Genomic DNA, 250,831 nt, shown 5'->3' with positions numbered 1-250,831 from the left:
TCCATTTCTTCACTTAGTTTGGCCCCCAAAATCTTCCCTTTTCCCCCAAGTCTCTCCCATGCTTATAATACAAAGTTTTTGCCAAGGGGGAGTAGCTCAAAGTCCAGTATGGAAACCCTGGGTCTCACATATATCATAATTTCTGTTGACAGCCACCTCCATATGGTTGCATGACAGACCCATATAACCAGACCATTGACTGCAGATAATGCATGTCAGGATTTCCCTTCATCCCAGATGCCAGTTGCTATAATAAGAAAACAGTAGACGTGATTGTGGTAAGCATATCCCTAGACCACTACAGAGGTCTGGTCCTCACAGTAGTAACCCACCAGAGCCCGCCCAGAAGGAAGTGGTCATTGGCTCAGATTCAGATTTGAGGCTAGGAATTCTAGAGTCGCCATAGCTTCCGATGCTGCAGTGGTGGTGCATGGCCACTTTCTGTCATGAAATCACATTTAGCATCACAACTTCTAAAGATGAGAGAGCCAGTGTGCTGACATTTCAAATTCCCTGCTGTGTTACACCCGCAACTGGATTAGGGAAATCTTTTTCATATGCAAACACAGTAAACAAAAGTAACTCCTTTAAAGGCTTGAAGTTGGAGTCCAGATGGCTCCCTGCTGGATACTGGAGACACTAGAAATAAGTTCAGGGACTCCCTTTTGCTGGTAGCTAGTACACTAAGCCTTGCTATGTCTCACTAGCTCCACCCTAGTGATGATGATGAGCATTGCACCAGTGGGGAAAGGAGCTGTACCTAGTATTTCAAAGTTGGGCATCAAAGGATCTTTGAATTGAGAGGCAATGCTAGACCCTGCGTTTCATGTGTCTCATGTGAATTTTTCATGACTTCGTTTATAAGTCTATGAATTAGAGATTGCCATGTACTCTAATGTTGGAAAAACACTAAAAAATATGAGAAGTAACTTAAGGTGAGCGTACAGCTAATAATTGTTGAGGTGGTATTTAAACGGATATATGTGTGGATCTGGAATGTGCACTTCCAAAACCCACCAGCAGTGCCTCTGCATATAAAGGATTTGGGGCAGTAGTTTTTTTTTTTAATCTGTGCCAACCAATGAGTAAGATTTTATTCCTCCCCTTCCAGTTTTCCCAGCCCAGACTCTCTGGCTCTCCTTGGAGAGACAGACCATGAGGCAGCTATCCTATGGGTGCAGTGTCACTCAAAACAGAGGAGCTCTGTGAAGAGTATCCTGGGCCCGCTCCAGAGAGTCTTGTGTGACAGACCTGCGGGGCGGGGGGGTGGGGGGGTGGGGTGGGGGGTGGGAATGGAAGCCTGGAGTCTGCGCTTAAATCGCCCCCTGGAGTCACCGCTGCACCCCAGAGGGAGATCACCGCTTCCCACTGGACTAGAAGTGGCAAGCAAAGCACCACCTAGTGGATTATAGGGGGGAAGGTGTCAGGCACCCCATGAGAAGACTGAGGGTAATATCTGGTGTCTTTTGGTGGAGATCCAGTAGAGGCTGTAGATGTTTCATGGGTGGTGGAGTTGTGACGCCTCTATCAGAAACAAATTGTTGTTTGCCAGGCTGGGGGATGAGTACTGGGCTTTGAGAGGCCCTGGCTTTTGTCTGGTAGCCCCATCTAGCATACTTTCTAGATAGGAGGTACTTCAAGGTTAGAGCATCTTGCTCTGGGATGAAGGCTGCCAGCTGCTAGACACACCTGTGGTGTGATGGGAGTTGTGCTGTATTCTCTGACCCCCTAAGCCCTCTTCCTGGGCTTAAACCACAATTATCCACTCAGGAAGCAGGGTTACGCCCAAGGCCATGAGCTGAGAGGATAAAGCATGAATAGTTGCTGCAGAGCTACGCTCTTTGCACTGTTCTATGCAAATGCTGAGGAAAGAAATGTCTAGGCTGGCAGCCCCCAGTCCAGTCCACACGGGCTGAGCACTTGTGGACCTTGATAGCTGGACAGCCTACCAGAAGGCGGAGCTTGACCAGAAGACGGCAGAAATGTCCTAGAGGAGCAAGAATGATGCTTACCCTGTGCCCTGAGTCTTCTGGGTACCTGGAGATGAGGGTGAGACAGCCTAGGATAAAGTTTGGATGTGCCTTCCTATGATGCAGGGATCCGATTCAATGGTACTGGATACCTGTCAATGTTATGATATCGGATCAGGAGTCCTGAGCTAGTCACTGTAGGAACGTCTCCAGCACCAATCCACCCAATCGCTCTGTTTGACAGCCAGCCATCCTCCCTGTGAGAAAGCCCAGCGAGTGTAGGCAAGCTAACAGGAGACCACTTAGCTTCAACAGATCTTTCCCAGGTGGCAACTCATCCAGCAGCCAGCCTGCACCTGCCATGGTGGACCTTCATCAGGACGCCACAAGGCCGAGTATAAGTTCCTGTAGATCCAGGCTGGGATCTCTGCTACCTCCTGCTGTGTGACCTTCATCTTAGTTTTGGTCCCCAGCTGCCCCCTCCTGTGTAAATAGATACTAAAGCATACAACCACTTGTTCTCGGGACTGTAATGCTCATGGTGACCTATCCACAAGAGAATCCGTGGACTTTGGTGAAGAACAAGGTGTCAGTGTTGGTCCATCCATTGCATCAAAAGGGCCGCTCTGGTAGGAGATGCTGACGGCGAGGGAGCCGTTGGGGGCACAAAAACAGAAGGAAGTCTGCAATCTCTGCTTAATTTTGCTATGAACCTAAAAACCCCTTAGAGAAAATGTACTCCTTTAAGGTGTATGTCTGGAGAGCGATTACTTCTTAAGGTTACTATCAGAATCACATAAGACAATATTGTCCAAAGGCCTTGTCTCAAAGACTCGGGTCTTCATAACACTGTGGGATCCACAGTAGCTGGTTACCATCCTCTTACAAGCCAAGGTGCCCTATGGCAAGGGGAGATGTCCAGTTCCCTCACTTCTCATCTCCCACAGGAAGCCGCCTGGGTGGGGACAGGTGTAAGAATCAAAGAGCAAAGCCAAGGAACAGCAAGTCCTTGCTTACTCCCCAGTGACCACCTGGCATGCAGGCCATCCATTTACTCATTCCACCATGTTGTGGTTCCAAGAACTGCACAGCAAAGTAGAGAAGAAGAAAAAAGGCTAATGTCTGGAGACTTTAACTTCAGTGCTGACTTCATGTTTAATGCAGGCTCTGTAGTAATCTCTTTCTTCTCTATTGCCTCACTTTTCCCAGAATGGATTTCTTCCTTCTGCCACTGAACATGATTTCAGGAGCCAGCTATGGAGCCAGGGAACATCTAAAGGCCCTTCCTTTTGTGATAGAGCACATGTTTTTAAATGATGTGTCGGAGCACTCAGAGAAACAGAAGAGGCACCGTGCACAGGGCTGTGAATGCAGACACCACCATCATCACCTACCCCAGAGCTGGCATGAGCGTGCACAGTTGTGGGGCTGTGGGTGTGAGCACAGGTTTGGACCATCCTTGGATAGCTGTGAGGGCTGCAGGAGCCTATGGTCTTGCCGTCAGTTTCTGTTCACTGCTGGTCACTCTCCAGTCTCTGCAACGAGGGCAACAGGACAGACATGGGTGCTTCCTGGACCATAAATCTTAATTTCGCTTGCATCTCCCTTTTTGGCTATACCCATCCCTCCTGCCAGATGCTTCTCTTAGCCCAGGCTCTGTAGAACAGCACCTCTCAGCCTTCCTGACACTACAACCCTTTACCGTATGGTTCCTCATGGTCTTCTGCTCTTATGAATCATGATGCAAATGTCTGCGTTTCCCAATGGTCTTAGGTGATTGCTGTGAAAGGGTCATTCGACCCACAGGTTGAGGACCACTGCTGTAGAGAGATCCCGAGATGCTCTAGGGAGTCATGATGTAGAAGGACAAGTGTGAACTATGGTTCCAATCTCAGCTCTGACTTTTATGGCCTGTGCAGTCCTGGGAAGGTATTTAGCATCTCTGGACTTTGTTATACATTATCTTAGGAGTTGAGAGGCTAAATCTCTACCTGACAGGGCTATGAAGACTAAATGACAGAGGTGATGCTGCTGACCACACAACAGTGTCGCTCTATTTAGTGAGATACCGGATCTAATCAGACCAAGTGTCAGGCCTGTGCCTAGATAATTATGCTACATCTAGTAGTGTGATCAATATCTAATTTTCTTCATCTTTAGTGATTTTTTGTTGCCTTCCCCATGGCCTCCAGATGGCAGCATGGGCCGTGGAACCACAGTATTTCCTTGCAAGCTGATGCTCCACAGGCTGTGCTTGCTGGCAGGATCACAGTACCAGTGACCACAAGGCTGTTTGCTGGGTTCCTACTGTGCTCGGGGGAGTCAGGAGCACTTCACACAAACAGAAGTTCGGGTGCTTTGGCTATATGAGGAATGAAAGGGGTCTGCAATACAAAGAACCCTGACAGGAAGAGCCAGGAACCAAACAACTCCATTTTCCAAGGTCACTGCCCAGGCTACTTGCCTACCATGCTGGCCTCTCTCTGAGTGCAGTATCTTCCTTCACCCAAGAGGAAACTAAAACAGGAGGGCACAGTGGAGCAGCCTCGAGTCCAGGCTCCCAGAAAAGTCCCCTCACCCAAAGCGCTGACCTGGGAGAGGCTTGGTAGGCACTAGGAACCATGGGAAAGCTGAACTCCTGAATCACTGAGGAGAATCTCCTCCATTCTCAAAGCAATCTTTGCCAAAAGCCAGAGTGGATTGTGGGAAAGTCCCTCCAACCCTCTGCTGAGCATCTTCTTCCACTGAGTGCTTTAGCCACTGCATTGGAAACTCCGCCTCTAATCCCTTCATCCTAAATGTTCCTGGAGGAATCTCTCAGCCGGCCACACGTACAGACACGTGTCCCTGCTGGGGCTTCTGGGACCAGATGGTCAGGCCGAAATACCCTTGATGATGGGGTAGGGGAAAAGCCTCAGATCTTTGTGTAGTGTTTCTGGATCAGGCACACTGACTGTCAGCCAAGAAAGCTCAGCTCTCTTCCCCCTGTGCTCTGACCAGCTCTAGAGGGATGCTCACGTGTGGAGTTAGGAGCCTAGTTTCCTCCTTTCTGAAATGAGAAGCACCATGGTCCTACCTGAAAGGACAGCTATGAAGAACAAAGTCATTTATGAGCTTAAAGCAACACCAGGTCATAGGAAACAGCTGGAGTTAGCTGTGTGTGGTTGTTTGAATAAGAATGGCACCCACAGGCTCTTAAATTTGAATGCTTAGTCACCAGGGAGTGGGCATTGTTTGAAAGGATTAGGAGGTGTGGCCTTGTTGGAGTGGGTGTGGCCTTATTAGAGAATGTCTTTCACTGAGAATGGGCTTTAAGCTTTCAAGCCAGGCCCAGTGTCTCTCTCTTCCTGCTGTCTTGGGATCTGGATTTAGAACTCTCTGGTACTTCTCTAGCGCCATGTCTACCTGCCATGATGAAAATGGACTAAACCTCTGAAACTGTGAGCAAGGTGCCCTAACTAAGCGCTTTCCTTTATAAGTGATGCCATGATCATGGTGTCTTTTCACAGCAATAAGAACACTGACTAAGACACTGTGTATAGGGCTGGAGAGATTGCTCAGTGGTTAAGAGCACTGTCTGCTCCTCCAGAGGTGCTGAGTTCAATTCCCGGCAACCACATGGTGACTTATAACCATCTGTAATGTGATTGAATGCCCTCTTCTGGTATATAAGTATACATGCAAATAGAGCATCATATACAATAAATAAATAAAATCTTTAAGAAAAAGACACTGTGTATAACCTAGAGCATCCATAACTGCTGTTTTCATCCTTTGAGGACTGCCATCATCCTCTTCTCTCTCCACCTTTGGTAGTGTGGAACCCTGAGAGACCACAACTCCATTGGTATAGGAAATTTCTTGGTGTTCTGTACCCACCAATGATTTGGGTATACAGAGGCAGGAGATTGGACAGAACCAGCAGTTACAATGTGGTCCTTGAACAGAAGGGACATTTGAGGCACAGGCACTATTGGGTTGGAGTTCAATGCCTTGATAGATGTGAGGGGAACTGGACCAGGGAGGTAGACACTGAGCCTGGACCACCCTGCATCCCCACCGGCCTCTGCAGCTCCACTAAGTGAAGATTTTCAGACAGAGAGAAACAAGGGGTTAGTCAGATGGCTCTGCATACTGGGCAGTTAGAGTTTATTTTGTAACCCACAGATTAATGGGGCTCTCACTGGCCCCTGAAGAATAAAATTCAATTGGTTCAAGCCCTGTGTGTCAGGGAGCTCGACTCTCTCCCTCAGATTTATGCTCAGGCCATGGCTTCTTGTCCCAGAATTCTCTCTCTCTGCTTTGGGACCCGATGCTGCTCCTTTATCTCCTCCACTGCCACTTTAGTCATGGACTGTCACTTTCCTTTATGGCTCAAATAAAAAATTTTTTAAAACCAACTCCTCTAAATAGAAGGTCCCCTGCCTTCTTTGGAGCCATCCTTCGCCTAGCCCACACCACAGATGTGTGTTCTAGTCGGCAAGGGGCAGCCCCACACAGGGAAATGCTACATCAGCTTCCACCATACCATACCGGACAGATGTTGTCTGAGCTGGCATGCCCAGGAAGTTCAGAGTCAACCATGAGGAAGCACATACTTCAGATTCCCCAGAAAAGCACCTTAATTTAGTTCCTGAAGCCTCACCTATCTCAACCAAAAACGCCCATCCCTCTGGTCACTAAGAGATTGTCCCCTACAGAGGGAAGGAATGAAATGGGGGAATTCATGCCTGGTTGGCCTTCAAAGTTATTCAAAATCACATTGCTTCAGTCAATAATTTTCTCTCTTTTTAAAAATTTAACAGAGGTGAATCTCTCTCCCCCCCCAATCTGTGTGTTTGTGTGTGTATCTCTCTCTCTCTCTCATGTGTATGTATCTCTCTCTCATGTGTGTGTGTCTCTGTCTCTTCTCCCTTCTCTCTCTCTCTCTCTCTCTCTCTCTCTCTCTCTGTCTCGTGTTTGTCTCTGTCTCTTCTCTCTTCCTTCTCTCTCTCTCTTTCTCTCTCTCTCTCCCTCCCTGCCCATACCCACATCTCAGAGGGACAGTCTCTCTTTCCCAAGCATTCTTCTTTCCTCTTAATGCCTATGCTTAAACTTATATTCAAATTTCAAGATTTCGTGATAAAGTCCAATTCTGCAAATAAATAAATAACTGCAACAAAATCATCTAACTCACACTAAGGCTTCTCACAGCGACCCCAGTCTCCTCATTTGAATCTAGAGAAGACAGAGAGCTGGAGAGCATGATCCTAGGAAGGGTCTTCCCCCAAGTCTGCGAAGATGCCTGCGCCCCTCTAACTTCTGAAGACCCAAAAGGTGAATGAAAAGCGTTTCTTTAACCTGTGTCAGAACACTGCTTTAACTCTTAGTTAGACAAAGGCAAATGAAAGCCACACTGAGATACCATCTCTACTCTATTGGATTACTTAGAGAACATTTGATTTTGACAAAAAATGAAAGAACAGGCAAATTCTGTTCCGAACCCCTAATATCTAGTCCAATGGTTCTGAACCTTCCTCGTAGCTTCCTCATGGTGTGGTGACCCCCAACCATAAGCTTATTTTCATTGCTATCTCATAACTGTAGTTTTGTTACTGTTCTGAATCATATTTAGGGGGTTGAGACTCACAGATTGAGAACCTCTGGTTTAGTCCCTTAGGCTGTGACTATTTCTGCACTTTGGGAGGTAAATAAGCTTATGAGAGATTCTAATAACAAACCTCCAAACAAGGACAAGAGACTCAGGAGAAAACAATGCTTGCTGGCTGCTGACAAGTTTGCTCTGGACTTCTGGCTTCCAGGACTAAGAAAACTAAGTAATGTTTTATAAGGACCTTATTGATGACAATGATGACAGCCCCAGCAGATGAGTGCATATGCTAGTTAAAAGATGCCATTGCAGGCTGGAGAGGTGGCTCCATGGTTAAGAGTGCTTGCTGCTCTTTAGAGGACCCAAGTTTGGCCCCATCACTCATGTTGAACAGCTCACAACTAGCTGCAATTCCAATTCCAAGACATCTGATGGCCCCTGCTGGCTTCCATGGGCACCCACACAAGGAAGCATGCACACAAACATACACAGAGACATATAAAGACAGGAATCATTTTAAACGTGAAGTTGCTAGATTGGAAGAGGGGGCAGGGAGGGAGGGGGAGGGAAGGAGGGAGAGAGAGAGTGAGAGAGAGAGAGAGAGAGAGAGAGAGAGAGAGAAGAGAAGAGAAGAAGAAGAGAGGAAAGGAGAGACAGAGACAGAGACAAAGAAAGGCAGAGGGGGGAAAGGAGGGGAAGAGAGATCTTATTTCTGTGTATATCCAGGTTGGAAACACCAGAGGCTTGATGTTATGTGTCCTCCTTTATTACTCTCCACCTTATTTTTTTTTTTTTTTAGTTTATAGGGTTTTTTTTATTTTATGCACAAAGCACTGTACTTACATGATTTTTATCCTCTGCCCTTTCCAGCTTATCCCATGTCCCCTCACTCCCTCTCAAACCCATGACCTCTTATTCTTTAATGATTGCTCTGTGTGTTATGTGCATACATGTGCACACACATATATGTAAACATAGCCCACTGCATCCATTTGCTGTTGCTTGTATGTAAATGAATTTATAGCTGACTGCTTGCGATTGGATAATTTAGCAGGGGTCTTGTCTCTGGAGAAGAACGATTATCTGTCTATCTATCTATCTATCTATATCTCTCTCCCATCATTAATTGTCTGTAGCTCTTCATCTAGGGGTAAGGTCTTGTAAGATTTCCCCCGTCTATTTTGACATGTCAGATGGTGTTGTCAATGTGCAGGTCTTATTCAAGCGACCATATTTGTTGACATTTCGTGGGTGCTGCTCCTCTGCCATATAAAGAAGATACTATCTCAAAGCAGACATCCTGATCCTCTGGCTCTTAAAATTCTTGTGCACCTTGCGCTTCTGAAATGTCCATTAAGCCTTGGGAATTGGGTTTGTGTTACAGGTGTATCACCTGAGGTTGATGATCCCAGAGTCAGTTTGCATTTGCTTTCTGGCCAGTTGTGGCTTTCTGCAAAGGAACCCATCTGCTGAAAAAAAAAAAAAGGAAAAAGAACTTCCTTTGTTGAGAGATGAGAGCTCCTTACCTGTGGGTTTAAGGATAAGTATTTAGAATACAGTTAGAAAGAATACTGGTTTAGGAAAGTGGCAGTAATTGATACTTCTTCAGCGTTCGTGGCCTTAATACCTGTGGGTAGTTAGTTGGCTAGTTTTATAGTACCAGGCGTAAATTCCCTCCAGTTCAGTGGACCTTATGTTCAATTAGATAGCTGCTGATTACCTAGAGAAATAAGTGTCACTAATGCACCTTTCAGGATATCTTGCCATCCCAGCCATCGTTGTGGCTCACAGGCATTACAGCTCATGGCACGACTGTTGCCTTTCTCCCTTGGAGGCTTGAGCAGCTCCTTCCAGGACTATGAGAGCTGGTGCTCAAGGAGGGGGCTGCTGGGTCAGTTCCAGATTGGTCCCTCCAAGTCCAGTGTCTGGAAAGTGTGGTGTCGTCTGCAATAGAATGTTACTTTTCAGTCCTAGGAGACAACCAAGGGCAATGTTAGTAGCCTGTATTAGTTTAGAAGACTCTTTGACTCGCCTGACCTATAACTAGAAGGGAAGTTGCCCATGCCCAGCTCTGAGGACTTTGTTAGGTAGTACCTCCCCCACCCCCCGCTTGAGACATGGTCTCTTCCCTGAACCTGGAGCCTACTAATTGTCTAGTGTGGCTGGCCAGGAAGCTCCTGGAATCTACCTGTGCCCACCTCACTTCACCCCAACACCACAGTTACAGATGTGCACAGCCATGCTTGGTTTTTTACATGGCTGCTTCAAGAACTAAGCAATAACACAAGAACTTCATGTCCTGAGCCCAAGATTTGATTATTTTTAAGAGACAAAAATCACATTCCGTCTCTTAACATAAAGGCATAGATCAAACTAAGCTGATAAAAAAAATACTGTGTAAAACCGTTTGAAAGTGAGATGGAGCGCTCACATTAATTTCAAGCAAAATAAGCTTCAGAAGGAAGCGCATTGCTAGTGACAGGGGCTAACAGTAACAGGGATGCTAGGATCATTCTTCAAAAAGGATAACGATGCTACCCATGTGTCCACTGAAGACCTAGCCTCAAGAATATCTGAGAGGCAGCCCTGGCGTCACTAAAGAGGACTGGAAACTCCACCTTGAATTGACAACCATGATGGTCCCCTGGAAATAACAAATGCAACAACTGGTCAAAAATGTCTCTGGAGACACAGACGATCTAGAGACCAGCTTAGTTTGAGGGATGCTTGTGGGACAGTCCACCACCAGCAGCAGCAGGAGGCTCATGTTTTTAAGAGCACATGGAAACAATTACCAAAATAGACCATTTTCAGGACTTAAAAAAAAAACTAACACATTTAAAGGAATTTAAGTAACACCAAGTATGTTCTTTGACCACAGCGGATTAGACTATGAACCAATGCCAGAGAGTATCTGGAAAATCCTCAAATATTTGGAAAGTTTAAAATGACACTTCTAAAATAACCAAAGGGTCAAACTGGATGTAACAGGAAATTGGAAAACAATTTAGACTGGGTGAAAACAAAGCCCACAGAGGATTTAGCTCTGCGTGAGACATTTAAGACAGTGATCTGAGGGGAGTGAATAGCTTTAAATATACCAGGAATAAGATATGTATAAGACTACTTTTCCACCTTTGGAGACTGAAGCAGAGCAAACAAAACTCAAGGCAGGACAGAAAGACAGAAATAAGTGAAAACAATAGAAAAATTGAAACACAAAGAATAGAATAAAAACAGAATGAAGCTAGGCATGGCATCATACACCTGTAATCCCAGTACCTGGGACAGCGGGCCAGAAGGACTGTCACATATTTGAAGTAAGCTTGGGCTCATAGGGAGGCATGATCTCAAAAACATGGGAAGGAAGGAAGGAGGGAAGGAAGAGAGGGAGGAAGGAAGGAAGGAAAGGGGGAGGGAGGGAGGGAAGAAGGGAGAGGAAGGAGGGAGGGAGGAAGAAGGAAGGAAGGAAGGAAGGAAGGAAAGGGGGAGGGAGGGAGGGAAGAAGGGACAGGAAGAAGGAAGGAAGGAAGATGGGTCTGATTCTTTGAAAAGAAGAAAAATAAAATTGACAGTCCCTAGCCAGACAGAGAAGTGAGACCAAACACTTAACACTTTATAGAATTAGCATAGCTTTTGCAATATACACAATATAAATATGAAATATAAATTGGAATATTTGCAAATTTCTCTACAAATTTTGTATAAATATTGGCAATACAATGCTAAACTTTTATGCAGAAAAGTTAAGAAATTGGGAGAGACAAAATGGTCTTCAAAAAATAAAATAAAGTAGGAGGAATCACACGGTTTGATTTCAAGGCTTATTAGACTTCAAGACTTTACAACAACAACCTAAATGATGCTCACAGAATATTCCACTCAACAACAGAAAGATGTTTCAGGGTGTGCAACTACAGTCATAAAGAGAAAAGGGTATATGTATGTGCATATGTTTATCTATTTGTATGAATACATAGATGTGTATAACATATATACATACATACATACATACATACACACACACACACACACACACACACACACACACACACACACACACACAGTTTTCATTGTCAACATGACTGGATTTGTACATACCTGGGAGGCATACCTATGTATTTGTCTGTGAGGGTATCTCCAGAGAGGTTGAACTAATAGGAAATAGCAGTATGTGGGCGTACCATCCTACGGTGTGGGATCCCAGGCTGTAGTAATAGGAACTAGGAAGGGGTGGGGCGCATAGAGCCAACTGAGCAACAGCATTCATCTGCTCTTTTAGTGTGAGGGCAATTGGCCCAGAGTAGAAGAGGTTGCCTCAGAACACATCTGCCAGGGCTGGGAGTGGATCAGAATAAGCAGTTCCCTTTCTGGAGCTGGACAAAAGCCCTAGAAAAATACATGTTGTCACCCCATTTTATGGATGGAAAGACTGAGGACAGGATGACTCTGTAACTTGCCCCTGATGACACAGTCTGGTTAGTGACAGGAAAGGGAGGACTTTGTCTCTTGTAGCTGACAAGGGAGGTCCTCTGCGCCCCAGCTGTTCCTTGCAGCAGCACGGTAGCCTAGCCTGACATCAGCAAGTGAGCCAGCTTCCATCACAGAGGTCAACGCTGCTTTCTAGCCCCAGTGGGAACAGGGGCTTTTCAATAAGTGTGGTCCTCCAGGAGGGAGCAACAGGGACATCTACAGTTGTGAGCTGCACAGCTGAGACTTGGGTAGAGAAGCCCTCCATGACCTCAAGGTCTTGGTCAGCACCTGCACCTCCAGTTGGGGGGCTGAGACTCCTTCCTTCCTTCTTCCTTCCCTCTTTCCTTCCTTACTTTTTAACTTCCTTCCCTCCCTCCTTCCTTCTCTCCTTCCCCTTTCCTTCCTCTTTTCTTTCCTGCTTCCCTTCTTTTTATATTGTTATTTTCTTTCTATTCACTCTTTGAGAATTTCAAACACTATGTTTCTTATATTCTTTCCCGTCCCCAACTCCTCCAAGACCCTCTCCCACCCACCCAACTTCGTATTCTTTTTATTTAAAAAAAAAATGCAGAAGGTCAACCCCTGAGCGGGGAGCCTGCGCTGAAATGTGATTGACACACCCAGTCTCCCTCCACTGGAGGAAGACAGAGCCTTCGTCTCCCAGCAATGATCATTGGTAAACAGTTCTCCGGCCCAGCTGGGACATGTGCCACTTCCTCTCTGAATTTGGAGGGTCCTTTCCTACCTGACCGAGCAACTGCACCTTTGATTTCCGGTTCTGAACTCCAATGAGATGCTTCTTAATGTCTGCATCCATTCACTTGGGCAGCTGTAATAAAGCATCATAGACTGAACAGACTCAACAGTAGGAATCTGTATCCCATGGCTCGGAAAGCCAGAAGTCAAGGTCAAGTGCCAGCACATTCAGTAGAGCAAATGTCCTTCCTAGCTTGCAAACAGCTACCCTCTTGCTGTGTCCCTGACGGAGTAGAGAAAGGAAAAAGCTCTCTGGTAACTTTTCCTATAATGGCACTAATCCATATTTGATCTAGACCTAGTCTTGGGCCTATTTAACATGAATTCTTCCTAAGAGGCCCATGTACATGTAGGGTACATGTACATGTAAACATCAGTCAATAACATTTTTTTTAAAAAGACATAGATTCTCTTTCTATTTCTGTCCCTCCAATTCTGTGGCCTTGGAAGAAGTCATGCCTGGAGTATTAGGCTCCTGTTGGTACTGACACAAACTGCCACTGATTTAAAACAACACAAACTAACTCAACACTTCATCATTTTAAAGTCAGAAACCAAAGTCAGTGTCACTAAGTTAAAACCATAGGCCTTCTGGCTTCCAGGCTCTGAATCTTTGCCTTGTCCAGTGTCTAGCTGTCTATGCTCCTTAGCCTCAAGCCCTGCATCATTTATACAGCTCCCATGGGCACATCTCCCTAACACTGGACTCCAGCCACCCTTTAAGGGGGCCCTGTGGGTTACGTTGGACACACTGTACAGGTCCAATCTTTTCTCATCTCAAATTTCTTCACTTGTCTCTACAACATTCTTTTTTTTTTTTTCATGTAAGGTGGGTAAGTCACAAGTTTTGGAGATGAGGATATGGACATTAGTAAAGTATTACTTAGCCTACCGTGCCTCAGTTTCCCCACTTGTAAAATAAGGATGACAGTGCTCTATCGGGAGGTCCTAGACTATTGCCAAGTGCTCAGGCACTGTCCTTGGCACAGAGGCCATACAAATGAATGGCCAGGTGGTTTCTGCCCTTCTCCTATGGTTAGCATGCATCTGGGGTCGCCAAGGTCCAAGTCTAGGCCTGCATCCAAGTGGTGACTCAAAATACGCTGCTGGAATAGCATGCCCAGTGGTAATGGATGGCTCTGACTCCCAAAGGCTGCAGTAGCACTCTGCTCACCCATCTGAAGGCAGCAGCAGAAGGAATGTGAGTAGAAACATGCGACACTGTGCAGGGACACAAATCATTTGTGTTAGGAAAGCTGAACAGAAAGTCATTTCATCTACAGCTCCCACACTGGACCTGACCTCTCAGGTTGTCTCTGATGGATGGAGACCATCCTAGCCCCCAGCCTCCCTGGGGCAGATGTGAATCCCTCTAAAAGGGACTACAGCAGCCTGAGGCCCATGTCCCTGCAAAGTCTGAGTCCTGGGTCCCTACAGAAGCTGTCTCCACACCACCATCTGGACTGAGGACAGTGACAGGTCAGAAAGCTGAGCAACAAGTGTTAAGTGTTAAGTTAACACAGCTGGGAAGGCCTCTGCCCTCATGTCCCACTACTGGTTCACCATGTTACAAATGACTTAAGAACATTTATACTTGGACAGTAGAAAATACATGGCCCACAGCTGGTGCCTAATAAAGGCAGGAGACAGTTTCTGAACCTTAGAACTCACTTCATAGAAGGCTCTGTGAGCTCAGAGAACAAGACAGAGGACCCACTCCCCTATAGCTCACAGTCCCAAGGGAGTGGGTCACTCCCCAGCACCACACACATCAGGACAGCAGCCACAGCTTCCCCTCCTGCATGGCTGGGAACCCCTCTCTCAGTCCCCGCAGCGTAGGATGTTGTTTTGCTAACTTCAGGTCTAGATTTCAGGGTAAGTCCAGAGCCCAGGGCTGCTCCAAGCTGAAGGAGTTGTGTCTACTCTTAGATGAAGCAGCTACAAATGCTTTTCTGTCCAGTGGGCATGCACTTCAGAGTCAGCCTTAGTCCAGATGCTGAAGCAAGCTGGTAGGCTTAATCGTTCACTGCTCATTTCCAGATTCTCTGACCAAGTAGTTTGTCTGAGGGCCAATGGAATGGCATTAGAAAAGTCCTGGTGGCACCTTCCAAGGCTAGCTCAAATGCAACATCTGCTTGGTGCCGTAAAGTCATTCTGAGACTAGACTTGGGGACGAGAGACCCAAAGATGAGACGTAGGTGCACATCTTGAATGTAAGAAATGTAAAGCAAAATTTGAGAGGTTGATACGGAGGAAGCTCACACTGGTCACTCTGGCTACACCACAGCCCACACAGCACAAAGGCAAAGCCTACCTCGATGGTGGACCATATCCACAGAGTGGTACTGAATGACACTGGATCTAGAATGAAGTGAAGGTCAGAGTCCCTGATACCCCCATCAACAGGTCAGAAAGGCTCGACACTCTGCATGGGAAGGGCCACCATATGAGGCATCAGGGCCAGAGCCACCATTCTGTGAAGGGGAATAGGGTAGCTGAGTAGTCACAGGTAGACCCAACCATACCATCAAAGAAGCCAAAGTTCATAGAAGGTCTGGCCAGAGAGCAAGACACAGGGCTGTGGGAGTCTGTTCTGCCCTGACCCAGAAGCCAGCTCTGCTCTCCTTAGAGGTGATGGGCTGTATATCCTCTGATGTCCCAGCTGGATGTTCTTGGGGTTATTGGGGGGAGGGGTGGCATGTAGCTGATCCCTAGCTATCTTCTAGCCTGGGTCAGGAGCCAAGTACACAGTATGACACCTAGAGGTGACATGACACTACTAGTGGGATTCTGAGACATTCAGAAGGGCTGCACTTACTTGCTGGGAGGTAGGGGATGCATGCTAAGCCTTGTTCTCGCCCATAGTGGCCTACTTTAAGCACAAGTGAAAGTGCCTCTCTCTCTCTCTCTCTCTCTCTCTCTCTCTCTCTCTCTCTCTCTCTCTCTCTCTCTCTCTCTCTCTCTCGTGGCGTTTGTGGCATTCTGTGAACCAGACCAAGACACAACATTAGAGATAGGAAACCATAACCGCTGGTCTCCTAGCAGCCCTCAGAAGCTCTGCCTACTCCCTCATCCAGTGCCTTTGTCACACACATATCCATTGTCTGTTTTGACATGGAAAAGACCTGGCACACCTAGATGCTCTTCCTTGGAGGATGAGCTGCATCAGGAGAACAGACTGCATCAGGACCACAGGTTCTGTTTGTTTCTGAGTGATGGACAGTCTCCATGGGCTGGGAGGGAAACCCTGAAGGCTTCTGTTTGTTCCGTAACTTCCCTTGGTGGAGAGCTAGGCTACAGGTCAGAGTCTCTTTGGCTAAAACAGAGATGGCGACATGCCCCACCTCACTATTTCCCAGGACCTAGGTCTGAGAACATGGAATCAGGAATCAGGCCACCAGCACTTTTACTGCAGAAAATGTTAGCAGTGGATAACATGCTCTGTGCTAATAGATTTCTATGTGGAGGCTGAGGGACCAGTGGATGGAATTCATTCATGGTGTCTGTGAACTCGGATAGGAAGGAAAACGTTACATCCTAAGTTTCACTGCCTTTGCACTGAAATTTAGCTGCCTTAATGGATGCCAGGAATGTAGCTCAGATGTTCCAGGAGCACCTGTGATCTGTCACCCATAAAAATCAAAGTCCTGTTTCACATCATAGTGTACTTGCTGCGAATATTTCACATTCCAGTTTCAGCTCATCACTGTTCTGGATTTAGGGTATCTGTTAGACTTGCTGCTACCTGGTGTGTTAACACACGCCTGTACTGCAGTATCTTGACTTTGAAGTTGTAAAAAAAAATGTATCTTTTGTATGTGAATGTATTTGGTCTCCTGTATAACCATATGCATTATGTCTCGTGGATTTCACACGATTGATCTGAGGAGGGTTTACCATTTTTGATCCAGCTGTCTTAGTGGTAAATATCAGAGGCAGGAGAGATTACACAGCAGTGGGGAGTTAGAGCCTGCTTGCTTTACCAGCATCATTTTGCACAACCCTCCCAGCTAGCCGGTGTGCTCGGGCAGTGCTGGGAGGACCTAGGTAGACCTGTGAACAGTTTGTGGAAGCTAGTCCCTGTGTTCAAACAAAACAGTTGTCAGAAAGCCCACTGTGGTGGAGCCTCTTTGGTTGAATCTAGGTATGGGGAGGTGTGGTTGGGAGCTGTGCCTGGCCCTCCCACCACCTGGCCATGAGCTGCCTTCCTTCCTCATTGCCTTCTGAGAATGCACCCCGTACTTCCTAGGTTTGCATAGAGCACATCTGCAGATCCCAGAGCTAATGCAGTCCCTCTCAGTGAGTCAACTGTTAGCAGTGCAACTTCCCATACTGAATTTCCCAAACTCATGGGAAGTCCAAGGTGCCTCTGGCCCAGGTCTGCAGATCTCAGGTGGAGTTGAGTGAGATTTCTTCCATGACTCTCTGATGAGCTCCCTCATGGGATAAACAGAAAAACAAAACAAAACAAAACAAAACAAAACAGGTCTTGCTGCCAGTTAGGAGTAGACTACATGAGCCAATAGGATCTAGGCTCACGAGCAAAGCCCAGCACCTCCCCATAGTATGGGATTGCAGCCTCGGCACTTACCTGCTAACTACAGATAGGTTCCCATAAAGTTGTTTTGAATATTAAAGGACTAGGAAGTGTGGAGTAGTATGCCCAGCCAAGGCTCTCTGAGGAAGAACCTTACTTTCCCATACCCCTCTTCTCTTTCTCATGGGGATCTATCTCCCTGACAGAGGCCACCCACCACTAGTTTTTCACTTTCCAGGCCTGAAATATGTGGTCCTCCATCTTTTCAGACATGACACTTGGCATCCTTGGGGTATTTTGGTAGCAGTAGCATGTCTCGCCCAGATGGTCCACACCATAGCTATTATCTAATCATCTATTAATTAGTGTGACATTTATAGAGGGCTTTGAGGGCCTTGGGATGACTACTGTCTTCAGATGCAAGGAGAAGCTGAGCCAGCTCTGCATATGTGTCTGACAGGATGCAAACAGAAGGGAGCGGTGACCCATGTTTTGGCACACCCTCATTTAATCACACAGCCCTGAGACATGATGCTCAGGATCCTGTAATTGTATAGTTCTGTGCTTTCTGTAAAGCTTTCAAAAGCAGGTTTGTTTGTTTGTTTGTTTGTTTGTTTGTTTGTTTGTTTCCCATGCTAAAGAGGTCTTCTAGAGCCAGGCAATGGTGGTGCACGCCTTCAATCTCAGCACTTGGGAGGCAGAGGCAGCAGGATATCTGAGTTCCAGACCAGCCTGATTTATAAAGTGAGTTCCAGAACAGCCAGGGCTACACAGAAAAACCCTGTCGTGAAAAACAAAATCAAAACAAACAAACAAAGGCCCTCCAAAATGGAATAGACACAAAACTTAATCTGCTTGTGTCTAAAGCAAGGTTGTCTCTTGGGTCTATCCTACAGTTGCCTTTAAAGATTAGCAGAGAGCGTAGGACACAAGTTCTAGGGAGCTAAGGAATTTGGTCATTTGTTGGACCAGAAGAAAACCAGAGCCTGTCAAGAGGGTGTTCTTCTAATTTCTGGAAGACTCACAGCTACACCATCTCAATTAAACTGCAATGCAGAAGCCCGCCCCACACTCTGCAAGGAATGTGAACAGAGCAATGAGCCCGTCTGCTGGTGTGCTGCAGAAACACAGCACGCACTCAGCTAGGTATACGGCAACAGAGCCAGAGATGGGCTCTCCCCTGCTCCCTGCCGAGCCATGCCTGGACCAAGCCACACAGCCTATGTCCCCAGCTCAGGGAGATGAAGTAGGAAGCACAGACTGTTCCACACTCATCGCTAATAAGAGCATGAGTAATGTGGAAGAAAGCAGCCACCCACCCTGCATGCCTGAAGGCTCTTGGGTCTCCAGATTTTGTAGTTTCCTGTAGCCCCTCACCCTCACCCCCAAGTTAGGCTGAAATCCCCGGAGTCCTCTATTTTCCCTACCATAAATCAGTTGTGAGGTTGAAAAATGTTCACTGCCAGTACCTTTTGCTTCCTCTCTCCCCTGTGCCTGCAAACTACCCTCTGTTTCTGGCTGGTGCTGTAGCAGGATCTAGGGGCTTCTAAGCAACAGGCTACAGGTGTGCTGGACAAGCATTCCCATTGCTCTATTCCCAGGTAGCAAGACCAGGTCTGAGGAGGCTGGATCCTACAGACCAGCATTTTGTAGCCTTGGGAGGCTGTATTTGGTATTCCTGTTATCCAATTGAAATGATATCATTTTTATGTTTCTTCTGTATAATTTATAGAGAAGAATTTTATGTTTCTGTTATATATTTATGTACATTTATAACATATATAGCATGTATAATATATATATCATAGAAGAAAATACATATTTGTATATACATTTATATCACATAGAAAGAAGAAAATGCGTTTTGTATTTTTTTTCTTCTTTCTCTGGAAAGTTAGAAAAGCACTTATTTTCTAAGCCCCTTTTTCCCCCCTTGGCCATATCTCATTCCCATACAGTACAGTAACACCAGTAGTGTAGTTCACATTTCAGAGGCCCACAAGGGCAGGCCAGATACCTAAAACCAGGATTGATTCTTGCTATACAGACCTGTGGATTGAGATGTAAAGGAAAAGGCAGCCATCTGGGGAATGGAAAAGGCTGTGTCCCTTGTTCTTCCTCCCGGGTGGTGGTGCTCAGGCGCCACAACGCACAAGCATCACTGGCTACCTAATGTAAAAGTCTGATTCCAGGTCCCCTGCCTCACTAGGATATTCATCCATGTGGTTCCATGGATACAGAAAGGATACTGTGGTGGATGCTGCTATGGTCCAGACTTGACTTAGATGAAGTGTCTTCTTGGACCAGTCCTAGTCATCCTAAAAAGCAAAACACCAACATGGAGTCAGGTTAAGTAATTAAAAGCTATGTTTTAGTCTAAGACCTTAAACTAAAGAAATTGTGGAGAAACATTCTTAAGAATAGAGGTCGGGGCAAACCACAGCGGCTTTAAGGGACAAAAGTAAGTATTCCTGCTTAAGACTCACCTCCCAGAAGATACCATTAACAATAGAACAGATGTTCCTAAGGAAAAGGCAAAGTCTCAATGCTTTGGAAAGAAATTATTTGTAGTCTATTAGTAACACAGCCCTGTGGGCAGACAAACATAGAAAACTGCTCTCTAGAATGTGACAAGGTAGAATTTCTATGCATGATGCACATACATATGACCATCTGCCAGACTGATAAGACAATTCCAGGCTGGAGCAAACTTTACCAATGACATCATGACCCACTACGTGGACAATGTTTCAGCAACAGTCTAGCCAGCATGAGGACCTGTCCCTTCCCCCCAGAGAGATGGCCATACGAGCTACTCCCATCTTTTCCAGTCCTCAGATGGAGGCATTGCTTGATCCCCAGAAATGGCATGAATGAATTAGCAAGTGGTTCCCAACCTGTGGTGGCCTGAGCAGCTTGAAATTAGACACTGCTTGCTGGTCATCACGCTACTGGGACTTGTGCGCCTTTCAGTTGGCAGCAGGTGCTCGCCATCCCTGCAGGTCACTGTTTTCTTTTTGTACATCGCATGTGCCATCTCATTATTCTTCAGAACTGCGCAGAGCAGGGAGCAGAGTGAAGGATACAGGAAGTGACTGCAGGCTTCTTTGCATCAGGACAAACATGGCGGTCTTTCTCTTTGCTCAGAAGGCCAAAGAAGACTGGAGCATGGTTCCAGAAGAAACAGATCCACCCAGGCTCTGAGTGTCTCCTTGGGGGCTGACTCACAGTGAGAGAAGATTCATGAACACCATTTCCTAAAGGAAATGTGCAATTTTATGACTGGTCCATTTGAGGTCTCCATATTTGCTCGATACGGATGATTCAGAGGGAGGCTGAGAACCAGGGTGAAGAAGCAGCGAGCACATAAACACTTTTTTTAACTTGGATGAGATAACTGCCAAGGAAGAAATACAAAAGGTACAGAGGAGTCCTTTTCAAAGCATGTTAAGTGGACATCTTGACCAAATGCGGGCAGGTCAGTAGGTGTCTGGAAATGAGATGTCAACCACACAGGGCTCCCTAATCAGAGATAGCTCAGAAAGGTGGTGAGCTCAGCTGGCTGTCCAAGTCCAGAAGATTTGCAAGGTCACTTGACCAGCAGCTGGAAGGCAGGTGTAACCACTAAAAGAAAGCTTTTGACAGACACCTCCCCAGCCCAGTGTGAGGTCAGAGAAAGACTCCAGACAGGCCTACTCAAGGTCAAATCCCCTGAGCCATTGGACTTTAAAGATTTGTTTTTATAATTTTAAAAAAATTACATGTATGGGCATGTATGTATAGGCTTCAAATAATTTTTATTTTTAATTATGTGTACGGAGAGGAGCAGTGTGCCAGGAAAGGCCAGAACCAATCCCTGGATTCCCTAGAGCTGGAGATGCTGGCAGCTATGAGCCTCCCAACATGGGTGGTGGGAATGGAGCTCAGGTCTTCTGGAAGAGCATTAAGTGCTCTTAATGCTAAGCCATCTCTCAAGCGTGAGTCATTGGACTTCAAATTTCTCAAATGGTTGGAGTATGCCAGAGACTGCCGCAGGGCCGAGCCCTTGCATGGGCGCCCAACAGTCCTAGGAAAGAGGTCTAACTAACCCTGCTCACTCTGAGGCGGCGTCAACAAGCAAGGGCACTTCCAAGTCCAAGATGGCTCCAACTACCATCTTGTAGAACACAAGAAAGTTCCTGCCCCCCATCTTCTCCTGCTAATGGGATTTGCTATATAAGGGGAGTTCTGGGCTGATTTCATTTGGGCTGTTGTTTTGTTTGTTTGTTGATGTTTAACTTTCAAGGGGTTAGCACTAGAAGAAAGGCAAGGCCAAGAACATTTCTTGTTTTCTTTGGTGGTGGGGCCAGATCTGCCTTAGGCAGGCAGAAAGGCCCCTCCCATGTCCAGCCATTGGGCAACACTGCCATGTGCTCTCCACAGACTGTGTGGCATCTGTTAGATTATTGCCCCACTTCATGGTCAACAGCATATTCTCTTATTAGAATAAAATACACAACTTAATTTATTGCCTTAGAGTCCCTCGGTCAAAAGCCAGCCTCAGTGTCCTGCGGGGTCCATTTTTGTTTGCATGCTCTACGGTAGACTCCATTTGCTTGCCCCGTCCATCTTCTAGAGGCAACCTGTGCTCTTCCTCATGTATCTCCCTCAATCTTCAAAGCTAGTGAAAGATCTAGCCTCTTTCAAATCTCATCACTGTAACTTTTGTCTTCAACATCTACCTTCCTCTTGAGAGTTCTACATTCGCTTCTTTCTGTTACTGGAATGAGCACTCTGACTTTGTAAGCAACGGTGTGGGTTGAGCTCACAGTTCTGGAGGTTCCAGGGCATGACGCTGCCACTCATCGGCTCTGATGGGAATGGCATGGTAGGTGACAGGGACATGTATGTAAGGGGGAAAAAATCACACCACCAAACAGCAAAAGTGACGATTCAGAGACTAGATTCTAAAACAACTGTCTCTAGTGAGAAGCCACTCTAGCGAGAATTCCCATGTTCCCCTCAGGGCAACACCCCAGTGACCTAAGAACCTTCTTCCCGCTCCCACCTCTTCTATAATGTCTCCATGCCATTTCCAGGCCATGAGCTTTCAACATGTGAGTCTTGCAAAGAGGCATGCCACATTCAAACCATAGCAGGACCCTTGAGGTCACACTGGATAGCCCTCCCTCGTCCAGAATACGAGGTCCTCATTTGGAAGGCAGTCAGGCAGCATCCTTCATTCCCTCCACTACCTCATTTGAACAAATGCACTGACATGGGTGGGGCATCGTAATGTAAACCTGTTTCAGGGGAGCACTGCTATGACTACAACAGTTCACAGTGTTAATGGCCTGGTTTATAATGTTAAGCGCCCTTGGCTATTGTATCTGAACCGTTACTCCAGACCTCTCAAATGTGAACGGTGCATGTGTGCCCACGGTAACTGCCATAGCGATTGATAATGGAGTAGGAAGAATCAAAGTCTTCAAGTTTGGCTGCAACTTCCCCGCTGGACAGTTTCAATGACAGCCCTACCCTGTGGTCCTGTAGAAGAACATGTCACCTTCCCCATCATGTCCTTGCGTCAAACCCAGTCCTCCGATTGCAATCACTTTGCTCTCTTTCAGATGCCATTCCTCCCAAGTAGGTAAATTCCAGTTCCTTTTGCTTTTTACTTTTACATTAAAAAGGCAGAGGCAAAGAAGGGATGAAGCCTCCTACTCATCCCAGCCTGAGTGCTATAGGCACTTCAAAGGATGCCAAACCCCACAGGAAGCCAGAGCTTGGATTACATCATCCTGCAGCATATTGCTAAGCAACTGTGGGATCAACATCTGTTTCCATGGAGATGTCACATCATCGCCATTGGCCAGGCAGGGCGGAGAAGTACATAGGAAGAAATGAATAAGCCGAGCTGTGTTGGAGAATGACAAAGACTTTGTCATCCTTGTGGGCATGAAGAAAAATCTATCATCAGGGTGAAAGGTGGATGAATGTGAGAGAGGCTGCAATGGAAGATGGAAAGTCATTGGCATGGCATCCAGCAAGGGGTCCCCAGCCAGTTGGTATCACCTGGGCCAACTCTCTTGTGATGTGGCAGTATCTGAGCACCTCCAGTCCCTTGCTGATCTTGTTCAAAGGTTTCTCACAGAACCCAAACCCTTTGCATCCCTGCCTAGGCCTTGCCCTAATGGAAGGAAAGGCACTATAGACCGCTGATGCCTTCTCCAAGCTTAAGGGGTCCTTGCTTCTCTAGCTCCACCTCTAGCTTTGCTCTGCCTTGTAGAGTTCTTTCCAGGCACGGTGGTTCCCATCCACTGTCGGCAGAGCCTGTATCATATGGAATAGCCACACAGGTGAAGATGCCGGAGGGATGGGAAGCAATAGCTTTGCTATGTGCCAGGCCATATGCTCCCTGTGTGGCTTGCCACCTCCATCAGGCTTCAGATTCTGCCTGTGGGATACGATCCCTTCATCCTTCAGTCAAAGAACTGAGACTCAGACGGGGGCATGCAACTTTTCCAATATTGATAAGAATCTGAAACACATAGAAACCACAGTGAGCCAGCCCTTTCATCTTCACATGCTGCCCATCAGGTACTAGTTGTCAAGGTCAAGAGATGAATCTTGAGTTCCTTTTCTGCTGCACCGAACCGATCCCCCCCGCCCCATCCTGGCTAAGCTACATAACAGCTCCAGAGGCTGAGGTCAGACACACAAGAAAGAGTTCATGAGGGACTGGATATTGAACCAGTATGCTGGGGGAGGAGGATGTCCTTGTGTCCTCGGATTACAGTCATTGGCCAAAGCTGAATAAAAGGCATGGAGAATCTGCTACAGGTATCTCTGAAGTCTACATGTAGTCCTGACTAGTACCAGCTCCTGTCTGTAGATTCTAGGAAAGAACTGCTCTCACCGATGCCCACTGCTCACCTGCTTCCCACTGGCTATGCCCAGGGATCTGGGAAGTCCAAGATTATGGTCTCCTGGGAAGATATGATTTGTTGGAGGTGCAGAGTGGGGCCGTGCTTGTAGCCTACTTATTCAAATAACCAAATGTATCTATCCTTTCACAGTGACTTGCAGTTACATGTCCACACGACTATGTACTTGTTCCTGCGTCATCACCCCACTTCTGTGATTACTGTACCTTTACAAGTCTTGGCGTCTGGCCACAATGCCACCCATCCCTCTTCCAAGCACCTGGGCCAGAATTCCTCCTGTGTTCATCCAAATTCAGTCCTCTCATTGGTTGTTCAGGTTCCATAGAAAAGAGGGTGGTTTTAATTAGAACTTCATAGGCAACACAGGCTAATTAGGAGATAGTTAACACTGTCAGTTGTTGTATTTTCTGCCCTGTGACACATTGCTTCACTTCTTCTTTGATGCATTTCAATAATTGTGTTTTCTTTTTAATTCAATGATAGGAGATCAAGTCCCAAGCTTGGTGTAAGCCTGGCAGTTACTTTAAGAGTCATCTATATTGCTAGCTCCCCAAAAGGTTTTGTTGTTGCTGCTGTTTTGCTTGTTTTGGTGTGGATTGGTTTGGCTTTTTGAGAAAGGGTCTCCTGTCGCCCAGGCTAGCCTCAAACTCAATATGTAGCCAAAGACAGCCTTCAAGTCCTGATCCTCCTGTGTCCATGTCTTAGTTAGGGTTTTATTGCTGTGAAGAGACATCATGACCAGGGCAACTCTTACAAAGGACAAACAACATTTACTTTGGGGCTGGCTTACAGTTTCAAAGGTTTAGTCCATTATCATCATGGCGGGCAGCATGGCAGCATACAGGCCAGCAGCAAGGAGAGACAGTGTAACTGGGTGTAGCTTGAGCATATATGACCTCAAAGCCCGCCTCCACAGTGACACACTTCCTCCAACAAGGTTACATCTCCTAAAAGTGCCACTCCCTATGGCCAAGCAGTCAAACACAAGTCTATGGCATCCATATCTATTGAAACCACCACAATCCACCACCAAACTATTGCAAGTACAGGCTTGCAGAGCCATGCTCAGCCCACCAACAATGTCTATTAAACATACGTGTATGTTTTGTATGATCTTGCCAGTTAATTAATAAAATTAAATAGTTTCTCTCTTGGTAGATGTGGTGACATAGCACTCAGAAGGTGAGACAGGGGGATTGCCTGAAGTCCTAGTGAGTTCCTGGTCAGCCAGAGTAATGTTTCCATTCCTCACCCCCCAAAAAAGTCCCATGTGTATGTAGTTTGTAAGAGACAGTGATTCACTATCCAACGCAAGTCTGTAAGCCTGCTTCCACTGTGTGAAGTGTGCTAGAAATGGTCATTCAGCTTCAGGTAGAGATCTCAGCCTTCCTGGTGTCTAGGGGTAGCTGTGGTGCAGGAGCATGAGATCAGAGACACAAATATCACACACACACACACACACACACACACACACACACACACACACACACACACACACATACACGTCCCTCCCTGGCTGCCAGAGCAATGTAGGAGACTCCACATGCTTAAGGGAAGGAGGAGCCACCAGTGGAAGCAGGGGAGCCTGACTCTCTGACTTAGCAAGAACAACAACCGCACTGAGCTAGTACATGAACAGGAAAAGAATCCCACTGGCTGAGGGTTGGTGCAGGAATTCTTCTGACATGAGAGTATAATACTTGGTATCAAGTCTCTTCTTGGTAACCTGCTGTCCTTCCTCTGAGTGCCACCAGGTCTCCCCCTCCAGGGGACATGGTCAAAGGTGAGGCACCAGAGTATGTGAGAAAGTCATATCCCACTCTCCACTCTACTGTGGATAATGTTCTGTCCATTGGCTAGATCTGGGTAGGGGTTTAAGGTTTACCGCCTGTATTGTCCTTGGCTGGTGCCTTAGTTCAGGAACAGTCATAGGGGAGGGGAATAAGGGGAAAAGAGGAGGGAGGGAAGAATGGGAGGATACAAGGGATGGGATAACCATTGAGATGTAACAAGAATAAATTAATAAAGGAAAAAATATTAAAAAAAAAAAGAAGTGATTAGTCAACGCGTATCAAATGAGGAAGAAACCCTTATTGTCAATTGTTAATAGTTTGTATAGCATCAGAGTATGAAAAAAAAAATACTTGGTAAGGTGTAGTTCCTTCAAAACTGTATTTTTTTTTTTTACTCAGAGGTTGCTGGTGAATAAAACAAAATGTAAATAAAAATTACGTCTTGTTTTTAAACTAAAAAAACAAAAAACCAAAACTTTAGTGTCTGATAACCTCCGTTGTCAGATTCTGTCATGGAGTTGCTTTATCCACAAAAGCAAGGACCCATTTTCTTCCCATCCACTCTTTGCCTTATGCTTATTTTTCTTGTCTCGCAGCCTTGGCCAGGACCTGCTGTTCCCTTCTCACCTCTGCTTATAATACGAATCCATCAACTATTTCTTCATTAAGTCCAAAGTTGGCTAGAGCTGGGCATGGATCCCATTTGTTAGTTTAAGGACGTTTCCTTCCACTTCTAGGTGGCCAATAATTTTTAGTGTGAATGGGGCTGAGTCATAGCAGGTTCATTTTCTGAATCCCATTGAAATAACTTTCTTTTCATTTGCACGTGCAGTGAATCACATTAATTCTCCATAGTAACTCATTTTTACAACCCAGGGTTGAACTTGGTCATGAGAGACTTCTTTTACACATGAATGAATTTCTTTATATAATATTTTGTTCAATATTTTTGTACTCCTTCTTTTTATTTGAGTTTGCTATTGTTGAAATGGTGTCTCACCCTGTAGCCTTCTCTGGCAATTTACTATGTTGACCAGACTGGCCTTGAACTCACAGAGATCTGTCTCTACCCTCCAAGTGCCGGGATTGAAGGTGTGCACCATCACACCAGATGAGTATTCATACTTTAAAAAGATATATCTGCTTCTGGAATTTCTAAGGGGGAGGACAGAGTTTAAATAGCCTATTAGACCACTGGATGTTATTTTTCTTACTTTATTAGGTGATAAATTTATTCAAATATATACCTGAGTTTCATATTTATTCTTGAGCAATATTTTATTTCTATAGTCGTATGTTGTTATATATTTTACCTTATTTTTTTACTTATCCACATAAATTTGTCCTACTTCTCTTCTTAAAGTCTGTATTTTTTCTAATATTATTTGTGGCTACTCATTTTTTCTTGACAAATCTTGGTAGAGATTTTCCCATTTCACTCATCTGTTGACCAGATGCAATCATAATTGATTTTCTTTCCTGATGTATGCTAGTGTTTTAATTTATTCACTCCTGTTCTCTGTGCTATTGTCTCTTTCCCTAGAGTACATTAGGATGTACTCTAATCTCCCTTTTCTCTTTCATGTTAGACATTAGTTCACTACTTTTTATTCTCCCCCATTGTCTTCATTTGGGTTTTATTGCTGTGAAGGGACATCGTGACCAAGACAACTCTTATAAAAAAAAAAAACATTTAATTGATTTGGCTTACAGTCTGAGAGGTTAGCTCAGTATCATCATGGTAGGAAGCATGGAAGCATCCAGCAAACATGGTGCTGGAGAAGGAGCTGAGAGTTCTATATCTTGATCCACAGATAACAAGGAGGCAACTGTCTGTGTCATAATGGGCAGGCGTAGCTTAAGCATATGTAAGACCTAAAGGCCCATCTCCACAGTGACACACTTACTCCAACAAGGCCACACCTCCTAATAGTGTCACTCCCTCTGGCCCAAACATTCAAAGACATGAGTCTGGGGCGGGGGGCACCTATTTAAACCGCCATACTAGTTTTCTAATTTAAATATTAAAAATCTGACTTAACTATATTCCACATTTTTAAAATATTTTCACAATGAGAAGAATACATGGTAAACATGTATAAAAATTAAAGTATCAAGATGAAGCCCATTAATCTGTAGACTAATGAAATATTTTTGCTAATTTAGTTATAAAATTTCTCTCTTGAGGGCTAAGTACAGACCCAGAGCTTCCACTTGCCTAGCAAGGGCAAGCACTGGTCTGATTTCTGTCACTGAAAGTAAATTAACATTTTCTAGAAGTTTCTAGAAATGTAATCATGAAAGCCATGCTCTATTTGTTAAGCTTTCTTCATCCAGAGATGTTGTTTTGAGATACACACTTGTTCATCCCTTTCTTCACTGAGTGGCGCTCCATTGTACAACTTTGCTTCAATTTGCTTATTTGCTCTCTTGTTGGTGGACATTTATTACAGATAAAACTGTTGAATGTGTTTGTGTGCCTGTCTTTGTCACAGATGTGCTTTCATTTGTCTGAATAAATGTCTTGGGTAACAGTGACTAAGTCATATGACTGTGTGCTTAACACTTTAGGAAATCGTCAAACTAATTTCCAAGGCAATTGCATTATTTTGTATTTCCATAGTCTATAGAAGTTTGATTTTATTCCATGTTTTCACTGCAGCTTGGAATGACAGCATGTGAGACTTTCTAGTGGAGGAATAGTGGCATTTTGTTATCATTTTCATTGGCAGGCACCTAGTATTATTATGGTGAATCTCTTTTCTTGCTCTTGCCTCCCACTTTAGTGAGGTGCCTAGTCAAGTCTTTTGATCTTACAGCTCTTGTAAATATTCTTGTAAGACTTTGTAAGTATTCTTGCACTTACAGTTTTTTGTTGTTGTTATTGGTGTTTGTTTTCTTATCGTGTGTTGAATCATTTCAGTATTCTGTATACAAGTCCTTGATCATATCTCTGCGTTGTACATGTTCTGTCTCAGACTGTGGCTTGTCCTCTCACTAATGAACAGTGTCTTTTGAAAGGCAAAGGTTTTCATTTGAATGTAGCCAAATTTGCTAACGATTAATTAATCATGGACTGTGCTTTTGGTATCATATTTGTAAGATCTTTGGCTGAGCCATCTATACTAGGATTTTCTGCTACCGGTGTTTCCATCTAGGTGTTTGATCATTTTAAGATCTATGCTTTAACTTGAACTGGTGTGAGCTTAAGGTCTATGATTTGTTGTGGTATGATGTATGAGTTGATGTTTGTTTAAAGCACAAGCATGTGCAAGTACCATCGAAAAGTAGAAAACTCAGGTGGTGATGGCGCATGCCCTTAATCCCAGCACTTGGGAGGCAGAGGCAGGCAGGTTTCTGTGAGTTCGAGGCCAGCCTGATCTACAGAGTGAGTTCTGGGACAGCCAAGTGCTACACAGGGAAAGCCTAGCTCAAAAACAAACAAAGAGTAAAGAACTTACTCTATTTAATTCTGGATAGTTTCTCTTACTAAATCATGAAGGACACACTCACAAGCCCTTTCCCACTGCCTTCCCTCAGTAGCTTCTGGAAAAGACAGGAGGGCAGATGGTGGTATCGTATACAGGTGTCAACAGGCTTGAAAGTGAAGTAACCACAGCCGCTTGAGAACAGATGCAAAACACCACTTCCCAGACTCCTCTTGTACAAGAAAAACTGAGTTAAAATACTAGAAACCAAATATTTGGGCAAAATTCCAGTGCCCTGCGGTCATTGGACAGCGGAAAAGGGAGGGGACAGTTTTGCTTCCTGCCTGCCACAAGTGACTGGCAAGGAACCCACTCAGACTAAAGTCCTTGGTGACACAGGCAAATCCCCTTTACCTTTGAGGATGGAAGGAAGGTGAGGCAGAAAGATCTTCCCAATTTAGGAAGCCCCACAGGCGTGATTCAAGGTGTGGAAGTCACGAAAGAGAAGGGCAGGCATAGCCAGGACTGAGACCAGTGCCTCTGCAATGCTAGGACTAGGCCAGATAAGCCGAGAAGCCCACCTCCTTTTACGTAGCCCCACACTACAGAATGAGCGATAAGTAACCGACAGCTGAGGCAGCCAGGCCTCCCTCTGTGGTGCAGACAACATAGTCAGCATCCCATGGTTGGCGGATGCTTAGCCTACATTAGTTTGTGGTTCACTTATAACACTAGACTTGGTAGCAGTTTGCTATGTAGGAACTCAGAGTACAGGGGTTGTTTCAAGCCCAATTCTGGTTTTAACAGATTGCAGAGGAGATGAACTTGCAAAGGCGGGCCTGTACCTAGTTTTCTAACCCCCGGGTCCAAGCTGCTCCAACAGCATCTTTGGCCAAAGGCTGGGACGTTTAAGTAGTGCGCAGGTCTTCAGTCAGGGAAAGGGCAAGAAAATGAGGCTCTGGATTTATGCAGCTAGTGAGATCAATCACCCATCACTGGTGCCAGGGATAAAAAGTCTCCTCACGATGGTGATCCCAACCTGCTTGCCAGGACTACATGGCACTACCACACTTCCGGCACACGCACAGTCCTCTAATAAACTCTGATCTATCGCCTAGCTTAGGCTTCACTGCGGTTTCCAGTCCTCCGGGGCTCGCATTCAGCACACACTCACTTCTGCCACCGCCACCCTATCCCTGTCTACATCTAAATGCTCAATCCCATCTGGCTATACTGCAGATACTACTGGCCCGAAATATGATGTGGTACCCAAGGGATGGGCCAACCAGCACCTCCCAACCCAAGTGTGCATCAGACAACTGGCATACGGGGTACAAAAGCAAGCCTGTACAAATGGGCACAAACTGTATGTTCTGTGTTTCTGAGTGGACAAGAGAGTAGAATGGGAGATGGGGTGTCGCTCCATGGTAGGGCACATATGAAGTCTAGGGTTCAATCCCCAGCACAGCATAAAGTGAGCATGGTGGTATATGCCTGTAATTCCAGCACTTGGGAGGAAGAAACAGGTGAACCAGGAGTTCAAGGTCACCGTTGGCTACATAGTGAATTTGAAGACAGCCTAGACTACTTGGAAAAAAATGTTTTTAAGTATATGGGTGAGGGGAACAGGAGCAAGGAGGATGATAAGGGAATTTACCATTCTGGTCCTCACTCTCCATCTTCAGGGAGCAAGTTCTATTATTAATGTATTACAGATCCTTAGTCTTCCAGAGTGAGTGTGCATACAAAGTAGACTTTGTATACATTTGCCGATTGTATTAAACTTCAACCTCAAGTGGAGAGATTCATTCACTCGCTCATTCCGTTGTTATTTCAATTGGCCTTGACATCAAGGAGAGGATGGTGAGCAAAGGCCAGCCCAGTGGCCTGTATCCACAGCCTGGGGGCAGATGCAGGCAATTGCTGACAATCACACACACACGAAGATATTATAACCCAAGACCTGGCAGGGAAATATAAGTAAATGTCTGAACTATGAAGCCCCATTCCACAGCAGGCACATCTGTCACGTTTAAGGGCCAGCTATCAGCAAGCTTGGCACCCGGGACCCACCTCTGGACACCGTCTCTGCAGGCTGCTCAGCTGCTTCTGTTTAAGTGCTGGAGCTACGGTGTGACTCACGATCCTCCACCATCTGCGGAAGAGGCTCCCATGACTCAGCGTCCACCCACTCAGCCTGCCCCTCAAAACTCCTTCAGAGTAACAAGACACACAACCATTCCGTGTGACTCAGGCAAAAAGACTCAGCGCGGCCTGGCTGACCCACACCTACTGCCGCTCAGTGTCTGAGACATGGTAGAGGTTTCTCTGGCTTTTCAAGGCTGTATCTTTCAGGTGATAGGTCAGAAGAAGTTCTAGTCAGTCTGAGATGCTAAAACAAAATCACCACTAACAGAGGTCTTAAACAGAGTCACTAGTCCCCACAGGTCTAAGAGCAGGTATAGCCAAGGACAGGCAGATGGGCCGTGTGGTCAGTATCTTCTTGCTATGCCCTCCAATAGACGAGGAGCTAGTTAATGCTCAGTGTCATGTGTTATGTTTCTTTGTCTAAAATGAAGTCTTGCTTTGTAGCCCAAGCTGGCCTCAAACTCAGTATCTTCCTGCGTCACCCTCTCAGATGCTGAGGTCACAAGTGTGTGCCACCACCCCCAACTTTATGGTGTTTCTTTTATTCATTTATTTTTAAGTACTTTTTGCTTCTTTACAAAATTTTGTTACTCATATTTCTTTGGCTGGAGTGTGGGGTGGTTAGGGAGGCATATGCACTCACACACACAACACAGTACACACATGGAAGTCAGAGGACAAGTTGTAAGTGTTGTTTTCTTTACAGTGTGCATTCTGGGATTGAACTCAGGTCATCAGGCTTGTCAGCAAGTGTTATTATCTGGGTAAGCCATCCCTCCAGCCCCTGCTGTTTCTTTTATAAGGGCACTAATCTTATTCACAAGGACTCCCTTTCTCACAACCTAAGCACATCCTTAAAACTTCACTTTTGAATAGCATCAACATGGGGGTTAGAATTTTAATATATGGACTTGAGGGGCGACACAAACTATTGGTTTATAGCTGAAATCCTCACAACACACGCCACAGTTGGCTACTGGGATTGGGAGCTGAGCTTGCGAGGTGGGGGTGGGGTGGGGCATGGAGGAAGTTCAGCTCCATTCATTCTACCTTAAGCAGAATCCTCACTGACTGACTGCACACTGTCAGGAAATGCCAGATCTGTCTCTGGTCCTCTGGCATGCCAAAGCCTAGGCTAGTGCACCCACATTTTAATGATAGCTGTACCCACCCAAGCACCTCAAATACAGCTGGGCATGGCACCCCCTCTTCTCCCTGAGGCCATATCTGCCCTCTGCCTCTGTCACTCTGAATGGCTCCATCTTCAGCCATGAACCCTTACGGACATCTTGAAATTTATTTTGCCTCATCCTTCTTTCCTTCGTCATAGTCAGTAATGGAAATTCTGCAATTCCTGCCCCCCACCCCGTTTCCTTCCAGGCACTTGCTTCTGTCTCTGCAGGCCCTTCCCCCTGCAAGTTCACATTGATGAGTTCCTCTCTGGACTTGCTGTCTGCAGCCCAGAGACTTTTCAACTCTTTTTTTTTTTTTTGCTGTGTATGTATCCGTAGCTTTTATTTATTTATTTATTTATTTTATTTTATTCTTGTTACATCTCAATGGTTATCCCATCCCTTGTATCCTCCCATTCTTCCCTCCCTCCCATTTTCCCCTTACTCCCCTCCCCTATGACTGTTCCTGAGGGGGATTACCTCCCCCTCTATATGTTCATAGGGTATCAAGTCTCCTCTTGGTAACCTGCTGTCCTTCCTCTGAGTGCCATCAGGTCTCCCCCTCCAGGGGACATGGTCAAAGGTGAGGCACCAGAGTATGTGAGAAAGTAATATCCCACTCTCCACTCTACTGTGGAGAGTGTTCCGTCCATTGGCTTGGTTTTCCAGATCTAGACTTTTCAACTCTTACGATACTTTCCTCAACACAGGCCTCATGGCAATTTCCCCATCTCGACCCCAGACCATGGAGGCCCAGTAGATGACAGAGGGGGCATCCCAGAGGCAGAGGACAAATTGTTGGAGGGCCACTATAGGAAGTGCTGAGGAACAGGTAAGACTGGAGAATGACTGTCCCGTCTATGGGTAGCCACTCTCTGGCAATCACTATGTACAGCTACAAGAGGACTCCACATTCTAGGACTTTCAGATTTCCACAGGATGCAAGAGCCTAGTTTTGTTTATGAAACAAACTCACATCCAAAATACGCTATGAATAATTTTGTTTGTACCTGTCTGTTGGGCTTTCCTGATTCTGGGGTCTCCCTTTCAGTTGCAGCACTATCACCCATGGCAGTTGTCCTCCCTGCTAATGGTCACAGGCATGCCATGCTCTAGAGACCAGGATGTTTGCTGTTGGGGGCATGGCTCGACTCTCTTGTTTCTATGCCCTTCTAGATGATGTGCACAGCACTTTCCTCTGCCTTCCACTTCTATGTGGGCTACCCCTGCCACCTCCTTCAAGGAGCTGCTGGTCCTTTGCTCTAAGTCTGATTGTTCCTTTTGCCTCCTCTGAATATTGTTATTTTTTCCCATATCCTAGTACAAGACACAGCCTAATCTATTCATTATGAGCGCTCTGTGTGTGTGTATGTGTGTGTGTGTGTGTGTGTGCTTGTGCATGCACATATGCAAGTGCACATCTTCCTTGCATAGCTAGAGATTAAGATGGTAGATTCTGTGTCTTGGTCTCAGAGCTTAGTTATGGCAGGTGACCCAAAGAGGTTTCAGGAGCTTTGCTATCTTAGAATTAAGGATTTCCCCCGCCCTCCTCCCCAACCCCCCCATCCAAGCAGCATCATGTTATGCATGCTTCTCCATCCCTCACCGTGTCATCTCACAAGACTTATTAAAATCCTTCCACTCCTACAATGGAACTGGGAGGGAAAAACTCCAGTAAGAGTCATTGGGTATCATTCTTCCTTCCTTGCAGTAACTACAACATCCAACAAGAAGAAAATGACAGGGTGTTAGAGTTCCATTTGTGTTGTTGTGAAGAAGGAAACTCTTGCAAACACCAACTTTGGAAAGGAAAGGATTTCTTTCAGCGTGCGGATGACAGTCCATCAGTATAGGAACATCAAGGCAGGAACTCAAACAGCTAGTCACATCACATTCACAGCCAATAGCAGAAAGTAATGAATACATTTTGCTGCCTACTTTCTCTTATCTAGCCCTTTCCTATATAATTTAGGACACCCACCCCCCACCGCCTGCCTAGGGAAGGGTGTTACCCAAGGACCCAATTCAGGTAATTTCTCACTAAATCTCTCCTCCTTAGGCAATTCTAGTTGTCTCGAGATGACAATGAAAGCTCGCCAGCCCAGGAGACGGATTTATTATGGTTCAAGGAGGTAGGATGTCTCATCCAGGGAAGTCACAGCAGCTGAAATATGAGGCGACTTGTCACATTGCTACATTGTTACAATAAGGAAGCAAAGCAAGATGAGCACTGATACTCAGCTGACATTCTCTGTTTCTTTCAACCTGGGACACCAGCTCCAGAAACAATACTTCACACTCCTCCCTTAAACCTTTCTAGAAACACCCTGATGGACACAGGGGTGTATTTCCACGGTCATTCTAAATCCAGTCACATTGCCAAGGAAGATCAACCATCACTGTCTCTAAGGAACCACATGTGAACTGACGCCCATATGATGCTTGTGCTGGCCAGCCTTGTGTCAACCTGACACACAAACTGGGGTTACACAAAAAGAGGGCGCCTCAATTGAGAAATTGCCTCCATAGGGTTGGCAAGCCTTTAGGAGCATTTTTCAGTGATTGATGAGGGAAGGCCCCGCCCCTTGTTCGTGGTTCCATCGCTGCACTGGTGCTCCTGGGTTCTATAAGAAAGCAGGCTGAGTAAGCCAGGAAGCAGCAGCACTCCGTGGCCTCTGCATCAGCTCCTGCTTCCAGATTCTCACTTTGTTTGAGTTCCTGTCCTGACCTCCTTTCATGATAAACAGCAATATGGAAGTGTAAGCCAAATAAACCCTTTCTGCCCCAATTTGGCTTTGGGTCACAGTGTTTGTTTGTTTTATTTTATTTTGTTTTACTTTGTTTGAGACAGGGTTTCTCTGTGTAGCCTTGGCTGTCCTGGACTTGCTTTGTAGACCAGGCTGGCCTCGAACTCACAGCGATTCCACCTGTCTCTACCTCCCAAGCTGGGATTAAAGGCGTGTGCCACCAACACCCAGCTGGGTCATGGTGTTTTATGGCAGCAACAGAAACCGTAACTAAGACAATGCTGCGTGCCAAGGCTGCTATCCTATAATCCAAAGCTGCAAGGTCACCACTGACTAGATACTCTGCTTCCTTAGAAATGACTTCCCTCTGCTCCATACCAGTAGCCTGCTTCATTCATCAGAATGTTTGGAAAGATAAAGAACTAAAGAGAATGGGGTGATGCTACCGCAGGCATATGTTTGGTAAATTAGGGTGTCTGTGTTTGTACAACCAGGGTGGGCCTCTTCAGTTTCAGTTTCTTCAGCTACATCCCACCGTCCCCAAGCATCCTGGCCCCCCAGCTGGTTTGCTGTGAGGTGCAGGTCAGCTCTGAGGAAGTTCTGAGTCACTGTCTGAACTCCGGCCTAATGCACTTTGCAGGCCTTGTCATTTGCAAGCCGGGGCCCACTTCTTGCTCTGCAAGTCTCCTGTTTTATGGCTGAAAACATCTGTATGAAACCGGGTTCTGCCAAAGCAGCTCCTCCCCACCCTGCTTTAGCACCTGAAGTGCCGGGCCCCTTCCGCCTGTTTATGACTGTTTGCTGTGGAAACGGCTGGAAGGCTGGAGTCGTGGCCCAAGAGGGAGCAGGTGCAGAGGGAACTGGGAGAGCAAATGAGTTCATGAGAGTCCTTGTGCCTGCTTTTCATTGAGACCCTGAGGAATAGGGAACGCAAGGCAGCCAGATCCGCTGAAGGGGGACACAAGCATAAGAAAACCTCAGGGAGTGAGCTGGATCTGAGATGGACCTCAGATGTGGGGCTGAGAAATCCCCTCATGTTTGAGCCTGAGCTTTGCCCACAGTACCTGGGAGGACGCAGAGAATACTTCAGGCTATGACAATGCTCCTTATTTCTCTGCCTGTGGGCCTGGCCTCTTGCTCCAGCCTGCTGTGCTCGGCCACTGGGCTCTGGGTTTTGCACATCCTATGAATTCTGGCCATTCAGAAATGAGCTTCTAGGAAGACAACAGAGCCACCCCACCTGGTCAGCTCTCATGTGGATACATTAAAGTAAGAAGGATCAAGAGAAAAGCAGAGACAGGATTTTCTACACAAGTGTAAGCAATCAGTTCACTTACTACTCTTTGGAATATAAACAGGCCAGTGAGTTTTCCAGATAAGAGCCACCAGAACGGGCCTATCAAGAGATCCCCATGAAGGAGCCTCCATCACTACTACCATGTGAGAGCACAAAGCCCCATGGCCAGGTATGCTTGAAACAGCTCTTTCCCCACTAAGGGAACTGGGAGAGCAAATGAATCCATGAGAGTCTTGGTCTACTTCTCACTGAGACCATAAGGAACAGGAAATGCAAGAAATTCCAAGCTGTTATTAAGCTCCTACTGTGTGCAGGGCACCGTGTTAGCTATAAAAAGACAAAATGTGGCCATAAAGTCCTTACTTCTCTCTAGAGGAATAAGAACACAAACCCTTCCAGTGCCATGAAGCCCGAGAAAGGCTGCCAGTAAAGGGAGGACGGCAGCTAGTATGGGTGAATCACTCTCAAGGGCAGCAGGTGGGAGCTCGGAGTTTCAAGTGGATTTCTGGGAAAGAGTTGGCAAGCAAAGTGCAGAATGGAAGTGGGGAGGAGGAAGGCTGAGGGTAATAGCTTTGAGTCCACAAGAAAGGTCCAAGAAGGCAGCCTCTTCAAACACAACACAGCCTCAGGGCCTTGTATGCACAGCTAGTTGGGAGTATCCTCTGTGGCCTTCTGTGGATAGCCACCAAAGGTAACTGTCAATCAATAGAGAAGATAGCAACTGATGAAATAGGACTTTCATTTCAGAGCCAAAAGACTCCTTCTCTGCTGATAGGAAATGATGAATCTACAATGGGCAAATGACAGCCTCAGCACCCATTAGCAATGTGGCCTTGGGGCGGCCAACTCAGCCAGTCCTGTGGAACCAGGATGAGGAGGAGCCTAGGGGTTGAAACTAGGATCTGCTCTTTCCTCTCCTAGAGAAAAGAGGTCTCCCCACTTACCACATAGCCACCTGCTCTCCATAGCTACAGCCCCTGAGGCCCCCATAAAGGGCTGTGTTGTACAAAAGATGGGTATCTGGAATGTTTTTTGATGTTCCTTCTGTTCAAGGTCAAGGCCACATGTGCACAGCCTACATTCTTCTGTGGTTGGACCAGTTATCTGGACCGAGGTCAGGCCCAAGTCTTCAGTTACTCCATCTTTCCTCCTACCTCCCACGGTCAGCTCATTGCATTCTCAGGGTATTCCTTCTCTTGAAATCGACATTTTGTCTTTATGTAACTAACACAGTGCCCTGCACACAGTAGGAGCTTAATAACAGCTTGGAATTCCTTGCATATCCTGTTCCTTATGGTCTCAGTGAGAAGTAGACCAGAGACTCTCACGGACTCATTTGCTCTCCCAGTTCCCTTAGTAGGGAAAGAGCTGTTTCAAGCATACCTGGGCATGGGGCTTTGTTGGGGGAGCAGGGGGCTTTAGAGGTCCTGGGGCTTCCCAAGCTCCCCAATATGGTCCCAGAGACTCATGTAGACTTGATGCCCCCCCCCAGTTCCCTCCTCATCCCTATCCCTCCCTTATGAAGCCGTTCCTGAGGCAACTGCGCTGAGATGCTGCGGTGAAACCAGGCCATGTGTCTAACAAGGAGGGTCTTTGCGTTTCCAAACTCTGCCTGTATTCTTTTTCTGAGTTAGCTTCCTGGACTGCGAATATAGGATATCCCTAGAGAGAAGGCCCCTGTGTCCTGAGCTAACTCTCCAGCTCACAGCTGCTGGGGACGATGAGGCCTGGCATCTCTGTCCCTTTCCCTTTTCAAGCCAAGACTGCCACAGTCTCTGTTGAGGTGTTTGTGACCGGCTGTGGAACATTCATAACTGAATGTACGCCACGAGGTTTCAGTGTGAACTTCAAACCCTCCAACGAGATGACACTGGGGTGCTCTCAAGTAGAGCTGTGTGTGACCCTCACCTTGTCCTCACACCCTCAGACAGGGTGACATTGTGTGTTCTCATGTAGAGTTGTGTGTGACACTCATGTGTCCAACAAAGCTACAGTGTCTCCTTGCCTTTGTCTGGCTCATCACTAAGATGCTGACTTCTATAACTTAGAAGGAACTGAACAGAAACTCTGCAAGTGTGTGCTCTCTGCATCCCTGGTGGCCTCTGAAGATGTCCCACTATTCTGTCTTCTCCATATATCTATAGGACTCATGTGTACCTGTTGGGTCAGAGCTTTGGAGGCATAAAAGAAGTTAGAAAAGGAGTCATGAGCCCTGAATTTTGGGGCCAACCTGGATGTGTGTAGACCTGTTGTTGGAAGCTTGGAGCCAGAATAAATCTAGAAACCATCCTTCAGGCCTCATCTGGACAGCCTGGCACTGAGATCAGAAGCTTGCTGGAGAGTTCAGTCCACTTGTCTTCTCCAGCTCAGCTCTTCCAAGCCCAAATGAAGGCTGTCCAAGAGACCAGATGTCCAAGAACAGAAGTCCTGAGCTGCGCAACCCAGCTCTGCCATTTGAGTTAGCTCTGTGTAGACTTGGCAAAGTCCCACATGTGTCCTGGGACTCTCTTCCCATCTGTGTCCTGAGTGATTAGAGTACATTGCCCAGAACATCTATCCTACACTTTCCTTCCACAGGGACTTCTAAATGAAGCATGAGGGAGCTCACTTGAAAACTGGCCACAGCCCACACTCATGAGAACACACTCGTCTCTCCCACTAAGCTCTACAATCTTCCCCTTCCAAGCTTTCACTCAGGAACTTATGAAGGTCAACTTGTTAGTTCAAACTCTAATGACAGACAACAGTATGATTTCATCACTCACCATGTAATGTGTGTTTTATGTATTTATTGTTGCCATATGACTCTAAGCTGGGTCTTGTCATCCCAATCTGAGGCTCAGGAAGGGTAAGAAGCCCTGAGCTCTACCAAGCCCATGAGGATGATCTAGAATCCAGAGAGGCCTTTGTGCTCAGGGTCTGTGTTCTCTCCATGACGTGGGACTGCCCGCAGCCCTTACAACCTTGCCTCTCTGTTGAGGATAGGAACTTGGGCTTGTGCTATACTGCTCAAGTATGGCAAACCTGTTGGTCCTCAACCTTGCAGTGTGGTGTGAGTGGAAAAGGGAATACAGGAAGGCAAGGACACGGAATTCAGCACTGTCACCAAGGCCAATACCAAGGGAACAGAAGTTTCCTTAGAAGGTGGCAACATTCCTCCTCAGTACCCCTAACCTCACAGAGGTCTGCTCTAGGGCAGAGACTTCTCCCAGTGTAGAATACTCTCCTTTCATTTCCCAAAGGCTGCCTGGGACATCAGAGACATTAGCCACAGCACGGGTGTTCTCGGCCATGATATTGGAGTAGACACCAGCTGTGAGTATGAGCCTGAAGTCTTTACCCAGGTCAGCATGGATGTGAATGGAGGGAGAGTGAGGTTACCAAGCACAGAATAAGGAATGTAAGAGAGGGGCCAAGGGGTGGGGGTTGGCAGAGGATGAGGGAGCATGGGATTCTGACATCTTTTGCTATGGCAAAGAGATGTCCATTCCTCATCTGGCAGCCTGCCAAATGATAAGCTGATCTCCCAGGTGCCTCTCTTAACCTCTACAGCACATCCAGGAGGCAGCACTGGGGTAATGTCTATATAAAACCAGAACCAGATGATATTACACCCACTGACAACCCTCCAATCTACACACACTACACACTATATATATTCTACCACAGTCTTCAAGCCCTGTCCCCCCCCACCCCATGAACTAGCCTGAACTCCCTCCCTTCCTATCTCTCTAAATACCAATCGCTTTGCTCCCAACCTAGCCATCCCTTAGTTGAAGCAAAGTATTCACAAAGGCTTGTGGACAAAGAAAGTGGGCAAAAGGTCTGGGCTTGTCAACTGAATTGTTTTTACTTCTTAATCTATTCCTGTTTTCCTAACACTGAGCAAGTTGTCAAGTTTCCTCATAGGGTCTGGACTCCTCCTATGCCTCCAGCAAACACACCGCCTGCACAGAAGAGTTGGTGATACACAGTAACCCGCATCCTTGACCTTTGAACAGCAGAGATTGGAAACATCTGGTCCCTATCTGAGCGGACACAGTGGCTTCTCCTTCACTAGCCAGGCCAGATTCTGGTTCATACAAGCTGCCTTTTGTCTGGCTTAACACTACCCCATTTGGACATCTGCAGGCCCCATTCGTGGCTCATATCCTCTGACCTTCTTTTCACACAGCCAAGAGAGATGACACACTGGCCTGGCATCTCCCGCCCTTGCCGGTTCCCTCCTTAGCGTCAATAGGAAGGCTGTGGGGGATGTGTCCTGAAAAGTGAATGGGCAGCATATGTTGGATGAATGACATTCTCCTACTCTGGAAAATCTGACGGCATCTCAGGCACGCTGAGAGGAAAGGTAGGAGGGGAATGAATGGACAAACCAAGTGAATGGAGAGAGCCATGGGAGAGACTCTCAGAGCAGTTTACCGTAGCCTGACTTTTGGCTACTTTATTGGGTTCTTTTTTTTTTTTTCCTATCACCCTTCTCCACCCTTCCAACCTCCAACACTAGGAAGGAGGAGAAGAAGTGTAGATGGGAAAGGAACGTTAGTATCATTAACTAACTTGATTAGGGACATCAAGTTCCTTGGGGCAAGTCCAATTTCTTCTACTTAGCAACCAGCAACCAACAGTATCCAACCAGCAATCAGCAAATAGCAACCAGCAACCATCACCACCAGCGGTGATGATGGTGACAGGGTGCAGGCAACAGCAGCAGGGGCAACAGCAGCAGGAGCAGCAGGAGCAGCAGGAGCAGCAGGAGCAGCAGGAACAGCAGCTACCACCTCTCGGTGACCTAGCAAGTCTCCAGAATTCCAAATGTAAACTAGCTTCAGCTGGCAAAAATCACACCCCTGCCAGAGCACAGGACAATCTGAAGCAGCCCCATATTCCACCCCTGGATTAAAACAGAAACATAATCCCATACCACTTCTATGTTTTTAAAGGAATCAAAATTCTCACTATAGTTTGCTTAGCTCCTAGAAATATCACTACCACACATACCCAGGATACAATAATCAAAAGCAAAAACTTAATATGAAATATGACCAGATGGGCTGGAGCATACTGTGACCTCGTCAGGATCCCACGTTGCATGCATTTGTCACATCTCCTTAGTTTCTCCCACCACAATCCCCCAGTCATCTTTGTCTCCCTTAACGTTACTGCTTTTGACGAGTGCCGGCCAGTTGGTTCATGAGACGTCACTCAGTTTGAGATTGTCTGAGCATTCCTTAAGATCAGATAAAAGTGAACCATTTTTGGCAAGAATGAGGTACCCCTCTCAGCGTGTGTATGATATCAGCATGGGTGGCTAAGTATTAACCATTTTTTTCTTTGATAATAAACTCATCTAGTGGCAAATATGCATGCATCCTGAATCCAAGCATATATTTTTACTCATTAAGTGTAGTATCCATCCGTGAGTTTTGCCTGTGAAAGCTGTTCCCCTGGTGATACACTCTTGCCGCAGGGTGATTCCCAATTTCCCTCACTTCTATGTATTAACTAGATTGCTGCTGCAAGCAAAAGTCCCTCCTTCCCTATTTATTTATGTATTGTTTATCTACTTATGCCCACTGGAGCTGGTGCCTGTATTCTGTCAACTACAATTCCCATCTATCATTGCTTGTTTGATAGTTTTTTGTTTTGGCTGATTCCTTGCCTTGGTTCCTGTAGTGGTTCATCTTGTCGTATTCCTGGCATTGGGCACACCTCTGGGTAAGTCTGTGAGGGCATTCCCAGAGAGGAGTGTATCATCCAGCCTCTAACCTAAAGAATAAATTTACCCTTTGATGGGGTCAAAATCTGAATTGACTCAAGGCATGACCTGGCTGGAGGAAGTATGTCACTGTTCATCTTGCCCTTCCCCCTTTCTACCTCTCTCTGCTTCCTGGTCATCACGATGTGAGCTGCTTTGTTCTACCACACTCTACCTGTCACGGGGAACAGTTTCTCTGTGTAGTCCTGGAAGTCTATCTGTAGAACAGGCTGGCCTTGAACTCGGAGATCTGCCTGTCTCTACCTCCTGAGTGCTGGGATTAAAGGTGTGTGTCACCAAGCCCAGCTGTTGTCTCCCTTAAGCTGTGTCTGCCAGGCATTTGACTGACATGATAGTAAAGTGAACACAACTCCTGGGCCCTGCGGCTGGGGGAGACTTTCATACACTAACACCTGCTGTAGAGCCGGGTCTGGCTTTGGGCAGTGTGAGGCTCTCTGGGAGGTTTCGTTGTGTAGCCTGGGTTGAGTAAGACACACTGACAGAGCTCAAACTCTCCAGTTCACACGGGGTGGGGGGGGGGGTGATTCTAACGCTGAGGCAGGAGAAGGGATTAGCTTATCATTGACACAGCTGAGCTAGGGGAGCTGGCCAGCTCTCTGTCCTCTACTTTTCATGTCTGTCTGTTTGTCTGTCTGTCTCTCTCTGTCTCTCTCTCTCTCTCTCTGTCTGTCTCTGTCTCTCTCTCCTCTCATATCCCTTCTGCCAAAGCTCATCCTGGTAAAAATAGATGGTCTAGACTGTGGCTTTTGTGTCTAGAAACTTCTTTTGGTCCCTATCAGGAAGGCTCTCAGCTTAACAGTAGTCTCCTTCTGTGTCCTGCCAGCTGGTCAGGTGGTGTCTTGGAAAACACAAAGACAATATTTCCTCCTGTTCTCTCACAAATGTCTCATAGAGTTTTCTAGAAGGTACATGTGATGATCAACAGATGCTGGAATTCATCTTCTAGTAACACAAACACATAATGCAATATTGTGTTATGTTTCATACTCAGATTTTGTTTATGTTGGAAAATAGCTAGTTTCACAAAAATGGATTATTTGTGTTAACACATAATAGATATTATAAGTACTTAAAATATTTGTCACAGTAGGTACTGATCACATATAATCTACATTTAACTATTTGAGGTCCTGAGAAATTTTTTTTATTTAAGTAATTTATTCAGATTACATCTAAATTGTTATCCCCTCACTTGTATCTTCCCATTCCCCCTCCCTCCCTCTTTCATCCTATTCCCCTCCCCTAGATCTGTGACAGAAGGGGACTTCCTCCCTCATCATATGATCACAGCCTATCAGGTCTCATCCTGGCAGCCTGCTTATCCTTCCTATGAGTGCCACCAGGTCTCCCCACCAAGGGGAAGTGGTCAAGTAGGGGGCACCAGAGTTCATGTCAGAGTCAGTCCCAGCTCTCCACCCAACTGTGGAGAATGCATTGTCCTTGGTTGGTACAATAATTTGAGCAGACCCCCCTGGGTCTAGATCCACCAGCCTTGATGGTCTTCTTGTAGGTTTCTAGGACCTCTGGATTCTTCTATTTCCCCATTCTCCCATATCTCTCTTACCCGGAGTGCCACTAGGAAGTCCCAGGATCTATCCCAATCTCCTGGTAAATGAAGACTTTCAGGGGACATCCCTGCTGGACTAGTGTCCAGTTATAACTGAGTATATACCATGTGTATCTTTCTGGGTCTGGGTTAAGTCACTCAGGATGATCATTTGCAGTTCCATCCATTTGCCTGCAAATTTCAAGGTTTTTAATAGCTGAGTAGTATTCCATAGTGTAAATGTACCACAGTTTCCTTATCCATTCTTCAACTGAGGGACATCCAGGTTGTTTCCAGATTCTGGATATTACAAATAAGGATGCTATGAACATGGTTTGAGCATATGTCCTTGTTGTGTGGTGGAGCATCTTTTGGGTATATTCCAAGGAGTGGAATAGCTGGGCCTTAAGGAATCCCTATTCCCAGTTTTCTGAGAAAGTGCCAGATTGATTTCCAAAGTGATCATACAAGTTGCCATTCTGATGGGTGTAAGATGGAATCTCAGAGTTGTTTGATTCGTGTTTCTCTGATGACTAAGGACATTGAGCATTTCTTTAAGTGTTTCTTAGCCATTCGCTATTCCTCTGTTGAGAATTCTCTGTTTAATTCTCAGCCCCATTTCTTAATTGGTTTATTTGGTCTGATGATGTTTGATTTCTTGAGCTCCTTATATATTTTGGATATTAGACCTTTGTCAGATGTAGGGTTGGTGAAGATCTTTTCCCAATCTGTAGGCTGTCATTTTGTTCTGTTGACAGTGTCTTGTGCCTTGCAGAAGCTTCTCAGCCTCATGAGGTCCCATTTATTAATTGTTGACCTTAGAGCCTGGGCTGTTGGTGCTCTGTTCAGGAAGTTGTCTCCTGCAACAATGAGTTCCAGGCTCTTCCCAACTTTTTCTTCTAACTGATTTAGTGTCTCTGGTTTTATGTTGAGGTCTTTAATCCACTTGGAGTTGAGTTTTGTGCATGGTGATAAATATGCTGAGAAATTTTTTAAGAGTGTAAACAGATCTTGGTCAAAAAAAGAAAGAAAGAAAGAAAAAAAGAAAGAAAGAAAAATAAAAGAAAAGAAAAAGAAAAAACAAGAACATTCTATGGTTTCTTTTATCCTTTATAGAATATTTTTGCTAGTGGCCTATAACAACTGGAAAAAAATTAAAATCTGCACTCTACCACATCCAAATCCTTTTCCTTTAGAAGCTGCTGGAAGATTAGGAGACCTCCATCAGTTACCTTGCTCCATCACAGAGCCTGCTGTGGCCTTCACGAGCCTGTCCTCACTTCAGGCTTGACTCAGTGTTGGTGCTTCAGGCTCATCCTCTTTGATGATTTCCCTGACAAGTAAACACAGAAACACTTCCTGGAACACACACGGGCAGGTGGTGTACTTCACACATCAGAAAAATAATGAGTATATTAAAAGTAAAATTGACTTGTTTATATATTTTTAAAAGTAAGATCTGCTTTGAATCGGGCAGTGATAAAAGTATCATTGTCATGCTATCCCCAGAAACCAGGAAGGGACTCATGCCACACAGGAAACACAGCTCTTCTCTTGCATTGCACTATGGTTGGAGAGAAAAGAGGTGGCTTGTGCTGGTCAGTCCAGAGGTAGCTTAGCCCCCTGGCATAAGGAGCCAATGATAAAACAAGATCTTGTATGGGGTTTTGTTTATTCCTTTGGTTGTTTTTTTTTTTTTGCTTATTTGTTTTTGTTTGTTTGTTTAGCTTGAATGAGTTAGAGGGGACAGTGTACCCAGGGCACTAATGTATCTCACAGAGCAACCAGATCCACTCTCTGGCCTCTGTCTTGTGAGCAGTAGATAGGCACTGTACTGCAGCTGCACCCAAGGCACTCTGAGCAGAGGAGCCACACAGCCCAGCAGGACAGCAGGACATCTCCAAGGCCACCCACCCCCCAGTGGTGGAAGCAGTCCTTGGAATGTTTATTCTCTAATCTGATGTGTGTAAGAATCGTGTGTGTGTGTGTGTGTGTGTGTGTGTGTGAGAGAGAGAGAGAGAGAGAGAGAGAGAGAGAGAGAGAGAGAGAGAGAGAGAGTGAGAGAGAGAGAGCGTGCACGCACCTTAGTCCTTTTTGGAGTGGACCATGGGCAGGGCAAGTGTCTGTGTTTTCTAAGCATTCCAGGCGATGCGTCAGTGGAAAAGGAAACGGAAAGTCTTTGTTGGAAAACTATTAGAACTTGGAGATGGCGAGGACAGCACACTGAACCAAATATACAGGCAGACCCTGGTGGCTGCCCAGGTTATCTCCCACACAACCAGTTTCCACAGCAACCTTCTCATCCTGGGGGCTCTGCTAAGCATGCCCTCAGGATGCATCCCCCTGACAGCCAACACAATGATCTTGGGCAACCTGGAAAGGAATGAAGTCATCTCTGGGGAGGGTAAGGACCAGAGGGAGGACCTCCTCCTTAGCTCTACCCAAGCTCCTCCCCTGATCACAAGGAGCTCCTGCTTCCTCAACACCTGGTTGGTGGTTAGTGAGCGCTGTCTCCTGGCTGCAGGGCCAACTTCTCATTTGCTCCTGCTCACCATCGTTGGTAGCCCATCCCTCTCTGTCCCACCATGTGCACCCAATAGGGGCCGATCAGGGGGACCGAGTCTGCCCTTCAGCCCATGACAACGGCTGCCCAGGAAAGGGCATTTCCAGTGGGCATTTCAATCTTCCAGCATGAAGGAGTGGAAGACAGATTCTGTCTCTAGCCAACTCTGGGGACAAAGAGACACAAGTGCCCTGGCTATCAGTAATGAGGCCATCGGCGGCCCGTAGGGGAGCAGACTGGGCTCATCTGTCACTTGATGGTAGTTTCTGGATACTGTACTGTCCATGATACTCTGGGTGCTTGGGACGTAGCCTTGTGATGGCTGAGCTGATGGCTTGTGCTCACCAGCCTTCGGCCTTGCCTGTACACAAAGTTTGGCACCAGGGTCTGTTGAGCCTTGGCACAGTGTGCCATCTCTGATTTACTCTGTTCATCTCTGTCCAGCTGGCTTCATACTCTGGAAGGTGGCACTTCATAAGCAGTGTGTGTGGGGGGGGTGGGGTTGGGGAATTTTTGGTTTGTTTCTGTCTCTGAAAGAAGGCGTGAACGTAGCGGTGTGAAGGACCAAGGGACCCAGTATGTCATCTTTGCTTCCTCCTGGTTCTAATGTTTCACATCTAGTAACGCTTTAGTCACTTACAAGTGATGTCAACTTGGACATCACCCACTGCTTCTGGAACGTCTAAGGCCAAATGCTCATTTTATACACAAGGAGCCAGAGGCCCAAGCCTCAATTCTGACAGCTGAGAACACGCTCCTAATTAAGCCATCTGCAGAGCTTGACAAACCGCCTGTGATCCTGGCTGCTTGGCTGCCCACCTGACCCATTACACTCCTGGGGATGGGGCATGGCTGTGGGTGTTTAAAGTGCTAAGGTGAGCCAGGTGCAGAGGTTTGTGAGCCCTGATCTCGGGGAAGGAAGGAGAGACAGGATCGGGAGAGTAAGCACGTTTGCCTATCCATCTTGCTCATGTCCCCCCCCACTGCCCCAGCCTCTGTTCATTTCCTACAAACTCCAGCCCCTGTGGAGGTGGCAGAGGAGCTTGCCTGGAGAGCTTGCTGGGGGAATCCTTCAGAGGGGTCCACTGGTGGGATTAGAGCCTGAGAGCTTAACAAGTGCTCAACAGGCCTCTGCCTGTGCCTTCTGAAAGGCTGGTGCTTTGCTTAAAAGGATCCTAATAATCTGGGGTCTAGAAGCTCACCCCGGAGCCTCTCTATGGGTTCCTCTGGGCAAATACCTGAGGCAAGATGGACTTGCTCCACGTGCTGCTGGCCCTGCTGCGGCAACTGTGGAAACTCAGGCCCAACGCCTACTCAGAGCTACTCACCGTAAGTAACACAAGTTTAAAGCTTATGTATCTTTTGTGAGAGTTACAAGATGGAGGAAAATTCCATTTGCATTTTCTGACTGGCTTATTTCAGTTTGCATAATGTCTTCCAAGTTTACTTACGTTGCCATAAGTGACTAAAATTCCGTCATATATAAGTATATCTGTGTCAGGAGTTTGTTATTCACTCATCTTTGTTTGGGATGACTTCCCCATTTTGGCAACAGTAGAACACTATTCTGAGTACCCTTTTAATTTCAACTATTTGAATACATAAGCAGAGGGAGGCTGTCGGATTACTCATAGGAGTCCTGTTTTTAATTTTTTAAAGGAATCTCCTCCATTTTGCTTTCAATGATGGCTGCAATTTTTAACCCCACTGAGTCCATGAGTTGAAATTTCTCCATGTTTGCAACTGTGAAGTGATGATTACTGGACTTTTGATTTGCACTTTCCTGACATGACACTGGGTGTCATTTCATGTATTCTTGGCCACTTATCTGTTGTGACTGGAAATATGTCTGCTCGAGTGTCATTTCTGAGTTTCAAATTGGGTCACAAAGCATTTCTCTATTGTAGAAATTCTTTAAATATTTTGGAAACACATCCCCTACCAAATTTGTGATTTGTGAATATTTCTCCTGTTCTGTAGGTTGCCTCTCCATTCTGTTGACTTTGACTTCGATTTTGCCTCTTTGTTCTGTTGACTTTGGTTTTGTCACTTGGGCTTGTTATGCATGGGAAACCACGACCAAGACAATATCACACATCATTGCCTCTACTTTTACAGTTTCAGATTTTTTAATGTAGAAGCCTCTAATCCATTTTTCCATTGGTTTTGGTGTCAGGTGTGGGTTTAGTTTTACTGTCCCCACCCCCACCCCACCCCTCTGTGGGGATTTGCAGTTTTTCCAATATTGTTTTTGTAGCTAACATCTCTTCCCCATTATGCACTCTTGATGCTTCTAACTGTAGGTATGTGGGTTTATTTCTATGGAGCAAATCCTTTACAGAAAGAATATTTTCTACCCTGACTGTTCAGCTTGAGGCATAGCTCATATAGAAAAGAAAACCAGCATGCGGAGCTGTCTGCCATTTTATCTGCCAATAACGAACTGGCTATCCATACTGTCTAAATGCATCCATGAGCATAACCAACGTGGAGTGTCATCACCTTGTCACCTCTCTGTTATTGTACTGTCATTCTACTTGTTTTCCTGTGGCTGTAGGAGACTCCTGCAGTCGATCCCCTGGTTATTTTGACTTGGCTTTGAAAACTTCCTTGGTTTTCAGTATTTCAAAAATATCCCATTGTTTGCTGGGCTTTCCAACCTAGGTGCAGCTATTTGTCCTGGAACCCTGGTTTCTTTTACTGGAAAAAATAGCTTTGCAGAATTGGGCATAAGGATGCTGACTGTCATTGCTACTGGCTGCTTATTGATTTTTTTTCCGATGGAGAGTTAGACCTCTTATCTGTTTTTGTTGTTGGTATTGTTTTGTTTTTACTTAAAAATGTAGGATTATAGGGGTTTTTACCTAATTGCTTTAATTTTATATGTCTGTATCTTTTACACTAAAACAAAATCTTGGTTCCTGGTAACATCGTAACTATAATAAATATACGTTCAGAGAATAAGCCCGCATCAACACCAACAAGAGTGAGATAAAACAATTTCAGTGAGTTCCCCCTGGTAGTTCTTCTGTCTGTATCAAAGTTACTGTTGGGCTCTTCCATTCCTCACCAAGCAGAGATGCTGTGATCTGAATGCTCGTGTGCCTGTCCCCAGGGTGATGATGTCAGAAGGGGCCCTTTAGTGGTTGTTAGGTTGCCGGGATGGACCAATGAGAAGGATTAGCACTACTACCGTCATATAAACAAGGTCCTTCTGAAGGGGACACATGAAGACGTGAGAACAGCAATAACCATCCATGAAACCGGGCCCAGGACTTCCCAGGTTCCTGACCTGTGAGAAATATAGGGTCTTCACCATGTGTGGTGTCTTGTTCTAACAATAGACAGAGACAGTGGCTACTTTACCTTGATTTATATTATTTCTAATTTTCAGCATAAACCTATGTTCTGTTGCTTTTTTTATTTAGAAAATGTACATGCACACATGTGTAAGCCGTGGTGGTGGTGGTGGTGGTAGTGGTGTGTGTGTGTGTGTGTGTGTGTGTGTGTGTGTGTGTGTGTGTGTGAGTGTCAGAGGACAACTTTCAGGAATCAGTTTTCTCCCTCTGCCTTGTAGGGCCTGGGGAGTGAACTCAGGCTGCCATGCTTGTAAGGCAAGTGCTTTTTTACCAGCATCACCTTTTGTTTTGGTGTGGTTTTTAAACAGGGTCCCCTTATGTACTCAAGCCTAACTTTGAACTCTTAATCTTCTTGTCACTGCCTCTGGGGGACTGAGCCGAGCACGTCAGGGCCCCGATTGTATCTGGATTGTCTTCTTAGATAAAGAATAGTGTAGCTGTATGTGTCAGTCTCTTTTCCCCGTCTCACTTAATGTGATAGCCTGGAGATAACTACCGGCTTTGGGCTCCTCCACAGCACATGGCCATATAATTAAGTGGGCCTGGGATGGTTTCAGCAGTCCCCCAGACATCTACATTTTTCGTGCTCAGAGTCACAGTGAAGAGTAGGGTGGGGTCTCACAGTATGTGGGGCAGTGTGTTTGAGGTTTCTAGAGGCAAGACTGTGGGCCCAGAGTCGGTACAGACATTAGGGAGTGGTGAATTTCCTTCAGGGGTGAGGATGGAAGACAGCAAGAAACACCAGAAATGCTTCTCACAGGTATACACTCTGAGCTGGCTTTTCTACTTTTAATAATCCAGGTCTCAATATATTTTGGTAACACACACTGCCAATCAAAAATGTTTTTCTAACATATGTAAATTACATGTTATATATTAACATAAAAATCATTTGCATAATAAATATATATTTATATATGTTAGAAAATAAACGTATATTTGGTTTTTTTGAAACAGTCTTGCTATATACCCTCGCTGTCCTGGAACTATGTGGACCAGGCTGGCCTCAGATTTACAGAGCTCTGCCTGCCTCTGCTTTCTTAATGCTGAGACTAAAGGTGTGAACCACCATGCCTGTCTTTCTAACTAAAGTGTTGACAGAAATCAATAAGCTTCCATGCCTCAATGGTTTTTCATTTTGGACCCATAAACCTCTGCACTCAACTCAAGATGATATGAACAAACTTCCAGAAACTTTGCTGCGAAGAATGAACTATGAAATAAGCATGGCTGGGCTAGAGGGTTTGCAGTAAGAAAAAAAACAAAAACAAACAAACAAACAAACAAACAAAAATGGGGCAGCCTTATCTTATCTTCCCAGAAGCTTGTAATCCAGTAGAGAGGGTAAGGCTGAGAAATAACTGTGGCCTAAAATCAAATGTGAAATGTCGAGGGGAGCCCTGGTGGGAAAGACTGCCCATGAAGAGGAGGACCCATTTCCAGCCAGATTGGCTGGGAAGATTTCTAGCAATAAGAGAGATCTGCCTAACTTGGGTCAGGGAAGCACTTTCACAGGCGTTGGAGAAGGCAAGAGGTCATGCTGAGGTCTGGGGAAAGGAGTGAGGACTGAGCACTCGTGCTGACATGAGAAGCTTTACGTGGTGGGGAAAGCCCGAGAATAAGGGGGTGCCAGTTGCAAGGGCCTGGGCTCGGTGGAGGAGAACAGCTCTGAGCAGCAGCTGTTAAGCACTGGGAACTGAGAAGGGGACGCCGGTGATTAAGATGGTGTTGGGTGGAGGTCAGTGGGTCCTGTGAGCTGAGGTCGATGTGGGGGAGAACCTGGCGGGGCTTGTTCAGGTTCTGTGTGTGAAATGATAAACCCAAGGAAAGGCTAGTCTGAAAGGAAAGACAGGTATCTTGAAAGCTTTCATGTCCAGGCAGGAGAGGAAGGAATGAGCGAGTCTGAGCTTGCAGTGCCGGGAGAAAGAGAAACACTCCAGGCAACAGGGAAGGTACACCAGTACACGTGTGGAGGCCGAAAGACACGTGTGTAGCTCCTCAGGTGCCATCCACCTTTTCTTAAGATGGGCCTGGTCATTCACTGGCCAAGAGCTCATTTGGTAGAGTAGGCTGTCTGACTAGCAAACCCCAGTGACCACCCATCCCACAATCCCTCAAGCTCCCTAGGGCTGAGATTACAAGAGCATGCCCCATACCTGGCTTTTATCTATCTATCTATCTATCTATCTATCTATCTATCTATCTATCTATCTATCTTACCATCTTACCTACCTATTTGGTTTTTCAAGACAGCGTTTCTCGGTGTAATAGCCCTGGTTGTCCTGGACTTTCTCTGTAGACCAGGCTGGTCTAGAACTCACAGAGACCTGCCTGCCTCTGCCTCCTTGAGTTCTAGGATTAAAGGCGTGTACCGCCACACCAGGCTTCTATTTATTTATTTTAAATGTGGGTTCTGGGGATTGAGTTCATGTGCTTTATGCTCTCGAACCAAGCAGTTTACTGACTGAGCCTTTTTCCCCTCTCCCCACGCTCTTCCTCTACAGCCCTCCCCTTTTGAGACAGCTCCTTACTATGCAGCACGAGCTGACGCTGAACCCACTGTGTGTCCCAGGCTAGTCTCAACCTTCTGATCCTCCAGCCTCAGAATCCTAAGTGCTGGCATAACAAACACGAGCCACCAGGCCAATGGTTGACTTATACAGCTCTAGGGAATCTTTGGCTTCCCAAACATCCACTGCAGATGCACAATGCTGTCAAACTTCTTAGTGTCTCTCCCTGTGCGGGGCCTGAGAGGGTTGCATACCCACCTACTCTGGCTGACTTAAGAAGTTTAATAGGTAGGGTGGACATTTGTGGCCACTTGGCCACCCATTACAAATATGCTGTTCTCAATAAACTTCTCTGAGTTTGTCTTAAAATGTACTTCCGGCCCCGAGTCCTTGTAATCTGGGAGGATGTGTTCTACCCCCAGGTTCAGAGGGTGTCTAGTAACTCAGGATGTGACCCACACCATATTTCTAAGGGATTAGTCCAAGACGGAGTCCTGGATTTTGTGGTGTTCCGAGATTGCAACCTCTCTGTCCTTTCTTCCAGACTTAAACTCAGAGGACATGTGGGTCAGACTGTCACAGGGATCCTGTATGAAGTCCACTCAGGCAGAACACAAACTGTTTTTTTAAAGTAACTATTTGGTATTTCGAATGCACTGTGGAGGCAGTTTCTTTGTCCATGGTTGGCATGTGAAGTCCCTTGTCACATCAGAAATGCATTTTCAGTAAAATGGGTCAAACTGGGCGTGAGCGGGAACTGAAATCCACGTTCTTCTCGAGCTCCCCCATCTCTGGGACCAACACTCTTAGAGCCAGGCTGACACTCTTTTGGCCTATCTGCTTCTTTCCCAGAAAACATCAGGCTCGCACAGGAGAACCAAAGACAGAATGAGTACTTGAGCTTACAATAGGCTCGCTGATGCTGTGTGCTTCTAGCTAGATGTGCTTTGTACATTTGTCACACTTTGGCCTAAGACTTGCTTTTGGAGCTTTACTGCCAGACACCGAGGCAAGGGAAGGAACATGGAGGCCTCATCTTTTCCTTTCAGCACCCATGCCCCACACTTATGTAATGGATAGTTGTACTGAGGAAAACGGGTTCTGTAGACACTGGGACGTGGGTTCAACTGTACCATGCCCCCACCCACCTCAATTAGGGAACAGTGCATTCTGTGCTAAATAAGACCACATTTTAACACCTGTAAGAGGCCCAACCTGCAGTTCCTCGTTAGCACAGTAGCATAGGCTATGTCCATCACAATATGGGAAACAGCACTGTGACCTTTAATTTCTGTCACTCCTGTAAAAAGAGAATCACAACAGCTTTTGAACGATGTAATTCATTCCACTTTATTCTGGATGAATATTACAGATAATTCACAAATATCGTAGTGGACACTGAATGCTAAGGCCATTCTGTGAATTATTTCTAAAACTTAGTGTTCCCCACATAATCTTTTAAAAACGAGCTACCGAAACCAAGACTCTGAAATAAAAATTTAAGGTAGGTATACAAGACACCTTTAGGGCCAAATGTAGTCTGAGGTTCATTGCGTGGCAGAGCCATTTTCATCCTCTACAGTGTAACTAAGAACTCCAAGGCAGCCAGTAGCTCAGAGCTCTCCTCTCCAATACAGCATACTGTTTTGTTTTGTTTTGTTTTTGTCAACCAGTGACCAGTGTTGAGACCATTTTCCAAGGAGAGACTTTTTCTAAAAACACGTCCTAGAATTCTTGGAACAAGGAAAAGAAAGGGACCCGTAACTAAGGCACTGAAAGCACATTGTTTTATATAAAGAAATGTAAACAGTTTGACGCCAACAGGCTCCCTCAGTTGGTCTTTATCATGGCCGCACTGGAGCATCTCTGCTGGGCCAGAACTCGAGAGCTGGTGAAACAGGAAACCTGTCTGCAGAACTCAGACGTGGTTACCAACATATGGTCTGCATGTGGAGTAGCCACCGTTAGAGTCTGTGAATGGAAGATGCAGTTTCCTTCTCCTGTGTGCTCTGAGAGCATGCAGAGGCAGGACTTTAGGGAGACTCTTAAGTGATAAGCTCTTTCAGATATTTATCTATTTTGTTTTCAGTCTTCCCCTACGTTGCCTGATTAAAGGTCAGGATTCCTTGAGTTTAGTCCATCAAAGACACCTAATGTGGGAACTTGTCACCCAGCCAGTTCCCCTCCTTATTGGTTCATATTTTAAAGTGAAATGGTTCACATTATAAATAACCCACATTACCATATGTAAAGTCTCTTAGAATGGGGTCAACTGGCCAACTAGTGCTGGGAGCATTCCACTCACTAGGCTCTCCACCGCAGGGGCAGGGTCTGCCATAGCAGGGCTGCCAGCTCATCAGGGTGCTGCTGGCTGAAGGGTGGGAGGTGTGGAAGGGGAATTCCTCAGCTGACAACCATCAAGTATCGACTTAAAGCAACTCTAAGCTCAAAGGTATTATATATATATATATATATATATATATATATATATATATATATATATATATATACACACATAGTCTTAACACAGCTAAATGTGTAGGTAAGAACAAATAATTATAATTTAAAAACTTTTATTTAAAAAGGGATTTTCCCCCCTTTCGGAGAAGCTTCTCGTAAAGCAGTTGGCATACCCACATTCCTTAGTTTTAGTGTTATACTTAGTATGATGAATTTGGTGTAAATAAAATAAAAGTGTTTTCTACCTTAAACATGTTTTCTTTGATCAAAAGAGGTGAAGAGACAAACAGGAGACAAACAGTCTGAAGTCACAAATGAGATGGATGTCACTGGTGACTGATCCCAACAACTGTGGGCAAAGAGGACGGCTCTTCTCATTTACCTGGGGAACGAACGCAATTTTGATTGCTAGCTTTTCCCATGTCTAAATGTGATCTATGAGAAGTCTCAGAAAAATTTAAAATTAGAAGCTTTTCTCATTAAGAGGGGAAAAAAAGGGGGGGGGGTTGTACTTTTTATGTTTTTAAACCTTAAAAACTATATAGTCAAACAGGTGTGTTGAGAGCAGGTGTGCATGGCTACTAGTTAGCAAGCTCCCAGCAGGTTGGTAGGCTGCTGTGTTTCACCAGAGGCACCAGTTAACACTCTCTAACACAACACACATGCACACACACACACAAAACACACACACACACACACACACACCCCAAAACCAAACAAATAACCCTAAAGATGGTATGTTAACGCTGCTGTCCCCACCCCGGCTTTCTCAGAGAATGTGCTGGGTACAGCAGTGCTGTGAGCGTTGAGGAAGTGCGAATCTGCACCCACAGGGCAGTAACAGCTGCTGAGGCTGCCCGACGCAGGGAAGCTGACAGGATTGCTAACAGCTGAACAGTTTATGTGCTTCTGCTCCTGCCCAAACACATGACACAGACAGGAGCATGCACTTCGGTAGAGTGGAAACAGCGGCCATAGGCTTCTCTTAGTCACAGCTGGTCAGTGTGGCTTTAAATGTTACTGCTGAGAGAGATTAAGAAGAGACGGTCCTTGATCACTGAAAGAGCTCATCTGTGTTAGCATTTGGGTTTTAAGAGTAAAGGTGATCAAAGCTTGGGGGCTTTAGTTACACCATCCTGTCTGCATGCATTTTTGTTGTAGCCCTAATTGCAGACTGGCACACACCTGCCTTGTACTGTGTGTACATTCCAAAGAAATATTCCATAAGGCAGCTTCTGTCTGAAATGCCAGAATGTTCTTGAATGCATCTTTACATGTATCAGCTCACACTAAAGAAGGCGAAGGGGAAGGAGAGTAGGACTGGGTGCACGCGAAGAGCAGGCAGCATCAGCTCCTGTCTTTTAAAAGCCAGGTGGAAAGAGAGAAGGCGCTCCCTGAGCCGAGTGCACGTGTGACTTCCAGTTGAGGAAGGGCCCGTTCTCTGCCATCTCGTTTCGAGAGACTATGGGCAACGGGGGGCTCCCTGTCAAGTGGTGATCAGTTTAGGACAAGACAGTTCTGGCTGTGGGCTTGACTGGTGTGAGAGGAGAAAAGCGCGAGCTGTGCCCCATGGGGGAGGCAGGCTACTTCCTGCCTGCATGTTCTGGGGCTGGTGTGCGTGGTGCCAGGCCTGCCTCTGAGCTGGAAGCCTGTCAGAAACGGGTTGGCCCTTTCAGAAAAGCTTGTCTCTTGTCTCAACAGTGTGCTGATTGTGCCTGGCCCTAGTTATTCACAGCAAGTGACCCTGCTACATACGCAGCACTGGAATTACATTCAGAGATTTTTAAAGAAACCATAGCAATATTTCCCTCACAAAATTAAGTGCAAAATATCTTTAACAAAGAATGATGATAGTAAGAAATATTTGACATAGTCATGCAAAACCCAGCAGTTTACAAAGACTGTGACACTTCCGAAACACGCCTAGGACTACCATCTTACTCATTTTTCCTTGAATTTAAATGTGGGTGCTTGTGTAAAAAACGGTGACATCTAAGTTCAATGATTTCCAGTCCACCAAATATTTTCCCCTGCAGCACGAAGAACACATTGCTGACAATAAAATACCACCAAACAGGGCTGTACAAACATATGAGCAGGCACACTGCAAAGAGGAACACGGTCCAGTACAGTATGGACAGCAGCTTGACCACAAAGACTCTGAGCTCAGACTTGCAGGGTGGAGCTGTGCTCTGTCCAGTAAAGCGGAAGTTTTTTTCTCCTTGGTAGAAGGACCGCAGCATCTCTTCCTTTTCTTCCCAGCGCTTGTGGCACCAGAGCTGAAGGTCCTCCTTGGCTGTGGGAAGTGTGTCAATTGGATACCTACGCACATGGAAGTGGATCTCTTTGGGGAAGTGTCCAAGTAAGAAGTCTTTCTCAGTTTGAGTGATGTTGTAAGGATATGCCACGGTGATGTCATGGATTGCATCGAGGTTCTTACCTAGGTTTTGGAAACATGAAAATAGCTTTGCTTTAGCAACAGTCAATGTGTTGGTAATGCTGATTCATTCTGCAAGGCAGAGCCACGAGCACGAAAAATCAGGACAGAGTGAACCACCATGAACAAACAAGGGCTAAAAATATCAGTGTTTCTGGGTACTTAGGTCAATATTTACCAGCCATTTTTAGCTTTTTTCCCTCTGTTTGCTAATTACCACAAAGACCTTTAGAAAGAAATTATCTTCATTCCCAGAAATGGTAATCTGCATTCTAGAACTATAGGGAGACACAGAGTGAGCTGGATCTGAGGTAGGAATTAAAGTGTATAGACTAGCCCTTCAGCCACAAGATGCGTTACATAGACACTGTCTGTTAACACACTCATCTCTTCAAAGGCCATGGAAATGTGCTTCCCTTTGCTTTAAAATGACCATAATTGCTGCAAAGGAACCTCAGGAACAAACTTGAAGGAATCGTCAGAAACAATTTTTTTTTCTATACAATTTTAAAAATAAGCATTAACAACTTTGATACTGAAACACCATTCTGCATAGGTATTTAAGTGGGGGTTGTTTCTGAAGTCACATGCCTAGTGTCCTTCAAAACGCTTCCAACATAATCAGGGAAACAAGTATGCACAAGGTCCCAAACAGTCCCATGGGGACATGGAAGATGAGGGAGGGAAGCAGGTTCTGTAAATGAGTGCAGTGAACACCATGGGAACGGCATTAAGAACAGGCCGGGACACATGGCGTAGTTCCTCCTGGAGTACACTGCATGTGGAAGAAAAGCATGTTGGATGGTGGCCACAGGTTTTACACAGATAAACAAGGATTACCCTGGGGGCAGTGGGGCAACAGCAGTGTGGGGCCCAAAGGCAAAAGAGTGTGGCTGTTACACCAGGCCAGGAAAAACAAGCAAAGGAGTAGACCTGTATAAAAAGCTCACAAGAACTGATGTGATGTGGCAGTCAACAGGAGAAGGAGGAATACCGAGGCAGGAGTCAGACTTAGGTTATTTTGGCACTGAACTTATGGTAGGGCCTTTGAGGTTAGAGAGTCAGTGCACTGTAAGATCTGTCTTGGGTTCCATCAACTGTTGGTCCTGAAAGAGCAATAGTCCTTTGCTTGAGTTTTAGAATTTTGGAAGGCTACTTTATTATAATTCAGCATTATTAAAATACTACCTACTTATATGACAAGCAAGTACAGAACAACATTAGAGTGTCCTGTGTAAGTGTTCTTTCTTTATCCTAAAATAAAGAGATAAAGGGGAAGGGAGCTAGCAAGAAGACACTTCTTCCTTGGCATTCACATCCCAAGATTTACACGTAGCTTAAAGGCTTCCTCAAGCCCAGAGACTTGGTCATGGGTAAACATAACAGTGAGAGGGGGCAAGGAGAAAGGTTTTGCTTACAGGTAGACAGTCAACAGTCCTGACAAGTTTTAACCTTTATATTAGGTAAAGGTCTCTAGACAACACAAAAGCCAGAAGACACTGTTTTGCTGGGTGTGAGAGTCCACTTGTATTCAGGCAGATAATGTCATATCTCATCCAGACCCCACAGTCTATGCCCTTGAGCACAAGGAAGCCAGTACCACCAGTTAAAGAACCAGAGGAAGGGCAGCATGGCTGCAGGGGTTAGGCTCACACATACGAGACAACAGTGAAAGGGAACATCAACAGGTGAGATGTGACTTCACTTAACCCATTAAAGTAATGAGAAAAATACCCCTGCTATTCCTAAGTGCTGTCTGCCTGCACTGGGTCAGAATGCGGATTTGTTCTGTTTTAGATACTGTACATAATGGGATTATTTCATAAAGCTAGCCCTCTGTTAGAACAGCCATGCTCATTAGGACTTCAACTGTTTCTCTTAGTGGGGGAACAAAGCACCTGCTCACTCTTCAAATCTTACTTTCAAGACTTTGACAAACTTCCACTCCTTGTAATATACTCAAAAGATGCTCCAGCACACAAGGACATATGCTCAACCATGTTCATATGAGCGTTATTCATTATAGCCAGAAACTGGAAACAGCCTAAGTGTCCCTCAGTAGAAGAATGGATAAAGAAACTGTGGTACATTTACACTATGGAATACTACTCAGCTATTAAAACAACGAATTCCAGAAATTTGTGGACAAATGGATTGAACTAGAAATGATCATAATGAGTGAGTTCACCCTGAAGCAGAAAGACTCAAATGGTGTATACTCACTTATATCTGCACACTAGCCCAAGGAGCATGTCCCATGAAAGTCTTCATTTCCAGGAAAGTGGGACAGAGGGGAAGATATCCTATTGGGACATTAGGTGAGAGAAGCATGGGAGAATGAGGACATAGAAGGATCCAGAGAGTCCTAGAAACCTACAAGAAGAACATTATGATGGGCAGATCTGGGCTCAGGGGTCCTGCTCAAACTATGGCAACAGCCAAGGACAATATGTGCAGTAAACTTTGAACCCCTACCCCGATCTAGCCACTGGACAGGACATTCTCCACAGTTGAGTGGAGAGTGGGATCTGACTTTCAAATGAACTCTGGTACCCCATATTTGACCATGTCCCCTGGATGGGGAGGCCCGGTGGCACTCAGAGAGACTTGATACCCTATGAGCATGTACAGGGGGGAGGCCCCTCTCCGTCACAGTCATAGGGGAGGGGAGTTAGGGGAGAGCAGGAGGGAGGGAGGAATGGGAGGATACAAGCGATGGGATAACAATTGAGATTTAATATGAATAAATTATATATATATATATATATATATATATATATATATGGCTTTGACAAACACTAGGGATTCTGAATACTAAACAACCAACAGCAGTTGAAAACTAAGAGTGATTTTTTTCCCCAAATGCAATATCCGTAAGGGATATCTCTGATCATGTCAAGATGAGGTCATGGTCACTAAGAATTCTATCTAGTGTCCAATGCTCACTGGGAACAGGAACTGGCCAAATCCTTATACATTTGTATGCTTAACAGGAAAAACTGGAAGACAGATGCTTTCATGGGTTCTAAAAACTATCAGAGCGAACATATGCTGCTGCGTCCACACCTGCTAAGTTTGATTACAGAACAGTGCAAACCCCCTACAGTAATCTTAGACACAGTGAGCAGGCTGTCTATTTCCTTTTCTTTCCCTAGTTCATAACCAAGTCTGTATAAAATACACAGAGTATAATCTAACCTTTCATTGTGATTCCTTGATTAAATACAAAGTTCTAGTGGATCTGAATCCTTAAATTTAACCACAAATAATGGCAATTGTTTCCTTATCACCTATAAATACATCTTATGTTAAAATAAAAACCTGAAGGCCACTGATTTTTTTCATATTAAAAAAAAAAACAGAAAAAATCACCACCCTCACCCCCCATCCCAACCAGAAGTTGGGTTTCATAACTAAGTGACCATTTCCTTGCACTAGCGCTGACACAGACTGTCCTGATAACAAGCCATGACACACTGAAGACCGTCTTGAATGGACTGAGTCACAGTACACAGACTGAAAACAGCAAAAAATAAGATACCTTTTCGCTTCAAAATAAGCATGCATGAGCCACTGGCACAAAACAGTACCACGTTCATACTAGATAAATTCTGTAATTTCCTACTTGGAACATTATTCTCTTTGTTTGTTTGTTTAGCCCAAGTTGCAAATTTATGGGACAAAAGATGGAGATATACAACCAACCCATGTGAAACATTGTTTTATACTTTCTATCCACATCACTTTAAATGGATGAGCATTTGAGAGAACAGAAGTCCCTTGTTTTGGGATATTTACATTATTTCCATTTAAGTGGCATTAAGTGGCTATTTCTGTAATCAATGATAATTTTCTAGATTATGTTGAGCAGCTTGCTCAAAGAATGTGAATGAATGCATTAAGAGATTTGTGCTGGATGGATCCAAGATGGCTGTGCTAATCACTCACTGTGTCTGGTCAGTGGGACTGAGCTAAGGGACCAGGTTGGGAGCTATAGAGTTCCAGATCTGGAATACCCTGGGTGAGAGGGGTCTATACTGTGTGGAACACGGATGGGTCTAGCCTCAGGCCATCCAGCTGGTCCATGGAGGAGTCCTTGGATCCCTGAACGTGTGTGCCCAAGCCCCATAGTCTGGATGCCTGCCTGCTAGCTGCATCTGAGATCTACATCTTGAACTCTGTGTCTCAGACTGAACTGTGGGCTGCAGGGCACCAGTGTCTGGGTCTTCTAGGTCAGGAGAGACCCCAGGGTGCCTCAGATCACCCAGCCAATCCACAGAAGGCTTTCTGGCCCAGGTGGGCAAGGTCTGCAAAGCCAGCTACATGCCAGCAAGCAAGCTGCACCTCCACTCTGTTTTGGACTGAGCTGTGGGCTGCAGGGCACCAGCATCTGGGTCTCCTAGCACAGGGGAGACCTTAGGGTATGGAGCACAAGTGGATCTGACTTCAGGTCATCAGGCCAATCCTCAGAGAGTTCCTGGGCCCAAGAGGACATGGGCACAGGCACAGGCACAGGTGTAGGCGTAGTCTCCAAACCTTAGCAGCATGCCTACAACTGTGCAGAACCCTTGCTCTCTGTCTCTGACAAAACAGTGGGGCGCAAGGCACCAGTATTTGGGCCTTCAACCCAGAGGAAAACCCACAGTGTGGAACAGGGATGGATCTGACTTCAGGCCACCCCACCAATCCACTTAAGAGTTCCGGATCTGAACCCAGGTCACCTGCCTGATCCATGGAAGGGTTCCCTGATCTCCACAGGTGAGAGATTTTAACCTATAGCCTCTCACCTATGAGCTGCTCTCGATGGCCAGTTTAGGACACCAGAAAGTACCACCCAACACTGGTGGCCAGTGTAAGAACACAAAAAACAAAGCCAAAATAATATGGCATCTCCAGAACCCAGTTATCCCAAAGCAATCAGCCCTGGAAACTTTTAACACAAGAAAGTGGCCTCAAATCTTTCATAATTAAGATGATAATAGAGGAAAGAAATAAAATCCATAAAAAATACAGGAAGATACAGCCAAAAATACTGAGGATCTTAGAGAGGCCATGATAGTGGCTTATAGAAAGGAAATAAATAAATCACTGGGAGAAATTCAGGAAAATACAATCAGGTGAAGGAAATCAATAAAATGGTTCAAGAGCTAAAGATAAAAATGAAAACAATAATAAAAGCACAAACTGAGGAGAGGCCAGAGAGAACTAAAAGAAACTGCAGAGGTAAGCATCATCAACAGAATACAAGAGATAAAGGAAAGAATCTCAGGTGTAGAATACACAACAGAAGAATTTGATGAAATGATGAAATAAAAGGAATCAAGGACACTATGAAAAGAAATCTAAGAATAATAGGAATTGAGGAAAGAGAAGATGCTTGGCTTTAAGGTCCAGAAAATATTTTCAACAAAATCATAGAAAAAAATTTCTCCAATTTAAAGAGATGCCTATAAACATACAAGAGGCCTACAGAACACCAAATAGAGTAGACAAGAAAAGAAAATCCTCCTGCCACGTAATAAGTAAAACACAAAATGTATAGAACAAAGAAAAAAATAGTAAAAGCAGCAAGGGGAAAAGGCCAAGTAACATACAATGGCAAACCTATCAGAGACCATATAAGCCAGAAGGGCATGGACAGAGACCTTACAAACCCTAGGAGACCACAGGTGGCAGACTACTATGCAAAACTTTCAATAACCATAGTTGGAGAAAACAAGACATTCTATGACAAAAAACAAATGTAAACATTACCTACCCACAAACCCAGCCCTACAGAAGATACTAGAAGGAAAATTCCAACCCAAAGAGGCTAACTACACCCAGGAAAACACAGGAAATAGATAACTTCACTTTAGCAAAACAAAATCCAGACAAACACACTACCATAACTAACATCAAAATAAAAGGACCTGTAACAGCCACTGGTCATTAATCTCACTCACCATCAACTCTTCAATAAGACACAGACTAAGAGAATAGATGTATAAACAAGATCCAACATTCTGCTGCATTCAAGAAACACACCTCAGCCACAGAGATAGATTTTACCTCGGGGTAAAGGGCTGAAAAGGGTCTTCCGGGCAAACAGATACAAGAAGCAAACTGGAATAGCCATTCTAATATCTAATAAAATAGATTTTCAACCAAAATTAACCAAAAGAGATGAAGAAGGACACTTCATACTCAAAGGAAATCTCAACCAAGATGACATCACAATTCTGAACATCTATGCCCCCAAAACAAGTGTACCCACATTTGTAAAAGAAACATTAATAAAGCTTAAACCACACATCAATCCCCACACATTAATAGTGGGAGACTTCAACACGCCCCTTTCATCAAAAGATGGGCCAACAAAACAGATGCTAAACCAAGAAATAATGTTACTAACAGATGTCATGAATCAAATGGACCTAACAGATAGCTACAGAACTTTTCATCCAAACACAAAAGATTAGACCCTCTTCTCAGCACCTCATTGAACCTTCTCCAAAATTGACCATATACTAGGCCATAAAGAAAGCCTCAACAGATACAAGACGATTGTAATAATACCATGTATCCTATCAGACTACCATGGACTAAAGCTGGACCTCAACAACAACAACAGAAATAACAAAAAGCACGCGCGCGCGCACACACACACACACACACACACACACACACGGAAACTGAACAAATGTCTACTTAATGACAACTAGGTCAGGTAAGAAATAAAGAAATTAGGAACTTCCTAAAATTTAATGAAAATGGGACACTTTGAAAGCAGTGCTAAGAGGAAAGTTTATAACACCAAGTGCCTTCAAAAAGAGACTGGAAACATCTTATACTAGCAACTTAACAACACATCTAGAAGCTCTTAAAAAAAAAAAGAAGAAGCGGAAACACTCAAGAGGAGTAGACAGCTAGAAATAATCAAACTCAGAGCTGGGGTTACGGACAAACATTTGCAGGAAACTTGTGGCTTGTTTTGTGATTGCCAATCTAACTTGTGATGTCATTTAAAGGAGAAGCTGTGGGGCTCATTCCTCTGTGAGTGCAGCTTCATTTCCAAGATTACTTCCCAGAGGCCCTTTATTTACTCCCTTCTAGTCCATTTGCCAAGTTCCTTTCTTATCACAGACTATTAATTCTCTGAACACCGTGTTACAAATATTTGTACAAATACTATTTATTATCTTTACTGAGAGCATCTTTTCCAATACAACTGTATATTTATCAATAAATTTTTTCATGTTAGAGGTTTTCTTTTTTTAATATTTTATCAATTTATTCATATTACATCTCAATTATTATCCCATCCCTTGTATCCTCCCATTCTTCCCTCCCTCCTGCTTTCCCCCATTCCCCTCCCCTATGACTGTGACTGAGGGGGACCTCTTCCCCCTGTATATGCTCATAGGGTATCAAGTCTCTTCTTGGTAGCCTGTTATCCTTCCTCTGAGTGCTACCAGGCTTCCCTATCCAGGGGACATGGTCAAATATGGGGCACCAGAGTTCATTTGAAAGTCAGTCCCCACTCTCCACTCAACGGTGGAGAACATCCTGTCCAGTGGCTAGATCTGGGTAGGGGTTCAAGTTTACTACACTTATTGTCCTTGGCTGGTGCCATAGTTTGAGCAGGATCCCTGGGCCCAGATCCGCCCATCATAATGTTCTTCTTGTAGGTTTCTAGGACCCTCTGGATCCTTCTATGTCTCCATTCTCCCATGCTTCTCTCACCTAGAGTCCAATAGGATGTCCTCCCCTCTGTCCCACTTTCCTGGTAAGTGAAGACTTTCATGGGACATGCCCCTTGGGCTAGTGTCCAAATATAAGTGAGTATATACCATTTGACTCTTTCTGCTTCAGGGTGAACTCACTCATTATGATCATTTCTAGTTCAATCCATTTGTCCACAAATTTTGGGAATTTCTGTTTTTAATAGCTGAGTAGTATTCCATAGTGTAAATGTACCACAGTTTCTTTATCCATTCTTCTACTGAGGGACACTTAGGCTGTTTCCATACTCTGGCTATTATGAATAAGGCTGCTATGAACATGGTTGAGCATTTTCTGGGTATATTCCAAGGAGTGGAATAGCTGGGTCTCGAGGAAGCCCTATTCCCATTTTTCTGAGAAAGCACCAGATAGATTTCCAAAGTGGTTGTACCAGTTTGTATTCCCACCAGCAATGAAGGAGTGTTCCTCTTTCTCAACATCCTTGATAGCATGTGGTGTCACTGGAATTTTTGATTTTAGCCATTCTGATGGGTGTAAGATGGAATCTCAGTTTTGATTTGCATTTTGTTAGAGGTTTTCAATGCTTACTCCTGTCTCTTTTGTACCCATATGTATGGAACTTTACATTTCTTTGAAGACAAAACCAACCAACAAATAAACCAAAACAAAAAACAGCTTCCCTCCTCTATTATACTGCCACATTAACCTGGTCATGGCTCTAACATCTCTAGTCTCTCTTTTTTCTCTATTGCTCCATAAGCCCCACGTTCATTTTGCTCCAATATCATACCGTTTTTTGTTTTTTGTTTTTGTTTTTTCCTACTGACTCGACAGCTGATAAAGCAGGCCTGCTTTTGTGTTCTCTATAACTGGCCTGACCTGGGCAACTATCTTGTTATGCAAACTCTCTAGGAGCATTTAATCCAATTCTAAGACCACCTTATGGTGGTCTGAATGAAAGTAGCAATCCTGCCAGGGTCCCTGTCATGATGGTCATGGACTCACTCTCTGAAACAGTAAGCAAGTCCTCATTAAACTCCTCCTTCTATAAGTTGCCTTGGTCATGGTGTCTCATCATAGAAACAGAAAATTAAGCCACATCTCCAAAAACAAAAGAAAAAAACCTAGCTGAAGACCCTATTTATATTGTATGTGCTTTATAATTTTGGAATAACTGCCATTTTATATTGTCTTTCTTGTTTTATGTTTAGTTTTCAAGCAAGGCCTTACAGTAGATTTTCTTTTATTGTTTTCATTATTAGCATTTACTTATAATAAAAGGATAGTACTGAGTTTAAGTAAAATGTGGGTTTTAGTCCCTCAGTGTATTAAATATTCACTTCAACCTCTTACTACAGCACTCTGGTCAAATATGATTGTATTTAAGTAGTCCATTTCAATTTTTATTTTTCCTTGGTTTTATTATAGATGTCTTAACTTTTCAGAAGAGGGTATTTGATCCCCTGGAGTGATAGGTCTGATGTAGGTAAAGGGAACTGAACTCAGGTCCTCTGCAAGAGCAGTATCTGCTTTAAATCACTGAGCCATCTTTCCCATCATGTGGTGCTGCCCAACACAAAAAATCAACCAATGATCTTTTCAGACTTTATGCATGATAGGGCCAAAAAGTCTGCCCACCCCCCCTGCAAGAAGGTTACTAGCCAAATATCTACAGACTCAAATCAAGTCTTAGTAAGTCAAATATTTAAAGAATGGGAAGGCAAAGAGAACTTGAAAACCAAAACTAAGTTGTAGGCTTCAGAATGCCTTCCATAAATGTGACCTCCACTAGATAGAAATTAAATGAAGGAACTTAGTACTGACAAATTTGAGTTAATATACTTATGTGGAGCCATACATCAAGGTGGTTTTATGTGAATGCTTATATAAAATTACATTGTAGAAAGAAGCTTTAAATACGTTTGAGACTTTATAATCCATATACTCTCATCAAAATTCCATAATAGTAACAATTATAACAACATATTCCCCTTTAGAAATCATTTTGATAATCTTTAGGTAAAGGAAGAAATTGAAAGGAAAATTATCAATCAAAAAATGAATGAGAAAGTAAATCTAAGAGATACTGTAATCAAACAAAAACTTTATGACTTTACAGGCTGAATCTGAAACATGAAAAGGGGTAATTACTCATGTTGGAAACATGAAGGAAAAATACAAAAGGAAACAGGCAAAGAACATTATTCAAAGTAAAGAGCAGTATTTAGCAAAGCTAAAAATAACAAGGATAAATAAATGTGAAAGCCTGTTACATGACAGGGTGAATAAAATACATCCCAGGGGTCTGACTGGTGAAGAACCTCCTACGTTACATGAAGGCAGTGAAGGAAGCCAAGCGTGCGCAGAGTGGAAGGAGCATGAGAACCCAAACCTACCCATGTGTTAGAACTGCCCAGAAGGTTTGCATGACCACACACACACTGCACAGGAGATTATGATGTGCACATATACTGCATGTGACACTAGAAATCTGGTTGATGGATATTTGTGTTCAATTAAGAAGTCATATTGTGCCATTAAATTAGCCTATTTTTAGTAGAAATGCAAGCATACGGCAGAGATGCTAACCATGTGGTAGGGCGATCTAGAAGCTACACTCATGTGCAATGCCTGGACTCCTGAGATTTTTCACATACATTTAATAAAACAAAAATGGGCAGCAGTAAACAAAACAGCATAAAGCTCTTAGATAGGAAAGAGACAGGCAATATGTTTTCATCCCAGGACCTAGCAACTACTACTGCCACCTACATTTTGTACAACTGCATTGTATCACTGATGACATAGACTTTCAGCCTGTTCTTTCAAAAACAAAAAATCAAAACTATGTGCTTTGTTTTTGTTGTCATTCTCTGCTAAAATGATGGGAAAAGGCAGTTGAAATCCAGCATGGTTTTTAGATGTTTTAGCATCTAAAAGACAGCATGATTGTTTAGATGCTAAAACATCTAAATAACAAAATCATTTGGACACAAATCATTAGTGTCAACACATACATCATAACTGAGTTTCTTCTGACCTTTGAAATGAATAAGATTGTTACTATGGAGGCACATGATTATGGTCTCCATGCTCTGATACTAGTGGTGAAGGAGACTAATGCACACGTGGGTACACCTTTACTGCGTGCCTCCTATGTGTGATATTGACCTTATTCATTCACTAATCTATAGAGCACTTAAAGCATCAGATTCAGCTATATATGTGTAGGGCTCACAAGAGAACCAAAGGAAGATCCCTGCCTTTAGGAGTTTCCCAGGGCATAGTCAACATGCCTTACCAGAGAACCACTCCTCTCCTACAGCTCGGAGCGAAGCCTCAGAGCAATGAAAGCAATGCCAGCACTCAGTTCCCTGTGACCGGAGCCTCATGACTCTATTTTCTCTGACATTGTTTTGTACCTTCTGCAAATACGTAACTTCCCCTGGCCTCAGGTCTTCATTTGCAGAGTGTGGGACTAGCATGTGTCTTGGGAAGGAGTCTGTCCGCCAGCATGTACAGCCAGCTCCTACATGTGATAAGTCAGTTGTCTACATGAAAGGCTGTTTTTATTTCAAGTTTCAGACTTAGACAGCATTACCACCATCTTTCTTTTCTTTTTTTAAAAATTTTTATTAATTTATTCTTGTTTCATCTCAATGGTTATCCCATCCCTTGTATCCTCCCATTCTTCCCTCCCTCCCATTTTCCCCTTACACTCCCCTTCCCTATGACTGTGCCTGAGGGGGATTACCTCCCCCTCTATATGCTAATAGGGTATCAAGTCTCTTCTTGGTAACCTGCTATCCTTTCTCTGAGTGCCACCAGGTCTCCCCCTCCAGGGGACATGGTCAAATATGAGGCACCAGAGTTCGTGTGAAAGTCATACCCCACTCTCCACTCAACTGTGGAGAATGTCCTGTCCATTGGCTAGATCTGGGTAGGGGTTTGAAGTTTACTGCCTGTATTGTCTTTGGCTGGTGCCATAGTTTGAGCGGGACCCCTGGGCCCATATCTGCCTATCATAATGTTCTACTTGTAGGTTTCTAGGACCCTCTGGATCCTTCTACTTTGCTATTCTCCCATGCTTCTGTCATCTAGCGTCCCAATAGGATGTCCTCCCCTCTGCCCCAGTTTCCTGGTAAGTGAAGGCTTTCGTGGGACATGCCCCTTGGGCTACTATGCAGATATAAGTGAGTATATACCATTTGAGTCTTTCTGCTTCTGGGTTAACTTACTCATTATGATCGTTTCTAGTTCAATCCATTTGTCCACAAATTTCAGGAATTCCTTGTTTTTAATAGCTGAGTAGTATTCCATAGTGTAATGTACCACAGTTTCTTTATCCATTCTTCTACTGATGGACACTTAGGCTGTTTCCATGTTCTGGCTATTATGAATAAGGCTGCTATGAACATGGTTCAGCAAATTTTCTTGTTGTGTGCTAGAGCATCTTCTGGATATATTCCAAGGAGTGGAATAGCTGGGTCTTGAGGAAGCCCTATTCCCAGTTTTCTGAGATAGATTTCCAAAGTGGCTGTACTAGTTTGCATTCCCACCAGCAATGAAGGCGTGTTCCTCTCTTGCCACATCCTCGCCAGCATGTGCATTACCACCATCTTTCAAGCATACTATACACATGCTCTATCAGAGCTGTGTCACACTGTAGAGGAAGTATTAACCCAGTACACAAATGAACACTTCTCATTAGTGCCCAAGCCATCAGTCTACTGAGCCAGCAGGCAGCCCTCTCTTCTACTCTGTAGTCGTCATCCAGACTAAAGCAGGAAGTCTAAACTACAAGGGGGAAAGTTAGTAATAAGATGATTTCAATACAAAAAGAAGTTCCAAAGCAAAGTCTAATATTACTCTTACTAGCCCTTTATCTAATGTCACTCTCCTGGCATCCTCATGGTGTATGTGTGAATTTTCACATTCTCTTAGTCACTCTCTTCTCCTTTGAAAGGAAAAGTAAGTTTTGCTGGGGACAGGATATTGTTAATGAAAGAGGGACGAACTACTGTCTCTGTAAGAAAGGTACCTAGGGAAAATAGAGTGAACATATCTACTAAAGGCAAGCTTTGTCTTTTTTACAACTCTGGTTTTGCACTACAAGCCATCCTGGTCTCAAGGCAGCTGTCAAACTGCCTTTAGCTTACGCTGTATCTCTTAACCTAGACACCTCGTCAATGCCAAGAAACTGAGTGGCTTTGTCTTCAGTCACTCAGAGGAAGAACTCCCTTTTGGTATGTGGAGCCTCAGCCTGACGAGGACCAACGAGCGTATCGCAGCAGAGTCCTCTCTTGGCCTCCTGCATGTCCAGCTCTCACACGCAAGAGCTGCCACTGCTCTCGAACTCTTTCTCTGAGAGGCTGAAGAATCAGGGAGCATGTGGCTCAATTGTGAAACAAAAGTCTCTGGTTCTTCCAAGAACTTAGTCTCTTCTTTAATGCAGTATATGGAGTAACAGGCTCTACATATTTTAAAAAGGTAATTTTGAAAGAACAGAGCAGAAATTACGCTAACAGCATCATACACCATTTTTATGCATTTGAACCAAACAGTTTCACTTTCCTGTCTCTCTTCTTCCTTTTCCTTTCCTTCATTTATTTCAATGGTAGATGCTAACATCACATCACAAAACTAGCTATAAAGGCTGCTATGCTACGCCTTTTTTAAAATGATAAGAATGCCACAGGTGCAGTCTATTTGGAGATTTACAAATTCTGGTTTTGAGTAGCTGTAGCTCACCCTATGCTCATCCAGACAGAAAACATAGGACCAACAGTGACACAAGGAAGTGAACATGCCACATCGCCATGCTCTTTCTGTATTTGCTTTTATTCCTTAGACAAGGAAAGACTTCTACAGGAATGGGGGAAAACCCATAAAAGCCAGGTCTGTGAGTGGAGTGGCCTTTCTGCAGGAGTCAGAGTACCTAGTGTAAGGTCTCCTAAGCCTACCAAGGCTCATGCAGCCTCTCGGCACTGACACTTTGGAGGGGGCAGAGGCTGACATCAGAGGAATAAAGGATTATTTGCTAGTAAACTATTGAGACTTCATCAGAAAGCTGAAGCCAGAGTGACAGTGCCTAATTGTGACATAACTGCTGGACCGGAGCAGGAGTGGAACCAGGCTTGGGTGGTGCTCCAGGAAACTGAGCTGAAGAGGCAGTTTCATACTCTGCAGATCTTCCTCCAGACACAGGAAAGAGGAGGGAAAGAGCCTGGTCCTACAGGCCAACTCCTAGAGTTACCATACATCTCAGTCCGTTTGGGCTGCAATACTGAATGACCATAGCTTATGTCACTTAACACATGTCACAGTATGGGGACTGCAAAGTCCAGTACCAAGGAGCTTGCCGACCCAACAACTGGTTTACAAATGTCCATCTGTTTGTTTTATCTTAACATGAAAAAAAAAAAAAGCAGAGAACAATTCTCCCCTCCCCCATAAGGGCACCAATCTCATTCACTTTCCCAGGAGATTAGCTCCAAAAGCCCTACATCTTAACATCACAGTGGAGATTTAGGGATGAGGGCTAACATTCAGTCACAGCAAAGTCACACACACACTGACATCCTAACTGAACTTGGTCTTGTTTCTTAGAAACATGGAGAATAACATTTGGATACGTAGCTGCTGATAATAAACAGTGGAAACATAGTAATGAGGCAAGTCCATTACAGTGTTCCAAATAGTAGGTTTCTTATATGTATCTTTTAAAATTTCAGGATATGAAATAGGGTCCTTCAGATTGTGACAAGCTGAAGAACCCTGGAAGCCACCACTAGCTAGAGACAGTAAGGGATGTTCCTGCCAGAGCATTTGCAAAGGGTCTGAGAGCCTGTTGACTCGGAGACCTTATTCTGACACCTTCAGAAAGGCTTACTCCAACACAGACCTATTTTTTTTCCTTCATTTATTGTTGCTTTCATAGCATATAAAAGATTGGGACTGACTGAAGAACTGGGCTAGATGCTCAAATGAACACCTTCGCTTATTAGACAAATGGAAACCACATTCCTACAAACCAGAACAGCCACAGTGAACACTTAGAACTCTTCCACAGTGTTGACGGCAGCGCCAGAACTCAACCACTCTAAAACATCAGCTTGGCAGAGGCCTAGCAGTCATATACTTGGGTATTTTAACACACACACACACACACACGCGCGCCAAATAAAACAAACAAATAAACCAAAAAGCCAAACTCAACTTCACAAGGATGCGTGTATGGAAATATTTAGTAATATATATAATATATATAACATATATACAAAAATTTTGTCAATATATAATATATTCATATATTACATACCACAAAGAAACTACATGTATTCCACACAATGGGATGACATTCCATAATAAAAAGGAAGAAGATACTTGGGAATATGGATGGAAGTTAAAAGCCAGATGTAGAAGACCACATACTATATAATTCTGTCTACACAAACCTCTAGACAAGGTAAAGTTATAGTAACAGACAACACATCAGTCATGCCCAGGGCCCAGGGGTGGAGCTGTGAAGGGGGCCTGGAAGAGAGCTCTGGGAGTGACGAAAAAGTCTGTGTTTTGACTACTTGGGTTACGTGTTAAGTTACACAATGATACGTGGTTATCAGATCCAGTTGTACCCTTTAAATGAACGCATTTTATGACAGTGAATTCGAACTCTAAGTGTTGGGTTTTAAAGCTTCTTGGGCCACTGAGTAATTCATCAGGTAGAGAGGCATGTCCACTCAGGCCTGATGACTTGAGTTCCATCCCCAGACCCCACCAGGTGGCAGAAGAGAGTCAACTGAAGAACTGTCCTGGCCTCCACAGAAGCACCATGGTACAGGTGCATGCAAGCACATTACATTGGAGGGTGGGGGTGAGGTGCAGCTTCCCAAATATTTGCCCTGAAAACATTTAAACAATGTAATAAATGTGTTATATGTACAATAAACTAAATAGAGCTTTATAAAAGTTGCTTAGAACCTTGCCAAATCAAAACGTTAGAAAGCAAAGTTTATGTCTAAAACCCAGAATTCATTCCCATGTCTAAGTTTAAAGATTTCCCTATGCTAGGATCACACTAGAAACAGCTTTGCTCACTCATGAAAGTGAGCACTAGCATGCCGTCAACTGTGCCTTACAGTTTTGTCTCCTGTCCAGTGTACAACACAGTTCCCTAGTTATGCTGTATATAACCTGACAAGTTTAAAACTAATTTTTTTCAGGGTCATAAGCATATTTTCTTGATAGTACTTAGAAAGAATGGCATTGAATCAACAAAATTTTGAAGCAATTGCAAATAATCCAATTAGAAGTGACAGAAACAAACAAAAATCCCAAGAATAAAACTGAGAGAAGTGAGGGCTAGTGTGGGCTGGACATGAGTGCTTTAGAGGCAGACAGCTCTCAGTTACTAGATTACTACGGTGGGCGCAGGCTGCCTGTTTGCCAAGAAGCAAAGCACACATGTCCATATTCAAAACTCCCATCCAACAGGAAATACAATGACAATGTGTTTTTAAGCTATTTAGCAGTTCTGAATTGGACCAAACCCTCAATAATACTGCCCCTCCCCAAACAGTTCCCTGTTGTTGACTGGCAATTTGATGGGATTTATTTAGAATCTCCATAGAAACATGCCATTGGACATGTCCGTGAGGGATTTTCTAGATTAAATTAACTGAGGGGGGAACCCCCCCTACGTGTGGGTGGTGCTGCCCCAGGGGTTGGGGACCCAGACTGGAGGTGAGCTCTGCAGCAGCATTTATGTCTTGTTTCATGACTGCAGATGCAATGTGACCAACTGCCTCAAGTTTCTGTTGCCATGACTACCTTCCTTCCTTAGGTTTTTGGGAGGTTATCTGTCACAGCAACACAACGGATAATAAATCCACTCTTTGATCCTTGTAACTTGCTTGTCAACTTGTGTAACTCCTCTCATTACCTCTTCTCGATACAGTTTTATGTCCCTTCCAGCTACACTCATTTTTCCGGTCACCTACAGCTAGCTACATTTCTTTTTTTTAACTTTAAAGACTGGATTTATTTTGAGGAAAAACAAAAAACAAAAACCCTCAACCCAAAGGATGGGATTTTACATCTCAAGACATCTCCCCAAAAATGTCTACAGATTACAAGTCATTTTCATAGAAGATATTTTTGTACAAATTTTATGCAGTGGACTTGATTGGCAATGTTTGAGGAGGGTTAGGAAGTGCGGCTTTGAGAGATTACAGCCTTAACAGATTATAGTCCGGAACCCCACATGCGGTTCACTCTGTTTCATGCTCCTGGTAAAAGATGTGACTGCTCAGCTTTCTGCTGAGCACTGTGATTGCTCTTGCTGCCATGTTTGCCATGTTGTCATGCTTATCCATTATGATGGACTTGGATGATCTAGAACTGAAAGCCGAAGTTGCCTTGGCCATGGTATTTTATCATAGCAACAGAAAAGTAACATGCCACTCTAGTAAGACTCTGCTCACCAGTGAGCATCTTCCAGTCACATTCATTGACCCCCTTTGGCCTTTTGTGCTTTTCTGCATGGTCACAGCTCTCTTCAGGCAGTGTGGTCTCTACTCTGTGAACTGCTGGGTTACATGATTTCTAAGTGTCATAAGCCTGGGCTTGGCTCCCAATCTTCTCCATCCCTCGGTGACCTCAATACTAAACATATGCTGCTGCCTCCAAATTCATAACTCCAGCTGGTCTTTCATTTTTAGACTCATATATTTGACCACTAATCTTACATCATCTTGATGTCTAATAAGTATCTCAAATCAATGTGACCTAAACCTAGTCTTTTGGCTAAAATCTATGCTTTCCTCAGCCTTTGTCTCACTTAAGACAAAAACTGTCTTTCCCCCAACTCAGGTCAGCAAACCTACAGTCATCCTTGTCATTCTCAGACACCCAAAACCCAACTGAAAATTCTATTGGCTCTACTTCAAAATATAAAACCAAATCCAGCCTTTCCTCCCCCTCTTTTAACCTTACTAGTCTTCATAACTATCTTTCTCATTTGGATTATTACAAGTGCCTTTATAAATAGTTTTGTTAGCTGCCTGCACACTTATTATAATAGCTAGAGCAAACCCTTTCTGAATGTTACCCACAGCACAACATTTACATTCCCCTCGACTCTTCCATCTAGTGACTACCGGACTCATTGAGAAGGCCCCTGAGGCCTTGGAAGCCCTGTGCCATCTGTGAGCATTTACTGTTTCCTCCCATTCCCTACTGGCCAACACCTTGCTCTACTCTGACACAATGAGCGCCATGTTCTCTGTCTCACACGCTAGGAGGAAGTATGCCAGGCACACTCTCGCCTGTTCTTTCTTCATCAGAGGCCCTGGCCCCACCCTACTGAACACGGCAGGTTCCCTAACTCCTCGGCACATATCATCATTGGTGTGCTACGGAATTCACTTACTTACTGCACCCTTCTGCTAAATGTAGGCATGACGAGGGCAGAAATTTCCCAGTGATTTCAGTAAAGACGTTTCTGGAATCAACATTGCAATATGCAGATATGGGTGAACTGAACTGAGCCTCTCTGGGATATTTCTACCTGAGACACAGCCTAGAGCAGTGCTCCGGAACAGCCTAAAGTGGGGAGGGACACAAAAACCTCCAGCTGGACACTGCCTGTGATTAACAATCCCCCAAGCCAGAAGAGTGAAGGCAGCAGCAGTTGTGTTTCCTGTCCCTATCTGCACAGCCACTGCTACACTGCTCTGTAGGTGCTGGTGTTCTTCGTGGGCTGTCAGCTGACTTGTGGTGATAAAATGTCACATAATATAGTAGGATTCAAGGTCTCAAGTGTGGTGTTAATAGCCAGTCGTGGGAGCTAAAGTGTAAGTGTCAGAATGCCCATAAGGAGCCCAGAAGGTCTGCAAGTTTAAAGAGCTAAGTAAGTTTGATAGGTCCCTCTGTCTTTCCTGTCCCTGGAAGATGACTTTCTAACCATGGTGTGTTTGACAATGCTAAGTACATAATGTTGTTTTTAAGATGGAATTATTCTCTGAAATTCTAGAATACAACCCTCTGTGCTTTGTGCCATCAGTTCTGATTTTAAAAAAAATCATTAACTATTCTGGAGAGCAGACTCTCTACACAGATATTATCATAGGACCATTTGTTTCCTAATTAATTCCCAAGAATGTCTTTAAATAGAATCATTAACTTCCTTACAGCATTTTTCATTCTCTACTGTGCTATTTTTCCCCCTTTCTATCTATATGACATATGGGACCCCCACCAGGTAGAAAAATATTCTCACTGAAGATTTTAACCAGGGCACATACTTTTGAGGGCTACAATTGCTGCCTCACACATGACATTCTGGTTCTCTCATCTTTCTCCTGAGTTAGAGACCCTCCTCCCATCAGTTAATGTGGCCTGTCAACCACCTTCTCGGCTGACCTAGCCAAGATATGCTCTTTTCTTCTGGGCAGCTTCCAGCTCCTAAAACCTCACCAGGCCTAACTTGGCCTCTGATGCCATCTTTCTCTGTGTGAGACAGAGAGACACAGAGACAGAGAGACAGACAGGGAGGAAAGGAGGGAGGAAGAGAGATAGGAAGGGAGGGAAGGAGAGAGAGGTGGGGGGAAGGAGAGAGATTATGGTTCCCCAGAGCCTGTTAAGCAGGGGGGTGTGGCTGGAGATGGGGCCTCAGAAGGTCCAGGGATACCAGGGCACCTCTTCTTGCCCTCTCCTTGCATTTCCTCTCTCCCTCTGCTGATGGGATGAACAAAGGTTCTCTCCTCTGCCTCTCACACTCTCACTCTATCCCCAGGCTTCCTGAAGCTGCAGCTTACAGTTGAGACTCACCATCTGGTTTGCTTACAATGGCTTCCTTGGTATATTTTCTGGATGTTTTTTGTTGCCTTGAAGTAAATCAGGACACATGTTTGGTTTCATATTATCAGTTTATTTCAGTTTTCCCCTATTCATACATAGGCAGCAATGCAAACTTTTTCATTTACATATAAGGGGAAGAAGTTTGAACTAAAAGAACCAAGAACAGAAAGAAGGCTGGACAAGAGGACAGAAGAAATAGGCTTCATTAAAGCTTAAGAGCAGGTGGTGTGAGCAGACCAAAGCAGGAGGAAATACTGGGGGATGGTGATGAAGAGAGAAGCCAAAGGTTCCCAGAAATTAAATCTCACATCCACTTAACAGTCGACACTGACAGAGAAAGGGAGAAGTATGGGCAGGGGAAGGGAGCAATAGTGATTAAGTCAAGCAGCTTTAAAGGAAAAGCTAAGGCACTGCTTGGTGGCAGCATCTTAGCCAAGCCGCACCAAGTTATGTTTGTGACCACACAGACCTTAATTCAGGGTCTGTCGCTAGGGCTACACTGCACTGGTGCCTAGAGCAGATGAGGCACATTGAACGTGCAGAAGCTGGAATGAAAACTGACTCTCAAAGCCAAGTAACATAGGACTGTAATGACTTTAGGCTCCGACACATTACAGAACAGGATCAGCATGTTGTACTCAATGGCAGCCTGTGCTAGCCATTACGCTACTCTCAAATCAGCAGTGTGATATTACACCTAGACCTGCATAACTACTAAGACAAGACCTGAAATATCCCAGAGTCCTGTGGATATAAAGATAATCCCCCCACACTTTGATGCATAAGTGAATAAATCATATTAAATTAAATCAGCCTGTGCTTGAGGAACTACCTTAATCAGAAAGATTTAATGAAAAGCCTCAGCTTAGATGAATACTCTAATTATTACAAGCTTATATTTGTCCACAGAAAAGGAATTTGTTTCAGTATTACTCTGAGAGCAGGAGAAGCCAGAGGCACTAATTCAATAATGGAATGCCTAATTAAATGATAATGGATCCTAATTATAATGTATTGCTTTTCCCTACACTTGATTGATTGAGCACATAGCATTTCACACAGTTCATTAAGAAAAGCTAAATAAAATGCAGTTACTGAAACTAAAGGAGGAAAGATAAAGAGAACTAGCAAATGTAAGCTTTCTCTTAAAAAGAGAAAGTCAAGTGTAAGAGGAAGTTTACATTTTAGAGAGAAAAAGTCCTACTGGAGGAGATATGTTCAAAGAGTGCCTGTAGAAACTATGCTGTCTCCTTCCTAAACTGCTCGCTGCCCTCATATGCTTACAATTAATTTTGATAAAAAGGCATCCACTCATCACTTGAGAGTACGGATGAGGAAAGGCACTTATGAAATGCTCACTGAATCACGGCTATGAGAAGCTCAGGCGCCTTGTTAGCTGAAATTACCAAGACCGATTCCCAGACAAGCAAGGCTCCTGTGCCTGTTGAAGGTTTATAATCCAGGTGCAGTACAAGATACAAGCATGGGAAGAGCTGGGTGACACCCGGAAATGAGTGAGAATACAAACCTTCAAGGGAAGGGGGTGAGGGTGAGAGGAAGGAAGCACTCCGAGTTCAGAAGAGGACTACTCGGGTGGAAATGTCCAAACTGCTCTGGATAAATCATGCAAGAACAAGTTCCCGAGACTAAGCAGACATGAAGTCTTCAATGGCTACAGAAAAATAAATATCAGATGTCTTATGGGAAAAAAAGAAACAGCAATGCAACAAAATAAAATTCAAAGCCAGTCTCACAGGTATATGGAAAATTAATTTACAATAAAGATGACATCACAAAGCAAGGTGAAATAATGAATTGTTTAGTGGGTAGTATTGAGAAAAAATAAAATAAGATGCATACCAAAGGAGACATGTAAAGGATTCAAGATGAATAAGAATTAATACAGTTACATTATTAACAGAAGGAAGTGAAGGCCAGGTAGCACTGTGGAAAGGAAGTCTTCCATTAAAAACAAAATTTTAAGAAAAGAAACAATAAGGCAAAAATTATTGCTATGATTATATTAAGTGAGCATGGTGGCACAGCCCATAACCTCAGCACCAGGCAGGCACAGGCAGAAGGGTAGGAATTCAAGGCCTGCCTAAGCCTGTGAGACCCTGTCTAAACACACAAACAAACCTGTTTAGTAACTACATACTAAGACCCTGTTTTTGATATCTAAAAATGATTTAAAACACACACACACACACACACACACACACACACACACACACACACACACACACACACCACACAAGTCGTTAGTCCAAATGAGCAACTAGGTTAGATCAAATAAACAGGCTCTACAATCACCTCATTAGAAACACCAAAGATACAAACAGGCAGTTCAGTGAAAAGAAACCCAGAAAACAGACACAAAAACCCTTTTTAATCAGACAACAGGAAATTGAAGCCACAAGTTTCCACTTTAAATCTGCTCAAGTGGCAAGGAACACAAAGCAAGGTAATAACAAAGACTGGCAGGAGCATGCTGACTTACCTCAGCCATAGCAGTGAGAAGCTGTAGGAGAACAGCCAAGCTAAGGAAGTACTGAGCAAGCCACACAAAGCAAGCCAGTCCCCACCCGAAGGTCCTGCTCTTGTGCAGCATCCATAGAAGGTTCTCAGCACATACAAAGCCCTGATAAGGGTATTCATGTGCTGATGGATGTGAGGGATACAGGGTACCTGGTTATCTGTCTTTAGTAGCTTCAGTAAATGAGACATGTGGAAGGGACACACCAGAGAAAAGGCATTTACCAGAAGCCAAGGACATGAACATACGTATTTTAAAAGACAAAATGCCATACCAAAAGCAAGAAAAAGAATGGGGTTGCAATTCTATTTGTGTTAGTTAAAAAAAAAAAAAATACAGAACCATATAGCCAAACATGAAGTTTATAGGAACACAAGCAAAAAAAACAAACAAACAAAACTCATTTACTAGAAAGATTTGCTCATTAAAACAAAACAAAACAAAAAAGCAGTATAGGAAAGGGTGCATCAGGAAAAACTGTAGACGTGGCAACACCCGTGACCAGTGACGGCGAAGCCCCAGAAACTGCCAGCAATGAAGGAAGAACTCTGCCCCTTGACACTGGGGTACTAACTTATGACTTGTAGCTGGAAATGACAGACAACTTGGACCCAAATCGGGTCTGTTACAGGTCCCCTCCAATCTTTACCTTTTTCATTCACCCAAACAGCATACTTAAAAACAAAAACAAAAACCACCGAAGTACAGAGGCAGCATTTAAAGGTCACCTTCCCTACCTCAGCCATGAAACATTACATTTAATTTTTGTTTTGTTTCATTTTTTGAGACAGGGTCTTGCCATGCTGCCCAAGGTGGCCTCTAACACCCGAGCTAGGTCACCCTCTGGCTGAACAACTACAATGTTAGAACACACATGGAATGAGGGAAAAGAAGGGGATGGCTTGTTGTTGCTAGTAAAACCTATTCTACGCTGGAATAGTACAAACCCAAACGGATTACTTAGAACTCTATGGTTTTACGTGAACCATTTAATTTTGGGTTGTAGGTCACATAATACCTGTCAAATATTTTAAAGCACAGGAATGCCTACACCCCTTTCCCTTTAATCCTAACTTATGAATAATATTTTATGCTGGGGTCACCTAAACTTTGAGGTGTATTTGGTGTCTCCCTTCTGTAACTCGGTGCCTCTCTTACAGAACTCACCGTTGTTTCCGGTGGAGATAGTGTTACTCTAAACAGTATTTCTCAGACTAGAATCATGACCCTTGAGGGCAGGCTGCCTAGCCTTCTCACCCATGACTTCTGGGAATATACTCTTCCCACCAGTACCTGTGGAGGAAGGATTTTTTTTTTGGTATATGGAGGACTAAGATCAAAGAAGGAAGACAGTGAAAGCCACATGCCTGATGTTTTCTCACATCATTTTACTTGACATTCGCAGGATTCCCATGAAGTGGGGTCCTGAAGCCTGACACAGGTCGGCTAATCTGCTACACCAGTGAGTTGCTGATTCCAACCTAGGCCTGTGTGATGTAAAGGCCCTGGGAGGTCAAGCATTTAACGTCAGGAGGCAGTTCAGAACTTCTGCCTTTCAAGTTCATCTGGAAGAGAAGGGATCAAGTGATTTTCAAGGAGCTCTGGAGTTGGCTTAATGGAAGGACTAGATTATAAAACCAGATTCTACCTTCCAGTTTTGTTGCCTCTTTTTATGATATAAAAGGACTAAAGTAAAAGTTCCTGGGCTATATTTTGATATTCCTAATGAACACAATTTCATTTGGCCGTTATATTATTTATACGTTTGGTAGCAAAAGCCTTTAGACAGAGTGAAGTATCTTAATTTTATTACACCAAAAATCTAACTGAAATTCTTGAAACACAAGCTTCAGTTAATCAAAGTTTGAAGAAGAAAGGTCATTCTTCCACATTAGGGACACCAGCTGAGTGGTGTCCCTCATCCATCAAGTACTGAGGTTACAGGCACAGTATATGTGGTATATGGTTATAGCACATGGGTGTTGCAGATCTGAACTTGGGTCTTTGTGCTTGTTCAACAAGCACTTTATCTCCAGACACCACCCCCAATCTGCTATTTAAATGAGTAGATCTGTTTTTAAATAAATGTTCTTACATCCAGCCTCACAGTAAACAAACAAACAAAAACTAAAGGCTTATGAAGGAGTAGAACAGGCACAAAAACTTATGGCCTGCAGTCTCTCTATACTTGAGTTTTTACAGTGCTCTACTGACCACCTCATGAAAACCCATCAGTTATTCTTGGGCAGAGTTTCCTTTCTCACTTCAGAAACAGAGGTGCTGCTGTGCAGTGCTGTAACAGCTGGCTCTGCCAGGTCCCAGGGCGAATCCAAGTCTCTTTGACATGGCACTTTTCACATCTCTTTTTAGTTATAGCTTCCAATATTCTTGTGTGTGTGTGTGTGTGTGTGTGTGTGTGTGTGTGTGTGTGTGTGTATGTGTGTGTGTCAGAGACAGAGACAGAGAGACAGAGAGAGACACAGAGAAAAGGAGAGAGAGAACAGAGACACAGAGATACACAGAGAGAAACAAAAACAAAGGGAAAAGGGAAAGGGAAGGACACTCAAGCCTGGGTGACACCAGTATGCAAGGGATCATCACCTCTAGGAAGGTGGACTCACCTTAAACAAGCTGAAGCGAAGATGGAATAATCAGCCATTTTGTGAGATTTTTTGTGCTTTTCCTTCTCAGAATCTCCACCCAGTGCAGTAGCTTGCTGGGCTACAGCCATGTACCTTTGTAAGTCTACACACTTTTCTGAAATTTTTAGAAAAACATAACTTTTCCTTTTCTTGTTTCTCTTTTCTAAGCATGCTTTCCTAAAATGTCTCCCCAACATTTTGGCCTTCCTTACTCTTTCCTTACTGTTTCCCTCCTAGCCATACGGCTCCAGTTGGCCATGGGTCTGACCTCCATGCCAGCTTACTGCCGTGCTACTTTGTTCCCTTTTTTCTTTCATTTTCTGGGCAGTCACTGGGATTACATCTTTCTTTAAAATACACCGCACGCACACACACACACACACACACACACGTGCGTGCGTGTACACACACACACACACACACACACACACACACACACACACACGCTTCCTCAAATAAATTTGTCCTTGAGTCCATTCTTAAATTCTTTTATTAATGAGACTAAGAGCCCCAGGAGGGGGAGACCCCAATGCCCCTGTGTCAAGAGTAGCTAGAAAATTAAGACAGTCCTTTTCTTCTTGTATCTAACTATGAACTTCTAATCCTTAGTAACATAACTGAGAAAAAAGTCTCAATATCCACTCAACAGGACTTCTGAGTGAGATACTATTGGCTAAACTTGTGTTTTAAAAAGTAACTAGGGTAGATAGATCTATTTATAGACAGTAAGTAATCCTGAGGCTGTAATTTGGAAACCTGTCCTCTTAGGAACAGAATAATTTCAGGGCCCTCTGGAATTATGTTAATTGTGGTCAGTTCAAAGGATAATTTCAAAAGAAAAAAATAAGTTTTTTCTTTTGGTTCTTTAAGATTGTGTAGCCCTGGAACTCACCAGTAGACCAGGCTTCGAACTTAAGAGATTCACCTGTTTCCACCTCCCAAGTGCTGTAACAGATAACATCAGTCTCTGTGTGATGCTGTGGTAGTTGAAATCTACCCAAGTGAAGGCTAATTCTAATTTCACTGCATTAGTATTAATGGGAACAGATTCCTATGGATATCATGAAGGAGGAACAATTCATCAAAATAAGATGAACCATTTGGTGCTCTGTATTGAACTTCTGTGTACCACTTCCTGAGGCATTTCTAGTGTGAGAGTATTAAAATGGTGGTACTTCTTAAGAGAAACAGGAAAGCAGGAAGAAAGGAGGGAAGTTCATATTAGATATATTATATTTACATGATGAAGCAATGTCTAAAAAATACATTTATTGGAGACACAGGAAGATTAGACTGGAGGAGACAGGCTGGCCAGAAGCATGGTCTGAAAACCATTAGCAAGAAGACCGTGAGTCACCTATGGAGGTATATTCTCAAGGAGTCACTAAGGAGACCAGTTGGGGGCAGTGGCCACAGCTCTGAGGAATGCTTTTCACACAGAAGCCAGGGAGGCTAGCTGGAGAATACAATCTTGAGGAACAATCAGTGATGGAAGCCAATGGAAAGCATGTGAAAGTGCACAGAGCTTAGGCCAGAGCCTTGCTGGAAGGCTTCTGTTAGTACTTGCCAGGGTGTGACTGTTCTAATTACTCTGGGGTGGGCTAAGGCACCCTTAGCATCTATGAGGGCAGCAAAAGTCCCTTGGTCAGTGTTTTCAATTAACTTTCCTGTGGGCAATCAGTCAGAACTCACGATTTTGGGATGGTAAAAATGTAAAGTTGATACTGGTTACTTTTCAAAACCAAAGGAAGGTAAGTCAGAGCCCTTACTGGGCCATGGGGACCTTGCTCCTCCATTTCTCTCCAGGCACTGGATTCACTCGGGCCTTCAGCTCACTGTCACTGCCACCTAATCTTTCTTTACAAGAGCAGCTTTAGGGCTGCAGGGGGAAAGGAGACATACTTTATTTTCAGAATGGGTAATTGTGTCACTGACGAGGAAAATAGCTTTCTAAATTCTTTTAAATTAATTCTGCAAGTCTGGAGTTGGCTTATGTGTCTATTTTATATATCCGAATACATTTTAAGTACTAAAGCAATTTCTAAGAATAGCAGTAAGAGGGGAAAAAAACCAGAGAAATGAACCAAAAACACAACATGCAAATTAGTCTTCCTTAGACTACATCTGCATCTAGTGTCCTGAAGTGGTATATTTTATAAAGGGAATTAAAGCCATGAAATTAACATTTTAATGAAGCAGACAGACTTTTGACGTCAAGACTGCTTGCTGACTGCTGCTTCCAGGTGGCCTAATGAGATGAAAATGGAGTTTATACCTTCAGCTAGTCTAAACTAAGGCAATTCAGAGATTATGATTCGATTTCAATTAGAAAATACTGCTGTGTGCAAACATGGTTAGGCTAGTAAAAAGTCTTTGTAAACCTTGGCACTATAAATTTTTAATTTCACACACACACACACACACACACACAGAGAGAGAGAGAGAGAGCGAGAGAGAGTCAGTCTTCAAACCCCCAGGAAGTCACTGCACTCTGAGAACTGCATGCTTTCTCTGATAAACTCCTCTAAATTGTGGTAGAGGTCCATGCACGGTAAGAACTGAAACAGCAAGGCACGTGAAGTTCCCTGGGGCAGGCAACCTTCCACCTGCATAGATACTGCAAGGACACAGGGAGCAGCTTCTCCACTGCAGCCAGTGATCAGAAGAAACATACTTATCACTGAGGAAACTGCAGACTGCATCTGCTGCCATCCCCAGGCCTTACTCTTTAGTTTGTCCTAAAGAGAATGTGATATTCTTCAAGTGGTTGAGGCTGAGTCAGTAAGGTACAATTCCTAGGTCAACTCTACCTGTGTCTGAGGAACATGTGCATTCAGACTGCTTTTTTTTTTTTTTTTTTTTTACTTTTTCTTTTAAATGATGAGATTCTGAGACTACTTGGAGACATGAAGGTTCTATGAAAACCAAGTGTCAAGTTCAACAGAGTTTCATAAAGGCCTGCCCATTTGTTCTCCTCAGCACAGCTACATGGCTGGAAAACCAAGTACAGGCCTGCACAGCCTTAAATATTTACTGACTGGCCCTTTACAGGAAAGGTTTGCCAACATGATTTGAATGCAGCTGTCTCTCTTCTAGCCTTTTTCTATGAAGTCACAGCTCTTAACAGAGCACAGAAGAGATTTACAGGTTACTCAGGTTCCAGTCTGCCCTGTCTCTTCCAAGCTGCCGAAGCGTAGGAGAGGGGAGGCTGAAAGGTCACATATGGTCACCTGGACATGACAATCATTTCCTAGCCCTCCAGAAAGCACCCTAGCACATGCGCTTCTGCTATCCCAGGGAGGAGAAAAGACCCGCATTCCTTCATGGTCTCAATAGAGCTTACATCCCAATTTATCACTCACATATAGCTAGGTAAAAATTCACAGTGGAAATGAACAGCAATTAAATTTCTTTTCTGTCCCACTAATTATTTTCCAGAAGTTACAATTACCTCACTTTTTTCTCTGCCAATTTTCTAGAGATTTGTACCTTTAGTAGGTACAGGTACAAATCTCTTCCCATTTATTCAAATATCAGCTGGCTTATCAGTTTTATCTTCTTGGTGAAATTCTCCTTGGAGCCTTCCACTCTCTATGAATCAGGCCCAGACCTGGGCATCTGTTCCCTTGGCACCTGTTTTCCTGTCTCCACCCTGAGCACTGCTCCCTGCTCTCTAATACGCCTCTTTGTTGTTCCCTTCTTCCCTGTTAGGCTACATAACAACATCTCACTAAGACAGGTTAAAGATGTAATCTAGGATGTCTTGATGCTTTAAATGCTGCGTCTCCCAACTTGCTTGAGAAGCTGGCTCTGTTTGCTATGTCCAGAGCTCTTAGCTGAACCCACTTTTCTTAGAAATTGAAGAACTTTCACTTCCTCTGCCAGTACTGAGCAATTTGATGCCTCCCTAATGTTTGCTTTTCTCAAAGCACATACTTGTCCTTGGTAGAAGCTCTGAGCTTTGCTTTTGGAGCTCTAAGTGGACACGCTGCACTTTCCCATAGACTTCATTCTATCCTGTCTTTACCTACAAATGTTTACTCTAATTCTAGAACACTTTCTTTGATTCTTTACTACCTGTGGCAGCAAAGACTGCAGCACTCAGGGGCCATGTTAAGTATTTCTCCGGTCCAGGACTGTTTCCTATATAAGTTTCCTCAATATTTTGGGTCTTACATTTTTGTTTTGTTTTTTCAAGACAGGGTTTTTCTGTGTAGCCTTGGCTGTTCTAGACTCACTTGAAAACCAGGCTAGCCTCAAACTCAGAGATCAGCCTTCCTCTGCCTCCACAAGTGCTTGGAATACAGGCCTGCACCACCACCATGCTCGGCTTTAGGGTCATATGTTAATGTTAATTTTCTTATGCGTTGTTTTTCACCAAATGCTAGATCTTGATTCTCCTTTACAGATGAAATGGTAATCACCTGCTATACAGAGGTGGAAGCATGAAGCCAGTGCAATTCTTTAACTCCAAAACCCATGATGCTTCCCTGGCCTTGAGACACAGCTCTATAATTCTTACTCATGCAGACAATCTCTTTCTCTAAACTTACAATTAGTCAGCTTGAAAACCAAGGTTGAGAGACCAGTATTGATTGTGTGGGGAGAGGTGTGATTAGGAAACAGTACTTAAGGACCAAAGTGCTGTTTCCAAAAAGTGGCCAGGTAAGGAGCCCTGGTGCTTAGCTTTTTCCAGTCACCCCTTTCTTTTATAGTTGAAAGTCAAAGCTGATGCCAGCGATACACAGGGAAAGAGACACTGAGGAGAATAAAGCTTCATCAGTCTTTGAAACACTTAATGGAATGAGGCACAGAGGTGATGACCGTGGGAAAGGGTCAGCAAGCAGAACAGCTCCAGTGTCCAGCAGGGACAAGAGTAAGATGGCCAGAGCCTCAACTCCTCTTGCAGGTTATTTGATCCGATTATGAATCCCAAGATTGTAAACTGCTTGGCATGGTTGAGCCAAGAACTTTCTGTTTGTCGTAAACAAGGTATTATGGTGTGGTTCGGCCAGCCCAAGCACCCACCTTTAATCCAAGAGCTTTCTGTACACAGGATTTAATAAAGTTAACCCTTCAAAGAGCAGAGCAAGAAACCAGCTGACAGGGATTAAAGAGTAGGAGAGACTTTGAGTTGAAGGGTATTTAAGACAGCATGGACAAGAAGAAGGGGGCTTTTAGGTTTCTGAGCTTTGAGCTAACAAGCCTTTGCCCTTGGGTTTTTCGGCCTTTTCTTCCTCTGCCTAAGTTGAGCTGGTGAGCTTTTTGGGCTTTTTCCTCTGAGAAGTGAGCTGAGTAGGAAGGTCAGTGGGGTGCTTTCTCTGCCTCTCTGAGCTAGCAGGTTTCCGTCCCAGCACCTGGCTCCTGAGTTTTCTTTGGTAAAATCAAGCAATTGGGATTTTCATTTATTATAACAACGAACTTCAAGCTGCTTTACTCAAAGATAGAGTCACAAATGAACTCAAAGCCTAACTTTTAAGTTGCAAGTCTTTGCACCCAGTGGTCTGACACATTAATGAATGAACTTTGCAGAATAATGAATGCAGACACCTGAGGAGTCTGCAACTCTGAGCTGCTGGTGAGGTCTAGTGACACACACCAGCCAAAAGTCCTTTAACAGCTCAGCTACCAACATGGGCTTCTTTTTTTTTTTTTAATTACTTATTTTTATGTATATGAGCATTCTATCTGCATGCATACCTGCACACTAGAAGAGGGTATCGGATCACTTTATAGATGGTTGTGAGCCACCATTGTGGTTGCTGGGAATTGAACTCAGGGCCTCTGGAAGGGCAGACGGTGCTGATAAGCCACCTCTCCAGCCCCCAACATGGGCTTCTTACAGCCACTTTCTTGCCCATTGCTTGTCAGTTAAAAAAAAAACATTGTACAGGTTCCACTGGTTAACCTGAGGAAACCAACGTGCTACAGCTGACAACCTAAATTCTTTTGAAGCAAAAGTTATGTAGGGCAGAGGAAAAAGCCAGGTGCTGTGTTTTTGTTGTTGTTTTAACTAGTAAGGGAAGTTTCCTTCATCTGTTTAAATTGTATCTGTGTATGTGTTTGTATAGAGGCATGGTACATGTGTGAGGTGGCCCTGGAGGCCAGAAGAGGGCATTGGATCTGCTGGGGCTAGATTTATGGGTTTCTGTGAGCCATCCCTGCTCAGAAGCTAACTAGGTCCTCTGTATTAGAAAGAGGAAGGTCCTAAAAGGACCCATTCCACCCATTATTAGCGACATAAACCCTAACAGACCATGATGGAGCTGTCTCCTAATGTGAGCTAGTCTTTTTGTTATTCTTTTTGTTAAGTTTTGAAGCACATATAGTTTAACAAACATTTTATATTATATGCCAGCTGCATGACTATAAACCTCTTGAATTCAGCATTATATCACTTTGCTGGTATGTCTCCGGCACTGTTTTAAAAACACAAAGAAAAATTGCCAAATAATTTGAATGCTTTTGTTAATGTGCATTATTTCCTAGATCTGTTAACCTTGAGGAGCGCTTGCACTGCTTCGATAAAAGATTTATGCTGAACTGGTCATGTTCTTTAAATATGAAGTCTGATAGTACAGTTAACACACACACACACACACACACACAGAGAGAGAGAGAGAGAGAGAGAGAGAGAGAGAGAGAGAGAGAGACAGACAGACAGACAGACAGACAGACAGACAGACAGACAGACAGACAGACAGAGGGGGCCTCAATCTATAGTCTTGATCTTAATGGTTATTGACCAAAGGAAATAATAAACTCAAGAAGTTAGTGTTTTGCTTGGTTGTCTCACCACGTCAACACTATGTTCACCCAAAGCAATCTGGTGTTAAAAAGCTGCCCAGAAATATTACAACACCTCTAGGCATACAGCAAAAACAGTTGGAAAGTGACAGTATGCAACATTCAGATTTAGTATCCCAAAACGTAGGCTTTCTTTGGGGAAAGAATAGAAAGCTATTATTTGAAGCCTTAACATCATCTGAAGAGAAATATTCCTAACATATATTAATGTATCTATTACGCTCAGTAGAAGTTCAAAGTAGCTGGGTACTGAAGGATGCTGGTAAGGAATAGGAGAAAGGTGCATATGGCATTGGAAACCAGGGGTAATGTTCTACCTAGGAAGAAGCATAACTGGTTCAGAAGGCATTCAGAGCCCAAGCTGAGCACCAGGGAAATAAGACCCAAGTTTAGTACTTAGCACGTAGCTGCACAAATCCATACAAGTCAGCACTGCAGGGTGGGTGGGAGAAGGGCTCAGGGGGCTCTGCTCCTAACTCAGGAGCTACTGGCAACTGATGGCTGGATCCTTCTTAGGCCTTGTGGCAGCTGCCAGGCTGCCTGCGCACAGGAAGCACTACAAGGAATTGGGCTATAAAAAGAAGGAAGAGAAGATAAAGGCGGGAGGGAGGAGCCTGTGTTTATTCCTGGACAGTTTCAGACATACACAATGCATCTTAGTCATGTTCATCTCTTCATCTCAACTCTCACCCACAACAGAACAACAAATCTTATTCCTAAAGATACTAGCTTGGTTTTGTGTTTCATCTCCTATAAACTAGATTTTCAAGTATTGGGAATTTTAAAAAATAACTATGAGATAAATTTACCAAAGCTTTATAATAAAGCATTGGATAAATTTATCTGTAAATATTGAGTTTTGAAGGGCACTATGAACCTATGCTCCCTAAACCAGAATATACTAATATGTTGCATCTGATTTTAAATTATGAAAATCATTTTACCTCTAACACTCCCCACCAGGAGTAAGGAGTTAAAGGCTCGTTAAACTGGCTAATTGAGAAGAAGAGGAACTATGTTTTATGGTCTATTTCACATCAATGGAGAATAGCTCACTAAAGGAAAGTGCTAGTATAAGACTGGGCAGTAACAAGGAACTTCTTCTATTAATGAACAGATGGCCCTTGTAATCAATGCAATAACTGAATGTATCTAAACAAATCATTCTAAAATATATGAAGTGAATCAACAATTTTTCCTAAATTTTACTCAATCTGTTACTCTGCTGGGTACCTCAATGGTGTAATTCATTTTGAAATGAGAAAGTCACATTAACACACCTTTATAATACATTTATATAACTAAGGTAGGAAAAAGAAGATTCTCTCTTCGTAAGTTATTTTTTTCAGGATTCCGCCTTGCTCTTGCTGCTCTGTCACTGTGTTTAAGGCATATGCTGGGATACAGGGACTGGAGAGAAAATTAAAGAGACAGCATCCACTGGTCCACCTCATAGAGTGCTTAGGACATGGTAATCCCAGCTGAAGATCTGGGAGCACAGGATAAATAGGGACCTTCATATTGGTAGGAGAGATCCCTTGTAGCCTACGGATCTTGTGATTTTCTTGGCTCACCCTCCAAAGCAGTGGAGATTACAGACTGGCTTTGCCAGCCCTGACTTAAAGAAAGTGCTTAAGAAAGCATGAGCCAAACTCACTTTACAAGGAGTTAGATATTCATAGACTCCTTGAGGCATTTAAGACAAAGAAAGACAAGATAGCATGGTGCATTTTTAATTGTTCATGTCTGCCTGTCAAGAGCCTGTGAGTCTAGGCAGTAAGACAAGTCTATGTTATATTATTATATATTATTGTTGTTGTTGTTGTTGTTTTTCGAGACAGGGTTCCTCTGTGTAACAACTCTGGCTGTTCTGGAACTCACTCTGGAGACCAGGATGGCCTTGAACTCACAGAGATCCACTTGCCTCTGCCTCCCAAGTGCTGGGATTAAAAGTGTGCACCGCCACTACCTGGCTCATAATTATTATTTTAATCTGGGTACTTTCATATGTGTGTGCACATGATGCTAGGACTTAAATTCAGGACCCTGAACAACAACAACAACAACAACAACAAATTATCTCCTCTACCAGTTACTACAGCACTCTAAATATACCATGCAAATTCAAAACAGTTGTTTGTAACATCTGTAGAGAGTGGTAAGCAAGAATTAAAGAAACATGCTATCTTATTTAGTGTGGTAAAACTAGTTCCAAAAGCCTTCTCCTTTATTTGCATTAAGGGTTCAATATGAAGATTCAGTGCTTAGCTGGGTGGTGGTGGCACACACCTTTACTCCTAGCATTCTGAAGGCAGAGGCAGGCAGATCTTTGAGTTCAAGGCCAGCCTGGTCTACAGAGTGAGTTCTGAAGAGCTCAGCAGCTGCAAACTGTTTTGAAACATGGAACAACAATGCTGAGCTGAGCTCTTCACACATGTCACAATCCTCGCAATCCTGAGGCAAACATCTTCACTTTACAGTCTCACTAAGGGCCTTTTAGTAAGCTGATCACCAGTTTTCCAATGTATTTACTTCTCCAAGTTGAATTATGAAAACTGGTCCTTACAATTGTGTTAAAACTACATTTAATTTATTTTTATTTTGTTTGTAAGAGAAAGTGCCAGAGCACAAATGTAGAAGTCAGAAAACAACTTGTGGAGTTTGGTTCAGTTCTTTCCACTGTGTGAATTCCAGTCCTTGAACTTGGGTCCTCACAATTAGTGGCAAATGCCTTTACCTGCTGAGCCAGCTCACTGGCCCACTCAACTGCTTTTACCAAGCCCTAAATCAGCACTCATGTGTCTGCTGATTGACTAATGCAAAACAAATTAAATGTCAGTTATTCAGTCTGCTTGTAAGATGGAGGAATGCACAGCAGGGACATTTTTAGGACATTAAACACTATTACAGCTTTGATGTCATGAATCCTAAGTAGATTTCACAAGTAGCAGCTCAATAAGCAATAGAAAACATATCAGCCTTGACTGGTGGTTTGTGTGTTGGTTTATTAGCACTTTTAAAAATCTGCTGTGTGGTACCATTAATTGTCCAAAGGTGCTGTATACATGACCAACCACCTTGGCTTTCTGTGTGTTGAAGATATTTCCATGTTGTGAAACTTCTCCTGTGATCTCTGCACAGTGAGACACCTGTGATGTGCCAAGTTTCCACCCCAAAGTACTTGTTACAGTAGCCCTGAAATCCAATAAAATTAACCAAGAATTTACTTTGGCAGTAATCTGGACAGTGTGGAATATTTTCTCCAACAGGGTCAAAGCCAATTCAGGACTGGAGAAGGAAGGCTGCTGGAAGGCTCAGGACAAGGTGGCCAAGGTGCTGAGGATACTGGCAAGGGTACAGTTGAAAGGATGGACGGAATACAGAATATAAATGGGATGGGAAACAAGAGTGAAGGGAATTATATATGTAAGATTCAAGTGGGTAATCAGAGGTGGGTTGAAAATGATCATTACATGGCAACTAGGTGGTCTGAATGAGAATGGCTCTCATAGGCTCATGTATCTGAGTATCTGGCTCTCAGCTGGTGGACTGCTTTGGAAAGATTAGGAAGTGTGGTCTTGTTGGAATAGGTATGTCACACCCACACCTGGTCTAGTCCAGACTCTCTCCTCTGTTCGTGCTCTCCCTTTCCCTCTCATTCATATTCACACTCTCTCTCTCTCTCTCTCTCTCTCTCTCTCTCTCTCTCTCTCTCTCTCTCTCTCTCTGTCCCTCTTTCTCTCCCCCCTCCCTCTCTTACCTGATGTCTATTCACAGCAATAGAACAGTAACTTTAATTAACTAATTAGTACCAATCTCTGGCTTTTGATAAATTATGACATCAGCATCCTCTTAGACAAGCCAAAGTAAATGCTGCATATGGCTGGGCGTAGTGGTACAGGCCTTTAATCCCAGCACTTGGGAGGCAGAGGCAGGTGGATCGCTGTCAATTTGAGACCAGTCTGATCTACAAAGTGAGTCCAGGATAGCCAAGGCTACACAGAGAAACCCTGTCTCAAAAAACTTGGAAAAAAAAGCTGTATATGAACAAAAGTAGACACAATAGTGCGTAAAGAAGATGAACCATGGACTACCATCATGGCAAGAGTGCTGCTGAGAGCTAAGAGAACAATGAGATAAATGCTGACGACCTTGAGTCATTAAGTTAGGATAATCACCTATAACATAACTCACTCTGTTTGGCAAGAAAAGTGCTCTTTGTATAAAACAATATTTTCCAAGTTGACACCTAAGGGTTATTAACCTAGTAGAGGATTCTGCCAAATTTCCTGTTAAGGGCCCGGTGTTCTTTCATGCAACTTGGTTGTAGTAGGTTGGACACATTGTTTTTACTGAACAAGCACTGCTACTGTATGTATGCAGCTGATGCTTGGGGTGAGCGTGCAGGTAAAAAGAAGGAAAAGCACTGACAGGGAGTAACAGAGATGAAGACAGACCTGTGATTCTTGTCCCAAAGGTCTTAAGATAAAATAGTTTGCATGTAACTTATAAGAGTGGCTCAGCACAGGGGGACCCAAGATGGCGCCACCAATCACACACTATGTCCGATAGGTGGAACAGCAGTGACTGAATAGCAACCTAAAGACCAAACAGAGAGCTACAAAACATCAGTGCTGTTGTTTCCCTGGTGAGAGGAGTCCACACTGTGTGGAGCATGAGTGGGTCTGGCCTTGGGCCACCTGGTGAATACACAGAAAAGTTCCTGGGTCCCTGTAGGCTTGTGCTCTGTGTCTCATATTGAACTATGGACTATAAAACACCAGTGTCTGGGTCTTCTAGCACAGAGGAGACCCCATGCACTGGAACACTAGTGATTTTGACCTGAGATCACTTGGCCAATCCACAGAAAGTTCCTTGGTCTGGCAGCATGGGCCCCAAGGGTGCAGGACCCGCGGTCTGTGTTTCATATTGAACTTCGGGCTACAAAACACCAGTCTCTGGGTCTTCTAGCCCAGAGAGACTCCAAAGACCAGAAAACAAGTGGATCTGAACTCAGGACACCCAGCCGGTCCAAAGAAAGTTCCCAAGTCTGAACTCAGACCACCTGCATGATCCAACTAAAGAGTTCCCTGATCCCTGCAGGAGAGGGGTCTCAACCTACAGCCACTCGCCTACAAGCTGCTCTCAACAGCCAGTGAAGGACATGAGAAACTATCACCCAATGCCAAACACAGCCAGATGGCTAAAGGCCAGCATAAAAACAACAAAAGCCAAAGTAATACGCCATCTCCTGAAGCCAGTTATCCAAAAGCAATCAGCCCTGGAAATGCTAACACAACTTAAACACAAGAAAATGACTTCAGATCTTTCCTTATGAAGATGGTAAGGGAAGAAATGAAGAAAATTACAGCCAAACAAATTGAGACTCTAAAAAAGACCATGACAGTGGCATAAAGTAAAGATATGAATGAATAAATTTCTTCACTGGGAGAAATTCAGGAAAATGCAAACAATCAGGTGAAAGAAACCAATAAAATGGTCCAAGATTTGAAGAGGAAAATGGAAACAATAATAAAAGCACAAACTGAGGAAAGCCTGGAAAGAGAGAACGTAGAGAAGAAAACAGGAACTGCAGAGGTAAGCGTCATCAATAGAATACAAGAGATAGAGGAAAGAATCTCAGGTGTAGCCAATACAATGGAAGACTTTGATGCAACCATCAAAGAAAGTGTTAAATTAAAAAAAAAAAAAAACAACTCCTGACATAAAACATCCATGAAATCAAGGACACCACGAAAAGATGAAATCTAAACTTAATAGGAATTGAGGAAAGAGAAGATGCCCGGCTCCAAGGCCCAGAAAATATTTCAACAAAATTATAGAAGAAAATCTCCCCAGTTTAAAAGAAAGAGATGCCTATAAACATACAAGAGGCCCACAGAACACCAAATAGAGTAGATAAGGAAAGAAAATCCTCCTGCCACATAAAAATTAAAACACTAAATGTACAGAACAAAGAAAAATTATTAAAAATTGGTAAGGGGGAAAGGCCAAATAATGTACAATGGCAAACCTATCAGAATCACACCTGACTTTTCAGCAGAGACCATATAAGCCAGAAGGGCCTGGGCAGTTGTTTTGCAAACCATAAGAGACCACAGATGCCAAGCCAGACTACTATACCCAGCAAAACTTTCAATAACCATAGTTGGAGAAAACAAGACATTCCATGACAAAAACAAATTTAAACATTACTTACCCACAAATCCAGCCCTACAGAAGATACTAGAAGGAAAACTCCAAGCCAGAGAGGCTAACTACATCCAGGAAAACACAGGAAATAAGATAACTTCACCTTAGCAAAACGAAAATTAGACAAGCACACATACACACTATCACAACCAACATCAAAATAAAAGGACCTAACAGTCATTAGTCATTAATCTTGCTCAACATCAATGGTCTCAACTCTCCAATAAAGAGACACAGACTAACAGAATGAATGCATAGACATGACCCAACAGTCTGCTGCTTGCAAGAAACACCTCAGCTACAAAGATAGAAACTTTCTGAGAGTAAAGAGCTGGAAGAAGGTCTTCCAAGCAAATGGACAGAAGAAACAAGCTGGAATAGACATCCTAATATCCAATAAAATAGACTTTAATCAAAATTAATCAAGAGAAATGTAAAAAAAGACATTTTATATTCAAAGGACAACTCAACCAAGATGACATCACAATTCAGAACATCTATGCTCCCAATACAAGGGCACCCATATTTGTAAAGGAAATATTAATAAAACAAGCCACATATCAATCCCCACACATTAATAGTGGGAAACTTCAGTACTCCCTTCTCACTAAAGGATAGGTCAATAAAACAGAAGCTAAACTGAGAAATAATGACACTAACAGATGTCATGAGTCAAATGGACTTAACAGATATGTACAGAACTTTCCATCCAAACACAAAAGATCATACCTTCCTCTCAGCATCTTCTCCAAAACTGACCATATAGTAGGTCACAAAGCAAGCCTCAACAGATACAAGAAGATTGAAAATATACCCTGTATCCTATCAGAAAACCATGGACTAAAGCTGGACCTCAACAACAACAGAAATAACAAAAAGCCTACACACAAATGGAAGGTGAACAACTCTCTACTCAATGACAACTGAGTCAGGAAAGAAAAAAAGAAATTAGGGACTATCTACAATTCAATGAAAATGAAGGAACAACATACCCAAATTTATGGGACAAATTGAAAGTGGTGCTAAGAGGAAAGTTCACAGCACTAAGTGCCTTCATGAAGAGATTGGAAACATCTCATATAAGCAACTTAAAGGCACACCTTAAAGCAAGAGAGGAGGCATGCCCCAGAGGAGTAGACAGCTGGAAACAATCAAACTCAGCTGAAAACAATACATTAGAAACAAGGAAAACAACTCAGAGGCACTATCCAAATCAACAAAATCAGAAGTGAAAAGGGAGACATACACAGACACTGAGGAAATACAAAAAATCATTAGGTCTTACTTTAAAAGCCTGTATGCCTCAAAATTTGAAAATCTAAATGAAATGGACTATTTTTTTAAAAATAGATTACACTTACCAAACTTGAATCAAGATCAGGTAAACAAATTATATAGTCCTATATTTTCTCTGGAAACAGAAGCAGTCATCAAAAGTCTCCCCACCAAAAAACAGCCAGTGTCACATGGTTTCAGTGCAGAATTGTACTAGACTTTCAAAGAAGAGCTAATACCGAAACTCTTTAAACTACTTGACAAAATAGACACAGACGGAACATTACCAAACTCATTCTATGAGGCCACAGTAAACTCGATACCTAAACTACACAAAGATCCAACAAAGAAAGAGAATTTCAGACAAACTTCTTATATTTTTTATTGTGAGCCTAGCCTTTAATGGCTGAGCCATCTCTCCATCCCCAGATGAATTTCTATTATGAACACTGACGCAAAAAAAAAAAAAAAAAACCAAAAAACCAAACAAAACCAAACTAAAAAACTCAATAAAATACTTGCAAAGCGAATCTAAGAACACATCAAAAATATCATTCACCATGACCAAGTAGGCTTCATCCTAGGCATCTACAGGTGATTCAATATATGTAAATACATCAATGTAATCCACCATATAAACAAACTGAAAGGAAAAAAAACCCACATGATCATCTCCTTAGATGCTAAAAAAGCATTTGACAAAATCCAACACCCATTCGTGTTTAAAGTCATGGACAGATCAAGGATACAAGGCACATTCCTAAACATAATAAAGTCTATATACAGCAAGCTGGTAGCCAACATCAAATTAATAGAGAGATACTCAAAGGAATTCCACTAAAATCAGGGACTACACAAGGCTGCCTACCCTCTCCACATCTCTTCAATATAGTACTTGAAGTTCTAGATAGAGCAATAAGACAACAAAAGGAGATCAAGGGGACCCATTGGAAAGGAAGAAGTCAAAGTATCACTATTTGCACGTGATATGATAGTGTACATGAGTGATTCTCAAAATTCCACCAGAGATCACCTAAAGCTGATAAATACCACCAAAGTGGCAGGATATAAGATTAATTTTTTTAAAAATGGAGCCCTCTTATACACAAGTGACAAATGGGCTAAAAATATATTAGGGAAACTACATCCTTCATAATAGTCTCAAATAATATAAAGTATCTTGGCATAACTCTAACCAAACAAGTGAAAGACTTGTATGAAAAAAACTTCAAGTCTCTGAAGAGAGAAACTGAAGGAGACATCAGAAGATGGAAAGATCTCTCATGCTCATGAATCGGATCAACATAGTAAAAATGGCCATCTTATCAATAGCAACCACAGATTCAATGCAATCCCTATCAAAATACCTACACAATTCTTTACAGACCTTGATAAATCAATTATCAACTTCACATGGGAAAAAAAAACCAGAATAGCCAAAACAATCCTGTACAATGAAAGATCTTCCAGAGGAATCTCCATCCCTAATCTCAAGCTGTACTATAGAGCAACAGTAATAAAAAGAGCATAGTACTGGCATATAAATAGACTCTTTGACCAATGGAATTAAATTGAAGACCCAGAAACAAACTCTCAGACCTAAGAACACTTGACTTTTGACAAAGAAGCCAAATCCGTACAATGGAAAAAATATAGCATCTTCAACAAATGGTGCTGTTCTAACTGTATGTCTACATGTAGAAAATGCAAATAGATTAATACTTATCACCCTGCACAAAACTAAAGTCCAAGTGGATTAAAGACTTCAACATAAAATCAGACACACTAAATCTGTTAGAAAAAAAAGTGAAGAGACTTGACAGAACACCAATAGCTCAGGCTCTAAGATCAACAATTAATTATATAATTCCTGATTGTTTCATAGTTCTTCTTGCTGTAAGAAGTTTACTGTATATGTGTAATAATATAAATGTATATGTAAAATGTAAAAACACATTTAATAATTAAATAAAATGATAGCATTAAATTTAAAAAAATCAGCAATTAATAAATGGGACCTCATAAAACTGCAAAGCTTCTGTAAGGCAAAGGACACTGTCAAAAGAAGTAAACAATAGCCTCAGAATGGGAAAATATCTTCACCAACCCTACATCTGACAAAGAGCTAAAATCCAAAATATATAAAGAACTCAAGAAATTAAACACCCAGACCAAATTATCCAATTAAAAATGGATGGTGGGGAGTGGGCCTGCCTCTGACATGAACTCTGGTGCTCCTGATTTGATTACTTCCACTTGGTGGGGAGGCCCTGTGGCCACACAGAAGAAGGGGGTGTGGGCTACTGTATCCGGCTGAGACCTGATAGGCTGTGGTCAGGTGGTGGGGGAGGAGGATCCCACTCATGTCCAGGTCTAGAGGAGGGAAATAAGGTAGAAGAGGGAAGGAGGAGAGGAATGGGAAGATACAAGAGAGGAGATGTAATCTGAATTATAATAAATAAGTAAATAAATAAATAAACACACAAATAACAAAACAACAACAAAAAAAGAGTAGCTCAGCATTAGACTCCGCAATGGAAGCTTAAAACACTAAAGGAACTAATGAGGAACGTGCTCAGAAAATGAAAAACAAAATGGCGCTGCAGATGAGACTCTGTAAAACAAAACAAAACAAACAAACAAACCACCCACAGAAAATGACAGATACCGTGGAACACATCTGTAACCCCAGCACTCCTGAAGGCTAAAGCTATTGGAGTTGGAGACAGGAGTCAGTTAGCTGGCCTGGAGAACACAGCACAGCAGTAAAACTGGAGCAGCACTACCTGCACAGGGAAGAAAAGGAGAAAGGACTCCTAACTCCTAAGAGTTGTCCTCGGACCTAAAAACACTGTGGCAATCATGTACTTACACACATAATTACAAGTGTGAGTGAGAGTGCAAGCACAAATGAGAGTGCGAGTACAAAAGCTCACCTCCCACACACTCATTTAAAAAAAAGAAAAGCAGAACTGCCACCTGGTCAAGGACAATTGCTCCTGGGAATAAACTGGAAGGACTGTAGGTCAGTGTAATAAAAGGTGCCTTTGTGCTTATAACCAAACTATAGGACCTATCTAGGTAGCTACCTGTAATGATATTTTTTAAGAATTCTGGACTTCTGGTTTTTTTTTAATGCAGAAGTATTATAAAAATGTGCTTTCATTTTAATCCCAGTTGTGGGGATGTGGGGTTATTTTGGAATGCTGTAGCAGCTGACTATGATTTGCCTCATGCTCTAGCAGAAGCATGGTTTTGCAAGCTGCAGATAGTTTCTGCAAGTGTGCAATATTGGAATTCTGGGAACTTTTCAGGTGGTGTGTATATGTGTGTATACACACACACACACACACACACACACACACACACACACACGCTAGAGCCCATAGGAGATCGGTGGTTGCTGGCCATTTACAGAGGCTGGCTGCAGTTGCTGGTAGGAGTGACCAAAGAAGAAACAAAAGGAAGAATTAGATTCAGAGATTCTCCTAATTCCTTTCTCCTTTATGTCCTTGTTTCTCTCTTATTTAGTGTTAAGGGGTGAAATGAAGACAGGGAAGACAAATGATGGGAAAAAGAACCCACAAAACAGCAAAGACTGACTACACCCATAAACCAGTGAATAGGTAAAGAAAATGCTATATATATAATCAAGTTTACCACACCTCCCAAAAGAATTATGTCATTTACTCAAAAAAAGGGGGGGAAGGATAAAACTAAAGATTATCATATTAAAGAAAATAAATCTGATTCAGAAAGACAAATATCATATCCTAGGTTTTTCTTACATGGGGTGTGGAGGGGGGAGGAGAGAGACAAAATCTACATACAAAGCCAGTCATGACAACCCCAGGACTGTCAGGGTGGGGGCGCGGGGAGGACTGCTGAGCTTGCTGAGAATGGAGAGTAGAGGTACTTTAACTTGCTTCTTTCACCCACCCACTTTCCAGATTGCCTGACCCAGTCTGCTGTAGACAACACAGCCTACCATTGAAACATCTCTCTTTTCCACCTCCCAAACCAAAACATGTACTGAGGGCTCAACCCCACTTTGTGCCTTAGAAAAGTTATTACTGTTCCTATTCCCTTCCCGTTTCTCAGAAAATAGCTCTGTTATTAATCCCTTCACGGTCATCTTTTGCTATGCTCCCCCAGCCATCGTTGGTGGGTCCCCCTCTGGTTACCAGCGCCCTATTCTCTTTATCAGCAAGCTCCCTTATACTCCACTTACATCTTTTCACTACACTAAGCTCTCTGGCTTCTGCCACTTCAGTCCTTTGCAGCATATTCCTAAGGTCACAAAAAATATGGTGGTTGTACTAAAAGGATTCTTTCAGAATTTTATGCCTAAGGCTATTTCTGGCTCCTAGAAACCAATTATCTTAGAGATATCATACAGAAGGCAGATCCATTGTGTGTACCAGCTTACAATCAGACTCATTACAGTGGAAGAGACTGATTCTGATCAAATCAAGACCTACAGATAGAAAATATGACCATTTATAGCCATGCACAAAAAAGACAAAGTAGGTTGTTTTTTAAATCTCCATCTATTTTGTAAAGACATGAATAAGGCATTTCTTCAGTGACTCTTTTCTGGCATCTTTGGAATCAAGATGAATCATACTTTATTCCTACTATATGTCATAACATGCTCTGTAAATATCTCGCTCGCAGTTTAAAGAAGATGTAAAAATATGTTTACTGGATCTCTTTTAAATAAAATGTAATTATGCAGAAACCTGAAAACAAGGCACTATTTTGGGATAAAGATGACGATGACAAAGCCAAAGACAGGTAGTAAATGCCTGGGCTAGTAAAAAGGGACAATCTGTTCACCAATCCTGAAATATCAACAATCATAGCTGCTACCTTTACAAATGACACTGTTTCTTATTCCTTTCATTTTCTGTTTTGTGAGAAGTTAGACTTCATGACAATTAAGACTACTTTTGTAACTTACCTCCTCTGCCTCTTTAATATTAAAAATCAACCCCGGGCTCCAGCCAGGCCAGTCTCTACACAATATCTCATACTAAGGAACTATGCCCCTCCTGGTTTTTCATCCAAACCATCAGGACCTAACTCAACTTATAATTCCCTAAATTTTATCTGCTTGTCATATGGTCCTTCTCTACTCACCAATTTGTTTATGTCTGTGTGTTGAGATGTGTGCGTGCATTGGGTGCACGTGCATGTGACCATGTGTGGTGTCAAGGCCAGAGTTCCTCAGTCACTTTCAACTTTGTTTACAACAGGCTCTCTCACTGAATCTTCAAGCTCAATAACTGATTGGACAGGCTGGGCAGCAAGTCCCAGGGATCAGTCTGTCTCTGCCTTCCCAGGGCTAGGATTCCAAGCTTGTTCCACAGTGCTCAGTTTTTGTTTTTGTTTTTTAATTTTATATGCATTGGTGTTTGCCTGCATATTTATCTGAGTGAGGGTGTCAGATCCCCTGGAACTGGAGTTACAGACAGTTGTGAGGTGTCATGTAGGTGCTGGGAACTGAACCCCAGTCCTCTGGAAGAGCAACCAGTAAGTGCTTTTAACCACTGAACCATCTCTCCAGCCAGTCCTCAGTACTCAGCTTTTGAAGTGCTCAGCAACCAAACTGAGGTCCTTGTGTTTGCACAGAAAGCCATCTCCAAGCCCTCCACTTGGCAAGCTGCACATGTTTTTGTACTATCGGATCATACACTTTCTATGTGTTCATCATAAGTTTTTATGCTGATGTTGTCACCAGCACACTTTGATTACTGGTACTATGTGACGAAGACCTTGAAGGGAAGGCATATTTATTCATTAAAATTAAACATAAGATTATATCTATACAAAGACATCTTTGTTGGAGTATCTACACATACACACCTTCAATCCACACAAGTATAAAGATAACACATCCAGACAAGCGCTCTGTAACAGGCTTCTCTTTCCTTGAATGCTACTTATATTACAACGTGAAGCCAAAGCCCCTGTGTTCCCCTTTTATTTCATTTCAGATCTTGCCAATGTCCATCCTTGAGGAATTTAGATGAGCCTACATTAAAAGTAGTAACTCAGGAGTTGCTACAATACATCTTTATTACAAAAAAAACCCAAAACAGACAAAAAAAAAACTAATTATGACCAACACAATGAAGACGCTTTCTACAGATAAGTTTTTAATTTCTTGTAAAGATGTTTAAATTGTGTGTTGCATGTATGTATGTTATGTATGTATGTATGTATGTACCTGTATGTGTACATGCCATGGTGGACAGGGGAGAGCAATCCCTGGGAGCTAGGAACTGATTGCTGGGAACTGAACTCAGTGCTCTTAACTTCAGCTATCTCTCTAACCTGTTTTTAATTTCTATAGCCAAAGTTAAGTGGGAAACTTGCTTACATTTAACATCATGAAGCCTATTATGGACTTTTTTTTTTCACTGTTCAAGGTTTATTTGGTGTTCTCTTTGGCATGACACTTGGGTAGTTGGTTACATCATCCATGTGCAGATCTTACTTTTTATATACGATTGCAATGTACACTGACACATATAATACACAAATAGACAGTTATGCACAAGGTATGCATAAACAGACTTGCACACTGGAGCCAGGTTATGACTGGCTGGGAACACGCTGACCTGGACATGTTTGGTGAGGGTGCACAGCAGTGATGCAGCAGGCCCCCAGGATTACTGAAGCCTGCACACAATTGGCAGGCTGTCTTGGAGACAGTGGGACTGTCACACTAATCAGGTTACCACTACACAAGAACCACTTAGCACTAGGGTGGAGCTGTGGGAACTGAGGGTTTCCTCAGTCCACCTCAACACAACTGCACTAACCACAGCTCAGATGAAGAGGAGACGGAGTGTGGTCTCCACAGAAACCCTGTGGCAGCCTGGAGAGTGAAGTGTTAGGACGTGGGGAGACTTTAGAACTGCAATTCTTTCTGGATACCCCAGAGAGTATCAGCACTCATCTTCACGCGGACCTCCTCCTCTTCAGGAGTCAGGGTCACCTTCACAACATCCGAGATTCCATTTTGTCCCAGGACACAAGGGAAACTGAGGAAGACATCTTCCTGGATTCTATAGAGGTCCTTAATCATGGTGGAGATGGGATGCATCCGCCTAAGATTCTTCATGATGCTCTCAGCCAAGTCTGCCACTGAGAGGCCAATGGCCCAAGACATGTAACCCTTCAGTTTGATGGCCTTGTAGGCACTGTCCACGACTTGCTTGTGTACCTCCCTCCACTGCTCCTTGTCCGCATCAGTGCCCAGTGCTGGGTTCAGTCTTCAGGGAGACGCCGGCAACATTGAAGCCACTCCACACAGGCACACTGGAGTCTCCGTGCTTCCCGAGGACCCATGCGTGGCAGCTTAGCGGGTGAATGCCCAGACTTTCTCCCATCAGGTAACGGAACCAAGTGGAATCCAGATTGCAACCATTTCTAATAACTCAGTTTTGGGGGAAAACATTTATTTTCCAAGCTACGTAGGTCAAGATATCCACTGGGTTGGACACAATGAGCAGCTTGCAGTTGGGACTGTACTTCACAATGTTGGGAATGATGAACTTGATGATGTTCGCATTTCGATGGACCAAATTGAGTCGTCTCTTTCCCTCTTGGTGACGTGTTCCCGCTTTGATGATGACCAGCTTAGAGTTTGCAGTCACACTGTAGTCTTTGCCAGAGACAATTTTTGATGTTCTCAGGTAGAGGCTGCCATGCTGGAGGTGCATCATCTCCCCCTTCAGCTTGTCTTCCATGACATCAGTAAGGGCAAGCTCATCTGCCGAGTCCTTCATTAACATACTGGTGGCACAAGCCATGCCAACACCACCAACCCCAACAATTGATATCTTGTTCTGGGGGTAGGGGGAGGAGCTGATCTTCCTTAAGAAGGTTCACAATCAGCTGGTCCTTGAGGGATGCCATCTTGGACTTTGAACCTTTTGGGACCACTAGTGTATGACGGTGGGTATTGAGTGCGTGACACAATGGCCTGTACTTCGCAACAGTGGCTCCAGCACCGTTCTAGATCTTAAAATACTGTTCTATGAAGACGTGCTTCTTATAACTCTGAAGTACGTCACATTCGTTACAGGCACATGGACTATAGATTCGGGGTAATTCCCAGGCACCTGTGTGGCAGCATGCCATGGTTGGGCTGTCAGGTCTTCTGTAATGACATACAACCTGCAAGAGCACAAGTAGTGTAGTGGCCACCTTTAAGAATGCCGGCCGATTGGGGAGCCCCAACAACGAGAGACTAGAAAACAGGATGAAACTTACTGACATTGTAAATCGTGAAGACCTGAAGTGATGAGGAAAAGAGAAAGAACCTGATGCACTGGCTTCTAAGAAGGTCAGTGCTCAGGCTTCTGTTTGACTAGCTCAGCTCTCCTCAGCTCGGATAATAGCATTCCTTCCCTTCGAGCCCTATGCACACATACTTTTATTACTTGCCGCTGGTACTTTGGACCACATTTCACTTACTTTATCTTCTGGTAAAGGCCATTTAAAATGCTAAGGAAACAGAGATGATAGGTTATAAATAACTACGTATGAGGCATTTTAAAAACTTCTGTACTCAAAAGTCCTGTCGAGTCTCTCCATGGGATCCCATACTACTACTTATATCACAAAATTAACCCAAAGAATTGTTAAGTCTAAGGAGACTGAATCACTTCAAAGTGGCTTTTAATCTACAGACAAGGCAACACAATATAAATGCTTCAGATTTTTAAAGCTAAGAAATTTTGTAGCACTATCACACTGCCAAAGGCTAGTTGTTTAAAAGTACATCAAAATCATATAATACAGATTTTAAATATGACAAATAAACCATAAGAAATTACAAATATTTATATATTTGTGAAAGATAAGTATTTCAGTCCTCACAGGAAATTGTCCTGAGCAAGAGACAATGTTCATGGTCAAAGACAAAAATGAACAGCACAAGCATGAGGCTCTTATAAGAGCTTCCTACATTAGAGCAGCAATATAGAAATAGAATAATTTCACACTGTATAATACAAAATAGCCTAAGCACAATGTAAGTGAACAATTTATGAATTATGTGTTTTGTGGCAACTGCTGATTTCTGTGCACTTGTTTTGTATGTACAAACACACCATCAAGACTTGAGAGTTCTTTATTTATAATATTCCAAATCTTGACCTTTTAACGCAAGAAATTATACTATCTACAAAAGAATGCAGAAAGAATATTTTGAATAAGAATGAATAAAATCTACAAAGCCAACACAGAAAGTTGCAATCTTCATTTTAAAAAATGGACACGTGTCCAGATTAGCAGCAAACAAGACAAACCTTTTTTGGTCAAACCCAAAAAAGAAACACAGCATGCTCACAATGAAGTTATATACAGAACCAGAGGTGGCCATGTGCTCCTGTTAAGATGAAGTTATTTAAGAGTTCAGAGAGTTTACTATGTTCAGGCCAACATTTGACCTTTACTAAGAACACATTTTCATGTGAACAGGAAGCTCAGAGCACCGTTACATACACTCCCTCCTGACCACAGGCCTCCCTTACGCCTTGTTCAAGCAATACTCTAGAGGCATCTTACATGCTGCTGCCACATGCTGAGTTTCCAGTGTGACAATCCAGCAACGATGTACTGTGCTTTCTTTTCTCCCCTTCTGCCTTCAGGGGGAGAACTGGGAGGACATGTCAGTGTATGTAACAATGCTTTCATGGTCAGTATACACTGCAACAAGCTATCACACAAAAGCAATGCTACGAGTTTTACTTACAGATGTTTCTTCTTTCACAATTCTGATTTTTAAAATAAACATTTCATAAATGTCAGTCATTAGCAATTTCCAGGGTGATACACTTAAAATAGACATTCTAATGGGACACCAATATATGGGGATAAACAAGAGTTTCAAATGAGTAAAATACATCAATATAAGATGTTCACTCACTTATAACAAAAGTAACTCTGCAGTAATAGAAATATTCTGAGGGCTTCTGTCGTGGTATAAAACAGCAGACTTTATGTCAGGTCCCTCCTTTCATTTGAGTAGGCATTCTTTACCATCTGTCTGGTAATTTAAAAACAGTATCTGACCAAAAACAAAATTTTTCTCTGACTGGAGGCTAGTGTTATAAAATGACTCAACTCTGCCTGGCTGTCCCGGTGGCAGAACCTCCTCAGAATGAAACTCACTGACAGAAATTCTAACACTGGAAACATTAAGAACCACATTCTCAGTGTACTACACAGACTTGCTTGAAAATAACTTTGTGTAATAGAGTACCAAGTGCAATGGATACAAATGATGAAGACTTTTTAAAAGTACATTTTAATATAGATTCATATATAACCAAATTCAATTTCAGTTACATGTTTCTACATTTCTCAAAGTATATACACATGGGGGGGGGGAGGGTTTATCCTGTATAGCTTAAAGAAAATGCAGGAGCATGTCTGAAACAGCAGTTACTATGTGCATCCACCTTACGTGGCCCTCCAGACTGTCATACATCTCACTTCCTAACAGAGAAATCCTCTGCATGAGTATCTGCCTAGGGTCTAAGTTCTAGAATGAATGGTTAGTCGTATTAGAGATAACTCTTGGCTCTGGTGATCTGGGTGGCACACACAACCTTTGCTGCCCTTTTAGAAAGGTAGGGTAACATTAAACTACTGTGGCAATTAAAAAAAAAAATCAACTGTGTGCAGCATGCTACTAGACAAAAAGCAGAAACTAGGAACTGACTCAGAGACAGTCCTTAGAAATAGTAAAGATTAAAAGAGAGGAGGACTGCAGGGTTTGACAGACAGATGCAAGCAGAGACAAAATGTAGAAGCAGAAGGCTGACCGAGAGCGGCCAACCACTTCAACCTCTGGCCACACTGCATGATGGGACATTCAGAAGAGGGAATTTTAAAAAGCAGACAAAGCCACCTTCTTCTATATCCTTTGTGTCCCATTGGTGGCTCAACAGTTAAGAACACTGGCTGTTCTTTCACTGGACCTGAGTTCAATTCCAAGCACCCACAATGGAAGTTAATAACCATCTCCAACTCCAATTCTAGGGGATCCGATGCACTCTTCTGGCCTCCACAGGTACTGACTGCACATACATATGTACAGGCAAAAGACACCCATAAACATTAAAAAGTAAGACTAAGACAAAGCGGCTTTCTTTCAGCCATTAAAAAGAAGCAGAATGGAACCATGTTAAAATGACCAAAGAATATAAAAGTTCCATAAATATTTAAGTGCCTTTTTGAAAAACTCTCATTTCTCTAATTCTCAATTCATATGCTACTTTTTATATCCCCAAGATACTTTCAGGTTTTTTTTTTCTTCCTTTTTTTTTTTTCTTTTTCTTTTTGTTTTTTCGAGACAAGGTTTCTCTGTGTAGCCTTGGCTGTCCTGTACTCACTTTGTAGACCAGGCTGGCCTCGAACTCACTGAGATCCACCTGCCTCTGCCTCCCTGAGTGCTAGGATTAAAAGTGTGCATCACCATGCCCAGATTATTTTTATTTCTTAAGACAATGCACTATCATTGTTTTCCAAACTCTAGTTCAATGGGTGTTTGAGAACATTCCCTGAACAAATAAACACATATGATTCTCCTAGAGTGGTACTTTACTGATAATGTCTAGAGTGGATTATAAAGGAGAAATCAGAGCAGGTAAATTAGAAGGGTAAGAACAGAGAAAGGAAGAAGCAATGGTGACCACCATCAATGGGACACAGAGAACAGGAAAGAAGGTGGACATAGCTGTAAGAGATAGTTCCAAGGCATTCTTGGTGGAATAAAGAAAATAAAAATAAGATTTTTCAAAAGCCTTGAGAATAAAATTTAAACATCTTGGTAATTAGGGTAAGGAAACTGACTGTAAGAATCCATCATGTGGTATTATTTGTAAAAACAGGAAAACTAGAACCTAGTTACAGTAGTGTGAAAGAGCAGAGAGCGCACACTAACAAATGAGAACATGCTGTAAGCACTTACATGGACTGGACCCTAGTCCTGTTTGCTGTGTGCATATGTGTGCAAACAGATGCCAGAAGAGCAAGGCTGTCCTTCGGGGCGACTGCTTAAGCTTGACTTTCTTTTCTTCTTTATAACTAATTTTCCTACTTGTATATAATAAATGTTCTTTTATAATAAAAATAAAAATAAATATCCTTATTTTTAATAGAAAGAGACCCTTTGTTGTAAACATAAAGTTATGAGGCAAATCTGAGATTAAATGGCTAAAACAAGGGAAAATGGAACCCCAGTTTGGAAGAACAGGGACTTCCAATATGATTTTGGGGTGGTTGCAAATGTTTCTATTCTAGAGGAAATACAAAGTAAGTACACAATGACAATCAAGTTATCTGGAGTAAATAATGTAATAATTCCCAAATAAAATTATTTGTATAATGTACTTGACGTAATTGGTGTTAAAATTTAAGGTAAGAATGTTCCATTCCAAATGTTCACTTGTCCTTAGAGAAGCAGAGATAAGCATGGTAAATAAAGGAAATAGACAAACAAAACAGATTACTATAAAGAAAACAACACACACACACACACACACAGTTTTGTTTTCTTTGTTCATTTTAACTCCTATCAGTAGGAAAAAAAAAGATGGAAAGCATATATTTTATATGAAATGGCCACCTAACATTTAGCAAATGCCCATCGTGGTCCAGGCATTGAGTTGTCCGTGTTTTCCCTTGTCTTGTGTATGCAGTAGAATCAGACGTGGTGCTTTTTACAAACACAGATACTTACCTAGCTTCAGGCTGAGGCCTGATGATTCAGTCTGGCGTTGCAATCCTGGGTGCGTAGTCCCCAATCCACAGTCAAACACGTCACCTAATTTTCCCAGCTGAGCCATGTGCCATACTTGTACAGACAGGCTTCCTTCAGCAGCTTGTCTAGGGTCATGTGGCTTAGTAGAAAGATCAAACTTTGAAGTTAGGTTCATTTCCTGCTAAAGCTTGTCACGTCTCAGTGTAAGTTCACAGTTTTTCTGTTACAAATACTATAAAAATCATTCCTTCTTGCCACCCTCCTAACCAAAGATTTCACTCTGAGTGTGTGTGTGTGTGTGTGTGTGTGTGTGTGTGTAACATATCCCAGGAGCTCAGAGTGAAATCTTTGGTTAGGAGGGTGGCAAGAAGGAATGATTTTTATAGTATTTGTAACAGAAAAACTGTGAACTTACACTGAGACGTGACAAGCTTTAGCAGGAAATGAACCTAACTTCAAAGTTTGATCTTTCTACTAAGCCACATGACCCTAGACAAGCTGCTGAAGGAAGCCTGTCTGTACAAGTATGGCACATGGCTCAGCTGGGAAAATTAGGTGACGTGTTTGACTGTGGATTGGGGACTACGCACCCAGGATTGCAACGCCAGACTGAATCATCAGGCCTCAGCCTGAAGCTAGGTAAGTATCTGTGTTTGTAAAAAGCACCACGTCTGATTCTACTGCATACACAAGACAAGGGAAAACACGGACAACTCAATGCCTGGACCACGATGGGCATTTGCTAAATGTTAGGTGGCCATTTCATATAAAATATATGCTTTCCATCTTTTTTTTTCCTACTGATAGGAGTTAAAATGAACAAAGAAAACAAAACTGCCATTTATTTCACAATGTTAAGTCACCAAGTTACTTAGGTGGCTCGCCCTAGTGATGAGTACTTAACTCTCCTTTAGATGTTGTTGAGCTTATGTCTCACAATGGGCAGACAGGCTCTGCTCCATATGGCATGACCTCAATAGAAAGCCAAATGCTAATCTACAAAGATATCTGCAAATGTGAGAAAGCAGAGCAGGTCTCAGAAAATATTCTTGCAAATGTCAAAGGTCTATTGTACAATCATATTTTTTAACATAAGGGAAAGGTCTTGGCATAGTTATAAACGGCTCCCAGCAGTTAAGAAAAGTGCCACAAAAGGTCAGGGTGCATGATATTTAATGCCCTGAATATTTCAATTGTTTGTATGATGCCTGCCTGTCTTTTTTGCCCTCTTTCACATGCGGCTGAAAAGGGTAGCTAAAATTCCATCCTGACTCATTAACTAAAATAAGTGAAGTGTGCGCTGCACAGGGTTGTGCCCTGCACAGGGTTGTGCCCTGCACAGGGTTGTGCCCTGCACAGGGTTGTGCCCTGCACAGGGTTGTGCCCTGCACAGGGTTGTGCCCTAAGCTGGCTTTACTTCCCTACACAAAGCCACTACAGCAACAGACTGTCAGCAGGTAGTGGGAATCAAGCCTCAAGTTCAAGAAGTGAAAGGAGTTCCACAGTGTTGCTGAAGCTGAGCTGCCTATAAATGCACTGCTGTTGCTTGCAGTTCTCTCATAGCAAAGGAGGCAACAGTAGCTAACAGAGCCAGCCACGCCCATCAGATACCAAATATGCATGAAATGTAGCACTACGTCCACAAACTGAACAAACTGAGCTGCTTTACTCAAGTGTGCTGATCCAAGTTACCTGTTGGGAATTTATGTTTTCTTTAATGATTAACTGAGTGCCACCCAGATTCCTAGAAAGGCTATATCTTCCACTTCTTCCTATGTAGAATTTATTCATATGAGCTACGGATGGAGAAATATAGACTTGTTTTAAATATTTAAAATTTACTGATTTTTTTTAACCTAAAACTACATAATAATTTGGAGTCTTAATAGCTAGGCCATTTGCTTGGTGACTCAATCTATTCATAGACTAAAGTTAGGACTACCTGAGGTATTACATTTTTCAATAATCATGGCTCTGAACATGTTAAAGTACTGACTATTGTTACTCCTCAGGCAGTCTTCAGCTCCCACAAGCTGATGTTTGCAAGGTGACTGCTTGGTCCACACTAGCCCGTTCTTGTTCTTCTTCATCCATGAATTTTCTTTCCCCCTCTCCAGCTCATAGAATCTCCAGTATTCACGAGACACTCAGCCTCTTACAGGAGCCACACATGAATGTTTCAGTACCACAGGCCCTCTTCAAATGAGCACTCTTGTTACTCTTTAGCACAGTGTTTGCATACTATGTGCCATACACTTAGCACTTAACATACATGTTAAAGTAGACAGACATTTTTCAGTGTGTATCATTCTAAGACTATAAACTTCTTGAAGATAGTCACATCTCAAATTGGACCATACCCTGGAACAAAGGTTTTATCTCTTTCCCTGGGCAATCTAGCCTATTTCAAGTTGTTTCAGTATGACTTATACTTTCAACTGTACTCACCTGTGCCTCATACTGGTGAAAATAATTATTACAATAGCATCATCTATAACAAAACTCTATAATGGTTGGACCAAATCACCTGAGACTATGATGAATATTATGTTTGGAAGCAGTGGTTTCAAGGTTTAAGATTACATTATACATTTTATTATAACTGATAATTAAGAAAAAAGAAGAAGAGCCGAGTGGTAGTGGCACACACCTTTAATCCTAGCACTCAGGGAGGCAGAGACTCTGCCTCTGTGGATCTCTGTAAGTTCAAGGCTAGCATGGTCTAAAGAGAGAATTCCAGGACATCCAAGGATACACAGAGAAACCCTGCTTTGAAAAACAAAACAAACAAAAAAGATGAAAGAAAGGCCTCTTTCCTCTACGCTGGTAACTGCTTTTGAGTTTGGATTGTAGTAGTAGTAGTAGCAGCAGCAGCAGCAGCAAGAGCAGCAATAGAAAGTTGCTGTAATTAGGAGTCCTATGAATCACCCATCACAAACACCTATAACATATGTTTTGAAAAGCATGCTAGGACACTAATTTGTATTACTTTCTGGCACTTTTTTAAAGGTTCAATGCAACTAATACTGATTATTTTCATTGGCAGGGCAATTGCACATCCCTGAGAAAGAATATAGCAAGACTCTGAAGCAACCACACAGATGCTAAAAATTGAGGCACTCAAAACAAACTCTGCCATTACTATTACAGAAACAACCTACTTGTAAAACATTACATAATTACGGTTACATTTTCCAAGTATTCTCAGTCCCGATAAAACAGACTCTAAAGAGAGACATGGCTCCTTTCCCCTCTCGCTCGGGCTTTGTCCTTAACTTCTGATACTCTGAACTCCTGTTCACCTGCTTGTGCTTCCTAAGCAATAGACAGCAGCAACGTTAAGCTCAGCTGCAGGTGAGAAGCATGAAGAAGGAACTTTGCGAGGATTTGTTTTAATGTGCTGCCTCTGGAGTTTATTGGAACACTAATCGTGATGGTCATTTGTTATAATAGCAAACAGCAAGCTTCCTTTTCACTGTGTACTTAAAAGCAGATCTTCAGAGCCTAACAATGAGAAAGCTGTGCTGGCTTCTCCTTGAGTCTTACATTCTTTTCTAAAGGAGTGCTCTGGACTCTGGCTCTGGACTCTGGCTCTAAGATCCTCTTCACTGCTGACCCTGATGCAGATCTTACCGTTGTCACTAGAACCTCCTTCTCCTGCCAAGAGACCAAATCTGTTCTCAACTGTAAGCTGTGCCTCAGCAGTCTATGCCTGCTCCTCGCGTCACCTCACTCAGCATCATACACCCACCTGTGTGACCATTTTCCTTCCACTCTCTGGCCATCTAGCCTTTTCCCTTTCTTTCATTTAAAGTCTCTCTTAAAACCACTCAGGTCCAGCCGGGCGTGGTAGCGCCCACCTTTAATCGCAGCGCTTAGGAGTAAGAGAGAGGTAGGTACATCAATGTGAATTTGAGGCTAGCCTGGTCTACAAAGTGAGTCCAGGACAGCCAAGGCTACACAGAGAAACCCTGTCTCAAAAAACCAAAAGCAAACCAAACCAAAACAACAACAGCAACAAAACCCACACAGACTAACTCTAGTCATACAATACATGAAGGAGCACAGAGCATATGCTGCTCGGTCTACACTATTCCAATAACTGTTGGACCTTGCTGTCTGCCCTCATGGTACATGAAAACTGCTCTGGAGGCTTGTGAGGAGGAAGTGAGCTTGGACATTAAAAACATTTAGCACAATGCCTGAGACCTGTAAATACTCAATGTTAGTGGCTATTACTAGTTTAATAATTATCAACATGTTTTTTCTTTTTCAGTATAATATAGGTTTCTAGTCCACAATTCTAAAGGAAATAAACAGAATTATCATCTGGTTTTCTAACCAAGGCAAATGAGATCATCTTAATTTCTCCTCATTTAATGATAATATATAGGGTGTAGGGAACCAGTCACCAGTTCTGGCAGGAAAATCTTCTACTTGTGGTCACTGGCTGGTGCACTGAGTGACAGCTAAGCAATATACACTTATTGAGTGTGCAACAAAATTAACAATCAGGTTGCTAGTAAATATTTTTTAGATTTCAGAACAGAGAACATTAAATATATACCCTCATCAACTATAAAATAATCTCTCCATTGTCTTGGTGGTATTTAGGATGAGCTTTATAAGTAAAAGGTATGTCCCAAAGTCACCCTCTATTATTTGAGAAATATAGTAATGAAACAGTTTCCTGACGTCACATATTCCTTTAAAGAATTACTAAATACATAACAGAAACCATATTGTTAACTGAAAAGAGAGTCTAAGTTAGATGGACTATTACTTAAGAAAGAGGTACTACAAAAAAGAAATGAGAGAGAAGAACAAGAACACAAGACACACTGCTTTCCGCAGACGCAAAGAACTCCACCCTCCCTCTGTGTGCTTCTATATGTTACAGGTACGGGCACGCAGCATCCACTGGCAAAGCAAAGTCAAGCCAAAAGTCCACATCATATTAGTTATAATCATAGAATTTCAAAAACAAGACAAATTGACCATGGACAGTTTTGGTTTTACCATTCCAATGTGATTTTGGACTGGTACCAAACACTTCTTCAAAATCACGGTACTTAACATGTAAAAAAGCTTCATTTTAGTAGACAATACCTAAAGCACATTAAGACTCTAAAAGAACAGTGATGCCATTTAGAGAAAGAAGCAGACACTTCTGACATAAGATTTCAAGGTATTTCATGTTAGGCACAGGTAATTTTATGGCATGTAGCATTTAGAAAAGGAATGTTGACTAATTGTCATAGGTCAGCATTGCATTACTATGGCTCACCAGATGTCGAGTCCTACATATTTAGCTCACAATCTGGGCCACATTTATTTTAAAGCACACAGTTTAAGATAAACTACCTACCTTTTCTTAGACGGTCCACCACAAAAGTAAAGCCAGTAGTTCTTGGATGTAAGACATATTCGTATTTTTGAAGTCCATTCTTCTCAGCAAAATCATTACTCAGAGCCTTGTTATTTTCTGAACAAAATAATAGACTGTTAGAAGCCATAAAGAAGATAGTGAGGTCAGGAAAAATATGAAGAATTACTTGTATAAATGTAGTACTTATGACCAGGTAGAGGCAGGCAGATTTCAGTTCAAGACTAGCTTCGTCTACATAGTGAATTACAGCCTAGCCAGGACTAAAACAGGACTACCTTGCCTGTGCCCAAAAGCCACTTACATATTCTGTTGTTACAGACAGTACACGAAGATTATGCAGACATTCTGAATATGCATACGAGTGCCTTGCTTGTGCGTATGGGTGTCAGTGTGTGCAGTGGCCAAGAGAGCCAGAAGAGGGCATCAGGTCCTCTGGAACTGGAGTTAGAGATGGTTGTGAGCAGCCATCTAGGGTCTAGGAACCAAACCCGGTCCTCTACAAGAGTATCAAATGCACTGTACGACTGAGCCATTGCTCCAGCCCCGCAATGCAATCACTTGAAATAATCCCTTACAAAGATCTCAATCTACTGGCACTGGTAGATAGACAGGTTAGATAGACAGACTATCTACATATAATGTTATGAATGGAGTCTTAATAAGTTTCCTTAAATTTATACCTCAAACTTTAAAATTATTTAGAAGACTTCAAAAAAGCCAACATATAGATAAATGGGATATAGAAACAAAATACTAATAAGCTAAGATTTTCATTAAAGTCATCTTTATGTGAGGTGAGGATGTTCTGTATGATAAAGCACTAGGCTACCATATGCAAGACCTTAGGGTCAATCCCAGCACCACCAATAATAATGAAATCCTGAAATAATAAAAGTTTAAATGTAATATAAAATGCTAATAAAACTAAACATTAATAAAAATACAAGGATCTAGACATCCAGAAGAAATAACCAGCAGTAAATGTATCAGATCAACATTTTCTTTAACCCAATAATTTAGCAGAGTGAAATATCTGCCTTGCTCCAGCACAGAGTGGCTAATATTACTAACCAAAACCACTGCACAACAAAATAGGCACATGATTAGCACATCATGTACAAAGATCTGAACATGGTTTGGCTGAATACAGTTACAGAGACAAGTATATGTTCCAATTGCTGGCAGTAACTTCTTTTTCCATTCCATGAGGTCACTTTACAAATTCCAAAAAGAACCAAACTCGTTATTCAGCAAATACAATTGGAAAATAGTGTTCAAAAATTTGGCCTTGACTAGGAGAGATCATGATCTACTTTCTGATGACAGCAGATGTTAAGGCTGTAATTCTCAGCTCTATTTGGAAATTTACAGACTAGTATAAAAAACTATCTATATAATATACACAACTCTTCTAGGAGTAAATTTAAGATCAGTGAGTTCTCCAGCAACCACAGATGCATCCCACAGCACAATACCCAGCAGATACTCTTACAAAAGGCGTGTGTCATTTCTAACGGAAGCACTGAGTCAAATACCCACAGCTCCCCCAGCAATTAAAGGAAAGGCCTTGGAAATGGAAGTCAGTAAGCTTGTGAGTGTCCTGAGCACAGGGCTTTCACACACTAGTGACAGTACTTCTGTGAGAGCCAGCTACAGACCTTAAAGGGGATTAGCAGTACCAGAGAAACTAGAGATGAACAGTAACTAACGTCTCATCACACTGTTTTTCCAGTTGTCAGCGATTCTGGGAATCTCAAGTATAACTGAATTCTGTTACAGATGTGAATAAAATATACACAATTCTAATATGTACAGTTACAACTTGGGATGTTAGAAATCAGCAGACAAACAAATTAGTGTGGTGATGCTCCCTCCCCTGACTTGCTCTACCAACTCCTAGGCCATCATTATTAGTAACTGCATTAGCATCCCATTTTCCAACCACAGCCTCTTGTCAGCTCACTCCCTGCAACTTTCCTGCTCCTTCCACCCACACCCACAGGACCGCTGGCCACTCTGATCTACTCAAGCCAAGCAGGCATATTCCAACCTCAGCCTGTAGAGCTGCTGTTCAATCACCAAGACGGTGTCTCACTGCAGATGCAGTCTTCTACCTTGTACACTGGTCCCTACTTAAGCAGAAACTTAACAGAGAAGCTTGCCCTGAGCACCTCACAGCCTAGTAGCACCCGCCTCCCTTCTTTCACTCTCGATCTTCCCAGCCTGCTTTATTTTTCTACACCAACTCTTATGACAGGTACACAGATTCTTATTGTCTTATTATCTCTTTCCTCTTCGTGGAAGGGAATTAATTTTGTATATAAGGTCTCAGACACTAGGATATGTATGAAGTCACTTTATGTGCAAGAGTGTCAAATTATACATAGTGTCATTGTTAAACCTGGAGATAGCATTCCTTTCCAGATCAGGAAAATGGAGCTAAAAATAACCACTGTGTTTGCTAACTCTGTGTCAACCTGACAAGGTTGTATGCGGCAGGCTTTAACTATCAACTTGTCACAACCTAGAAGCACCTGGAAGGAGTCTCAGAGGAATTTTCTGGATCGTGTCTAGGGACTGTCACCTGCTAGAGAGGAGTTCCTGAACAATATAAGAGAGAAAGAAGGAAGCCAGCTGAGAGCAAGCAAGCAAGGCGGGCAACCTTCCCCTCTCTCTGCTCTCACTGGGGATGTGACCAGCTGTCTCAAGTTCCTACTTTGACTTGCACACAATGAGGGGCTGTGACTGAAATTTTAAGCTGTTGTAAACCCTGTTTTGCCCTAACTTACCTTCCAGTTAGGGTATTTATCATAACAACAGAAATGGAAGTAGGACAGTACATTTAGTGTAGAGGTTTTGGAGAAGGAGCCTTTTAGGTAGGATTACTATTCCAATCAGTAGTACCCCACAATGTGATGGGTTTCATGCAAATCAACTGTCTTAGAGACAAGAGCACCCTTACCTGCCCTATAAGGCAGCCTACTTCTGCTGGAGCCCACCTTTAGTTTTCAACTGTGACTCTGCCCAGAACCCTACCACTGACACACCTAATCTGTCAGGTCTGCCATGGCAAGAACCACTCCCTTAGAGCAAACCCTGATCTCTCTCTTCAAATATCTTAATAAAGATATAGATAGATAGATATACAGAGAGAGATATAGATATATATTTATCAACAGTATAAAATCACACAATCTTCTCAAAGGACAACTAATGTGAAAGATTACAATGTTAAACAACATGAAATGGACAAGGAAATATATGGTCTATTTGCTAGTTTTAAGGTTATATAAGAGCTGGTCATAAATACATATACTCCTAAGAATGTGTGCATGTACGTGTGTATCTATGACCAAATGATGAACAAAGCAGATCAAAAATTCAAATTGTACTCATTCATGGGTTGTGGGATTACAGCAACCTGTGTATACTTCATGCTTTTAAATTTCTCAATATACACTGTTTCCCTTAACAAAAAGTTCTAGCCAATTACAGTATACGAAGACAAAATGTATATAAAGTCACAGTGAAATACACTAATCTAATATGCAAGAAAACTAGATTCAGAATTGAAAGTAGAATATTAAAATGTTGTGTTAGGGTTTAAAATTTCAAATTTAAAGTTAACTCTAATAATTAAAACTATGTTTAAATTAAATGATGCCTTTTCTAAATTAGAGAAATTTTTGTTAGCCTACAATGTGAAGTTAAGTCATGCTTCTTCATTCATTGCAAGTCTTGGAAGATAAGTTTATATTTCTCTTTCCCATACAACTTGTGCATTTGGCTTCCACTCTATCCCCAGTTAGGTCTGTGTTCCCCCATACAGCATACCCCACCCTTGTCACATTCTGCTGGGCCATTCTTGAAGTTATGGCTTATGACGCTGTCCCTTTGACCTCTTTCTCCAGAGCTGCTTAGGCCAAGCCGTAACTCCTCTCCCAGCCCTCCCAATACTCAACCAGGAAAGTTCTCCATTTATCCATCTATAAAAATCAACTGTGGTTTAAATAAAAGTGAAAAACTACTTTAGTGCATGACAAACTATATAGTATTTTATTAATCTTGTTTTTATCTGCTGAGGTAGAAAGGTTCTAAATATGTTCTTCTGTGTCTCATCTTCAACTCAAGCATGGCTGATTTTTCAAAGCCTTTTTTGGCCAGAAGTAGGGAGGTGATTTGAATATCGGTAGAAAGATCACAAGATTTGAAATTGGTTGCTTTTGGATTATTATATGGAAGAAGTTAAAGGATAAAGGGTTTACAGAACAAAGAATACTTTGGAAGAGAATATATAGATGGACTCTAACATGATTTTGAAATTCAGTTTGTGTAAAGATGAAGACTGATATTTGAAGCTCTAGGACTACGGACATGAAAAATAAAGGCCTCTTGTGGTTGCCTATAATAAATTCAGTATGGTGGAACAGGAGTCATGGGTCCCCGGGCAGTGGCTGTTTTATTGGCTGGCTTCTGGAACTGTTTTGAGATAGCTGTCCTCAGCAGCCCAGGCCCGTATCGGGTTTACATGCAGCTTAAGCCAGCACACCCAGCTTCTGGGTTAAGAGGAGGAGTGGGGAAGTAAATGCAATAAAAGTAAACTGTATGAATGTATGGAATTCTCAAAGAACTAATAAAAATTATATTTGAATCAACATCAAATATATTTTATATATTAAAATAATTTGCATAACACATACTTGACACTGAAAGTGTAAGTTTTATTGAAGCTTCACAGCTTCTGTTCTGAGAGCATATTCTAACTCCATAGAATTGACTTATATAGACTTTGAGTAAAGTTAATTTGAGTGTGTGATGTTTTTACTTATTTGCAAGGGTTTTTATAATAAGATTTATAAAATTGTATTTTAAATTTTCTCTTCTTTTTGGCATTCTCCTTACCCCATAGTACTGGAAACTGGACCCAGAGCCTTACAACAGTCTACCACTGAGCTTTATTCCTAGCCATCTTTTTATTCTTTATTTTGAGACACTGACTCACTACTTAGGCTGGTCTTAAACTTGTGATCTGCTTGCATCATTCTCCTGAGTAACTGGAACTTTAGGATTGTATCATCTGGTCAGGCTTGAGTACCATTAATTGAGTGACCTTGGGGCATATCTATTAATTTTGTTGATATTCACAAACTTCATATGAGATTTGGCTGGTGGTTTCTAAGTTTTTAAATTCTGTGACCTGAGCCCAGTCTGTCTCACCTGTGAGGTCAGTTCCTTCTGGAAAGATGAGAAGTTGTATTGGTTCATGGATGTCACAAAAATAATCAATCATGTCTTCAAAATGGCTCTTATCATCCTTCCACTTCCTGTGGACAAAGATAAAGGCGGCAGCTTGCATGGCCCAGCCTAGGAAAAATTGAACAAGCATTTGCATGAACTTCAGTAGCACTGCCCACAAACTACTAAACGTAATATCCAGGCCTTCGACTTTATTTTACTCTATTTATTATCATAGTAAGCATTCTATGAAATACCATAAATAATATATAAACCACAGTACTTTTTAAAGGAATCTGGTAATCCTGGGGTTTGCAAGTTTTTGTTTGCTTTTGTTGCTGTTGTTTTGAGAAAGTGTTTCTCTGTGTAGACTTGGTCGTCCTAGAACCAATTCTGTAGACCAGGCTGGCCTCTTAACTCAGAGATCTGCCTGCCAGAGTGCAGAGATTAAACAGTGTGCACCACCACCACCCAGCTAAACTCTTTAAAACTTCCTTTAAGCCATAGCTTGCCACTGTTATCTCAAGACACTACTGTTTACCAAGTAGTAAGGAAAAAAGGTTCTCAGATCACAGGAGAATTCTATATTTCCTTTTTTGTACTCTCACACTAAATGCAAATGCTATTTTGAATAGTAGTCACTTAAGATTTTACTTAAATGAAAAGGGAAATTCTAGAATGTCTGCTATGCACATTCCTTGTAGTGTTTCTGTGGGCCTACTGCCTTTCTCAGAGGGAGACCCACCTTACTGCTGGAAAGGCAGCCTTGATAAGCCCATCTGGGTTTCAGATGCCCGCCCATCTTTCGCTATTTATAGCCTCTGCAGCTTCTGCTGGAGATGCCTAACTCAGGAGAGCCTATGTACAGTCTCCGGAAAAGCTCACAAAGGATGAAAAACATGGGCACAACACAGTAACTCTCTAGGCCAATGTCCATTCTGTCTTCAAACTTCCCCTAGGACTATAGGAAAGCAAACACCATGAAGCTACTTCTGTCAATGACAGGGAGCATTAGGTAGCAAGAGACAGTATGGCCGACAGTATGAAACATGGACTCCCTACTCCTTGGCAGACACTGTGCTGACCTCAGCTAGACTGGCTTGGAAACAGCACATCCTATTCCATTCCTTTGCTTTTCTCACCTTTCTGTATTTAGTGAGCCTGTTGAAGCAGGCAACTCCATCAACACTGAGTTCAATTATTAATCTCCACCAACCCAAACAGCTCTTAATTCTATCATTGGGTAAGCAGAAAGAATGCAGCTTAAATTTAATTTTAATTTTTAAAAAGTAAAATAGTAAGGCCAAAAATGTATGCTTACCACCACCCTTGTCACAGGATTTGTAGGAATCACTAATTGATCCAAAGACTGTTTACTTTTCTGTCACATTCCTAAACCTCACAGAGATGTTTCTAATATTTAGACTTGACCCCAAGTTTGCTGACCTCTTTGCTTGTGCCCTTCTGTTAGACCTCTTCTTTTGAAAATTGTTTTTGTCTTCACATTCCTGAAATGTATTTTTGGTTCTTAACTTTGGAAGCTGGTTTGGCTAAAAATAGAATTTGAGGTTCCAAATCACTATTTCCTTAGAATTTCAGAACATTTCCCACAGCCTTCTATCCCTCAGTGTGGCCAGTGCGGCTAGCAGCCAGGAAGAAGCCAAACCCAACCTCAGCCATGCAATAGCCTGCCCATACTTCAAGCTTTAATGATTTTTCTCTTTTGTCCCAATAAGTGAGTTTATCTCAGCAATCATATTTTTTGTTTTTAATATTTGCCAATAGTTCTTTTCCATACCAGCTATTTCATGCTCAAATAGTGTAAGAATAAAAATAATATTTAGTGAATGCTAACAATGTGCTGGGTATTATTATAAGCATTTCATTAATTAATTGGGTAAAAATTACTATTTCTAGCACATTGATGAGACATTTTGAGATGCAAGTAAAACAGGATTCAGACACAGGTGGTCTGGTTCCAAAGCTATATTTGTGTTTGTTTGTTTGTTTTCTTGTATTTAGTTTAGTTTGGTTTTGAAACAAGGTCTCACTATGTAGCCCAAACCCAAGCTGGCTTCAGACTCACTTTGCAGCCTAGGCTGGCTCACTCTCCCGTCATGCTATTTGTTCTTACATTGTTGGCTTGAAATTATAGCATCAAATATTTCAAATCTGTGTGAAGGTTCTGCAGCGATGTCTCAGTGCTAACAGAGCATACTGCTCTCTCAGAAGACCCAACTTTGGTTCTCAGAACCCATGTTCAGCAGTTCATGGCCACTCATAACTCCAGCTCCAAAGAGATTGGACACCTTTGGGTTCCACAGCATTTACGTGCACACACACACACACACACACACACACACACACACACACACACACCACTTAAAAATATTAATAAACCTTTATAAATCACTGTGATGTATATTCTAAACAGCTTCCCTCCAATAATACACATTTGAATTTCTCTTAGTACATTATGCATAACATTAATGCTCTGAGAATTATTATTCATATTACATGTCCAATTTTAAATCATTCGGCTCTTTGAAGCTCTACAGCTTCAAGTCCATCTATCCCGAGTCCCCCTTAGACTAGGCCTTAGCTTTGCCAACGACTCTCATTGAGGCCTCCAGGTGCAGTCTCCTTTGACGACCACCCCTCAAGAGGAGAAAAGACACCTACAGCATGACTAGCCAACCTACACCTACTTGGCCATGATCACCCTGGAAATTCAGGCTATACCCTCTGCAAACTGAAGCTGTCCCAGATTATCTGTCAGGTCCAGGCAGTGTTCCCCTTCTTCAAGGATCATTACAAGGGCTGGAAGGACTGCATCCACCATAACAACCTTTCCTCTAGCCCGTGCTTCCGTAAGGTGCTCAAGGACTGTGCACAGCCCCAGGCCAAGGGCAACTTCTGGGCAAAGGGACTGTGCCTTCACAACACTGCCCTGTGCCAGGGATGGCAGAACCCGGCACACAGCTGGCCTCATCAGCCACCCAGTGCCCACCACCATCCAGGGAAGATTTCAGCATCAAGTCTCTACTAGGGGACCTTGGGAAAGAATCAACATGGCCCCAGAATCCTGAGCTTGCTGGACAGAGCAGTCCAGCTCAGACATGCACCTGGTCTAAGGAGGAAGAAGGGGTATGCTCTGTACTCTCTAACTCCTCTGAGAAGATTCTGTGGCCCCTCTGTCCCTTTCCTGAGCCCACAAGAATAGAGGAGGAAACGTCCCAAGGAGAAGTCATTAGGCCTTCTCCCCTTCCTCAGAGCAAGGCATCTGGCCTCTCCACTTACTTCAGGGTACCCCAGATCCTATGGGAAGTCCAAGACAGGGAGCTACCCCATCTACACTCCGAATATAGTAATGCCCTTAGCCACACACCTCCCACTCTTGTCTCCAGTGTCCATCTTCAACCATTCCAGCCTACTAGCATATAGGCACTGAATCCCAAGAGTCCCAGGACCTCATTGTTGATCTAGATTCCCACTTTCAAGAGGCACCACCCAACAAGAGCATCTGTAATGTGCGGGTCAGCCACCACTGGGACCTGGCTGCTCCTGCTCTAGGCTGGCTCTTTTCCTGGTATAACCTGACAGAGGATGCTTCTCTTCCACCCATGGATAGCATTTTGATGAAGAACCAGAGCTAGGGGCATGACAACAGCAACAACTTTAACACAAGACACAGCCTTCCTGAAAGTCCACAGCTTTAATTGGGTTACTCCAGAAAGGGTTTTGCCTCTGCCAATCATGCCTTTGACTCTCCCACAAACAGACAGGTCTGGAGCAGAGGGGCTCAGCCTAGAGTACTGCTTCTTTCCTTGACCTCACCTTCTCAGGCCATCATGCCACCCATCTAGCCATCCCTCTGTCACCACGCCTTCCTAGCTCCAGGCTAGGGGAGGAAGAGCCAAAAGTAGGTCCAATGTGAATGAAGTCTTGCCCTCCCTCAACTGCAGGGTAGGAGGTAGCGCCTTTTGGGGAAAGAGTAAAGAAACAAACACTGGAGCCTACATGGTTTGGGTATGGTGGAAGTAGGAAAGATTAACAGTAAGGAAATTTACATTTTTTTAGAAAGCTGTGCAGTTTCTTTCTTTCTTTTTCTTTTTTTCTTTCTTTTTTTTTTTTTTCTTTAAGTTTTTCAAGACAGGGTTTTCTCTGTGTAGCCTTGGCTGTCCTGGACTCTGTAAAGCAGGCTGGCCTTGACTCACAGAGATCTGCCTGCCGCTGCCTCCAGAGTGCTGGGATTACAAGAGTGCACCACCGCCGCCAGCTCGTAGTTTCCTCCAATACTTGTTTATACCATGCTCACATTTGTAATGAATGTTCTAGGGTTGGCAAGACAGCTCAGAAGGTAAAGGTCCTCGACGCCAAGCCTGCTGTCCTCAGTTCATTCCCCAGAACTCACTGACTGCTCAAGTTGTGCTCTGGCATCGCCATGTGCACACTCATAGATATAAGCAAGGGAAAATGGCTGCATTGTCCAGTCTCTCTCTCCTCTCCTCTCAAGAGGTTAAGATCACCTGGAGCCTTTAACATCTTCCTTTCCACGTACATGGTGCCTGTGTTTTCACATCTTTTTCACATAAATATTTGTTTCTTTTCATTAAAAATAAAATAACATATTTTCCCTTTCCATTTCACTGTCACCAATTCATATTTTATCCATGTTGAAAGCCAATGATCAGAGTTTTCTTAACCTTACTGAAATTCTCAAAACATACACGTTCATACATTTATTTAAATTTTCTTGGACTAATTAGTGGCAGTGAAACTTAAAATGAAAAGTCAGTCTACAGGTCTTTTCATGTTCCCATGTACTGTCTTTGCCTGGATTTCTCAGGAAAGGGCCATCATCAGTCAGGCTTACAGAAAATGTGTGAGGTCAAGCCAGCCAAGACAGCCGTCTTCTTTATAAATCCCCAGTTACAGCATCAGCATACATTTCTCAGAGCAGACGTGAGAACCTCTGGCATCCTCTATGTCCTACCATGGTCCAGACTTTTACATTCCTTTTTTATGAAGATGTAGAATTTTCTAGAAGAAATTATTCATTTGAATGTGTTTTTGTACTATTTTTCAAGACAGGGTTTCTTTGGTAGCCTTGGCTGTCCTGGAACTCGATCTGAAGACCAGGCTGGCCTTGAACTTAGAGATCCTCCTGTCTCTGCCTTCCCAGTGCTGGGATTAAAGGTGCAGGCCACCTCTGCCAGACTCATTTGAACGGATCTTTCACTTAAAAAAAAAAGCCTCCACATGTACACAGGTAGACATTAATACATTTTTGTAATAAAAAGTATACTTATGTACCATCATTTTTCTCTTTCACTCATTTTAGTACAGAAGGCCTAAAAGGTAAAGACTCATAAAAACACCTGCACTACTTAGCTATTACTCTCAGAACTGAACCTTGGTGATAGCTTAGACAATAGCATGGCTGTCTGTGTATCTGCAAAAGCAATGTGGTATTGTCTATATCTTCTGTTAACACTATGAACAAAACACCAAAGACCAACATATTAGTCAACTATTCTGTTCAATAATATTTTCAGTCCTGAACCAAGGATAAGGGTGAAACCAAGAAATGGTTCCAAAAGGTCTCGAATTAAATGAGAATGAATAATATGAATATATGCAGACTGTATGTTAAAATTCTAGCACAAAGATACTGAGAAGCAGCTACTGTTCCCAGAATGCCAACCTCAGTCAAGATGCTAAGTGTCATCTAGGTAAAGTCAGAGGAGTGCCACTGTCCTGGAACTCACAGCAAATGGAGCAAAGCTCTCCACTCTTCTGAGAACATCAATGTCCAAAGTTTCTGACTTTTCAAAACACCCCGATTTAGGCAGGCCCTGACCTCAGAGCCTCTCTCTCCTACAGTGACTCTGTTGCAGATGCGGCAAGATTAAGTTCACAGACAGTATACTCAAAACAAAATGCAAAGCATGAAACACAAGGAAGTAAGTGATCTTCTAAAGCAAACCTATTTTATAAAACAACTTCCAAATCCAAAACCCACAAAATTGTGAAGGAAAACAAACCCAAAAATGCACGCATGGCACACCCTACTATATTCTCCTGGCATGGAGATTATCCTAGAAAATATCCTCTCTCCTGGCTGACTCTATACACTCTTGTTTAACACTGAGGAAATAATATTTGTTGGCAAGGTAAGGTCTCTCATTTGTGGTATAATTCAGTGGCTACATTCTAACATAGGCCAACAGGTTTTTCATCCTTTAGATTATCCGCTGATCAATTTTCTAGATGTTTTATCATCTACCTACACCTTTATCGAATTCTCAAGCTAAGTATATCACTAGCTCTGTAGGACCCAGACTATGCTAACAACTACAATGTAGGAGGCAGAACCATGACAAATTTCTAAGCATATCCACAAAGGAACTCCTGAATAGCTGAATATGTTATGTTACAAACAAAGGGCAGCAGAGGTTGCTATGCTGTTAAGTTTAAGACTGGAAAAATTAGCCTACATTAATTTAGTAAGCCAAAAGTAATCATAATAGCCCCTAAAAGCAGAAAAGATGGGGAGGGGAAAGACTCAGTTTCAAAATGAAAGGGTATAGACTCAACTAGTCACTGTTGTCTTTGAAGATGAAAGAAGGGGCCACAAACCAGAAGAGTGTATCTACCATATGCTGGGAAAGGCAAAAAATCCAGCTCCTACAGAGAGCACATCAAAAAGGACCTACACCCAGGAAGGGTTCCAGACACCTCTTAACACAGCACTCTGTGAGTTTGAGGCCAACCTGGTCTACACAGTGAGACTTTGTAAGAGAAAGGTAAAAGAAACAAGATAAGTATATCAAAAAGGCAGAAGCATCAGCCTGAAAGAATTTCCTACATCCCAAACTAAAAAATGTCAGTAATAATGACAGTACTAGACAATAAGCCAAATAATAAAACAAGTATCATGAGCATGGATTGTTACTGGTGAATATAATATAGTTACTGGTGAAGATACAGAATGTAGTATGATGAATATAATACCATGGCAGTAGAGAAGCCTAGCTGACACCAGACTACATCACTCGAGTGATTAAAGTACGGATCACTGACAGAGCACTTGCCACCATGAACCTCTCTGATATGAGAACGGCACCATCTAATGTAGAAACAACATAGACACTAAACATCAACAGCATCCTACCCAGAAGCACCATATAAACAAGGGCATACTGCCACAAAGTGGAGCAAGGTAACTAAAAGCAAGGCGGTCCCTCAAGGGATCCTAGGAGGAAAAAAAGGCATTAACAGAAAGATTGGTAAAGCCAATCCAATCATTTGAATGAACTACTGTTATGAAAGAAACTAACATCATGAGAAACTGTGTAAATAGGGACATCCTTTATTATCTTTCCATTTCCAATAAATCAAGAAGTATTCCATGGAGCTGAAAAGATGGTTCAGAGGTTAAGAGGTTGCTCTTCCAAAGGTCCTGAGTTCAATTCCCAGAAACCACAGGGTGGCTCACAATCATCTATAATGGGATCTAGTAGCCTCTTTTGGAGCAGGAAGAATACTGTATACATAATAAATAAATGAGTCTTTTAAAAATTTAAAAGAAAAATTATTCCATATAAAGTTATTTCAGAGCATTTATTATTTGTTGATAGGAATTTTTGCTTAATTAAAGATATAAGTTGTGACCATTTTCCATCTACTATCAAAGCCTGAATATTTTACTTAAAATTCACATAAGCTATATTAATTGAATTTACTAGTTGGAGAGTATCAAGAACAACATTCTTATGATATTCTTTAGATACTGCTTTCACTGAGGAAACATTTCTAATTCCTAGTTACCTCAGGTGCCCCTGGCTGGCATCCCTGACGCAACTGCAGATACTCATAAATATCTGATGTTTGTTTGTTTTACAAGACAGGGTTTCTCTGTGTGGCCCTGGCTGTCCTTGAACTCAAGAGATCCACTTGACTGTTTCCTGAGTGCTGGGATTAAAGGTTTATACCACCACTGCCTGGCCAAAATATCTGATATTAAACATAAAGGAAATATTTTCTGTAAGATTTATTACAAGAAATAAAAAAGATAGCAGCTGCCAAATTTTTAAAAATGACAGAAGCTTAAAATAAATATAATTTCTAATTTATCCTAGCACTAAAAATGCAGTAACACTTTACATATACTTAGTCACAAGAGAAAAGACCATTGAAAATATTAGTCAATATCTGGGCACAGTGGTGCACACCTGTAATTCCAGCACTCTGGGAGGCAAAGGCAGGCACATCTCTGTGAATTAGAGGCCAGCCTGGTCTACAAGGTGAGTCCAGGACAGCCAGGGCTACACAGAGAGACCCTATCTTGGGGGAAAAAACTGGTCAAGTTATCTATTGAAAATTAAGGTTAGGAGCTGGAGAGATGCCTCAGTGGTTAAGAGTACTGCTTGCTCTTCCAAAGGACCCGGGTTCATTTCCCAGCACCCACATGGCAGTTCACAACTGTCTGTAACTCCAAAATCTGACACCCTCACACCAACGCACATAAATTAAAATTAAATGAAATTTTAAAAAGGAAAAAAAAGAAAACTAAGGTTAGCAAACAACTATCAGGTACAGAGTCTGTCTCTTGCGCCCTTTTACTATTATGGCAAAGCGGGCTCTAAACTGGTCACTGCATTGTGTTTATGCCTCACCAATAAATACAAAGCAGACTAAAGGCCTTACAATTCACCCAATTCGCTTATTACTCACTCCTAAAATGAGCACTACAAAAGCACACCTTAAAGATAATGTTAGAACATAATTACAGGGAAAGGAATTCTTTGATTTTTAGAGACCTAAGGATACAAACTATGCGTCTTGCTTTCCCATGCCTCACCTGCAGCCCTGTACATCTCGCTGAGAAGCCAGCTGCAGTGCACATCAACAGGATATCTAACTAAAGGGACAGTTTGTAGTAAGTTCAGTTCCGTGACTGATTGGTAACCTGTAAGCCACTTCTCTGGACCAGGGAAACCTGCCACCTTCCACATAGCTCAGGGTTCATCCTCTGCTCAGAAGTCAGCCAACACATTAAAAACAAGTTATAGGTCATTTACTGAGACCAGTGACAGTGTCCTTAGCTGCATGTAATTCCAGAATGTGTAAACCTGACATACTTTTAGCTTGTCATATAATTTAACTGAACTAAACCTTTCTTCCCCAAGGTACCTCCTTACACACATACACCCAAAACATAGCACAAGCAAATTCATTTCTGCCAAGCAACTCTGGCAAGCAAACTACAGAATAAACTGTTACATTCAACTACCAACAGAATTGCCGATGTGAAATCATCTATTGTGTGAGTCCTCTAGGCAACAAAACTGCTCACCATACTTCATTTGACAGTTTTTATGATGCTCTTAGCTCATGACAAGCAGTGAGCCCAACGATGAGCACGTCACAGCTTGGAGAGACTGTGGGAAGCACATTACCTACAATGGTTACGGCTATCAGTAACAACAGAGCCATCTGCAAGTCTAGACCTACAGTAAGTCTGGCCCCAAGGCGGGCTCCAAGCCCAGGATGGCATCTCCTAGCTGCCATGCCCTCCTGTGGGTGTGGATCGTGCCATTCTTCACGTTGTGTGGTTCTCCTTTCCGTCCCCTGACACACATGTCCTATGCACTGTTTTAACAGGCCTGGCTGGTCTGCACTCTCAGCGCAAGCTCCAAAGGATCAGAGGTTGAGGTGTGAGGATGTGTGGAGCCCTGTGCTCCTGTCTGTACTGGTCTGCAGTAGTGTCTCTGAGAGGGCAGGGAATGGGAAGGAACACTTCAGGACAGGAAATGTTTCTGAATCTGTCAGGGAGTCGAGGACTTCAGGTGGTGACTATTCCACCATGTCTTCCGGGAAGCAGATCTATAGTAGATGCTGATGCTGTCAAGTCCCTCCAAGCTCTTCTAGTATTTTGCAAGGCTTTTTTGGTTTTGTTTTTTAGCTATCTTTTAAGTATTGCCTTTGAAATGTTAAAGTCACAGTGTTTTGTTTTCTGAAGGACCCCAAGCACAAGCTGAGTGTGTCTTGTCAGCAGAAGTGTTTTATTTTGTGGACTTTCTTGTAAAGTATTTCACCTGTATACTGCGGCCCAAGTCTAAGTACAGCATTCACTTGACCTTTATATCAGTCTTATACTCAGGGCCTGTAGTGATTCTACACAGCAGTTGCATTAATTTTGTGCATTTTGATAGCACTAACCATGTGGGCTCACAGTAGAATAAACAGCATCACGTTAGTATTTTGAAACTTTGAGACTTTAGAACTTGAAAACTCTGATCTTCTGATGGGGTGCTCAGCCCAATGTGGGTGTCAGAGCACCTGTAACAAGCTCTTACTCCAACACAGTCCCCAAACCACCGTGTCCGCATTGTGGTTCTCCTCCTTTTCCTTGTAAAGCACTATGGAGACTTCTTGTTACGCTGTTTCCTGGTATCATTTTCTTTTTCCTCTATGTTCTTTAATTCAGTGGGTTCTCATCACATCTCACCTTATTTTCATGTCAACTAGCATCCTCTGTATTTCTCATTCAAAATGTTCTATTCAAATGCTTATATCATAATATTTAATTCATTTTATAGTGTTGGGGGGTTCTGTTTCTGTTCTCTACATATCTACAATAAATAATAAAACTGAGACTAATTATAATTTTTTAAAAAGCTAAAAACAATCTCCTAACTAAACAGTTAAGGCATCCTATGTGCAAATGATGATTGTATACTAAAAGCCCCTAAAGATGTCACTGATAAATCATGCTCAGAATAGTGGCAAGAAATGGTATCAACATATAAAAAACATCTTATGTACCAATGGTAAATACACTAAAAAATAATCCCATTCACAATAAACTCTAAAAAAAAGAAAAAAGAAAAAAGTAAGAAAGAAAAGAAAAAGAAAAAGAAAGAAAAGAAAAAGAAATCTTGGACTAAAGCTAAATAACGAAGTGAAAATCTATAAATGAAAAGTATGAAACACAGAAGAAGAACTGAGGAAAATATTAGCAGATTGAAAAGCCACCCCACACTCACAGATCAAAAGAATCATGAAAAGCAGTTGTTCACCAAAAGCAATCTATAGAGTAAATAAAATCTCCATCAAGACTCCAGCACCATGTCTGGCAGAAACAAGGGGAGTGGGTCTTAAATTTATATGGAAGCACGACACACCCCAGATACTCAAAGCAACCCTGAGCAGAAAGAATGATACAGGAGGAGCGCCTGATGTGAAGTGACACGACCCAGCCACAGGAGCAACGGCGGCATGGCCCTGGCACAAGGACAGACACTACATCAGAGGGACAGAGGACCCACATATATGCCTGCACAGCTACAGCCACTTAATTTTTTGACAAATATGCCAAAACACACCCTGGACAAAGGCAGCCCCCTCATCAACTGCTGCCGGGCAAACTGCAGCTACAAGCAGAAGGAAACTAGAGCTTTGTCTTCCGCCGGCACAAACATCAACTCCAAACAGAAAGACCTCAACATAAAAACAAAAACTCTGAAACTGTTATAGGAAAAGCAGAGAAAACACTTCTCAGTAGGGCTCCAGCCCCCACAAAATAAGAGCAGTAATCTAAACTAATGGGAAGGTAAGCAAGAAATTACAAAGTTCTGTACTGGAAATGACATAGGTAACTAAGTGGGGACACTGCCTGCAGAATGGAAGAAAGGCCTCACCGGCACTTCACCTCACAGGGAGAGTACATAAAACGCACAGAGGTCTTAGAGAACCAAAGCAAGGAAGCAAATAATCCAATTTTTAAAAATGGACTATGAAGTTGAACACACCATTCTTAAAAACAACAATACAAATGGCTAGCAAATGTTTGAAAATATGTTCAACATCCTTACCCGAATAAATGGAAATTCAAACTACTTTGAGATTCCACCTCACTCCAGCTAGAATGGTTATTATCAAGAAGACAAACGACAACAGATGTTGGCGAGGATGCAGAGAAAAGGAGACCCTCACTCGCCATTTGTGAGGATGTAATCTGGTATAGTCACTATATAAATCAGTGTGCAGAAAAAGACCCTAACAACACAGCTTCCAAGGCCCAGTCAGTTATTTATACGATCCTAGGCATCTATCCACAGGATTCCATATCCCACCACAGAGAGCCTTGTGCAGCCACGGTCATTGCTGCTTTATTCACAACAAGGTGAGAATCAGCCCAGATGTCCACCAACTGATGATTGGGCAAAAAAGTATAGTCATGTATACAACAGAATTTTATTCAGTCAATAAAAAAAGAAAATTAAAAAACAGCATGAAAATAAATGGAGCTGTAAAATAGCTTATTAAATGAAGTAACTCAGGGTCAAAGACATAAACACCACACAGGCAAAACAAAAACAAAACAAAACAAAAAAAACACCACATGGTCTCACATGAGAACTTAGCTTTTATTTTATATGTGCATTTATGAAGAAGTAAATATGTGAGGAATCCAGGAAACTAAAGATTCTTTAAATAGAATAGTTGTGTAGCAGAACGCATGAGATATAAAAGCAGGAAAAGAAAGATCAGGAGATAGATTTAAGTGGGTGGGAGGCAAGGGAGGGGGCAAAGAAGAGGTAGGAGGAAGGGGCAACCAATAGAGTAAAAAAGAGAGAGAAGGAATTCTGATACTCAATAAGCTAATCAGAACATTTTTAAAGTGTGGAAATGAAAGTTGAGTGAGTAAAGCAGCCCCCAGAAGCCAGTGGTTATTAAACAAAAACCCCAGTGCAAGGAACAGACTATCTCCCTATGAGTGTTTAGGTCAGTCAGTGAGGCCACTCAAGCCCCCAAACAATATAGGTAAATGCTACTAAGTTGTTTCTTCCCCAGAAACAGAGGCAAGAAAGATTCTATTGCTGAAGATGCCACATACGCTGATCACAGGACACAGAGAAATCAAGCTAGTAGTGGCCTGGAAGCAACCTCCCTGCTGGCCAGCCTTCAAAATGTTGCAAGGTGCCACATAGGCTGCTAGAGGAGATTCATTATCAACAGTCTTATGTAGCTTGTGTGTATGTGTGTGTCTGTGTGCGCGTGCAAGATGTATCATAGTGCAATTTGATGCCTAATCCCTAAGAAGAAATGCAGTGGTACTGTCAATTAGTCCAAAGCCCACGGCTAGGACATCATAAGCCAAAGTGAGAAAGCTACTGCTGTTGTTTTACTAATGGGATATGATGTGCCTTCAAAGTGTTTTCTAAGTAACTGTATTTATGCAGGTATAAGCTCTAGTCAGAGAAGCTTCTTGTTCCAAGGAGCCATGCTGACTGTAGGAACTTGTGCCTGGTAATGATTCTTGAATATCCACTCCTAAATGGGACATCTATAGTGTCCCTTCAAGGCTCAGGGAATACCATGGAAGGCGCAGAAAAAACATAGAGTGTCAAGAGGGGACTAGGCTCTGTGACCCACTGCCTTGTGCAATGACTACTGCACTTAGAGCAGCTGCAATGACCTGCCGTAGACTGGGCCCAGTTACACTCTGGGTTGGAAAGGGAGAGTCTCATGGGACTCCAGACCTGGTGGAGTTTTATACACTAACAGTTGCTTGGAGGAGCAGCCATTTTTTTTTTTTTTTTTTTAGCAGTATAGCTATTGGTAAAGTATCTACACTCTTGTGAGCCAACTCTCATCTATGCTCCTGTAAAAGATTTTTATATCTGGTCACACACACAAAAAGAAAAGACAGGAAGGTAGAGGTGACAAGTCAGAAAATTGAAAAGGATTATTAATGAGAGTAAGGATGAGAAAAATGAAAAAACAGGGCGAACACAACCAAAATACATGTATGTATTTTGTATGTGTGTATATGTACATGTATGAATATGTTATGGTATGCTAATAAATTTATTGTAAAAAGAGAAAGAGGCAGAATCCATGTGGTCTTGCTTTCAAGAAAGAAGTCTACTGTAAAAAGACTCAGCCCAGTGTGCTGCAGCACTGTGATCTGGTGCAGCTCTGTGATCTGGTGCAGCTCTGTGATCTGGTGCAGCTCTGTGATCGGGTGTAGCTCTGTGATCTGGTACAGATCTGTGATTGGGTGCAGCTCTGCGATCGGGTGCAGCACTGTGATCGGGTGCAGCTCTGTGATCTGGTGCAGCACTGTGATCGGGTGCAGCTCTGTGATCGGGTGCAGCACTGTGATCTGGTGCAGCTCTGTGATCTGGTGCAGCTCTGTGATCTGGTACAGATCTGTGATTGGGTGCAGCACTGTGATCTGGTGCAGCTCTGTGATCGGGTGCAGCACTGTGATCTGGTGCAGCACTGTGATCGGGTGCAGCACTGTGATCTGGTGCAGCTCTGTGATCTGGTACAGATCTGTGATTGGGTGCAGCTCTGCGATCGGGTGCAGCTCTGTGATCGGGTGTAGCGCTGTGATCTGGTGCAGCTCTGTGATCTGGTATAGCTCTGTAATTGGGTGCAGCTCTGTGATCTGGTGCAGATCTGTGATTGGGTGCAGCTCTGTGATCGGGTGCAGCTCTGTGATCGGGTACAACTCTGTGATCTGGTATAGCTCTGTGATTGGGTGCAGCAATGTAATCAGGTGCAGCACTGTAATCTGGTGCAGCAATGTGATCAGGTGCAGCACTGTGATCTGGCGCAGCAATGTGATCAGGTGCAGCACTGTGATCTGGTGCAGTGCTGTGATTGGGTGCAGCACTGTACTCTTAGCACTTAGGAGACTGAGAGGCAAGGGACTCACTCATGTTTGAGGCCAGCCTGAGGCTATCTCAAAAAACAAACAAATAAACAAACAAACAAAAAATCCAAAAATCAAACAGACTAATAATTAAGTAACAGCTCACAGGTATAAAGAGTGTGAGGAGCACAGAGGAAGGTGAGGTGAGATCAAGCCTACAGCTGAAGGAGAACCTCATGGGCCTAGTCTTGAGGCAGGCAAGCTAAGGAGAAAGTGGCTAATTTTGGACTCCTGAACACCTGAGAATGAGTTTGTGTCATTTTAATTTGTTAATGAAGTTCTTAAAGAAAGTTACCAATCAGTTGGGAGGAGCAGTGGCACAGACCTGTAATCCGAGCACTCGGGAGGCAGAGGCAGACGAATCTCTGTGAGTTCGAGGCCAGCCTGGTCTACAAAGTGAGTCCTGGACAACCAAGGCTACACAGAGAAAGCCAAAAATACACTCAAAATAAAACAAAACAAAACCAACATCAACAAAAAGAAAGTTACCAATCTATTAAATTCATATCCTTCAATGTGGTATCCTAAGAAATGATCTACTTCCTTGATATTAGCTTATTTTCTCTTCTAGAGTAAGATATTTTTAAAACAGAGATTAAGATAAAATCACCATAACAAAGCCATTAAAGATAAAAAGAAACTGGAAATATTTTTAGCTTCATGAGAAAAGCTGAGAATAACATACTGTTCAACTTATCTCATTCTGTCTTAGAGCAGGCACATTACACACAAAATGAGTTAAGCACTTAAAATAACATATGAATAACATACCGAATCCAGGAATACCTTTGACACTGTATTTGAGGCAAATTTTCTCCAATCTGAGGTAGCTGTACCTCATCAGATAGCTCCACAGGAACAGCCAGTCTACTCTTGTCCGATGGTTCATAATAATGATACTCCTCTCTCCAGGTACAAAGCCATCACCTGTTATAACCACTTTTACACCAAACATGGTCTCCAACAGTGCCTGCAAAAAAATTAAAAATGCAGATACAGAGCAACTTAGTTAGGGTTTTCAGGTTAAGAAGTCAGATATGAAATTATTCAAAACCAGGCTTATGAATGTATTAGATATTTACTATATTAAAAGAAGTGAAGAGCTGGCAGTGGTGGCGCACGCCTTTAATCCCAGCACTGGGGAGGCAGAGGCAGGTGGATTGATGTGAGTTCAGGGCCAGCTTGGTCTACAAAGTGAGTCCAGCACAGTAAAGGCTATGTAGAACCTGTCTCGAAAAAACAAACAAACAAACAAACAAAAAAAGTGAAGAAAAAAATTAAGAGTTATGGATTTTTTCCTTCTTGCTAACCTTGTCATAACTATGCTATATTGCTTTTATAATACAAAAAAATGACACTTAAAAACTAAATAACTAAATGAAAAGATTGTCTTTAGGAAAACAAAACTGAGTCCAAACTAAAGAATGATTTATTTGGTTTTTAAAAGTTACTACAATTTTCCATAGGTAAATGTTATCCCTATGATTCGTAACATATAAAACAGTTTCCAATATTGTTTCTGTAATAAATGGGAGGGGGTCTGCCCTAGTGTAAAACTATATAAAGTAATATCTACACTTCAAATATCTTCCACTAGTTGTAATTTCTGGAAGTTTGTTGATGGAAAAATATGAACTACCTTTCAAATCTTAAATTGTATATTATTAAGTTAAAAGAAGTACAAAGTAAGATTCTACTGGGCATTTTTAAGATTATAAAGATTAAGACTATTGTATAATTTTTCTAGGAAGAATAATCAAAAACATAACTGAATGAAGGATTGAAGAAACTAAATTTCTTTTTTTTTTTCTATAAGAAGATTTTGTTGCTCAAAAAGAATGCATAAAGACTAAACTGTCCCCTGGGCACGGTGGTGCACGCCTGTAATCCCAGCACTCTGGGAGGCAGAGGCAGGCAGATCTCTGTGAGTTCCAGGGCAGCCTGGTCTACAAAGTGAGTCCAGGACAGCCAGGCCTGCTCAGAGAAACCCTGCCTCAGAAAAAAAGAAAGGAAAGAAGGAAGGGAGGGAGGGAGGGAGGAGGGAAGGGAAGGAAAGAAAAGGAGAAAAAAGAAAAGAAAGACTAAATTGCCTACTAAAATCTTTTGGTGTACCACCTATAGCAAATGAATGCTCAAATGTTTGCTGAGTTTGTTAAATTAACATTTCTAATGCCCGTGAATATAATCTAAATATTCAGAAGCAAAGTTGTTAAAAAGTGAGTTAGCATGCCCTACCCTTTTCCTTTTTCCTTCTTTATATTGCCTAGAATCTGGGCTTGAGCTTCTTCTATCACAGTCTACCAAGTAATCTAGATACAGTGCACATCACTATTCCCAACTTCAGTTTAAATTAAAACTATTCATATATAAATCCTATGTTGTTTTATAACTAATGAAGAAAGGGTTGATGATCAAAGAAGGTTAAAAGCTAAGAAAATCAAGCCTCTCAAATATTTTTAAATAATTCAACACTAACAGTAAATGAGGAATGAGTATCTATGGTAGCATGAAACACAGAGTTGAAAAACAAGCAAAAACAAATCATAATTTAAATACCCACATATAGCCGGGCACACACCTTTAATCCCAGCACTCCGGAGGCAGAGGCAGGTGGATTTCTGTGAGTTTGAGGCCAGCCTGGTCTACAAAGGGAGTCCAAGGCTACATAGAGAAACCTTGTATCCAAAAATAAATAAATAAATAAATAAATATCCACATATAAGGCCTTCTATACCAGTAGGACACTTTAGAGGAAAATAAACACAGTAAATAAAAAACTATTTTAAACGTTGTATTTGTGGCCACTTCTACTCAAAAAGAGGCCACTTGAGCTGGATGCTAGGTAAAACTTCCACTAGAGCTACCAAAGCTATCTCTTGACATTCTTGACAGTATGGTTACTCCAAGGGTTGCTGAGCCTGCTGATTTCTAGTCTGAGAAAATGAGAGTCCGAGGTTCAAGGATAAAACCCTACCTTAAAGGAGTAAGTGAACAGTGACAGAGGAAAATACAGGGCACGCTCTTCTGTGCATACACCCCTGCCACATTCAGTGACATACATACTAGTCATTAAACTGGGTTTGTGTTTATTAACTTTGATACTTTTTTCTGCTTAAAAATTAAAAGCTTTATGGGCTGGTCATGGTAGCACAGGCCTTTAATCGCAGTACTTGTGAGGCAGAGGTAAGTGGATCTGTTCTTGTGATATTACAGAGTAACAGTTAACATCCCATTAAAAGAAAAAAAGAAGTTTTTCATTCAAATGAAAAGCAGTAACGACAAGGTGTGTAACTGTACAATTAGGCAATGGGCTGTTACCTGTGGAGACAGGTAGCCGCCCTCATCTGTCCTGCTCATTACAGCCACGAGCCTGGCTTTGCTCTGCCTATGTCCTGGGTACTTTGATGAAGCTGAGTTTAAAGATAATGAGCTAACTTGTTTGACAGAGGACAAGAGAGCATTTACTCTGAGGCATGGCGTCTTTTATTACATTTACCCAGGCTTACAGTTAAAAAGAGAAGAAAAGTCAAGCAGTAGTGTCTCACACCTCTAATTCCACCACTGGAATTGTTCACGTTATTAGCTTTGCAGACATGAAAGATACAAGACTGAAGAGGTCCTGGAGTCCACTTCAGAGAACAGCTGAGGGCAGACTGTGATGCTTTGGTGCTGTGAAGGTGAGCCTACGTTTCTATGGAGATGCAGGATGTTGAAGATATCAGAACCTTTTGTCAGAGTATTCCATCATAGAGTAAGAAAAGCAAAGAATACGGCAATTGTGCAAGCTACTGAACCCCTAAAAGTCTCTATTTCCTTCTCTGTGAACCACTGCTAATAGTGGCACCTGAAATGAAGCCCTCCTCCTTAAGCATTTAGCACATGTAATGTCGTGTAAGTGGCCAGCTGGTGTTACTGTTGTTGCATCTCATCTTCACTTTGTTTTTCCTTTAAACAAAGCCTTCTAACTCTTTTTATACCCGAGTTAAATACTCAACCATACCTTGGTTACTTTCGTGTCCCCGTACACTACCAGCCTTTTCCTTGTGCCTGCAGAACAGACCATTTTAATTGCGAGTGTAAAAAAAGAGAAAAAAATGAGGCAAAAAGGAGGGTCAGAAGCTAGGAGCACCAGGCTGGCAGCACTACATTCAATAAAACAGATACATCTGTACATAAAATCTAAAACACAAATAACTTTAAGAGGAGAATAGCTCTGAGCAAGGGATGAATGCAAGTTTAAAAATCACTCACTACAGGATACAGTTTTAAACAAGAACAATATATTGTAGATGATTTAAAAGTCAACTGTCAGCAAACCCCTCCCCCGAAGACAGGGCTTCTCTATGTAGTCCTGGAACTCATTCTGGAGACCAGGCTGGCCTCAAACTCAGAGATCCACTTGCCTCTGTGAGTACTGACATTAAAAGTGTGAGCCACCACCGCCCAGCTGTTATTAGGAAACTTTTAAGAAATGTCTATCCTATTCGTGTAGAAAACCCACCCCAAACACCATGTCAGTAAGTACTGAGCCCACCTGAACCTGAGGAGCCCACAGCAACTGCTGGACACTACCATCCCGTGGGCAGGTGCTCTCTCTGCCCACTGTCTCAGGGAAAATAAGCAGCTCAATGTCAATGGGACAGGACAGAAAGGATCCTTTACCAATTACAAGAGATTATTTCCTCCTTGTTTTCATTTTCAGATGTTAAACTTATGCCTCTCTACCAAAACACTCTGCTAAAACCCAGCAGCCTGAGGAAAAAGACCTGGAACAATCCCCAAGACAGCCAAGGCAAAGACAAGCACACTGCTTGGCAACAGCCTCCTCCCAGAGGCGGGAGGAGCTGGACTGGGAACCAGCAGTCAGGCGATGCACTCAGGGTAATGTGGTGGCCTTATAGAGGGCCACATGCCCACGACTCTACTGAACATTGTGTGTGTACTTTGATCTTACCCATGCTGTTTGCCTCATCTTCACTTACAAATCCCATATCTTGACTTCTTTTTTATGTTCCTTATTTATTTATAAGTAGACAGTGTTCTGCCTGCATGTGTGCCTGTACACCAGAAGAGGGCATCAGATCTGAGGGCATATGGTTCTGAGCCACCATATGGTTGCTAGAAATTGAATTCGGGACCTCTGGAGGAGCAGCCAGTACTCAGCCATCTCTCCAGCCCCTATGTTCCTAATTTTTGTAATTATTGGAAAGACCTGAATCAATCACACCTCTGTCAGAAGTTTAGAAAGATGTTTACTATTTGAATCTTCATGAGATGGGTTACACTTTTACTTAATTTTTTTCATACAATACGTTGACATTCTTTCCCCAACCCAATAGACTCTTAGTAAGTACAACTGTTTTGTAAAATACAAAATGGAAATTTTTCAATCTTTAAAATTAACATGTTTTCTAGATGTAAATGATATTCTTCATTGGATGAAAGAGTATGTAAAAGAAAATTGATGAAGAATATAGAAAGAAGCCCTTAATTTTTGTAAGGTTCATTATGAATATTTGTGTTTCTAATTTCTAATTTTTCTATTTTCCCTTTTCTTTTTTAGGTTTGGTCCTCCTATAGAACATATTTAGGATTCTTCTGAAAACCATATCTCCAATGCTAACAAACTACAAGAGATAGGCTGCCCTAATACAAGCAAACAGACTTCTTTGGTAACTTACCACAGGAAGTGTGAGCCACATAGCCACAAAGCGACTGCTGATCCAGCGATACCATGACAGTTTTATAATCATCAAAGGTATAATGGGACCCAGCATAAAAATACTTCCAAAATAGCTTCCCGCAAACAAGAATAAGATAAAGGAAATCCCCTTGCATGACACCATGATTCTGAAAGGTAAAACAAAAACAAAGAATATATTTTACTACTATGCATTTACTGCTCCAATTCCATCACAGTTATGCATATAATAATCTCTAAAGATAAGCTTCTAAAGAACTGGTGATGGCCAGCAGATTCCGGGGACACAAGCCTAAATTCCCTGTTCTACAAGCCTAACAAGTTGTCAGCACACTGGAAATTGATACTCTCAAAAGAGAATACAAATGTCTATTCTCCAAAAAAAATATGTTGTCTGGTTGTCTGGTGTTAAGAAGTAGCAGTAATAATAATAATAATAATAATAATAATAATAATAATAATAATAATAATAATAATAATAATAATAATAATAATAATAATAATAATAATAATAACAACGACAACTTATCATTAAAAGGTTTTTTTTTCTTTCGTAGGCTACTGTTCCCAAAGGTTGTTTTCTACCTAAAACAGAAATAACGTGTGAGGATTTGAGGACTGCTTCCTAAGGGTGAGAACAACTAAAAGCAGCAGTTTCACATATTGCAGTAAAATTCAAAGAAAAGAATCTGGAAGTGCTCATTCTTTTCAACAGACCCTAAAACTACAACTCTGGGCCATCTGGTCTTCACCTGGCTCTTTATGAACTAGCTAGGTAAGTGAGCTGAGCCTCCACGGCTTTACCCCGCCGTCTACCAAAGGATTACTCAGGGGCACTGAAACCAAACCCAGCACGGATATTTTAAAACAAATGCTTGGAAACATAGTAGAAAATAAAACTCCAACATCTGATTTTATAACCTAAACTGAAGTTTAACTTGGTACCAAGTATATTTTTTTACATTTCTATCAATATTTGATGGTATAAATACAAAGTCCTACTAAGTAGAAAAAGAGCAAATATTTCCTATGAACTTCTAGATCTGAACCTTTCGGGAGAGGGACAAGGGAATAAAGGAGAAAGGGACGGCTAGGAAGCCGGGGAACAAACTGCAGCTCAACTGGGCTAGAGCACATGTGCTCCCACACTATCCACTTCACTTTCTTTGGGCCTCTTTGCACTAAAAATATCAATAGCAAAGCCTGGTGTGGCACAGGCCTTTAATCCCAGCACTTGGGAGGCAGAGGTGGGCAGATCGCTGTGAGTTCGAGTCCAGGATAGCCAGGGCTGCCTAGAGAAACCCCGTCTCAAAAACAAAACAAAACAAAATCAACAGAAGCTTCTCCCTAATCTTCAACTTCAAGCTTTTTAACAGGAAAAAAAAAAGGCACACAGGCTTTAAATTTAATATTTCAAGACCTGCTTCTTCTTATGCACATGCACGCTCCACCACCACCACCTACGATGCTCGTGTTGTATTAGAAAGCCTTCTATCTAGCTTTACCTAACCCTGTTTCCCCCACTCAGCCCTCAGACAACTCTAGACACTTGTTCTAATCTCCCTGGCAAAGCTAGACTTTCCACTGTTATCCACTTGGGCAGTGGCCCCGTCAAAAACTCCTGCGTGCTTCTTCCTTCCTGATATCATGTGATAATAAGAAAAATTACATAGTTGAATGGCCTAGCTACCATATGAAATCTTTCCATTATATAGTAATGAGTCTGAGCCCCACAGAGGCTAAAGTGGCTTTCCTAATTCAACTCAAAGCATCCACTCCTGACGAGTGCACCTTCCACTGCACCATGCTACCTCCCCCCACTGAGTAACTAGGAATCAGAGACCAGCATCAACCTTTAACCGTGTATTTAAATAAAGATCTATCACATGATTGCAATGGAATTCTATAAATCAAACCTAATCTAAAATTACTTCAATATCTATTCGTTTTTATGAAACAATAAGCACATAAAGAAATCTCTACTACGCGGCAGCCATGGGCTAGTCAGCAAAGACCTCACACGTCCAGGAGTGGAACTCAGGGCCTCATGCCTGCAGAGCACAAGCCCCACCCTCCTCCAGTGATGTCCTCACTTCTCCCTTATGTGCGCTCTTCTCTGACTGCATTGCATAGCCTTTTTCTGTATCTTCATTCAAGTCCTAAAATAGGGGGGCTGGGGGGCAATTAGGTTAAGAATAGCTACATACTTATTTGGAATGGGCAAATACTGAAGAAAAACAAGACAATGTCAAGAGCTGGCACAGCTGTGCAGCAATCTGCACTAATATAGATCCCTGGTGGAAATAGCAAATTGTACAGTGCTCTAGAAAACCTCTTGACAGTTTTACAAAATACTACAGTGATAGTCACCATATATACTAGAAAATATACCAGCTGTCTAGTACAAAGAAAGTTATCTCCACACAAAAACATTCGACATAGTCCTTTATAGCGCCATTTCTCATAATTGTGCAAAACTACAACTAATCTGTTGGTTGAGCGTGAGTAAATACGGAATTACTACTCATCGCTGAAGATAAATGCCTGATACAGGCACCTGCGCTACTTCTGTACTGTACTGTACTGAATGAATGACACTATGCTCTGAAGACATTTCTTTTAGGAAACATTCTAGACAAGGCAAACCCACAGGAGAGGAAACAGAGTTAGAAAAGGAGGATGCTCTGGGTATAAAGGACAGCACAAGGGAAGCATGGCAGACGAGCACACTGCTCTGTTTCTTGCCTGCAGTGTGCACTGGTGGGAAACTCACATCTACTAGCTCCCTTTCCCTCTTTAGAGCTCCGCACAGAACGCCACGTGTACCCACTGAGCAACATTTGTAACTGATCCACTGAGAGTGGCACCTGCCTATTATCTAGCACTTAGGAGGCAAGGGTCATGCGTTAAAGTACATTTGAAGGCAGCCTGAGCTTTGAAGTGATACTCCGCTTCACAGGAAAACGTTTCAAATGACTAGCTGAGGCAAAAGTTATGTTCTTAGGAAATTCTATTCTTCAAAGTATTTCAATAATAATGGTCTGAAATATTTTTCTAAGCTTTTATAATATTGTTTCATATACTTGATTTGAATAGACTTTAGCAGTTAGTCACAACAATCTCATGGTGTGGGTATTTTTATTATCCTTATTTTGTTCATCAGAATTCTGTGGCCCAACACGTTAATTTACCGAAGATTAAACACTAGTAAATAGCAAAGCTGAGAATTGCCTCTAAGGATTTGATGTTGGTGTCTATAATGTTTTTAAAGAAGATGTTACTTTTGAAATTAAGCACAGTTTAAAAGAATTACACTATGAAGATATAATTATAAACCAAGTTTTAACATTCATTTTAAAAGTATTCTGAATTATAGAAGTTCACAGGAACTTAATGAGAAGGACTTGCTACATCTGTCTTGAAGGCAGTGATTTTTAAAGGAAAAAATGGAAATGACCCACATAGATGGATAATAGCTATGATGGTGCACACAGGAGGCCTCTAAAGTACTGGTAATGTTTTATTTCTAAAGGATTATGACTACATGTACGTTCACCCAGTACTTTTAGACTACCAATATCCAATCTGAACATATTTCATATACACATTACATTAGCAATAACATGAATATTTTATTGGTCTCCCCCACTCTTGAATAAAATGCCGAGGAAGGCTTTCACGCCTTAATCCATTCACTTCTGCATTACTCATGTTTGTATTACTCTAAGTTCTTAAGAATAAACATGCATTTTACAACCTAAAATACTTTAACTATAATAATTTCAAGAACACACTAATTAACCCATGGTTAGGAATATCTGTTGCCATCCTTAATTACTTTACAGAAAACACAGTCTTTAAGAGTTAGCTGAGACGCCCAGGGGTTCTGCTCAAACTATGGCACCAGACAAGGACAATACATGCAGTAAACTTTGAACCCTGAACAAGATCTAACCAATGGACAGGACAGTCTCCACAGTTGAATGGAGAGTGGAGAGTGGGAACTGACTTTCACATGGTCTCTGGTGCACCATATTTGGCCATGTCCCCTTGATGGGGAAACCTGGTGGCCCTCAGAGGAAGGATAGCAGGCTACCAAGAAGAGACCTGATTCCTATAAGCATATACAGGGGGAGGAGGTCCCCCTCAGTCACAGTCATAGGGGAGGGGAGTGGAGGGTAAATGGGAGGCAGGGAGGGAGGAATGGGAGGATATAAGGGATGGGATAACAATTGAGATGTAATATGAATAAATTTATTTTAAAAAAAGATATTTAAAAAAAGAGTTAGCTAAGACAAATGTACCAGAAGTTTAATAAGAAACATGTAAATCTTGACTCACATGATGACACCAAATATATAAGAGAAAAATATGGGCACAAATGTCAATAGCTGCATATGTGTGCACATAGAATAAGTTGTTGTTGGTAAAATGATCAAATAGCAGTGAGTAAACAATCACAGCCTGCTCACTGAGGTCATCAATGTGTTCCTTCTGTAAACAGGTGAAGACCTGCCATTCCGGTCTACTAAATCACAGTGAAATACTTCAGAGCTGACGGATTTCTCATGAACCCATGTGTGCATACTAATTTGTACAGCGCTATTTCATGGACACATCTGCATCTGCCCTGCAACGGCTGCTGAAGAGTTTACACAAGCTTCTTTGTGCCCAAAACAAGGACCCATATACATTTTCTTCAGAACTTGTAACATAAATACATCTGTCTTGCCCAATAAAAATGGAAGGTCTCCTTATGCCCCACGGAAAGCTGTATTTGTTTCCTTTCCAGTGTCAAGGGCCAGAAAGATTGGGGCTAAGTGGAACAATCCTTTCTGGGAAGGCAGATCACAGCTATTACCTTTCTTCTCTTACCTCTTATTGTTAAGTCTCAGTGACATTGTCACACGTGTCTTTTATTAAAAGCAGCTTTAAATTATTTCAGGAAATAGACTACTTAATTTAAAATACATTAAAATCTAAGATCACCACTAGCAATGTTATTCAGCTTTACTTCCTAGTCATACAAATAAGTCTTTATTAAAGCATGATATCAGGAAACTACTTAAAAATTCCACCCAAGATATTCTGGAGACAAAAACATACATACTCTTTTATAATAAGCAAATAATCAGGACAAAGGCTTCTTTTGACAAAAATAAGTCCAAAACTTAATTTTTATTTTATGTTACTTTATTTTTTAATAACTTGAGTACTCATGAGTACACAGAGGACGCTGAAAAGATAGCATCAAATTTTCTCTGGACCATTTACCTATTTGGAAAAAAAGACAGAGACACTGTAACAGGGAAGAGACAAAGCATGCCACTTCCTTTTTTCCTAAAGCAGCATTTTCTCACGAACAAATAAATACAGTTAACTGGCATAGTAGTCAGAAAGGCCTTACAAGAAACCAAACCACATTTAGCCATTCTGATAAAAACACAGCAGAACTGTGAAGAAGTAGAACGGGCCCAGCTTCAATTACATCTACTAGAACAAAGCAAGAACAGACTCAGTCAGCAAACCTGCCGACGCCTTCCGGGGAGTCCACTCCGGCAGTTCTCAGAACTGGGCCAAGTGCAGCAGGGTGGTGTCAAAATGAAAGTGGCCTACAGAGTGAGTCCAGGGCAGCCAGGACTATACAGAGAAACCCTGTCTTAGGGGGAAGTGCTTAACTCATTATCTACCTTTTGGCATTTGGATTAAAAAAATGTATGTGTCTACATGAAACTTACCAACATAAATAGTATATGTAAATGTTTGATACATATAAATATTCAGTTCTTAAATCCGGATCCAATCTTTTACTTAAATTTACTCACAAGTCAGTATGCAGAAAGAAGAAAGCGTGTATCATATTATGATCCTTTTTACTCAAAATTCCAAAATAGATAAGCAGTCCTGGAAAGAGCCCCAGAAATGCTGTTTCTTGATTTGCTGCTGGTTACACTTTCAAACGGAGTAATTTTATGAAGTCTCACAGAATCCCACCCTTACAAATTGTACATATAATTAAAGCTAGATACTTTATAAACAGCCCAGCCAGAAATACGCTGCTGTTCATGAGAAGAAGATACCAATGGCCAGTGCCTGCTCTGCCTGTTACATCGTGAAATCGCCAGTGTCCCCCCTTCACAGGTGAAGGGGCACAATGTAGAGCAAGCCTTTCAGAGGGCAAACTGGCTAAGCAGCTATTGTGCTATGGATATGCTTATCATCAGGAAACAGCTCAGTGCTGACCTCCGAGGCCAAACGGACAAGCGTGCCCTGCTGTCCCACCAGTGGAGAAAAGAAGCTGAACAGACCACCGATGGGGCAAGCTAGTTGAAGGCGTCCATCCAGCGCGTGGATTCCTGTGCAAAATCTGGAACAAATGAGATGTGTGCCTCCCACACTGCACTCAACAGCTCTTGAGGAGGATTTCTTTTGAAATCTCAAAGTTGAGATTCATTCCACATGCTGAGGTTATAGGCATAATCCCACCACACCTAGGCCCAAGATACAGTGCTAGCAGATGAAAAATATGATGCCCGCTGAGGAAGGGTGAACAGCACTAGCTGTAGTTCTAGCACGTGAGACTGAGGCAGGAGGATTTCTTGAGGCAGAAGGAGTCCAGGAGTTCATAGCCAGCTGGACAATACCAAAAAAACAGTCTCAATCCCCAAACAATATCAAATGAGATGCACAGAAATCTGTCCACAAGGGCAGCTGCCAGTGCAACATACAGTCACCTCTGTAGAATGACGCTGTCAGCAACTGGGATGGTCAATGGAAGTTAAAATTTCCATAATGTTTATTGGTTGGTTAGTTCGTTTCCCTGGCTGTCCTAGAACTCACTCTGTAGACCAGGCTGACCTTGAACTCAGAGAGTGCCTGCCTCTGCCTTCTGAACGCTGGGATTAAAGGCGTGCAGCCCCACTGCCAGGCTCTTCCATGGTGTTTTTATATAAGGCAAGCATTTCCACATGCTACTTTATCTTAAAAGGAAACCAAGACAGAATGAAGACAGTGCAGCTTAAGTGTAGCCAAAGTAACCTAGTCTCAGCAGTCCTGTTTCTAGTTTACACCATTATCAAAGCAAACGTGGGAATCAAATGATAAAGTAGAAACGATCTATACTTCTAAGCCAAAGGACAGTTTGCTAGACCCTAAGCTCAAAGTAGAATTTTACACTCTAATTTTAAACACTATTTAAAGATACGTTAAGGCAGGAATGATGAAAATCTTCTCATTAACTTATACTGACACCACCAAGGATCCTGAGCCTGACAACAGACTAAGCCACCATTCAGCCAGGCTTTGTGGCACGCTTTTAAATACGGCTTGGAGTTCTAGATCAGCCTAGACTATATAAGGAAACCCAACTTCAAACAAAACTCGTGCCATTGACTTCACAGCACTTATCTCCATCCACTTGGTGTTTAGACTCACATGCTCAGTTCCTCCCTTCATGAGACACAGAACGAGCCAGTCAAAATGTGCAGAGAAGTTCAGGAATGGAACTCAGCCAAGAGAGTGCTGCCCCGGCTCCATCCCCAACGCCACACAGACCAGGGAGGCGGTGCTCGCCACTCTTCCACTTACTTCCGAGGGAGAAGAGGCAAAAGGAGCCTACATTCCAGCTACGGAGTGCGAGAGAGGCATCACTGGCTGTCAAAGCAAGCATGGGATCTAGTAAAATTGTATTTACAAAATATGACATCATGGGGAAAAAAAGACAATGAGATACAAGGAAGAAATGGGGATGGAAGATGGAAAAAGAGGGCCGGGCATGGTGGTGCACGCCTTTAATCTCAACACTCAGGAGGCAGAGGCAGGTGGATCGCTGTGAGCTTGAGGCCAGCCTGGTCCACAAAGCTAATCCAGGACAGCCAGGAGTACACAGAGAAACCCTGTCTTGAAAAACAAAACAAAACCAAAAAAAAAAAAAAAAGATTGAGAAAGCAGATAAGAAGTGCAGGGAGAGGAAGAGGTAACTTCCTCCAGTGAGGTCCTAGCAGCAAACAGATGTTTAAAATGTGAGGAAAACAAAATGGGCATTTATAACTGCATCCCTGTTTACTTTTAAGTTTTAATCAAAGTATACACATATTAAGATAGAAAAAGGAAAAGAACCTGCCTAAACTGACCAAGTTATTTCAACAGAAAACAATCGCTCATCCAATGCCAGCCATCGTCAGGCATGGCACTGGGAGGAGCAGCAGCTCAGGATGCCGCCCACTACTGTGCATGGTGGAGCACACTCAGCAAGGGAAGAGAAGAAGGGAGAAGGGGGACACGAGCAAGCACACAGTCAAGGCCAGGGCACAGAAACTCAGCAGTGTGTCCGTCTGTCTGTGGGACTGAGGTCATGGAGCTTTAAAAGCAGCACAGCCCACTGTCTCAGCTGATATGCCAATGAAGAAAGTGGCAGGTGCTTCGTGTGAAAGTAGAAACCTCACTTGCACCTAACAGGGCACAGCCAGTTATGACAGGGTGACCACTAAAAAGAGACCACAGACAAGACACTGAAAGGGATAAGGCACAAACAGGGCCTGGGCCTGGAGAGGGGACAGTCACAGTTAAACAGACAGAGGCAGGTGAGATGGTGCCGCTGTCCTGTATGCTCACACCACCTTGGGTGACGCGCAGGTCCTGAAGAAGCTTTGCTGAAGTCTTGAATTTCCACTGGATTCTGTCACTTCCAAATCATTTCAAGCAATATGAATTATTAACACCAAGATTTTAATGAAACATCACCAATATTTTTCTGTGTAAATGGTAAAAACACTGTATTTCAGCAATTTCCTGTTACCACAAAAGATTTCTCTAAGAACTAAGAGTTAAAACCACCATCTGCCCACACTGAGCAGAACATGACCAATGTGAAACCATCTCAGCAAGGATGATTAGAGCAGCCATGCTGCGTCCTAGCTGGTACTTAGACAGCTACCTTCCTTTCCAGTCACTAATTACAGCCCTCAAAATGTTAGCCAGAGTTACTCTATGGCCCAGGAACTCTACTCCTCCGTATACTCCAGTGAAATGAAAGCACACATCCATACAAGATCAGTGACAACAGTGACTGTTAAAAACAGTCAGAAAGTGGAGTAACACGAATATTCCCTAGCTACTGAGTGGCTAACACTTCCTCACATCCATCAGTGAATACTACAGAACCACAAAAGGAATAAAACGCTGCTACCAGCTACTGTGCAGACTGGCTCCAAAAACACCACGCTAAAGTGCACAGCATCAGTCAAAGACTCATATGGGTGCCACAATTTTGTTTTTATGAAATGTCTAGAACAGTTGAAGCTACAGAGGCAGAGAGTAGGTCAGTGGTCCCCTAAGGCAGGGGTTTCAGGAAATGGAATGTGACTATGAGTCCAAAGTGTACTAGGGAACTTAAAAGAAAGGCTCTACCTTTAAACTGTGGTGTGACTTTGCAATTGCAATCTATAAGCCAGTGACTTGTAAACTTACAAGTATACCAAACTTCCCAACTGTGCAGTATGTAATTACCTCTGAAAACAGGAAAGTCAAATGGTGGATTGTCAACACTGGCATAATCCTAGCCAGTTTCCGTCTATAGACCACAACTCCTGACTGAAAAGAGGAAATTATGAGACAAAATAAACTAAAGGTATTGGGAAGGGTTCCTCTGTGCGTAGCCCTGTAAGCAGGCTGTGCGACGAGGAGAGGAATGGGCAGGGCTAACACAGAAAGGGCTGCCAGGAAGAGGAGAGTCAGGCAGAGGAGCAGCAAGCGTAGAATGGGGCGTGGGTACTGTCAGAGTACAGCCTATGCATGTGCAGAAATGCATTTCACTTTGTACAGTTAGCATTCGGTGATGTTAAAATATGCAAAATAAAGAGAACAAAAGGAGACCACAAGGTAGATAAAGTAACTGATAGTTAAAAGACCAGTCACTCAATACGCTCCTAACACTTGTCCCTGTGGAGTGGCTGGTTGCTTATTTTCTAGTGGTGCAAAGAGCATGATTTTTATATAATAAAAGCAAATCAAAAGTCAATATTTCTCTGGTCTGATAGAGCCTACCACTGTTACATTATCTTTCAGGTTAGTGTTAATGACTGACAGAAAGTCTCCTGCTGTGTAGGAACCATGCCACATGCTTTTCATTAATGCACTAAGTTTTCCAAGTTCTGGACAACCAGGTAAAACTGAAGATACATCACATGCCATTTAGAAACCACGCCACAGAATTTGCATTAATGGAACTAGTTTTCTAAGTTCTGGAACAACAAGGTAGAATATCACATGAATTTTCTTTTCTAGAAAATGATTCTAAATTGGAAAATTAAAAAAAAAATCCAACAGAGTATTAAAGAAAAAGTAGAAATACAAGATCTACTGCTCATACATAGACCATGTCATTGTATTGTTTGTATATTGTTTGTATACGTGTATTAGGCTTTGTTTCAAAACCATTTTGGGTGCCATAATTATTATATAGTACCTTGTCATATAAATGGAATTAAACCATTTTCATCCAAAGCATGTCATATTGAATTTTATCAACCATAAAATTCTCTGCAACTGTTACAAAACACTTTCTTATAACTTATTCTGAAAAAAATAACTGGGTTTCAGTTCATGTACAAAGCATATTTTGTACAAATAACAGTTTAGGAATGTCTGCTTTGCTATTAAAATGTTGCTTGTGTGATCTTTTTTTCCTTAGACTAGCAAAAGTAAAAATAAAGAGCAGATGGAGAATGACCTTGGAACCCTATCCATGTATTTTCAAGTGATTCAGGTAGCATGCTCGTATCAAAAATAAAAATATTCACTTGGTAACAAAAGTTCTGAGGCCTGAAGAAAAGGAACTAATAGTCATAATGTCTTTAAACATATTTGTCCTAAATATAATGCTACTATGTGGTGGGGCAAAAGCAGTAGTTCTCACAGTACAGTGCAATCATCACAATGTTATGAGACACATGGAAACTCATATGTTCAAAGAGGTATGATAGATAATCACGATAGAACCCTTTGTTTAAAATTCCCACAAAAACTCATGTGTGAACAAAAGCATGGCAGCTCTGTGACCCCAGAGTCCTTCCTTACATCCAACTCGCTGTTCCTGGGCCACTCCTTTCCAGGGTATTAGAGACATCACCTGAAATGCAGGCAAGCCCTTTACACCACACTTCAGGCATCAGAGGTCCAGGTATATTCAGCTGTGAGGCAGTTTTTTTACTCATTGGATTTTCACTTGAAGTCACCAACACAAAATTTTGGTGATTAACAAAAAAAGGCCTTAGGGGATAGAGAGATGGCTCAGCGGTTAAGAGCACTAACTGCTCTTCGAGAGGTCATGAGTTCAATTCCCCGCAATCACATGGTGGCTCACAACCATCTATAATGTGATCTGATGCCTCTTCTGGCCTGCAGGTGTATGTGCAGGCAGCGCATTGTGTACATAAAAGGCCTTAGACTGGGGCAAGCCCTCCTCCTCAATCTGATTTCTCTCTGAACTGTGTGGCTCTATTTAAATTGAGTGCTCTAAGAACGAGTCTTTCAGAAATCATTGGAAGTCAAGAGAGAGCTATTATAAAGTGTTTTACATTTTGCACTGCAAGTCTCAAAGCTCTGTGAAGTGGGTGAAGCACTCCGTTTGTAGTTGAAAATGACCTTAACAGCATTAAATGCCTCAACAGCAGAACCAGCAGGTAGAAGTCAAAATTTAAACCCATATGCATTTAACTCAAGAAAGCTTGTTCTTTCCAACACAGAACTTCACATTTGTGTAGCAAGAATTTCAGATTATAAAATAAGAAATCCGTAGTACAAACAAAGAGAAACAGCCTCTACCACATCAGTTATAAATGGAGCCAGGAAGAGGGCAGGGGCTGGAAAAAAAAATGGTTCTATGACTAATTGTATGACTACTCTTAGAGAAGAGTGAAGTTCAGTTCCTGGCAGCCACAAAGAACAGGTCATAATTTCTCATTTCTACCTCCAGCTTCAAGCAATCCACGTCCTCTTCTGGTCTCCAAGGACACTACACTTAGGCCTCTCTTCTCCCCCCCCCCCCCCCCACGCACACGCACACACACACACACACGCGCGCGCACACACACAAACCCTAACAGAAACTAGCTGTAAAGATGATATTGACATTCCATTAAAAACAAACAAACAAATAAAAAACTGTAGGATAAATAAAGCAAAGCCTTGTTTAAGTGAAGATTTAACAGATGACTTGAGGATGTTTATAAAGACACAGCCAGGGCAGAAGGGGGGCAATACCTGTAATCCCAGCATTCAGGCAGAGGCAAGAGGAAATCATATATAGTACAGGATCAGCCTTGGCTAGGAAGAGAGACCCTGAATCAAAAAAAACTCAAAACAAAATACACATCTAAAATAAAATAAATAAAAAAAATGGAATCAATGTACTTAGGTGAAATTGTAGAAGTCTAAAAATGCAAAACCACAACTAGAGTTACTAAGATTGAGCAAATATATAAGAATTGCTATACTTTGTTTTGCAACAAAAAGTATTTGCAAAAAAGTAAAATATCCTTCAGATACTTAACAGAAATGACTAATGCAAAGTCTAGCATTTAAATATACATCTAAGTTTTTCTCTAATGTCAGTACCTTTAATTACCAGGGATCCTGACAAAAGAGGAATTCAATGTATATAATGCCATGAAGTTAAATTACTATAAAACTCCACAGGCAACAAGCTAGAAGCTACAGGAGCAAGAACTTAGTAAGTGGGTGAAAAACAAAGGAGGGTCAGCTGGTGAGGAGTCACTGGGCTTGTGTCCATTTCTCCCAGGACAGAGACTACCAGAGTACCAATGAGTACCAGGACAGAGAATACACGCAAGGCCACTTCCCTCGGTAGCCACCAACTTACTACACACTGCAGTGAACACTTTAGCCCTCAGACACAAGACTACAGGCTTCTCATGGGATGTAGCATCTACCAGGAAACCAGGTTCTCAGGAGCTATAAAAGGCATAACAAGTAGGATGTGCTCTCTGAAGGGTCTCCTTGCCTAACATAGAAATGGAGCTAAGATTTTAAAGAGAGCATACATACATTCATTTACCTTAACTATGCAGGGTGATGTACTGTCCTATAAAGTTCACGCTCAAAATGGCACAACTGAGTTACCAAAAAATGTACAACAAAGCCTACAGGTTCTAATTAAGTTTGTGATTTTGTGTCGGGCCCTATCCTAGTATCCTGGACTGCAGGATACTCATATAAGAGGCAGCGTGTTACTGAAGAAGGTGCCGCTGGGGTAATGAGAACTGAATAAGCAATGGCAAGCATGGATTTGCTTCTTGACCTGTGTTTTCTTTCCTTTCCAGTTAAGAGAGGTGGAGTTTATTTTGGCTCACAATTCCAGGTTAACAGTCCATCCCTGTCGGAAAGTAAAAGCGGCAGGAATGAAGAGCTGGTCACATGGTATCCATGCTCACAGGCTGGGACAGAATGAATGTGTGCATCATAATGCGTAGCTTGCTCTTTCCTTTGTATCTGGTCCAGGGCCCAGTCTATGACCTTTTTTTTTTTTAATCCCTGACAGACATGCCCACAAACTAACCCAATCCAGATAATCCCTCACTGAGAATCTTTGAGGGTGATTCTAGATAGTGCCAAGGTGACAAAACTATTGAGCATGACAATTGCAGGAGAGCTCGGGTTGGCTCGGGTTGGTGGTGACCTCCTCCTCCTACAGAGCCACTCAGGAATCTAGGTTACCTACACTGAGGCTCTGCATGCCCTGGTTCATGTCCATCCTGCACAGAACTTCATTCAGACTATGAAGCAAAAGGCCTATCATCTGTAATCACATGCCATGATCTAGAGCCCAATCACGGGGGAGAAGGAAAAGCTCCTTCTGGCTGACAGCTGGCACTATCTTCACACAGAGAATCCGACAGTGAGCCGTCCAGGAGTGTGGAAGGGAGCTGGGAAGAAGGGCGCCTCATGATAGAAGTCAAAGAAAAGCAACAAAATTCCACAAGGACGAGGACCTGTCTGAACACAGTTTACGGAACAGTGAGGGTGAGGCTGCTTGCAAGTATGGTTTTCCAAACATGCCAAAGTCTCTACCTGTCTACAGCCAAGTGAAGAATAAAAATACAAGTTTATGACTCAGTAATAATGCTAAATTAGTATTCAATTCGCTATTACTTTCACGGATGATGTTAATGACACTGAAATAAAATTGTCATGTCTTAATTTTGTACTAAAAAATCTTTAAATGTCATTTAAAGCTGTGTCTGAAGTTTTTCTCAGATAATGCCCTTTTCTAACTACAAAACAATTCCGTTTTTATTCCATAAGAGGCACTTAATTTCATCTTTCAGTCTAGCTACACATCAGTGTGCCAGTGTTGGCTAACCAGCCTGAGTGCTATTAGACTGGATCCTACATAGAGTTAAAGCACACGCATGACTTACCTGCAGTGAACAGAGCAGCTTACCAGCCAGTATCAACTATCCACATCTAAGTCCACCACAGCCTGTCAGACTGTCTGCCTTCTAGGTAACAATGTCTATACCCACAGTGCCACCTTCCCTGAGGCCAGAGAATCTCCTTTTGTGTAATGGTCAGCAGTGACGTCACAAGCTCATATGTAGTTGAAGTACAGAGAATAAGACAGACATATACGTGAGACATTTGTAACACAGAAGATTGCAAAAGAGGAAGGAAAAAAATTAAGAGCCAAAAAAAAGGGAAAACAGTATAGAACACTGACTTCTGGGCAGGGCATGGCTTTTGAACTCAAAGACTCACAGCATTCTAAGTGAGAAGGCAGTATTTAGTTACCATTGCAATCAGGAAGGAAAACTGAGCATGCTGGCTCACATCTGCCTCAAGTCTGAGGCTAACCTGAGAATGTAAGTCCACGACCAGCCTTCACTACAGTGATGAGACCCTGAGAGTTAAAAAAGGGGGGGAGGGGGTAATAAAGAAAGTGAAATTATCTTCTTTTTCCTATAAAAATTCAAGTGTTATTCAACAATAAACGTAAGAATTTTATTTGCAATCTAAGAGTATTAAATTTAACACTACAGAAAGTGAGCATCTACCAAGTATTTAGGACTAATAGAAATATGAGCTGATTAAAAACAAAAAGCTAATTTATAGCCTCTAACAAAACCATGGCTTTTTAAAAAGTCAGTTCCTCCATTTCCACATGTACTACTAATGGCGAGTACTGGGAACAAAGGCACTGACTGCATAGTACATCTTAAAAGAACAAAGAAAACGCAGCCTGGAAATCAAAACTGCGCTAATGCCACTTGCTGAAAATCTAGTGAAAGGCTTCACCAAGGTGCTAACACTCATGTAATTGTTAACCATGCAACTCTCCAGTCAGTTTAGAAGCAGGAGGCTATGGCAGGACCTAACCAAATGAGGCCAGCTATGCATGGAAAACATCTGCTGATGGTCTCCACAGAGTGGCTTGCAACGGTAGTGTATATCTCTGACCATAATGCTTGCCATGGAAAAGGCTCAAGTATTATTTGCTGATAAAGCTCACACTGTGTTAAATGGAATGACTATCCAAATCTACCACCATCAGTCTGTTAATGTTTAGATAATGTAATTAGTCAGGTTCTCAAAAGATTTCCCAAAAGTGAGAGTTTTTTAAATGTAACAAACATGCATCATCACTATAGTAAAACGTCTAAAAAGTTATTTTCACAAAGAGAATCTCAGGTCACGTAAACTTAGTTTACCCTGAACACTTGGGAAATTGAAATTGTACTTATTAAATAATTCAAATTTTAAAATGAAGTTACTATTAAAAATGGCTGACAAATAAGTTAGTATTAAATTCTCACAAAATGTGCATAGCTATATCCTCTAGTCACATTACTGCCATGCTCTCCACAACTGTGCAGGCATACATTGTGACAACACTAGTTTCAATCATACTGAAATTCAGCAGCTTAGATTTACAGGATGCATCGCCAAACTTGCACTCTAGACAAGGAACTAAACAGGCCTTACTGATTGTATTCTGAACAGCACAGTTTTTAACAATAGCCATAGTCTTCCCCTGCTACTATCTTAAAATATGTTAATTCCAAAGCCACCTGCTACATAACACTGAGAAAACACCAAAAAAATATAAGCGAGTACCTCAAAACTAGGTGCACAGAACACAACGAGAAAACAGACTTGAACCCCTCTCCACGGGGGAACACAGCAATTCTTTCTAAATGTGACATGTGCCTTCAAATAAGAAGGGTTTGGGAAGGCTGCAGTCACGCTCCAGCAATGCTGTCATACTTAGAATATCTCTAGAACCCCTCTTTGGAAACTCCTGTAGGGTCTTTAGCACAGTTGATTAATTAACAAATGCTAATAAGTCTCTAAACTGGAAAAGTGGATCTGAGTTTTTGAAGCTCTTAGAAATTCCCTTGAGGCATGCACCAAGGAATGTGATGAATCACCAAACAATGCAATCTCTACTTGGACAAAAATGAGATATAAACAAGGCAATAAGACTAATTTTCCTGGGAGGCAATCTTGGGAAGGTAAAGCCTTCCAAGACGACTGCCCTGAAGCATATTTCTCATCTAGATAGAAGATAACTCCATCCTACAAGTAAACAGCCAGCACAAACCTCTCTCCCATTTTTCATCCAGTAAACAGAGATCCTAAGAGGGAAAGACAGTGCCCTAGTTTACTGCAATATTTAGTAGCAAACTGAGAATTTAAGTTTAGGTCTCTTAATTCCTAGTTCAAGAAAGCCTCATTGTGCTGCTGGTTCAAAATGGAAGCAGTTTACTTCCCCACAGCGACCACCATGACACACCACTGTCTCCAAAAGCCCAAATAAGTGGATGTGCCCAGTCCTGTCCCTGAAGTGTCAGAACTCTGAGGCAAAAAAAAAAAAAAAAAAAAAAAATGCTTCTACTTACATGACCCATCTCCATCGTCATTACAGTGAAGAAAAGCTGACTGTTAAGTTTCTCCTATTTGATGCACATATTGAACATCTGTTTACATCGACACTTTATATGATGATCAGTATTTATTATCAGAATAAACTAAGAGGAAAGCTTTCGGGCATACCTCATGAGGGATCATCTTGACTAGGTTACTGTGTATACAGATTATCTACTTTAGATTAGCCTCAGAGCACTCCTGTGAGGGATTATGTTGATTAGGCTAGCTGAGGGGACAAGATCAGCTAAGATACCATTCCCTGGACCTCAAACATGAGTCCTGTGGTGCATACAAATAAGGAGAGGCTGAGGTGGTTCTACAGTCAAAACCACAGCGTGCTCCTGCAGAGGCCCTTCAGTTTGGTTCCCAGAACTCACATAGGCAGCTCACAACCTTCTGCAACCTTGGCTCTAAGGGATTCAACACCCTTGTCTAGCCTCCTAGGGCATGAGTGTGCGCGTGCACACACAGACAGACAGACAGACAGACAGACAGATTGGGGGGGTGCATGCAGGCAGGCAGACTTTTTAAAGGGAGGAAGACAGCCAGGACAGGCACCCATGGCTCTCTGCACCTGACTGTGAACACAGAGACCCGCTGCTTTAAGCTCCTCGCACCTTGACTTCTCCAACATGAAGGACTGTATTCTGGAACCCTGAACCAAAACCAGCCCGTCCTTAGGTGCTTCTGCTAGACACTCTGCCACAGCACACGGAGAGACAGACATGCTGGGTGCTTTCCTTCCTTGACCTCATTTATTCCTCTCAACAACTCAGTTAGACAGACATATGACATCATTTTTAAAATAAAGAAACAGGAATCCAGTAAGTTCCTATAACGTAAATAGAGTCACAAAGTGTGGAGGTTGTATTTTCCAAAGATGGCTATAAAAATACCTATGTTCTTTTTCTAGCAAACATTTCTTTTGATAGTTAAGATTGCTAGAAAAATTGCAATGTCAGATCAAAATCCTCATACACCACGTACCCACCCTCACCTACTATAGCATCTTAACATATATGTGATGATGATTATTATGAACCAATATTAATATGTGTATGAATTAGAATACATATATTGTTTAAACTGCCTTAGTTTTTACCAAATCTTGTCCTTCTGTGGCAGGAACCATCAGTGCCCTAGTTTACTGCAATATTTAGTTGTGTCTTCTAGGCTGTTCTTGGCCATGACAACTTCTCAGGCTGTCCTTGTTTCTAATGACTTACAAAGCCAAAAAGCTGAGATTTTAACCCAGACAGGGTACATTCTAATGACAGTCCTAAATTAATGGCTTTTTTTTGGGGGGGGGGTGTTTCGAAACAGGGTTTCTCTGTGTAGCCTTGGCTGTCCCGGACTCACTTTGTAGACCAGGCTGGCCTCGAACTCACAGCGATCCGCCTGCCTCTGCCTCCCGAGTGCTGGGATTAAAGGCGTGTGCCACCATGCCTGGCGGCTTATTTTTATACTGTAAAAAAAAAAAAAAGAAAGAAAGAAAGAAAGAAAGAAAAAAAGAAAAAAAGCCTCCAACATGGTCAATGCAGTGAGCCTTACATGGCGGACATACCACAATTTGGGAATTGTCCCTATGACAATACTTTCTTCCAATGACTGACTTACTCTGTGCTATATTCAGTATGTGTATGAGCTGCAGTGGCATGTGAAACCATGATTCCACAACACATGACTTCTAACCATAAGTACAAATTGTCCACGTGACAGGACTGAGCAAGTTGTGTTACTTTATCTTTAAATGGCTATATGCCCTTCCTGCAATGTTACCGAAATTTTTAAATTAAAATCCTATTTGTTTTCATCAAATGTAAGGAGTGCTTGTTAAGTGTTATTAGATTCATTATACACATTATTTAGGGTTAAATTGAGGCCATTGCTAATTATAACAGGCTTGGGGAAAAAGTCTAACCTACACTGATTAAAATTCTATTTATAAAGGAAAAATCAAAACCACAGAAATAGTGCTGAGTTTAGTAATTGCCAAATGCAGTTAAGACTTACCACTACATTGAAATTACAAAAAAAAAAAAGTGAATTTCCAAGTGTTTCAAGATAAAATGGTCTTTGAATAATTTTCAAGATTTGTAATTGTTTTCCTGAAAAGGTAATCTTTTAATTTATTAAAATACTAACTCCAGAAGTTAACACAGATTGAATATTCAATTTTATTCTTAAATAGAAGATGCTTCAAATTCAGAATATCTTAACTCCTAACCCAGAAAAAAGAACCAGGGTCAAAGGCCAATGCTAAGTTCCTCCAGCCCTATAAGGATGATGCAAACCCTACTGAATTCATGTGAGTCAGGGTGTCAAAATATCCATCTAACCGGCTGTGCAGAGATAGGCTGTGGTGACCACACACTGCCTCTGCTTCCTCACTCCCACTTCCTCCTCAGCCAACCACAATCAGCTATTTTTGTCCTGCTGTCATGTCAGAACTACCTTGGCAGTACCTCCATGATGCTGCACCGATGGCCACTCCTGCCTCATTTTAATCTACCTCTTAGGGGCCTTCTGCACACATCTACTCTCTCTTTGAAATGCTAGCCTTGCTCAGCTTTGGTGACACCACTACCTCAATAGTTGTACCAGCTGGGGTGGCTCTTCCTCTAGCAGAGGGCCTCTCCATTCTGAGGTATTCTCCTCCAGGGACGACGGCTGTTTACTCTCTAGCTCATTCTGCTCTTTTCTCCATGGGGACTTTATGGAGAACTTCCGCTATGTATAGCCAACGCGATCCTCTCCTCTGAGGGCCACACTCATGCTTAACGGACACTTGGGCAGTAAGCAGTGAGTAAATGCCCTAACATCTTTCTCTTATATGTCCCACTGCTCGGAAGCTTTTTACATCAATAAACAGAATAGCGTCTACACAGACGCTGGACCAAGAAACTTACAAGACAAGTTTATTCTTCCCCTTCCCTTATTCTCTAAACTCACACAAGATATCAAGGGGCCTGGTAATTTTATCTCCAATCCTAAATCTGTCTTTGACAAATCACTTTTGTCAAAACATTCATCTTTTGCTCACACCACTGCAGACATCCTTTCTTTCACTCTTGGTCAAATGGCCAACATGTCCAGTTCTTTCTTCATACTGTAGACAAATGTGAATCTGATTGTACTATTTCCCAGTTAAAAGGATTTCCTTGGCTTTTCCCTTAGTTTTTATGTTACTGGGGTGTCAACCAAGGTAAATGCAGAATATACAAATTCAATAGGACTTTATCTACACTCTTAGGAATTATAATCCAGGAAACAAGGACCCAGAAAGCTCCAAATAGTTACGCGAAAGAAGGGAGGGAAGCAAAGTAAAGAGTTGAAAAGGAAAAAAAAAGTTGAAAAGGCAGAGGGCTACATGGCCAGCAGAGGATAAAGACATGGAAATGTCCACAAAACAGTAACTTTGTTATCCGCATACAAGCAACTCCGGTTATTTCCCATGTCCAGATACTTAACTTCCTGAACAGAACACCAACGGCCCAGGCCTTAATGTCAACAATTAATAAATAGGCCTCATGAGGCTGAGAAGCTTCTGTAAGGCAGGAGACACTGTCAAGAGAACAAAGCGACAGCCTACAGACTGGGAAAAGATCTTCACCAACCCTACATCTGACAAAGGTCTAATATCCAAAATATATAAAGAACTCAAGAAATTAAACACCACCAAACCAAATAACCCAATTGAGAAATGGGGCTTGGAACTAAACAGAATTCTCAACAGAGGAATATCAAATGGCTGAGAAACACTTAAAGAAATGCTCAACCTCCTTAGTCATCAGGGAAATGCAAATCAAAACAACTCTGAGATTCCATCTTACACCCATCAGAATGGCTAAGGTAAAAAATTCAAGTGACACCACATGCTGGCAAGGATGTGGGGAGAGAGGAACACTCCTTCATTGCTGGTGGGAATGCAAACTAGTACAGCCACTTTGGAAATCTATCTGGTGCTATCTCAGAAAAATGGGAATAGGGCTTCCTCAAGACCCAGCTATTCCACTCCTTGGAATATACCCAGAAGATGCTCCAGCACACAACAAGAAAATTTGCTCAACCATGTTCATAGCAGCCTTATTCATAATAGCCAGAACATGGAAACAGCCTAAGTGTCCCTCAGTAGAAGAATGGATAAAGAAACTGTGGTACATATACACTATGGAATACTACTCAGCTATTAAAAACAAGGAATTCCTGAAATTTGTGGATAAATAGATTGAGCTAAAAATGATCATAATGAGTGAGTTAACCCAGATACTTGTCAAAGAATCAAAATGACCAGAGTCCCCAGTTTAGGCACCAGCTGCAGACCTATATTAGTGATGCTTCCCAGTGGCCTCTGAATGCCCCTGGGAAGCTTGTTCAATATTGCCTTCACAGTAATTTTCTTTTTAATAAGAGCTGTCACCATTGTTTGCTTTTAGTCCATAGCACCACATCCAGCACACATGGAAACCTTAGTTTCTACTTGCTGAAAGACTTAGTTTGAAAAGGAGAATGCAGGGAGGCAGTCAGATAAGTTGCTAGTCATTTGGGGGAAAGATTCAAACAAATGTAGTTCAGTTGATCAAAATGTCATTCAATTAGTGGTTCCTTTAATTCTTCTGAATTTATATCCTTTTTAGGTAAAAGTACCATTACAACAAATACAGAAGTACAAAAGAAAAGCAATGCCATTACAGCCAGAGTACTTTATCTAGGGGCCAATGTGCCTTCATGTTTTGCCTCAATTGATTCTGATAACAGCAAGTGTTGTTTCTACTTTACAGATTTGGCGACTAAGGTTCGGAGAGGATGACGAAAGGTTAAACCACAGATTTTTTTAAAAAATATTTTATTAATTTATTCATATTATATCTCAATTGTTTTCCCATCCCTTGTATCTTCCCATTCCTTCCTCCCTCCTGCTTTCCCCCTACTCTCCTCCCCTATGTCTGTGACTGAGGGGGACTTCCTCCCCTGTATATGCTCATAGGGTATCAAGTCTCTTCTTGGTAGCCTGCTATCCTTCCTCTCGGTGACATCAGGCCTCCCCATCAAAGGGACGTGGTCAAATATGGGGCACCAGAGTTTGTATGAAAGTCAGCCCCCACTCCCCACTCTCCACTCAACGGTGGAGAATGTCCTGTCCAGTGGCTAGATCTGGGTAGGGGTTCGAAGTTTACTACACTTATTGTCCTTGGCTGGTGCCATAGTTTGAGCAGGGCCCCTGGGCCCAGATCTGCCCATAATAATGTTCTTCTTGTAGGTTTCTAGGACCCTCTGGGTCCTTCTATTTCCCCATTCTCCCATGTTTCTCTCACCTAAAATCCCAATAGGATGTCTTCCCCTCTGACCCACTTTCCTGGTAAGTGAAGACTTTCAAGGAACATGCCCCTTGGGCTAGTGTCCAGATATAAGCGAGTATATATCATTTGAGTCTTTCTGCTTCTGGGTGAACTCACTCATTATGATCATTTCTAGTTCAATCCATTTGTCCACACATTTCAGAAATTCCTTGTTTTTAATAGCTGAGTAGTATTCCATAGTGTAAATGTACCACAGTTTCTTTATTCATTCTTTTACTGAGGGGCACTTAGGCTGTTTCCATGTTCTGGCTATTATGAACAAGGCCACTATGAACATGGTTGAGCATATGTCCCTGTTATGTGGTGGAGCATTTTCTGGTAAACCATAGATTTTTAGTGGGGTAGTAGAGATTTGAACCTAGTTCTCGTGATTTCTGCAGTCAGCTCTCCCACCTCTGTGTCTGTGTGTGTCTGTGTGTGTGTGTGTTGTTTGGGTACACATTTTCAATCTTTTAAAACTGAAGACAGAGGCACTCCCAGCTGTGAGACAGATGTATAAGAGCTGGAAAAGGAATGCCAAGAGACCCCAGTCATGATTTGCAGTCAGCTTAGTGCTGGCTGTCAGCTTTGTTCAGAGAAGTTTCTTTCTGTGATTGGCAGCAGTGACTACAGAGATGCATAAATGATCAAAGTGCTGAGGATAAGTGACTGTTGGATGCTCAGCCATATATAGGACATCAACACCCTCCAGGACTCTGAGGACATCGTGGGAAAGGGGATGAGAAGAATCTCAGGGCTGGAGGATGGGGTCGAGGCTGTGCAATGCTGTCTATCACACATGGCACTCCTGAACTCATAGTGGCCATGATGACCTGCACAACATGTGTACAAGATTAGGCCTCTCAACATCCTGTCACGGAGGGATGGCTCACAAGGGCCCACACCTCTCTGGGGATTTCTAGGTAGCTAAGGACTGCTGGGAGAAGGAGAAAACTTTCTTCAATGGTGCTTACGCTCTCCTATAAATACCCTCTCACACATGATCCTGTGAATACCCTGATGAACTTCACTGGGAAGAAAAGGAGACTAGATAGGAAGAGAAGGGGAATCAGCAGGAATGGGGAGGGGACAAGAGGGAGTAATGGGGATGAATATGATGAAAATATAGAGAGACGTGAAATGCTATCATGGAACCATAGCATGATTAACATATCCTAATAAAACAAAACAAACTCAACTATCTGCTCAAACTATACAAGCCCTACATATATCATCTGTTAGAAGCAAAGCAAAGAGGCAGCCCAACTAGATCCCACAAAGTATTTCCCCTCTATGTACTCAAGTCAGAAAATCTATCTGAATCTTAACATAAAAGTTTTAATTCTTATGTGATACAAAACCAAGCCTTAGATATAAATACTATGCAAAATATGATATAGTTTATGCCTACTACAGTTACTTAATGAAAGCTTTTAAAATAAAATCCAATCTTACCTAACTTGTAGAAGCCAATGAGATTAATGATACTTATGGTGGGGATATTTTCATGATAGGTCTGCTTTACAGATATTTGCCTACTTTACTGTCAAATAAAAATTTGACTCCCGAATGAAAATGTAAACGTGGAAAGACAAGTCTTGGCTCATGAGGATGGACATTCCAAAGCATCACATTTCTGAGTCAGCATTTTCCCACTAGAACTGTAAGACATGCAGGGATGGGGCTTTTACATCAACTCAAACATACCTGAAAATAGTACTAGCAACATAGTCTTCAATTACCACGGACAAAGCCTCACTTGGAACTGTAGTCTATAACTTGTCTCCTATCACCCCATCCTGTGTGGTAACTTTCTCAGACTGTGGGAGACCCCTCCTATCACCCTGTCTTTTCTGTCAAACACTTCTGTGACTGGCTTATGCCTACTTTTTTGTCACCAACTGTAAAAATCAGATGAGGGAATGAGATGATAGCTGCACCCAAGCTTTATGAATACATGCCTTGGACTGAGCCCAGAGTGTTTCTATCTAACTATCCCTAGGCCTAGGCCTGGAAGCTTCTAACCTCCATACAATCTAATCTTCTTTAAGCCTGGACCCTAAAGCCTTTAACTTCCAGCCTCTGTCTGCTAAATGTTTTCAGCCTGCAAGACTTACTGCTAAATAACTCACTCTTTCTGTTCTTTCTGAACTCTGGCTAACTGGTTCAACTCAGCTGTTCTGGCTCAAAACTACTTTCCAAGCTGACTGATTCAAACTGGCTTTCCTCCACTTCTCACCAAATTGCTCTGCTTGAAAAAACTGCCCCTGAGCTCCATAAACTCAATTTAATGAATTCAACTACACTCAACTGAACTGCACAAACTGTACCTTACTCCGGAACTCTACTGTACACTGTCTCCATGAACTCACCTGCTCGCTCGCCCTCCCTCCTCCTCCTCCTCCTCCTCCTTCTTCTTCTCCCTCTCTCTCTCTCCCTCTCTCTCTCTCTCTCTCTCTCTCTCTCTCTCTCTCTCTCTCTAGCTCTTAAGTAGCTTCTCTTTCCTGACTCATTCTGTCAAATCTTTTTCTGATTCATCACTTTGTCTGCCAGAGAGATTAAAGGTATGTTGTGTCTATATTCCAACCAGAGGGATTAAGGGTGTGTATTCCGAGCCGGGCGTGGTGGCGCACGCCTTTAATCCCAGCACTCAGGAGGCAGAGGCAGGTGGATTGCTGTGAGTTCGAGGCCAGCCTGGTCTACAAAGTGAGTCCAGGATGGCCAAGGCTACACAGAGAAACCCTGTCTCGAAAAACCAAAAAAAAAAAAAAAAAAAAAAAAAAAAGGGTGTGTATTCCAGTTGGATCACACAGACTTCAGTCTTTGGATGTGATCCCTTGCCAAAGCAGTCATGTTGCTGGATTAAAATTCCTCTACAACCAATACTGTTCACTTTATTCACAGATCATAGGTGACAGAATTCAGACAACAATTTATTTCTTTTGTTCCTTAGGTTCCTTTTGATATTTTTCACAGCTAGAAAAACCTTTGGAGTTGAAGAACTGAACTAGAAAAACAAGAAATCTTTAAAAGAAATTGTTCTTTTTGCCAAAAGGCAAATGGACTCAGAGGGGGTTTTTCTCGGCTTCTCCTTCCATTGGAATAGTCTCTGTTACCATCCTCAGTCCTTCCAGACTTTAAATCCTATAGCTGGGCACTTCTGAGCTGCTGTCCGACTAGGAAAGCTTCCAATTTCATCTCTCATCATAATGTCTCTCATTTCTCATTTTGACTTTTAACTAGAAAGTGGGGAGACATGCTGATAACTTATCTGTAGGTACACAGAGAAAGGAAGAGTGTGAGGAGGCTAAGGGCCAGTCAAGTCATTACAGCCATCATCAATCTGTAATCTAATTAGATGTCCATTAGGGACCACATGAATCCACTGAAGCAAATAACAGTTTCATTAAAAACAAACAGCAACAACAACAACAACAACAAAACACAAAACAGAAATGAGAAACAGCTCCCTTATTGTGTCCACATAGCAAAGCCTGGCCTGAGTACACCATAACTAGCTACAGCTTAGAATATTAAACAGCTTGTTCTAATCTGAGATTAATTATCTACAGATGGAGAAATCAATTTCTTTTTAGTTAGTGATAAAAAGTGGAAAGACATAACCTAATGCAGTGGGTGTTAAGTGGCTCTGGAAGCCAAAAGAGTCCTTACCATTTTGAAAGAACTGACACCTCTCCAGTCACTTCTCCAGATCTCAAAGCTTTAAAAGAAGTAACAGTGCAGAGAAGTCTTTATGAAGAGCCTTACAGAATGAAAATTAAAAATCAATTTTAATATTCAGACAGGCTTATGACTCTGCCACTTCTATTTATCTGTGACAGGGTTTCACAGTATAGCTCAGGCTGGCTTTGAACTGGCTGGCAGTCCACCTATCTCAAGCTCCCAAGTGTTACAATTGTGTCCAATTTTAGCAGTCTTAGTTAGGGTTTTATTGCTGTGAAGAGACACCATGACTATGGCAACTCTTACAAAGGAAAACATTTAATTTGGGACTGGCTTACAGTTTCAGAGGTTTAGTCCATTACCATCATGGTGGGAAGCATGGCAGCTTCCAGGCAAACACGGTGCAGGAGGAGCCAAGACTTCTACATCTTGATCGGAAGGCAGGAGGAGTCTGGATGTGTTTCACACTGGGTGCAGCATGAGCATTTAAGACCTCAAAGCTCCACCTTCACAGCCACACACTTCCTCTAACGAAGCCACACCTCCTCAAATAAGGCCACACATCCTAATAGTGTCACTCCCTATGGACAAACATTCAAATACATAAATCTGGGGCCATACCTATTAAGCCCAACACTTTTCCAACTAAAACTCATAAGAAACCACACAATTAAGCAGAACAATGTAAAGATAATGCATCAACAAGTAGAGCAAAGCTAGGTGTGATAGCAGCAGCCTGTCCTTGCACTTGGGAGATGGTGACAAGAAGTTCAATTTAAGGACAGGCCTTGACTACACAGAAAGTTCCAAACCAGCCAGGGTAACTTGAATGCCTGACTCAACAAACACAAAAAGGAGACTTGAGGCTCAGCGGATAGATGGCTAGATGGTTCCGCAGTTAAGAGCACTGGCTGGCTCACGCCTTCCTTCTCGAGGCCTCACACTCACACAGCTGCCCACCCGGCCACTGCCATCACCCCTCAGAAAGCCAGCGGCGCAGTGTCTTTGCCTCCAGAAGGAAAGCTGGAGACCAAAGCTGGACACATGCCCACCGGGAAGGCTGGTGGAATGCAGACTGTGCAGAAGCACCCACATACTGGAGAAGGAGAGGAAGAGAAAGACAAAGATGAGCAAGAATGGGAAAGCACCAGGCCACCCAAACTAACAGTGTTTATCTCTGGTGTCACTGCCCGGGTGACAAAGACTTCCCGCCAGCGGCTGCACAGGTGGCCCACCAGCAGCCACGTGCCTCCATAGACAAACACGTTTCTCCAAGAACGCAGCATATCCAACAGCCTTGCAAGTGACCGGCACAGGACCACCTCCCAGGATGCTTCCCTGACCAAAAGACCTCACGCTTTTCACGTGGCTTACTAAATCCAGAAACTTAAGACAAAGCAAAGTGGCCTTTCATTGACCCAGACCCTCCCCATATTTAAAACTAGAAGCTCAAACCCCAAACTTTGTTTGTAAGAGTACTGTACCCCAGCCCCAAAAGTGCTATTAGCAGAACTTGACAAGTCCTGGGTAAAAGGTAGTCTTCACACTATAGCAATCACCTAAACTCCTTACTCGTGGTCCTAAAAGCAGTGTCGCCAGCTTCAGGCCACTGTGAGCTACATGCATACCGCCAGCGTTTCTGGGACTACTCAGGAGGCCTGTGCCGTGTCACTGAAGGAGGATGAGCTTCTCAAGTTTTATGAGCAGTTTGGTGCTCCAGCAGTGGACTTAACAGGGAGCAGTACATAAACCTTGAGACCCTGTGTTGTCAGCCTCTTCCTTCATAATTACTGACATGGTGTGAACCAAGGGTTGCTCTGGAGACCCAGACTTGGCTGAAGTACCGCCACAGAACCCACAGCCTTGCTCTGTCATATGGAACCAAATGTAGGAAGGGACCTTAGAGCCAGACACACCTGGTCCCCCTTGCAGACTTTCTCAAACATCCTGAAGCATCCACAATCCCTTTTAGTTCAGCAACTCAAGGGGCCGCCCTCTGTTCCGCATACTCTGAGCTAGCTCTGCTGTGCGTCTGTGGACTTCAGGTCATTGAATGCAACATGTTTTCCCAAATGAATTTCTTAATCTTTGATGTTGAGAATATACTGACTATAATAAGCTCCTGCATTTCTACCTCAAAAAAACAAAACAAACAAACAAACAACAACAAAAAAAAAGAACACTGGCTGATCTTCCTAAGGACCTGGTTCAATTCCCAGCACCCACATGGCAGCTCACAACTGTCTGTAACCCCAATTCCAGAGGCTCCAATACCATCACACAGATATATGTACAGGTAAAACACCACTGCACATGAAATAAAAATAAGTAAAAAATAAATAAATAAAAAGAGAGGCTTGAGCTCACCTGATACAGACAACTACTGTGCAGAGCTATCGACTTTCCTGTAAAGCAGCTGGAGTCACTGACTGCTTCCCAGCCCGCTGTTAGCTTACATGAGCTGTTAGAGCTGCAGCTCTTTCCATACAACCTTGGGCAAATTATTTAACCTTTATGAATCCCAACTTTCTTATGTGGGGTGTGTGTGTGTGGAGAGGGAGAAAGGAGAGAGGGGGTGGGGGAGAGGGAGAGAAAGAGGGAGGGGAGAGGGAGGGGAGGGGGAGGGGAGGGGAGAGGAGGGAGAGGGAGAGGGAGAGGGAGAGGGAGAGGGAGAGGGAGAGGGAGAGGGAGAGGGAGGGATTGATTGAGATTGTTATTTTTAACCAGGATGTCAAGTGGCCTAGGCTGGCCTTGACCTTCTGATTCTCCTGTCCCCACCTCTCACATACTGAGACCACAAATATGAGTCATGATGCCTGGTTCACAGTTTCTACACCGACCAGTGCATGTTAAATCACAAGGCAAGTAGACATAAGCAGCTGAGGGACCATCTCCCATCCACACACAAGCAGCTACTTTACGTCAGTGAAGTCCACCAGCTCATATACAGGAGTTTTCAAGTTCAAAGCCCCGGGGAAGTGCTGCACACCAGAGATACTCAGTATGCAAAAGTCAGCCTAACAGGAGCCTTCGAGCTGAGGAGATTTTAAATGCTATCTGCAAAAGTCACTGGGCTCAGCCAGATGAATCAGAGACAGTCAAATGCGCCCTTGAACATGCTAGGGTCAGAAACTTACCATGTGAACACAGCATACAGGGATTACTGGAATGCTCCTTTTGAAGATTTCATTGAACCTGTGGTTGCCTCTCAATCATGTTTCTGAAAGGCTAAATTCACTAGAGGGCATCATGTATCAGAAGAAGTCACATCAGAGAAAACATTACAAGGAAAGAATTGTTTACTCAGAACTATTGTACCTGACTGTACAAAACATACATGTTAATGTAAAATTGTTCACTTTAGCATACATTAAAAATGTTGAGGAATTAAACAAAACTTGTGACAGGTTGAGTGGTGTATCCTAGGGTGGCATGCCTATGTTGTGACAGGCAAGTGGTGTTATTGAAAAGCCTGGGTTCTTTCCAATCCCCCTGCACAGCCTCTATAACTTCATGCACGCTTCATACTTGCTGTAAAAACCATACAAATCACTCTATACTTACTCTTTTCCTTCCTGTAACCACCAGATGTTCCCTCTCTCCTTCAAATAATAAATAAATAAATAAAGCCACAAATTCAAAAGAAAATTACCAAGTTCCTCTAAGACCAGCAAAGAAAATTCAAACCTAGGTCTGTATATAATCAAATATTTAAAGCCAAATTATTTTTCATTAACATAATGATACAGCTATAAAAAGTCATGGAGTTCCAAGAATATCCAGAGAAATGATCTCAACCCACAGCCCCGCCCATCACAGCTCACAGTAACAAGCAAATACCCCAAAGCTCCACCCCTACAGCTCACACAGTATCAAATACCCCAAAGCTCCACCCTCTACAGCTCACACAGTAACAAGCAAACACCCCAAAACTCCGCCCCCTAGAGCTCACAGCCCCTCCCCTCCACTAGACAGGACACCTTGCCATGCCTAGCACTCCCTCCATCTCAGCAGATTCCCTTCCACAGCTCTGCACAGCAGGCATACCTAAGAGCAGGTGCCACTCTCTGAGGAACAAGATTCAAGGGACTTCCAACCTCTCCCAAGCCCCTCCTTCCCCCAACAGCTGTTCCATGTGCAATCCATTTCAACATTCCTTCACCCCACATAAATCTGTGGGTTACTTTACTTTTCCTTTGAACCAGTTAACCCATGTGGCTGAACCCACACTGACTAGGATTTACATGAAATTCTTAACACATGCTTATTTTCAGGTCCGCCTGAGTCCCTCACTCTAGACAACATTATTAGGAAGACACACCTTGGTACTGCAATATCAAAACAATTAGAAACTAAAGGAAAGGTCCATCTCCCAAGGCACATTAACACATTAATGGCTTTTGAAAAGCACCAGCCCTTTATGAATTTGGTTGGGTGAACTAAGTCCTGAGTACTGGATAAAGACAGGAAACGTGGTTTTCACCATTTGAAAAACCCATCATCAGCGTGTGTACATCATGAGGAGCCCCAGCACCCCCAGCATCCTGGTGCCCACTCATCTTTACTATGCACTTAGGCGGCCTTTGAAACTATTACGCCAACTGAGCAAAATAATTGCTCAGACCAATAGCACAATTAATTCCCTTTACAGAGAATTATGGTAGACTTGACCTGTAAAAGGTTCTCAAACTGCCTCAGTCCTTTAAATAAATCCATGATCTTTAAGCCATCTGTAACAGTAGATATTTTACTCCATGAAGGAAGAAATTAACATAAAAGTCTGTTCGATTCCATAAAGTTCTAAGTCTATATTTATGGAGAATTATAAGGTAAGTGAAGGCATGAGAAAGGTATAGATAAGAATGGATACAGACGACCCAAGCCAGAACCATCAGGTGGCATAGAAATCATCAAGTCCTCTACCTCTCTTCTGGATCCCCAAGAGTAATTAAAAAAAAAAAAAAAACTGGGCTGGAGAGATGGCTCAGTGGTTAAGAGCACTGACTGCTCTTCTAGAGGTTCTGAGTTCAATTCCCAGCAACCACATGGTGGCTCACGACCATCTATAATGTGATCTAATGCCCTCTTCTGGCGTGCAGGTGTATATGTAGGCAGAGCACTGTATACGTAATAATAAATATTTAAAAAAACAAAAAAACTGAGTTGGCAAGATGGCTTAGCTGATAAAAGTTTGATGCACAAGCCTCATTCCCTGAGTCTGATCCCCAAAGCCAGTAATGAGAAGAGGAAGCAACCCCACAAGTTGTCCTCTGATGTCCATATGTGTATCATGGCATGCATGGGCCTGCACTCTACACACACAATAATAATAATAATAATAATAATAACAACAACAACAACAACAGGTTTCTTACTTAAATTTTTTTATTTATTGTCTGCACATGTGAAAGTCAGACCACAAGTGATGGAAGTTGATTTTCTCCTTCCACTATGTACATTCCAGGGACCAGGCTAAGGTCATCAGCCATGGCAGCAAGTGCCTCTACCCGCTGAGCCTTTTGCTACCCCTTGTAATAAATTTAAACTAATTTTATTTATACGAAGTACTTGGCCTATTTTTCAGAACTGATGTGTGTGTGTGTGTGTGTGTGTGTGTGTGTGTGTGTATTATATATAATACATGTATTACACATTCCAAATACAGAAATGTCTTGCATATATATTTAAATATATAAACATATAAACATATAATTCTCACACATTCATCAGAAATATTTGTGTAGAACCTATCTAAATGTTATCAAAATAACCCACAAAGACAAATAATAAGACATCTTAACAAATGCAGGACTATGCGTGCTGACTCTAGGGCACTGGTTTCCTTAGGATATAAGACATCTATCTCCCTTCTGCAGCACTGGTAGCCATGGTCCTTCTTTCCAGTGTAAGCAAAAGCATCAGGAAAAGAAACTGGCTAAGGCTTGAGAGAGCTACTTCAAGTCAAGCTGGATATGTACGTGCAAAAAATGTTTAAAGCTTTCAGGGTTAACCTGGCGAGCTTTCCATTGCCGTAAGCAGTGATAAAAGGAGAGGCACTAGAAGCAGCTCTAAGCGTCCAGTGCCAGAATGCAGAGGAAGGCAGCTGGAGCCCTCCAGTCCACAGAGCAGCAAGCTCCCACCTCCTCGGAATTTTTCATTGATGCTTTTGTGTACTCCAGACTGTGAAACTGCCAACTACAAAAATTATAGCCATGTGAAATCTCTTTTACTCTAAAATTTGGGGCTAGCAAAAATAATAAATTGTCATCTTACAGGTTAGCAATTAACTCAATTTATAGCAATTTTACAAATTTAAAAACTGATGTCATATTCTAAGATGAAAGACTAAGTAAAATCAGGAACACAAGGACAAGCACTCTCACCGCCACTGCTGCTCAGCACTGTGGAGAGTTCTAGCCAGGAACAGTCAAGTAAATAAATAAACTCATCCAAATCAGAAAGGAAAGTGTAGTACCTACAAAACATGATCTTCAGTCTAGACATCTCAGATGGAAATTACAAAATTACAGGAGGAGCTAATAAATTCAGCAGAGTTGCAGTGAACAAAAACCAACACACAAAAGTCAAGGGTGAGTCAGGCATGAAGGTTCATACCTGTAATCTCAGCACTTGAGAGGCTGAGACACACAGATGGTCTTCAGTTCAAGGCCAAACTTGTCAACCTAGAGAATTCCAGGCCAGAGTGGGGTTTACAGTAAAACCCCAGCCAGAAATAAGAGGGGGAAAAAAGGAAAAAGACGGGAAAATAATGACAGGGATGGAGGGATGAAAGGAGGGAGATTAAAAGTAAACCCCCCCAAAAAACCTTAGCAAAACAAGTCACTTTTATAAGTACACTCAAAACCTACAAATAAGTTCAACCAAAGAGGTAAAAGACTTAAAAATTGCTATAAACTAAAAACTACAGAGCACAGCCAAAGGCAATTAAAGACAACTTAAATATTTATAAAGAATCCCACATTTATGAATCTGGCAACAAAACACAAAGCAATTTAAAGGGGTAATACAATCTCTATTAATCCTTTTCTCCAAACATGTTAAAAATATAACTCTCTAAATCATATGAAACGTAAGAGCTCCCAGTACCCAGAGCAGTGTGGAAGAACACCCTGAAAGTCTAGAGCTTACCACAGGAAACAAAGATACAGGAATCAAAACAGGATGCCATAAGAGTGGCATCCTGGCATAAGAGTACCAGGATGACCAGTAGCAAAAATGTAGCACTACATTCTCAGTGGCTTAAAGTAAGTTTATTCTTTAAGCTTGAAACGCAAATGTGTGAAACAGTATCACTGGACCAAATTCAGGTATATGCCATACTTCCTCAGGGCTGGGGAAGGAGTGGCTCTCTGCCTCATACAGCTGCCAAAATCCCTTCACTTGTGACCATCTCCTTCTAACTCTGCCTCTGTGGTCACTGTCCCTGCTGTCTGTGTATTATGTCCCTCTACTTCCCATTTGCAAGGCTGTATGTGACTTCTTATAGGACCCATCCACACAACTCAAGACTGTTACCTACTCCAGTACCTCAAATAATTGAGAACTCCCTCTGCTACAGAAAATACTGCATCAGAGCCTACAGATCTAGATTACAAGGTCTAAGATCTTGTCTCCAGAAACTTTTTTAAAAATCCCACTGAAATTCATCAATCTCATCAGACATATAAATGTCTGTCTGTCACATGTCACAAGATGGTTGTACTCCAAATATAAGAATCTGTCCTGTATAAAGAGGATGCAATTCTGCTCGAACATAGTCTGTCCTGAGCTACCTGTAAACACGCATCTGACACGCCCCCTGAGAACCCAGCTTTCTCTCTGCTGCCTTAGTAGAGAAGGGTCTTTCTGTTACAAACAGAATTTACAGAATTGGGTAATATTAAGGTTTTAAGTAAATCTGAAGCAAACTACTTTCCAAATGCAACAAGTTTATTTTTGCCCTCTAAATTTTTCCAGACAATTTCAAGGCCCACTAGCCCTTGAATCTCCTCCAGAATCAAGTTTTCATTCCATGAAATCAAAATAAATTCCAGATGAATTAAAGGGTTGCATGTAAACTATGAAAGTACTAAAGAATTAGAATAAAATATAACAATAGGAAAAATTGGCAAAGAATCAAAATAGTCTCATATGAGAAAACACACACAAACATCAAATTAAGGCAGCATGAGGCATGTTTTCAATTACTAGTCTTTCCTATTTGTCAGTGATAGTATCTAGCAGAAGTGAGCACATGAGGAAAGAGGGCAAGCACAGTATTACTAAGGGCATTAACAGATGGGGCTCCTTTAAAAAGAAAACAGTGAGACTGGTACTTTTAAAGTGCATATGTATATATGCCAAAAAGTATCATTCAAATTTTCTATCTTCGAAAAATAACCCCCCCAACACCACAAAAAAAAAAAAAAAGAGAGAGAGAGAGTAAGCTGGGCATAGTGGAGAGGCAGAGGCAAGCAGATCTTTGTAAGTTCGGGGCCAGACTAGTCTACAAAACAAGTCCAGGACAGCCAAGGCTACACAGAGAAACAAACAAACAAAAATCAATAAAGTGAAAGGAGCAACTTACAAAACTGTAAATAAATTATTCTATCATTAGTCAAAAGGAAAAGAATCCTCCCAAACCCTATAAATGATGTTTATGTAGTTTATGTATTAATAAAAGTCATATAAAACAACAACAAAGACAGTAGTAATATTAGTGAAAAAAAAGTGGGTACAAAGTTGTGTAACTATATAACTAAAAATTACACAATATAATAAGACTGTCGATTTCCTACATAATTGATCTGGTCCCTGGGTCGGGTTACAGGTCTAGAGGCAACTAGTACTGGTCCTTGACATCAGTCTTGTCTTGCCTGGCATATCCTTGAGAGAGTCACTGTTGGTTTAGCAGACATTGAAGGATTAATTCCTCAAGTGAAAAGGGCAATATTTCAAGGGGTGGGGCTTAGGACACTACTTCCTCAGGTGAGCTAAAACACTGAGAATCTATGTGAGGGTTCAAAGTTCTCAGCTTCAGTAGGGTTCTCCCACACATCCCCAAGTTACAAGATCCCATCCTTTACCAATTAATACCCTTATTTTAACCACTGATACCTTGAGACTGGACTTGAATTTTCACTGTAATTGATCCAACCTTATAATGAAGACCTCAGTTTGATTTTCAGCAACGCAAGCTCTATGGCCCCTGGAGAGAAGATTGCCTTTCAGGGCACACTTAGAAACCTAAGACTGTTTATTCGCATAGGGAGCCAGTCAATTTTATCATTAAGTACATTGTAGTCCTTCAACGTAACCAAAAGTTGGTTAATTTTATCACGTAGCTCACTTTTATCCTTTATCAATTCATCAAGAGATGCTAAGAGCAACCAATCATTTTCTTTATTTTCCCCCAAACTCTAGAAAGTTTCATACACAGGGGGACTAAATCCACTGCCACTCACTACTGAGGAATCAAGACAATCAAAGGTGTTTATCTCTAAGTTAGAAACACAGTTTCTACCAGTGGCTTTCAATCCTCTCTGAGCTCCCAGGAGAGTGACTGGAGAGGTTTCAGTAGCTCAAGGTGCGGGCAAATAATAAAGCCTGTTCCAGGTACTTAAAAGACTCATCCTTACACTCTGCTCCTCTAGGACCACTCCGGTACCCAAGTCTGTATTAGACAAGTTCCTCTGGAGTCACAGAACGTATGGACAATGGAAGAAGGAGGGTTTGTTTGTTCTGCCCTCACCTTGCCAGCACAGCCATTCCTTCACTGGCACTGGAGCCTATTCCTTCAGGATCCCAGCATGTATACGAAGACCAGCTGAGATATCCAGCTTCGTGAGACTGAGCAACTACAAGATTCCTGGACTTTCCACTCACAGCTAGCAATTGTTGGATTAGTTGGCTGGCAGCCTGTAAGTCATGCCAATAAATTCCAGCAGGTGTGGACCAGATTGAAGGTGCGCCTTCCCAAGCCAGTTATACACCTATAATCTCAGCACTTGGGAGGCAGAGGCAGGCGGATCACTGTTAGAGGCCAGCCTGGTCTACAAAGTTGAGTCAGGGACGGCCAAGGCTACACAGAGAAACCCTGTCTCAAAAAACAAAAACAACAAAAAGCAAACAAAAAAATGTGCCTTCCCACCTTAAAATCTGGATTAAAGGCATGTGCCATCCACCCTCAAGCTCCAGACCAAAGGCATGGATGTTGTCCTCCTGCCTCAAGATCCCCATCACAGGTGTGCCCTCCACTTCTGGACTGTAGTTCATTGCAGACAGAGTCAAGTTAACAACCAACCAAGAACAGGCATCCCAACTCACTACACTAAGGTCCACTGTGGTGGCTTGAACAGGATCGGCCTCATAGACCCCTGTGTTTAAATGCTTGGCCCATAAGAAGTGGCACTACTAGGTGTGGCCTTGTTGGAAGAAGTGTATCACTGTTGGTACAGGCAACAGCAGAGCAAATGGGGAGACATGCCAGAACTACCAACAGAAGTTCAAGGCAGGACAAGTAAATGCACAAAACGGACAAACCCTGGCAGAAAATGGAAAATGAGATTGAGAATGAAGTTAGCTCAGAAAGTGGTGACTAGGGATTTCAGAAGGACACTAAACAAGTGGGACCTAAGATTGTACCGACAAGGCCAGAATCAGAGGTCAGCTATGCACGCCGAGAAGGCCCTCTGAGAGTCCCTGTTGCTTTAAGAGCTAATGGCACCAGCCAGTGATGTTCTATTAGCCAGTATGTACACTGCAAGAGTCACATAAGTTGGGCCCAGCAAGTGGCGCAGGCCTGTAAGGCCCAGCTGCTGGGAAGGGTTGAGCAGAAGGACAAGTTGAAGGCCAGCCTAGACTACTCTTTATGCACTCACTTTCCAAATGTGTAAATGTTATGCAACAACCAAGCTAATTCCTCAGCCTCTCAGAATTCCCTCTAACTCAACTCTTTTTTCTCCTCCCCTGCTGATAGAAATCATATGCTAGGCAAACACTCTACCCTGGACTTTACCAGTCTCATCCCTCCACACTATTCACCAGCTTCCCAGCCCAGAGTCCTTAAGGAAAATGTTTTTAAGCACTAAGTGTCAGAAGGAAAGGCCAATGCAAGAAGACATCTGGGACTGTCTTTCAACTCCCCCTGCCCACTAACCCCCACACTGTCCAGGAAGCTCCAGTGGTTATCCCTACAGTAAGGGACGCAGCTCTTCCCGGCTCCCACTCCCTCAAGAGCACAGCCAGGTCTAGCAGGCGTTCAGCAGGTCCCCAGGCACTCCATGAGGATGCAATTGCTGCACTTCTCTATAAAACAACATGCTCAGGCCCATCACGCCAATATCTGTGTTAAGTACCTTTCTGTTGCTGTGGTAAAAACCCCATGCAAAAACATCTTAAGGAAGAAAGCATTTGTTTGGCTAATGGTTCCAGACAGATGGTCTGTCAAGACAAGGAAGAATGGCACGGCAGCAAGAGCAGGAAGCTGAAAGAACACATCTCAACCTCACATAGGAAGAAACAGAGAGAAAGAATAAGACATAGAATTCCCTGGTTGCTTTTGTCAACTTTACACAAGCTAGTGTTGTCTAAGAAGAGAAATTTCAACTGAAAAAAAAAAAGCCTCCATTAGCTTGTCTGTAGGACATTTTCTTGAGTGACGTGGCATGGTCCTGCCCATTGAGCGGTGCCACTCCTGAGCAGGTGGTCCTAGATAATATAAGAAAAAAGGCTCAGCAAGCCAGTAAGTAGTATTCCACCATGGCCTCTGCTTTGGTTTCTACCTCTAGGTTCCTGTCTTGAGTTTCTGTCCTCACTTCTTTCAATGATAGACTGTGATATAGAAGTGTAAAAAATAAAACTTTCCTTTCCAAGTTACTTTTGGTCATGCTGCTTTATCACAGCAATAGAAACCCTAAGACATAGAGCCAGGCTACAAGTACTCAAAACCTGCCCTCTCTGATACACTTTCTACAGTAAAGCTCTACTTCATAAAGGTTCCATAATATCTCCAAACAATGTGATCAAATGGAGACCAAGTGTCTAAATACATGAGCCTGTAAAGGACCTTTCACCCCTATTCTTCTCCATTAAAAGATGTTTCCAGAGATTAAAGGCTTCGACTGATGTCAGGAATAGGTAAGAAGCCCACATGCCCAACCCAAGGTGTCAGCTAAGACCCACTTGGCGAGCAGTAATGAGACATGATCGCATCAATTGAATTGAAGCAGTCTCCTGACACTGAAACTTCCACACCTGCTTAGTGGGAATAAGGCATTCTGCCTATGTGCTAAAGGGCCAGTTTCTCAAAAGCACTAAGTAACATGAATCATCCAAATGAAATGAGTAATTCTGAATAATCCCATAATGATCATGAAAACTGAACTCAGATTACTACAGCTTCTAGAATCCAGAAAAACAATATAAAGGACCATACACATATGCACACACGCACACACGCACACGCGCACACACACACACACATACATACACACACACACTCTTCAGAAAGCATTAGGACAGGAATTCAGTGATATTAAAAACTGTTTTAATCCAGGATACAAAGCTAGCTAAATAGTCAACAATCAATCAATACAATACGCAATACTAATAGGTCCAAGAAAAATAAGAATACGATCATACATACCAAAAGACACACAAAAATGGCTTTTGAAAACAATCCATTACTTGCTTGTGACCATTTGTCTTGCCTGTCAGCCTGACAGAAGCAACTATGAGACTTGGAACATACCCCTAGTCACATCCACAAGGACAGTTTCAAAAGAACTCACTGCTGGAGGAGATTTACCCTGACTGCGGGCCCAGGCTGCGGGCAGGGGTAGCCCACAGGCTGAGTGCCTATTTGAAATGAAAGGAGAGAACCCACAGAGGCAGCCTCCCTCTACATCCTCAGCGCTACAAGCGGAGATACTCTGCTTCATCCACCCTTCTACCATGATGCAATGCACACCACAGACCCAGAACCATGGAGCTAGACTCTGGGGACTAAAATCTCTGTAGCTATGAGCCAAGATAAGTACATCTACCTACTTTAAATAGTTCTTGTCAGAGGTCAGGCTAAGGTAGGGCAGAGGTTAGAAAGATGGCGTTGCGTGGTTGGGCACAGCAAGGCTGAGGCGGCGGTCAGGCATGGGCAGTGGCTGCTGGGAGCTCCCTGTGACCATGATCCTGCAGCTGCTTGATTGCAGGTTTAACTTACTTCTTCATCAAAACTGTAGATTTAAAAAAGCACCGAGGAAGGCTGAACCTCAAAGATCAGACCCAGGGTCAAGTGGGGAAGCACACAAGAGAAGTCCCTTGCCGCAGCCTCTGGAGGAAACTGTCTTTTATCCCTCCCCCACCCTATGAGAACTCTCGGGATGCCCTTTTTCTTCACTGTTGGGTTCACAGGCTGTGCATTTGCATCAGCTGCTATTGGCAATAGAATTTGAAATCCAGGGTGCAGAGTTACTTTGATGGTATAAAAGCTGACTGTTGGAGGAAACTTCAGAAAGGAGATTAACAAGTGGTGGAAGAGCCTAAGTGATGCCAGCGGACAGTGACAGGTAGCACAGCTGCAAATGCCCTTGTATTCTGCTTATGGAGACTGCCGTCCCTGTTTCAAACTGTGCTCAGCATCAAAGGCTCACTGTTCTCCAATGTTGCTGTCAACGTTCAGTCACTTCTCCTTATGTATGTTTTGTGGAGCTTCTCCTCTAGCATCGGGAACACTCTGGGCCACGAGCAGTTTGCGGCAGTGTACCTGTCTGCAGGTGTTATTTCCAGTTTTGTCAGTTATGTGTGTAAAGTTGCCACAGGAAGATATGTACCTTCACTTGGTGCATCATCAAGAATCATGACTGTGCTTGCAGCGGTCGGCACCAAGATCGCGGAGGGGAGACTTCACAGCGGGCAATGCCTTAAAAGCCATCATCACCATGGATACGGCTGGGATGGTCCTGGATCGACATTTTCTGATCATGCAGCACATCTTGGGGGAGCTCTTTTGGGAATATGGTATATCACTTACGGCCATTAACTCATATGGAAGAACAGGGAGCCTCTACTGAAAATGTGACATGAAATAAAGACTAATGGCCATGAAATAAAGAGGTGGCCCTAAGTGAGGCGAAGCTGGCTAGAATGGTGCATCTGGTCCTTGCTGCCTGCAGCGTCTCAGTACCTGCTGCCGCAGTGTTTTAAATGTCCCCAGTATATGTCTCCTTAGCAAATTATGGCAAAGTTGTGAAATAAACATTTATATCTTTAGTTTGTTAAAAAATAAAATAAAAATTTTTTACAAAGCAGTTCTTGTCAAGCATTTTTATCTGAAAAACTTATCTACTCACAAACTAAGCTCTTGTAAAAGGCAGGGGGGGAATGATTAGATGATAAGCAATTAGAAATAACAATACAGTAATTATTGCATTTACTATGAAAAAAAACCCAACACATAATGCCCCCCCCCCTTTGCCCACATTACTAAAAGCAAGACAAGTACAATTATCACCCTTGTGAACATAACACTCAAAGTTCTTGCCAACACAAGGAGACAATTAAAGACTGGCATACAGAGAAGAAGAAGACAGAATTTCCAGTTTGCAGATGGTATAACTGGCTACATAGGAAATCCCGTATCACCCTTACAACCTCCTAGAACTGAGAGAGTTACAGATACAAGATAAATACTTTAAAATCAACTATATTCATATGAAAACCCAATCTGCAAAATGGGAGAAAAGTTTTATAAACCATGTTTCTGATAAGGTTCTCAAACCTTATATAAAGAACTCTTATAGCTGATACCAGGCAAATAATTCAATTAACAAAAGAGGAGGGCAAGGCTGGAGAGATGGCATGGAGGTTAGGAGGTTGGTTTTTTGTTTGGTTTTTGTTTTTTTGTTTTGTTTTGTTTTTTGTTTTTTTCGAGGCAGGGTTTCTCTGTGTAGCCTTGGCTGTTCTGGACTTGCTTTGTAGACCAGGCTGGCCTCGAACTCACAGCGATCCACCTGCCTCTGCCTCCCTAGTGCTGGGATTAAAGGCATGCACCACCACACCCCGCACAGGAGGTTGGTTTTACAGCCAACCCTAGGTCAATTCTTAGCACCCACTCCAAGTACCTTACAAGGAAATGAGATGCCAGTTCCAGGGAATCCAACACCTCTGGCCTCTGCAGACACCAGCACATACACATAATTAAAAATACAATAAATCTTTTTTTAATAAAAAGTATCTGAATAACATTTCTCCAAGGAAAACATACATATGCAAATACACATAGGAAATTTTGACTGATACTAATTTGCCACCAAGAAAATACGAATTAAACCATAATGAAACATCACTCTTCAGCCACTAGAATTACTTCTCTAGGACATCTGTAACACACATACACACACAAAATAAATAAATAAATAAATAAATAGTAACAAGTGCTGATGCTAAGAAGCAGAAACCTGGCCACACTGTTAGGGAAATATTAAACTCATACAACCAGTTTAGAAAACAGTCTAGTAGTCATTCAAAAAGTTAAGCACAGCCAGACAGTGGTGGCGCAGGCGCACGCCTTTAAGCCCAGCACTTAGGAGACAGTCAGGCAGATCTCTGTGAGTTCGAGGCCAGCCTGGTCTACAGAGTGAGTTCCAGGACAGCCAGAGAAACATTGTCTCGAAAAAACAAACAAACAACAACAAAAACCCCAAGGAAGAAAGAGAAAAGAAAAAGTTAAGCACTATTACCTGTGCGCCAACAATTCTAGTCCTAAGGATATACAAGAGAAAAATGAAAACAAAAGCTTATGCAAAGTTTGTACATCAATGTTTACAGCAGCACTATTTCTAATAGCTTCTAAGCAAAACCACTCAAATGCCCACCAGCTGATGAATGGATAAGTAAGATGTAGCAGGCTGGGTGGTGGCGACACACACACACCTTCAGCATCAGCACAGGAGGCAGAGACAAGCTGTTGTCTATCCGTCTATACAGTAAGCTCCAGGCCAGTCAAGAGTACACAGAGAGACACTGTCTCAAAAACCAAAATTAATTAATTAATTAGTAACAACAAAAACAATAACAATTGTGGCATGACACACACACATACACACACACAAACACTAATATAATTTTTTTAAAAATTTTAAAGGAACAAAATATGTTTCATGTTTTTGTTTTCAAAACCTAATGAAGATAGTATGGTACTGACATGACAAAACAAACAGATCCAGGGAACAAAATCTAAGGGCTCAGAAATAAACCCATGTATCTATGCAACCTCCATATGGCCCAGCAGTTCCTTGCTGGGTATTTACTGCAGTGAAGTAAAAATTTACATTCACATAAAAACATATACACAAATGTTCATAGCAGCTTGTTTCTAAGAGGCAAACACTAGAAATAACACAGATGCCTTTAATGTGCACATCCTTATGAAGGAATGCCAAGGATGAGAAAAGAAAAAGCTCATGCAATAACTACAATGAATCTACAGAGAATTGTGCCAAATGGAGGGGGGGTAATGGAAAAAAGCCAAATCTCACAGACCAAATGTCCTTTAAATCCACTAGTGTTTTTAACATTCCTTTGGTGACAAAACTGTTCAAACAGAAAACAGACTGGTACTTGTCAGAAGTTAGGGAAGGGAAGGAATGTGTCCATTAAGGACAACAGAACGAGGCCATGAGGCAAGACTCCTCTGTTGGCTACGTGTGCATGTTTTGGGTTTTTGAGACAAGTCTCATCATGTAGCCCAGACTGAGCTGGAATTCACTATGTAGTCCAAACTAGCTTCAAATTACCAATCCTCCTGCCTCAGCCTCCCAAATGCTAGGACTGCTGGCACTTATCATTGCGCTTGGCTCCGCACATTACCAGTTTCTGAAAGGAAGTAGGTTAGGGGTGAAGTAATAGACATTTTCAAACTTTGTAAAGTTAGGCAATTAATCTTGTTTCGTCACTTATAAACAAATTAAGAAATATTACTATGGTAGGCTGAATGACTTCTAAAGTATATTCACATCTATAAGGACATCCATTCTCACCACTTTTATTCAACAAAGTACTTGTGATTATAGCCAGAGAAATAGGGCAAGAGAAAGAAACAAAAGGGACACAAATACAGAAGACGTTCAGTCATTCCTACTTGTAGATAGGATTTTATAGTTGAGAGATTCTAAAGACTCCACAACATACAGAACTCTAGGACTGATAAACCTTTTCACCAAAATAGCAAGATAAAAATCGCAGGCCTTTAACCCCAGCACTCAGGAGGCAGCGGCAGGTGGATCTCTGTGAGGTAAGAGGCCAGCCTGGTCTACAAGGAGTTCCAGAACAGCCAGGGATACACAACAGAAAAACCTCATCTTGAAAAACCAGTAAGTAAATAAATATCATTCAAGAATCAGTAGCTTTTTATACATCATTAAAAAAAAAAAAAAAACCTCACAGGATGTTGGGGGAGGGCATGTCTCTAACCACATTACTTGGGAGGCAGAGGCACACAGATCCCTGAGTTCAGGTCCAGGTTAGTCTACAGAGTGAGTTCCAGGATAGCCAGAGTATACTGAAAAACCCTGTCTCAAAAAAACAAAACAAAACAACACACTCAGAAAGCAACCAGGAAAGTAATCTCACTCACAACAGTCTGGTGGGAGGGGGAGGTTCTAAGCATAAACCTCCCCAAACCATAAAAGGTTGTTGGGGTTGGTATGATGTAGTTTGATGCTAATTTTCCATCACATCTGGAAAAGGTAAGAGATTGGTGTGGCTAAGGTTCCCAGGGTTGGAGGAACAGAAAGAATCTTGGCAAGAAGGGAAACCGAAGGAGAGGAGAGGAGAAGAAGGCTCTCGCCATCATGGGTTAGTTGGAGGAGAAGCACATGGCCGTCATGGATGGAGATTTGGCCCAGATGAAGATCATTAGCAAGTATGTGGGATTGTGGATGGGAGGCAGCTTGATAGAAATTATTAGAAGCAGATGGCATAGGATTGGGACAGGTATCCCATACCTGCCCCACTATGGGAAGTAGTTTAGGAGATTAATATCTGCCCTGCCCCAGGTTAACTAAGGCTATTTTAAAATATGACAAGTGTCTGTGTCTTCACTGATTGCTAGTGGGTTATACTGCTGTAATAATAATTATAGGCCTGGTAATAAACATTATTAGGCCACACTGGTAAATTAACAACAAAAGGCCTCTACCATAAAAATGTTAAAACACTAAAGAAACACACTGAAGACACTAGAAAGAACAAAGACTTCCTTTTACAGAACGGCAGAGTGTATACTGTGACGTCAATACTGTTAACTTGACAGAAGGATCCAGGAAACATGCTTCTGGGTATGTCTCTGAGGGATTACCTAGGCTGGGTTAGCTGAAATGAAGAGACCCACCTAACTGTAGGCAGCAGTGTCCCATGGCCTGGGATGCTAGTCTGAATAGAAAGGATAAAGCTGAGTGAGGTCCAGTGTGGACCCACAGCTCCTTCAAGACTGCAATACACTGTGGCCAGCTGCCTTACGCTCCTGTCCCCTGCTTTCCACACCAGGTAAGCTGCACCCTGCAACCTTGAACCAAACTAAGCTCTTCCTTCCTTAAGCTGCTTCTGTCAACTAGTGTGTCACAAGGGAAAAAATAACTGATACGAGGTGTATGGAAGTGTCAAAATTAAACTATGTTATACAATTAATATATTCTGATTTAAGACACATGAGCATCGCACATCCTAACCTCTGAAAGTGACAAATGTTGTGTAGAAAAACAAAAGAGGCTCTGTAAATATGGTTATTAGGTACCTTACAATGGGAGGGTTTCTTTGAAATATCAGGGAAGAAAAAGGCAACAGGGAAGTTGCACACAGGAGAGGAGAAAGGAGCTGTGGCCATAGAGACAAGGGCTGGAGTGATCAAACCACAGAGGGGTGCTAGCAGCCGCCACAGGCTGTGCGGCCAGAGCGATTCTCCGCTGGAGCCCCTGAGGTGCTACAACCCTGCTACTCTTGACCTTAGCTGACTAACACTTCAGACTGCTCTTGAAAGCCACCATGTCTGTGGTAATGTATTACAACAGCTGTAGGAAACCAATGTAAACACCTATCAGCCTCTAAGAAATGCTAGCGAGTACCAGCGGGTGGAAAGGCCCTCAAGAAGTCCTAAGAACAACCACAAAAGACAAAATCAGGCATTTAAGAGTTAACTCAAAGTAAGAATATAAGCCTCCCTTTTTTTTTCTGAGACTTGATGAAATTCTAGACTGAAAAGGGAATAAATATAGCTTTGGGAACAATCGAATCCAATAAAGACTCAGTTCCCATCAATTACTAATTATAAAAATGCCCATCTTATGTAAGCATTTTCATTTGCTTGTTTTGTTTTGAGACAGAGTTTCTCTGTGTAGGCCTGGATGTCCTGGATCTTGCTCAGTAGACCAGACTGGACTCAGGGGTCACAAAGAACTCACAGAGACCAGCCTGCTTCTGCCTCCGAGAGCGCTGAGATTAAAGGCTGCACTACCATGGTCTGGCTGGAAGCATTGTCTTAACCGAGGTTCCCTTCTCTCAGTGCCGTTAGCTTGTGTCAAGTTGAAATAAAACTATCTAACACACATACACACATACACACACAATATTTTTATTTATTTAAAAAGTTCATATATGTATAAAACATTTTTATCAAACCCACTTGCACTCCCTCTCTACTTCCCATTTGCCCCCCCCCTTTAATAACACACTAAGTGCAATTACTGTTGCCTGTAAGTACACAGGTGTCGGGCCATACACCAGAACATGGTCAACCTACCAATGGTCACAACCCCAAAGAAAAAAATAATTCTTTTTCCCCAAGGAGCCACCAACTGCCAAAACCTCCTCAGTGCATGGACTAGGTAAACGGACATGTGAAATTGAAGTGAATTTAATGTTTACATGTCCATTTACCCATTCACAATATACAGAATACTTCCAACCTTCCAGAAGGTTTCCTACATGTCCCCTCCCTGACACCATGATCAACAACCTGGAATAATCACCACTCTGACTTCCATCTTCCACAAGCTGTTATACTCGAGTTCAAGGTGGAACAAAATCTGTGTGCGTCCTTATGCCTACAAGATGATTATATATACCTATATTGCTTTAGCAATGCTTCATTTTTTAATACATCACAATTTACTAAGCTATTCTGCTGCTGTATATTTGTGCTTATTATGAATGAAGATACCATGAACATTATTTCAATAAATAGGTGCATTTGTTTCTCATGAGTATAGCTATGGCTGAGCAGCTGGACGATTGGGTAGGAGTGGACAAAGCCACACCATGTCAAAGTGACTGTATGTGACATTTTACACTCATACCAATAGGATAGTTTGGTTGGCCTACATCCACAACACTAGCAGGGATCATCTTTTATATTTAGCCACTCTGGAAGGTGGACAGTAGCATCTTGTTACAAATAGCTTCTTCCTGCCTGTATCTTGCTCTTCATTCTCTTAGTGACTCTACATTTTAAAGAAGTCTAAAGGCAAATTTATCAATAAGTTTTAAGGTCACTGCTTTTTGAATCTTTTGAATATATATGTCTAAGCTACCTGAATGCTCATTTGTGTCTATGATTTGAAGGCTTCTGCAACATGTTCAAAATAAATGAAATCCTGCAACTGTAGCCAGTCTGCACTTTCACTGGAGTCAAGTGCCCTGCACTGTGTTCTGTTGTCCAGGCTTAGTAATTCCAGTGCTATAAACATTTGCATGATCTGTTTACAACCAGCTAATCTCATCAGCAACTGTTTGCACACTAACATCACTTCTGTGCAAATACATAAGTACCCGAATAAGCTGGGGGAAGGAGGGGGGAATGGAAATACATGTCTATACATGTCTATAATCCCACCATTGGAGAACTGGAGGCAAAAGATCAGGGATCAAGATCAGCTTCAGCTACATACAGAATTCAGAGCCAGCCTGGGCTACATAAGACCTGGTCTCAAAATAACAACAAGAAAACCTAATTTAAACAAACAAATATATATATGTTCCAATACCCATTCTCCCAGCAGTATTCAGTTTTTCCAAAACATATGTTATACGAGACTTCCCACTCCCTTAGAACCATCACAAAGAATCCAGCCAGCCTTTCCTTGTCATCAGTCAGCTATAACTCCAATTTCCAACCGTCAGTTACAAAACACACAATTTTTATTTTGTGGAGGACCTCTGCCTTTCCACACCCAATCCACTTTACATTCTATTCTCATTTCCAAATTCCTGGAATCTGAACTCAGTTCCGCACGAGCTCATGCCCAGCCTAGCCTACACACCAAATCTGGATTAGGAAACTGTCATTTTTTTCTTTTTTCTTTTTTTTTCTGAGACAGGGTTTCTCTGTGTAGCCATGGCTGTCACGGAACTTGCTCTGTAGACCAGGCTGGCCTTGAACTCTGAGAGCCGCCTGCCTCTGCCTCCTGAGTGCTGGGATTAAAGGTGTGTACCACCACCACCTGGCATGAAACTGTCTTTTAACTAGTCTCTTCTTTACATTCTGTCACTAAAGTCACTTCTCAAGAACATAACTAGTTGTGAGACTTCATATTAGCCTGTCATCCCAGCACTTGATAAGCTGAGGCAGGAGGATAGCCACATATTTGAAGCCAGCAACAAGGCAAGTTCCAGGCTAGCCTGAGCTAGAGTGAGACTTTGTCTCAAAAAAAAAAAAAGTAAACAAATAAGCAGAACAGAAAGTTGGTCACATTACTTTATGTCTTAGTTAGGATCTCTAGTGCTATGACAAAACACCATGACCAAAAGCAATGAGGGAAGAAAAGGTTCACTTCAACTTACAAGTCTCTGTCACAGCACATCAATGAGTTTTAATAGTCAGGGCAGGAACCTGGAGGCAAGAACGGGGGCCATGGAAACACAAATGCTACTTACTGGCTTGCCAGCATTCCCATGGCTTGCTAGGGCTGCTTTCTTATAACTCAGAACCATCTGCTCAGGGATAGCACCACTCACAGAAGGCTGGGCCCTTCCCTATCAATCATTAATCAAAACTATGACCCACACACATACTAGCCCCAGGCAATCTGCTGGGGGCATTTTCTCAACTGAGGTTCCTCTTCCCAGGCAACTCTGTCAAGTTGACAGAAAAGAACAGCTAGGGCTGGAGACTTTGTGTCCTTGTTCATCCTTACTGGCCACAGCATAACATGAGTCTTAGGTGAAGGTGAGAATTCACAGCCTGGACCTGACTCTTTCTGTCCTCCCTGTGAAAGGATACATACAATCTCTCCTTTATCCTGCCTTGACAGTTTCCTCCTATGCACTTTTAGAGGCCGACCTCCCTTAGGCTCTGTTTAGCTTGCTTCCTCACGTAGGTAGGCCAGTCCCAGCAAGAAGATCACAAGTTCAAGGCCTTCCTGGGCTAAAGAATGAGTTCAGGGCTAATCTTGGCAACTCAGTAAGACCCTGTCTCACACTAACAATAGAAAAGGGGCTGGGGACAGCTCAGCGCTAGGGCACTTGCTTAGATGTACAAGCCGCCGCACTCCACCCCCAGTACAGGAAAGACTGAGAAACGGAGTGGAGGCCACAAGCTGGACTCTGCAATGCTGGCTGTGACAACCGACTTACAACTTCTCCTTCCCTGCGGTGGGGCTCTGCTGTCCAGCCTCGGTGGAAGACGATGTGCTCAGTCCTGATGGGGCTTGATGTGCAGGGGTGACTGGTGGGTTGGTGGGGGGTGCAGGACTGTCCCTTTTCTGAACAGTAAGGGAAGGGGGAGGGAGAAGGGGGAGGGTAAGTGGGACTGGGAGGAGAGGAGGGAAGGGCTACAATTGTGATGTAAAGCAAACAAAAAAATAAAATAAATTGATTTTAAAAACGTCAATGTACTCCAGCTTTCTCATCTGTGAAAGTAGTAGGCACTTTACACGGGTGTTGGCTGACTGACTTGACACAACACCAAATAAGAGTTGCACATACTAATAAATGTCCATTTTTTAGCACTGTTTTCAAGTCTTTTATATGAACTGTATTTTCTCCCTTTACAAAAATTTAATGAAGACGGCTTGGTGAAGAAATGTCATCTCCATTCAGAGACAAAGCAAAGCACCCCACAGAAGTTATGTAATTACCATATTTTAAGAAGCATCCTAGTTACCACTACATATGAACTCAACCCCAGACCAAACTGACCCTATTTGCCAAGATTCAGTTTGGAAGACTCCGCTCCTGACATCTGCAGTAGCTAGCCTTTAGCCCTGGTGGGAAGAGGGAGCCTCAGCATTTGCTCAACTTAAAGCCATGTGGAAGCCACTGTGCCAGATAGTCACTGGCCACTCCTGAGGCAGTAGTTATTGGGGACTGAAGCTAAATGCTCCCGTGAGTTTTCAATTCCCCCCCTCCCTCTCCCTCTCTTTAATAATTCAAAAATACACAAGTTTGGTTAAAAGCACTCACTGTTCTTTTTAGGGAACCAGGGTTGGGTTCCCAACACACAAATTAGGCGACTCAAAACACATCTGTAACTCTACTCCAAGTCTCCACATTGCATAATGCATATAAACTCATGAAGCCTCATACCCAAATAAAAGTATTTTTTAAGTACACAAATTTTGCAGTCTCTCATCAAAGTAGTATTTTTAAAAGTAGCCCAACTATTTAAACTTTTATGACAAGATGTTTCTTTACCGAAATACATAATGTAGATAAATGGGAAGAATTTTATTTTGGTAATAAACTTCTTTTTCAATACTTTTTTTGGACTTAAACTAAATGCAAAATAGCCCAGCTCAGAGGAAAGGAAGAGAGGTGCATGCCTGTAATCCCAGCACTCGGGGAGACAGAGGCTGGCAGATCTCTGTGAGTTCCAGGCCAACCTGGTCTACAAAGCCAGTCCAGGACAGCCAGGGCTACACAGAGAAACTATGTCTCAAAACAACAGCAAAAACAAAACAAACAAACAAAAAAATAGATTTGTCCACACCCATTCAGAGCACACTGAATAGAGTAAGTGAACTTCAAAGGCAACTAAACCTTCAATCAAGATCCAGGAAACAAACCACATAGAAAACCTCTTATATCTTTATTGCTTCTAGTCAAACATAAACTTAGATGTTAAGATACAACCTGAAAGACCCAAAGGGCCAGATGGGCGTGGTGAAGCACGCCTACTAGCGCACCAATACTAGAGCAGGGGCAAGAAGGACCAAGAGTTAGAAAGCCAGCCCTTAGCAAGAGCACTTCTTGAAAAAAAAAAAGAAAGAAAGAAAGAAAGAAAAAGAAAAATGTAGCCCGACGTCTGCCTCCAATGAGGCCTACCTTTCCATCAGTGACACTGCCGCCTAGACCTAGGGCGCACCTCTGTCACCTGCCTGCAAGAAACAAGCAACTTGGGCCCTGAAAAACTCTCCTGTGGGCCTTGCACGTGGTGACCCCTGGGAAGCTTTGTGTACGTGGGATGTGACAACACCTTAGGCGGTGTTTGGAGAGCCGGCAGCTCCCGGGTCCGCGGAGGTGTGGTGTGGACAGAAAGGTGCCTGTCCGTGGACAGACTGGGCACCCGGCGCTCTTCGCCCCGCAGCCCGCTCGGCCCCGGAGGCCTCCACCTCCCTAGAGTCGCACGCCCTTGCCCTCCGCCCAATCCTGCAGGCGACCGTCCCCCAGGGCCCACCCGAGGAGGCCTGCGCTCTGGGAAAGCCGCCGAGCTACAGCTCCCCATCCGCCCACTCGGGGAAATCCTCTGGCCGCCGCCATGTTCCCCGCGCCGAAACCCGCACCTGACACCGCGGGCCGCGCACCTGGGACCCGGGCAAAACGCGCGACGGGAGCAGGAACACTGGGGCGAGCAAGGACACCGCGACTCCACCGGGGGTCACAACCTGCCAGCAGAACCCGCCGCTAATTCATCCCGTAGCAGGGAGGCGTCGAGCCCGTCGCCTTAGTAATGCGTCCCTCCAGGCTCCACCCTGATTGGCTACGGGCGCTGTGACGCAAGGCGTCCCCTCTGCGTGGGAAGCCCTTAAGCGGGGCGCTCCGCCCCTCTCCGCAGCCCTGAGAGACCCTGGGCGTGGTCTAGTCTCCTTTAAAGGGGCCGTGCCTAGATCATCTTGCTTCTGCAGTGACTGGCAGAGAAAGCTGGTGGGGTAGGGGAGCAAGAAACCATAATTGAACTCAAGGGTGGTCTCCAGGAAACCTGATGTTGGGGAATAACAAATCTAGAGTACTCATTTGTAACCTTAATTTTGACACCGGGAATCAAAGAGCAAATTAGCATCCAGCCAATTCTAGAACCTGAGTTCCTGATGGTGCAACTAAAGGCATCTTCAACACCTGAGATTGCTTTATGGATCAAATCCCAGCCAGTCATTTACAAATCTTTATTGTCTTGCCCCAAGTAAATAAAAAATTAGCATACGTCCAGTTCTAGAACCTGGGTCCTGATGGTGTACAACTAACCGCTCGTCTAATTCCTAAGGTTGCATAATAGATCAGAGACAACAATTTACAAGCCTTTTTTTTATTTTTTATTTTTTGTGCTGGGATTAAAGGCGTGCACCACCACAGACGGTTTAGGATCAGGTCTTAAAACTGGGCAACAGATTACACTCTCCCACTGGGGTGATGTCTGACCCCACCCTTTTACCTATCCCTAATCTGTCTGTCCACATACCTCCTGCCAAAAAATAATAGTAATAAAAATCTATGTGTTCCATCAGCCATCTTCATAAGGTCAGGTCACGACCTCTGGCTGCCACTTAGACCTTGCTATCCATTACGGTAATTAAATCGTCACTGCTTCTCATGGCTGTCTCACTATCCTGGCGTCTGTCATTCCCAGTGTTACTACTAAAGGTTCCTATTTTAGAACAGCACTTCCCATAAGCCCTGTCCTGCTTTTGAAGACAAACACCTCTGAGCTTCTCAATGATGCCGTTACTCCCAGGAAGAGCATTTTATTTTAAAAATAAGATGCCAGGCAACAGATATTATATTGTATGAGATTTATTATATGAGCATGGCGCGAGATGGAAAACAGGGAGGAGTACCCCCAAAGAAAGAGAGACACTCAGACAGAGGAGGAGGGAGAGAGGTGAGAGAGAGAGCCCCCAGGAGGGTTTGGCCTTTTATAATCTTGGGTAGAGGCACACCATTGGGAGGTAGGCAATTATATGTAGGCAGACTGGGGCAGAATCCTAACAGAGAATCTCTCATCACTTTGGTAAGTAATGTCCTCCAGGCCCTTTCTGGGGGACAGGGAAAGCCAGGAATCTTTCTAATCAGTTGGCCAATGCATTTGAAACATCTCTAATATTGTTTTTTTCATTCCTACATCCATATTGTATTCTCATAAGAGTTCTGTCGTCTCTCTTTTAATGTGGCCATTTGCTTTCCTTGTGTTTTGAGAGGCATCCAAGCAGTATGTTAGAATTGGATCTCAGAGCTCTAGCCATGGCAGAAACAAACAGAACAAAACCACATTTTACCTCCTTTACTGTCAAGTCAAGATGAGGTTTGAGCCGCAGACCCAAGTAAGCAGACCCTGTATCTTGTATCTTCCAACAAAATCAAAGAGGCCTGCTTGAATCTGCGAGTTCAAGGTTCCCAAGAAAACCTCACCCCAAGGCTCAAGGTTCTGCTGTTTCTGTGCCAGCGCCCCAACTTTGGCATTGGAGATAAGCCAAAGATGAGAATCTAGCCAGCTTTAAAGTTCTGGAGTCATGCCTAGTCTTCGGTTAGATGGCAAGGGAGGAAAACCTTTTAAAATTCTGCTGAACACATCTTCTGACTCTAACCTGCTGCTTGCTTAATAATAGCCATCCATCTCCAAGTCCTTAAAGTATTTCCTCCGAACCTGTCAGTCATCAAAGGCAGGCATCAGCTAATGTACCTTCTTCTCCTCCACCCTTGCCTTGTTCAGCAAAGTCATCTGCCAGGCTACCCCAGGTTCTATTAATACTCCAGTCGCTAGCCATGGAATGGGTCGCTGTTGCCTAGCAATGGGACTTGTCCTCATTATATTCCTCTCCTCTTAAGAATCCCATCTTTAGTTGGCTTCCTAGGAACACCTCCTGCAGGTGGCTTCCTAGAAATGAGGCCTGAAGCAGAGATCCCATTACAGGACTTGCTCTCAAGAAAAAGTGGGGTGAAAGAAACAGAATATGGAGATGAGAGAGGAAAGTGATGACGATGGCAATAGAGTCTCAGCTGAAGACAGTCTTGAGCCAGAACCCGTGAGAACCCTGAAGCGGAAATTACTCTACAGCCTTGAGGCAGAGGAGTTTATTCTCTTGTGTTACGTTCCTGTATTGGGGAGTTATCACGAACAGGTGACCTGCGGATGTGGTACAGAACCAGCGCAGCGAGGCAGCCCCCACTCTTCTCAAGGATGTTCTCTGGAGAAGAGGAGCAACTGTGAGCCATTAGCAACCCCAAAGCTCAGGGCAGCAGGAGGATGTGTGCCCCATAGTGCAAGGACCCTGACAGTGTCCACTGCAGACGCACAAGGAACGCTAAGTGAGCGCTAGCTTTTTGAAGGACTGCGCATGCCTGGGACTCTCTGGAAAGTCACAAGAGAAACTCTTGCCAACAGTTGCTTCTGGGTAGAGAAATTGATACCAGCAAACTGCTGTGTCTGTATTCCCTATTCTACAGTTAGGATTTTATCCAGGTATGTCTTGTCTTTTTTTATTTTGATATAGAAAGAAAAGAAAGAAAGAAAGAAAGAAAGAAAGAAAGAAAGAAAGAAAGGCCCCATTTATGAGACCATAAGGTTACAGGATGATATTAATCTACTCCACTGCCCAGAAGGGTAATTTCTACCAAGTTTCTAAGTCTTTCTTGATTTCCTACAATACAACAACCTCACGAGCCATTGATTTAATAGGCTCATTTAATCTGCAATGCTCAAGGAAACAGGATCACAAGCAGTAAACCCATGCCCTAGTTCTTATTATGCTTTTGTTACTATTAAATGCCTATATGGCCATGTAATTGCTGCTTCTTCCAAATGCGATAGTAATGAGGTAGAATGTGTGCTCAGTAATAGACTTCAGAGAAGGGCCAAGTGAGTTGCTGCCAACAAAATTAGAACAACTCTCTCCATTGGTAATGAGTAGAAGGAACAGAGCTGGCAGAGGCCACGGACACTTAACTGAAGGCCTAAAGCAACCACTTCTGCAGCCCACAGCAGCCCAGGCTCAACCAGCATTTGAGGTAGGATGCTTTGATTTCCTAGGAGGCAAGCTTTGTCTTTGGTAGTTCAGGAGTTTGGGTGCCACCTTGAAGGGAATGGAAGAAGTCTATGCAAATGCACGCATGCAGGCAGGCCCTGCACGTAGGCACACTTTCCCGGCATCACTGGCCCCTATATCTTGCTCTTTTCTAATCCACACATCTGGCATCTCTACAATATCTGGTCCGCTGTCTCTGGAGGGGTCAAGCATGAGAGGCACACAGGTACCTCAAGGTATGCACTCCCTCCCTACAGAGCTGGGTGAGGCGGTGGTCCAGCTTGGCTTTTTTCTCCAGCGTTCTAGAAGCCACTCGCTCCCCTTGTCCCTTGAGACAAGGCCCAAATGCAGGACTGGCTCAACATTTTATATAGTCTCAAGGTGCTTTAAATCTCTTTTTAATTTTCTTTAATGCTAATTGCTTCTTCCTCTCTTCTTCCCTTTTCCCCCTTCCTTTTCCCCTCCCTCTCTCAGTGCCTCCTTCCTTCTTTCTTCCTTTCTTCCTCTTTCTCTTCTTTTTCTCTCTCTTTTTTTCCCTAGGACTCTGACTGTACCTAAGTCTCTTATCCTTTCTTCATTTATCTCTTCTTGCACTATTGGTTTCTTGACAGAACCCTGACTGATACATTGATAAAAACCTCTATCTCACTTGGGCTAAATGCGGGGAAAGGTCATTTTACTTGCTCCTCAGTGCAGACCCTCTGTGTCTGCAAGGAATTCCTCGGTACCCGTGGCTTAACCTACAGGGACATTTATTATTATTCTTCAAAGTATAGAACTGATTCTATAACTCAAGGGTGCCAACAGGTCCCTTCTTCCTCCTTTGCTTCCCACCCTCCAAGGCTCACAGCCAACGCAGGAAACAGGAAACAAGGGACAGGCGTTCTATGTTAGAGGCTTTTGTTTGCTTTCTGGTTTTGTTTTGTTTTCTTGAACTAGTTTCTTGCTAAACACAGCTGACCTTGAACTTGAACTCGGTCTGCTTCTACCTTCCCATGCTGAGCTTAGGGGCTGGAGTCACCACCTGCCTGATGATCTGTATTGTTACATGGGGCCTGACCAAACCTCCCAATAAATGTCCCTTTTTGCCCAGTTATCTAAAAACACAGGCCAACTTTATCTGTAAGGAGGTGGAAAGCAAGTATCTAACCTTCTGAACTCTGCAGTGGGATGCAGCTAAGAGAGAGAGGAAACGGATGACATTTGCATAGTCAACCTATGTGACAAGTAAACCAACCCTCAGGCCAGTTGTCTCTCTCTGAGAAATTCCTCTAATGTTACTGTAAGAATTACATTTATTTGTTGATTGTTGTTGTTGTTGTTGTTGTTGTTGTGTTGGAGGGGGGAATACTCACACTGCTACAGGATGCTACAGAGGTCAGAAGACAAGTTGTAGGAAGGAGTCAAGTCTTGCTTCCCACTGTGTGTGGGTCCAGTAGCTCACACTCAGGTGGTCAGCCTTGGCAGCAAACATCTTTGCCTGAGACATTCCTGGTTGGTTAATTGGTTGGTTGGTTGGGTTTTTTTGGTTGGTTGTTTGTTTGATACAGGGTCTCTCTGTGTACAGTTGGCTGTTCTGGACTCACTTTGTAGACCAGGCTGACCTCGAACTCACAGCAATCCACCTGCCTCTGCCTCCTGAGTGCAGAAATTAAAGGCGTGCACCATCACCACCACCCGGGTCTACCTGAGACATTCTTACCCTATTTGCCAATAGAATTATCTATTCTTTCCCATATCACTTCTCCTAACAGCAATAACCTTTAAGACCCTATGGCAGTTTCTTCAAACTCTGGCGAATGACCTCTAATAGCCGCCCACTATGTCTAGGATGGTCAACCACAAATCGGTATTAACTATATATTTTATTTTTGTTTTCTGGATGCATCTGGAGTCTCAACATTTGGGAAGGGGCCACTTGTCCCCATTAGCTAATTCCCAGAGACAGCAACCAACCCTCCTAGATAGGCACTGTTCCTAAGCAAACCAACCAGGCTGTCTGGAGCACCTCACTCCCTAAGCCTTATATTCCAAGCCAGAAACACCTGCTGTAGTCACCCCAGGGCTAGGTATAAACTGACAACATGACTGCTCCACGGTGTGGTCGAAGGGAAAGTTTAATTGTAGATATGGGGAAGAGAACAGACAGAGGCATCTGGGAAAGTCCAGAGCGGAGAGAGAAAGTTGTAGAATTTACATGGCCTGCAGACTTGACTGGCCCTGAGAGGAGAGAGAGACAGAGAGAGGGCAAAAAAAGAAAGAGCACAGCCAAAATAGCAGCGTCATGCCAACAGTGAAAAGCTCTGGAGAGGACTTCCCATGACCTGGAGGGAGTTTAGGGTAGGGGAGGAGCAGGGAGAGCTGGAATGTTAGCATGGCCTCCGAAGTGTGTGTTAGGCGCTCCTTGTGGTTCTGAGGGAACCTGGAGGCTAGCTTGTGCTTTGATGTGCTAATAGGCACCATAGAAAGCCATTTGTCCCTTCTGCCAGTGATAAGAAAATGATTGCTTTGGTACAGAGAGAAACTGGCTTCACAACTTCCTGAGGAATGCTGGCTTTTGTCTAACCAAAAGAATTTGGACCTGGCAGCATCCTGTAACAGGACAGTCTGTGCTTTGGCCTACTCTTAAGGCTACCTGCCCTGCTTCACCTACCTGCCCATGGAAACCACAGTGGCTTTTCCCCCTGTTCTCCTGCTACTTCTGCCTCTTAACTTCTCCTGTTATGTCCCCTGAGGTCCCAGAGGGCACGCCAAGCACTTCTCTAGGGAACCACGAAGTGTAAACTGCCTTTTCCATGGGGGGTCACCCCCTGATCTGTTGGCTTCCCCATAACAGAGTAGTAATACGACTTCTATTTAATTTGTTTAGATTTGTTCATTTTATCTTTCATGTGTGAATGTTTGGCTGCATGTATGCATGTGTACCATGTGTTTGCCTGGTGCTCATGGAGGCCAGAAGAGGGTGTTCTATCTCCTGGAACTGAAGTTACAGATGGTTGTGAGCTACCACGTTGTTGCTGGGAATCGAACCTGAGTCTTCTGCAAGAGTAACAAGTTCTCTTAACTGCTGAGCCATCACTCCAGACCCATAATAGACACACACACACACACACACACACACACACACACACACACACACACACACACGTTTCTCTGTGTAGCCCTGGCCATCCTGGAACTAGTTTTGTAGACCAGGCTGGCCTTTAACTCAGAGATCTACTTGCCTCTGGCTCCTGTGTGCTGGCATTAAAGGCGTGTGTCACCACCGCCCAGTAGCCATGACCTATATTTTAATAGGTTCTCTACATTTGCGCTCTCTCTCTCTCTCTCTCTCTCTCTCTCTCTCTCTCTCTCTCTCTGTCTCTGTCTCTCTTTCTCTCTGTCTTTGTCTCTCTCTCTCTGTCTCTGTCTCTCTCTCTCTCTCTCTCTGTCTCTCTCTCTGTCTCTGTCTCTCTCTCTCTGTCTCTGTCTCCCTCTGTCTCTGTCTCTGTCTCTGCCTCTGTCTCTCTCTCTCTCCCAGTTCTGTTGAATTGCTGTTCCTGCCCTACAGTGTTGTTCATTTTCTTTCTTCCTTTTCTTTCTTTTTTTTGGGGGTGGGTGGGTGGGTAGGTGGGTTTGGAGACAGGGTTTCTCTGTGTATCCTTGGCTGTCCTGGACTTTGTAGACCAGGCTGGCCTCGAACTCACAGTGATTCTCCTACCTCTGCCTCCCGAGTGCTGAAAATAAAGGCATGCTCCACCATGCCCCGGCCCAGTTGCTCTTTTTCTACCTACATCGTCCCACTGAATAGACCTTCAAGCTTGCTACCAGACATGTTAACACTGGCCACCTCCAGAAGTATAGCTTAGCCAGATGTTATGGCTCATACCTATTAATTACAGCATTTGGAAGCCTGGAGCAAGAGGATGATAAGGCAAGACTGGGTTACACATGAGTTCAAGGCCATGTTTGTACTATATAGTATGACCATGCTCTGCTTAATTTTTGTCAACTAGAGTCAATTAGGAAGAGGGAACCTCAACTGAAGATATGCCTCCCTCAGATTGGCCTGTGGGCATTTCTGTAACCTTTTTTTTTTTTTTTTTTTTTTTTGATTGATAGTTGATGTGGTGGGGCCTGGCCTACCATAGATGGCACCATCCCAATAGGTGGTTCTGTGAGCCACAGGAAAGATTGCTCTCTGTGAGGCAGGGAGCAAGCTGGTAAGCAGTGCTCCTCTATGGGCTCAGCTTCTGTTCCTGCCTCCGCGTTGCTACCTTGAGTTCCTGCTCTGGCTTCCCATGGCTGACTTATAACTTTGTGATGAAACAAGCTTTCCTCCTCAAGGTGCTTTTAACCATGATGTTTTATCCTAGCATTAGGAAAGCAAACAAACACAGACCCTGTCTCAGATAACAAAGACAGCTAATTTTAAAAAAATATGTATTTTCATAAAGAAGCTTGAAAGGCCACGTTCTTTGGGGCTGAGGAGAAACATTAAAGGAGAGAAGTCTATCTGCTATAAATGTGTTTAATTATTTCGCTTTACCATAACCCCAGACATAATATATTATCTTCATTTTACACCTGTAATACTAGGGTTAGTGTTGAACTTTCCTGCTGATGCTGTAACAAATTTAACACAAACCGAATGGCTTTGAAAAACTGACACGTAGCATCTTGCAGCTCAGACATCCAAATCAAGGGGACTGGGTGTGAATTACTTTGCAACAGTGGGACAAAACACCTGACAGAAATGACTTGAAGGAGACAGTTTTCATCTGGGCTCACAGCTTCAGTCCATTCTGGCACGGAAGGCATGGGAGAGCTCTCAGCAGCAGGAGTGTGTATTGGAGGCTGGATACCTCACCAGGAGCAGAAGGCACAGACTACCAGAGACTAAGGGCCGGGCTGTAACTGTCAAAGCCCAGTGACTTCTTTTCAGCTGTGTCCTACCTCCTAAAGTTTTTATAGTTGTGCAAACTAGCTACTGGATGAGGAATAAGGATTTAAAACACGAGCCTATTGGGGATAACTCCGATTCAGACGACAGCCCTGAGCTAACGTCAAAGGCTTGAGGAAGTGGTGGTAAAGCTCTACTCTTCGTATTGTGTCCCTTCCCTTCTATCTGTCACTCACTCCAAGCCCTGCTTCCACACTGCAGCCCCTTCTCCTCTGCCATGGTAAAAATCTCCCTTTGTCCTACTCTGCTAAGGACACTGTGATTACACTAAGACCCCCTGGATTATCCAGGATAATCCCCTCATCTCAAAAGCCTTCGTTTAATTGCAATTTCAAAGTTTTCTTCTGCCACATAAGGTGGCGTTCCTAGGTTACATCACTAGCACCCGGATGGTTTTAAGGTCCAAACCAGGTGCTGGATGAGCTGCCTGCCTTCTGGTACACAATTCCATGACCTTGCCCTTTCCTGCTTCTAAAATCTACCTGCATTCCTTGCATCATGACTCCTTTCTCTACCTTCAAAGCTTCGGAGCAGCGTCAGATCTCTCAAGAGAACTTCAGTCCTCCGCTTCCATTGTCACCGTTCTTTGTTTAGCTCTGGCCCTTGGCTTCCCGTTATCTTCTAAGTGTGTCGAGAGGAATGTGGATTGAGAACCTGGCTGCTCTGGGAAGAGATCACATCCAAAGACCTTCTGGGTCTGTGTGATCCGGCTTCCATCCCAGAAAACAGAGGCAAGAAGATCTCTGAGTTCAAGGCCAGAGCAAGTTTCAGGTAAAAAAAAAAAAAGCTGAGGTCCAGGCATGGTTGTACATGCCTTTAATCCCAGCACTCAGGAGACTGAAGCACACAGATCTGAGTTCTAGTCAGTTCCGTCCAGTCAGTGAGGTTGAGTCAGTGAGGTGAGAGGCAGTGCAGGGGAGCTGAGCCCATGGCCGTTCAGTTCATGGGATTCAGAGGCAGTTTTACTGGGAGAGAGACAGACGGAAGAGAGAACAAACCAGACACAGGTGAAGACAGAACGAGCCAGGGAATGACAAAGAGTCAGAAGATGAGAACAGATTGCTAGAGTTAGTTTGAGGTCAAGCAGAGCAGTTCAGTGAGACACTGAGAGAAGCCAGATTGACTCAGTCAGCTTGGAGAGGAGTTTGAGCCAGAGAGCTGAGTTGAACCACCCAGCCAGAGCTCAAAAAGAACAAGAAAGGGAGCGCTTATTCAGCAGTAAGTCTCAGAAGCTGAAACTTCTAGGCCTAGATTTGACTGTATGAGGTCTAGAAGTTTCCACAACTAGGCTTGGGTGAACAGATGGAGGCAGTAAGCCTCCTAGACAACAATTAAAACAGGAGAATAAAAGCTACTTTTAAATAAGGGTGTACAAAGCCCTTAATGCAAAAAGTTACTTTTACTTACCAGCTCTGGAAACTGAGGGCTACAGTATCTGTGCTGCTTCATATAGAAGGACATTGTTGGATGCAAAGGTAGCAGAAACAGATGGGAGGAACTACAAAGAAAAATGAAAGGAAGGAAGGAAGGAAGGAAGAAAGAAAGAAAGAAAGAAAAGTGAAAACTCTGGAAATTAATGGTTGTGATTATCTAATTGGATAAGCCTCATGGATTTCAAATTCTGACATGTCAAAACCTAAATTGCATGTTTTAAACATGCGCAAAGCGCCATGTGTGTTTTATATCTCATTAATCTGGTTAAAACTTCATAAACTTAAAAGCTGGGCGTGGTGGTGCACGCCTTTAATCCCAGCACTCAGGAGGCAGAGACAGGTGGATCACTGTGAGCTCAAGGCCAGCCTGGCTTACAAAGTGAGTCCAGGACAGCCAAGACTACACTGAGAAACCCTGTCTCAAAAAAACAAAACAAAACAAAACAAAACAAAAACAAAAACACTTCATAAACCAAGAAGCTGGAGACCCAGGCACTGGGAGGCAGGGTAGCCAGGATGCATGCTCACTGCTGCATGTGATGCTGGTCCCTGTAACTGATAGATGTTCAACACATGGCCACTCCCTTCCTTTTCACTTTGAGACTACTGATCAGCCAAAATTTCTGAGATTCCCAGGATATATCTTGTCTTAAAGAAGCTATGAGTGACCTCTGTGGTGGCGGCAGCACATGCCTTTACTTCTAGCCCTCTGGAGGCAGAGGCAGGCAGAGCTCTGAGTTCAAGGCCAGGACAGCCAGGGCTACATGAAGAAATCCTGTCTCAAAAAACAAAAACAAAAAAACAAGACGGTATGAGTGGCTGTTTTCTAAGAGAGGGTCTGAGTAGAACCAACAGATGAGGAATTACTGACTGTGTACAAAATCATAACCTCAGAAATCTGGTTTGGTCCATTTTGCTACCTAGTGACTAGAGACAGTTTCTGTGAATGAAGAACAGGGAAAAAAACATGTGAAAGTTGACTATCAGATACAAGCAGGGCGATGTGCGATGGCCAAGGACACTAGCTAGCCCCAGTGTCTGATGCTCTATGTGTGGCCTATAGTGGTGAAAGCAATACAGCAGGATTAGGAGGCTGCTCAGGTAATCCAGGTCTGTTGCTATGTTCAGACCTCCTTCGGCCTTCAGCATAGCATAACTGTAGCCATTTTGTTTTCAAGTCTCCATTTTGATCATGAGGTGAAATTAAGTTTAGGTTCTCAGGCTCTACCTGCCTGGGAGCTCAAATAGCCTTTTACTTACAGTTCAATTTTTTGACAGTTCTGCTTGAGTTAATGATATGTGCTCTACTTAAAAAAAAAAAAAAAAAAAAAAAAAACCACAGTACCCTGCTCTGGTCCTTTCTCCCAAAACGGTGAGACTGCAAAGTCTCCAAGCCTATATTCTAGCCAATCAGCTTAAAATGCTTTGTCTAGCTACCTGGATACACTGTGCTCAGGACAAAATCGATTCTTACGTTTAGCTAATCAAAGTGATGTGGTTAATGCTGCCCTCCTCTTGGTTCCCACCTGGTTACCTGGTTATGATTTTTCTTTCAAAAGGCCTGCCTTAGAAACAGACCTACATCACTGTTAAGCTCCTGAGTCCTTTCTGTGACCCTGATAGCAATCAGTGTGCACTCACTCAATAAACCATCACTATCTCACTGAGAGCGGTGCTTGGGTGGTTTGTGTGGCAATTCCTGTACTACAACAGCTAAAGTTTCATCCTAGCGCAAGAAAATGTCATTTATGTGTGTTCATCATCTGTCATGTATGTGTTCATGTGTTCACAAGGGACCACGTGCTATCCCAAGATCAGCTGGAAATGTCTTGAGAGGGGTTCTTTGTGTCAAGCTGCCCCCTCCCCCTGGAATTTTCCATGGACTACTGTTCTAGCTCGCTTTTTGTTGCTGTGATTGAAATCAAAATCAAAACAAGACAGACTGCACTCTGACCCAATGCTACTAGGGAAAGAAGGGGGTTTATGCCAGCTTACACTCCCAAGTCACAGACCATCAGTGGAGGAAGTCAGGACAAAAACTCAAGCAGGCCCTGGAGCCCAAACCATTGAGGAACACTGCTCACTAGCCTCTGGTTGCTGTTCAGCTAGTTTTCTTATACATGCCTGCCCACCTGCCCAGGGATGGGGTCACCCACAACGAGCTGTACCAGCCGGCATCAATCAAAACTCTCTGAGGCACGGCCACAGATCTGTCTGACCGAGGTAGTTCTTCGGTTGACGTTCATTCTTCAAGGAGACTCCATCTTGTATTGAGTCGACAGTACAAGCTAACCAGCACAGACACTGGGCACTGCGGCTGCTCCATCTCTGCTGGGGCCTCCCTGGGTTCTTTTTGAAACTGTATAGTTGTAGAATTCCCCCTTGGAGTTGTCTGTTCTTCATGTTTTAGAGATTGGGTCTGACTCACTATGTAGCTCAAAATTACAATGCCTGCGTCATTTGCATGTTTGCCATGACAGATGGGAACTGCCATACTTAGTCATTTCTTATTTGTAGATCCTTCTGTCTCCCCACCTAAGAAATCATACAGAGTTTGTTTTCCTCGCATCCGTGTAGTTAATAATTTTTTTCTTTTTTTTCCGTGTAGTTAATAATTTAAAGAGAATAAGGGATGGAGGGGGATAATCAGAAAGGAAATACATGAGAAGAAAACGGCAGACATGTCAGTCCTCAGTTGACCTTCATCAAACAGTGCAGCCCGTAGGTCTGGAGGCTAGCTGTGGATCGAAAGTGAGCAGGAGTTTAACCAACGGCTTCCTGGATGGTAGTGATAACACAGCGAGCCAGATTCCATTGAGTTCCACAGCTGCTTCCCAACCCCGTAAGCAAGCGGATTAGTTTTGCCCTCCTCGTGAAATGAGAATAATGAACAGTTCCAACCTCACGGAGCTGCTGGGAGGTGAATCTGCCTAGGAGATGAGGGCTGCTCACTAGTCTTCCTAATTGGGCTCATGAATTTGTTCCAGCTACGTCTCAGGGGGGAAGGAAAACGCGAGTATCAATCAACCCGCAAAGAAAGTGCTCTTACCCTGTGACCCGTGGAGAAATATTAGCTTCAAAGGCACCAGGAGAGTAGGCAGTTGTGGCCCGCAGCCACACTGGGGCACTGAATCATGTCCTGTTTTGCAATTGATGGCTAATTGTTTCGAGCCATTTCCCCTCTCTGAGATTCGGTTTCCTAGCTAGTTACAGCATGCACTTGGGCAGGCGCTTTAAGCCCTGGTGCTGGTTTGTGCTCATATATCTCTACTTGCATGAGGGAAACTCAGACTGTAACAGCTGCCACGGAGGGCTGAGCATAGCTCTTAAACAGACCAAGTCCTGTGCTCCAACATGAGACCTTCGCAGGCATCCGAGAGCCCTAGCTGCTGCCTAGAACGCTCGATATATACCAAGTTATCACTCAAGACAGTCACCAAACCACTCACCATTTAGGGAGTATCTGATGAGAAAAGAGGTACCTCAGCTCAGGGGGTGTCCTGCCAGAAGTAGTGAGTTCTCAGACACTGCAGTTGGGGCTGTTTTCCACATGACTGGAGGCTGAGGTGGCCAATAATTTGTGTTCACGGGAACCATGGCTGCTAGCTTTAGCTACATGCTAGAGTCCCTTGCAGAGCTTTTAAAACACCATAGCTTATAATGGCGTTGGTCGGGCATGGGCTCTGTCTGTGGAAGCTTTTAAAAGCTCCCCAGGCAATTCTAAGTGCATTCAAAATGGAGACTCATTGATCTAGGCCGGATCTTGGGATGTAATTACTGGGGTCCACACCTGATTTCCTGAACACACCTGCCTGTAATGTGATAAGCCTTTAAGTATGACTGATGTTGGATGCGTAAGTGAAAGAATAAACAAATGAGACAGCGTGAAGGACAGGGTTTGAGATTAAAGTTCAGAAAAATCTTACACTTAGCCCTGGCCCAATTATTATACTAAATGGTAGCAAATTATTTTCCTTAAGCTTCAACTTATTCTCTTGTGGAAAGGAGATAATAGTGCTTGCCTTATCCTACTCTCTAAATCACTGTCAACACAGAGTATAATAAAGGGCTTTGCATATCTGTGCATTATAAAACTTTATGAAATTGTTTAAAATAAAGCACAACAGTTATTTTAGCTAACGAGTTCTTAACCAAGCTAGAAACCTGACTGAGATAGAAACTGGCCTGTGCAGGCTGATGAAAGTGAGGGAAACAGGGCCCCCACTGCAGGAGCAGCACTCTTGTCCTTCTGCCTTGACCTTAGCATCGCTGCAACTCTTCCTCAAGACTGCTATAGCCTGAGTGCTCTCGTCCTCTCCAAGCTCATGTGATGAAATGACGTGCTCAGTGTGATGCCATTCAGAGGTGGGCCTTTGGGGGATCACCAAGACAAGGAGGATGGAAACCTTGTGAAGGGGACTAGTGCACTTACAAAAGTCACTCCAGAGAGCTTCCACCCACTTCCTTCATGGGTGGGCACAAGGGAAGCCACATGACCATTTAGCCCATGAACAGATAAATGAATAATGTGATAGATATACAATAGAGCTTTATTCAGCTGTAAAGAGAAGAAATTATGTCATTTGCAGGAAGATGTATGGAACTGGAGATCAGTGCATTAAATGAACTAAACCAGACTCAGACAAATATTGCATGTTTTCTCTCATATGCAGAATCTAGGTTTACATATAAATACATAATCTCTCTCCTCTCTCTCTCTCTCTCTCTCTCTCTCTCTCTCTCTCTCTCTCTCTCTCTCTCACACACACACACACACACACACACACACACACCATGGAAGTAGAAGGGAAAATATGAGGTGAGAGGAGAGGAATGGGAAAGAAAACCAAAATATCACATATTTTCCAACTGAACTATAATCTAGATTTGTGTGTGTGTGTGTGTGTGTGTGTGTGTGTGTGTGTGTGTGCTCGTGTGTGTGTGTGCTCGTGTGTGTGTGCTCGTGCGTGTGTGTGTGTGTGTGTGTGTGTGTGTGTGCTCGTGCGCGTGTGCGCGCGCGTGCAATCAGAAGAAAGGCTATTTGTGGGGAGGAAGGGAACCACAAAAAATGGTGAAGTAGTGAAGGGGGAACATAAACAAGGCACAATGACATCCGGGTTAAAGATGTCATAATGAAATTCATTGGTTTATTAAAATTAACTTTAAGAGGGTGGCTAAGGATATACCTCACTCGAGAGACTGCTTGCCCAACACACATGAGCCCTAACTACAATTCCCAGCACCACATAAAACCAAGAGTCACATGCCTGTAGTCCGAGAACTTGAGAGGTGAAAGCAGGAGGATCAGAAGTTCAAGGTCATCCTCAGTTAGAAAGTGAGTTCAAGGCCAGCCTGTGAGCCCTTGTCTCATAAAATAAAAGAAAAGCCACGCTCTATTAAGCAGGAAGAGCACCCATGCTAGAGGCAAAAATCCACCAGTAATGTGGCCCCCTGGCTTCACAGCCACCAGCACCCAGAGCAATAGATCTATGTGGCTGAGGAGACGTCTAAGCTGTAGCATCCTGTTATGTGTAGCAATTCAAATGAACTAGGAGGCAGAGCCTTGAGCCATGTTGACTAAACAAAATCCTCAGTCAACAAGCCTTCACTAGCACCTGCCACCAGGGCTTCCCCAACCCTGGCTATCCTCCCCGCGTCTGTCTGCCTACTGCTCGACACAGTATTGTCTGCCATCGGTGTTCAACGGACACACGCACAAAGGCTGCTGGATGCGGGGTTCCCGTTTCCAGCTAAAGTTTTAACATCTATCTGTTTTGATCATCAGCGTGGTGATTTGGGAGCAGTTTCTTATGAGACTCACGGAGCTCTTTAGGCTAGATGTCCCCTGCTGCCGCCTATGAATGCCCCCCCCCCCCCGCCTGTCCTCAGCCCCTCACAACGGGGTGTGTGGAATTCACACAAATCATGGTGTTGGCCCAGAATCTTGCAGTTTTTATTTATGTTTTAAGTAACTTGTTTTTCTTATTGCTACAAAACAGCACATGTCTGTTTGGGAAAAACTAGGCAAGTAAAAATTAAGCACAAATCTTTCATAAAATCCCTCAGTCTAAGAAAATCACTGTTGAATGTTTCTGGTTTTGTGTATACACAAGCGCGCGTGCACGCACGCGCGCGCACACACACACACACACACACACACACACACATTTCGAGAAATGGGGTCATCCTGTATATAGTCATTGGTAACCTACTTTTTCATTTAACCATGTCTCGCTGCCTTAAATGGTCCTCTTGGACTGTTATTTATCCCCACTCCCATGTGTCCACTTTTGCTGCCATCAGTTCCCTACAGCTATTTACAAACCAAGCACAATAAATTAGAACAAATTAAACCAATTGACAGAGTGGAGGGCTTTCCTAGCTAACTGGTACTTTGGCCAATGGTGGTGTCTACTCAGACACAAACCTTGTTGTATCTCATGAAATGTTTGTTTCATGCAGAACTCCAGAGCCCAGGCTGTAGCAGAAATAAAGAGTTTATGGGGCAGCCATACCCTTAAAACTGTTTCAGTTTCTAGGAAACTGGAAAATTCCATTGCCACGGCCAATGTCAACAGCACAGGCAAGAAAGGAATGAAGGAACTCAAAAGGAGGAAAGAATTTGATTAACAGAGACTAGGACTAACTGGCAAAAATGCCATAAACAGGACCAGAAAATGCTGGCTCCCAGCTCTGATGTCTAGAAACTGGGAAAGGCTTGTGCCTGTCCTGTAGTGAAAGGATAAGGTGGCAGACATAAAACACATGTTCAGGAGGGATGGTTGAGGTTGCAAATATTAGCAGCAATGAATCTAGCTAACAGCACCCCAGAAAATCCCCCATCATCATGGCTTTGGGCCAGCCTGCATACTGAGGATGCCTTTGGCCTTGGACCACCTGCTGATTCCTGAGGATGCTAAGCCTCTATAAAAGGGATCTTAATACTGTTGGAGAGGAAGTAAGAGGGGCTTGTAGAAAGAGGCTTGGCATTCAGACTGACAGGTAAGGGAAAGGGTCCTGTAAGGAGAGGCTCCATTTGTCTGGCTTCTCCATGCCTGCCCACTATGGTGATTGTAGAATTGGACTCGCCTGTCTCCTGATGCCTTTCTTCATAATCTGTTCAGCAAGATGCTATCTGGGGTAATTTTCAATTTTGTTTTCATTTTGTTTGATTATTTGTTTGCCTTTTGAGATAGAGTCTCAGTATGAAGCCCAGGCTGCCCTTTAATTCTCACTGATCCTCTTGCCTAAGCCTCCTTGGTGCTGGGATTGTAGGCATGTGTCACCATACCCAACTACAACAGTTTAAATTATCAGTCACATTACATATTTTCTGAGCTTAATCCCCAGCATACAGAACCAACATGTTTTCTTTTAAAAAAAAGTTTTTGAATAGTTTTATGGTTTTCCTTGAGCTTCATCTTATGGTTCTATAGTTTTCCATAAGCAAATTTCTAGTTCTTTTTGTACACTTTAAAAAATTATCTAACTTACTAGCTACTCCTGCAGTCCTACTTTTGTTCTGGTTATCTTTTCTGACTGTCTTCCATTTTTAGCTTCAGAGCCCTTGACACGTAACTCTCTTCCTGAATCGTTTTTAGGTAGTATCCTAACGTAGACCCACTGTTCTTCAGATCCATTTTGTTGCTGTTGTTTTGTTATGTTGAGACAAGCTCTCATGAAGCTCAGGCTGGCCTTGAACTCACTAAGTAGCCAAGGATGACCTTGAGCTCCTGATCCTCCTGCCTCACCTCCTAAATGCTGGCATTAAAGATGTATACTCCACTCTTGGCTTTATTTGTTGCTAGAGATACAACCTACACGTTCTCTCATGCTAATCACGTATTCTAACCAAGCAGCATCCATTTACTTTTAAAGCTGATAGAGTACATTTCCCAACAAAGGCTATCTGGGAAGTGAGATTTCTGGCTTTTGTATTTCTGGATACAGCATTATTTTTCTCATCAAAGTTCATAAACTTAATCAGCTGTTAAGTAATATAGTGCCACCAGGCGGCGCATGCCTTTAATCCCAGAACTCAAGAAGCAGAGGCAGGATCGAGGTCAGCCTGGTCTATAGAGTGAGCTCCTGGACAGCCAGGGCTACACAGAGAAACCCTGTCTTGGGGTGGGAAGTGGGGGGAAGAAATCCAGTGTCATCCTTTGGTCCCTTCAAAATGAACTTCTCTGTCTATTTAATAGAACCTTTAAAATCTGGGTTATTAGCTCCTTTAGTTTGGGGAAATTTTATTGATATTTTGGTTAACAACTTCTTTCCCCTTAATGTGTCTGTTCTCTCCTTTTTAGCAAGGCTGCTACATAAGACACAGAGTGCCCAGCTCCATGGGAATTTCAGATTATCAATAAGTAACTTTTTTTTAAAGTAAGATTTTGCTATATAGCATAGGCTAGTCTAGGAATTTCTGTGTAAATCATGCTAGTCTTGAACTGAAGATCCTACCAAGTGCTAGGATTATATGTATGTGCCACCACGCAAATAACTTTTTATCAGAGCTGTGAGCTTTGCAACATGTTTTTACTATAAATATGATGCTCTTCTATCTTCCTCTTAGGTAAATTGTCTCACTCCCCATGCAAACCACCCATAACCAGGTCTATTAGCCAGTGTCTTTCTGTCTTTTCATAACCTCTCATTTGTGTATGCACCAAAGTATGACCACCATAAATCATAATGGCCACCAGAGAGTCACAGAAACAGAAACTTTTCAAAGTGAAATGGAATTCTCTATAGAGCAGGCCAGTTACTGGTACACAGGAAGTACATTCTTCTTCTTCTTCTTCTTCTTCTTCTTCTTCTTCTTCTTCTTCTTCTTCTTCTTCTTCTTCCTCCTCCTCCTCCTCCTCCTCCTCCTCCTCCTCCTCCTCCTCCTTCTTCATTTCCTCTTTCACAACTGAGATTTTATTAGCTGAGGAGCAGAGTACACAGACATTTCAATTCATAGCACCAGCACCCAGACTCTGAAGTGTTCACGTACCCAAATGAAGAACCATGTGTTGTCTCTCTTTGAACTTATTCCAGCAACATTCCAGACTCCAACTTAACAGGTTTTCCTTAAGACCTCACATAACAACCAAATGCTAATAATCCTCAGTTCCACTGACTCACAATTTTATGCCACAAACAGTTACATACTCAATATTTCCACCTTTCACAGCACATTATCACAATTGTTAGGAAAATGGACTGCCATGACCAGAGACGTTACAGTTCTGACAGGGCAAGGGCCAAGGAGTGGTTTTCTTAGGAAATGGCTCTACTAGAAACAAGAGACCAGACCTAACGGAAAATATTCCAGACATGAATACATGGCTGAGACTCCAAATTGCCACTTAGTACACTCTGTATTGTAGGATATAAAACTAGAGAGGAGGAGAGATAGATAGATAGACAGACAGACAGACAGACAGACAGACAGACAGATAGGAAGGAAGGAGACTTTGATACTCTCCTAGAGAAAAACACTCCAGAGAATGCTTTGAGAAGTCTGCTGCTGATTCATTCCACTGTGGCTGCTGCTGTTTGTTGTTTGCTATTTAGCTGGACTGCTAAAATCCTGATGAAGAGTGAAATCATCCCAAGGAACTGAGTCTTAAAAGGTCTATATCCCATGTCCCTACTAACCTTTCTCTCCTACCTAGGGTCCGTGGGTTGGAAGGGAGGTAGAGGCATTAAGGAACCCCAAATAGAGTATATTTTAAAAAATCAAAGCCTACCCCAGAACCCACATGGCAGCTCACAAACTGCTCTTCTGCTCTCTGTAGGCATCAGTGACACACGAGGTACACAGACATACATGCAGGCAAACAATAAATGATATCTTTTTTTTTAATTGCCATCACTTCAGTTTATATTTGTGAGATGGAAAGTTCTTGTGTGTGTTGGAACATTGCCACTGGGACAATGAAACTATAGTTGGAACTTGGAGTTCTGACATGATGCCATTCCTCCAGAAGAACTGTCTGATGTTTAGCCCTCAGGACCCAAGAGATGTGCTCAAACAGAAAGGGGCCACAGGTTGGAGCCATAGCCAATTTCAAGTGTAAAGAACAAGAGTATCCTGCACTGCTTCTGATAATCAAATCAAAGGAGAAGCTGAGAGCAAGCTATGGACAGTCTCCATCACTCTCCACTGATAAGGCAAATGCTGAACAGTTATCTCCTGTTTCATCAGATTTTGCAGTATACAAAAACAAAACCTGGAAATCCTATTAGACAGAACCTGAACGTGAGACAGAGAACTGAACATAAACAAAAGCATTTCTACCAGTGATAAAAAGATGGAAGACTCAGATAGCAGGCACGGGCGTGTTCTCTGCATGAGACAGACTGCTCAGGATCTAGATAACAAAGGCAGAGTAGTTATTGCCTGGGCTCAGCCACAGAGATAAAAGCTATAGTGGGTACGCTGTGAAATTGCAAGAAAAAAAATCATCAAAGGTTTCTGTCTAAGAGCAGGCAGGCAGGCAGGCAGGAACACAGCAAAGCAGCAACCTTGTGACTGTCACATATTGGGTCCCAACTTGAAAGGAGCCTCTCAGATAGTGTCTGAAGGGCAAGAGGAAATCTAGTAACAGCAAAGCATGTGTTGGCCAAAGGGCAGGAGGAGAAAGGGGGAGCAATAAAACCAGACCTTTCAAAGAAGAAAGAGAATGCTGCTGCCTGGAAAGAGATTTTGGAACACAACCTTTTATTATTTTTCTGTGTTGGCAGCCAGTGTGTCATACCTAGGTTTCCTTATAGTGTTGTGATAACAGAGGCAAAGCAATAATAAAGGACAAAGCAATAAAATAAAAATTTAAAAAAGGCTTATTTTATTTAGTTACGACGATTGGCAAGGACACCAGTAGGATGAGGCACAGTGTGGCTAGAGAGAAGGAGAGAGTGTGAGAATCAAAGAGGAATGAAGACAAACAGGTACTTAGAAGGGGTCATTTGTGGGAGAAACAAGCAAGATAGAAGCAAAAGAATTCTATGGTCCTTTGGCAGCATATCCATGAGAGTATGTGCACATGTGGGACCGCCTAACGCCAAGGATGGCACAGAGAACCAAGGGAAAGCCTTACCAAATGCCTGAGAGAACCTCCGCTTCAGAAAACCGCAAGTCTGCAGTTCACATGTGAGGCAGCATAGGGACTAATTGTTGAACCCCAACAGGGCTACATTTAGAGTTGTCTTCTTTAATCCTTGAAAATCAAACATGTGAGGGTTGGCACAGGCTTGGAATCTTTACACACATCTGGTGTGTTTCATCTTTGAACCAATACCTCTTTTTTCACCCAAACCGTTTCTGGAGCCCAGAGTAGACTCTGGGCCACAGCTTCTGAGCACTGGCCTTGAACCTGATGCCTCTAATCCCTACCTTCTAGATCTGACTCCCAGCTGATGCACTCCTATACTATCCCCAAATGACCAATTCACTATCTCCATCACAGGTGAATATATACTGGGGGACCACAAAGTATCACACCTTCCATTTGCATGCTGAGGGACAAGGAAGAGATTTAAGGCTGGGCAAAGAAGACATGCTTGAACAGATCTTTTTAGCCCTGTCACTTCCCCTTCTCCCTTTCCCTGAAAACAACAACAACAACAACAACAACAACAACAATAACAAAAAACAAGAATCTTTTCTCGTCGTCACAATGGCTATTGAACAATTTCTGACCACCTAGCCATACCTGAAGCCAAGCTTGTGTTTCTTATTATCTCGTGGCTTCTCTTTTCTTTCTTTCTTTCTCTCTTTCTTTCTTTTTTCCTTCTTTCTTTCTTTACTTATTTATTTATCTCTTCTTGTTTTTCAAGTCAGATTTTCTCTGTGTGTAGCCATGGCTGTCCTGGAACTCACTCTAAAGACTAAGCTGAGCTTGAATTCAGAGATGCACCTGCCTATGCCTCCTGAGTGTTGAGAATCAAGGCATGGATCTAGCTGATGAACAGCACATTCTCCATGGTTGTGTGGAGAGCGGGACTGACTCTGACATGAACTTTGGTGCCCCCTTACTTGACCACTTCCCCTTGGTGGGGAGGCCTGGTAGCACTCAGAGGAAGGGGAAGCAGGCTATCCAGATGAGACATGATAGGCTGTGATCATATGGTGGGGGAGGAGGTCCCTTTCTGTCACAGGTCTAGGGGAGGGGAATAGGGTGAAAGAGGGAGGGGCGGGAACGGGAAGATATGAGTGAAGGGATAACAACTGGGATGTAATCTGAGTAGATCATTTAAAAAAATAAATAAAGGCATGTGCCACCACCACCAGCTTATCTTGTGATTTCAATCCAATCCAATTGGCAATCAAGGTTAACTATCATTGATGGCTTGTTCTTCCTCAAAGGAGTGTACATTAGCCCTGGAGGCCTAGTAGCCTACACTTTAGGCAGTGAAGCACACATGTGCCTTTCACAGTAGTTTATGTTGTGTGAGCACACAATAAGTGATGCAAGTTACAATCAGTTTAGGAACTTATGGCCGGCCCAGGTGGTGTGTGTGTGTGTGTGTGTGTGTGTGTGTGTGTGTGTGTGTGTGTTGAGATGGTGAGGTCAGAGTAGAGATAACATTTATAAACATGAAACAGTGTGACAGGATAGTTTAAAACAAGGTATGTTCAAGGGCTAAGTTGCTCTATAGTCATCAAGAGAGAGGAGAGCTCAGTCTAGACCAATGGCCTTTGAAGGATAAAAGAAATGTAAGAGAGTGAAGGACCTGGGAGGAGGAACAAGGTGTGTAGGGAGGGAGGGAGCAAGAAGGAGGGAGGAGGGCGGGAGCTGAAGCTTGCTGAGGAAGGTCACAGTCAGCTCCGGACAGTGTAAGAACAGCGATTGTCTGATTTCCTGTCAGGGATCCTGCTGTGGGACCCAGGGGCCCACAGGGTGTCACCTGCCAGAGTTCTAACTGCACCCTGCACAGGGCTCTTCCAAGTTTCTCCCTACCCATGCCTGCTTTGTCCCTTAGTCTACAGGATGTCCTTCTAAACATCCTTAAAGCTTGAGGCCCTGGCATATTTGTCTCTACTGAATCGCATGCTGAAGAATACGTTGGGTAAAGCTAATGAGTGGAGACATTGCTGAAGGTGAGACAATATGAAGGAACAAGCTGCCTCCTCGATGAAATATGCTGTATGTGACAGGCATGCTAAAGCATCCAGATGACTAGATATGGCATCTTGGGTTTATGTAGATTTATTTTAAAAGGATCTGTGTGTTCCATAAAGAGTTATTGAAAGCCCATAGTGTTTCTGACACTGCTTTTAGAGATTTAGGGTATGGCTGTGGTAAAATGGAGAGGTCCTACCAAGATGAAGCAGATGTTTTGAGTGGGAGAGACAGCAGGCCTGCTACATAACTTAGACCTAGTGCACCATGGGAAAATGTGTTTTTGTTTAAACAGCAGGAGAAAGAGTGTTCTTAAAGTTACTAAAGTATAAGGCAGCATATACTTTGTGTACTTAGAATGCTTTAAGCCTTGGGTTCAATTCTCAGCATGCAGGCACGCACACACACACACACACACACACACACACACACACACACACCCCTTTCCTGTTTTCTGTAGCCTCCCTTTCAACTTGCCACACTATCCTTTTGTTTGCTATAAAATGTTCTTTAAAAAAAAACCCACACATTTTACCATTATCACCAAGATTTTGATCATCCTTGTAACACACAATGCCAGTTTCAAATGTAAAATAGGAGCCACTTAATGAAATTACATAGTTCATATTTCATAGCTCATACATGCATATGGACTTAATTTTTGCCAGAGCAGTGGAAAGTGCACAAAGCTAGTTCAGTTGTTTTTATTCTGGACATTGACATAAAGTACTCTCCCCACACCCTTCTTCTGCTTTACTGATGAGTTAAGAACGTCTGGAATGAAAAGAGCTTTGGGTTGCTTTGTGTGTGTGTGTGTGTGTGTGTGAGAGAGAGAGAGAGAGAGAGAGAGAGAGAGAGAGAGAGAGAGAGAGAGAGAGAGAGAGAACTATTCAAGCCATGAAAGTCCCCAGAGGCTACCCAGGAATTTGCTTCCAATGCAGAAAGAATATGATACATGAAAGAATCATGCATGACTGAGGAACCTCATCCATCCTTCCTGACTGTGTTACTTTCCTATATTATGTTAGGACTGGGTCTGAATGTGTCTTCTGGAACACTGTTCATTAGGAAGCAACCAGAAAACCTTTGACCCTCTTTCAACTTAGTCTTTCTAGTACAAGCCTTCCTAACAGAGACCCTGAAAAGCGTTTGAGAATGTTGCACGTGTTCATCAGGAAAGCTCAGACCTGACTACAGGCTTACTCCCACAGTTCAGTGAGATGGAAAAGAAAGGATTCTTGATTACAAACCTTGTGCGTGTGTGTGTGTGTGTGTGTGTGTGTGTGTGTGTGTGTGTGTGTGTGTGTGTACATGCACACAGAGCACCTGGGAGGTATCTTGGCATGGGGCTAGAATTTGTGTGATGTTGTGCATGGTGTTGAGTCTGTGTCAGCTCTGAGTGAGATTTAGGAGTATGCTATTTGTGTGTACATGTGATATGTATATGCTTTTTGTGGCACATGCTCACCACATGTCTGTGTAATTGTGTGTAGCCTCTGTGGCATGTTTATATAGGTGTGCAATGTGAAAAATTAAATTTGTTTCAGTTTTCCTGCACTCTTTGCCTCCAGGCTCTGTAATCTATATCTTACATCCATTTTCCTCCTACACACACACACACGCACACACACACACACACACACACACACACACACACACACGTGTCTCTTCTTATGGTCATCTAAGTAAAATAACATACAAGTTTTTAACATTCACAAACAAAACCTGCCTGGTTTTTATCTGAGTCAAGTACTCCCTGGAGCTTTGTGTTTTTGTTTTTGTTTTTCTTTCCTCCCCTTCCTGTAAATCCATTTTATGCGCTGGAGTCATAGGATGACATCTTGTTACATCGCGTTAGACGGCACCATTGTTTTTTCCAGCAAACCATTTCCAATCTGCCTAAGCAGACAGAACTCAACAGACAACCCAGTGTAAATAAAGGGTCGGCTTGTAGCCCTCTGGGAGGGACCCAGTCTGAGGCCACCTTGCTCTATTCCATCTCACCTCCTTTAGTTGGGGCTGAGCGGCTTCTCTAAGCTCACCCTTCTCCGGTGACATTGTATAGTCCTTCTCTCTGCTGGAGTTGAGGCTTGCGGAAGTTGCGCTTCTGCAGGGGAAGGAGGAACAAGCGTGGCTGGCAGGGACGGATGCTCAAGCAGAGAGGTCCTTTCTATCCTGCGCTCAGGTTAGGCCTGCCTTTTGGTTTCCAGATGCGGCTGCTATTCAGTCCTGTCCTTTTGCTATTCTGCCCGCACCCGCTATGGTCAAATCAATGCATATATTTACAAAGAGCTGCTCTACGCTCAAGTTCAACCCAATCCCAGAGACTTCCCTTGAGCTGTCTTCACTCTGAATCTCAGGCACAAGATGCCTCTGGGTACCCTGCTCATCTTCTGGTACCGCATGCATCTGTGTGTATGACAGTGAGCCCAAAGTCCTACAACCCTGGCATGGCTCTACACTGCGGCCATAGCCTGTGCTGTGATGAGGGGGTTTTTTGTTTGTTTGTTTGTTTGTTTGTAGGATGGAGCTGTGCTGTGTTCTTCAGTTCTTATTCTGGGGAAGGCTGGAGATGTGGCTCAGTTGGGATAGGACCTGTCTAGCACGCAGAGTGCCCTGGGTTCCATCCACAGCACCACATAAACCAGGTATGGGGGCACATGGCTGTGATCTCAACACTTAGATGGAGACAGAGGATCAGAAAAAGACAGCCTGGGACACACAAGACCTTGTTTCAGAGAAGAAAGGAAATCTTAGTCTTGATGTTAATGGACAGGCGATTCGGCTGGCCTGCCTTCAGGGTCCTAGCAACACCTGTCTTTACCTGCTGCCACCACCAGGTGTTCCAGGTGTGTGCAGGGATAAAAGCACTGCCCTCCAACCCCCAAGCTCTGTCCTGGCCACCCCTTCCTCTCCCTCCCTGCCCTCTCTTTCTGGGCTCTCATCATCATGGCCCACTCACTGTCTCTATCCCTTCCGTGGCTCCCCCCAACCCCTTCCCACAATAAATTCTCCTTATACCAGATCTGTTTGCCATGGGCCCCGCCATGACACCTCACCCCCACCCCTCTTAATCTACTTATGTGCCCTTTCCAAACAAATGTCACCATGTCTGCATTTAACCAGTAAACATTCCCTGGCTTCCTAGCTTTACTGCCCAGACAACTGAGACACAAAACCTTAAGATCTGTTCTGTACAGTGAAGGAGCCATGAGGTTGGTGGACTTTGAGGTAAATGAACCAGGTTTGAACCATAATTCCAAGTCACGTGATCCTGGGCTAAGCCAGTGAGCTTCCTCTGCTGTATAGAGCGTGTTTGTCTCCGGGGGGAGGCAATGAGGATAAATATGAAATCATGAATGCAGTAAAGCAGTCTGGAAACTTCCTTCATCTCTTGCTTCTTATCCTTCTCATGAGACTGTGGCAAGAGGTAAAGGTGGCAAGGAATTGAGATGGGTTGGAGCAGCGGTTCTCAACCTTCCTAATGCTGCGACCCCTTAACACAGCTCCTCATGTGGTGGTGATCCCCCCAACCATACAATTATTTTCATTGCTGCTTCACAGCCATAATTTTGCTACTGTTATAAGTTGTAATGTCAATAGTAGATAAACAGGATATATAATATCAGTCCCCTGTGAAAAGGTTGGTCAGCCCCCAAAGAGGTCACAACCCGCAGGCTGAGAATTGCTGTTCTAGATGAAAAAGAATATCTCAAGGAGCATAGTGACTTAACATTCAATCAATAATTGATTTTTTTAAATTAAAAATACTTGAGATTAAAACTTGTGAGGTATTTACACATATGCTACATTTAATGTAAGTCAATAAAGATTAATTGAGCGCATTATAAATTAGTCAAATTAGTCAATACCAGAGATATAGAGTAGAATAAACAATCAAAATAGGAGATTCTTGTTGCAAAAAAGAAAGATGAAGCAGTATAGCTAAAACCAGAGAATCTGGACCTCAACCTCACTATAGAAATTTGAAATGGGATAAATAAAAGTATAAGGGGAGATTATCTCATTGTGACGTAGGTGTCACTGGGCATTCATTTAGGAAGCGATTTTATTTAGATCTGTACTTTATATTCTATAATAAAGGAAATAGCTTCTAAATTTTGAAACAGTAGAAGAATCATCGAGAATAATGCGGACTGAGCTTGTTCCCTCCTCTGTCACTGCCACAAATATACCCAAGGAAAAACAAGTTGATGGGAGAGGTTTTTATTCTGACTCATGGCCTCCCAGGCCCATGGTCCTTGTCCCTATTAATTAAGGGTCTGTGATGAAGCAAAACACCACGGTGGTGGGAACACACGGAAGATGTTAGTCATCCAGTGGGGGACAGAAGCCAGAGGGTGACAGGAAAGAGGCGGGGGGATTATATACCCCGAAGGACATGCTCCAAGTGACCCATTTCCTCCCACCAGTCTCTAGCTTCCCCAGTTCCAGTCCTATTCACACTCAGAACCTGCCGTAGAAAGGATGAATCCGCTCATAAAGGCCGAATCTGTGTGACCCAATCTCTGCTCAAAAGACCACCAGCTAACAAACAGGACCCTCCCAAAAAAGACCATGGGGGAACTCCCACATCCAAATCATAGCAGACACAGGGTGTGTGTGTGTGTGTGTGTGTGTGTGTGTGTGTGTGTGTGTGTGTGTTTAAGTACACAAGTGTGGAGGCCAGAGGAGGACGTCAGGTGTCCTATTCTGTCAATTTCCCCTTATTTCAAGGCTGGCTGGCCAGCAAGCCCCATAGACCCTCCTGCCCCTACTTTCCCAGCCCTGGGATTCCAGCTGCACGTCACTACAGCCAGCCTCTATGTTTTTGATTGACAAATCATTTATGATATATGATATATTTATGAAGAACATCACATCTTGACACATGTACACATCATACAAAAGACTCAATCAAACTAAGTAACATGTACTTTACTTCTCAGTTTGTTGTTGTTGTGCTGTGTTTTGTTTTGTAATGACAACACTTAAAATCTTCCATTGGCAACTTTCATGTTTATCTGTAATACTACTGTTTAAATTTTATTTGTGTGTATAGGGCACCTACATGCTGTGGTACACTCAAGGAATTTAAAGAATACTATTTTTTTTTTTTTTTTTTTTTTTTTTTTTTTTTTTTTTTTTGCTGGCTGTGGTGGCACACACCTTTAATTCCAGCACTCCGGCGGGAGGCAGAGGCAGGAGGATCACTGTGAGTTCGAGGCCAGCCTGGTCTACAAAGTGAGTCCTGGACAGCCAAGACTACACAGGGAAACCCTGTCTCAGAAAAAAAAATTTAGAAAGAACAATTTTGGGGATTTGGTTTTCATCTTCCACTTTGTTTGCTGCATAGTATACTCCAGGCTAACTGACCAGTGAGCTTCCAGATGATTCAGCTTCATCTCTGCCTCCCATCTTGCCTTTGGAAAGGTAAGTTATAGCTGCCTGCTGCTACAACTCGCTTTTTTGTGGAGGTGAGTTCTAGGAATCAAATGTGAAGTGATACCGCACTGGGACTTTAATCCCCACCCCCACTCCTTCTAGTGGTTACTGCTGAGCAGTGTTCAGACAGTGTTAGCTTTTTTGTTTTGTTTTGTTTTGAGACAGGGTTTCTCTGTGTAGCCTTGACTATCCTGGTCTCTCTTTGTAGACCAGGCTGGCCTCGAACTCACGGAGCTCTGCCTGCCTCTGGCCTCCCGAGTGCTGGGATTACAGGTGTGTGCCACCATGCCCAATTTAGGTGTTAGCTTTGGTATGTTTTCTTTCGACAAATGCCTACTCACATCTTTTGAATGTCTTTTCTTCTTTGTACTTTGCTGGGGATTGTACATGCCAGATGAGCACTCTACCACTGAGCAGCACCCTCAGGCTCTTTGCTCTTTTTAATTGGGTTGTTTCTTTTCTCAATATTGAGTTGTTTGAAATCCTCATATATTTATAGACAGGAGGAAAAGTCAAAGACCAGGATATCCCTCCCCACGTTGTGCTGAATTTAAGTTCCTGAGCATATTCCTATTTTAAGGTTTGCTACTTGTATGTTTATTTGAGTTGACTCTGATTTGGTAGTACTGAGGCTTGAACCCAGGGCTCCCGCACATGATAGGCAAGTGCTCTATTCCTTGAGCTATCACCACCCACAGCTGCTTGGCCTGCTGCTTGTGGGTAGCTCCCCTCCCCCTCCTGCCCCAGCTTAGCTGTCCAGTTCCAGTTCCAGTTCCAGTTATTTGTCTGCTTGTTGTCCTTCTGCTGTAACTTTCTGTATCAAATGCTCATTTCCAGTCATGGCAACCCTGAGACTTCCACATCCCCTCCTTCATGTCCCATAACAGTGTCCCACGGTGCCTACTCCACACCAGCACATGTGTCCTGCCCTTGCCGTGTGCTTAGCTGTTTCACTATGGTGACAGCAGAGCTTAGGCTAGCTGTTTAAATCCAAAGGCTTACCACTTGCAATTAGCTTGAAAGCAGAAGGAAAATTCTAGAAGGAATTAGGTACTTCCTCTCATCCATCTTCCTTTCTACTTTCTGGTTTCCTAGGGGCCAGCTTCTGAGTCACTGTTGGATTGTATGTTAGCTCACCATGCACCCACAGGCAGATCAGTGGTCCTTTAACACCATACACAGTTCCAGGCACACAGCTTACAAAGATGAAGAAGATGCAGCCTTTGAGAGCTTGTTACCTAGTGAGGAAATACACACCATACTCTGCCTTGGTTACTTTTCTGTTGATGGGATAAAATACCCTGACAAAAGCAACTTAAGAGAGGAAGGATCTGGGGCCAGAGAGATGGCTCAGTGGCTAAGAGCACTGGCCATTCTTCCAGAGGTCCTGAGTTCAATTCCCAGCAACCACATGGTGGCTCACAACCATCAACCCAGGGATCTGATGCCCTCTTCTGGTGTGCAGGTGTACATGCAGATAGAGCACTCATACATAAGAAATAAATTCTAAGAAAAGAAGGGAGGGATTTATTTTGGCTCAGACTTTGAGGGTACAGCTCACCATGCATGGGAACTCAAGGCAGCAGGAGCTTGGAGGCGCTGATCACATGGCATCCAGGGTCAGGAATAAGAAAGCAATGGATGCTTGTGCTCAGCTTACATTCTCCTTCTTACACAGTCTAGGGTCCTAACAAGGGAATAGTGCCACCCACAGTGGGCATGCCCAGAGACCTCTGTCCCAGGTAATTCTAGATGTCATCAAGTTGACAATTGAGATTAAGAATCACAAAACCCACTTTTCCTGTATCAAAATAGACCCTATTTCCAAAAACAATGTGTAGAAGCAGTTGAGGAGAATACCTAGAGCCCACCGCTGGCCTACACACACACACACACACACACACACACACACACACACACACACACACACACCTGTGTGCATCCTCACACACACTTGTACACACATGATAACTGGACACATACATACACATACCCAAAAGCTTAAAATAAAGGAAAAGTAAGAGTGAGGAGGGTCAAATAGAATAAAGTGAGATGGGATGTCTTGAGGCTTGAGGCAGAATCACTCACAGACAAGGAGTGACTCTCACCTGTATTTTAGTTATATGAGACTCCAGCAAAATGTGTCCATCTGTGAATGGAAGGAGGTCAGTTCTTTTTCTCTTAGCCAAGACCAGCCTCAAACACATAAGCACAGTGGACTGAAGAATTACATTCAGCATCCTGGTAGTTTTTAAAAAGCAAGTTATTTCAGCATCTGCAGGCAGAATCAGCTCCTTCTCATCTCTTTAATGCCCCCCCTTTTTTTTTCCTGAGGATGCCCTTTCTCAGAGGGCACACTGACCCTCTCCTCAGTTCTAGGCTTGTTTTCCCTCCTCAGATCTGCCTTTGCTCTCTGCTCTCTTGTTTGCAGTGTTTCCTGTTTCTACACCTTGGGAGCTGGCCTTACCATGGCTGTGTCTATCCGTCATCCATTGCACTGAAGGAATTGGGCTCCGAAGGGCAGACAGGAGAGAGTATTCTCTCCTAGTCATTCACAGACAAGGCGTGACCCTCATTTGTATTGTATTTATACTAAATCCCAGTAATATGCGGTCATTTTTTGAATGGTGAAAAGTCGGCTCTTTTTTTCTCTATTACCTGTTCATACACTGTGTCCACAAAACATACTTTGCAGTTATTCTAGGTTTATATTATTTAAATTAAATACAAAATAGTAAAGAGGTCTATACTACTGATACTAGGTTAAAAGTTCAAGGGCTTTCGGTCAGTTGGGATATTTGTGAAAAAATGTTCAACCTTGGTTGTTGGCTGTTTTCAAATGGATTCTGATGCATGTGGGAAGAAGTCAGGTTGAGAAAACTGTATATTTTAAAAGTTTCAGCATTGCCAGTTCTCCATATGAGTGAATGACCTTTCGTTAAGTGGTGAATTCAAGAATTAATCATTTAGCAAAGGAATAAGGCACTGCTTTCCAGCAATGGTGCTAAAAACATCTACTAGGGGAAGAACAGACTTTTGACAAGTAGACACACACAAAAGAATGAATTTACTCTTCTACCTCATTCCATATACACATCCACTCAAAAGAACATTTAAAAACCTAAATATAGGAGTCAAAGCCCTTCCCATTTAGAGGAAAACATCTATAAATCTCCATGACCTTGAACTAGGCAACAATTTTTAGATGTGACACCAAAACACAGGCAATAAAAGAAAAAAATAGATAAAGGAGATTTCATGATAATTAAAGACTTGCACATCAAAGGCTACTATCAAGAAAGTGAAAAGTATTCAAACCACAAAAGAAGAGAAGCCATTTGTAACTAATATATCTGCCTAAGGTCTAATACCCAAAATATATAAATAACTCTTAGAATTCAACAACAAGATACACAACCCAATTTAAGAGTAGACAAAGGCCTTAAATAGGCACTTCTCCAAAGAAAATACACAAATGGTCAACAGGCACATTAAAACAATCTCAACATCATTAGTCATTAGGGGGAAGTGCAATTCAAAACCAAAATGAATTTACATTGGTTTTCATACCCATTAGTATTGCTATAATAAAAATAAACAGAAAATCACAAGAAATGGTGAGGCTGCGAAGGAAGTAGAGCCCTTGTACATTGCCAGTGGGATTGTAAAATGGCACAGCTGCTCTGGAAAAACAGCTTGGCAGTTTCTCAAAAAGTTAAACATAGAATTACCCACAACCCTGCATTTCCACTCATAAATATACACACGAGAGAATTGAAAGCATATGTCCACACAAAACCTTGTACGTGGACATTCACAGAAGCATTATTCATATGAGCCCAGAGACGGAAACAACCCAAGTGTCCATCGACCGACGAGCAGATAAACAAAATGTGCTGTCTCACATAGCAGAATATTATTCAACCGTGAAAAGAAGTGAGGTACCGGCCCATGTTAGCACATGGATGAAACTTAAAATATTATGCTAAGTTTATGAGGCAGACACAAAAGGTTGCATGTTGTATAATTCTGTGTATGTGAAGTGTCCAGAATAGGCAAGTCCACAGAGACCGGAACTAGGTTAGTGGTTCCCTAGGGCTCGGAGGCAGGGGAAACAGATGAAAGCCGAATAGGCAAAGAATTTCTTTGGGGAAGATGAAAATGTTTTGGAAGAAGGTAGGAATGATGGCTGCCCTACTCTTTCAAATATACTAAAAACCACTTAAGATGATAAAGTGTATGCTATGTGAACTTAATCTCAAGGAAAGAAAGACTGAGAAAGCCTCCCGTGTTTCATTGTGCTAGCTTTAGCTAGCCTTCAGGACCTGCTGTGTCCATGAGATAACGTGGTTCAGAGGCACTTTTTCTGGTGTGTTCTGAGACAGAAATGGGTGGGGGCCAAACACCAATATGAGGTGTGTTCTGTCGTCACGGTGCTCATGTTCCACTGGAGAGAAGATTCAGACCCATTCTTCACCAACCAGAGCAACAGCCCAAAGAGCAGGAGCAGAGGGAGCCGCTACTTGTTCTGGTGAAGAAATGCCATAAGAAAGTGTGGAGTTACAACCCCCATTGGCAGAGTACTCCTTGCTCTCCAGGCTTAGCATGCACAGGGGCCTGAGTTCGATGTGCAGCACCCATTAAAAACAGGTGTGGTTGTACAGGCCTGCCTATCTCAGTGACCAGGAGGTGAAGGCAGGAAGTCCAGGGACTCAAGGATATCCTTTGGGTATAGAGCAGATTAGAGGCCAGCCTGAGATACATGAAACCCTAGAGGTCTCATATATAGAGGTGTGTGTGTGTGTGTGTGTGTGTGTGTGTGTGTGTGTGTGTGTGTGTGTGTGTGTGTGTGCGCGCATGCACGCGCGAAATGGGATGGCCTTATAGGATGAAAAGGAATTTGGTACATATTTGAGGTGTTGAAATGCACTCTAGGCAGTAGGAATGACTTAAAGAAAGGCATATATATATATATATATATATATATAAAGCATTCAAAAGTAGTCATGCCATGCCTGGGTTATGATTCTAGCTCTCTGCTTTTGCTTTTTACTAGACATCAGAACCATTCTCCAATCTCAGAGAAGATGCCTTCTGTGTGAAAGCTGGGAGAGAGAAACATTATCCTTGAACCCTGGCGAGGCTTGCCAGGGTCCCTTAAGCTCCCTTACGTCATCAAATCCTACGTGTAGTCATCTACACGTGAGGAACAGAGCCAGCGCACCGCTCTGGCCCTACACGCTGTATCTCCTCTCTTGAACCTCTTCGAGCTGCAATGACTCGATCCGTCCATCTGCTGGACAGATGTCCTCCTTCGTTCTTAGGTAGGCTTTTGATCCCTGAATGAGGAAGCTAGGGACAAAAGGAGATCTCCTGGGAAGAGCTGCCCCATCTGGCTCCTTTGGAAGTTAGATGTATTTGGCTCCTATTTGGATGGCAAATCCACTGCCTCAAGGTGGAGAGCTGGGGAGCCGTAGGGAGGTTCTTGGTGCCTAATGAATTGTTCAGCAAAGAGTCCTCTCCAGAAGGAAAGGCAGATTCTCGGTCTGGATCCTCAGAGCCCCTAATGCTTCCCAGATGAGCAGCTGGCCACAGACCTCCAAGGGTGTGCTTGCTGACATCTGTTCCCACGTGCATGGGCATAAGCCTGTTCTATTGTGCTTACCACTGTGTATGGGAGTCGGGGGGTGGGGGTGGGGGTGGGTGGTGGTGGTGGTGGTGGTGGTGGTGTAACTGATGCATTTGCAAACCCCGAGCACCACGGACGGTGGAGCTGGCATCTGGCAGACTTTCTTTAAAGCCAGAGGTGATCACCCTGCACCAGAACTGCAGTGTGATGGACTAGTCAGGGTTTCAAGCCTCATGTGCTTACAGGAGATTAAACCTTCTGTCTCAGGCAGAGGCCTACCTGAGACTGGATGTCCTACCAAGGAACAACGGGTGGAGGGGAGAAGACCCACAGCAAGGTAAATAGGCTCTCATACACTCTAGACCAAAAGAGACATGATTTAACACTGACCTGTCCTTGAACCTGTTGATAATTTGTTTTTAAAACCCAAGCAAGCTCGCCTCCTATTCTAGCCTATCTCTGGCTGTCTGGGGGATAATGGCCTGACAGTGCCGACAGGGACCAGATGTGCAGTGGATGGGTCGGTCAGTACTGGGAAGAAGAGAGGAGGGAGCGAAGCGGCTTGGATGTCATTACTTGGAAGGGTCACGGAGTCAGTGACAGTGGCAAGAAACAGATTTTTCCAGCTGCTTTCAGGCCGAGATTTGCTCTGCATAATCTGCATGCTTTTATCTGTTTCTGAAAATAGACAGGAATTTTTTCCACAGGCTGCTCCAATCTGGCTGTGGAGACGTGAGGGAGGATTGAGGAGACAGTTGCCTGTGGTCCGGGATGTTTGTTTGGAGCCCCCATCCTCCACTAGCCCTTCCCCGCACTGGCCCTATGGGATCACACATTATTTTAAGGCCTCTTGAAGATGAGAGTCAGAAATGGGGGCAATACTTGGCGAGTTTTGCTTAGCATCAGAGTGAGCGAGCCCTCCTCCTTTTGCCTTAAACACTCAGAACAAAAGGCCTTGCTGAGGTCAGAAGCATGGCTCCTTGACCCTATAGAACGACACACATCATTTGGGAGATGAATGATGCCGGAAAAAAAAAAGGGCTCCATCCGACTTATGGAGACGTGTGGTCGTTACCAGTTCCACAAATCTTTCTCCACCTTTGTCCCGGGCTACAGGGAAGCACCACAAATTATCTACAGAGATCTTTGGGAAGGTTAACTCTGGATTAGATCAGCCTCTCTCAGCAGCTGCTCCCTCTCATCTGAGATCAAAAGGACCCTGAGGCTTCCAAGTGAACCGCTGTCAAGCAAACAGCAGGAGGACCTCAGATATTATTTACATAGAGTTTTCTTTCTCCAATTATGTATTGGTTTCTCCTTGTTACAAAGCCTATCTTATAAACATGGAAACCAAGACACAAGAAAGAAAACAGCATTCAGGATTATGTAGGCAGTCATTAGCCTGGAAATGAGCATATCGAGATACCAGCAGTATTTATTCCAGCAATGCATTTAATTGTCACTCGCCACCGAGAGAGAGAGAGAGAGAGAGAGAGAGAGAGAGAGAGAGAGAGAGAGAGAGAGAGAGAGAGAGAGAGAGAGAGACTTTTGAGTATGCCAGCCTTGCTTTTCAACTTGGAGTTTCTCAGGCCTACAGGAAATTGATCTGAGCCTTTGAGGCTGGTAAATTTATGGAGCTTATTTGTAAGCTTCCTTTAAAGTAGACCTTGTTACAAATGGAAGCAAGAGAAGAGCTCCAGATTGTTCTAGAATGCTCACAGTGCCCTGTGTCCCTGAGATACCTTCCTTGTCCTTACCAACAGCCACTTAGTTACCTCAGGTAGCAGTGTTTCGGGGGATTGGGTGAGGGTAAAAGGAGCAGAAATGTGAACTTACACAATCACCCACCACAGCCAAGGTCCTCAGGGAGCTCTCATTATGGCGGTGCCTACAACCTGCAGTCTGGGAGTCAGTTTCCCAGCTCTCACACTAGTGCTGTGGTGTCATCGCGAAGACTGTTGTTGTGCATGAGAAAAAAGCTTCATTCAGTTGTGCGTACAATGCTCTGTGTCTCACCAGTTTTCGACCTGGTCATCAAAGAGGAGAAAGAATGGGAAGAAAGGCACAAAGGTCAGAGGGAGATGGACAGAGAGATGGGGGGTGGGGGTGGGGGGGGGAGAGACGAGAAAATAACTGCAACAATGGTAACAGGAAAGTAGTCAACAGCCTTGATATAAGAAGGCACGGCAAGCCGGAGAGGAACAAAGGCATTTAGCAGAGAGTGAAACCTATATTGACTCTAGCACTTGCTGTACCCTTAAGCCTCACAAGGGACCTAGACAAAACCTACCCTTCCAGCCCAAGGAAAGGGGAGCAAAAAGTTGGCTGGCTTCAGGTGCCTGGAATAAGTGGGCTAGCTTCTGACTCACCCTCTCTTCTGGAAGCACTAGCACACTAGAAACTTGCCACTGATGTCATCTGGTGGTGATGTGTAAAAGGGGAAATGGTGGCCCATGGGGCCATGTGGGGTGGGGGAACCATGGGACTTGAGGAGCCAGTCCGGACCAAGAGTAAAGTCAAGGTGTGTTCAAACCCAGAAAAATCTCATCTAGAGACTGGCAAGAGTAGGACTGCTTCTTCCCTGCCCTGGGCTTGCATGTCCCAGAACATGTAGCCTTAAATCTCCTACCTCTGCAACCCTTGAGGTGGTCACATAGCCTGGAGGCCAGGTAAAACCTCCTCTCTCCTTAGAAGGACATGTCCAGCAAACACTTGGAACTCCTCATCTTGCAAATAAGGTATTTCCAGCACCCTGGTCCCAGCCAATAAGGTACATTTACCTTCAAAACCTCTACCCACTCCCCAAAGATTTAAATAGCCTTTGTTCCCCCGCCCCCAATTAAACAAGCCGTTTCACTGAAGCCTGTCTCTCAAGAAGTCTGTTTCTCATGTTCACCACCACCTGAGATCTCCTCACTCCTTGCTGGTCCTGTCGCCTGCTTCTCCTCTCAGGGTTCCCTGTCTATGATTGCTGGTGATCACACTTGCTATGAGTGGGGGACGTGGCGCCTTGACTGGCAGGGCCAGGCACTTGTCCACACTATTCTTTATTTCCCACAGTGAAACTCCAGGGATGCAGAATTGTGGCTCTTCTATAATAATAAATAAAGTCATAAAAGGAAAAAAAATGGAGTACACAAAGGGACAGACTTTAAGAATGATGTTTGGTGTAGGAAAAAACACATTTCGTTACTCCTATTGGTCCATTGGGAGGGTATAGTGTGGCAAAAATCACACGAGCATCCACCTCAGGAAGATATAAGTGCAAGCTTGCCTTTGCCACATAGTGACCTTGCTTTCTTTGAACCTCAGTGTTCACCTACACATCTGTGCAGTGGGGAAATGCCTGCCATGCAGAGGTCTTATAAAGACTGGTGTACTGTGCTTGGCATTTGAGAGATGGGCTGTTGTTAGCTAGTGACACCCTTTTTGCTGACTCCCACCCTCAGCTTAAGAGGGAGCATCTGTGTTAGAAGTCCCGCCTACCTCCTGATATTGTGTTGCGCTACTTGGAAGCAGAACTTCCCGAACATGTAGTCCAGGCCGTTCCTTTTCTGGTCCACACAGGTGGGTGGTTGATTCAAGGTTGTCAAGCAGGACCTTGAGCAGATCTGGGGTTGAAGCACTTGGCTTCTGGACAGTGTCTTTCTTTACATCCTGTCTGACCATTTGTACGGGTGACCCTGATGGTTCTCAGTACAGCATTGCCTGGTCACAATACTGACTCACAGTCCTTGTCTGCGAAAACCGGATGAAGAAAAAGATGGAGATGAAAATGAATGAACTAGAGATCCACCCTTTTGTTCATCGCTTATCTGGGGCCAAAGCAATCAAACCTCCATCTCTTCGGTGATATGGGGTGGGGGCAGCAGAGACTTCCATCTGTAACTAAGCTCATGGCTCTCTCTTCCACAGGAGGCCTCTCTACTTCCCCGGGAGGAGGTAGCAGCCATGACACCATGCTGTGGAATGCTCTATCCACTTGCTTTGGATTTTAGGAATCCATCCAATGAACATTCAGGAAGTCATCTCAACCTCCCTTGCCCGTAAGAAGCTGTAAAGCTGGCCAGAACCTCGGGGACAGTTGAGCTATTAATGGAAAATGAATCAACTCCGAGGCCCTTAAAGTGTTATACTACTTGTGTAGTGTAAACCACATTCCCATAGACCTGGATGCGCGTCTAGGAAACCTTGTGGCTTCCTAGAAGAGACAACCTCCTTCCAAGCTGTGTTGCTTCCTGAGTTTGCATCAGCCTGAGTAGGTACACATCTTCAACATGGATGTGTTAGCATAGGCAGGGGCAGGATGGGAGACCAAGAAAGAATGGGACCACGCCCTTAGCCCAACCTCCTTTCTGCGCCAAGTTCAACCTCAAGATTTCCTTTTCCTATATCTTACAAGTTATAGGACAGAGCACCAGACACTTGGACTCAGGGACTCCTCTAACTCCAGGCAAGGCTTACCTTTCAGAGTATAGGTCTGTGTGCACTGACCAGGGCAGATGTGTTTCTAGAAGCTATCCACCACTGACACCCAAGCCTGGGGTCCTCCTCCTGGCTGGATAGCTCAAGGGCTTGAATTGCAACTGCCACATCTGGGAGGAGACTGCTTAGTCCTCATTTAGAGCAATTGAGCCGATGTACCTAAGACAGCACAAGATAGACTGTGGGGTACCAGAGGGCCCTTTCTAGGCCGAATACATGCTCCAGCTCCAGGCAAACCATAAAGTTATTTTTTGTTGCTACTTCATAGCTGTAATTTTGCTACTGTTATGAATTGCAATGTAAGTATTTGATGTGTATTTGATTTGTCGTTTGATCCCCTGAATCAGTTGCAACCCACAGGTTGAGAACCACCCCTCTAGATGATCACCTATCTGCTCCATTTCTTTCCCTGTGCTCACACAAGGGGTTAGGTTCAGGGTCTGCAGTTTTGAGGTGAAGGCTTGCCTTCCTCCCTTTCTATGTGCATACACAAATGCAAGCATGCATGCATGCTTTCTACCCCTGACTAACTCTATCATTCTCTGAGCCTTGTTTCCTTCCACGGCAGGGTCCTTGGAGCCCAGAGCTGAGCTGGTGTTGCTCTAAAAATAACCGTGTCCGCAGTGATGAATGGGAAGGCATTTGCTCTCCTTTCCCTGCCTCAGCGTTGAGCCTGACTCATGTTGGGAAATGACATTCTGTTAACACAAGCACTTTTGTCTCCTCCTGTGCTCACTCACCATCCGGTGAGGCCCCTGGCTAGGACTGGTTTTTAGTTTTCAAAGCCTCTTCTGCGGATTTATGCCATACCCCTATCCAGTGACATTAAGAACACCTTTAGAAAAAGAGGGAGGAGGGAAGCATCTTGTACATCCCTGGAGGATGCTAAGGATGTGCTGAGTTTGAGCCACAGCAACACCTAAAGCAGGCATGGTGGCCTACCCTTGTGTTCCTAGTACTTGGGGAGTGGAGGAAGAAGGACCAGAAATTCAAGGTCACCCTCCACTACACAGAGTTTGAAGCCAGCCTGGACTACATAAGACCCTGCCAATAGACAGACAGACAGACAGACAGACAGACAGACAGACAGGTTCTGTCGGACAGAAGGGTAGGCAGACATAGAGGACACTCAGCTTCTAAAAGTGGCCATAGGGTTGTGTTGCCCAGCGAGTCTTGCCTTTCAGTGACTGATGAGGAAGTAGGAGGAATTGGGCTTGAGAAGGAGATGCTGGCTCTAAGGTAGTTCCAGTGTCAACTCTTGTTTTGAACTTGACCACTTTCACGGGACAATAAGGAAGCAGGAGTGGTCGCTAGCTCCTAGACACAGATACGGCTGCATTCCGAAGTGTATGCACCAGTGGACGGAAGCATGGGAGGCAGCTTCTGCGGCTCACTGGATCAGTGTGGGGAAAGCTTGGGGAGATCTTTAAAGTCGGCTTCCTCCTGTATTTTCTAGGTCTCCGTTCTGCTCTGTGACTCCTTACAGCCAGCAGGTCAGGAGAGCTCCTTCTCAGAAGGCCTGGACTTCACCTGGTGGTGACATCGTTCCTCTTTCCACTCAATATTCTTTGTCCTCTCTCTGTCTTGCCCTTCTTCCTTGCCTCTCTTAATTGTAAGACAGCTTTTCTTCTTTTTAAAAAGTTGACCATTAATGTGCGTTGGTGTTTGGCCTGCATGTATGTCTGTGTGAGGGTGTCAAATCCCCTGGAACTGGAGTTACATACAGGTGTGAGCTGCGATGTGGGTTCTGGGAATTGAACCCAGGTCCTCTGGAAGAGCAGCCAGTGCTCTTTACTGCTGAGCCATCTCTCCAGCCCTGCTTTTTCTAATATTGATACCTCTGATCACTGAGCAAGTAAGGACTATTCTCTTTGAGTTCTCTGTTGACTTCAGAAGGTCCCTGGACCTCCTGGGCAGTTTTAATCCTTGCTTGCCTTCTCACAGGCATTTCCTTAGAGTTCTGGGCTTTTGATGTGTTTCTTAACAGTTCATGTGTTCATCATAGATCAGTGGTAATTTGTAGGCAGGACCTTTGAGCACGGTTACATGAGATCATGAAGATGAGGTTCCTATGATGGTATCAGTGCCTTTATAAGAGGACAAACAATCTGAATTGGCACGCTTCTCCTTTCTCATGATGGCATGACCACCTCCATGTTATCAGACAGCAAGAGGGACCTCAGCAGATGCCAGCATCTTAATTTTGGACACTTTGGTTTCTAGAAGTATGAGGAATTAAATGTCCTCATATATGTCCCAGCGTCAGGTGTTTTGTTACAGCAGCGGAAAAAGAAAATCATACGCCAAGAGGTGTGCCCCTATTTTGAGTAATCCCTTTTCCAAATCAGATTCTGTGGGGACTATTTTGGTGGCCGCTGACCCCTGAACGCCTCACCTGAGTCAACTCCTATTGCTTTGTCTTTCCTGACAGTTCTTGTTTGCATGCAAAACTCTGTGTCTCTGGCTTTGTGGCCTCACCCCTCTTTAAGACGTGCATTCTCTGTATTTACTGGTGCTTGTCTGCTAATCAGCAGGGACAGTTAACTGAGGGAGGCCTACCAAGGCAAAGGACCCAACAGAGATACCCTCTCTGCACCCAGTCATGTCTATTGAGGTTTCTCTGCTGAGAAAGCTGCTGAGAGTCTGGGAAACCTTTACCCTCTACAAGCTAAGATGGCAGTATAGGTCCTAGGGAATTATCCTGGATGCTTCCAGAGTGGAGCCAAAGCCCATCTCAGGATATTTATACGATGACAGAAGCTTCCAGCATCGATCAATGCCGTGCACCATTGAATAGCAGTGGCTTCTGCCAAGTCTTCTTCTCCATTTGCCAAAGTCTCCCGCTCGCTAAACATGTCGCTTCCTCACTGAGGGCTGACTGCTCAGCAAGTTTTTGATCTCTATGTGAGAAAGCATCCAAAGTCACTCCCGCAGGCAACCAGGCTGCTGCCCTTCCCCTCCCCTTCTCTGTCTCTAGATGACATCTGAGCAGCCCTGTTCTGATGGGTGCCAGAGAGTAGCTCCTCCAAAATTAGAGGGCACGGAGATCTTTTTCATGTCTTTTAAAACTTGGACCTTGTAAGCTAACCTTCTCCCCAGTGAGGTAGGCTTCTCGGCAAGCTGGTTTCACTGCTATAAAGATAAATGAAAGGCTAAGTAGGGCTGTGAGTGCCTCCCGGGGCTATAGCTGATGACTTGACAAGTCATTTATTCCAGGGCATAGCCTGGCTTCTAGCCAGGCCCTCCAATGGAAGCTGAGCTAAGGAAAAACCCCCAGTGAGGTGGGTGACCCCCAGCATGGGTCCTCTGCTTTCCCGCCAAGGCCGTCCAGCATCTGGTGGATGCACACAATTAGTAATGCTTTTGCGGATGATGACTTGGTCTCATGGAAAAAGGAGAGTTGGTCCAAGATAATGTCTGGTAAACTTTGACATTCCACCCTGAAATGGCCTTACACTCGCATAGAATCACTAAACAGCTGTGCGATCACATTACAGCATCTTCTTCAAGAACCAGCTTGTCATTGAATCCATCCCCAAATCCCATTTTTTTCCCTCTCAAACAAAAGAAGGAGGATCTGGAATCGCCAGATGGAAGAAAGAGTGTGGGCTGCCAAGGCTACAATAAACTTCTAAAGGTTTTGGCCCAATAGGCTTCGTTTTGTGTATGAGAAACCCAAGACTGAAGAACAGAGAAGCTCTCAAGGTAGAAGAACAGGACAAACGTGAATGACTTTCACATTCCAGGCCAAGGAACCCATTCACCTCTTAACGTTGCAGAGCCATTTTATCTCCACTCTTAAAGAACCCCCGAGGTGAAGTGACTAGGCCAGGGGGCAGTGGTGTAGTCTCAGCAGTGGAAAGAAATGAAGCTGTCTCCGTAGGCTTGGCCAGGACATGAGGTCTTGCTGTCCAAGAGGGGAGGAATGAGCAAGAGGTGCTGGCCAAGTCCAGATCTTGCTAACCCACAAACACAAGGCTCAGTGACGTAAGCCAAGTAACCTCGGTCGGTGACACAGGTAAGAACCAGTGCCCTTGAAATCTTTCCAGAGGACCCAGCAAAAGAGCAAGTCATGTTGCTGATGTCAACAGCAAGTCCTAAGCACCCGCTGCATGTAGCGCATCCTGCCACTGTGCGGATGTTATGGGGAGTGAAGAGGGTGGAGCGGGGCAGAGTGGCCAGTCCAAGAATCCTTCTGGTGACCATGATGGTGGCAGTTTTACAGGTGCACACTAAGGGCGTACATGTCAAGGAACGGGCTACTTCATAAAGTCCAGACGACTCTCTTCCTTCCGACATCCTTCCACCATGTCCCATCTGCTTGAGGCTATTTGTAACGCAACCCCTAAAACTTTAATATTATCCTCGCAAAATAAAATGTTGGCCACTTGCTCAGAGTCCTCGCGAGTGTTTTGAAACAGTGCTTGGTGACGAAATCTCCAAGGTTGGCAACCATAGTTGAAAAGACTTGGCTCCTGGGACGGAGAACCATAGTCTTAAATCTGAGTTTGTCATTTATTAGTTATGTGACCTTGGGGAACTTCTTCCCATGCAGAGTCTCTATCTTTTCTATGGTATTGAAAAGTCTCCCGAAGAAGGAATTCCCACGGAAGCACATACCTAGGTACCCACAAAATGCACCCCCTGTCTTCAGAAACATGTCGTGCTTACTTGAGGTACATATACACTGTACTGGGTACAGAGAAAGACACAGGAGACTTTTGACAACCTTTAGTCTCAAGGAGACAAAAATGTGGCTGATGCGAGTGTGTTCTGTCTGAGAATCACAAGCGACGTAGACAGCTTAGCGGGTGTCTCCTCTGCTCCAGCGGATTCTTCACATTGCTAGCGGTGGCAGGAACTTTCAGAGGCTGCCTCGCACGGTCCACATTACATTGTTTTTCCATGGCTGGCTTCAGTTTACACTAGGGCTCCCTCAAAGCTCATAAAGTTCCCCTAAGACCTCGTAACATTTCACCTGTGGAAGTTTATTGCCCACAGGATGTGAGCTGTGTCCGTTTGGTTTTGATAGATTTGCCATTATTAAACATGGTCTCTCATGTCCTACCACCCTTGTGAGGATGGCTGCCTCCTAGCTGGGTATAGTAGGCAGTCTCCCTTTGTCCCAGTGAGAAAATATCTCAACTCCTTGAAACCGAGTTTAGTTAGTAGGCAAGGAGTTTTGTTCCCAGGCTCCCAAGGGTTCGGGAGTTTGCTCCAGATCTGGGCAATGAGTATGCTCCATGAAGTTCACCTCCTGCTTACTGTAGCTGTTCAGACTCCTCCCAGCTGTCATGCTTAGGGAACTATTTATGATTGTTTGCTGGTCTGCAGAGTCAGATGGAGTGGGTGACATTAGAAGGGTGTTAGAGATGTTCATGGTGGTTTGAATAGGAATGGCCCCCCATAGACTCATGTGTGTGAATGCTTGGCCATAGGGAGTGGTACTATTAGTAGGCGTGGCCTTGTTGGAGGAAGTTTGTTCACCGTGATCAGGTTTTGAGGTTTCAGATGCTTGTGCCAGGTCCAGTATCATCCTTTCTTCCTACTGCCTGCTGATCCAGATGTAGGACTCTTGGCTCCTTCTCCAGGTCTGCCTGGACGCTGTCATGCTTCCTGCCATGATAATAGACTAAGCCTCTGAACTTTTTTTTTAATTTAGGATTTTATTTTTAAGTGTGTGTGTGTGTGTGTGTGTGTGTGTGTGTGTGTGTGTGTGTGTTTTGGATCCCCAGGAACTGGACTTAAAGTTGTGGGTGCTGGAAATTGAACCAGAGTCCTCTGGAAGAGCAGCCAATGCTCTTAACTGGGCGACAGGAGCTGCCAATGGCAATGAACTAAGCCTCTGCCTGCTGGAAGACCTCCTCTTTGTCAAAACTCAGAGCAACACAGACAAGGACCTTCACTTCTGTACGTCAGGCCTTGTCCATTAAGGACTGCCCATGCCTGGAATGCACATGTCTCGCAGCCTCACCATACCTGCCAGGCATGTAGACAACGTCCCCGCCCCATCTTTCCCCCCCCCCCCCCCCCCCCCCCGCTGTCTGCACAGGGACTTTCTTCAAGGCACTCTGTCCCTCACTTTTCACAGCTGCAGTCTTAGCTCACGTGCCCTTTCCAGGGTGGCGGGGATATTTTGCAGAATGAGGAAGCAATGTGTAAACAGCCTTATCTCTTCCTCTGGCCATAATAGCAACAATACTTCATCATACTTTTAAAATGCAAAGCTTGGCCCAGCTGGGTGAGCCCAGACCTGGCATAGACATACACACCAGCACAGAACTGCTCAGGCCCAGAAGACTGACTGCTGAGTTTATTGTCCCCTGATCTTAATCTCAAGGCTCCGTCCTTCTTCCCAAAGCCTTTTGGAAGAGAAGGGCACTCTTCTAAGCAAGGGGCCTACTGGGAAGTCATCAACATAACTTTATTCCCCACACTGGTGACATTAGAGTGTGCCCTTCCTTGCTCCGCCCCCTTCAATTCTTCTACTCTTAAAGCTGAAAACTTTCCCGACAAAGCAGACAGAGGTGACAAATCATGTAGGGGTCACATTCCTGTGTCTCCCCCTCTTGGCTACCCCTAGGCTAAGGGAGTCTGGAAAACATCAAATGATTCCCGCCTCCCCTCCCCTCCCCCCCAAAAAAACAAGCTGAATGGTCCCTCATGCTTCCAATGGGGTGCCAAGGAGCAGAGTAGCAACTGATGCAAGCACTGGACAGAGCAGGAGCTGAGCTCAGGATCCCCACAAAGAATATTTTAGATATGCTCGATGCATCTGTGTATGACTACAGGGCTTTGGTTGCTGGGGGGGGGGCTGGGCAGCGCTGCGTTCTGCTCACAGAGCATGCGCAGTCTGGTTTTCTGGATTCCCTTCTCTGTTCTCAGGGCCTGTTCCTCTGAAATAAGGGTAATGGTGCTGGGTAATTGGGGCATCTGGGACAGGCTCAGCAAGGTCTCAGGGGTTGGAGAAATGTCATTTATCTTATCTAGAGGTGACGAGCAGGCAGCAGGGGGAAAAGGCTCTCATGGGACAGTGACACGCTCCACACAATTGTTCAGCGTGTTCAACAGGCTGTGTGTGGTCCAGTGAGGCAGGCGGGTCCTGGCACAGTCTCCTGACCACAGGCTCAGTCAATAGGGAAGACTCCGATGATTACAGCTGAGCCTTTTTTTTCCTTAGAAATTCCCTAAGACCCTGCACTCTGATCTTGCTCCTCCCAGTTAGTTGACCCTTGCCAGACCCTTTTCAGCTGTCACTCTCTTTCAGACTCAGGAGTATCTTCCCTGGCTTTTCCTGGGTCAGTGGTAAGGTGGACGGTTTAGTTTCCTCGATGCTCGGGCCAGTCTGTGTGGACCATAAAGCTCAGTCTTGGTCTTGCTCGCCTGGTCTTATTCGCCTCAAGGCTGCCCTCTGTGCCTGCTCAGGGCTCTTCTGCTTTCCTCCTAGAAAAATTGCTTGGCTTCAAAATGGGTTTTTGAACTTGTGAGTTGAAAGATATAAACATTATTACAGCCTAGAGGAACGTATGGAGGCACAATATCTAAAGTGTCCTATATGGGACTCTGGAATAGAAAAAAGCCTTTTGTTGAAGACCAAGACAAACTCAGTAAAGGTTCTTAGTTGATAAAAGAGTCAAAACAAATTGACTTTTTTTCCTATTGCAATCCTGTTTGAATAATCCCAGATTTCCCCCAAATGATAGCTATCTTGAAGATTAAGACCAAGAACTAGAAGAAGGAAAGCATAAAGATTGATGTTTTAATGGGCAACTACATGTAATTTTCCTGTAATTTCATTGGTTCCAAATAATTCAGCGGAAGAAAACTGACCCCCACAGATAATTTACATAACAATTTTAGTAAGATATGTTTTCGTATACTGCATGTCACCCATTGGAAGTATATGATTCACTGGTTTTAAAAATCATATTCACATCGGGCATGGTAGTGCACGCTTTTAATTCCAGCACTCGGGAGACAGAGGCAGGTGGATCTCCGTGAGTTAGAGGCCAGCCTGTTCTAGAAAGGGAGTCTAGAATAGCCAAGGCTCACACAGAGACCCTGTCTCGAAAACCAAACCAAACCAAACCAAACCAAACCAAACCAAACCAAAAATCATATTCACTAAAGGAGGTAGAGGCAGGTGGATCGCTATGAATTCGGAATAATCCTCTACACAAAGTGAGTACACTTCAGCCAAGGCTACACAGGGAAACCCTGTCTGGAAAACCCATAAACAAACAAACAAATAAAACTCAGAGCTATCATAATTTTCCACATGGGCAGTTTGATTGTTGTTTATTTATTTATCTTACTGGAGAGCAAACTCAGGACCTTACACATTCCACTTGACTACTGATCTGTAGCCCCCAACCCTGTTTTATATTTTATTTTGAGACAGAGTCTTACTGTGTTGCCCAGGATAGCCTTAAACTGAATCTGTATTCAGGCAGGCCTTGGACTCACTCTAAAATCTGGGCAGGCTTTGAACCTGCAATCCTCCTGACTTAGCCTCCTGAATGAAAGAGGATTATAGACCTCCATAACCAGGCCTAGACATCAACAACATTTTTAGAAAATAGACACTGAGGTCGTGGGATGTGTGTCAACATGTTTACATACATGCATGTATATTTAATTCTATAGAAAGTCTACTTTAGATACACTGACCTGCCTGAAGGAAAATTTAGCTCACAACAACTGTTTATAAGGAACCAGGAAACATTTTCCCTGAGGCTTAGGGGAGAGGGAACATCCGTTCCTTCCTGAGCCCAGCCCTTGCCGTAGCTTTTGTTATGCAATCATCTCAAGAAAGGTCTCTCTGTAAGATAGAATATTTTCTCCATTTCTTAGATCAAATAGCTGAGGTTCAAGACTCTTCAGCTGACAAGTGGCAGAACCGCAGATTTTAAAGCAAGTTGGTTTGAATTCATGACCATTCTCACTGTAGCTCCTGCCCCTACCCCAGAGAGTTTCAGAGGACAGAAATGGCAGGAGTCCTGCCCGAGGATGGTCCCCCCTACGAAAGTGGGAACTCAGAGCCAGAACTTGTCCAACGTTATGAGAGCCACGCACAGAGGAAACCACCGCCGGGCTATGTCCCCAAAATATAGCTCTGAATCCCTGGGTTGTCTGTGAAACCAGCCATAAGCAAAAAGTCCAGAGGTCTGGTGAAGTCTCTAACCATCTACCTTCTGCCAAAGGAGCCGTGAGCAGCATACCCTAATTTTCTGAGTCCTCCGTTGACTGAGGTCATGGTAGTATGTGCTTCCAGAACCATCCTGGTCGATTGTCTTAGTCTTAAAGACCTAATAACCAAGGAGATAGGCTGTGGGGATTTGGCCCAAGATATGGGGTTGTCTGCTCAGGATTCCATTAAGCTCCTGCCCTTGGCTTCTGTTTCCTCCCTCAAACATCTTGGCCCCTTTCATGTACCTGTCTATTTATTCACATTTTCTTGTGTGTGTGTGCATTTGCACAGTACACGTGTGTTTGGGTATATGCGTATGCGCTATCCATGTGTATATGACTGTCAGAGCACAACCTTGGGTGTCATTCCCCACAAACACCAAGTGCTTTATTTTGAAATACGATCTTTTATTGGACTAGAGCTCACCAGTTAGGCTAGGGTGGCTAGCCAGGAGCCCCAAGAGTCCTTCAGTCTCTGCCTCAATGGGATTCCAAGCAAACTTCAGACCCTCACATTTGCAATGCAAGCCCTTTACCAATGGAGTCATTTCCTCAGCCTCCTTGCAAACATGTTTCACCTTCTCCCTGTTTTGGGGGCTGGATCCTGTTCTTTTCCATTCCAATAAAGCCCTCGTGTCTAAGTTTTAAAGATTGAAAGTACTGGGTGTTGGTAGCTACATGGGCAACGGTTTCATTTATAGGTAGAATTTGAAATGGAATGCCCCATCTAGAAAGCAATTGGGCAATAACTTTGGAAAGCTTAAATATGTTAAGCCGTGGACTCAGCAATTTAAATTCCTGAAAGCGCTACGGTGGAGGTACTTACACACATGGGCACACGGATATGCACAGCTTTTTGTTAAAACACTTGGAAACAGTAGACACATTTATCAGTTTGAACTGCTAATATGCATTGGTCCAGTCCCACAGAGAAAACTGGTAGTCATGGAAACAGGCATTCTATATATTTTCATAGGTATATACAAGATAGTTTATATGTAGTTGCTTGAAAGCAGTATACACATTTAATGGTCAACAACTATTAGCAACTTACTCTGTGCCGGACACCTGTGCTTCTGTTCATTGTCTTGTTTAATACCCAGAGCGTATAATAACATCCCCACTCTCAGATTAGGCTTTGTACAACATTTACAAACCTTACCCCCACGTCACTCATCAAGCAGCCACACAAGATGGCAACCGAGTCTGTCTCGCTTTTCAGCTCTCCAGTGCAGTCACTTTTGTTTCATTTATTTTCAGATAGGCTTTCATTACTTAGCCCAAGCTGGCCTTGTGCTCGGTCTTCCTGCTTTTCTGGCTCCTAAGTGCTAAGATTACAGGTGTATATCACCATGCCTGGCTTTATAGTTATGTACCTACAAGGAACACATATGCATGATATGGGCCAGCAACTGTTCTTTCTCCTTCCAAGATTTTTGGGAGCGTATTTTTCTCCCTTCCATTCCAGAAAGAATTTGCCAGCTCTTATGGGGTGTCTCTCAAGCTCTTTGTGAGTGGCCCAAACACTCAATTCTAATCTTCACTTGTTGGCCATTTACCTCTATTATTTTACAGACTTTTCGTAGGGTAAGTCCTGAAATTTCCTTTTGTAACTCCAGGGCCTGTCACTAGGTAGAGAGTGCGTTTGTTGAAACCATAACGACATTTCATACCGGAGAGACAAAGGCCTCAGGGTCCAGGTTGTCCAGCTTTCTGCTGACTGCTGCTGTTCTGTGAGAAAGATCTGTTGGCTGGGGCAGGAAGCTCAGCTTAGCTGCTCTTTAGGATGGCCTGCGCCATTCTGAGCCCCAGAAGGAAGCTCTCACAGGGCTAGGGCAAGGTTATGAAGAAGCTGGTACCCTAAGGCTTCAGGACCCACTACCATGACTTTTCCTGGGGAGATGTGAACAAGCATCTGTCTACGCAGATGTGACATCAGATCAAAGGCAGGATTCTGGGTAAGTCCAGTTTAGTGGATGAGGGCGTTTACTGTGGCCACTTACAGCAGCATGGGCGGTGGAACGGCCTGATGAAAAATGAATCTCTTGGAGCTTCCTGCATGGTTTGCAGGCAACCCAGCTGCAGGGAGAGTCACTTCTCCCCAGCAATTGTTCCTACTTTCACAACATTGGACAAGGGCTTTGTCTTTCTTGTTTCAGGAGGTATTTGAGATTTGTGAGGTTTCTCTACTTTTTTTTTTTTAAGATTTATTTATTTATTGCATACACAATGTTGTATCTGCATGTACATCTGTAGGCTAGAAGAAGGCACCAGATCTTATTATAGATGGTTGTGAGCACCGTGTGGGTGCTGGGAATTGAACTCAGGATGTCTTGAAGAGCAGCCAATGCTCTTAAGCTCTGAGCCATCTCTCTAGCCCCTCTCTACTTTAAAAAAAAAATTATTTATTTATTTATTCACTTTACATACCTATCGTAGCCCCCTCCCTCCACTCCTCCCGGTCCCACACTCCCTCATTCTTGCCCCATCTCCCCTCCCCTACTCCTCAGAAAAGGGGAGTCCCCCCCCACCGACACCAACCCACCTCAGCACATCAAGTCACATCAGGACTGAGCACATCCTCTTTTCCTGTGACTTGGCAAGGAAGCCTCACCTGAGGGAAGTGATCAAAATGCAGGCAACTGAGTCCATGTCAGAGACAGCCCCCGCTCCCCTTACTAGGGGACCTGCATGAAGCCAGAGCTGCCCATTGGTTACATCTGTGTAGGGGGCCTAGGTCCTGTCCATGCATGGTCCTTGGTTGGTGCTTCAGTCTCCACTAGTTCCTTCTGGGCCCTGGTTAGCTGCCTGTGTTGGTCTTCTGGTGGGGCTCCTTGTCACCTCCAGGTCCTTTTATCCTGTATCTCACTTCTTCACAAGACTCTCTATGAATAATCTCCCAGTGTCTGGCTGTGGGTCTCAGCATCTGTTTCGAAGCACTGCTGGGTAGAGCCTCTCAGAGGACAGCAATGCTAGGCTCCTGTCATGTGTATCTTTGACCCAGTGCGACACACCTGACAAGAGCCTAGGATAGCTGTTTGTCTACTTCTTGAGCCTTCATGACCATTCTGCTTCCTGAGAGTCTCCCTCCTTTTAGAAGGGAGGAATTAGTTATAGGAACTCTATAAAGCATTACCTGAGTTTTGCATTTGTAGTTTTCTCACATTTGTTGTTAAGTCTACCCTCATCATAAAAAAAAAAACAAAAACAAAAACAAAAAAACAAAAAAACAAAAAACCTCTAACTTCAAAAACCAGCGCAGTGATTCCCAGGCAAGAAGTTTTAATTCTCTATCCCAGACAGGCCCTCTCTCTCCTTTGTGGTTTTCATCTGTGCTTCAAAGCACTGCTCCCCAGGAGGGAAGAATAGTTGTCTAAGGTTTCCAGGGGTGTTCAAATACTTGTGAAAGCTCAGAAGAAGGAGAGGCATATTTACCCAGCAGTCCTTAAAGGTCATTTGAAATGCCAAATGGCTGTGAGCAGTCTGCAAGGTACCAACTCAGATGGGAGGGGACACTGGGCCCTCATGCCATCAGATAACGGACTGACAGACACGTTTCATTTATGATCAGCCAGCTCATGCAGAAATAAGATTAGCTTTTTAAAAGTCATTTCACTGCTTGGACTCCAAACCCCTGAAAAACTAGTGTTTCAATAGGAACCTTTGGTGGTGAGGACCCTAGAAATCATCCTTTTCAGCTTTCTCTGTGCTAATGAGCTTTCTCATCAGTTGGCTCCCAGTGCCAAGAACCAATGACTCTGAGGACAACAGGGAGGCTGAATAGAAGACCCTGCGTAAGCTAGCCAGCCTGCTTCCTGCTAGTCCTCTGGGGCCTGGGCTCTGTCTGGCTGTCTTGGGACCAATGGGATGGCTTTTGCTGAGAGGAACTAGTAGTTGAATGTTCCTGCCCCATTGCTTCTGCAGGCCTGGGATCGGCACTCAGCCTGACCCTCTAGCTGGGAGGAGAAGCTAGCTATAAGGCACTTGGCCTAAGGGCCGTTTATTATTTTAACTGCCCCCTTTACCTTTGCCCACCTCTCAGCCCCATGCTGTATGTGCCTGTGAGCAGCCATTGTCCAGAAGAAGAGAGTAAGCAAAAAAACAGGGAAGGCAGAAGGAGTAAGAAGGCAGGTGAAGAGTGATAATGAAAGGTAAAGGAAAAAGCAGAGGGAGGGCGATCAATGAAGGAGGAGGAAAGAATTGGACCTGAAAAGGAAGAAGAAAAAACTCATGAGACCAGGAAACAGTGGGCTATGATACACACACAGCAAAGTGAATTCTTTTAGGACCTCCCAGGAAGAGAACATGGCTCTTTTCCTCGCGGTGTGATGAAGGCTGTCCCCAGCCGCCTCCCCCAGCACCAGCATCACACTCCTGTGAAGCCTGCGCCCACTGTTCCTACTCATGATGTCAGTTTCCACCACCTAATTCAGGGCTGACACGGCCCTTTCAAGACCATGATGGGCTTTCGCAAATCCCAAACAAACGCATAGCACAGCAATTGCTCAACCCGGTTCATAAGATACCACCACCTGGGGTAAATGCAGGCCAGCTGTTGAACAGCTGTCCCGCGTCAGCCCTCATCCACAGAGGTGGAGCAGGGCTGTAATTCAACAAGATAAAGAGAAACCTCAGAGGCCAGGGACTCACAGCAAGAGCTGAGGCCTACAGAGCCACAGCCCAGGCTCTTGGCCTGAGCTTTCTTTGTCTTTGCAGTTTTATTATAAATATACTCATAAAAATAAGTACCACTCTCCGTTTGCAAAAACACGTTGTAATTTAAGCATTTCCCATGCATTGTTTCATTTGATCCCTTTGCATTTAAAATTGTTTTAAAATTAGCTAAATGGCAAATGTATTTATAATCTCCCCTGACTTGACCTACATAGTTTGCACAAACATTGTCTGCTGCTTTCTTATAAATGTAGCACAGGAGGAAAAGATGTCTTTGCCTATATCCCCCCCTCCCCAAACCGGCCTCTTACAAAGAAGCCCTTTCTTTCCTCTGGCCACTTCTCTTGACACTATAATTACAGGTTTTTGCAACTTTGTTTTCCTGTCTGTGTCTCAGGAGGTGGCAATTCTTTGTTTCCTTCCCACTTCCCTTTGAGAAAACATTTGTTCAGTTGCACCTGTGCCTTGCCCCTTTTAATTCTTCCAGTGTCAGCACAGCCAAGTGTCACCAGGTCCTTCATCACAACACCGAGAGGCGCAATTACGTGTTACCTAGTCAACTCCTCCTCCCTACAGCCCTCTGCCTGCAGCTGTCCTTCTATGTCCCGTATTTTATTGTCTTGAAGCCAGCTTTCTTTACCTAACCCAGCAAAATTAAAATCTCTCTTAGCAGATATTCCCGCAACTGTAATACCAAAGTAGAGCCCAGCAAACTTTATGGGTTTGCGATCAGAAGTTAGAAAGGAGGCCTGGGATGTTGCTCGGCTGTCAGAGTGCTAGCCTCACCTGCATCAAAACTCTGCGTTCAGTCATCCTCAGCACTGCATAGACCAGGAATGACGGTTCCCACTTGCAATCCCAGCACTCATGAGGCAGAGGGAGAGCAGAATCAGAAATTCAAGGTCATCCACCTCAGATACACAGTGAGTTTGAAGCTATTGCAGGCTACGCAAAACCTTGTCAAAAACCAAAACCAAAACAATAATAAATAAATAAATAAACCCCACAACCACCGTGGAGAAGGAAACGATGCATGGATGCCGTAGAGCCTTGCATCTGACCCCAGTCTCTCCCTTTGCACTTTCACCTCTTTCAGACTTGTAAGAAGAACATTTGGCTGTGGGATGACAAGTGCTATGACTCATCCCAGCCTTTTGCCTGCCTGGAGTAGACACTCATTTTTTTTTGTCTCATTTAGCACAAAGGAAGACAGAGATGATGAAAGTCTGCACTCAACGGTCAGTGCGTTTGTCAGCATCAGACTGAAGACATGTAAATGTACACTCCGGACTAAAGGCTGTACCAATACGAATCCTCAGCATCACACATTCCTTGGTGGTTTTGGGGTTTTGTTGTTGTTGTTGTTGTCATTGTTGTTTTGTTTTTTGTTTTTCAAGACAGGGTTTTCTGTGTAGCCACGGATATCCTGGACTTGCTTTGTAGATCAGGCTGGCCTCGAACTCACAGAGATCTGTCTGCTTCTGCCTCCCCAAGTGCTGGGATTACAGTCGTGCACCACCCCTCCCGGTTTCCTGTACCTTCTTAAAGATATTTTTAAAGCAGTAGATACACATATAGACGTTCCTGTCTTAGCCGGTTTTAGTGTATAGCTTAGGAATATTGTTTACCTTATTACGTTATTGTTTAATTAGTCATAGAAAATCTTTATCTTGCAAAGCTGAAGAGGGTAATTAACTGTGCTTATGTGTACAAAGCCATCATCTAAGGTGTAAACTGTTTCCCTCTGAGGTCCCCCTCTGCAGCCTCCTGAGGCTGAAGCCAGCCATTGAACTGGCACATCCAGCAGAGGGCTATCTTAAAGTTACCTAGTGATGGGCCCACGAGTTTCCTCCGTGGCATATTTTCTCCACAGGAAAACTCTACCTTCCTAACACCATTGCAACAGCAGAATTATCCTTTGGCTTCTAGAGTTATTGACTTTGCCTTCTAACTATACAAAGCAGGCCCTTATAACCTCAGAGTGGCAAAAATGGTTCATGCGTCAAGGGGGCAGGAAGACCACAGAGAAGCTATGCCCACTTTGAGGAGTCACAGGCTCTGGAACCAGTGATTTGCTTCCGTACCAGTTCATTTTCCCTTGCTCTAATGAAATGCGTGAAGCTAAACAGCCATCAAGGAAAGAGGTCTGATTAACTCGCAGTTTGGGAGGTGGGAAGTCTGAATGGCATAATGCCACCCCTGACAGGGTCCCCCATGGCTCCATTACACTGAGGCAGATCGCCTTTGTGAGCGTTTCCATGAGGAGTGGTGGTGTGTAGCTACTTCTTCCCCCTAAGGGAAACATTCACTTCCGGAGGAAAGCTTAAGAATCGGGAAGTAAGACTTGAATGTCACAGGAAGTTCCCAAGAGAAGATAAGCAAACCTTTCCCCCAACGTTATAAAAACAGGAACAATAGCTGAGGAGAAGAAACTGGCCAACCAGCCAAGCTGCCTGGAAGCCATTCAGAGAACCCCAGGGATGCAGCTTTTGTGAGTGTCACCCATACTAAGGGGTGGGGGCGTTTTTGGCAAGGCTTCTGTAAGTAACCTCTTACCCATATTTCTGTCTGTAAGTGACTCCATGAAACTTGCTCACTCACTAAGCTAGACTTGGCGGGGGTGGGGGATGGGGGGGTGGGGGTGTCATTTGTTGAGTCTGTCACTGGTACCTAGTTATGAGTAAGCTGACGTTTGTTCATCTCTCCCTAGGAAAAGTCACACAAGAGTCAGATGATTGGCTGGGAAGCCAGAGGATGATTCAGGGACCAGTTTAGCTCTGGTGAGAATTCAGGGTGCCCCCCAAGAACTACGTGAATCCCTCCTAGATGCAACACGTTAGCCACTGGCTAGACCTCCCACTGCACCCTACCTCTTAAAGATCCCACGTTCCCTTAATTCCAACACACTGGGGAACCAAGGTTCCAGTGCATGTACCCTGGAGGGACAAGTCACGTCTAAGAGAACCGTACCTGGTTGAAATGTTGAAAGTAAGTGAGTGCTCATCTCTAAGTGGGACATCCACACCAACCTTCTGCCAGGCACAGGAACATCAAGGAAAAGGAGACCAGAAAAGAGTTTAAGAGTTGGAGAGTGGGGAAGGGGGTTGTGAAATGCTGTCGTCCGGCCATTGCATGATCTTACCGCAGCTGCAGGTATCTGCTACAACTACCAAGCGAGCAAGGTCCGGTCAGCATTGTAACAGACAGCATTACTTAGACTAACTGGGCTCTAGACAAGAAAGCAGAAGACATAGAGAGGAGAGAGGGATGTGTTAGTGTGCCTCCAGGGGTGGCTGGGCAACTGGGAATGCGCATGGCCGGGATGCATTGTTTACATGTTTGTTTACATGTATGCCGTTGCCAAAGAAGAAATGGAAAATATTCAAAAATTAAAAATTAATTTATTTTTATTTTAGGTGCATTGGTATTTCTGCCCGCCTGCATGTCTGTGTGAGAATGTCAGATCTTGGAGTTACGGGCAGTTGTGAAATCACCATGTGGGTGCTGGGAATTGAACCCAGGTCCTCTGGAAAGAGTATTCAATGTTTCTAACTGTCGAGCCATCCCTGCAGCCCCAAAATATCCAACTTTAAGAAGGGAGCCCTAGGGATTGGAGAGATGGCCCAGTGGTTAAGAGCACGTGCTGCTTCTCAAGAGCACCTGGGTTTGGTTCTCTGTACCTACTTGGCAGTTCACAACTGCCCTTAACTCCAGCCACAGGGATCCCATCCCCTCTTCCGGCACATGCAGTAAAACACGTGCACCATTGTGCACATATATACATGTAGGCAAAATACTCGCACAAATAAAAGAAAAAAATAAATGTATTTGTAAAGAAGGAGCTGTGTTCTGAATATCTATAGCCGTTCGTCTTTTCTCTTCTTAGCCACACTTTTCTCTTTCTTCATCATCCTAACCCTGATTTTGGAGACTTCCTCCACTTGTCCTTTGATTTTTTTTGCTATTTCTGTTCCATTTTCTTCACCTCTCTATGGGGAAAATGGCTTGCATTGATCGCTTGTGTGGAGGGGCAAGAGCTATTCTGTTATTTAAAGTCCTTGGCTCAATGCCTCCCTTTGAGCTCTTTTAACATGCCCTACTTCTTCATGTTATCTTGAAAGAGACGAGGCTACGACACTTTCAATGATCCCTTTAATTATCTTAATTTCTTCCTGCTTCATAGGAATTTGCATAGTCTCTATTTGATCTTGCCAAGTTTCCAGGATTGTGAGAATAGTTACTTTTTGATCAGGAGAAAAGCACCTTGGCCATCTTGAGACACCACAGTCAGTCACTTATATAGCTTTGTGTGCCTTGGGTTCCCCTTCTCCACACAAAGATAAACATACTTTACGCAAGAGCTGAGTGCTGGGGATAGTACTTTTTGCATCTTTGTTGCTCTGTCACCTAGATTCCCTGATCAGAAAGATATGTTTTGTAACCACCTCTAGTTCATAAATAGCTTGTCCTTTTTATTAGCCTGTTTCATTGTCACCTTTTACAAATTTTATGCTATATTATCGGGATAAGAAACATCTGTGTTTCATTGTTCCATTTTAAAGACTTTTACACACTTTATGTGGGTTGGCTCCACAGCTGGTGCACCTAACTAAACAACCTCGACCCCAGTATCTTTAAAAATTCCCACATGTAGTAAAACATGCAATATCTCTTGCAGATCCTTATATTTTTCCATGTAATATTTTTTTAGCAGGAACTCATTGAGAAGTTTATATATTTAGCTTAAATTATATTTAATGTTTTAAAATTTAGCATACAGAACAATGGGTTTCATTATGGCATTTCATACATATATGCCACTGTTTGTTATTAGCCATTTCCCTTCTCCACCCCTCCGTAGCCCTTCTTTTTCATCTTTTATTGATCCCTATACTCCCAAAACAGCCCCTCCCACACATGCATGCACACACGAACACACACACACACACACACACACACACAGAGAGAGGGGGGGGGGAGAGAGAGAGAGAGAGAGAGAGAGAGAGAGAGAGAGAGAGAGAGCAGAGAAACACACATAGGGTGATGGGGGATTTTTAATCTAAAACCTACATATAAAATAAAGTATATGGAATTTGCCTTTTGTAAGCCTGGCTTATTTTGAGTAACATAATGATGTCCGGTTGCATTCATTTTCTTACAAAGGTCGTGATTCTTCCTCCTCCTTCTTCCTTCTTTTTTCCTCCTCCTCTGCTTCCTCTTCTTCATCCTTCTTCTTGGTTTTTAAAATTAATTTATTCATATTACATCTCAACTGTTATTCCATTGCTTGTATCCTCCCATTCCTCCCTCCCTCCCATTTTCCCCTTACTCCCCTCCCCTATGACTGTGACTGAGGGGGATTACCTCCTCCCCCTGTATATGCTCATAGGGTATCAAGTCTCTTCTTGGTAACCTGCTATCCTTCCTCTGAGTGCCACCAGGCCTCCCCATCCAGGGGTCGTGGTCAAATATGGGGCACCAGAGTACGTGTGAAAGTCAGACCCCACTCTCCACTCAACTGTCTTCTTTGGTTTTTTTTGTTGTTGTTGTTTTGTTTTTTTTTTTTTTGAGACAGAGTTTGGCTTTCCTGGACTCACTTTGTAGATCAGGCTAGCCTAGAACTCACAGAGATCCTCCTGCCTCTTACTTCCTGAATGTTGAGAGTACAGGTGTGTGCCACTGCGCCCAGCTCCACTTTCTTTTATAATGTATGCACGCCACTGCTCCTTAACCACTCACCTTAGCTATTGTGGGTGTCTGTAGGCCCACACATGGCACAGCTGTGTAACATGGTAGTTCTGTTTTCAGTTGTTGAGGAATCTCCATACAGATTTCCACAGTGGCTGCACCGCCTACTTTCCCACCAGCAGTGAGTAGGATTTTCTCTTTCCCTAGCATAATTCATAGATTTAACCATTCCACTCACTCCTTGTATCAAAATTTACAATAAAGAAATGTTAGTTGTTATGTAAATATCAAACAATAAGGAAATGGACAAATAATGATCATATATTTACATAACAAATCTTTATATAACTATTACAATTTTTTTTCTAGATTTATTTCTTGTTGTCTGTATGATGAGATTTCTGGTCTTTGTTTTTGTAGGATTGAGAGCATACTTTAATATTATCTGATTTTTTTCTATAATGATCACATATTTATTAACAACAAAGTTAAAACTAAAATTTTTAAAAATAAAAAAAGAAAATCTACATAGACAAGAAAGGGCTTTTTATGATACAAGTTGAGAAAGATTGATACTATTGAAAAATTTTAAGCACACTTAATAGTTCTTTCAAGTTTTATCCCTAAATTTTGATTAGTTCAGGTTTTCTTCTTCATTCCCACTCCCACCCCCATCGTGACTATTTTCAAATCTTTCCTTTCACTTCTATTTCTTCTTCATGTTTGTTCAGCTTTCCACCCAGATCCCATGGCTTTTAAAATCCACACTCCCCTCAGGGTCTTACTTCAGCCCTAGGAAACACAGGGAATTGAAACAGTCATTTAGAAGCTCTACCAGTGCCCATGAGGCAACTAAAAGCAGATGAAAGCCTGGCAGCTTTGCCTGCATTTTATTGCCTACACTTTGGCTCAAGGCACAAAGATAAGTGCATAACCTTGCCTTTCCTCTTGAGTCACCTTGAACTTCAGGAGGGGCAAAACCTTGCAGAACAGATCCCACACCCTTCCCAGGATAAGGATGTTGCAACCTCAGAGAGAGAGAGAGAGAGAGAGAGAGAGAGAGAGAGAGAGAGAGAGAGAGAGAGAGAGAGAATTTACAACTTCACATCTCATTGGCTCACCATGAAAGACCCAAGTGAGGCAGTGATGAGTCACACAGAGTGGTAGCACCCTTGACCAGACTCTTTACACAGACCTCTTGCCCTCTACTTAGATGTGAGCTCATGCCAGCACCCCAAAGATGGTCTTGGAGTCACTGATCTTTCCAAAACAGACATACTGAATAAGGCCCCTTTCTCTGTTTTTCATCATTATAGTTTCTTTAATTGGCATACAAAAAATAAATGGCTGATGGTAGCTTGCTAAGGCTGCCAGAGCCCAGGCTTTATGCTGAAAACACCAGTAACATTGTTGTACCTTTGTCCGCTGACTATGTCTCTTGGCCCTATCGAATTCCTATGAAAGTCTTGTACTCATTTTATAGGGAACTAATTCTAGTAACTACACATGATTAACAGGGTGTTACAGTCTTAAAATGCTTGAACATGCGTAATTTATTTAATTTTCCTAATTGGGTTTTTTTCAGGAAGTGGATAAAACCTTATTAACCTTATTTTACAAAGGACAGAATTAAGCTTTCCCATGTTTGCC

The 250,831-nt window shown here is 43.3% G+C and overlaps 1 protein-coding gene and 4 pseudogenes across 8 annotated transcripts; 3 read left to right on the top strand and 2 right to left on the bottom strand.

The window, feature by feature from the left end:
* Positions 1 to 55,150: 55,150 nt before the first annotated feature.
* Positions 55,151 to 191,343, bottom strand: LCLAT1 (lysocardiolipin acyltransferase 1). 4 transcript variants are annotated; one of them, XM_084791725.1, is made up of 6 exons: positions 191,135 to 191,343; positions 140,378 to 140,546; positions 135,483 to 135,666; positions 119,945 to 120,091; positions 114,707 to 114,823; positions 55,151 to 57,494 (listed from the first exon to the last, which is right to left on the bottom strand). In XM_084791725.1, exons 2-6 carry the CDS (start codon positions 140,540 to 140,542, stop codon positions 56,992 to 56,994), a joined length of 1,116 nt encoding a protein of 371 aa, XP_084647851.1. In that variant the 5' UTR covers positions 140,543 to 140,546; positions 191,135 to 191,343; the 3' UTR covers positions 55,151 to 56,991. The 4 variants fall into 4 exon arrangements, with proteins under 4 accessions (XP_084647851.1, XP_084647849.1, XP_084647850.1 ...); XM_084791723.1 differs by having other exon boundaries at positions 135,468 to 135,666; positions 191,135 to 191,342; XM_084791724.1 differs by having other exon boundaries at positions 135,468 to 135,666; positions 191,156 to 191,342.
* Positions 102,965 to 104,544, bottom strand: LOC311602982 (L-lactate dehydrogenase A chain-like; annotated as a pseudogene). The gene has a single exon. The product of its transcript is annotated as an L-lactate dehydrogenase A chain-like (transcript).
* Positions 120,993 to 124,685, top strand: LOC311603420 (forkhead box protein H1-like; annotated as a pseudogene). The gene is made up of 2 exons: positions 120,993 to 121,002; positions 122,588 to 124,685. The product of its transcript is annotated as a forkhead box protein H1-like (transcript).
* LOC311604139 (death-associated protein 1-like) lies at positions 154,360 to 167,712 on the top strand (annotated as a pseudogene). Its single transcript has 2 exons — positions 154,360 to 154,453; positions 167,230 to 167,712. The product of its transcript is annotated as a death-associated protein 1-like (transcript).
* LOC311603357 (presenilin-associated rhomboid-like protein, mitochondrial) lies at positions 179,065 to 180,947 on the top strand (annotated as a pseudogene). The gene has a single exon. The product of its transcript is annotated as a presenilin-associated rhomboid-like protein, mitochondrial (transcript).
* Positions 191,344 to 250,831: the final 59,488 nt, after the last annotated feature.

The sequence above is a fragment of the Acomys minous genome, assembly GCF_964271855.1.
Source record: "Acomys minous genome assembly, chromosome: 8".
In the NCBI taxonomy this organism is placed as follows: domain Eukaryota; kingdom Metazoa; phylum Chordata; class Mammalia; order Rodentia; family Muridae; genus Acomys; species Acomys minous.
This window is presented reverse-complemented; position numbering and strand designations above follow the sequence as displayed.

What these genes read in the sequence shown, in the direction of transcription:
- LCLAT1 (XM_084791723.1), bottom strand. Translation starts at nt 140,542, where the DNA reads ATGGTGTCATGCAAGGGGATTTCCTTTATCTTATTCTTGTTTGCGGGA. An exon ending in TGTGGCTCACACTTCCTGTG is followed by an intron (nt 135,667 to 140,377) that starts GTAAGTTACCAA and finishes ATTTTTTTGCAG; the next exon opens with GCACTGTTGGAGACCATGTT. An exon ending in GGTGGACCGTCTAAGAAAAG is followed by an intron (nt 57,495 to 114,706) that starts GTAGGTAGTTTA and finishes TCCAAAACCTAG; the next exon opens with GTAAGAACCTCGATGCAATC.